This window comes from Hyperolius riggenbachi, chromosome 9 (assembly GCF_040937935.1).
Source record: "Hyperolius riggenbachi isolate aHypRig1 chromosome 9, aHypRig1.pri, whole genome shotgun sequence".
Lineage (NCBI taxonomy): Eukaryota > Metazoa > Chordata > Amphibia > Anura > Hyperoliidae > Hyperolius > Hyperolius riggenbachi.
In genome coordinates, this window is record NC_090654.1 from 256,388,724 (window position 1) to 256,677,081 (window position 288,358).

A 288,358-nucleotide genomic window follows, 5' to 3' on the forward strand; every position below is an offset into this window, starting at 1 on the left:
ATTTTAGGTAGAAGGAGCAGTGAAAAGACGGAAAAGTCTTAGAACATGCGAGAATTGGTACACAGGAGGGCGGAAGGAAGACAGCGATGGCAAGTATGAGAGCAAAAAAAAGACTGCATGTATGTGTGTCATTTCAGAGAAAAAGGAGTACTACATAAGAAGGCATATGCAAGTTGGAAGATGAAAAAAGAAGAAGATGGAAGCCAACAAAAGTAAGTCTGATGAAAAACAGTTTGTATATAAATGTGTCATTTTTGGAAAAAGGAGCAGCAAGAAAATAAATCTTAGAAGATGCGAGAAGAAGTACACAGGAGGGCAGAAGGAAGACTGCGGTGGTAAGTATAAGAGCAATAATAGACATATGCATATGTGTGTGTCATTTCAGAAAAAGAAGGAATAATAATACATAAAAAAGGCTCATGCATGTTGGAAGATGAAAAAAGAAGAAGATAGAAGTCATCAAAAGTAAGTCGAAAGGAAAATAGTTTGTATATAAATGTGTCATTTTAGGAAGCAATAGCAGTAGGAAGAAAAAAAGTGCTGAAAGATGCGAGAAGAAGTACACAGGAGGGCAGAAGAAAGACAGCAATGGTAAGTATGAGAGCAAAAAAAAGACTGCATGTATGTGTATCATTTCAGAAAAAAAGGTGTACTACATAGGAAGTCATATGCAAGTTGGAAGATGAAAAAAGAATGTGGAAGACAACAAAAGTAAGTCAGAAGGAAAACAGTTTGTATATAAATGTGTCTTTTTAGGAAGCAATAATAGTAAGAAGAAAGAAACATGCTGGAAAATGTGAGAAGGACTACACAGGAGTGCAGAAGGAAGACAGCAATGGTAAGTATGAGAGCAAAAAAAGACTGCATATATGTGTGTCATTTCAGAAAAAAAGGAGTACTACATAAGAAGGCATATGCAAATTGGAAGATGAAAAAAGAAGATGGAAGCCAACAAAAGTAAGTCTGAAGAAAAACAATTTGTATATAAATGTGTCATTTTAGGGAGAAGGAGCAGTGAGAAAAGAAATATTAGAAGATGCAAGAAGAAATACACAGGAGGGCAGAAGCGAGACAGCGGTGGTAAGTATGAGAGCAATAAAAGACTGCATATATGTGTGTCATTTCAGAAAAGAAGGAGTCATAATACATAAAAAGGCATATGCATGTTGGAAGATGAAAAAAGAAGAAGATGGAAGACATCAAAAGCAAGTCGGAAGGAAAACAGTTTGTATATAAATGTGTCATTTTAGGAAGCAATAGCAGTAGGAAGAAAGAAACGTGCTGGAAGATGTGAGAAGAAGTACACAGGAGGGCAGAAGGAAGACAGCGATGGTAAGTATGAGAGCAAAAAAAAAGACTGCATGTATGTGTGTCGTTTCAGAAAAAAGAAGAAGGGATAATACAAAGAAAGGCATATGCAAGTTTGAAGATGAACAGAGGGAGAAACTGAAGACAGCAGTGGTAAGTCATAATGAAAAAAATGTTGTATATAAATGTGTCATTTTAGGGAGAAAGAGCAGTGAAAAGAAGGAAAAGTCTTGGAACATGCGAGAATTGGTACACGGGAGGGCAGAAGAAAGATAGCAATAGTAAGTATGAGAGCAAAAAATAGACTGCATGTATGTGTGTCATTTCAGGAAAAAAAGGAGTACTACATAAGAAGGCATATGCAAGTTGGAAGATGAAAAAAGAAGAAGATGGAAGACAACAAAAGTAAGTCAGAAGGACTTAATGTATATAAATGTGTCATTTTAGGAAGAAGGAGCAGTAAGGAAAGAAATCTTAGATCATGCGAGAAGAAGTACACAGGAGGGCAGAAGGAAGACAGCAGTGGTAAGTATGAGAGCAATAAAAGACTGCATATTTGTGTGTCATTTCAGAAAAGAAGGAATAATAATACATAAAAAGGCATATGCATGTTGGAAGATAAAAAAAGAAGAAGATAGAAGACATCAAAAGTAAGTCGGAAGGAAAACAGTTTGTATATAAATGTGTCATTTTAGGAAGCAATTGCAGTAGGAAAAAAGAAACGTGCTGGAAGATGTGAGAAGAAGTACACAGGAGGGCAGAAGAAAGACAGCAATGGTAAGTATGAGAGCAAAAAAAGACTGCATGTATGTTGGTCGTTTCAGAAAAAAAAAGGTGTACTATATAGGAAGTCATATGGAAGTTGGAAGATGAAAAAAGAATGTGGAAGACAACAAAAGTAAGTCAGAAGGAAAACAGTTTGTATATAAATGTGTCTTTTTAGGAAGCAATAGCAGTCGGAAGAAAGAAACATGCTGGAAAATGTGAGAAGGAGAACACAAGAGAGCAGAAATAAGACAGCGATGGTAAGTATGAGAGCAAAAAAAGACTGCATGTATGTGTGTCATTTCAGAAAAAAAGATAGAAGTTGGAAGATGAAAAAAGAAGATGGAAGCCAACAAAAGTAAGTCTGATAAAAAACAGTTTGTATATAAATGTGTCATTTTAGGAAGCAATAGCAGTAGGAAGAAAGAAGCGTGCTGGAAGATGTAAGAAGAAGTACACAGGAGGGCAGAAGGAAGACAGCGATGGTTAGTATGAGAGCAAAAAAAGACTGCATATGTGTGTCGTTTCAGAAAAAAAGAAGGAATAATACAAAGAAAGGCATATGCAAGTTTGAAGATGGACAGAGGGAGAAACTGAAGATAGCAGTTGTAAGTTTTAATGAAAAAAAAATGTTGTATATAAATGTGTCAGTTTAGGTAGAAGGAGCAGTGAAAAGACGGAAAAGTCTTAGAACATGCGAGAATTGGTACACAGGAGGGCGGAAGGAAGACAGCGATGGCAAGTATGAGAGCAAAAAAAAGACTGCATGTATGTGTGTCATTTCAGAGAAAAAGGAGTACTACATAAGAAGGCATATGCAAGTTGGAAGATGAAAAAAGAAGAAGATGGAAGCCAACAAAAGTAAGTCTGATGAAAAACAGTTTGTATATAAATGTGTCATTTTTGGAAAAAGGAGCAGCAAGAAAATAAATCTTAGAAGATGCGAGAAGAAGTACACAGGAGGGCAGAAGGAAGACTGCGGTGGTAAGTATAAGAGCAATAATAGACATATGCATATGTGTGTGTCATTTCAGAAAAAGAAGGAATAATAATACATAAAAAAGGCTCATGCATGTTGGAAGATGAAAAAAGAAGAAGATAGAAGTCATCAAAAGTAAGTCGAAAGGAAAATAGTTTGTATATAAATGTGTCATTTTAGGAAGCAATAGCAGTAGGAAGAAAAAAAGTGCTGGAAGATGCGAGAAGAAGTACACAGGAGGGCAGAAGAAAGACAGCAATGGTAAGTATGAGAGCAAAAAAAAGACTGCATGTATGTGTATCATTTCAGAAAAAAAGGTGTACTACATAGGAAGTCATATGCAAGTTGGAAGATGAAAAAAGAATGTGGAAGACAACAAAAGTAAGTCAGAAGGAAAACAGTTTGTATATAAATGTGTCTTTTTAGGAAGCAATAATAGTAAGAAGAAAGAAACATGCTGGAAAATGTGAGAAGGACTACACAGGAGTGCAGAAGGAAGACAGCAATGGTAAGTATGAGAGCAAAAAAAGACTGCATATATGTGTGTCATTTCAGAAAAAAAGGAGTACTACATAAGAAGGCATATGCAAATTGGAAGATGAAAAAAGAAGATGGAAGCCAACAAAAGTAAGTCTGAAGAAAAACAATTTGTATATAAATGTGTCATTTTAGGGAGAAGGAGCAGTGAGAAAAGAAATATTAGAAGATGCAAGAAGAAATACACAGGAGGGCAGAAGCGAGACAGCGGTGGTAAGTATGAGAGCAATAAAAGACTGCATATATGTGTGTCATTTCAGAAAAGAAGGAGTCATAATACATAAAAAGGCATATGCATGTTGGAAGATGAAAAAAGAAGAGGATGGAAGACATCAAAAGCAAGTCGGAAGGAAAACAGTTTGTATATAAATGTGTCATTTTAGGAAGCAATAGCAGTAGGAAGAAAGAAACGTGCTGGAAGATGTGAGAGGAAGTACACAGGAGGGCAGAAGGAAGACAGCGATGGTAAGTATGAGAGCAAAAAAAAAGACTGCATGTATGTGTGTCGTTTCAGAATAAAGAAGAAGGGATAATACAAAGAAAGGCATATACAAGTTTGAAGATGGACAGAGGGAGAAACTGAAGACAGCAGTGGTAAGTCATAATGAAAAAAATGTTGTATATAAATGTGTCATTTTAGGGAGAAAGAGCAGTGAAAAGAAGGAAAAGTCTTGGAACATGCGAGAATTGGTACACGGGAGGGCAGAAGAAAGATAGCAATAGTAAGTATGAGAGCAAAAAAAAAGACTGCATGTATGTATGTCATTTCAGAAAAAAAGGAGTACTACATAAGAAGGCATATGCAAGTTGGAAGATGAAAAAAGAAGAAGATGGAAGACAACAAAAGTAAGTCAGAAGGACTTAATGTATATAAATGTGTCATTTTAGGAAGAAGGAGCAGTAAGGAAAGAAATCTTAGAACATGCGAGAAGAAGTACATAGGAGGGCAGAAGGAAGACAGCGGTGGTAAGTATGAGAGCAATAAAAGACTGCATATATGTGTGTCATTTCAGAAAAAAAGGAATAATAATACATAAAAAGGCATATGCATGTTGGAAGATAAAAAAAGAAGATAGAAGACATCAAAAGTAAGTCAGAAGGAAAACCGTTTGTATATAACTGTGTCATTTTAGGAAGCAATAGCAGTAGGAAGAAAGAAACGTGCTGGAAGATGTGAGAAGAAGTACACAGGAGGGCAGAAGAAAGACAGCAATGGTAAGTATGAGAGCAAAAAAAGACTGCATGTATGTTTGTCGTATCAGAAAAAAAAGGTGTACTATATAGGAAGTCATATGGATGTTGGAAGATGAAAAAAGAATGTCGAAGACAACAAAAGTAAGTCAGAAGGAAAACAGTTTGTATATAAATGTGTCTTTTTAGGAAGCAATAGCAGTAGGAAGAAAGAAACATGCTGGAAAATGTGAGAAGGAGAACACAAGAGAGCAGAAATAAGACAGCGATGGTAAGTATGAGAGCAAAAGAAGACTGCATGTATGTGTGTCATTTCAGAAAAAAGATAGAAGTACGAAGATGAAAAAAGAAGATGGAAGCCAACAAAAGTAAGTCAGAAGGAAAACAGTTTGTATATAAATGTGTCATTTTAGGTAGAAGGAGCAGTAAGAAAAGAAATCTTAGAAGATGCGAGAAGAAGTTCACAGGAGGGCGGAAGGAAGTCAGCTGTGTTAAGTATGGGAGCAAAAAAGACTGCATATATGTGTGTCATTTCAGGAAAAGAAAGAGTCATAATACATAAAAAGGCATATGCATGTTGGAAGATGAAAAAAGAAGAAGATAGAAGACATCAAAAGTAAGTCGGAAGGAAAATAGTTTGTGTATAAATGTGTCATTTTAGGAAGCAATAGCAGTAGAAAGAAGAAAAAGTGCTGAAAGATGCGAGAAGAAATACACAGGAGAGCAGAAAAAACACAGCGATGGTAAGTATGAGAGCAAAAAAAAGACTGGATATATGTGTGTCGTTCCAGAAAAAAAAGAAGTACTACATAGGAAGTCATATGCAAATTGGAAGATGAAAAAAGAAGATGAAAGCCAACAAAAGTAAGTCTGAAGGAAAACAGTTTGTATATAAATTTGTCATTTTAGGAAGAAGGAGCAGTAAGAAAAGAAATCTTAGCAGATGCAAGAAGAAGTACACAGGAGGGCGGAAGGAAGACAGCGATGGTAAGTATGAGAGCAAAGAAAGACTGCATGTATGTGTGTCATTTCAGAGAAAAAGGAGTACTACATAAGAAGGCATATGCAAGTTGGAAGATGAAAAAAGAAGAAGATGGAAGCCAACAAAAGTAAGTCTGAAGAAAAACAGTTTGTATATAAATGTGTCATTTTATGGAGAAGGAGCAGTGAGAAAAATGAAATCTTAGTAGATGCAAGAAGAAATACACCGGAGGGCAGAAGCAAGACAGCGGTGGTAAGTATGAGAGCAAAAAAAGTCTGCATATATGTGTGTCATTTCAGAAAAAAAGGAGTACTACATAGGAAGTCATATGCAAATTGGAAGATGAAAAAAGAAGAAGATGGAAGACAGCAAAAGTAAGTCAGAAGGAAAACAGTTTGTATATATATGTGTCATTTTAGGAAGAAGGAGCTATGAGGAAAGAATTCTTAGAAGATGCGAGAAAAAGTACACAGGAGGGCGGAAGGAAGACAGCGGTGGTACATATGAGAGCAATAAAAGGCTGCATATATGTGTGTCATTTCAGAAAAAGAGGAATAGTTATATATAAAAAAGGCTCATGCATGTTGGAAGATAAAAAAAGAAGAAGATAGAAGACATCAAAAGTAAGTCGGAAGGAAAATAGTTTGTATATAAATGTGTCATTTTAGGAAGCAATAGCAGTAGGAAGAAAAAAAGTGCTGGAAGATGCGAGAAGTGGTACAAAGGGGGCAGAAGGAAGACAGTGATGGTAAGTATGAGAGCAAAAAAAGACTGCATGTATGTGAGTCGTTTCAGAAGAAAAAGGTGTACTACATAGGAAGACAGCAAAAGTAAGTCAGAAGGAAAACAGTTTGTATATAAATAAGTCATTTTATGAAGCACTAATAGTAAGTAGAAAAAAACACAGGAGGGCAGAAGAAAGACAGTGATGGTAAGTATGAGAGCAAGCGAAGACTGCATATATGTGTGTCGTTTCAGAAAAAAGGAGTACTGTACTACATAAGAATTCATATGCAAGTTGGAAGATGAAAAAAGAAGAAGATTGAAGCCAACAAAAGTAAGTCTGAAGAAAAACAGTTTGTCTATAAATGTGTCATTTTAGGGAGAAAGAGCAGTGAGAAAAGAAATCTTAGAAGATGCGAGAAGAAATACACAAGAGGGCGGAAGGAAGACAGCGGTGGTAAGTATCAGAGCAATAAAAGACTGCATATATGTGTGCCATTTCAGAAAAGAAGGAGTCATAATACATAAAAAGGCATATATATGTTGGAAGATGAAAAAAGAAGAAGATGGAAGACATCAAAAGTAAGTCGGAAGGAAAACAGTTTGTATATAAATGTGTCATTTTAGGAAGCAATAGCAGTAGGAAGAAAGAAACGTGCTGGAAGATCTAAGAAGAAGTACACAGGAGGGCAGAAGGAAGACAGCGATGGTAAGTATGGCCTGGTGCACACCAGATGAGTTTTTCTGAGCGTTTTGAGTTTTTAAATCTGCTGCTAATGTTATCCTATGTGTCTGTGCACACTGGAGCAACTGGAAGGAAAATAGTTTGTATACAAATGTGTCATTTTACGAAGCAATAGCAGTAGGGAGAAAAAAGTGCTTGAAGATGCGAGAAAAAGTACACAGGAGGGCAGAAAAATAGACAGCGATGGTAAGTATGAGAGCAAAAATAGACTGCATGTATGTGTGTCGTTCCAGAAAAAAAGTAGTACTACTTAGGAAATCATATGCAAATTGGAAGATGAAAAAAGAAGATGGAAGCCAACAAATGTAAGGCGGAAGGAAAACAGTTTGTATATAAATGTGCCATTTTAGGAAGCAATAGCAGTAGGAAGAAAGAAACGTGCTGGAAGATGTGAGAAGAAGTACACAGGAGGGCAGAAGGAAGACAGCGATGGTAAGTATGAGAGCAAAAAAAGACTGCATGTATGTGTGTCGTTTCAGAAAAAAAGGAGTACTACATAGAAAGTTATGTGCAAGTTTGAAGATGAAAAAAAAAGAAGATGGAAGACAGCAAAAGTAAGTCAGAAGGAAAACAGTTTGCATATAAATGTGTCATTTTAGGAAAAAGGAGCAATGAGGAAAGAAATCTTAGAAGATGCGAGAAGAAGTACACAGGAGGGCAGAAGGAAGACAGCGGTGGTAACTATGAGAGCAATAAAAGGCTGCATGTATGTGTGTCATTTCAGAAAAGGATGAGTAATAATACATAAAAAGGCATATACATGTTGGAAGAAAAAAAAAGAAGAAGATAGAAGACAAAAGTAAGTCAGAAGGAAAACAGTTTGTATATAAATGTGTCATTTTAGGAAGCAATAGTAGTAGGAAGAAAGAAATGTGCTGGAAGATGCGAGAAGAAGTACACAGAAGGGCAGAATGAAGACAGCGGTGGTAAGTTTGAGAGCAATAATAGACATATGCATATGTGTGTGTCATTTCAGAAAAGAAGGAATAATAATACATAAAAAAGGCTCATGCATGTTGGAAGATTAAAAAAGAAGATAGAAGACATCAAAAGTAATAGCAGTAGGAAGAAAGAAACGTGCTGGAAGATGCGAGAAGAAGTACACAGGAGGGCAGAAGGAAGACAGCAATGGTAAGTATGAGAGCAATAAAAGACTGCATATGTATGTCATTTCAGAAAAAAAAAGTAGGAATAATTCAAAGAAAGGCATATGCAAGTTTGAAGATGGACAGAGGGAGAAACTGAAGACAACAGTGGTAAGTCATATTAAAAAAAATGTTGTATATAAATGTGTCATTTTAGGTAGAAGGAGCAGTGAAAAGAAGGAAAAGTCTTAGAACATGTGAAAATTGGTACACGGGAGAAAGACAGCAATGGTAAGTATGATAGCAAAAAAAGACTGCATGTATGTGTGTCAATTCAGAAAAAAAGGAGTACTACTTAGGAAGTCATATGCAAGTTGGAAGATGAAAAAAGAATTGGAAGACAACAAAAGTGAGTCAGAAGGAAAACAGTTTGTATGTAAATGTGTCATTTTAGGAAGCAATAATAGTAAGAAGTAAGAAACATGCTGGAAAATGTGAGAAGAAGTACACAGGAGGGCAGAAAAAATACAGCGATGGTAAGTATGAGAGCAAAAAAAGACTGCATGCATGTGTGTCGTTTCAGAAAAAAAGGAGTACTACATTAGAAGGCATATGCAATGTGAAAGATGAAAAAAGAAGAAGATGGAAGAAATCAAAAGAAAGTCGGTAGGAAAACAGTTTGTTTATAAATGTGTCATTTAAGGAAGCAATAGCAGTAGAAAGAAAGAAACGTGCTGGGTGCGAGAAGCAGGAGGACAGCAATGGTAAGTATGAGAGCAAAAAAAGACTGCATATATGTGTCATTTCAGAAAAAAAGAAGGAATAATACAAAGAAAGGCATATGCAAGTTTGAAGATGGACAGAGAGAGAAACTGAAGACAGCAGTTGTAAGTTATAATGAAAAAAAAATGTTGTATATAAATGTGTCATTTTAGGTAGAAGGAGCAGTAAAAAGAAAGAAAAGTCTTAGAACATGCAAGAATTAGTACACAGGAGAGCAGAAAAAAAGACAGTGATGGTAAGTATGAGCAAAAAAAAGACTGCATGTAAATGTGTCGTTTTAAAAAAAAGGAGTACTACATTGTGAGAAAACGAGGAAAAGCCGCCACAAGTACTCAGAGTAAGGCGGCTGATTCCGCGTTCAACATGGCAGCTGGCGCGCAGGGACCTGCATTCACTGGCCTGACGGAGCGCGGAGAAACCGCCGCATGCCCAGAGAACAGGGCGGCGTATTCCGCGTCCGACGCGGCGGTTTGCACGCATAGGCCTACTTCTGTCTGTACTGCTGAACGCGGACAAAAACGCCGCTTGCTCAGACAGCGGTGCGGCGGATTCCGCATCCAAAACAGCAGAGGCATTACAACACATGTCTGGTGTGGCTGGGACTGATAGTCCACACAGATTCAGAAGGACGCATGCGCGCGCGGAGAGGCAGAGCATTTATGACAGCCAGAGGGGTGACAGCTGACCAGGCCGGTCTGCTGACAATTCTTTCAGGTTTCAATGGTCCAGCACTTAGGGTTGGCGCAGGAGAGCGCTGGTGTATATATACTGGGTGCTGGTCATTCCTCTGGTGTCTGGCGTTGCGATCACTACATGGTAGCACTCAGACGTTGTCAGTATCTGTGTTATATTAGACCAGTTTCCAAGGTGTTGATGATCAAGGAACTCACACCTTAGTCTAGGAATTCTGTGATTATCTGTGTTAATATCTAGACCAGTTTCTAAGGTGTGGATGACCAAGGAACTTACACCTTAGTCTAGGAATTCTGCTATTATCTGTGTTATTATTTAGACCAGTTTCCAAGGTGTTGATGACCAAGGAACTCACACCTTAGTCTAGGAATTGTTGATTATTTGTTATGACCTTCTGCTTTCCTGACCATTCTTCTGATCTCTGATTTTGTACCTTGTCATTCTGATACTCTGTTGCCAAACTCTGCTAGCCTTAGGATTCTGCATCTGTCTTCTGTCTCTGTACTTTATCTGTCCGTGTGTTAACAACCTGGCCTGCCCGACCTCGAAAACTATCTCTCCTGTTAAGAGATAGTTCAAAGATCTGTCAGTGACACTCCCTCAATGGTGTGACTCACATTCGGTCCTTCCCCTCTCAGCCTGACTCCTCCCTGCGGAGAGTTCAGACTAACGGAAGGAACTTGTTGCGGAGCAGTACTCCTTATTGCTCTAAGCACCTGATCTTCAGGTGCGGTCCTCAAAGTATTACTGTTGCATCAATACACTCTCATCACTCAGGTGTCCAGAGGTTAGAGATATATCTGATTATCGGTGATACTGCAGATCATCAATAATCGGGTATATATCTGCATTCTCAGTAATACTGCAGATCACCGGTAATCAGACCCTCTCTGTGTTACACCGATCGTTACATACATAAGAAGGCATATGCATGTTGGAAGATGAAAATAGAAGAAGATGAAAGCCAACAAAAGTAAGTGAGAAGGAAAACAGTTTGTATGTAAATGTGTCATTTTAGGAAGAAGGAGCAGTGAAAAAAGAAATCTTAGAAGATGCGAGAAGAAATAGACAGGAGGGCAGAAGCAAGAGAGCGGTGGTAAGATGAGAGCAATAAAAGACTGCATATATGTGTGTCATTTCAGAAAAGAAGGAGTAATAATACATAAGAAGGCATATGCATGTTGGAAGATGAAAATAGAAGAAGATGAAAGCCAACAAAAGTAAGTGAGAAGGAAAACAATTTGTATATAAATGTGTCATTTTAGGAAGAAGGAGCAGTGAAAAAAGAAATCTTAGAAGATGCGAGAAGAAATAGACAGGAGGGCAGAAGCAAGAGAGCGGTGGTAAGATGAGAGCAATAAAAGACTGCATATATGTGTGTCATTTCAGAAAAGAAGGAGTAATAATACATAAGAAGGCATATGCATAGTGGAAGATGAAAAAAGAAGAAGATGGAAGACATCAAAAGTAAGTGTGAAGGAAAACAGTTTGTATATAAATGTGTCATTTTAGGAAGCAATAGCAGTAGGAAGAAAGAAATGTGCTGGAAGATGCGAGAAGAAGTACACAGGATGGCAGAAGGAAGACAGCGATGGTAAGTATGAGAGCAAGAAAAGACTGCATATGTGTGTCATTTCAGAAAAAAAAACAAGGAATAATACTAAGAAAGGCATATGCAACTTTGAAGATGGACAGAAGGAGAAACTTAAGACAGCAGTGGTAAGTGAAAAAGAAAAAAATGTTGTATATAAATTTGTCAATTTAGGTAGAAGGAGCAGTGAAAATAAAGAAAAGTCTTAGAACACGTGAGAATTGGCACACAGGAGGACAGAAGTAAGACAGCAAAGTAAGTATGAGAGACAAAATACGACTGCATGTATGTGTGTCATTTCAGAAAAAAAGGAGTACTACATAGGAAGTCATATGCAAGTTGGAAGATGAAAAAAGAATATGGAAGACATCAAAATTAAGTCTGAAGGAAATCAGTTTATATATAAATGTGTCATTTTAGGAAGAAGGAGCAGTGAGAAAATGTATCTTAGAAGATGCGAGAGGAAGTACTCTGGAGGACAGAAGGAAGAAAACGGTCGTAAGTATAAGAGCAATGAAAGACTGCATATATGTGTCATTTCAGAAAAAAAGGAGTAATAATACATAGGATGGCATATGCATGTTGGAAGATACAAAAAAAGAAGGAAGACATCAAAAGTAAGTCAGAAGGAAAACAGTTGGTATATAAATGTGTAATTTTAGGAAGCAATAACAGTAAGAAGAAACAAACATGCTGGAAGATGCGAGAAGGAGTACACAGGAGTGCAGAAGGAAGACAGCGGTGGTAAGTATGAGAGCAATAAAAGACTGCATATGTGTGTCATTTAAGAAAAAAAAAAAACAATAGTACAAAGAAAGGCATATGTAAGGTTGAAGATGGACAGAGGGAGAAACTGAAGACAGCAGTGGTAAGTCAAAAAGAAAAAAATGTTGTATATAAATTTGTCATTTTAGGTAGAAGAAGCAGTGAAAAGAGGGAAAAGTCTTAGAACATGTGAGTATTTGGTACACAGGAGGGCAGAAGAAATACTGCAATAGTAAGTATGAGAGCTTAAAAAGACTGCATGTATGTGTGTCATTTCAGAAAAAAAGGTGTACTGTACTACATAAGAAGTCATATGCAAGTTGGAAGATGAAAAAATAAGACGATGGAAGTAGTGATGGCCTGAACGGTTTGCACACGATCTTATTCGCGTGGGCATCGTGGGTTCACGTTCGCGATCGAACGTGAACTTTATGTGCGTTAGATCCGCCCCCTATACTACATCAATGGGCTAAACTTTGATCCTCTACAACACAGTCAGCAGACACATGGCAGCGAATTAGGCTGCACTCCCTCCTGGAGCCCCCCCCCCCCCCCTTATATAAGGCAGCAGAGTCGGCCATGTTCTCACTCTATGTGGTGCAGTATAAGTGAGAGAAGGGAGAGAAATTGGAGAGATAGGGAAATTGATAGTTAGGACTAGGAGGTCTGTTAGCTTGCTCCTTGCTGATATTTGTTGCTAAAAAGCACCCCAAAACAGCTCTTTTGAGAGCTATTGTTCTTGTGATGTGTTTTTTTTGTGTGGCCCACTGACACTTGCATATACAGCCCTGTGTGTCGCAGCTGGCCCTTGGTAATTGCTATACTGTGCCAGGCCCAGCACATTCAGTGCCTACCTTTTCACTGCACCTGTGTGTGTGAGTGTGACAGCTGCACATTGTATTGATACCATTCACTGTATATCTGTTCACTGCACCTGCGTGACAGCACACAGTTTTATATACCAGTCATTGCATACCTGTTCACTGCACCTGTGTGTGTGACAGCTTCACATTTGTAATACCAGTCCATGCATACCTGTTCACTGCACCTGTGTGACAGCTGCACATTCTATTGATACCAGTCACTGCATACCTGTTCACTGCACCTGTGTGACAGCACACAGTTTTATATACCAGTCACTGCATACCTGTTCACTGTACCTGTGTGTGACAGCTGCACATTTATAATACTAGTCCGTGCATACCTTTCACTGAACCTGTTTGACAACACGTAGTTTAAATACCAGTCACTGCATACCTGTTCACTGTACCTGTGTGACTGCACATTGTATTAGTCAAGTCAGTGCATACCTTTCACTTCATCCCCCGCAATATGGACAAAACAGGCAGAGCCAGAGGCAGGACACCTGGCAGGTCTGTTCGAGGTTGTGCTGTCGTGATTTCGTGCGGCCCTGGACCAAAGTACAGTGTTCAGAAGGCACGTGCCATCAACCCCCAAGATTGTCAGGACGTAGTTGACTATTTAACACCAAACACCTTATATTCCTCAGCTTCCGCATGGAACTGTGACATATCTTCCTCCTCCTGCTCTGATTCTGGCACCCCACTTAACACTCAGTCGGCAGCAATCAAAGTGCCATCATCCCAGGACTCAGAGGAGTGGAACTTTTTTTGTGTGTCTGCCTCAGATGAGAGCAATGCCATTCTGTACTCTCTCTGCCACCAAAAATTGAGCCATGGAAAGACCAAGACCCACGTAGGGACAACTTTCTTATGAAGGCACATGATGACAAAGCACAAACTGCAATGGGATGACCATCTGAGGAAAAGCAGCACACAAAAGCAAAGCCATACACCACAGTGGAAGATACCAGGCCGCAATTATTTCTCAAGAAAGGCGATACCCAAACTTCTACCGTGATGTTGAAAGGCAAGTGGTGTCATCTCTGGCACACAGCGTTGGGTCATGGGTCCATCTGACCACGGATGCCTGGTCTGCAAAGCACGGTCAGGCCTGCCCGAAGACTAAGTCCGTCCCCACACACAGCATCTCTGCCTGCACACCGTGTGACTGCCTGCCCCAAAACTAAGTCGGTCCCCACACAGCATCTTTGCCTTCAGGTCGCTTGACTGCCTTCTCCGCCACCACCAACAGGGTGCAGGACTCCATGTGGATTCCTGAATTTTTAAGGCTAACAACGTCAATAATATTTTTTTCTGGTGCGTGTACATGCCTGCCTAATCTTTCTGGCTGCACTGCGGCTACAACAATAAAACAAAAGGCATGTACATGTGTCAATTCCCTTTTGTGATCCTTACTTTGCTGCGGTGAAGGGGCTTGCATATCACAATGAAGCAAAGACCGCCGGCTATATGAGTGTGTTGGAGAGCACACCCAAGATAATAAGGTCGTTGCTTCATTGTGGACTGTTGTTCTGTCATTGAGCTATCTCAGCCCGGCGACCATATGGGCTTGAAAACCGTCATCGCCTGCACTCTCGCCATGGTGCGCACCAGTCCAGCACGGCCATCACTACACAAACAGCTGTTTGCTGTGCGTTACACATTAAGTTTGGTCTGTCAGTGTGAAGCAGTACACTAAATACACTACCTGATTTGTGTATACACATGCAAGATGTTTTTAGCATGCAATGTGATTTATGCCCTTAAAACCCTGCTGTGCATCAAATCCGTAATTTTCTCCGGGACTTTTGGCGTGTATCCCATTCCGCCATGCCCCCCCCCCCCCCCCCCCACCCCCTTCAGGTGTTAGATCCCTTGAAACATATTTTCCATCATTTTTGTGGCCAGAATTAATGTTTGAAGTTTTGAAAGTTCGCCTGCCCATTGAAGTCTGTTGCGGTTCGAAAAGTTCACATGCTTGCGAACTTTTGCGGAAGTTCGCGTTCAAGGTTTGCAAACCTAAAATCGGAGGTTCGAGCCATCTCTAGATGGAAGACCACAAAAGTAAGTCAGAAGGAAAACAGTTTGTATATAAATGTGTAATTTTAGGAAGCAATAATAATAAGAAGAAAGAAACATGCTGGAAAATGCAAAAAATGAGTACACTGAAGGGCAGAAGGAAGACTGCAAGTATGAGAGCAAAAAAAGACTGCATGTATGTGCGTCATTTCAGAAAAAAAAAAAGTAGTAATACAAAGAAAGGCATATGCAAGTTTAAAGCTGGAAAAAAAAGAAGGGAATGCGGGGTTCTCCCCAGAATTATTTTCCAACCGGGTGGCATGAAATCGCATGCTTATAGCATAGGAGGAAGTGAGCAGATGACAGCCGGGTGCTCATCAAAACTAGGCAGGTGGAGCACCCCGCTAAAACCGCCTGGGGAGAACACTGTAATGGAAGAACACAAACCTAAAGTAAGTGAAAGTAAAAACAATTTGTTTCCAAATATGTCATTGTAGGAAGAAGGAGCAGTGAAAAGAAAGAGAAGTGTGAGAAGATGCAGAAAGGAGTACACATGAAAGCGGAAGGAACACAGCGGTGGTAAGTATAAGAGCAAAAAAGACTGCATATACATGTGTCATTTCAGAAAAAAAAGAGAAGGCATATGCTACTTGGAAGATAAATAGAGGCAGAAAAAGAAGGAAATTAAGAACAACAGAAGTAATTCAAAATGAAAACGGTTTGTATATAAATGTGTCGTTTTCGGAAGCAATAGCAGTAAAGAGAAAGAAACATGCTGGAAGATGTGAGAAGGAGTACACAGGAGGGCAGAAGGAAGACAGTGATGGTAAGTTTGAGAGTAATAAAAGACCGCATATATGTGTGACATTTCAGAAAAAGGGAGTTATAATACATAATATGCAATATGAAAGTTGGACGATGAAAATAGAAACAAAAAATTAGATGAAAGACAATATAAGTAAATCAGAAGGAAATCAGTTTGTATATACTGTAAAGGTGTCATTTTAGGAAGAAGGAGCAGTGAAAAAAGGATAAAACTGCAGACATGTAACCCTTGGCGACCCTGCCAAGAGCCTTCTCAGTGTCTGTAGACAGAAACATACCCTCCACGGAACGCTGAGAGATCCAGGAGTGCACACCAATTACCTTGGTGGTATTGTCACGTGTCTTCCACCAAATCACAAATGCCACTTGGTCTTTATTCACTTTGTCAGCAACCATCTCCTGCAGGCGCACGGCCAATATTCTTGTTAATATTTTTACATCTAGGTTCAGCAAGGATATTGGCTGGTAGCTCTGACCGAGACCTGGGTCCTTGCCACTTTTAGGTAGCACTGTGATGTGAGCCTCAAGCAACTGTAGAGAGGGAGTGATGCCAGGAGGGATTCCATCAAATGCCTTAAGAACGACTGAAGCCTGAGCAGCAGCATAGAGCCTATAGTACTGCGAGGTTAGGCCATCTGGGCCTGGACTTTTAGGGTGATCGGGGAGAAACCAAATTCGGCCAAAAAATTGGATATGTCGGCCCTTGTACTCTCAGGGCTGAAAGCAGTAGCTGAACTAGAGTTACAAATTATAGAGCTGAGAGTTATATTGTTGGTAGGCGCTGGCTATATCTTTGAAAGGGTGACACAGTTTCCCTTCTGAATTTTTAACCTGCAGAACTAGTCTAGAGGCCTGTCTTTCTCCTAAGAAATCTAGCCAAACGTGTGCCAGACTTGTTCCCAAATTCATAAAATAGTTTGGTTTGTAGCATACATTTTCATTTGCATTTACTTCAGAATCAGAATCAGAATAAATTTATTTCGCCAAGTAAGTTTGCACTTACAAGGAATTTGTATTGGCAGTTGCTTAACAAACACAAACAAAAACAATACAAGGACAGACAGTTTGTATATTACAAGTCAAGTATGTGAGTATAGTGGCAGTAAGCAAGGTGAGAATTGTTCATTTTCAGTTCTGTGCTGATTACTTTCAAGTCCTAGCAGCTCTAACGTGGTTCAGCATTAAGTATGGCTACCGCCTGAGGAAAAAAGCTGTTCCTGTGTCTAGAGGTTTTGGTAGCGATTGACCGGAATCTGACTCCTGAAGGCATGGGCTGGAAGATGGAGTGAGCTGGGTGAGAGGGGTCAGAGGTAATTTTGGTTGCTCTCTTTCTGCACCTGCTAGCGTAAAGATCCTGCAGGGAAGGTAAGCTACAGCCAATTATCCTTTCCGCTGTTCGGATGATGCGCTGCAGCCTCCCCTTTTCTAATGTTGAGCAGGAGCCGAACCATACAGTCATAGATGATGTCATGGTGGATTCGATGATTGCAGTGTAGAACTGCACCATTAGATTTTTAGGTAGGCCAAACTTTCTCAGCTGCCGTAGATGGTACATCCTCAGTTGTGCTTTCTTGACGATAGTGGGCGTATTGTTATCCCATTTTAGGTTGTTTGAAATTGTGAACCCAAGAAACTTGAATGACTCTACCTGGGTTACTGTGGATCCATTTATGATTAAGGGGAGGTGCTGGGGGAGGGGGGGGGAAGAGATCTCCTAAAGTCTATTATCATCTCCATGGTTTTGAGAGCATTTAGTCTAAAGTTGTTGCTGCTGCACCAGGAGGAAAGCTGTCCCACTACATGCCTGTATGCAGACTCGTCCCTGTTTTGTATGAGACCAACTACTGTTGTGTTGTCTGCAAACTTCAGAACCTTTACAGATGGATCTGTGGAGATGCAGTCATTGGTGTAAAGTGAGTAGAGCAGTGGGGAAAGCACACAGCCCTGGGGTGCACCACCAGTACTGACTGTCAGAAAACTTGGTAGGTGGTATAAGAGTTCCTCTCTCAGAGAGTGCTGTTCCTGTAATGTGGCCTGTACCAGAGAGTAGAGACATCTTATGCTGCTGCTCCTATTTTTGAATCTTAGATATAAGAAACTCATGCCTAGCTAGTCTATCTTTTTTTGGAGAGCTCCCAATTTGAAAAGTACACCCCTAATGACCACCCTGTGGGCTTCCCACACCGTTAAAACATTGCAGAAGAGCATAGAAACTCCAGGAACACACGTCAATAAAACTTCATCTCTCTAATTAATTTTCTTAAAAATAGATGCACATTAGACCAGAAACCTCATCAGTAGTGTTTTCTGTAAAATAATTGTGCAAAGCCTCAGAGATCTCCCTCCAAGCTGAGTCATCTGTGAGCCACTGAGGGTTCAATCTCCCATGGTTCTGTTTGCTCCGAGTAGTGGTAAGGTCAATTGGAGAAAAACAGGAGCATAATCTGAGATATCCCACATTCTGAACATGACAGAGGCCTGTGTGTCTTATCATGTGCTTTACAAACGTCTGAACATGAATAAGGTCTTCTAGGAGAGTTTGTTGATGTCTATGAACGTTTCCTCTATTATAGAAATCTTTCCCGCACTCTGAACATGACAAAGACCGCCAGTGTGTATTTACCTGTGTTCATGAAGGTTTCCATTCTGAGTAAAACATTTCCCACACTCTGAATATGAATACAGTCTGTTACCTGTATGAGTCTTCGGCGTCTATGAAAGTTTCCTCTGCCATAGAAATCTCTCCCGCACTCTGAGTATGAAAAAAGCTGCTCCCTTCACATGTCTATCAAGGTTTCCATTCTGTTTAAAAATATTTCCCTCACTCTGAACATGAATACAGCTTCTCACTTTTTCGAGTTTTTTGGTGTCTCTGAAGGCTCTTTCTGTCATGAAATGTTTTCCCACATTCTGAACATGACAGAGGCCTCTTACCCATGTGTCTTATCATGTGATCTACAAGAGTCTGAACATGAATATGGTCTGTCACCTGTGAGTTTCTTGGTGTCTTTGAAAGTTTCCTCTATCATGGAAATCTTTCCCGCTCTCTGCACTTCAAAAAGGCCGCTCCCCAGTGTGTATTCTCACATGTCCATGAAGGTTTCCTTTCTGGGTAAATAAATTCCCACACTCTGAACATGAATAAGGCTTCTCACCAGTGTGCGTTTTTAGGTATCTCTGAAGGCTCTTTCTGTCATGAAAAGTTTTCCCACATTCTGAACAACAGAGGCCTCTTACCTGTGTGTCTTATAATGTGCTTTACAAAAGTTTGAACATGAATACAATCTGAGACTGTCAGCTGTGTGAGTCTCTTGGTGTTTATGAAAGTTTCCTCTGTCATAAAAATATTTCCCGCACTCTGAACAAGAAAAATGCCGCTCCCCAGTGTGTATTCTCATGTGTCTATTAAGGTTTACATTTTGAGTAAAACATTTCCCACCCTCTGAACATGAATAAGGCATCTTACTTGTATGAGTTTTTAGGTGTCTCTAAAAACTCTTTTTACCATGAAAAGTTTTCCCACATTCTGAACATGACAGAGGCCTCTTAACCATGCGTCTTATCATGTGCTTTTCAAAAGTCTGAACATGAATACGGTCTGTCACTGGTGTGAGTTTTTTGTTTTCTATGAAAGTTTCCTCTATCATAGAAATCTTTCCCGCACTCTGAAATTCAAAAAGGCCACTCCCCAGTGTGTATTCTCAAGTGTCCATGAAGGTTTCAATTCTGAGTAAATAATTTCCCACACTCTGAACATGATTAAGGTTTCTCACCTGTGTGAATTTTTTTTAAGTATCTCTGAAGGCTCTTTCTATCATGAAAAGTTGTCCCACATTCTGAACATGTCAGAGGCCTCTTACCCGTATGTCTCATCATGTACAAAAGTCTGAATATTAATACGGTCTGTCACCTGTGTGAGTTTTTCTTGTCTATGAAAGTTTCCTCTGTCATAGAAATCTTTCCCGCACTCTGAACATGAAAAATGCTGCTCCCCAGTGTGTATTCTCATGTGTATTAAGGTTTCCATTCTGAGTAAAACATTTCCCACCCTCTGAACATTAATAAGTCTTCTCACCTGTGAGTTTTTTGGTATCTCTGAAGGCTCTTTCTGTCATGAAAAGTTTTCCCACATTCTGAACATGACAGAGGCCTCTTACCTGTGTGTCATATCATGCACTTTACAAAAGTCTGAACATGAATGCGGTCTGTCACCTGTGTGAGTCTCTTGGCGTCTATGAAAGTTTCATCTGTTGTAGAAATATTTCCCACATTCTGAACATGAAAAAGTTTCCTCCCCAGAGTGTATTTTCATTTGTCTGATAAGGTTTCCATTCTGAGTAAAACATTTCCCACACTATGAACATGAATACAGCTTCTCATCTGTGTGAGTTTTTTGGTGTCTCTGAAGGCTCTTTCTATCATGAAAAGTTTTCCCACATTCTGAACATGACAGAGGCCTCTTACCTGTGTGTCTCATCATGTGCTTTACAAAAGTCTGAATATGAATACGGTCTGTCACCTGTGTGCGTTTTTTGGTGTTTATAATGTTTCCTCTGTCATAAAGAAAACGTTCCCACACTCTGAACATGAAAAGGCTGCTCCCCAGTGAATATTTCCATGTGTCTATTAAGGTTTCCTTTCTGAGTAAAACATTTCCCACCCTCTGAATATGAATAAAGCTTCTCGCCTGTGTGAGTTTTTAGGTGTCTCCGAAGGCTTTTCCTATCATGAAACACTTTCCAGCACTCTGAACATGACAGAGGCCTCTTGATCTGAGATATCAATATTGCCATTAGAGGCTTTTAATACCCAACCTGGAGTATGTTTGAGCAGGGTCAGAGTAATCGGTGTAGTCTCTCCCACTTGGATGAAGCAGTCGTCATGCATCCATAAGGGAAAGTTCCTATAATTTAAATTTAAGAGCTCGTAGAGTTTGGTATGGCTGATTTGCTTGTGAAGGTGTCAACGAGGGTTAATAGCAGGACAATAATGTCTCCGCCAAGGAAAATCATTCCTTTGGCAAAAGACTGTAATGCATTTAGAACTTTGCACAAAACCCCCACCTGACCAGTATTGGGGGAGTATATTGTGGCGATAGTGATATCTCTGGAGTAAGAAGTACCTCTTACAAAGATACATCATCCTCCTGGCTCCACTTGCATATCTTCTTTCGAACACAAGGAATCCAGTGCAGGAGATTTGGGCGCAGCCAACGCCACCATAGACTATAATAGGAATTACGGCTACAGAGGCACACAGTGAGTAACTTCGATGCCATCAGAAGACGTAGCTGAAGTTACTTTTAAAACAATGTAATTCGGTCACCAGCAATAGATGGCAGCTGAATTACATCATTCCCAACCATCCACATCGACCTGGAGGGGGAATATTAATTAGCACCTCCAGCTGTATCCTGCGCCCAAGTCTCTCAGCAATGATTTCCTAATTCTTAGTGTGTAACCAAAAAAAAGTGCACCATACTAAGAAGGCACTTAGGGACACAACTTATTAGAGGTTTCTATCAGGCCAGCGGGGCAGAGTGATCTCCCATAGTGACAAACGCCAAGATCGTGGTGCTGAGCTGCAGAAGTATAGATAAAATGGTAATCGTTAGAAGAATAAAGTCTCTTGCGTAGTCACATACACCGCGTAGAGGTAGCCCAGTGTCGTATGTGTCCTAACTCTGGCCCTGTAACATGCATAGCACAAACATGCACGCATTCAGCGCATCACAACCTATCTAGGGAATAGGAGCACATATCCTTACCGTCCTCCCTGGGACAGATAGTGCATCCAACTAATCCTGCAAGGGAACTGCTAGTACCTGCATATGTACCATGCGAACACACCAGCAAGCTGTGTGTAAGATCATAAATGTCCTAGCTCAAGGTGAGGAGCCTGGATTTTGTGTTTTTTAAATAGGATTTCTTCCATGAAACAAGTGTATGTGTGAGCAGCATTCGCTTAGTTACATGTGTTGCTAACATAGCAATGTGCGTAGCTTAAATGCGGGTGGTCCCTTTGAAGTATCGCTAGCAGCCGCTACTATGTCGATGAACATAGTTACTATACTATGTTAATTGACATACAAGCGGTCACGATACTTCACAAGGACCACCCGCATTTAAAGCTACGTGCGTTGCTATGTAAGCAACATGCATCTCTAAGGAAGGCACGGCTTTACCAGCGCAGCTTAATGAATCAAGCCCTTTGTCAGTATTTTACTTTCTTTTCCAGTGTAATAATATGTAAATATGAAGCATCCTTTTTTAAAAAAAATTCAGATTGTATGCATGTCATGTGTATATTTATCATTGTATGTGTTTATGCGTGTAAGATGGATTGCTTTTTGCTATGCTGTCTCTTTTCTGTTCTCTTACAGCTGTAGTTCCACACGTCTTTTTATGGTGAAGAAGAGTTGGGCATGGGATTTGTGATAACATGTATTTGTTCTTTCGCTTTGCAACTTTCTTACACTTTTTGTCTATCTTGTGTTCTCTTTTCTGCTGTAATATGTGCATATATGAACCATCCTTTTGTTACGTGTCATATTGTGTGCATGTCATGTGTAGTATTTTATATTTGTCATTGTGTGTATTTATGCATGTAAGGTAGGTTGTTTTTTGCTATGCTGTCTCTCCTGTTCTCTTACAGATACTGTATGGTTCCATACGTATTTTTCATGTTAAAGAATAGTTAGGCATGGGAACTGTAAAAACATGTTTCCCCTTCTCCTTTCACCTTTTTTGCACTTTTTCTTTGTTTCTTTTATTCATTGTTTCCAGTATAATACGTATGCATGTATATTTTTTTTTTACAGGATACTTCATACGCATGTTATGTGTATTTTATATCTGTCATTGTATGGGTTAATGCATGTAAGTTGGTATCTCTGTTTCTGTGTTGTCTCTCTTCTGTTCTCTTACTGGTGGGGCTTGACCAGTATTTTTCATGTTGAAGAAGAGTTGGGCATGTGAATTGTTATAACGGTAACGGTCGGACGTATATGTGTGTTCACATTCACTATGCAGAATTTGATCACCAACACTAATTATCACAGAAAAAAGAAACAATCTGGAGAGGAATAGGCTGACTATAGGGGAGGAGGAGACCACAGTAGTATTTCAAACAGGCGGGGTTAAAGAGCCTCAGAGATGAGCTTACCTAAAGATTTTTTACTTACCTTCCTACAGCTCCATAAGCCTGGATGCATCCCCTGACGTCCTCCCGTGGTCCTCCGTTTAGTGGCAATCAGCCCCGGTAACTGTTTTAGCCGTGCCAGTCAGGCTCTTCTGTGCATGCATGGACCTCCCGCATATGCGCAGGAGACCCTGACTGACGTGGCTGAGCCAGTTACCGGGCCTGATTGCAAACGGAGGACCACAGGAGGAAGGTGAGGGATGCACCCAGGCTTATGGGGCTGGAGGAAGCCCTGGGTAAGTTAAAAATTTAAAAAGACTCAGAGATGAGCTAACCTAAAGATTTTTTAAGATGTCAATGGAAAAGATAATGTAGGATTTGGAATGTAGGCCCACTATTAAATGGTTTCCTTTAGCCGATATCTTTTGAAGTGGAACATTTTATTAATTTAGGCCTGTTCATTTTTTACTATGGGAAAGAGGAAGGTAAAAATTATCTGTTACATGATCATTCTGAGAGCCATAAAGGACAGTTATCTGTTCTCTTAGAATATCGAATGTACAAGTATTTTACAACATAAATCAGAAAGTATCATGTGAACTGTTGAGATAGCAGAAAATTGTATACTTACCTAACCGTAATTTTTCTTTCCTGAGCATCCATGGCAGCACATTGGGTAGTGACCCTGCCCCCCTACCCCATTGGACCAGTAAATATTTAAATAGAATCAAGAGGTGATGCTCGCTGTCTTTGTAACTATAAACTCACTGAATAATGGGTGGGATCCATGTGCTGCCATGGATGCATCAGGAAAGGAAAATTACCGATAGGTAAGTAACAATTTTCCGCTTTCCTTATGCCTCCATGGCAGCACATTGGGATCTAACTAGCATAAATAATAAGGGAGTGAAAAACCAAGTTTGCTGGTGAAAGAAAGAAATGCATTCAATATTTAACACAGAGGAGGAGATAACTGCTCTCCCAAATTGCACCGAAGTGCCTGCAGATACATCTACTTTGTAGTGAGAAATAAAAGTATTAATTGACGACCAATTTGCTGCCTGACATATTTTTGATGCCGAAAAATTAAAGTAGGCCACCCAGGAAGACGACATGCCTCTGGTAGAGTGCGCTCTGATGTCGCCTGGAGGCTCCACATTGATAGCCCGATGGGCGCCTTGAATTGTTTTCACAAGCCAGGAAGCAATAGTCCTGGATGAGGCCTCATGGCCTTTCCAGTACACTGCCGGAACAAGGTATAAATGATCTGATTTACGGATTTCCTCTGTAGCACTTATATAAGCCTTTAAGGTTCTTGAAACGTCAAGGGAATGTAGATTATTATTTTCCTCATTAAGGAAAGCAGGAAGAGACCATTCTTGGTTGATATGGTATGTCTTTGAAACTTTGGGAAGGAAAGAGTCCATAGGACGAAGTTGAACTCTGTAGTGCAAAATGACAGAAAAGGCTCTCTGCAACTTAGGGCCTGCAGTTCCGAAACTCTTTGGGCAGATGTTATAGCCACCAAAAAAAAACATGTTTTTTAGGTTAGATGCCATAATGTAAAGTCTTCAACAGGTTTGAATGGCACAGAAGAAAGGTAAGTAAGTACCAGTGGTAGATCCCATTTTGGAAATATAGCCTTCCTTGGAGGTATTATTTTGATGGCTGCTAGCATAAATTGTTTTACTAGAGGGTGTAAAGCCCAACGATGATCTGTAAGGGCAGAGATAGCCGAGATCTGTACTTTCAATGCATTGTAGGATAAGCCTTTAAACCCGTCTGTAGAAAGGCAAGAAGGTGTTGAGGTGATGGATGTGTAGAGGATCAAATGAAGAAAATTGAGCAAATTCTGTAAATCTGTCCCATATCGTATAGTATGAAGCATTTGTTTAAGGTTTTCTGGCTTTCAATAATGTTGTAATTACTTCAGAAGTACAGCCTAGACTTTGCAGTTTCCTCCTTTCAACCTCCATACCATTAAGTTCAATCGTGACGGATTGGGATGTAATATCGGACCATGGGTTAGCAGATGTTTGCTGCAAGGTAGAACTAGTGGATCCTCCGTTGCTAATTGTAGGAGCAACGGATACCAAGGTCTCCGAGGCCAGTTCGGGATAACTGCTAGACGTGTGACAGATTCTTGAAATAGTCTCTTCAGCAGGTTGTAAATCAATGGCACTGGGGCAAAAACATACCCCATCGAGAAATTCCATGATGACGTTATGCCATCTAATGCTTCTGCATCCCGGAACAGGTACCTCGCCATAAACCTCTTGCATTTTCTGTTCAGTCTGGACGCCATCAGATCTATCTCGGGAAAAAGCAACCGAGAGTCCACAATAGTTATTATTGTTGATATAAGGTAATCTTCAATTTGTACAGCAGATATGGATATACTCACAAGTCTGGGTTGCCGACCACAGACAAAGACTCCAATCGCATATGGGGATATTAAGCCTGTCCCCACTCAGGCTAAGAAGTCGCTCTCCGTAGAAGAAAAATAAGGGTGTACACACCCATCCACCAGGTGGATAATGATATTTGTAGTAGTTACAGAGGCGCCAGCAGAACAAAAATTAGTAGTCTATTAAAAATTGAATAAAAAATTGGGAGACCGGGATGGATCCGTCTCCCCAGTCCCCAATATATGTGACACAACCACCATATATGGTATCCAGAAAAATATATATTTAATCAGTACTCCACATAAAAATTATGCAACGCGTTTCGCGGGTCCCAAGCCCACTTCCTCAGGCAAATACAAGAGTAGGAGCAACTCCGAGGTTGTGCAGATAGGTGCAGCACTGACTAAATATATATTTTTCTGGATACCATATATGGTTGTTGTGTCACATATATTGGGGAGACGGATCCAGCCCGGTCCCCCAATTTTTTATTTGATTATAATAGACTACTAATTTTTATTCTGCTGGCGCCTCTGTAACTACTACAAATACCTTGCAGCTGACTGTCCCACGCTGTCACCTCCGCTCCCTGCCGCTGTCCCGCTCTCGCCGCTTGGTATTCAGGCCGACCGTAGTTCTGCACCTGCGCAGTTTGCCATGGCCCACATGGCCATGATTGACTGTGGCAATTCGCACAGCTGCAGTAAGGCCGACCCGGCGGTCGGCCTGAATACCGAGCGGTGAGCGTGGAGGTTTCAGCGTGGGACAGTCGGCTGCAAGAAGCTGGAGAAAGCACCAGGTGAGTGAAGCTCATTTTTAGTTTTTTCCCTGATATCTCCTTTAAGTCTAGAAAAAAAAAAGTTTTACTCACCTGGTGCTTTTACCAGCCCCCTGCGCCCTAGCAGTCTTGCTCGGATCCTCCTGTCCCCTGCCAGTAGCTACTTTCGTTTTCGGTGACAGGCCTGGCCACACGTCTGCTTCTACACATTCCTGTCCAGGGTGACAGAGGGGAGGAGAGCAGGGTGACAGAGGGGAGGAGAGCAGGGTGACAGCAGGGAGGAGGAGGGTGACTGGGGAGGAGAGGAGGGTGACAGAGGGGAGGAGAGGAGGGTGACAGTGGGGAGGAGAGCAGGGTGACAGAGGGGAGAAGAGCAGGGTGACAGCGGGGAGGAGAGCAGGGTGACAGCGGGGAGGAGAGCAGGGTGACAGCGGGGAGGAGAGGAGGGTAACAGAGGGGAGGAGAGCAGGGTGACAGAGGGGAGGAGAGCAGGGTGACAGAGGGGAGGAGAGCAGGGTGACAGCGGGGAGGAAAGCAGGGTGGCAGCGGGGAGGAGAGCAGGGTGACAGCGGGGAGGAAAGCAGGGTGACAGAGGGGAGGAGAGCAGGGTGACAGAGGGGAGGAGAGGAAGGTGACAGTGGGGAGGAGAGCAGGGTGACAGCGGGGAGGAAAGCAGGGTGGCAGCGGGGAGGAGAGCAGGGTGACAGAGGGGAGGAGAGCAGGGTGACAGAGGAGAGCAGGGTGACAGCGGGGAGGAAAGCAGGGTGGCAGCGGGGAGGAGAGCAGGGTGACAGCGGGGAGGAGAGCAGGGTGACAGAGGGGAGGAGAGGAGGGTGACAGAGGGGAGGAGAGGAAGGTGACAGTGGGGAGGAGAGCAGGGTGGCAGTGGGGAGGAGAGCAGAGTGACAGCGGGGAGGAGAGCAGGATGACAGAGGGGAGGAGAGGAGGGTGACAGCAGGGAGGAGAGCAGGGTGACAGAGGGGAGGAGAGCAGGGTGACAGAGGGGAGGAGAGCAGGGTGACAGAGGGGAGGAGAGCAGGGTGACAGCGGGGAGGAGAGCAGGGTGACAGAGGGGAGGAGAGCAGGATGACAGCGGGGAGGAGAGCAGGATGACAGAGGGGAGGAGAGGAGGGTGACAGCAGGGAGGAGAGCAGGGTGACAGAGGGGAGGAGAGCAGGGTGACAGAGGGGAGGAGAGCAGGGTGACAGAGGGGAGGAGAGCAGGATGACAGCGGGAAGGAGAGCAGGATGATAGAGGGGAGGAGAGGAGGGTGACAGAGGGGAGGAGAGCAGGGTGACAGCGGGGAGGAGAGCAGGGTGACAGAGAGGAGGAGAGCAGGGTGACAGCGGGGAGGAGAGCAGGGTGACAGAGGGGAGGAGAGCAGGGTGACAGAGGGGAGGCTTGCTTACTTACTAAATAGCAGCCAGGGAACTCCTGTGAGCAGCAGCAACGCATGGCTGTGAGCAACTTCCGGGTCCTTATGCTGGGATCGGGGGTGGGCAGCCGTGCGGCTTAACTTGTGGGCAGGTCGGAAGGAGGATGACACCATTGGAGGACAGAGGAGGGAGGAGGCGGGGGACATGGCTATTGTGCCGCACAGCCTTGAGGGTGAATCGGAGGGGTGGAGCTGGCTGCCTGGAGATGTCGGATTATGGAGGGAGGCCATTGATGACCAGACGTCCGCTGGCCAACCCGGGACGTTTCCCGGGCAAACTTCAAGCTGGGACTGGGGAACTGGAAAGCGGGACGCGTCCCGGGTAAAGCGGGACATCTGGTCACCGTAACTAAGTGCTTTTGAAAATAAAGAAAACCCTGAGAATCCCCCATGAGGAAATGGACTAGTCCAAAACCTGTAAGTTCTGTCAGATTTCTACTACCTACTGTAAGTAGCAGCAAAATAGCAGGAAGTTAATTTTTAGCACACTTTACTCTGGGAAAAAAATGTGCAGTACTTTTTATTTATGTGCTTTCATGTATTTTAACCACTTCCACACCATGAAATTGTGTGCTGATCTGTGCTGCGTGGGCTCTCCAGCCCACAGCACAGATCAGCTAGCAGCCAGGGCGATCAGACTTCCCCCCTTTTTTCCCCACTAGGGGGATGTCCTGCTGGGGGGGGTCTGATCGCCGCCGGCTGCTTGCGCTTGCGGGGGGGGCTCTTCAAAGCCCCCCTCCGCAGCGCTTCCTGGCCTCCTTCCCCTTCCCTCCCTCTCCCTCCCCCTGTGAGCGGCGCAGGACGGATTTCCGTCCTGCGCCTGATGGGATAGGCTTTAGCCTATCAGATGCCGGCGATCCCCGGCCAATCAGAGGCCGGGGATCGCCGATCTCCTCTACGGCGCTGCTGCGCAGCAGCGCCGTATGCATGTAAACACCGGGGAAGATCTTCCCTGTGTGTTTACATTTACCCTGCGAGCCGCCGATCGGCTCGCAGGGTGTTCACGGAGACACCCTCCGTGAACTGACATGGAACGGTTTCCATGGTATACACTTCAGGATTCAGGGGCGTATATATACGCACCGAGAATCCGGAAGTGGTTAAATGTTTTACAATTTTTCATGCTAGTGATCCTTTAAAGTGAACCTTAAGTGAGAGGAATATGGAGGCTGCTATATATTTGTTTTAACTTTTAAACAATTTACATTGCCTGGCTGTCCTGCTGATGCTCTGTCTGTAATACTTTTAATCATAGACCCTGAACAAACATGCAGATCAGGTGTTTCTGACTGACGTCTGACTGGATTAACTACATGCTGGTTTCTGGTGTTATACAGTCATTACTAAAGCCAAATAGATCAGCAGGGCTGCCAGGCAACTGATATTGTTCAAAATGAAATAACTATGGCAGTCTCCATGTACTTCTTGCTTTCCTTCCAAATTCCCTTTAAAGGACAACTGTAGTGAGAAGTATATGGAGGCTGCCATATTTATTTCCTTTTAAACAATACCAGTTGCCTGGCAGCCCTGCTGATCTGTTTGGCTGCAGAAGTGTCTGACTAATACCAGAAACAACTTGGTATTCAAATTACTAGACACGCAGCAGACTACTTTAAACTTAATGTGCAACCTGTTGTTGACAAACTCAAACAGAAAACCCTAGTGTGGAGATCCCTCCCTCTCTCTCTTGTAGGCAAAATTAATGTATTCAAAATGATATTCCTACCTAAGTTTCTGTATGTCTTTCGCCAGACGCCAACAGTAATCCCCAAATCCTTTTTCAAGAAATTGCATTCCCTAATCTCAGGCTTCATTTGGGGGGAAACAGTGCCGCGAGTCAGTCTTCCTACGCTACAGCTTCCGGCAGATCAAGGGGGCCTTGCCTTACCTAACATGTACCTATACTATTGTGCCGCTGGTTTGGTTACAATACGGTGGTGGTTCTCGCAAGATACTTACAATGCTGCAGTTACAGTTGAAGCTACCAGGTTGGGTTCGTACGAACGACTCATTTTTCTGCCCTTCAGGGGCACCAAGGGAGATACTAGATGCACAGTTCCTATGTCAACCACGGTTAAAACTTGGAAGGATATGCTTAAATACACTGGTGATGCAAACAAACTTTCTCCCTATACTCCCCTTTGGGACAATTCCTTTCTGATTCATTTTTCACAAATACCAGACCCTGGGATATGGGCCCATCAGGGCATTAGAGCCATACAGCACATAGTGAGCAATGAGGGTTTAATGTCATTCAATGTCCTTAAAAATACCTACAACCTACCTAACAAAATGTTCTTTAGATACTTACAAATCCGACATGCATACAACGCACAGTTTGGTGTGGAGAGTCCTACCTTGACTTCAGGAGATTTGGAACAAACATTAATGACAAACGGCCTAGACAAACCTCTCTCAACAATTTATTTTACTCTTATGAATAACAATACTCATAGTCTAACTAGGTGCCAAGCCAGATGAAACGACGATGTGCCGGGGCTGGTTGATTCAGACTGGGAAGAAATAGTAGATATCTTCATCAAAACACCAATATCAGCTAAAGACCGCTTAATCCAATTTAAATTTTTACGTAGAACTTATTTCACGCCGGTACGTATGCACAAAATCTCCAGTTTGATTGCCCTAGATGCAATTTAGACCCCGGCACTTTCTATCACATGTTCTGGGAATACCCACTAGTATACGGTTTCTGGTCTACTATAGTTACCCTTATTAATGAAATTCTTCAAACACAATTACTGGTCTCTCCCAGGACATTATTATTAGGCTTGCTAGATGACACCCGCCTGGTAAACATCCCCAATATCTGGTTAGAATTTTATGCTTCTATGCCGATAAAGAAATCCTTCGCACCTGGAAATCGAATAAACCTCCTTCCTTTAACGCACAATCGTGAAAGCTCTACCCTTATACCGGCTAACATACAAGAGTCGAGATTGCTTTCAGAGATTTGACAAAATTTGGGCCCCTTGGTATAACAATGTCGAGGCACTCCCTGCAGGCCCAGAAGATTAGGTTAAAATACTTCACCTCTTTATTCATTTATCATTGTAGATAATAAGTCCATTCCTTAAATAGAGTTTGGGATGCGGAGGCTTGCACCGGAGTTCTTTTCCCTTTCTCTCTCTTCTTGTCTTTATCTTCTTCTTTCTCTTTCTTCTGCTTCCAATCATCGATCTGTCTTGAAACAACTGTGGTCGTATGGAGCTACATATTGTTAATCAACCGTTCTGTTTTCTGCCTGACCACTGTTCCATGAGCTGATTACCCATACCAGATGTAATATGCTTTATAAGCTTATACTTCCAATTTTAATGGGTTATTTTTGTCACCTCACTCCTTGTATTCCCCTATATGCTGTATTGATGTTGACTTGATGCTTTCAACTTTACTGTACATGTTGTACTTATTTGGTTTTTGTTACTTTTAAATCAATAAAAAAATTGATTTGTTAATACCAGAAACAAGCATGCAGCTAATCTTGTCAGACCTGACAATAATGTCAGAAACACCTGATCTGCTGCATGCTTGTTCAGGGTCTATGGCTGAAAGTATTAGAGGCAGAGGATCAGCAGGACAGCCAGGCAACTGGTATTGCTTAAAAGGAAATAAATATGGCAGCCTACATATTCCTCTTAGTGCAGTTTCCCTTTAAAGCAGCCCAGCTGAAGACTGTAACAGCAGGCTCTGCTAATGAGGTTGCTGCTGCTTCGCAAAGCATCCTCATACTGTTCAGACTGCAAGGGGTGGGTCAGCGACTCAAGTGTCACAATCAGGTTGTAGCCTGAGGTCCTGGAAGTCTGTCTGCAGGACGTGACTGGAGAAAAATGGTTTAAAGCGGACCTGAACTCAGAATTTCCTCTCTGCTCTAAAAGATAAGCAAAAGCATAGCATCCTTTTAAAGAGACACTGAAGCGAGACTAAATCTCGCTTCAGCTCTCATATATAGCAGGGGCACGTGTGCCCCTGCTAAAACGCCGCTATCCCGCGGCTGCACGAGGGTCCCTTCACCCCCAACCCCCCCCCCCCCCCCGCAAAAAATGGTCGGAAAGTTGGTAGTACATTTCTTTCTTCCTGGAGGCAGGGCTAACGGCTGCAGCCCTGCCTCCAGTCGCGTCTATCAGACGCGCATCGCCGCCTCTCCCCCGCTCCTCTCAGTGAAGGAAGACTGAGAGGGGCGGGGGAGAGGCGGAGATACGCGCTGACAGACGCGCGTGGGGCAGGGCTGCGGCGGTTAGCCCTGCCCCAACCAGGAAGCGCTCCCCCGCTGTACGGAGGGGATTTGGGGGGACAGGGACCCCCGTTAAGCCGCAGGATAGCGGCGTTTTAGCAGGGGCACAAGTGCCCCTGATATATATGAGGTCTGAAGCGAGATCTATTCTCGCTTCAGACTCTCTTTAAGTGTACCAGAGACGTCAAATGCTAAAGACTTGACACTTACCCGGGGCTTCCTCACCGTCCTCCCGTGGTCTGCCATTCAGCCGCGATCAGCCCCAGTAAAAGGCTCAGTCATGACGTCCCACGCATGCGCAGAAGGCCACGACTGAGCCTGTTACTGGGGCTGATCACGGCAGACCGCGGGAAGACAGCAACGGACTCAGACGAGCTTATGGGGCTGGAGGAAGCCCCGGGTAAGTATCAAATCTTTATCATTTGAAGTCTCTGGTTTCTTTTAAAGGAGTTGTGAGGCACAATTTGCTGACCCATGATATACTTACCCAGGCCTTCCTCCAGCCCCTTGCAGCCCACATGTCCCACGCAGCATCTCCGCTCGCACCCGCCAGCCCGGGGTCCCCGCCCGTGAAAAGGCCGACCTCGAGGTCGTCGTCTACTGTGCTTGCACGAGCGCTGCTGTCAATCAAGTCCACATTGTCCGCAGTGTACTGTGAGAGAGAATATTAAGAAGGGCCCAATTCCCCTGTTCTTTTTTTCTTATTTGAATTGGTGGTGACAGTTTACTGTTCAATTGTGTGAGCGATTGTATGTGTGTACACACCCCTCCTGGTCTGTCTGTATGCCCAATTCCAGCTATCTGGCACATCAAATGTATCCTCGGAATTGGATTGTCTGTGCAGGCTGGCCAGTAGGGGGAGTGATAGTAGTGTAAGAAGTTCTGGGGCAGCCTGCAGTGCTGTACTATCCTCAGCAGCAGGGACGGATCTAGGTGGGGGGGGGGGGGGGGGGGGGCAAGCGGGTATCTTGCCCCAGCCACAGTTTGTTGAATTCTTAAAAAGGCGGCAAAATGAATGGCAGTTTAGGCGCCAAAACCTGACCTTTAGGCGCCAAAACCTGACCTTGCCCCTGCTCAGCAGACCTGAGAGCCTTGCTCATTCAGTAGCTGCTGTGCATCCTGCGTGAGGGTGGGGCCAGATTTACACAGACCCCAACCCTCTGCTGCTGCTCATTCAGTAGCTGCTGTGCATCCTTCATGAGGGTGGAGCCAAATTTACACACACCTCACCCCTCTGCTGCTGCTCATTCTGTAGCTGCTGTGCATCCTGCATGAGGGTGGAGCCATATTTACACAGACCCTGCCCCTCTGCTGCTGCTGTGCATCTCGCATGTGGGTGAAGCTAGCTTTGCACAGACCCCGTCCTGTCCTGAGATGAAATGCAAACAATACAGACGGCTTAGACAGACAGTTTATTTCAGGACAGAGAAACTCCATCTAAGCAGCAGGAGATCACACATCTATTATAAGACCACACGCATGTCAACGGTTGGAAATGTTTGGAGTGAAGGATCGGGAATGACCTTACAGAACTCGGTGTGAGGATAGTGATCATGCTGTACTGACAAGGAAACCACTGATCATCCACCAATCACCAGAGATCTGCAAGGAGGAGGAGAGAAACATTCTTACAAGATACTGCATCCATGTGCATACATGCAGCCAACCAGAGACCACACCCATGTGCATACACGCAGCCAACCAGAGACCACACCCATGTGCATACACGCAGCCAACCAGAGACCACACCCATGTGCATACACGCAGCCAACCAGAGACCACACCCATGTGCATACACGCAGCCAACCAGAGACCACACCCATGTGCATACACGCAGCCAACCAGAGACCACACCCATGTGCATACACGCAGTCAGCCAGAGACCACACCCATGTGCATACACGCAGTCAGCCAGAGACCACACCCATGTGCATGTGTGCAGCTAGAGACCACATACATATGCATGCAGACAGCCACAGACTACAACCATATGCATGCACACCGCCAGCCACAGACCGCATCTATGTGCATGCGTGCAGCAAGAGACCACATGTATGCAGCCACGGGCCAGATCTATGAATGTGACATAATACTGATCTTTAAGCCACATTGTGAAGCTTTGCCATGTGGATATCTGGGAGGAATGCAGACGATGGAGATTGTTCTGGAACTTGTTGAGTAATGAAGACAGTATTTTCACTGACGCCGATCTGTCCACATTCCCTGCAGATAAAACAGAAAAATCAATTCATACAGAAAAACGAGCACCAGGACATGTGGCACACAGTGGCTGCTCTAGTTTCACATTTTTGCCAGGCACAAAGGAGGCACCATGGCTGGCTACTGGGGCCCATTCGGGTGATCAAAATCAATGTTTGTATGGTAAGCTTTAAATATTTTTTGCCTAACTCAGGTGATAAAAATAAGGCCCGGCCAGGTGCAGGAGAGTGGAGAGGAACGCCAGCAGGCCTGATGAGCGCTTATTCCACCTACACACTGTAAGTGTATTTATGTTGTGTGTCTACCTAAATTAAAAGTTAATGCACCAAGGAGTGCTCCGTTGTTTCTTCTAACTTTTACTCAGGATTGCTGGCGCCACCCAGCTAAATGAGCAGCACCTGCAACCCATCCCAGCATTTGGGCAGCGCAGGCCAATTTTTACCTTTGGATAAAAATAAGGCCAACTAGTTCAGCAATGTTAGGAACCAAATGTAAACATCACAAAACAGAACTCAGGTGTTTTTGAGCAGAGCAGATTGTCCAAATGAGGGTGCTATTATTGAAGAAACGTTATCTACAGATGTAGTTTGTGCATACATGCTTTAATCCTTATTTGCTAGCAAGCTGCTCCTGCGTGGACAAGTCATGGACAAATCATTCCAGCCCCCAGCCTGTGTCTGATGACTGTACAAGCAAGGGGGGGGAGAGGCAGGAGGGAGAGAAACACTGTGCGTGTAACTCCTTATCTTAGTAGCTAAGCATCACTGGTGACTAGAGCTTGTATTGTACAGACAGGAAGTTTGGAATCAGGATTATTATCCTAATTCAAAACGTCCTGTCTGTGAAATACAAGATCTAGTTTATTGGCTAATTTAAAAGAAAAACAGTAAACTTTCAGTTCGTAAGCCTTCTTCAGACTCTATTCTTGTTGACTGACAACATAAGAACTTTCACCTAGAAGAAGGTAGAACGTTTTCTATGCAAATAAAAGCATCAACCAGATACATGCATTACAAGAGACCTTGCAAGGATTGTGAGGTATTTCTGGCATATAGATAAGACCCTTGGTTTACTTTACACCTACATAGACTCAGGCTGACATGGAGAGGTTTTTACAGACCCTATCCTGTTCACTGTATGCAGCTGGAGCTTGGAAACAGTTAACTGTATGTTACTAAGCAAGGGGGGCACTCAGAGGGACACAATGATTCCTGGAGGGGAGGGGGCAGTACCCCTGTGTAGCGCCGCCCACATGGCACATGTGCTTAGTATGCCACTGAACAGGTGTGCTTGCTGATAGAATGCTGGTGAAATGCCCTTTGCTACCTCTCTTCATCAATCACTTGACTAACCTTTCCTCTAAGCTATACCTCTCCCACGATGACTAACCCAAACCTCCTTCAACATAAACCACCCATCCCCCATGTTAAATCCTCCACAAGGCTTCTCTATGGTGGTGTATGTAGGGAAATGTGCTCCATATCTTATCTTTAATTAGAACTACTACTAACAGCAGTGGCCTCCTGAACACTAGGAAGAGGAAGGGTGGCACGGAGGAGGAGAGTGAAGTGGTGGAAGAGGAGGGGTGGGATGGAAGAAGAAGAAAGATGACATGGTGAAAAAAAAGGTGTGGCATAGGGGAAGAGGAGGGGTGGCATGGAGGGAGAGGTGACATGAGGAAGAGGAAAGGTAGCATGGTAGAAGAGGAAGGGTGACATGGGGAAAGAGGAGGAGTGGTATGGGGAAGAGGAGGGGCAGCCTGGTAGGAGAGGAGGGGTAACATGGAAGAGGAGGGGTGGTATGGGGAAGAGGAGGGGTGGTATGGGGAAGAGGAGGCTTGGCATAGTAGAAGTGGAGGATTGGCGTAATGGAGAGCCCTTGGAAGAAGGCCATGAGCTATACATCTCACCTGGAAGGAAGCTCTGAAGCTGCTGGAGCAGTCACAGCTCTCACACCAGCCGTCTTCTTCCTGTCATGAAAGAAGTGTCAGTGCAGTTCCCATCTCAGTTCCATTCACACAGTGTCACCACAATGTCACATAAGTGGTGACCTTGACCTGAGTGATACGTATTACCATTGTACTGAAACTTTTAAATAAAAAAAAAACAAAAAAACTTTTTTTTAGTGCAGGTTTCCACAGCTGTATACCTATCCATATCTGCTCAAGATCTCAGAGCTTCCTGTTAAAAACTGACTCCTCCCAACAGTGACTGAAAACATCCACTGCTCATGATTAAGATACTGACTCCTCCCACCAGTGACTGAAAAGATGCACTGCTTATGGGGAAAATATTGTTTTCTCCCAAGCAAGTGGAAACATTCACTGCTCATGGGGAAGACACTGGTTTCTCCCACCAATGATCAAAAACATTCACTGCTTATGGAGAAGACACCGGTTTCTCCCACCAATGTCTGGACGCATTCACTGCTCAAGGCTGCTGTCCTGGAACACTTTGAGAAAAAATTAGGGAGCAACTTCCTTGCTATCTTATCCAAGTGAGATACGTTTTTTGGATAGGACAGAAACGGAGCCACGGATCCAGTCTTTTTGCCAGTCTTCACTTAAAAGTGGCACTCTCCCTAACATGATGAGGTCACATGCCTGCGTCATGTTGGGAAGAGCGCCGCTGCAGTCCAGGAGACAGAAAAAGAACTACGGCAACCATGATGCCGGTGGAAGCAGGTAAAGTATGTATTCCTGCCGCTTTCCCCTGCCTGCTGAGCCACCACCTCATGGTCCTCACTTCCCATCCCACACTCACAGATATGCCGCGGTCGCAGTGCAAGCATCCTGATCTGCCATCTCACCTCCACCACCATCATAGTGTTAGGATGCCGCAGGCTGCAATGAGGAGGGGGGGGGGGGATGAAGCAGCAGCAGCTAGCTCAGGAGCCAGGGGGCTGATTTTTCAGGGTGGATGTAGGGGGCCCCCAATTTACCTTTGCCCTAGGCCCTGGACACCCAGAAGGACACGTTTTTGGCAGATGTCTTCTGTACTGAAAACGTATGCTACGAAAGTACAACATTTTGAAAAACTGATCAGTTTTTCAGAAAAACTGATCCGTTAGAAATAGATCCGATCTGCAACCGCAGTAATGTGAACCAAGCCTAATTTAACTTGTACATATTTATTTATTTTTTGTTTTTAGGGTGTTTTGACTCCAATCACTGTATGTTATAAGAGAAATCAAGGACAATAAGGTCCCTATCATGCTAGAAAATGGATCCTTACCATTTAACCGCGCCGTTCATTTTGGCAAACAACAACCTCAGGACTTTCTCCTTCTGTTCCCAAGTGAGATCCCCAAAATCAACCTTCCCGCTCTCCATGTGAGACCTACAACAATGGAAACAGGAGTTTACCTGGAAGGCTACGAGAACAGGTAGCTTCTGGGGAGGAAAGTATTTTGGTGGGCTATACGGACAGGAGTGTGTCGGAATGGGTTGTATGGACAACAGTGCATTTGTGGCGCAAAGGACAAGGATGGGGAGCACAAGTTGTATCTGGGGAACAGGTGCGGCAATGTATTGGAGGGGGGGCAGGAAAGAAGGTGTGTATCAAGCACTGCTGAAGGCACAGGTTGCATCTGCTAGGCTGGAAGGAGAGGATGTATTTGGAAGTATGCAGAGACAGTGTGTGCCTGGGGAGAGGGTAGGTGATGAGACAGGGTGAATCTCCAGGACTGGAGGGAAACAGCTTATCTGTAGGGGAAAGGGGGGTTGAGAGACCGGGAGTCAGTGGGGGTGGTGAGGGTCAGTGTATGTGGGTAGAGGCTTGCATACAGAAAGAGAAGAAATGGATCCGGGTGCGCTAAAAGGACACTGCATCTGGGGTTACTGCAAGCAAAAAAAAATGAAGGGGGGGGGGGGGGGATGTGGTGTATCAGGAATTGGGGAGTGAAGGAGGAGACAGGGATGTATGTGGGCATGCTGGAAAGACACAAAAGTAAAATAACCCGCACACCACGTATTGAATTGATCAAAAATTTGTATTCAAAAGAGTAGAGCACAAGGCAAAAGTGACAAGCATATATAGCTGTAGTAGCCAATAAACATCAAGGGCCACAAACACTGGGATTATACAAAATACATTGCAAATGTAACAGGTTCACAAAGGTATATTGAATCACAAGTATACTAAGTACATGAGTCTACCGCAATATGTGCATGAAAAGCATACATGATGAGTAGATAGCATACATAATGAATGAATGGCATACAAATGAACCAAGCTTAAGAGTCCAAAAACCCTAGGTTATACCTTTGTGAACCTGTTACATTTGCAATGTATTTTGTATAATCCCAGTGTTTGTGGCCCTTGATGTTTATTGGCTACTACAGCTATATATGCTTGTCACTTTTGCCTTGTGCTCTACTCTTTTGAATACAAATTTTTGATCAATTCAATACGTGGTGTGCGGGTTATTTTACTTTTGATTCTATAGTTTACGACTGTTGTCCAATTATGATCCAGCACCCATGCTAGTCTCCTTATGCTTAAATGCTGTATAATGCAAATTTGTGCATCAGGTGTGCAGGCCTTCCTTGATTAAACATGCTGGAAAGACAGACAGAAATGCATACGGCTGGGCAACAAGGTCAATGTATCTGGAGTTACTGCAAGGAAAAGGGGGAAGTAGAGAGGAGGATGTAGAAGCAGGGGTGTAAAACTCAAATACTAAGTCGGACGAAACTGAACACTGGGGCCAAGTCCAAGGCCAACCTCAATTTTTACTGGCCATCTTCCTCCCTTATAAAGTTCACATGTGTCTAATGCCCCCCCTCCAACCCCTATACAGTTCCCCTGGTGTCTAGTGGTTCTCCCTCCTCTATACAGTTCCTTGGTGTCTAGAGGCCCCCATCCTCCCATATACAGTTTCCTAGTGTTTAGTGCTTTCCCCATACCTTCCCATATGGCTTCCTTGGTGTTCTAGGGCTTCACCTCCAATATAGCTTCCCTAGTGGGCAAACATAATGTAAATTGGGGAAACCACTTGGGGGCCAAATTTAAGATTCGGAGGGGATTGGCCTGTGGACCAGAGTTTGACATGTATCATTTAGAGGGAAGGAGTGTATCAGGAGTTAAGGGGAAGGGAAGGGAGGCAGGAAGGTAACTGGGCATGCAGGCAGGAAAGAAATGCATCTGGTTGGGCAAAAAGGACAATGCATTTGGAGTTACTTGCAAGGAAAAGGTTGTATGTAGGGGGGAGGATGAGGGTAGAGGGAAGGGGTGTATCAAGAGTTGGGGGGGGGGAGGTATTTGGGCATGCAGACAAAAAAAATATGTATCTGGGTGGGCTTTAAGGACCAGAATGTTTCTGAATTGGTTAGAAGTAATCTGCAAACTTGGCTCTCCAGCTGTGAAGGAACTACAAGTCCCACAATGCATTGCGGGAGTCTGACAGCCACAGTCATGATTCATAAAGGCAAATACATTGTGGGACTTGTAGTTCCTTAACAGCCGGAGAGCCAAGTTTGCAGATCACTGGGTTAGAAGGACAGCAGTAAATTTGGGAGAGCAAATGACAAGGAAATATAGGAGTGGCCTGGATGGACAGGGTTACCATTTCTCAGCCTCTCTCAGGTCATGGATGACATCATTGGTGCTGTGTTCTTTGTTCTGGAAGGTTCTGACTTTGGGATAGTTCTCTGTTCCTGTGGCGGCCTCCATCATTCGGCTGTTGTAAGCTGCTTGAGCCAACTTCTGGTAACAGTTTCTGCTGGATTGGATCTCCTGTCTGACGTGCTCCAAAGACTGCAGGAAGAAAAGCTCCACCTCCGTCCTCTCTTGGAGGATATTATGGGCCAGTTTCTTCACCCGATTCATCTCTCGCTCCTTCATGTCCAGGAGTTTCTGTAACTTCTCCAGGCGTCCTGCTTGGTCTGCTGCATCTATTGGAAGTTGCTTCTTCTGCAAGCTGTCCTCTGGAGAGGCATGCTCTAGTCTCTGCAACGTGCGCTGGATCTCCTGGATCTGAGAATTCTTCTGAGCAACCTGCAGCACCTTCTCCTCAACCAGTTTTTCATAGGATTCCTTGGTAAAAAAAAAAAAAAGACGTATTTACTATTGTCATCATAATGATCAAATTCTGTGTCTGTTCTAGAGTGAAGTTTGATCAGGACAAGTATAGGAAAGCACCAGATACATCAAGAAGAATGTTCTGTATAAACGCTTGTTGTATACAGATCTACAGATGAGCACAAGAATGTTATGTAAAGAGACTGGAAAAACCTTGTCCTGCAGCAGTCGCTCCTTCTCATCCTTCAGCTGCCTGATGCTTTTTTGGAGATTGCGAGTCTCGTCCACATGATATGACAGGGCTTCTTTAAGACGCACATTCTCCCTGAAAACAGATCTTCCCACTTCATCCAACTGACTGAAAAATAAGAACAAGGAAACAAGTGTAATGTCCTGTCACCACACATATCCTATGTGCAGAGCTGCAACCTGAGGCCTCAACAAAATAACACACACTGACTGTAGAACCAAACTAAATTATTACTGTGAACAAGACCTGTCTAAACTGAGCAATCTCTACTGTATATCCACAGCAACCCCCACTCTATAACCAGAGCATTCCCTATTGTATATCCAGAGCAACCCCCAATATATAACCAGGGCATTTCCTACTGTATATCCAAAACAATCCCCACTCCATACCCAAAGCATCCCCTACTGTATATCCAGAACAATCCCCACTGTATAACCATAGCATTCCCTACTGTATATCCAGAGCAACCCCCAATCTATAACAGAGCATTCCCTACTGTATATCCAAAACAATCCCCACTCCATACCCAGAGCATTCACTACTGTATATCCAGAGCAATCCCCACTCTATACCCAGAGCATTTCCTACTGTATATCCAGAGCAACCCCCAATCTATAACCAGAGCATCCCCTACTGTATATCCAAAACAATCCCCACTCCATACCCAGAACATTCCCTACTGTATATCCAGAGTAATCCCCACTTTATACCCAGAGCAACCCCCACTATATAGCCAGTGCATTCCCTACTGTATATCCAGAGCAACCCCCACTCTATACCCAGAGCATTCCCTATGGTATATCTAGAACAATCCCCACTCTATACCCAGAGCAATTCCTACTGTATATCCAGAGCAATCCCCACTCTATAACCAGAGCATTCCCAACTGTATATCCGGAGCAATCCGCACTCCATACCCAGGGCATTCCCTACTGTATATCCAGAGCAATCCCCACTCTATACCCAGAGCATTCCCTATGGTATATCTAGAACAGTCCCCACTCTATACCCAGAGCATTCAATACTGTATATCCAGAGCAATCCCCACTCCATACCCAGAGCATTCACTACTGTGTATCCAGAGCAACCCCCACTCTATACCCAGAGCAATCCACACTCTATACCCAGAGCAATTTATACGGTATGTCCAGAGCAATCCTCGCTCTGTACCCAGAGCATTCACTACTGTATATCCAGAGCAATCCCCACTCTATAACCAGAGCATTCCCAACTGTATATCCGGAGCAATCTGCACTCCATACCCAGGGCATTCCCTACTGTATATCCAGAGCAATCCCCACTCTATACCCAGAGCATTCCCTATGGTATATCTAGAACAATCCCCACTCTATACCCAGAGCATTCAATACTGTATATCCAGAGCAATCCCCACTCCATACCCAGAGCATTCACTACTGTGTATCCAGAGCAACCCCCACTCTATAACCAGAGCATTCCCTACTTTATATCCAGAGCAATCTCCACTCCATACCCAGAGCATTCACTACTGTATATCCAGAGCAACCCCCACTCTATAACCAGAGCATTCCCTACTTTATATCCAAAACAATCCCCACTCTATACCCAGAGCAACCCCCACTCTATAACCAGTGCATTCCCTACTGTATATCCAGAGCAATCCCCACTCTATTCCAAGAGCATTCCCTACTGTATATTCAGAGCAATCCCCACTCTATACCCATAGCAACCCCCACTCTATAACCAGTGCATTCCCTACTGTATATCCAGAGCAATCCCCACTCTATACCCCGAGCATTCCCTACTGTATATTCAGAGCAATCCCTACTCTATACCCAGAGCAATTCCTACTGTATGTCCAGAGCAATCCTCGCTCTATACCCAGAGCAATTCCTACTGTATGTCCAGAGCAATCCTCGCTCTATACCCAGAGCATTCCCTACTTTATATCCAGAGCAATTCCCACTCTATACCCAGAGCATTACCTATTGTATATCCAAGGGAATCCCCACTCTGTAATTCTTACAATTACATTTCTTACTGTATATCTCCACACACTCCAATGAGTTCTGGGTCACCATGAGCTTGCTGGTTAGTCTGTACCTCTTACTGTATATCTGGGGCAATCTTTTGGTTTATCCATGACAATCCCAGCAGTACACAAAGACCCAGTAGTAGAATCCACAAGCATTTAACCAAATCATAACCAAACACTGTAAACAGAAATCTGCCAGTAGCTGTACAATTAGACCAAGAATGAATCAGCTGAAAGCTGCTGAAATCATGAAAGGGACAGACATGGTGTTGAGAAGAGTTATAGGCCAGACATGGACACATTGGTAAGAGGAGAAGATCTGTAGGAGAGCTGAGTACAGGATGGAAGGTTGAGAGACAATCAGGTATCTGTTCTTACATGATGGCCTCACTGTGAGCTTTTTCTGCCAACAGCACAACCTTCTTCTCTGCCTCCTTTTCCAGACGTTGCTGAGGAAAATATTCAAGCATTACGTCAGATAATGTCTGTCTATTCCTGATGACTGTGGTCATGTCTGGATCTGATGCTACAGAAGTTTCAGGAACATGACTCTGCAGCCAACCATTCTCAGAAGCTTAACGCTACAGCATTTATTGTTCATCACAAACCCTATCAAAGGAAGTGGGGAAGCTTCTGCTGAAATGTGTCTCCACCTACCAAACAGATGTTCAAACCATAATTACACATTCTTCATAACCAGTCAGAGTGGTGGCTTTCCAAATACCACCCTGCATCCTGAATACTCCCCTCCATCCAATTCCCTCAGAGTGGTTCCTTTTTCTAATAATACCCTGCAACCTGAATACTCCCCTCTATCCAATTCCCTCAGAGTGGTTGCATTCCCAGTACTACCCTGCATCCAGAATACCCCTCGTCCCCCCATCCATTTCCCGCAGAGTGGTGGCTTTCCTAATTGTACCCTGCATTCAGAATACCCGATCCCCCTTCACCACTAGCACCATTTAAGTAACACAGAAGGATGGCTTCCAAATTGTTGTTGCTGTACCAGCTGTACATGGATAGGTGCCACCATATACTACAACAGCCAAAAATCACAAGAGCCAGAAGGGTACCTCGCACACAATGTGTCACTGCAACAGCTTCTGGAAGAGAAGGACTCCAGCAATCACATGCTTCACAAGATTCCATCCCATGCAGGGCCGGCGCTACCATACAGGCTCCCCCACCCATAGTGACCATCAATGTGGAAAATACCCCAATAACCTCAACTCCTAAGGGCCCTTTTACACCGAGTCAGTGCGTTATATTCACCGCACCTCACCGCCGTGCAATGAAAGTCTATGGAGACTTTCATACTACGATCCAACGCGACTGAAGTGACGTTTTTGCTGCATCCTGACGCAGGTCAACAAGTACCTTAATTCGCGGCGTATTTAAGTAATACACTTCTACATTCCCAAAAGAGGAAGTGATGACAAGCGTGCATGGCTTGGCCAGTGGTCAGACAGGCTATTGCGCAGTGTTCCCTGAAGGCCTGATTTTGACAGTGCGATGCAGTGCATCGCACATGCCGGTTTATGGTCTGAAAGCTCACTGTCTGGGGGTAACTACCAAAAAACAGACTGGCACCTCTCCAGTCCCTACTAAACTCTGCTGCTAGTCTCATTCACCTCTCCTCACTATCAACTGAGGCAGCCCTTCTCTGCCAATCTCTCTATCAGTTATCAATCATCCAAAGGATCAAATTTCAGCTCCTCATCCTATCATGCAAAGCTCTATGTAAGTTGTCACCTCCATACATTTCCTCATTAATCTCAAGATACTATTCCACCCAGAACCTTGCTCTTGGCTGAGAGAGCCATAAACGCCACATATTTTAAAATGTATTTCCCTGAGAGCCATACAATATGTTTTAAACTGGCACAGTGCGCATGTGCAGCAGAGGGCTCATGTCCCTGTTGCCATGGTGATGTGTATACAGTTGATCCGCCGGGCAGCGGAAGTGTCACACGTCTTCAGCTTCTCTTGGCTCTCAGCAACATCAGCATCAGCAATTTCTTTGAGAGCCAAACAGGAGAAACACCAACTAACAGCTTTGTACAATTAGCTAGCGGACTTGGGAATTGACTCACTTTGGCCCAATAGGCTGCCTGTCAAGTGACAGGCACCCTGTAGGGCCAATCAAAGTGCAGGGATCTCATCCTACAAAGTCACTAGACCCGACAGGATGCAGAGTGGGACAATTGGAGCAGCCGTTCGTTTTGGGGTAGCGCGAGTAAGTTAGTAGCGCATGCTACAGCAGTAACGTGCCTACTTTGAAAATGTTACTTGCGCTGCCACACTAAGCTGCGCTGTTGAACAGTGAAGCTTAGTGAATCAACCCCTACTGATTTGTCTGTGAGCCAGATGCAGCCATCAAAAGGGCCACATCTGGCTCCCGAGCCATAGGGTTCCTACCCCTGCAGTAGACCCTCTTGTCCTCTAGCTTTGTCACCTCCTCTCACTTACACATTCAGAACTTCTCACGAGCATCACCTTTCTTTTGGAACTCTCTCTCACATCCAGTCCGTCATGAGCCTGGAAATCTTCAGGGCCCTTTCACACTGGCGCGGTGCTTTGTGGCAAATTGCCGCACTGCTACCACATCCTAATAAATCCCTATGGGGAAATTCATACTTCCCACGTTGCGGTACAGTGCGCTAGACCCAATTTAACACTAGCGCATACCTACGTTACTGTGTGGCTCCTGCGGGACAAGTGGCAGTGTGGGTCGGCCCGGAAGTCATATTAATCTATGGCGACCCACGGGTTTTTTTTTTTTTTTTTAAAGTTGGCATTGCAACGTGCATGCACGGAAGCGTATTTTTACAATATGCTTCCGTGCACTTCCGCATACCCGAAGCAGGAAGTGACCGCAAGCGCATGTCACTTCCTGCTTGGCCGATTGCAAGACAGGGAACACTGTGTACTTACGCAGTGTTCCCTGAAGGCCTGCTTTTGGCAGTGCGATGAGCGCGACGCACCGATACCACCAGTTTACAGTGTAAAACCAGCCTCAAGCGTTCTCTCAAAACACACCTGATCAGACAAGCCTATAATTAGCTACAAGTAGCATTGGAGGCTTACTGCCTCATCCGCTGACCCCTGTCTCCTTCCCGAATGTCTCCAATCCACTACCCTACTAGATTGTAAAATGGCAGGGACCTCCTGCTAGTGATTACTAATCTGCTGTAATTTATCATATGAACATGCACCAGTATTTGTGATGTCTCAAACCACACGTCAACAATGCCTGTATTTGTATTACTGGATGTCCTGGTTGTCTGAACCTCTCATGTATCTATGTTCCCCACTATTTGTTTTGTACTATGTACAGCACTACGGAAGATGTTGGCGCTGTATACATAACAATTAACAATCTTGTGCCTCCCTTATACATACTATGTGAGCTATCTAGTTCTCACCTTCTCTTGGAAGAAGCGCCTCTCGTTGGCTGCCACTGCCTCTTTGTGCTGCAGGTTGGCTTGGTGCAGTCTCTCTTTCATCTGCCAGGAGAGAACATGCAGGTAAGTCCAAGTTATAATACAATATAATAACATTTGTAAAGCACTTTTCTCCCATACGACTCAAAGTGCATAGATATGTCTCAGATCAATACAGGGTTGAAGGCTGGACTGTGTTACAGAGAAAATAGTCAGGTGTTCATTAATGCCAGACTAAACAGGTGGCTTTTCAGTTTGGGCTTAAAGAGAACCCGAGGTGGGTTCTAAGAATACAATTAGCATACAGAGGCTGGGTCTGCATATAATACCCAGCCTCTGTTGCTATATTATCTCCCCCAGTCTCCCCCTGCGCTCTGGTATGCCCCATAAATCAATCACCGTGCTGGCGACACGCAGCCGGCTGTTTACATGTAAAGTGTCAGTCTCTGCCACTCTCCCGCCTCCTCCATAGCGCTGGTCCCCGCCCACGTCCCTTCCCTCCAATCAGCGGGAGGGAAGGGACGCGGGCGGGGACCGGCGCTATGGAGGAGGCGGGGGAGCGGCAGACTGACACTTCACATGTAAACAGCCGGCTGGTGACATGCTGCATGTCGCCAGCACGGCTATTGATTTATGGGGGCATAGCAGAGCGCAGAGGGGGGCTGGGGGGAAACAGTATAGCAAGGAAAAAACAAACAGTCCTAGAAGCTCAACTGCAATAATATGTGAAGCCAGGGAGTCCACCAGTCCACACCCGGATCCTTCAAGGTGCAACAATCCACAGCAATAGAAGAAAAAGACTGGGCCTCCACCTGGATAAATGTAATTGTAGAACTATTTTATTGCACCATAGTGATGGTGCAATAAAATAGTGCTACAATTGCATTTATCCAGGTGGAGACCCAGTCTTTTTCTTCTATTGCTGGGAAACAGTATAGCAACAGAGGCTGGGTATTATATGCAGACCCAGCCTCTGTATGCTAACTAGATTCTTAGAACCCACCTCGGGTTCTCTTTAAATGCTTCCAGGGATGGAGATGTCTTGACCGGGTGGGGCAGGGAGTTCCAAAGTGTAGGGGCAGCATGACAGAAGCCTCTGTCTCTGAAGGTTTTGAGATGGACTCGGGGGGGGGTGACCAACTTGTAAGATTCTTTCGATCTTTAAATCAGGAAGGGGGGGGGGGATGCAGCTGCAAAAAGTCCTTCAGGTATTACTTGTTTTATTTTGCTGCCTGAAAGCGTTCATTTCTAGGCATGGAAGTGACAGCTACTGCCTTGTCGGTACCGTGTTGGGAACATGGTAAACATTACTGATAAGCAAATTACAGCCATAAAAGTTTTCCTGGCAGAATACAACTTCTGAGCTCCGGGGAGAGATAAAATACAGGCACTATTGACCTTTTTCTAACTCTGGGACACATAATAGGCTGCCACTGATTAGAGACTGTAAACCATTCAACCTACTTTGTAAATGTTAAAATAGAAAAAGAAATACCAGGGATACATAAAAAAGTCACTTTTAGGAGGAGAAGGATAAATGGATAAATATACTGGTAATTGTTTATCTTATTGGTTTATTTTCGCCTCAGGTTCACTTTAAACAGAATTCTCCATTTTATCAGTAGCTGGTGGAATGAGCGAAGGGTCGGTGTTATCGGACAATGGCGGGGTTGCTAGTTAACAGCCTTGCAGCGGCATTCTGTACTAATTGCAGGCGGTGCAGGTCTTTGTTTGGAAGGCCTGTATAGAGAACATTGCAATAGTTATAAGTAGTGGGTGGCTTATGTGAAATATGATGAATCACCTCATCCAACTCTCTCTCCAGTTCCATTTTACGTCTGCGGAATTCCTTCATGGCTCTGAACTCCGACTGGATCATCTGAAGGTCGTGACTTTTCTGGGCACATCTTGCTTCCAAACTGTCCATCTGTTTCTTGTAGGTGTCCACCTGTAAAAGCCAGAATCAAGATAATATTCAATGAGAATAAAGGCTGGATACAGCTCTGCTGCCATGGCCTAACTGTGGTGCTGCCCCATTGTCATGAGTACTGTTCTTTTCCCAAATAAAACAGCATCCCTTCTGATCATACCATGTAACACACAATCTACTGTATGTGTGCCTCTGATCCATTCTACTGCCAAGCCCACACAATGCCATCTTCAAATGGATCACCCGGTTTATTGCAGAGCTCCTTCCAACCACACCTTCCATCTAATGCTGCCTCATCATTCATGTGAGGACTCCCTGCATGTGCAGTAGCCCCCATACCATCCCTACCTCCCATCTACTGCTGGCCTCATCATCCATGTGCAGACTCCCTGCATGTGCAGCGGTCCCCATTCCATCCACACCTCCCATCCACTGCTGACCTCGCCATCCATGTGAAGACTCCCTGCATGTGCAGCAGCCCCCATTCCATCCCCACCTCCCATCTACTGCTGGCCTCATCATCCATGTCCAGACTCCCTGCATGTGCAGCGGTCCCCATTCCATCCACACCTTCCATCTACTGCTGGCCTCATCATCCATGTGAAGACTCCCTGCATGTGCAGCGGTCCCCATTCCAACCACACCTTCCATCTACTGCTGTCTAATCATCCATGTGAAGACTCCCTGCATGTGCAGCAGCCCCCATTCCATCCACATCTCCCAGCTACTGCTGCCTCATCATCCATGTGCAGACTCCCTGCATGTGCAGCAGCCCCCATTCCAACCACACCTTCCATCTGCTCCTGGTCTCATCATCCATGTGAGGACTCCCTGCATGTGCAGCAACCCCCATTCCAACCACACCTCCCATCTGCTCCTGGTCTCATCATCCATGTGAAGACTCCCTGCATGTGCAGCAGCCCACATTCCATCCACACCTTCCATCTAATGCTTGCCTCATCATCCACGTGAAGACTCCCTGCATGTGCAGCGGTCCCCATTCCATCCACATCTCCCAGCTTCTGCTGGCCTCGTCATCCATGTGAAGACTTCCATACATGGGTAGCAGCACCGCCCTCTGCCTGTACACAACCAGCACCACGCTCTGCCTGTAAGCACCCAGCACCGCCCTCTGCCTGTACACACCCAGCACCGCCTTCTGCCTGTACGCGCCCAGCACCACCTTCTGCATGTATGCGCCCAGCACCACCTTCTGCCTGTACGCACCCAGCATAGCCTTCTGCCTGTACGCACCCAGCATAGCCTTCTGCCTGTACGCACCCAGCATAGCCTTCTGCCTGTATGCCCCCAGCACCACCTTCTGCCTGTACACACCCAGCACTGCCTTCTGCCTGTACACACCCAGCACCGCCCTCTGCCTCTACACACCAAGCACCGCCCTCTGCCTCTACACACCCAGCACCGCCTTCTGCCTCTACACACCCAGCACCGCCCTCTGCCTGTACATACCCAGCACCGCCCTCTGCCTGTACACACCAAACACCACCCTCTGCCTGTACACACCCAGCATCGCCCTCTGCTTGTACATACCCAGCACCGCCCTCTGCCTGTACACACCCAGCACCGCCCTCTGCCTGTACACACCCAGCACCGCCCTCTGCTTGTACATACCCATCACCGCCCTCTGCCTGTACATACCCAGCACCGCCCTCTGCCTGTACATACCCAGCACCGCCCTCTGCCTGTACATACCCAGCACCGCCCTCTGCCTGTACACACCCAACACCACCCTCTGCCTGTATGCACCCAGCACCCCCTTCTGCCTGAATGCAAGCAGCACTACCTTCTGCCTGTACGCACCCAGCGCGCCTTCTGCCTGTACGCACCCAGCACCACCTTCTGCCTGTAAGCACCCAGCAACGCCCTCTGCCTGTACGCACCCAGCACTGCTTCTGCCTGTACGCACCCAGCACCACCTTCTGCCTGTACACATCCAACACTGCCCTCTGCCTATACATACTTCACATCCAGCAGTAACCAGCTATATACAGTTGGAAAAACTTATAGAGAAACTCACCAGTTGATCTCTCTCTTCCTCTGCCTGTTTCCTCTCTATGTACAGCTGTTGTTGCAATTTCTCAATCTATGGACATAAATACAAGAGTAACTCATTCATGGCAAACAGAGAGGGGTATTCACAAAGGGAGGATGGAACAGAGAGCGGTATCCACACACAGAGGAGGAAACAGAGAGGGTGTAATCACACGGGGAGGAGGGAACAGAGAGGAGGGCAATTACACAGGGAGGAGGGAACAGAGAGGGGGAAATCACACAGGGAGGAGGGAACAGAGAGGGGGAAATCACACAGGGAGGAGGGAACAGAGAGGGGGGCAACCACACAGGGAGGGAAAAGAGAGGGGAAATCGCACAGGGAAGAGGGAACAAAGAGGGGTAATCACACAGGGAGGAGGAAACAGAGAGGGGGTAATCACACAGGGAGGAGGGAACAGAGAGGGGGAAATCACACAGGGAGGAGGGAACAGAGAGGGGGAAATCACACAGGGAGGAGGGAACAGAGAGGGGGAAATCACACAGGAAGGAGGGAACAGAGAGAGGGAAATCACACAGGGAGGGGGGAACAGAGAGGGGTAATCACACAGGGAGGAGGGAACAGAGATGGGGCAATCACACAGGGAGGAGGGAGCAGAGAGGGGGAAATCACACAGGGAGGAGGGAACAGAGAGGGGTAATCACACAGGGAGGAGGGAACAGAGACGGGGTAATTACACAAGGAGGGGGGAACAGAGAGGGGTAATCACACAGGGAGGAGGGAACAGAGAGGGGGAAATCACACAGGGAGGAGGAAACAGAGAGGGGTAATCACACAGGGAGGAGGGAACAGAGACGGGGTAATTACACAGGGAGGAGGGAACAGAGAGGGGGAAATCACACAGGGAGGAGGGAACAGAGAATGGAATGAACAGGGGTATAGAGGTACTGTATGTGTCGGGAGGAAGTCATACCAGCTCATCCTTCTCCTGGTCCTGCTTCTTCAGGAATCCAACCACATCCAGCAGGTCCTTCTCCATTTGCTCCTGGTTCTTGCTGAGTTCCTCATTGTTCTGTGCCAGAGTCCGGGCCGCATCTCGGTACTGAGACCGGGATAGCTCGGCCATCTTCAGCCGGGACTCCCACACTGCAGCATTAGCTTTCATCTTCTCCACCTCCGACTCCTTCTCCACCCTCGTGTCATGTTTCCCCACCTTCTTCTTCCTGCACAGATAGCATAACAACCTTCAGCCTGATCCTTTCAAGTACTGGGATATCAAGAGGAACGGGAGGTATATGGAAGAAAGGGGAGGTACATTGGAGATAATGGAGGGGGAAGCGAGGTATATTGTGGTATATAGGGGGAGGGGGGGTTTGAGGAATATTTGGGTATTTGGAGGGGGGAGAGGAGATATATTGCGGTATATGGAGGTGTACAGATGAAAGTGTCACATGCAGAAATGGGTGCAAAATAACAGAAATAGAATATTAGTAATTTTACTGATACTCCATAATCCACTATAGTAGAATATCTGTAACTTTACCAATATTTTACTACGTCCTAACCTAACCCTATTCCCACACAGAACCCTCCCTCTTAATGCCTAACACTAACCGATACCCCCAGGAGGTGCGTAACAGTAAAACTCCCCTGGTGGGTGGCTAACCATAACCCCTCCCCCACCATCCCTAACCCTTAAAGCCCCCTCCACTGCCATAGGTGCCCATTAACAGATCAGCTGTGAGTGTAAATTTGAGTAAAGAAAGAGGGACACTGTAAGACACACCAGTGTTCTCCCCAGAATTTTTTTCCAGCTGAGTGGCATGAAATAGTAGCCGGTAAGCATGAAAAAGTAGCTGAGTGGAGTGAGATGAGAATGCAGGGCAACTCTGCTTACAGCATAGGAGGAGGTGAGCCGATGACAGCCGGGTGGTCACCAAAACTAGCCGGGTGAAGCACTCGGCTAAAAGAGCCTGGGGAGAACACTGCACGCCCCTACCACATCTCTAGCCACGCTTAGCTACACCCCTAGTCACGCATATCACAAAGCATTCAGAAGCAAAAGAGATACGGTGGTTTTATCATTCGAACTATGCTAGTCCTATGCTATCATCATTAGGCTTCTTTTACACTGCAAATCTTTGCAATTTTCACAGGATGCTAGCAATACAAGAAATAAAACGCAAAAAAACAGCAGTATGCAGAACTTTTTTCTTAATCACAGCAAAAATCGTAATCGCATATAAAATCACATCAAAATAATCGGAATTCATGTAGTGTAAAACAGCCCTTAGTTTTATTTTATAATAACATTGGAAAATGTTACACATATCTGTACATCAGTCAAAAAAAAGAGGGACATATGAGGAAATGACACATGAGGAAAAAAGAGGGACAGAGGGATTTGGTTCCCAAAGAGGGATAGTCCCTCCAAAAGAGGGACAGTTGGGAGCTATGATTATCCCACATTTACTTAAGGGGGAGGGGAGATATATTGGGGTATATGGAGGGGATGGGGCAGGATACTGGGGTATATGGAGGGGGTGGGGCAGGATGTTGTACTGTATGGTGGAAAGGTATAAGGAGGTTTATGGTGGTATATGGAGGAGGAGGAGGGAAGGTATATTGTGGTATATGGAGGAGGAGGGAAGGTATATTGGGGTGTATGGGGTGGGGGGGGGCATTGGGGTATATGGAGGGAGAGGGGAGGTATATTGGGGTATAAGGAGAGGATGTGTATTTGGGTATAAGGAGAGGAGGTGTATTGGGATATATGTAGGTGGAGGGGAGGTATATTGGGGTACATGGAGTAGAAGCAGAGGTGTACTGTGACATACCTCCCAACTTTTTAAAATGAGAAAAAAGGGACACTTAAGCCACGCCCCTGCCACACCTATGGCCACGTCCTCACCGCACCTCTAGTCACGCATACCATAAAGATTTCATAAGAAAAATATGTTGGTTTTTTAATTCAAACCACATTGGTCCTTTCTATCCTGGTTAATTTTTCTTTATAGTAACATATTAAAATTAGTATTATATCAATTTAAAGGTTGGGAATAAAGTTTAGAATCAATCAAACACATTTTTAGTATAGAAATATATATATTTATATAGAAAGAGGGACAAAGTCCTGAAAGAGGGACAAATGAGGGTGAAAGAGGGACAGAGCTTCCAAAAAGGGACAGTTGGGAGCTATGCTGTGACATATGGAGAGGGAGGAGGGGTATATTGGGGTATATGGAGGGGTGCAGGTATACTGGGGATATGGATGGGAAGGGGAGGTATTTTGGAGTATATGGAAGGGGGGTATATTGGGGTATATGGAGGAGATGGTGCAGGGATATTGAGGTATATGGAGGAGGCAGGGAATGGTATTGGGTTATATGGAGGGGATATAGGGGAATAGGGAGGGGTAGGATATTGGGATACCTCTTGCTCCCCTTCCGCACTCCCGGCATTTTCGGCTCTTGTTGTGGCGTTGCGTCTCTATAGCAACGGCAATCCCGCCCTTCATCACGTGACCGGAACTGCCGCTATACGCTTCCGTGTTTTAGATAGCCGCTTATGTTTTGAGTGGACTGGAGTTTGGGGCTTGTGTGATGCGGCTGCTCTGTGTAAAATATTAACAGTGTAGTGACGTCGCAGGACAAGGGTCGCTCTCTGTCATTATGGGCGCCTCTACTACAACCTTATCTATCCTCAGATTAGAAACTTCTAGGAATGTCTCCATATCTACTCCTCACAACTTCGTTTGCAGAATAATTAATTGTTTTATATATTATATAGTCTATAATATAAAACATAACAATATTAACATAACAATACATGCACATAATAATAATATAATATAACTATATCCCTTTTATGGAGAGATGGGCAGGGTGTACTTCTCTTCAGGGGAGTGAGGACAAAGGGGGACTTTATGTTCCTTCCATGGAGAGATGGGCAGGACTTACTTCTTCAGGAGAGCTACTAGCTAGGACAAAAGAGGACTATATGTACCTTCCATGGTGAGATGGCAAGGTGCACTTCTCTTCAGGACAGCGAGGACAAAGGGGACTATATGTTCCTTAAATGGAGAGACGGGCAGGGTTTACTTCTTCAGGAGAGCGAAGACAAAGGCGGACTATATGTACCTTCCATGGAGAGACAGACAGGGTGTAATATTCCTCAGAAGAGTGAGGACAAAGGCGGACTATATGTACCTTCCATGGAGAGATGGGCAGGGTTTACTTCTTCAGGAGAGCGAGGACAAAAGAGGACTATATGTAACTTCCATGGAGAGATAGGCAAGGTGGACTTCTCTTCAGGACAGCGAGGACAAAGGGGGACTATATGTTCCTTCCATGGAGATATGTGCAGGGTTTACTTCTTCAAGAGAGCGAGGACAAAGGCGTACTATATGTACCTTCCATGGAGAGACAGGCAGGGTGTAGTCCTCAGAAGAGTGAGGACAAAGGCGGACCATATGTACCTTCCATGGAGAGATGGGCAAGGTGGACTTCTCTTCAGGAGAACTAGGACAAAGGAGGACTTTAGGTTCCTTCCATGGAGAGATGGGCAAGGTGGACTTCACTTCAGGAGTGTGGTGGACAAAAGAGGACTATACAGGTCCTTCTCAAAAAATTAGCATATTGTGATAAAGTTCATTATTTTCTGTAATGTACTGATAAACATTAGACTTTCATATATTTTAGATTCATTTCATTACACACAACTGAAGTAGTTGAAGCCTTTTATTGTTTTAATATTGATGATTTTGGCATACAGCTCATGAAAACCCCAAATTCCTATCTCAAAAAATTAGCATATTTCATCCGACCAATAAAAGAAAAGTGTTTTTAAAACAAAAAAAGTCAAACTTCAAATAATTATGTTCAGTTATGCACTCAATACTTGGTCGGGAATCCTTTTGCAGAAATGACTGCTTCAATGCGGCGTGGCATGGAGGCAATCAGCCTGTGGCACTGCTCAGGTGTTTTGGAGGCCCAGGATGCTTCGATAGCGGCCTTAAAGAGGAACTGAAGTAAGAGGTATACGGAGGCTGCCATATTTATTTCCTTTTAATCAATACCAGTTGCCTGGCAGCCCTGCAGGTCTATTTCTCTGCAGTGGTATCTGAATAACACCAGAAACAAGCATGCAGCTAGTATAGTCAGATCTGACTTTAAAGTCTGAAACCCCTGATCTGCTGCATGCTTGTTCAGGGGCTATGGCTAATAGTATTAGAGGCAGAGGATCAGCAGGGCTGCCAGGCAACTGATATTGCTTAAAAGGAAATAAACATGGCAGCCTCCATATACCTCTCTCGTCAGTTCCCCTTTAAGCTCATTCAGAGTGTTGGGTCTTGCGTCTCTCAACTTTCTCTTCACAATATCCCACAGATATTATATGCTAATAAAAATATGCTAATTTTTTGAGATAGGAATTTTGGGTTTTCATGAGCTGTATGCCAAAATCATCAATATTAAAACAATAAAAGGCTTGAACTACTTCAGTTGTGTGTAATGAATCTAAAATATATGAAAGTCTAATGTTTATCAGTACATTACAGAAAATAATGAACTTTATCACAATATGCTAATTTTTTGAGAAGGACCTGTCTATTCCTTCCATGGAGAGATGGGCAGGGTGGTCTTCACTTCAGGAGAGCGAGGACAAAGAGGAGACTATATGTATCTCCCATGGAGAGACAGGCAGGGTGTACTACTTAGAAGAGCGAGGACAAAGGGGGGCTATATGTTCCTTCCATGGAGAGATGGGTGTGGTGGACTTCTCTGCAGGAGAGTGAGGTCAAAGAGGGAGATTATATGTTCCTTCCACGGAGAGACGAACAGGGTGTACTTCTTCAGGAGACTGAGGACAAAGGGGACTACAAGTTCCTTCCATGGAGAGATGGGCAGGGTGTACTTCACTTCAGAAGAGTGAGGACAAAGGGGGACTATATGTTCCTTCTATGGAGAGATGGGTGTGGTGGACTTCTCTTCAGGAAAGTGAGGACAAAGGGGAGACTATATGGATCTCCCATGGAGAGATGGGCAACGTTGACTTCTTCAAGAGAGCGAGGACAAAGGGGGGATAGATCCGACCTATGGATGGATCAGGGTATGGGGAGCTTACACTGTGTTGTATATGAGTGAGAACCTTAAGTTCCAGTAGCATGCATTATCTGCTTGTACTTTCCACCTATTGTACTTTGTGTGGATTTATGCAACATGCTGAGTCATATTCCAACTCTCTGTAATGTGTGGAAAGCGAAGACCCTGCCAGAGCTATTTAACGAGTAACTGAATAGAGGAGGTATGGTGACCATTCTTGCACAAACAGGACAAAAGATAATCCACAATCGGCAGCGCAGAAAAAGAGACTGCAGACAACTTACAACAGATCACCAGTTATAAACAGGTGAATGTCCTATATATAATGTATAAAATAATGTATAATGTTGCTGTAGTGTAGCATAAAATTTGACAGGGACCAGGCTGTAAAAGAGTGTACAAGGTGACAGGGAGCTGGCTGTAGTATAGAGCCTAAGTTCTCAATGTGTGGTACGCATACCCCAGGGGTTACTTCTGATGGTTCCAGGGGGTACTCGGGCTTGATATAATTAATGAAGAATAACAAATTAAGAGTTATAGAAAATTATAAATCTTTTTTAAACAACACCAAATTACTATTTTAGCTAATTAAAAGCAATAATAAATGTTTGGAAATTGTTTAGAACCAATTATCATGTACTAGGATTAAATATCTATTTGTCAAAGGGTACTTGTGATAATGTTTACTATGCCAGGGGTTGCTTGATGAGTACAGTTTTTTAAAAGGTGTACATACCAATAAAATGTTGAGAAACACTGGTATAGAGTATAGTGTGATAGGGAGCTGGCTGTAGTATAATGTACAATATGACAGGGAGTTGGCTGTAAGAGTACTGTGTGACAGGGAGCTGGTTGTAATATAGTATACAAGGTGACAGAGGGCTGGCTGTAGTATAGGGTACAGAGTGACAGGGAGCTGGCTATAGTATAGGGTGCAGCATGACAGGGAGCTGGCTGTAGTATACAGTGTGACAGGGAGCTGGCTGTAGTATAGTGTACAATATGACAGGGAGCTGGCTGTAGTATAGGGTACAGCGTGAAAGGGAGCTGGCTGTAGTATAGAGTATAATGTGACAAGGAGCTGGCTGTAGTATAGAGTACAGTGTGACAGGGCGCCAGCTGTAGTATAGAGTACAATGTGACAGGGAGATGGCTGTAGTATAGTGTACAATGTGACAGTGAGCTGGCTGAACTGTACTGTACAGTGTGACAGGGCACCAGCTGTAGTATAGGGTACAGTGTGACATGATGCTGGCTGTAGTATAGTGTACAATATGAAAGGGAACTGGCTGTAGTATAGGGTACAGCGTGAAAGGGAGCTGGCTGTAGTATAGAGTATAATGTGACAAGGAGCTGACTGTAGTATAGGGTACAGTGTGACAGGGTGCCAGCTGTAGTATAGAGTACAATGTGACAGGGAGATGGCTGTAGTATAGTGTACAATGTGACAGTGAGCTGGCTGAACTGTACTGTACAGTGTGACAGGGCACCAGCTGTAGTATAGGGTACAGTGTGACATGATGCTGGCTGTAGTATAGTGTACAATATGAAAGGGAGCTGGCTGTATTATAGAGTGCAGTGTGACAAGGAGCTGGCTGTAGTATAGCGTACAGTGTGAAAAGGGCGCCAGCTGTAGTATAGGGTACAGCGTGACAGGCTGTAGTATAGGGTACAGCGGGACAGGGAGCTGCCTGTAGTAAAGTTTACAATATAACAGGGACCTGGCTGTAGTATAGCGTACAGCTTGAAAGGTAGCTGACTGTAGTATAGGGTACAGCGTGATGGGGAGCTGGCTGTAGTATAGTGTACAAGGTGACAAGGGGCTGACTATAGTATAGTGTACAGTGTGACGTGATGCTGGCTGTAGTTAGTGTACAATGTGACAGGGAGCTGGCTGTAGTATAGTGTACACTGTGACAGGGAGCTGTCAGTACTGTATGTACAGTGTGACGGGGAGCTGGATGTAGTATAGGGTACAGCGTGACAGGGAGCTGGCTATAATATAGCATACAAGGTGACAGGTGGCTGGCTGTAGTATAGGGTACGGTGTGAGGGGAGATGGCTGTAGTATAGGGCACAGCGTGACAGGGAGCTGGCTGTAGTATCATGTACAGCGTGACAGGGAGCTGGGTGAAGCATAGTGTACCAGGGAGCCGGTTGTAATATAGGGTACAGCATGACAGGGAGCTGGCTGTAGTATAGTGTACAGTCTGACAGACAGCTGTCTGTACTGTAGTGTACAGTGTGACGGGGAGCTGGCTGTAGTATAGGGTACAGTCTGATAGGGAGCTGGCTGTAATATAGTATACAAGGTGACAGGGCGCTGGCTGTAGTATAGGGTACAGCGTGACAGGGTGCCGGCTGTAGTATAGTGTGCAGTGTGACAGGGAGCTGGCTGTAGTATAGGGGACAGCGTGACAGGGAGCTGGCTGTTGTATAGTGTACAATATGACAGGGAGCTGGCTGTAGTATAGGGTACAGTGTGGCAGGGAGCTGGCTGCAGTATACGGTACAGTGTGACAGGGAGATGGTTGTAGTATAGTGTACAGTGTGAAAAGGGCACCAGCTGTAGTATAGGGTACAGCGTGACAGGCTGTAGTATAGGGTACAGCGTGACAGGGAGCTGGCTGTAGTATAGTGTACAATATGACAGGGAGCTGGCTGTAGTATAGGGTAACTTGTGACAGGGAGCTGGCTGTAGTATAGTACAGTGTGACAGGGAGCTGACTGTAGTATAGGGTACAGCGTGACAGGCTGTAGTATAGGGTACAGCATGACAGGGAGCTGGCTGTAGTATAGTGTACAATATGACAGGGAGCTGGCTGTAGTATAGGGTAACGTGTGACAGGGAGCTGGCTGTAGTATAGTGTACAATATGACAGGGAGCTGGCTGTAGTATAGTGTACAATATGACAGGGAGCTGGCTGTAGTATAGTGTACAATATGACAGGGAGCTGGCTGTAGTATAGGGTAACGTGTGACAGGGAGCTGGCTGTAGTATAGTACAGTGTGACAGGGAGCTTGCTGTAATATAGGGTAACATGTGACAGGGACCTGGCTGTAATATAGTGTACAATGTGACAAGGAGCTGACTGTAGTATGGGGTACAGCGTGACAGGCTGTAGTATAGGGTACAGCGGGACAGGGAGCTGCCTGTAGTAAAGTTTACAATATGACAGGGACCTGGCTGTAGTATAGCGTACAGCTTGAAAGGTAGCTGACTGTAGTATAGGGTACAGCGTGATGGGGAGCTGGCTGTAGTATAGTGTACAAGGTGACAAGGGGCTGACTATAGTATAGTGTACAGTGTGACGTGATGCTGGCTGTAGTTAGTGTACAATGTGACAGGGAGCTGGCTGTAGTATAGTGTACACTGTGACAGGGAGCTGTCAGTACTGTATGTACAGTGTGACGGGGAGCTGGATGTAGTATAGGGTACAGCGTGACAGGGAGCTGGCTATAATATAGCATACAAGGTGACAGGTGGCTGGCTGTAGTATAGGGTACGGTGTGAGGGGAGATGGCTGTAGTATAGGGCACAGCGTGACAGGGAGCTGGCTGTAGTATCATGTACAGCGTGACAGGGAGCTGGGTGTAGCATAGTGTACCAGGGAGCCGGTTGTAATATAGGGTACAGCATGACAGGGAGCTGGCTGTAGTATAGTGTACAGTCTGACAGACAGCTGTCTGTACTGTAGTGTACAGTGTGACGGGGAGCTGGCTGTAGTATAGGGTACAGTCTGATAGGGAGCTGGCTGTAATATAGTATACAAGGTGACAGGGCGCTGGCTGTAGTATAGGGTACAGCGTGACAGGGTGCCGGCTGTAGTATAGTGTGCAGTGTGACAGGGTGCTGGCTGTAGTATGGTGTACAGTGTGCCAGGGAGCCGGCTGTAGTATGGTGTACAGTGTGTCAGGGAGCCGGTTGTAGCATAGTGTACAGTGTAACAGGGTGCCGGCTGTGCTATAGTGTACAGTGTGGCAGGGAGCCGGCTGTAGCATAATGTACAGTGTGGCAGGGAGCCGGCTGTAGCATAGTGTACAGTGTGGCAGGGCTCCGGCTGTAGCACAGTGTACTATATGACAGGGTGCCAGCTGTAGCATAGTGTACAGTGTGACAGGGAGCCAGCTGTAGCATAGTGTACAATATGACAGGGTGCCAGCTGTAGCACAGTGTACAGTGTGGCAGGGAGCCGGCTGTAGCATAGTGTACAATATGACAGGGTGCCAGCTGTAGCACAGTGTACAGTGTGGCAGGGAGCCGGCTGTAGCATAGTGTACAATATGACAGGGTGCCAGCTGTAGCATAGTATACAGTGTGACAGGGAGCCAGCTGTAGCATAGTGTACAATATGAGAGGGTGCCAGCTGTAGCACAGTGTACAGTGTGGCAGGGAGCCGGCTGTAGCATAGTGTACAATATGACAGGGTGCCAGCTGTAGCATAGTGTACAGTGTGACAGGGAGCCAGCTGTAGCATAGTGTACAAGATGACAGGGTGCCAGCTGTAGCACAGTGTACAGTGTGGCAGGGAGCTGGCTGTAGCACAGTGTACAGTGTGGCAGGGAGCCAGCTGTGGCATATTGTACAGTGTGGCAGGGAGTCGGCTGTAGCATAGTGTACAATATGACAGGGTGCCAGCTGCAGTAGAGTGTACAGTGTGACAGGGAGCCAGCTGTAGCATAGTGTACAATATGACAGGGTGCCAGCTGTAGCATAGTGTACAGTGTGACAGGGAGCCAGCTGTAGCATAGTGTACAAGATGACAGGGTGCCAGCTGTAGCACAGTGTACAGTGTGGCAGGGAGCTGGCTGTAGCACAGTGTACAGTGTGGCAGGGAGCCAGCTGTGGCATATTGTACAGTGTGGCAGGGAGTCAGCTGTAGCATAGTGTACAATATGACAGGGTGTCAGCTGCAGTAGAGTGTACAGTGTGACAGGGTGCCAGCTGTAGCATAGTGTACAGTGTGGCAGGGAGTCGGCTGTAGCACAGTGTACAGTGTGGCAGGGAGCCGGCTGTAGCACAGTGTACAGTGTGGCAGGGAGCCGGCTGTAGCATAGTGTACAGTGTGGCAGGGTGCCGGCTGTAGCATAGTGTACAGTGTGGCAGGGAGCTGGCTGTAGCATAGTGTACAGTGTGGCAGGGAGCTGGCTGTAGCATAGTGTACAGTGTGGCAGGGAGCTGGCTGTAGCATAGTGTACAGTGTGGCAGGGAGATGGCTGTAGCACAGTGTACAGTGTGGCAGGGAGCTGGCTGTAGCATAGTGTACAGTGTGACAGGGTGCTGGTTGTAGTATAGTGTACAGTGTGGCAGGGTGCCTGCTGTAGCATAGTGTACAGTGTGACAGAGAGCTGGCTGTACTTTAGTGTACAGTGTCACACACCCCTACTGTCCAGACTGCTTAGCGCCTCCCAATCCACCTTCAGCCCACAGATCATCACATCACATCTATGCAATCAATGTGCCAGAGCAACTGGAATTGGGTAAACAAAAGAGGAGGGAACGCATGGAAAACACCAACACTTTACTTCTTATGTAGCATTGACTTTGTGCCTTGCCTCCGCAGGCATTGTGACCTCCTGGAATCATGCATGTCTGGATCCCCTCCGCTGTGATCTGCTTTGTGATGGGTTGCAGTTTATCCTCAGCAGATTATACCTCCAGTGTGAAGCCTGTTTTGCCTGCAGCAGTGAGCGCTATGAATAGTACAGTGTATAGCATCGTTTTTGATGCAGGAAGTACCGGAACACGAATTCACATCTATATCTTTCATCGGAAAACTACAGGTGGGAGCATACAAATACAATATTTCTTGAAATGACCTCAGCGCTATTGGATATTCCACAATTTTATCTCCATCACTAAACACCCAATACAGTGCAGGCTTACCGGATTCTATTAAGACCCAGATTATAAGGTCTTAAAAGCGTTTTTGCCCAATCACAGCCTCGATCACCACTTCCTCCTTGGTCATCAGCGATCACCTCATCTCCTTAACTCGCTCCCAATAAAATGTAATATAAACCAAAACACATCTAAGTGTATACCGTTTCAAAATACTTCATTTATTGCACATCCATATTAAATACAAGTAAAATGCAATCCTTGATACTCACTTCCGGGCCCTTCTGACAGGGACCCATGAAGTTAAATCGCACATCAATCAATCCTCCTCTGGAGTGCCGTCACTTTCTATCATCCGTAGGCCCGACCGGTTTCGCTGTTGCGTCCTCAGGGGCTTGCTTGGATGTGCAATAAATGAAGTATTTTGAAACGGTATACACTTAGATGTGTTTTGGAGCGAGTTAAAGTGAACCCGAGGTGGGTTTGAAGAATATTATCTGCATACAGAGGCTGGATCTGCCTATACAGCCCAGCCTCTGTTGCTATCCCAAACCCCCCTAAGGTCCCCCTGCACTCTGCAATCCCTCATAAATCACAGCCACGCTGCTGACAAACAGCTTGTCAGAGCTGGCTGTGTTTATCTCTATAGTGTCAGTCTGCTGCTCTCCCCGCCTCCTGCCGAACTCCAGTCCCCGCCTGCATCCCTTCCCTCCCTGCTGATTGGAGGGAAGGGACGGGGGCAGGGACTGGAGCGATGCAGGAGGTGGGGGAGCAGCTGAGACTGAAACTACAGATGTAAACACAGCCTCACAGCAAGGCTGTGATGTATGAGGGATTGCAGAGTGCAGGGGGACCTTAGTGGGGTTTGGGATAGCAACAGAGGCTGGGCTGTTTAGGCAGATCCAGCCTCTGTATGCAGATAACGTTCTTTAAACACACCTCGGGTTCTCTTTAAGGAGATGAGGTGATCGTTGGTGACCAAGGAGGAAGTGGTGATCGAGGCTGTGATTGGGCAAAAACGCTTTTAAGACCTTATAATCTGGGTCTTAATAGAATCCGGTAAGCCTGCACTGTATTGGGTGTTTGGTGACGGAGATAAAATTGTGGAATATCCAATAGCGCTGAGGTCATTTCAAGAAATATACTTTGGGAGTCTATCTGAGGACTTTTACCTCGTGGCAGCTGAAGGGACTATTTCAGATTTCTCTGGTGCAGATATTTGAGTGTATAAGCATACAAATACAATATTTCCACATTTCTACTAATCCAGTAATCTGATCATACATATATCACAACTTTTCTATATAAGAAAGAGGGAGACATAAGCCACGCCCTTGGCACACCCCTAAGCACGCCCCTGACACACCCCTAGTCAAACATACCATAAACATAAGAAAAATATGTCGTTTTACAATTCAAACCACACTGGTCCTTTCTTTGTGTCTCCATTAGCCTTCATGTTAACATTTGAAAATAAAAAAAATACATTAACTTAAAGCAAGTCTGAAGGGATTTTTAAAATAAAAAACAGATACTCACCTACGGAGAGGGAAGGCTCTGGGTCGATTGTTCTAGTCGCTTGATGTATGGCTACCTTTACAACCACTTGCATTAGGAGTAAACTCGGTTTGCTCCTAATACAAACATTATTTGCTAAATCTTTCTAAGTTGACTTGAACAGGGGAGGGGTAACCGCAATACCTCAAACCAGCTTCTGAAATATAGATTTAAAGGCGCCAATACCATACTGTGATTATACATAACTCTGATGGGTGCGTCCAGGGCCGGATTTACCATGAGGCACTGTAGGCATGTGCCTACGGGTGCCTGATGATGGAAAGGTGGCCCCCTCCCCGAGTGCCTCCCTCCTTCCCTATGCAGAGTCCTGATGAGATAGTAAATAGGAGATTACTCAACCTGCTCTCGGCATTCAACTGACGAGGGGTTTGTAGATTCCTAGAGGGCAAAATCTAAGGGGCCAGAACATCTGTGCCTATAGGCTTCTTTGAGGTAAATCCGGGCCTGGGTGCATCATACTTATCCTTGCGATTTCCAGCTGCGTTTTTCTACGTTTTGACTGGTGGATGGTGGAGGTGGTGTTGGGGTTGCCCACAGCAGAGGGGGGTGCAGGAATGTTGGCAGCAGAAGAGCTAGAAAGGTGGAAGGCTAAGGGAGCCAGTCAACTGCCTCTTCTGCATTCTGGGAATTAACAGCATGTCCCTTCTACAGATTAGCACATATGCAACAGCATGTCGCACCAGCTCGACCCCTACTTCCTCTGCGCTTTGGCCTGCCTCGGCCTGCCATGTTTATAAAGACAGGGACATGCAACACTTTGTGTCTGAATGTCAGTGACTTTTTTTAACCACTTCAGTACCAGAAGTATCCCATAAGGACTAGAGACTTAAAGGGACTCAGAGATCAAATAAATAAAAAAAAATTATACATACCTGGGGCTTCCTCCAGCCCCATTTACACGATCGCTTCCACGCCGCCATCCTCTGCTGCCTGAAGCTACGAGAACCCGGGTCCCGTCACAGATGTCATCTGAGCCAGCCTACACAGGAGAAGCGGGCCCTCTATGTATCTCTCTAGCGGTTGCTGGAGAGATACATAAACAGCGCACTTCTCTTATGCTACACTGGCTCCAACTGATGGCCTATCTAGTAAGGGGGGGGGGGGGGGGACATCACTGGTTATGTAAACTTGGGGGGGGGGAGACACACCACTGGCCACCTATACTGGGGGACATCTCTGGCTACCGATCCCTAGTATAGATTGCCAGAGATGTCCAACTAGTAAAGATGTTCCCCTTATATACGTAGCCAGAGGTGCTCCCAGTATAGGTAGCCAGACTCCAATCCACATGACTCCAGCGGCATGTCCTCAGAGACACCGTTGAAGCCATGGAAACCGGACGTTAAGTAGCTGAGGTGAAGAAGTTGTGAGATATGTCACAAAAGCCTGGAGAGGTGAGGTATTTGTTTGCTCCATTCCCAGCTCTGCAATTCAGGGGGCCCACCACAAATCTCCAAAAAGCCCACAACAGGTCCCCTTATTGCATGACATAAACTTGGGGCCCAACACAATTGCCTTGGTTACTTTTTGGATAATATGGCCTTGCTTCCATGTGTAATACAGCGGCTGGCAGTGATAGATGATAAACAAGCTCTTTCTCCTGGATTTCTTCTTTTTGTACTGTGGTTGGTACGTATTTCTTTCCTTCTGAGCCACAGGTTCTTCTCTGGAATTGGACCATGAAATCTTTGAGTCTGTGAAGCCGGGATTGTCTGCCTATGTTGCGGATCCAGAGAAGGTGAGCGGAATGCAGCTTGTGGTAGTGGTGCACTCTGCATACTGTGTACAGTGGCTTCTGTAAGGGGACCTGCTTTTCTGTTCTAGGGGGCAGACACTGTACGTTCTTTACTTCTCCTGGCGCTGGATGCTGTACCACCGACTCAGTGGAAGGAAACCCCTCTGATACTGAGGGCCACTGCAGGTCTGCGTCTACTTCCAGAAGGCAAAGCCGACTCCCTGCTGAGCGAGGTGAGATTCTACCACAGGTTGGCATGATTTCCTCCAAAACACACGTAAGACAAGGGGGCTCTCTGCAGGTTCATACATGATAGAAAAGCTTTACAATCCTACATACCTGAATGAAGGCTCTACAATTCTAGATGTATAGAGGGGGCTCTACAATTCCAGATATATGGAGGGGGCTCTACAATTCCAGATGTATAGAGGGGGCTCTACAATTCCAGATGTATAGAGGGGGCTCTACAATTCCAGATGTATAGAGGGGGCTCTACAATTCCAGATGTATAGAGGGGGCTCTACAATTCCAGATGTATAGAGGGGGCTCTACAATTCCAGATGTATAGAGGGGGCTCTACAATTCCAGATGTATAGAGGGAGCTCTACAATTCCAGATGTATAGACAGGGCTCTACAATTCCAGATGTATAAAGGGGGCTCTACAATGCCAGATATATAGAGGGAGCTCTACAATTCCAGATATATAGAGGGAGCTCTACAATTCCAGATGTATAGAGGAGGCTCTACAATTCCAGATGTATAGAGGGAGCTCTACAATTCCAGATGTATAGAGGGGGCTCTACAATGCCAGATATATAGAGGAGGCTCTACAATTCCAGATGTATAGAGGGGGCTCTACAATTCCAGATGTATAGAGGGGGCTCTACAATGCCAGATATATAGAGGGAGCTCTACAATTCCAGATATATAGAGGGAGCTCTACAATTCCAGATGTATAGAGGAGGCTCTACAATTCCAGATGTATAAAGGAGGCTCTACAATTCCAGATACATAGAGGGGGCTCTATAACTTTAGATATGTAGAGGGGGTTATACAATGCCGGTTATATAGAGGGGGCTCTACGATTCCAGATATATAGAGGGGGCTCTATAATTCCAGAAGTAAAGAGGAGTTATTCTATCAGACTATATTTGATAAGAGTTGCTCTACAATCGTTGATACAGTATATGCGAGAGGAAAGGTGCTATATAATCTGTATATAAGGAGTGTGAGTATTTGTAGATATGTTGAGAAGTTGCTCTACATTTCTTTACATACAGTATGGAGGGCATTGATGGGATTTCTTTTGTTTTTCAGGTAACAAAAGTTTTTCTTTCTTCTCCCTTTTTGTTGCCCGAGAACAGCGTCTCCATCCTTGCTGGATCTGATGAAGGTGAGCCTTTCTAGGGATCTACTGAACATTGTTCCAAATATGTCTCCCAATATTTACAATATCTGTATAATACAAATAAATACAAACATTTCTACATTCAATCAATGCTTAAAGGATACCACAACTGACATGTGGCATAATGAGATAGACATGGGTATGTACAGTGCCTAGCACACAAATAACTATGCTGTGTTCCTTTTTTTCTTTCTCTGCCTGAAAGAGGTAAATATCAGGTATGTAAGTGGCTGACTCAGTCCTGACTCAGACAGGAAGTGACTACAGTGTGACCTTCACTGATAAGAAATTCCAATTATAAAACACTTTCCTAGAAGAAAATGGCTTCTGAGAGCAAGAAAGAGATAAAAAAGGGGGAAATTCTTATCAGTGAGGGTCACACTGTAGTCACTTCCTGTCTGAGTCAGGACTGAGTCAGCCACTTACATACCTGATATTTACCTCTTTCAGGCAGAGAAAGAAAAAAAAGGAACACAGCATAGTTATTTGTGTGCTAGGCACTGTACATACCCATGTCTATCTCATTATGCCACATTTCAGTTGTGGTATCCTTTAACAAATAAACTATTCAGGTAATTTTTCTCTGTGTGCTATATGGGTATGTGGGTCTCATCTTCTGCTATCACATGCCACCCCATCCCACCTTCTATCATATGTCATCCCATCCTACCTTCTCTTATCACACGTCAGATCATCTCATCCTCTCCTACCACATGTCAGCACATCCCATCTTCTATCACACGTCACCCTATCTCACCTTCTATCACACGTCACCCCATCCCACCTTCTTCTTAAGTCGGCCCATCCCACCTTCTCATATCACACGTCTGCCCATACCATCATCTCTCACACGCCTTATCACATATCAGCCTATCCCATCATCTCATATCACATATCAGTCCACCCCATCTTGTTCTATCACATATAAACCCATCCCAACTTCTCCTGCACATGTCAGTCCATCCCATCTCCTTCTATAACAGGTCACCCCATCTTCTCCGATCACATGTTAGCCCATGCTATCTTTTCCTATCACCCTTCAGCCCATCTTCTCCTATCACACATCAGCCCATCCTAACTTCTACACACATCAGCCCATCCCAACGTCTCCTACTCACGTCAGCCCATCCCACCTTCTCCTATCACATGTCAATCCATCTTCACCTATCACATATCAGTCCATCCCATCTTCTCTCTTATCAAGTCAGTCCATCTTCTATTACACATCAACCCATCCCACCTTCTCCTGTCACGTTACCCCATCTTCTCCTATCACATGTCACCTATGTCATCCCATCTTATTCTGTCACGTATCATTCCTCCAAGCCTCATCCTATCACATGTCAGTCCATCTAATATCATCATATGTCACCCCATCTCATCCCATCAGCCTAGCCCATGTTCTGCTGTCCCATCAGTTAATCATTTCCCATGCCATTACATTTTCCCCTATGTCATGTCAGCCATTCATAATCCATCCCTTTATCTCATCACAAATTACATTCACAAAAGGCTATGGTAAGCGTTCTGCACAATGCGTACATTTAATGCATATAAATAGTGTAGCAAGCATTACACAAGCAATGTGTGGGCTGAGAACAGGGCCGGTTCTAGACTTTTTGCTGCCTGAGGTAGACTTGTGAGGATGCTCCCCCCCCCCCCCAATCACACAGCAGCCAACAATTTGCACTGCACATTATAGCTGGGGTGAACCGCCTGGAAAAACACCCTCAGTATAGGTAGGTAGCCAGGTGTAGGTGTCCCCAGTATCGGTAGCTAGGTACAGTTGCCCCCAGTATAAGTTAGTCAGGTACAGTTACCCCCAGTATAGGTTGGCCGGGCACTCTCTTCACTTCCTGTTTCTGCCTCGTGCTGCCCCCAGACTTCTGCCGCCTGAGGAAGTTGTCTCACTTGGCCTTATGGGCGGACCGGGCCTGGCTGAGAATATATTTGAGTTGCGCAAGCTTTGTAATGTATGTAACATATCTATCGTAACACCATAATTAATGCAGTAAGCGCAGGTACATTTTACTAATCTTTTCAATACAGTCCCAACTCCAAGTCACAAATCGCTGATCACCTCTTATTTCTCTCCACAGGAATATTAGCCTGGATATCTGTGAACTTCCTGACAGGTGAAGCCAGTATTCATGTAGTCTCTAGATACATGTAAGGGGTGTAGTATGTGGGTGCACCTTGTGTGAGTATGCGGTCTGCTCTTGGCCTGGATGTAATGTGCATTTGGATACAGCATGCGCATTGCGTCTGTGTGCACAGAGCGCACATTGCATCTATGTGCACATCACACCCCAACACAGAGCATACACTAAACACAGGCACACGTTGCGCACAGAGTCTGGGAATAGAATGTGCCTGGGTGTAGGGTGTCTGCCTGGGTATAGCATGTGCCTGGGTATAGGGTGTCTGCCTGGGTATTTTTATGCCTGGGTATATGGTGTCTGCCTGGGTATAGCATGTGCCTGGGTATAGAGTGTCTGCCTGGGTATAGCATGTGCCTGGGTATAGGGCAGTGATGGCTAACCTTTCAGAGGCCGAGTGCCCAAACTGCGACCTAACACCGACTTATTTACCTCCGAGTGCCAATGGGGGGTGGGGTTGCGCCGCGGCGAAAAATGGGCGTGGCCATGATATTGTATGGGCGAAGCTAACGTAATGATGTAACAGCGAGGCATAAGAAAGCAGTGTTTCCGCCATGATGTGGTGAAACGAGGATTCGCATCATGGGTGTGCAGAAACTGTGTGATGCTATTTATACCCGCCGTAACCCCAAAGCAGCAAATATAGCCAACTATGACCATTAAGGGCTCCTTCACACTATGTCCTGCGCTGTCAGTTTTGCAACGCACATAATGTAAGATTCATATGGTAATGAAAGTCAATAGACTTCTATGTTACCATTCACACTACAGGTGTGCGTTCCCATGCGTTACGTTGTAACGCATCTGGGAACATTTTAACGCACAACACATACATTTCCCCGATGGGTACAGCTGCCGACGTCCACGCTTTAGCGCACCACAACGTGCATTCCGTGCGATCCCTGTGCGTTGGCAGCGCATGCATGAAATCGCATTTGTGCATACGTTCTGTAGTGTGAATGAGCCCTTAATAATAAATGCAGCAACAGTTACCCCAGACACCAGAAAATAAACGCAATGTGTGCAACATTTCAGCAGAAAATCTTGCAATGTGGGCCACATTTCACCAGAAAACAAACGCAGTGGGCTACATTTCACCAGAAAATAGACGCAGTGGGCCACATTTCAAGAGAAAATAAACGCAGTGGGCCACATTTCACCAGAAAACAAACGCAGCGGGCAGCATTTCACCAGAAAACAAACGCAGTGGGCAGCATTTCACCAGAAAACAAACGCAGCGGGCAGCATTTCACCAGAAAATAAACGCAGTGGGCCACATTTCACCAGAAAACAAACACAACGGGCAGCATTTCTCCAGAAAACAAACACAACGGGCAGCATTTCTCCAGAAAATAAACGCAGTGGGCCACATTTCACCAGAAAACAAACGCAGTGGGCAGCATTTCACCAGAAAACAAACACAACGGGCAGCATTTCTCCAGAAAATAAACGCAGTGGGCCACATTTCACCAGAAAACAAACGCAACGGGCAGCATTTCCCCAGAAAACAAACGCAGCGGGCAGCATTTCACCAGAAAACAAACGCAGCGGGCAGCATTTCATCAGAAAATAAACGCAGCAGGCAGCATTTCACCAGAAAACAGACGCAGTGGGCCACATTTCACCAGAAAATAAACGCAGTGGGCCACATTTCACCAGAAAATAAACGCAGTGGGCCACAATTCACCAGAAAACAAACGCAGCGGGCAGCATTTCACCAGAAAACAAACGCAGCGGGCAGCATTTCACCAGAAAACAAAAGCAGTGGGCCAAATTTCACCAGAAAATAGACGCAGTGGGCCACATTTCAAGAGAAAATAAACGCAGTAGGCCACATTTCACCAGAAAACAAACGCAGCGGGCAGCATTTCACAAGAAAACAAACGCAGCGGGCAGCATTTCACCAGAAAATAAACGCAGTGGGCCACATTTCACCAGAAAACAAACACAACGGGCAGCATTTCTCCAGAAAATAAACGCAGTGGGCCACATTTCACCAGAAAACAAATGCAACGGGCAGCATTTCCCCAGAAAACAAACGCAGCGGGCAGCATTTCACCAGAAAACAAACGCAGCGGGCAGCATTTCACCAGAAAACAAACGCAGCGGATAGCATTTCACCAGAAAACAGACTCAGTGGGCCACATTTCACCAGAAAATAAACGCAGCAGGCAGCATTTCACCAGAAAACAGACGTAGTGGGCCACATTTCACCAGAAAATAAACGCAGTGGGCCACATTTCACCAGAAAATAAACGCAGTGGGACACAATTCACCAGAAAACAAACGCAGCGGGCAGCATTTCACCAGAAAGCAAACGCAGCGGGCAGCATTTCACCAGAAAACAAACGCAGTGGGCCAAATTTCACCAGAAAACAAACGCAGCGGGCAGCATTTCACCAGAAGACAAACGCAGCGGGCAGCATTTCACCAGAAGACAAACGCAGTGGGCCACAATTCACCAGAAAACAAACGCAGTGGGCAGCATTTCACAGTAAATAAACACAATGTGGGAAACATAGAATTTAGCAGAAAATAACACAGTGGGCCAAAAAAAGTAATGTACTCACCTGACAGAAGTCTTCTCTCTCTCTCTGCTGGGCTCTGGCGCGCATCTCCCCCGGACGTTCCTTCTGCAGCTGAGTCTCCCGCGCTGCCGCTGACAGGCAGAGTGCAGGGCTATGGGAAGATGGCGCCCGAAGCCCTGTACGCAGCGGGCAGCATTTCACCACAAAAAAAACGCAGCGGGCAGCATTTCATCAGAAAATAAACGCAGCAGGCAGCATTTCACCAGAAAACAGACGCAGTGGGCCACATTTCACCAGAAAATAAATGCAGTGGGCCACATTTCACCAGAAAATAAACGCAGTGGGCCACAATTCACCAGAAAACAAACGCAGCGGGCAGCATTTCACCAGAAAACAAACGCAGCGGGCAGCATTTCACCAGAAAACAAAAGCAGTGGGCCAAATTTCACCAGAAAATAGACGCAGTGGGCCACATTTCAAGAGAAAATAAACGCAGTGGGCCACATTTCACCAGAAAACAAACGCAGCGGGCAGCATTTCACAAGAAAACAAACGCAGCGGGCAGCATTTCACCAGAAAATAAACGCAGTGGGCCACATTTCACCAGAAAACAAACACAACGGGCAGCATTTCTCCAGAAAATAAACGCAGTGGGCCACATTTCACCAGAAAACAAATGCAACGGGCAGCATTTCCCCAGAAAACAAACGAAGCGGGCAGCATTTCACCAGAAAACAAACGCAGCGGGCAGCATTTCACCAGAAAACAAACGCAGCGGATAGCATTTCACCAGAAAACAGACTCAGTGGGCCACATTTCACCAGAAAATAAACGCAGCAGGCAGCATTTCACCAGAAAACAGACGTAGTGGGCCACATTTCACCAGAAAATAAACGCAGTGGGCCACATTTCACCAGAAAATAAACGCAGTGGGACACAATTCACCAGAAAACAAACGCAGCGGGCAGCATTTCACCAGAAAGCAAACGCAGCGGGCAGCATTTCACCAGAAAACAAACGCAGTGGGCCAAATTTCACCAGAAAACAAACGCAGCGGGCAGCATTTCACCAGAAGACAAACGCAGCGGGCAGCATTTCACCAGAAGACAAACGCAGTGGGCCACAATTCACCAGAAAACAAACGCAGTGGGCAGCATTTCACAGTAAATAAACACAATGTGGGAAACATAGAATTTAGCAGAAAATAACACAGTGGGCCAAAAAAAGTAATGTACTCACCTGACAGAAGTCTTCTCTCTCTCTCTGCTGGGCTCTGGCGCGCATCTCTCCCGGACGTTCCTTCTGCAGCTGAGTCTCCCGCGCTGCCGCTGACAGGCAGAGTGCAGGGCTATGGGAAGATGGCGCCCGAAGCCCTGTACTGGAGACAAATAGTCTCCAGTACAGGGCTTCGGCGGCCATCTTGCCGTAGCCCTGGTCTGCCTCCCGGGAGACTGCGGGGCTGCGGGCTATGAACTGGCACGGCGGCGTCTAATAGACGCGGCGGCCAGTTCATAAGCAGCGGTGGCGTGCCAGCAAATTAGGCTACGCGTGCCGGGCCCGGCACGCGTGCCATAGGTTCGCCACCACTGGTATAGGGTGTCTGCCTGGGTATTGCATATGTCTGGGTATAGAGTGTCTGCCTGGGTATAGCATGTGCCTGGGTATAGGGTGTCTGCCTGGGTATTGCATATGTCTGGGTATAGAGTGTCTGCCTGGGTATAGCATGTGCCTGGGTATAGGGTGTCTGCCTGGGTATAGCATGTGCCTGGGTATAGAATGTCTGCCTGGTTATAGCATGTGTGTCTGGGTGTAGTGTGTTTGTGCCTGTTTATATCATGTCTGGGTATATTGTGTGTGCATACATACAGCAGAAGGAGGTGGCAGCACTTCACAAGGCAGGCTGCATCTGATTGACCAACTCCGTTTTAATCTGAGGTTAGGGTTCAGTGCATAGTTTGCATCTGTTTTGGACACAAGGGGCTTGATTCACAAAGCGGTGCTAACCTACTTAACACGTCTAAAGTCTATAGGCGCGCTAACCAGGGTGCTAAGTAGGTTAGCACCGGTTTTCTCAATCAGTTCGCGCTCTAAGTACCTCGCGCAAAGTTTTACGCAAGCAAAGTCCTATGCGCGCGCTAAGTCCCATAGGCTTTAATGGGCACTTCGCGCGGAGCGCCCTGCGCTCTGCGCAGTGCGCGCGTAAAGTTTTACGCCCATAAAGTTTTGCACACGTAAAGTTTTACGCGCGAAAAGCTTGTTTAGACGTGCTAAGGGGGTTTTCACAGGCGTGCTAATAGGTAGCACCGCTTTGTGAATCAAGCCCAAGGTATGTATTTAGCCTCTATGGTACCTCTGTTGGTAGTCATTTCAGATGCAGCCTGATTAGAAGCACTGCCAATTTTCTCCCTATATTGTGTGTGTGCCTCAGTATAGCATGTCTGGGTATAGCGTGTGCAGCCATGAGAACCTGATGCAGTGTATGATCTTTATTCTGCTGACATCTGCAGGACACTTACATGGAGACCACAGTGTAGGAATGTTGGATTTAGGAGGAGGCTCCACTCAGATCACATTCCTTCCTCTATCCAAGGTGAGTTCTACTTTCTGTGAATCATGAGTTTTCAGGTAAGGTTCTGTGTTGTTTTCCTCATTTTCTACTTGAATCTCTCTTCTCATAGGACTTGCCAGCAGCTTGTTACCAAATATATTTTACCAGACAACAATTGAGTGGAGGCGTCCAAACATTATAGAACTCATTGTAAACAGTTTAAGAAATAGAGATATGGTTGGCCTACCTCTTCTAAAGGTCTCAATCTAGTCAAAGTGACTTGGTATGCTTTTCAAAGATTTACTGCACACAGTAGGTTTTTGGGGTTTTTTCCCCCTTCCTCGGGTTAAATAGCAGTGAGAAAAATGTGCCCAGCAGCAAAATTACAGTAATTCATATATAAACCAAAGAAATACATGCATGTCATGGCAGAACCATGAGAATTGCAAACGGTATTGTCTACCGATTGTCGATTACAATCCAATCTGAGATTGTATTCAGAAGAGACAGAACACTTGGGGCTTTTTTCAGGCCAGGGACATTCTATTTCTTTCAGACTGGTTAAAGTGTAGACTTTCAATTTGCATGCCAAGAGGGTAGATGGTCTTAAGCTTAGTACGCACATCGTGATTTTACCGATGATTTTCCCATCGACCAATGATTTTTTTAGTGCCGGTAACAGGCACACGACTATGCAACGTCGCTTAGCATCGCGTTGCAATAACGACCGTCGTGGTGGATTGGATCACTAAGATCCCCAACGACTCCCGTGCAAAGTACCGCGATCGCTTGAAGTCTCGTCCTCTTCCGGCATGTATTGTCGCGTGACGTCGGGCGCACCCGTCGACAGGAAGAGGAACAGGAAGATGACCATCGTCAAGAGGACGTTGCAAGACAGGTGACAGGTGAGTACGCAGCTTTGCAATGAAATTTACATGTCACAAGATTTCTGGAGTCCCGCAATGCAGCTTCTCCAAATAGCACATAGCTGCTATACCAAAAAGGTTGATAGCAAATGAGGAAGTTATGCCAGTAGGGGGCCAGCTTCTAATCTCCAAAAGCTACAGGAGATAGCAGCTGTACTCATGGAAATAATAATAAAGCTATTTCATATTTGCTCTCTTCTCAGCTTAACCATCTTTCATCCCTATAAAAAAATATATTACCAAATCCTGGGTATCGTATCATGTCCATGATGCTGACACCTTGTATGATGGGAGTAAATATGAGCAATCATTGGATAATAAATATTATTTTAATATTTCATACAGGAGAATAGTGTTTGGTATAAAAATGTTGCAGATTTCTTCATGGGAAATTAATATTCTATTAGTGTATATGGGCAGTAAGTGATGCCCGAAATATGGACAAAATTAATGACCAACTTTTCTCTTTGGAATTTCGCCTCCCAAACCAGATTTCTCTTTCCGTTGGCCATTTTAATCTCCCGATTTACATTGATCAAGCAACTTCTAGAAGGAGTCCCGTGGGGATAGCGAATACGACAAAAAAAAAGGCGCCGGGTAAAAAGGGCGCACAGTAATTTGTTAGTAAAATATCGTTAATAAATAATGATATTTTACCATGCACAAATGTAACCCTACTCTGGTGTCTCCTATCTCCGGTACCTCTACCCCTGTGCCGGTGCCTCATTTCCCCGCCTTCCTCCCTGTGCAGTGAGTCCCCCGCAGCAGAGCTGAGGCAGACGCATCCATCCTTCCCACTGGCAGGGTCAGCAGCGGCAGTCAGGCGGTCTCAGCCTGTCTCCTCCTCCCTCCTCCTCTCCTGTTCCTGTTGGTCGGCCTGCAGTGGCAGCGGAGGAGGCAGACTGGCTGCAGGGATAAATGGAGGCGGCTGCCTGAGCTGTGCTGCGGGGACAGAAAACTGCGGGGGGAGCTCCAGCACAGGCGGAGAGGCACGGGGGAGCGGAGCAGGAAAAATGTTTGCATGCGGCAAGTGGAATAAATAGGCGCCGCTATAGGACCCATTTTAAAATAGCGGTATTTGAGGGCCCGCGATGCCCGATATATATCGGGCGTCCAAATTTCCGCTCTGACGCCCAAAGACCGCTATTTTGTATTGGCGCCTATGGCGATGCCTATTTGGACCTCTTGCCGCATGCGCCCATTTTTCCTGCCCCAGGAGATAGCTGCTAAGCTGAGACTCACTAAGGACTTTGTAATACCCCAAACTAAAGTTAGACATCTTCCAAAACCTAAGTATTAATTTCTACATTTTTCCCTTTTTATTTCAACACTGTTGTTATTGTTTTCCTAATTGTTATTCATAATATTTTTTCTGCAATATCAATCATTTTATTGAATTTGTTAAATAAAATGACTAAAGTCATTTTGTGGTTATTTACTTGATTTAAGCACCGCAGAATAAACCTCGCTTGTCTAAAGAGGCGCTACCCAGAGAAACCATACTGTTTAATAAGATTAGGTTGTGTTAAGCCCCAGTCTTTTATGCAGCACAATTATCAAACAACTTTTGTTGTGAAACAAGTTGAATCAACCAAAAAAAAAGTTGTTTGCTATTGTTCAAACAACTGATAAGACTGATAAAGGTCCGTACACACGCCGGACTTTAGGCAACGACGGGTCCGTCGTTGCCTCCCGCTGGGTGGGCGTGCCAGCGACAGTCCGGCGTGTGTACGCTCTGTCGTCAGACTGATACGGCTGTTTCTGAGCGATCCGGCGGATCGCTCAGAAACAGCCGTATCAGTCTGACGACAGAGCGTACACACGCCGGACTGTCGCTGGCACGCCCACCCAGTGGGAGGCAACGACGGACCCGTCGTTGCCAAAAGTCCGGCGTGTGTACGGACCTTAAGACGTCAATCCAACTGTTTGAGCTTAGGCCACCTAGTCCTCTATAATAAAACCCCTTTGTCCCATGTACCTGTGTGTGTTTTTGTTGTGCGCATGTGCAGGGAGGGACGCAAAGACACAGGAGAGCTGTGGGGGGCAGGAGGGGCGGGCATGTGCGCACGCACGTGAGCGTGCAGCATGCGCGCGTGCGGCGGGCGGATGTACAGTGACAGACCTAGCCCATTTTTAAATGGGCTAAGGTCACTAGTCCTATATAATAAAACCCCTGTCTCTGCGTCCTGTCCCTGTGTATTTGCTTCCAGACTTGACCGTTTTGCTGTCTGTGAACCTCATTGCATTGTGGGAAATAACGGCTTTCCCAACCAGCAAGCAAGCAACATCTCCCGGTGTGCATATATACAGACAGCAGTGGAGGATGGGGGCGAGCGGGACGCATCTGTGCACGCAATGCTGGGGGGGGGGGTTGGAAGAGGAGCACCTGTAGCCTAGCGCCTATTTTTTAAATGGGTGGGCTTTTTTCCTGGTTATATAATAATAATACATTTCTATAATTAAAGGATACTTTGGAAGAGTCTCCCAAAGGTTTCTTGTCTTCCTTTGAGCTATTCAACAACTCCTATCGTTTGTATACACACAGGTAAGGGGTGTCTGTATACATGTAGGTGAGCGGTGTCTGTATACACAAGTGATGAGTGTCTGTGTAGACACAGGTGAGGGGTGTCTGTATAGATGCAGAGAAGGGGTGTCTGTATAGGAGCAGATGAGGGGTGTCTGTATAGGTGCAGAGAAGGGGTGTCTGTATACGAGCAGATGAGGGGTGTCTGTATAGGTGCAGAGAAGGGGTATCTGTATACGAGCAGATGAGGGGTGTCTGTATAGGTGCAGAGAAGGGGTGTCTGTATAGGAGCAGATGAGCGGTGTCTGTATAGGTGCAGATGAGGGGTGTCTGTATAGGAGCAGATGAGGGGTGTCTGTATAGGAGCAGATGAGGGGTGTCTGTATAGGAGCAGATGAGGGGTGTCTGTATAGGAGCAGATGAGGGGTGTCTGCATAGTGAGTGACATCTAAGTACCAGTTATTTAGTGCTCTTCTCCCAATACTGAATGCTGATATTGTCTTCCCGTTTTCCAGTTACCTGGGTCTTGGACTGAAGTCAGCTCGTGTAGCAATTCTGGAATCTTCCAAGTCTACAGGTAAATTCACCCCCAGCGTTTGTGGCCTCCTGAACTATGTCTGTATGTGTGAATGTACTCACTAAAACGAATTGTCACCATCAGGAAACAACAATTTGGAGAATAGTGCTGTACAGACACATCTCTTGCCTTGAGGCTAGCTATGTGCTATGTTTCAACGGAGCGGGTCGGAGGAACGACAGTCGGCGCCATTGAAGTTGCGGGGGTGGGGCGGGGGGGTCAGGGGTGTGATGGTTTAAAACAACATTGCAATTGGTCCTGTTCAGGGGTTGTCAAGGATCTTGCATGACAGATCCTTAATAGCCCCCGACGCAAACAGGATCAATCGGTGGTTGCTGGACACACAGAACAATCGTTGGCTGAAAAGGTTGTTATCAACCATTTTGGATGACAGTTATTGCATGTGTGTGTGTAGCTTAATTTCCCATGTGTGCCCACTCCAGTGGTGTCATTCTGAGAAGCATGCATAAAACAGGCACCCCCCAACATAAACATTTACCACTTTCAGCTACATTGGTATAATTATTATCATAGACTCAGATAAATAATGCAGGTGTTCTGTAAAGTACACCCCCCCCCCCCCCCCCCCCCGGCATATCTGCTGCTACACTTCCTGCGGGAGAGGGAACCAGTGCTCTTTGCTTGTTGGTAGGGATCTTTTCTGTCCTTGCCATAGTGAAAAGCTGTCCTTCATTTCATTCCAGGTAGGATGATTTTGTTTCTAAGTTTTAGCTTTCTTACCTTTACTCGTTCCACATCTGCTCGATTCCTCCTGGACCTGTGCTAGACACAGAGATGAGAGCAGCGCAGTCACAGGGCAGCTTCCATGGGACTCATTGTAGTGCTGTTATTGGAAATTGCATTTGGGCCAATTCTTTTGTCTTTAGTCCAGCAGGATGAGATCTACCGAAGTCCATGTTTCCCCCCATCATTGATTGGAGTTTGGTCCGTGGATGGTGTCACCTATAAATATGGTGGACAGACTGATGGTGAGTGTCCCCAGTATGTGTGCTGTGTTACTGCACCGTCTAGTCCAGCCTTTCTCAAGCTTTTTACGCTGCAAATAACTTTTGGATCTCAAGGAACCCCTGGAAACAATTGTTTGGTCTCGAGGAACCCCTGCATTTATTTTTCAGGAGGCATGGTCTTTAAAAGTAGGTGAGGCTGTTTATTTCACTAAATCCTATTACACTGCCACTCATACTGTGCTCATTATTATTCTGACCCCCAATTTAGTGGTTCTTTTTACAGTATATATTATATTATATATATTACAATGTGCTTTATTATACTTCCGTCACAATGGGGCAAAATACCAAGGAACCCCTGCAGAGTCCTCAAGGAACCCTGGTTGAGAAAACCTGGTCTAGTCAGTGATTCAGAGGAGTTTCAGCCTCACATATCGATAGTCTTAGCCATGTTTTTTGTAGTGTGTCGCCTGGACAGTAGACAGTTTGGAAACCGATATTGCCAGGAGAGCTCTGAGGTTCGGATCACAATATGTCTGTCATCCTCTGCTATAATGGACTGGGCAGCACACAGAATGTGGACAGGTCCATGACTGTTCTGTGGTCTCTGATGAACTGTGGGCATGCTGTTACCAGGTGTGCATTTGGGCAAAAGACTATCTCCTCAATTTGTCCCTCTGGATGGGTGGCTCTACACAATACAGAGATATTTCTAGATATTTCGCAGACAGCCTCAGACAGGCGACACACCGGTGACTAGTGTTTGAATTGGGGTCATTGAAATTCAGAAACCTGAAATTTGCCCGTTGCCACATTTTAAAACCCAGACATGTGGACAGGGTTAGGAGGAGTTCACTCATTTTGCTCTTCAAATTGCGCTTCACGTAACTCACGTGAAGTAGTAATAAATGAACTCCCCCTGGCCCTGTCCACAACCACCAGAGCCACAAGAAACCACACACACAACCACTGGAGCCACAAGGGACCACTATACACACACAACCACCGGAGCCACAAGGGACCACTATACACACAACCACCGGAGCCACAATAAACCTCACACACAACCACTGGAGCCACAAGGGACCACTGTACACACACAACCACTGGAGCCACGAGGGACTACTATACACACACAACCACTGGAGCCACAAGAAACCACACACACAACCACTGGAGCCACAAGGCACCACTATACACACACAACTACCGGAGCCACGAGACATCACTCACACAACTACTGGAGCCACAAGGGACCACTATACACACACTACCACCAGAGCCACAAGAAACCTCACACACAACCGCTGGAGCCACAAGGGACCACTATACACACACAACCACATGAGCCACAAGAAACCACACATACAACCATGGGAGCCAGAAGGGACCATTATACACACAACCACCGAAGCCACAAGACATCCCACACACAACCACTGGAGCCACACGGGACCCTTATACACACCCAACCACCAGAGCCACAAGAAACCTCACACACCCGCTGGAGCCACAAAGGACCACTATACACACACAACCACTGGAGCCACAAGAAACCACACATACAACCACATCACACACAAAGCATAGACCACCCTTTCAGTTTTGAAATTCATAAAAGACCTTATTTCATATTGCTGCCACCACTGGTGTTAATACAAATCTTTTTTTTTTCTATGAATGGGCAAATGTTGCAATTGCTACATTTAGCATACCGCCGGGGGCTTTTTCATGTCTAACCATGTGCTGCTTGGGGAGGGTTGGAACTCCCTGCAGACCAATTGATCTTACTCCCAGGGCCGGCCAGTGGTGCTCTAAAATTTCTGTTAACTTAGTCCAATGATCCCTATAGGCAGTTACAATGTGAATTCCCATCCCCTTTTCTTCTTCCCTGTCTGGAGTGGGTTCCGTTTCTGTTCTGCTGATTCCCTGGGGGTGAGAGAGAGGTCTCTCCCCATGTCTGTGTGGGTTTCCTCCAGGCACTCCGGTTTCCTCTCACATCTTGTGAGCCCTTCTTAGGGACAGTTAAGTGACAAGGCAATATACTCTGTACAGCGCTGCGGAAGATGTCAGTGCTATGTAAATACTAAATAATATTAATAGCCCCATGCTCCAAAACACTTGTACACAGCTTTATCTTTCCCCCTCCGCCTTGGAAGAACGTCAAGGAACAGGCGGCTCACTCTAAAAAAAAAAAAAAAATAGATATTTTATGCACAGAATAGAACATAAAAAAACAGACCACTCCCCTCCCCTTACCCTAAAGGGGTGAATGGAATATTGATGGATTGAAGGCACCCAGTTTACAATAAAATAATTAAAAGCAGTGTAAATGAAAGCTTATCTCCATAGTAGACAAGGATTCATAGTTTAATTGAAGTAGGACAGATAAGACAACATGTTTCACAGTATTACCACCGCTCATCAAAATAATGCTCATAGCCAACAATATACATTGCATCCTAATAATTCTTGTCATTCAAATGTGGCCTGGTCTAAGGATGTGCTGCCCTTTCGCCTGTTGTCTATAAAAAAAAAAGAAAAAAAAAGTGTAAACAATTTTATGGCCAGCTGCTCCCAGTTTCACGCTATGCTTGTCTGTCAGTTAGAGGTTAGGGATCCTTTCAAAGGGATGGCCTCGTTGCTGTGGAAGTTTCCAGTATAGAATACAATGCATGCAAACTTTTTTGGGAAGCTAACATCTTCCATTAATGTTAATTTGGTTGCATCTGTTTTGAAAGCAAGATGTGTACCCTGCCCACCCATAATTAGGCTTTGCGCACCTATACTGGTAGTCATTCCTGCTTTGGGAAGTGCTGCTACCTCTCCCTGCATCCTAATTACCATATTTTTCGGATTATAAGACGTTCCTGACCATAAGACGCACCTAGATTTATAGAACAAAAGCCAGGGGGAAAATAAATATATATATATATATATATATATATATATATATATATATATATATATATATATATATATATATATATACTAAACCTGGTGCATCCATGGTGAAGGAGCATTTTGTGAATTATGCCCCCTTTGTACCTCATGCCCCCTTGTTCCTCTTGTGTCTCCCTGTATCCTCCTCTGTCCCCCTTGTGTCTGCCTCTGTCATCCTTGTGCCCCCCTCTATGCCCCTTTGTGTCCCCATTGTATCCTTCTCTATGCCCCTTTGTGCCCCCCTGTATCCTCTGTTTGTCCCCCTGTGTCCTTCTCTACATGGGTACATAACAGGGAGTCCCCAACATTACGGCGGGTTGGAGCTTCGTATTGGCAGCCGTTCACAAGTTAGGAACTCCCTGCATATGGACTATAAGTAGAGATGTCGCGAACCTCTGATTTTCGGTTCGCGAACTTCCGCGGAAGGTTCGGTTCGCAGAAAAGTTCGCGAACCGCAATAGACTTCAATGGGGAGGCGAACTTTGAAAAATAGAAAAAATTATGCTGGCCACAAAAGTGATGGAAAAGATGTTTCAAGGGGTCTAACACCTGGAGGGGGGCATGGCGGAGTGGGATACATGCCAAAAGTCCCGGGGAAAAATCTGGATGTGACGCAAAGCAGCGTTTTAAGGGCAGAAATCACATTGAATGCTAAATTGCAGGCCTAACGTGCTTTCAAACATCTTGCATGTGTATACATCAATCAGGGAGTGTAATTAGAGTACTGCTTCACACTGACACACCAAACTCACCGTGTAACGCACCGCAAACAGCTGTTTGTGTAGTGACGGCCATGCTGGACTACTGCGCAACATGGCGAGATTGCTCTTCCTCACTCAGTGATGTCAGGTAATGTGTGACTTCCTTCTCAACTTTCCATGGCATTGTTAAAAAGCTTACGTTTTGTTTTTAAATTACATTTTCTACTTGCTGTGTACTTGTTCAGTACCGCTATAATGAGAATCCTGTGGAGGCGGGCAAGTCTGCCATTGTGACCCCGGGTAATGGCCGGGGAATGAGGGGTTTGAATCCGGTGTGGAGCCTGAGCAACGGCTACCACTACACATCCAAGGAGGGCAGCGGGCAGGCATGCACGCCCGCCCGCCCTGAGGTAGTGACCAAAAATAACAATACAGGAGGAGGACTTTCGAGGCCCTGCTGTGTATTTGAAATGAATGTACTTTAAATCCTTTAACGAGAACCAGTTATGGCGGGAAAAGATGACACCACATTCCTTTCACGAGAATCATATGGAGGCTGGCAAGTCTGCCATTTGTGACCCCGGGTAATGGCCGGGGAATGAGGGATGGAATCCGGTGTGGAGCCTGAGAAACGGCTACCACTACACATCCAAGGAGGGCAGCAGGCAGGCATGCACGCCCGCCCCGAGGTAGTGACCAAAAATAACAATACAGGAGGCGGACTTTCGAGGCCCTGCTGTGTATTTGAAATGAATTAACTTTAAATCCTTTAACAGGAATCCGTTATGGAGGGCAAGTCTGCCATTGTCACTGCGGGGAATGAAGGTTGGATTCCGGCCCGAAGTGGGAGCCTGCTGAGACCCATGCTGTAGCTGCCCTGACCGTGCTTTGCAGACCAGGCATCTGTGGTCAGATGGACCCTTGAGACAGCGGAAGACAAACCAAGTCGAAAGCATTTGCCAAGAATGTTTTACGGAGGGCAAGTTTTTTTGCCCTTTTTTTTTTATTTTTTGAAAATGATAGATGGTTGTATTTTTAAATTGTTTGAAAGTTTAGATGGTTGTATTTTTAAATTGTTTGAAAGTTTAGATGGTTGTATTTTTAAATTGTTTAAAAGTGTATCCATTCAAGTGCAAGTTATGCACTGACTGCCAGGTATAATGTGCAGTCACAGATGCAGTGAAATGTATGCAGTGACTGCAAACAGCCGTTTGTGTAGTGACGGCCGTGCTGGACTGGTGCGCACCATGACGAGAGTGCAGGTGATGGTGGCTTTTCAGCCCATATGCTCGCCCGGCTGATGTAGCTGAATGACAGAACAGTGACTGTCCAGCTGATCAAATTTGGTCTGACCACAATGAAGCAACGACCTTATTATCTTTTGTGTGCCACCCCCACCCGAGGCACTCAAATAGCCGGCGGTCATTGCTTCATTGTGATGCGCAAGCCCCTTCACCGCGGCAAGGTAATGATCACGAAGGGGGATGGGCACATGTACACGCACCAGAAAAATTAGTGTAGCGGAAAAATTCAGGAATCTGCCTAGAGTCCTGGACCCTGTTGGTAGTGGCAGAGAAGGCATTCAAGCGGCCTGCAGGCAGAGATGCTGTGTGTGGGGACTGACTTAGTCTTCGGTCGTGCAGTAGCCCTCCGTGATCCATTCCTCATTCATTTTGATAAAGGTCAGGTACTGAACACTGTCGTGACTTAGGCGACTTCTCTTCTCAGTAACTATGCCTCCAGCTGCACTGAAGGTCCTTTCTGACTGGACGCTTGCGGCAGGGCAAGAGAGAGGTTGTATGGCAAATTGGGACAGCTCTGGCTACAGGTCAAGCCTGCGCAACCAGTAGTCCAAGGGTTCATCGTCGCTTTTCGCAGAGTCTACATCCACACTCAAGGCCAGGTAGTCGGCTACCTGCTGGTCCAGGCGTTGGTGGAGGGTGGATCCGGAAGGACTATGGTGAGGAGTTGGACTAAAGAACGTCCGCATGTCCGACATCACCCTGAGATCGCTGGAGCGTCCTGTTCTTACCTGCGTGGACTTGGGAGGAGGAGGGTTACTGCCAGTGGTACCTTGATTGCGTTGTGCAGCCACATCACCCTTAAATGCATTGTAAAGCGTCATCGACAGCTTGTTCTGCAAGTGCTGCATCCTTTCCGCCTTTTGTTGAGTTGCTAAGAGGTCCGCCACTTTGTGCCTGTACCGAGGGTCTAGTAGCGTGGCCACCCAGTACAGGTCATGAGTTTTTTGATACGGGGGTCCCTCAACAGGCTGGACAACATGAAAGAGGACATCTGCACAAAGCTGGATGCAGACGTACTCTCCATCTCCTCTTGCTCTTCCTCAGTGATGGGACGCAACTCCTCTTCCTCCCCCAGCCACGAACAATACCACGGGAACGTGGAGCAGCAGAAGCCCCCTGTGATAGTTGTTCTCCTTCCGCCGCCTCTTCCTCCTCCACAGAAACACCTTCCTCATCATCGCCATCATCAGAGTCTGACTCCTCTCCTTCCCCACACGACTCCTCTTCTTCCTCCTCCTCCCCCCTCTGTGCTGCCGCCGGTGTTGTGGAAACATCGGGTTCATGTGTAAATGGCTCCCACGACTCCTGCTGCCCTAACTCTTCTTGTTCACGCTCCTCCACAGTTGTATCCACCACTCTACGCACGGCACGCTCCAGGAAATAGGCGTAGGGGATGAAGTCGCTGATGGTGCCCTCATCGCGACTCACCGGTTTGGTCACCTCCTCAAAGGGCTCCATGACCCTGCATGCATTTCGCATCAGTGTCCAGTTGTTGGGCCACAACATCCCCATCCTCCCAGATTGTGTCCTTGTACTGTAATGATACAGGTACTGGGTGACGGCTTTCTCCTGGTCTAGCAGGCGAGAGAACATCAGCAGGGTGGAATTCCAGCGAGTCGGGCTATCGCAAATCAGGCGTCTCACCGGCAAGTTGATTCTACGCTGAATCTCCGCAAAGCGTGCCATGGCCTTGTAAGAGCGCCTGAAATGCCCACACAACTTCCTGGCCTGCTTCAGGATGTCCTCTAAGCCTGGGTACTTGGACACAAATCTTTGCACGACCAGATTAAGCACATGTGCCATGTAGGGTATGTGTGTCAGCTTTCCCAAATTCAACGCAGCAATGAGATTGCTGCCATTGTCACACACCACGTTGCCGATCTCAAGCTTGTGCGGGGTCAGCCATTGCTCCACCTGTTTGTTAAGAGCAGCCAGGAGAGCTGCTCCAGTGTGACTCTCCGCTTTCAGGCAAGACATGTCTAACACTGCATGACACCGTCGCACCTGGCATGCAGCATAGGCCCTGGGGTGCTGGGGCTGTGTAGCTGGAGAGGAGATGGCGGCACCAGCCAAGGAGGAGGAGGATGACGACAGCGAAGCGGTGATAGCAGGTGGAGAGGAGGTGGCTGGAGGCCTGCCTGCAAGCCGTGGAGGTGTGACAAGTCGGTCCTCTGCGCAGCCACGTACTCCCTGCTTGCTGCCATCGGTCACCAGGTTGACCCAATGGGCTGTGTATGTAATGTAGTGGCCCTGCCCGTGCTTGGCAGACCAGGCATCCGTGGTCAGGTGGACCCTTGACCCAACGCTGTGTGCCAGAGATGACACCACTTGCCTCTCAACTGCACGGTACAGTTTGGATATGGCCTTTTGTGAAAAATAATTGCGGCCTGGTATCTTCCACTGCGGTGTACCAATGGCCACAAACTTACGGAAAGCCTCCGACTCCACCAGCTTGTATGGTAATAGCTGGCGAGCTAATAGTTCTGCCACGCCAGCTGTCAGACGCCGGGCAAGAGGGTGACTGGCAGACATTTGCTTCTTCCGCTCAAATACTTCCTTCACAGACAGCTGGGTACTGCTGTGGGCAGAGGAGAAGGAACCAGGGAAGAGGCGGTGTGGAGGAGGGTGGCTGTGAAGGTGCAAGGGAGAAAGTGGATGAAGACGATGCACCTGAAGGAGGAAGAGGAGAAGGAGGAGGAGATGACTCCATGATAGAAGCAGAGGGAGCTCGTCCTCAGAAACAGCTGGGGGCAGTGTCCGGCGCCATGTATCGCCAGCTATGGCCAGACAGCCAACATGCCCTTCAACGTTAGCTGCTGATGCCACCGTAGCGCCATCAGCCCAGGGGGGCTCAGCGGTTTGGAAATTTTTTAACGTGTGTGTCTCAGATCGGAGCAAAGCCATCTGTTGTCTCTGCCAGCAAAAATTGAGCCGTGGAAAGGCCAACTCTCACGTAGGGACAAGTGCCTTACGAAGGCACCTGAAGAGAAGGCACAAACAGCTATGGCAAGAACACCGGAGGAAAAGCAGCACCCCTCAAAAGACAAGCCACTCTAGTCCTCTCTGAATCCTCCTCTGAACTGTCCCCCTGGTCATCTCCTCTACCGGGAACATATGTGGTATCCGTATAATCGTCATCATAATCCTCCTGGCCAGCTGCGCTTTCCTCAGAAACCTCCTCAACTGCACCAACTTCAGGTGGTCTATCATCCACATCCACACACGTTACGTCCATACTATCGCCACCTAACTCAGACGTAGGAGGTGGTGTACCTGCGCCTTTTTCTTGTTGTTGCAGTAGTGGCTGTGAATCGGTGATTTCACCACCACCACCACCAAATAACTCCTGCGAAGTGTCAAATGCAGCAGATGTGGTGCTTGTTGTAGCGCTGGTGGCTGCGGGAGATGAGGTGTTCTGTGTTAAATACTCAATCACCTCCTCACGATTTTGGGAAGTGATGGCACGTGCCTTCTTCTGAGCACTGTATTTTGGGGCAGGTCCGTACGAAATCACAGCAACACCACCTAGTACAGACCTGCCGGTGCCTGGTGGCCTTCCTCTGGGTCTGCCTCTACCTCTTCCTCTACCTGGTTTGTCCATTTTGTCCATCTAGGGGGGATGCTAGATATATGCAGTGAGCTGGGTTTACTCAACACAACAGGTAGTAGGTATATGCAGTGAGCTGGGTTCACTCAACACAACAGGTAGTAGGTATATGCAGTGAGCTGGGTTCACTCAACACAACAGGTAGTAGCTATATGCAGTGAGCTGGGTTCACTCAACACAACAGGTAGTAGGTGTATGCAGTGAGCTGGGTTTACTCAACACAACAGGTAGTTATGTGCAGTGATGAGGTGGGTTAAGTAAACACAACAGGTAGTAGGTATATGCAATGAGCTGGGTTCACTCAACACAACAGGTAGTAGGTATATGCAGTGAGCTGGGTTCACTCAACACTATAGGTAGTAGGTATATGCAGTGAGCTGGGTTCACTCAACACAACAGGTAGTAGGTATATGCAGTGAGCTGGGTTAACTCAACACAACAGAGTTGACCCTCAGTGCATTATGGGGCGAATCGAACTTCCGGAAAAGTTCGCCTGGCGCAGGCGAACGTGAACCCCCAATGTTCGCCTGGAACCGTTCGCCGGCGAACCGTTCGCTACATCTCTAACTATAAGACGCAGTGACTTTTTTCCCCTCTTTTTGGGGAGAAAAAGTTAGTCTTATAGTCCAAAAAATACAGTAAATAAATCAAGTCTTAAAAAAAAATATATTAACCAAAAAATATTTACATAGTTCTAATCATGAGATTTTTTTTTATTCATAAGTAGTGTAAGTGTAGTGAATAATTGTGTTTTTTCACGGCTTCTGTCATCATACAACATCCATGATTCTGGTGGAGTTGCTCTGTGTAGACGTTATTGCCACTATCTGTGAACTGATAATCTCCCCCTGCCTCGTTGCCAGGCCGCTCTGGATTTACTTTGTGCTATTCCGAGGCTCTGCGGGTCTTGAAGGGAAAACTGCACCATGTGGAGGAGATTGTCCACCGGCCGTTCTACGTCTTTTCCTACTTCTACGACCGAGCTGTGGACAGCGGTCTAATTGGTGAGTTGCAGATGCACACAAAGCAGCTGCTCCCTGGAACTCCTCCTCTTATTGCTGCTCTTTCATTCCAGATTATGAGGCTGGTGGTGTGCTAGAAGTCCGGGACTTTCTCCAGAAAGCCAAAGAAGGTAAAATAGACAGATGAACTGGGGAGCCATTACTGTGACCGGTGGCATAAATAAGGAGCTTAGGGCCCCAGTACGAGTTTTACATGGTGTTCCAAGCACTCTATTGCTATGGAGTCTAAAAACTTATGAAGGACAGCTGCCGTGTCAGAGAGGTGTAAATAGAGTAAGGAACCAGTTTGCTAAGGATTACCACTATTCAATACACATATACAGGTCTGGATTTACCTCACAGGAGCCTATAGGCACAGATGACCTGGCACCTTAGACTTCACCCATGAACCTACAAATCCCAGCCAAACAATGCTTCAAGTGTGCTGGCTGGCCAAGCTGTCACTTCCCCCTTCTTCAGTTGCCTGTCATAAGTAACTACAGGTGCCCCTTAGTATTGGGTAACCAGAAGTACCCTCAATATGGAGTAGCTAGAGGTGCTTCCAAGTATTTGGTAGCTAGAGCAACCTCAGTATTAAGTAGGTAGAGATGCCCCTGACTGAAGGGAGATCTTATCAGTGGAATGGCAAAAGCAGGGTGAGTAACCTCTCATTTGCATTCTCATCAGGGAAGAAGGGAGGGGAGCGGGCCACCTTTCCATCATCAGACGCCTGTAGGCACATGCCTACAAAGCCTTATGGTAAATTCTGCCCTGCAGAGGTGTATTACCAGCATAGCACCAATAAATAGCTAAGAAGATGGATGAAGGAGGGCCCCTGGTCGACCCCTCTGGTCCAGGGGCCCCGGTGCATCCCCTATTGCTACGCCACTGTGACCATGACTGCCGGGAGAGTACTATACGGGCACCAGGCAATGTGATGTACAGCTTCTCTATCTGCACAAATGCGTTTCCCGGGTAATATTTAAGGCCTGTACACAACGAAAATCACTAAGCGCAAAATGCAATGAGCCCATCTTTTTCTGTTGCAAGCAGGGCCGTGCCAAGGCAGAGGCCGGACAGGCTACAGCCTCTGAGCGCTTCCCCTAGAGGGCGCATTCCTCTTCACTCTCCCCACTTGCCCCATTCCTTTGCTCTCTTCCCTCCTGCTCTGCAATCTCCCCTGCTACTAATCTCTATGAATCCCCTCATTGTCCACCTCCTATGTGGCACAGAGTGCTCCCTCCTGCCCTGAGGTGTAACAGCCGCGCTATCATCAAAGAGATGACAGGCACGGCTGTGTGCATTGTGTTGCTAGGCAACAGCAGGAAGCCGACTTGTGCTGGAATGGAACTGTTGTCGGCTTCCTGCAGAGTTGCCTCAGGATTACTTATTATGCAAGTGTGAATCTGTGAGCTGAATGAGGGACCCCCTGCTAGGATTCAGGCAGCCGTGCTGACCCTGCCCACTGATCAATGAACAGGAGGGACAGAGACCCAGCTGTTGTCACCTGGGAAGAAGCAGGTATGGTGAGGGGAATGAGGGCTTTGAAAGGGCAGAAAGATAATCACATACTGCAATATGAGAGAGAGCGAGAGAGCGAGAGAGCGCGTGTGTACATACATTCAAATGTACCAGAGATTAAGAAAGGCAGAAATAATTTTTACTTACCTGGGACTTCTTCCAGCACACTTTAGTAGTTTAGCTCCCGTGATATCTTCCCAGCCTCGTGCACCCCCTGATCGCGGTTCTGCAGCAGGAAGTGTTCTGTGCATATGAAGTTTAAAGTGTCAGGCTCTATACTTACCTGGGGCTTCCTTAAGCTTTGTTAAAGTTGCTTGTCCCATGCCGTCTCCCTGGGTGACTCCTGTTACCAGCAATTGTCCCCGAATGCCTGGCCGAGTCGCGCTTCCCCGTCAAGCTCCTGACCCTGGGAGCGTTCCCTACGTCCTTGCAGTAGTGCTATTTTTTTGCACTTTGGAATCTCTGCCTCTGGTGCTGGGAAGCCTTGTCCCGGCCCTGGTTGCAAGCTCTTGTGGGATTGTTGACCTAAAAAAAAAAGCATTGAAAATCACGATTGCATTTTTTACTGCACTTCGCAAACGCTCAAAACATACTGCAGTCACTGAGACTTTACTAAAATCGCATTGCACCACTATATACAATGTTTTGCGATTCTCAAATTCTCAAATCAAAGTGCATCCAGTGTGTACAGATCCTTAGATAATGAAGGGTTATGGAGGGGTGTGGTCAGAGGGCAAGGAATACATGTTGTTAAAACAGAATCATACTTTATGTATATTTTAATAGAGGTAAGTTTAGGCCTCTGTACCATGTGTTTCCAGTGTGTGATCACATGACCAGCGAGTCGCCCCATAGTCACTTCTTGTGCATGGATCTCACCTATATCAGCGCTCTGCTGCGAGATGGGTTAGGCTTTGAAGAAGGAACAACTCTGCAGGTAAAGAACCTCACAGCTTTTTGCTGCCTCTGCTGGTCAGGGTTGCATGTAAAGAACCTCTCAGCTCTCTGCTGCCTCTGCTGGTCAGGGTTGCATGTAAAGAACCTCAACTCTCTGCTGCCTCTGTTGGTCAGGGTTGCATGTAAAGAACCTCACAGCTCTCCGCTGGTCAGGGTTGCAGATAAAGAACCTCACAGCTTTTTGCTGCCTCTGCTGGTCAGGGTTGCATGTAAAGAACCTCTCAGCTCTCCGCTGCCTCCGCTGGTCAGGGTTGCAGATAAAGAACCTCACAGCTTTTTGCTGCCTCTGTTGGTCAGGGTTGCATGTAAAGAACCTCACAGCTCTCCGCTCTCTGCTGGTCAGGGTTGCAGATAAAGAACCTCACAGCTCCCTGCTGGTCAGAATTGCATGTAAAGAACCTCTCAGCTCTCTACTGGTCAGGGTTGCATGTAAAGAACCTCTCAACTCTCTGCTGCCTCTGTTGGTCAGGGTTGCATGTAAAGAACCTCACAGCTCTCCGCTGGTCAGGGTTGCAGATGAAGAACCTCTCAGCTCTCTGCTAGTCAGAATTGCATGTAAAGAACCTCTCAGCTCTCTGCTGGTCAGAATTGCATGTAAAGAACCTCTCAGCTCTCTGCTGGTCAGGGTTGCAGATAAATAACCTCTCAGCTCTCTGCTACCTTCATTGGTCAGGGATGCAGGTGAAAAACCTCTTAGCTCTCTGCTTCCTTCGCTGCCCAGGGTTGCATGTAAAGAATCTCTCCGCTCTCTGCTGGTCAGAGTTGCATGTAAAGAACCTCTCAGCTCTCTGCTGGTCAGGGTTGCATGTAAAGAACCTCTCCACTCTCCGCTGCTCAGGGTTGCACGTAAAGCACCTCTCCACTCTCCGCTGCTCAGGGTTGCATGTAAAGAACCTCTCCGCTGGTTAGGGTTGCAGATAAAGAATCTCTCCCCTCTCTGCTGCCCAGGGTTGCATGTAAAGAATCTCTCAGCTCTCTGCTGCCTCTGCTGGTCAGGGTTGCATGTAAAGAACCTCTCAGCTCTCTGCTGCCTCTGCTGGTCAGGGTTGCATGTAAAGAACCTCTCAGCTCTCTGCTGCCTCTGCTGGTCAGGGTTGCATGTAAAGAACCTCTCAGCTCTCTGCTGCCTCTGTTGGTCAGGGTTCCATGTAAAGAACCTCTCTGCTTTCTGCTACCTCCGCTGGTCAGGGTTGCAGGTAAAGAAGCTCTCCGCTCTCTGCTGGCCAGAGTTGCATGTAAAGAACTTCTCCGCTCTCTGCTGGTCAGAGTTGCATGTAAAGAACCTATCCGCTCTCTGCTGCCCAGGGTTGCATGTAAAGAACCTATCCGCTCTCTGCTGCCCAGGGTTGCATGTAAAGAACCTCTCCGCTCTCTGCTGGTCAGGGTTGTATGTAAAGAACCTCTCCGCTCTCTGCTGGTCAGAGTTGCATGTAAAGAACCTATCCGCTCTCTGCTGCCCAGGGTTGCATGTAAAGAACCGCTCCGCTCTCTGCTGGCCAGAGTTGTATGTAAAGAACCTCTCCGCTTTCTGCTGGTCAGAGTTGCATGTAAAGAACCTCTCCGCTCTCTGCTGCCTCTGCTGGTCAGGGCTGCATGTAAAGTAGAGTTCCCCAACCCTGTCCTCAAGGCCCACCAACAGTACAGGTTTTGTAGAAAACCACAAACCTGCACAGGTGAGGTAATTGGTGTCTCAGCAGAGCTGATTAACTGCCTGCGTGGATTTCCACAATACATGCACTGTTGGTGGGCCTTAAAGATAGGGTTGGGGAACACTGATGTAAAGAACCTATCTGCTCTCTGCTGGTCAGGTTTGCATGTAAAGAACCTCTCCACTCTCTGCTGCTCAGGGTTGCATGTAAAGAACCTCTCCGCTCTCTGCTGCTCAGGGTTGCAAGTAAAGAACCTCTCCGCTGGTTAGGGTTGCAGATAAAGAATCTCTCCCCCCTCTGCTGCCCAGGGTTGCATGTAAAGAACCTCTCAGCTCTCTGCTGGTCAGGGTTGCATGTAAAGAACCTCTCAGCTCTCTGCTGCCTCTGTTGGTCATGGTTGCATGTAAAGAACCTCTCAGCTCTCTGCTGCCTCTGCTGGTCAGGGTTGCATGTAAAGAACCTCTCTGCTCTCTGCTGCCTCTGCTGGTCAGGGTTGCATGTAAAGAACCTCTCTGTTTTCTGCTACCTCCGCTGGTCAGGGTTGCAGGTAAAGAAGCTCTCCGCTCTCTGCTGGCCAGAGTTGTATGTAAAGAACCTATCCGCTCTCTGCTGCCCAGGGTTGCATGTAAAGAACTTCTCAGCTAGTCAGGGTTGCATGTAAAGAACCTCTCCGCTCTCTGCTGCCTCTGGTTGCATGTAAAGAACCTCTCCGCTCTCTGCTGCCTCTGCTGGTCAGGGTTGCATGTAAAGAACCTATCCGCTCTCTGCTGGTCAGGGTTGCATGTAAAGAACCTATCCGCTCTCTGCTGGTCAGGGTTGCATGTAAAGAACCTCTCCACTCTCTGCTGCCTCTGCTGTTCAGGGTTGCTCATAACATCTGAATTTTCTTTATAGCTAAGGAAGAAGGTGCGTGGGGTGGAGACGAGCTGGACTCTGGGCGCAGCCTTCCAAGTTCTCCAAACTTTTGTTCCTACCTTTTAGGAGGAATATTCGCCTCTTCCCGTAAGCTCAGGCACAGAATGGAGTATCAACCACTTGGATAAATGGGAAAGTTAATAAAACATTTATTGACTGAGCTCTTCAAACTTGTCTGAGAAAATTGTCATCAAGCCACCATCTTGTGGAATTACAGGAAATTGCTAGAACACATGCATGAAGAGAGCATATGGGGTGGAGCCAGTGGAAGGGTGTACAATAAGGGGTGGAGCCAGCAGAAGTGTGGATAATAAGGGATGGAATCAATTGTGAGGGGTCAATTTTAGGTCAAAATCAATCAAAAAAAGATTTATTTTGGAAATTGATTCTTTGCAAATTTAATCGCTCTGATATAATCTGATGGGAAAATTGGTGTATGGGCATCTTAAGGGTAATTCAATAGGATAGAGAGAGGGAAAGGGGGCAGTGGTATTCTGGAGAAACTGTGGCCATTTGAACCTGCATCTCCCTTGCTGCGGATGGCGTTTGCTATTGCAGACCCATGAAGCTTTGTATTCCTTGTTACTCATAGTAGCTGTGGATCATGGCTGTGCTAAACGGACTGTTAATATATTACAGAAGAGATGAGAATAAAATGAATTTATCCATTGCTGTCATCGGTTTAGCTAGTGTCACCCAACCATATCATCACACGGTGTAAAATGAAGGATGAAGCCAGAGGAAAGGCATACATTGAGAAACAGAGCCAGAGGAAGGTTGTAAAGCAAAGGATGGAGAGAGACTGGATGCACAGTACGGGATGGAGACAGAGGCTGGCACAGACTAGGTGGTCATGTGATCCGGTCAATCATGCAGCCGCACATATAAAAATCTCATCTTTCAAATGTCAAGGTTATAGATAAGTGTACTGTGTGAAGACTGAAAAGAAGAAGTTTAAAAATCACATTACTGCAGCAGATATATATATATATATATATATATATATATATATACACACACACACATTTTCTCAATGATTACAAATATTATTAATCTAAATATTAATAATCAATACAGTTCTTCTAAAGAAAGAAATAATTATTGTTAAAACCTATAAATACATATAATATAATTTAATACTTTGAATTACATTTAATGCTGGATTCTGCAGTGAAAGTTTCAAAACACATTAGAAGTGTTCCACATGAATGTTTGGGTTAAGAAGTCTTATCAAAAATTCGGGAATGTCAATAGATTTTTTCTATTGTTCCGTATTTAAGACAATTATTCCACCTGGCGGCTTCATAGTCTTATAATTAATAATATTAATACTGCTTGTTATTTATTCATTATGATGAAATGACGAAATCTGCCGGAGGAAAGGCAAATATATAGAACATGATTTTATATTATTACATTTTAAAGCAGAATATAACCCAGCATTTCAACTTTGCTCTAAAACATTATTTACAGCATATTATATGCAACCAGCATTTTTTTTTTTACTAGACCAGCATTGGAAGGGTTACACACAGAGCTTTAAAGTTCCGTGGAGAGAAATGCAGACGCATCCGAAGTTTAGATAGATACATTTAAGCAAACACAATGGCCTCGATTCATAAAAGTGTGTGCGGTTAATGAAATCCGTGCAGGAAAACTCCGCACACTGTATTTCACACTTCTGGGTGGTCATTCATAACATTTTGTCAGTTGCGATAACAGAGCGGACATCTCCCGCTCTAGGCTGGCGGAAGGCATGCGGAAACATAGGAAGCTGCCGGAGTCCCTCTGTGCGTTACTCTCTGTGCTGCTGCTTGGGAGGTCTGTCCCATTCACTTGCACGTATTCCGCATGGTTATCGCTACATCTCGAGGTAGCGGTAATCCCCAGCCGCATACCGCTTGCGGTAATTTTTATGAATGGGCATTTTGTTACTTTTATTAACATAATCACCGCACAAGGCGGTGATTTATTGCTCTGCTCGCAAATGTCAGCTTTTCATGCGGAAACAGCCTTTATGAATACACATTTTGCTTAGTTGTCGGTAAAGTCATCTGTCTTCAGCATTTCCGCATGCGGGAATGCTTTATGAATCGAGGCCAATGTAACAAGTGTGGAATGTGACTCACACTCTGACTGTGCAGGAGCTCCCAGACACAGAGAGAGTGAGTCACATTCCTCAATTGTTACATTGTGTTTAATTAAATGTATCTATCTAAACTTCGGATGCGTCTGCATTTCTCTCCTCGGAACTTTAAAGCTCTGTGTGTAACCCTTCCAATGCTGGTCTAGTAAAAAAAAATGCTGGTTGCATATAATATGCTGTAAATAATGTTTTAGAGCAAAGTTGAAATGCTGGGTTATATTCCGCTTTAATGTGCAATTACTGTATTTTTTGGACTAAAAGACTCACTTTTTCTCCCCCAAAAGTAGGGGGAAAAAGTCACTGCGTCTTATATTCCAAATGCAGAGTTTCTGACTTATGAACGCCTGCCAATATTAACCTCCAGCCCACCGCAATGTTGGGGACTCCCTGTACTGTGCCCCTGCAGAGGAGGACACAGGGGGACAAATGGAGGATACAGGGGGACACAAAGGGGTAAAGAGGAGGACAGAGGCAGACACATGGGGGAAACGAGGACACAAGGGTTACAGAGGAGGACACAGGGAGACATAAGAAGTACAAGGGGGCATACTCCATCAGATGCCTATTCCCCATGGATGCACCAGGTTTAGTATAGGTTTTTTTCCCCGGGTTTCTGTCCTCTAAACCTAGGTGTGTCTTATGGTCAGGAGCGTCTTATAGTCAGAAAAATACGGTATATCTTACATGATTGTTTTAAGAAGAATTATAAGCTTTATATTTAAATAAGTATAATAGAAGCCCTAAGAAAGCCGGTGAAACTCCGGTAGGGGGCCGCTTATCCACATGGGACGCCACGCCGCCATACCATAGCGCTGCCCTGAGACGCCACCCCACACTCTTGCCAACTGCTGTGGGCTATTGCGCAGGCAGACGCTGTCAACAGACCTGCATGAGCGTCCTTCCAGCTGAGACAGCCGCACATTGTGACACATGCTTTGGACACATGAGTGGCCTGTGACCCGGGCAACACGGACATTTGCAGTGACTACAGCCGACCATCTGCCAGATTCAATCGAGGAGTGGGTGAGACAAGCTGTTGTGCATGCTGTGCCATATATACTAAGGGGCTTTGAGCCTGTGGAACCGCTTTGCCAAACGTAATGTACAGGGTGCTCCTGTTGCCACCTCTTGCTTAACAGCTTGGATAGCTGGAACTGTTGTGGTGATTTGGCTTAGGTCCATGAAATACCTTAGAAGTTTGCTACTGCTTCTTGTGCCAAGCAGCTTATGCTGTCTATGTCAAGCACTTGCTAAAAGGTCCTGGTTGCTGCTTTTTTCCATCATTTGCTGCATGATTACATGGAACTAACAACTTTATAACCATACTAACCAAGAGGATCTAACCTTTTAAACATTGCACTTGTTGTTATCCTATGAGTGTTTGTGCGGTGCACCAGTGAGTGGGTTGCTAGCTGCGTGTGTGGTGGCCATCTCATGCGCTTTTAATGTACTTTTTAATATTTGTGCTATTCAACATTGAGAATAAAAACAACAGTTTGTATTTTTTGGAATTTGTTGGTAAATTGTTTTTTGTATGACACACATGCCAGCCTTACTGAACCATGTCTAATTGTTTCAAATATATATTAGAAGCCCTGTATATTTCAATAAGACTTAAATTGCTAAGGACTCGTTACAGTGTGTCAACCTGACCAATCTTATGTCTGGGAAAGGACAGACACATTCCAAACTAATTAGCAGAAGGACACATTATCAGAAATGCATCATGAATGACATTGTTTAATGTTTGAAAGTCCCAATGTCTGGGGCAAATAAGTCAACCAGCAAACAAGATGGCTGGTGACGTCCATTTTTAATTAACTGCGTCAGAAATGACCTAATCAAATGTCAATATGTATAAACAAAAATCTGTTATGGTTATTTTAAAATGTCAGCTATTTAAAGTATTCAAAACAAAGATGATTATGTGCTAAAAGGATAGAAAAAAGGACGGGAAGACACCGGGAGCCCAATCTGGTGTAGTATGTCACGGAGGGATATCGTAATGTTTAATAAAAGATTATATATACTCACAAGGCTGGGTTGCACACAACGCAACCAGTCTATATCACATGTGGGGAAGTACCGTCCCCACTCGGCCTTGTGAGGTATGATCAATGGTCGCAACTCCTTCAAAAACGATACCACCTGCCAAGGTGGTGACCCCTGATCCCAGGGGGGATTTGCAGTACAGGAGGGTAGGAGGCGCCCTTAGAGGTACTATGGATTAGGCTTTGATTTGGATATTGCCAATAATTATTCCACTTGCTGTGTGTTAGACAGAGTGCACACGCCCACTTTACCAATAAATCTATATGTTGTGTCTGAAGATGGACCTATTACTATTAACTAATAGGAGATTGGAAAGATCCTACCTTAATAAGTAGTCAGATCCATTGGTATAAAATTTGTTGAAATTTATTGTAGCACTTAAAAAGACAACGCGTTTCGCGGCTGAAACCGCTTCATCAGGTCGTATGTTGTGCCTTTAGGTAACAGTCCTCTGAGCAAGGCGCCTTGCCAGCCGCGAAACGCGTTGTCTTTTTAAGTGCTACAATAAATTTCAACAAATTTTATACCAATGGATCTGACTACTTATTAAGGTAGGATCTTTCCAATCTCCTATTAGTTAATAGTAATAGGTCCATCTTCAGACACAACATATAGATTTATTGGTAAAGTGGGCGTGTGCACTCTGTCTAACACACAGCAAGTGGAATAATTATTGGCAATATCCAAATCAAAGCCTAATCCATAGTACCTCTAAGGGCGCCTCCTACCCTCCCGTACTGCAAAACAAAGATGGCGTTTGACGCATGGAAGTTTCAGCCAATCAGAACCTGGGATTTAGGGAAATTCCAGATTAGGCAGCCATATTGCATCCAATCACTATAAAAGTAGGAACCGAAAGCTCATAGTTTGCACAAGCCTACCAATCTCCTTAGAAGACACGAGGCAGAAGCTACCTTCCCACACGTGGTTCTAGATGCTGAAGAGATGATTGAGAAGGGGTAATATGCTTAATATTCTGGTGATGTACTTAATTTTTCAGCATTAAAAGGGAAGGTTCAGGGAGGGTGGAGGAAAAATAAAAATCAATTTCCACTTACCTGGGGCTTCCTCCAGCCCGTGGCAGGCAGGAGGTGCCCTCGCCGCCGCTCCGCAGGCTCCCGGTGGTCTCCGGTGGCCGACCTGGCCAGGCCGGCTGCCAGGTCGGGCTCTTCTGCGCTCCAAGTCCTGGTACTTCTGCGTCCCACGCCGGCGCTCTGACGTCATCGGACGTCCGCCGGGCTGTACTGCGCATGCGCAGTAGTTCTGCGCATGCGCAGTACAGCCCGGCGGACGTCCGATGACGTCAGAGCGCCGGCGTGGGACGCAGAAGTACCAGGACTTGGAGCGCAGAAGAGCCCGACCTGGCAGCCGGCCTGGCCAGGTCGGCCACCGGAGACCACCGGGAGCCTGCGGAGCGGCGGCGAGGGCACCTCCTGCCTGCCACGGGCTGGAGGAAGCCCCAGGTAAGTGGAAATTGATTTTTATTTTTCCTCCACCCTCCCTGAACCTTCCCTTTAAGTTCTGTTAAGATGTTAGCAAGAAGTTTTTTTTTTAGAAGTTATTTTTTATGCCATTTCTTTAAGAAGATTACTGCAAGTTTTACACAGCTATTAATACAGAGACTACTTTTGATCTTATTCTACATAACACAACCGTTCTATTCTTTTTTGAATGTACTTAGAAGATTGATAATCGCTTGGCAATAAAGGCCTTGATGAGATGGAATACTGTTAGAAGGAAACACTAATTGGAACTGTTCATATTTTGTATATATGCTGTATGATAAGCAAATACAATTTTTTTTATATAAAGTCATATACTGAGTGCTCTGATTCATTTCAAGGTATACCATCAATCTATAATAACTGTTATAGAGGGTTCAGACCCCGCTATGCCGGATTTATATGATAGCAACGATTTAAAGGCTGGTCCTTTACTGAGTTAGCAATCATGAAAAAGGCAAGAGCCGCTCAGGTTTTTGACACATTAGGACACCACAATTAATGTAAAATAAAAATCTTTATTGCACACAATAGAGAAGAGAAGACTTGAGACGTTGGGATGGTGGAGCCGTCACTTGCTGGCGAAGGCCATGATCTGTCCCTGCAGGAGATGAATGGGATGGTAGAGCCGTCACTTGCTGGCGAAGGCCATGATCTGTCCCTGCAGGAGATGAATGGGATGGTGGAGTCTCACTTGCTAGCGAAGGCCATTATCTGTTCCTGCAGGTGACACAGAAGGAAGAGTCCATTACATGTATGCAGACCCTGCTGGTCACTAGTAAGACACGAGACCACGACCTACCTTCAGTGGTGGAAGAATGTTTGTGGCATGGAGACCGAGTGATCGCAGCAGAACAATCGGAGGTTGCTTGGTGTTATACAATCGCTTCAGTACATCAATGGCGGCCATCAGAGGGAGGATCTGCCGCTGTCGATCCGTTTCATAGGCTAGAAGCTGCGATGTGCATCCTGAACAGAAAAATCAAGGGTCATATTCTAGAAGGGCAAAAAGTGTCCCTGGAGGCAAACAGAGTAAAAGATAGCTAGTCACCCCAGTTGTAGGAAGGCTCTGGATAAGCCAGAAGCTTCCCCCATCCCCCTCGATGTTCCAGTACTTGGACCCTCTGAATCTGTTCATCAAGGGCTTGTGGAATAGGTTCACGTGGCCGATGTCCCGTCCGTGAACAAGCGTGGTCACACAGTGCAGGCACAAGATGACCCGTGCCTATGCAGTAGCACGGAAACTTTTTCCTCTGAGCAGGAGTACCTCCATGTTAATGCACAGGCCGTTAGTGTGTCCGCTTTCATGCACAGACAGGACCACGGCCATAGGCTTTCAGAGGTTCCCGGGTAGCGGTGGTGATCTAGAGGAGGATCCAGAATGTTTACTTTTTCTGAGGAAAGTATCTAACTTCTTTTTTGAAAACCTGTCCCATGATGCATCACTCACACTAAACTTAACTTACCCGTTGCCACCACCAATTGCAGACACTACACTACACTTTGTGTGAAACATCTCACCTGATCGTGGTGCCGCGATCTTCTTCTCCTCTGTCTCGCTCTGGTCATCCGTCCTTGAGGATGAAGCACATCAGTATCGCAGCCACCACGCTTCTCTTCGCCACAGCCTCCATAGGCTGCTGCTGCCACAAATCCTTTCTTTGTACATGCACCACAAGTCACACAGTAATAGGTGAACTCTAAACTGGAAATAAAAAGGAAGGGCGCTGTAACGAGGGAGGATGGTGGTGGTGCGTAAACAGCAAAACCATGGGTGATGGCTGCAGCCTACAATCAGAGATTAGGGTCCTGACATGCTTCATCCTGAAGCACAGATGACCAGAGCGAGATGGAGGAGGAGAGGATCGTGACAGCATGATCAGGCGAGATGTTCCAATGAGGTTTAGTGTAGTGTCTGTAGTTGGTGGGCAGGAGTTAGTGAAGTGTAGTGTAATGTAATGTAGCAGCAGGGGAGACTAGGGTACTGATGATCTTCATCTTGAAGGACAGATGGACAGAGCGAGATGGAGGAGGAGAGGATCGCGACAGAAGGGTCAAGTAAGACCTTCCCTGCGCACTCTGCTATACTTTATTCTGTATCTTCAGAATATAAGACACCCCCCCCCACTACCACACACACAGTTTCAGGGAAGAAAAAGCATACCCTTGTTTGATTCTTTCATTGTACTGCACCATGGAAGACAATAGTGCTACATAAATCATTAATAATAGCCTTTAAAGAGAACCTGAGATGAAAGCCATCTCAGGTACCATACGTACTTGGGGCAGAGGCCGATCAGTTCCTTGCTGTCTCCCCGGGAGGCTCCTATTCCCAGCAATAGTGCCCGAAAGCCTGGCTTTGTAGCGCTTCATTGCGCATGCGAGGCCTTCAGTGGGCAGTGGTACAGCGCAAGCGCAGAATGTTCCCGGCCGCAACGAGGGACTGAGTGGCCTCAAGGGGGCTTAAAGAGAACCAGAGACGAAGCACCCTCATGTACTTTACCATATATATCAATGGGAACATGACAGTAAACACCTACTCTGCTCCTTGTTTCATTCTTCTCTGCTAAATCTGCCTGTTATCAGCTCTGAGAAGAATCCCAGACTGAGCATTCAGTCTAGCTTTTCCCCGGAATGTTATAGCTCAGTCAGTCTTCTGTGATGTCTTTTCAAGCCCAAGCCTGCCCCCTACTGGCTCTGCTCTCCTGCTATCTTAGCAGGAAAGCAGAGCCAGAAGGGTGCAGGCTTGGGCTTGAAAAGACATAACAGAAGACTGACTCTGCTATAATCATTCAGGGCAAAGCTAGACTGGATGCTCAGTCAGGGATTCTTATCAGAGCTGGTAACAGGCAGATTTAGCAGAGAAGAATGAAACAAAGAGCAGAGTAGGTGTTTACTGTCATGTTCCCATTGATATATATGGTAAAGTACATGAGGGCGCTTCGTCTCTGGTTCTCTTTAAAGGAAACCCCAGGTAGGTATGGTACCTTAGATGGCTTTCACTTTAAAGAGGAGCCTCCCTACCAATGAACTTCTCGAATGAGTTCCCTTAACCAGACATGCTCAAATATGAATGTAAATCACAATCAACTTCTCAGATGAGTTCAGGATCCAAAAATAGGCTTATTTTTCCAAGGAACTTTGGGTATGGCTCTTAAAGGACAACCGAGGTGACAACGGCAAATTTTCTATACAATCCGATCATACAAATCACATCGAAAGATTGCATTTGGTGAAAAAATTGTGCAGTGAACGGGCACCTTAAAGAGAACCAGAGATGTTGGGGGGAAAAGCTTTTATACATACCTGGGGCTTCCTCCAGCCCCATAAGCCTGGATCGCTCCCACGCCGCCGTCCTCCGCTGCCTGTATCCGCTGGTACTGGGTCCTGTACTTTCGGCCAGTCGGAGTAAGCATGCGGCCAATTTTCCGCATCACAGGGGCTCCCTCCATATCCTTACTCGTGCGGCTCCATCCTGCGCAGGCGCGTGCGTAAGGGTATGGAGGGAGCCCCTGTGCATGTCGAAAATTGGTCGCGTCCGCCTGAAGTGACGGGACCCCTTACCGGCGATAGAGGAGGAGGAGGATGGCGGCATGGGAGCAATCCAGGCTTATGGGGCTGGAGGAAGCCCCAGGTATGTATAAAAGCTTTTCCTATTTTTAGTTTTCCTTCCTCTCTGGTTCCCTTTAAGTCTGTCAGGAGGGGAAGTATTGGGCTTCTGGAGAGACTGTATGGATGTCATAGGCTATTAAAAATGAATGATGGCGCTTAACTATGGGGCCATAAGCTGAGTGGCTGCATTCTCTTTCTCTGTAAGATAGTCAAAAAAGGTCTGAGAGGGGTAGCAGCCAGTGTTTCCCTGTGTGCTCAGATCACCTCTCCCAACCCTCCCTCATCCGAGACATTAACACTTTGTGGCCAGCACTGCGACTACATAGCAGCAGAGTCTCACCTCCCTATCCCTGTTCAGTGTACAAAAATCACTTGACCCTTTCCACACTCTCTACAGTGTCTTTGTATAGGGGTAAATAAAACATTGTTTCACGCTGCAGGTAGAGAAGGTTGATTAGAGGTATACATGGCTTTCAAAAACACTCTAAGGAGGGTGTGGGAAGAGGACACAGAGTAGGGAGAAAGGAAAGGATGAGTTGTAGCTGCAGTGCTGACCACAAAGTGTTAATCCCTCTCAGCTCAGGGAGGAGGTGGTTAGGGTCCTCTGATAAGCCTTGCGCTGGGGAAGTACACTCTAAACTACCGGCTAGCTATTATACATCTATTTATTGCAACAAGTATAGACCTGCATGGCAAAACACTGCACATTGCTCATTACAGGATGAGTGAAGTGAGAGAGATATGGAGTTTGACATATTTCCGTTTACACAATACCAGTTGCCTGGCCACCCTGCTGATCATCTACCTCTAATACTTTTAGCCATAGATCCTGAACAAGCATGCAGCAAATCAGGTGTTTCTGACATTATTGTCAGATCTGACAAAATTAGCTGCATGCTTGTTACTGGTGTGATTCAGACACTACTGCAGCTAAATAGATCAGCAAGGCTGCCAGGAAACTAGGATTGCTTAACTGATTAAAGTTTCAGGACATAGATCCTACGTCCTAATTAGCCCCCCTGTGTGTTCTAGGACAAAGAATCTGCATTAATTGCTGCTGTCTGCCCTGTTTAAACCGGTTTATAAACGTTTAATGACTGCCGCCAGTAGCGATCAGATGCGATCACTAGGGCGAAAGTTTCAGTCCCCAATGCTCTACAGATGTAACTCTCTGCCATTGCCTAGTGATGCATCTGTGCAGCTCTATGCCCCCTGAACTGTCGCCCTAGTGAATGCATTCGATGGCTACAGACGCGCAGACTGAGGATAACGGTCCGCCACATACTCAGCTAGAAGTAAAATGTGGCATATGGGGTATCATTTTAATCGGGAAGGGTCAAATAATTTATTTGTAAATATTTTATAACTGTGGGACGTGTGATGTGAAAATTGGGAAGGGTGAAAAAAAAAATGTGTTTTCTTCATTTACGCCTAATTTTTCCCTATACATGGACTATAAAACAAAATAGTTTGGGGTGAAAAATATTACCCCAAAAGAACCTAGATTGTACTGAAAAAACAAGACATGTATTACTAAGATGGCATAGATAATTAAAAAGTTACTGCTGTATCAAAACGACACAGCTAAAGTGTCAAAAATGTCAGGAACTTTGAGGTGTAAAAAACGTGGAACGAGAACCAGTTAAAAGGAAATACCGTAAATCTATAGTGCTACAAACACCAATCCCAGTTCTGAGCCCAGACAACCTGCAAGGGGCATTGGCCCGCTCACACATATGATCATCATTGCAGTTAGAAAAGTGATTTTCAATAAATGAATCTACGCATCAATACTCATCTCTTTAACTTGGATAAGTTGGACGCTTTGATCCACAAGGAAAAACGTACCAAACATTTGGAGGGCCTTCATCTTATCCACTCACTCCATTATTGAAAAAGACAATTTAACCACTTGAGGACCCACCCTTTACCCCCCCTTAAGGACCAGCGCTGGTTTGATTGATCTGTGCTGGGTGGGCTCTGCAGCCCCCAGCACAGATCAGGGTGCAGGCAGGGAGATCAGATTGCCCCCCTTTTTTCCCCCCTATGGGGATGATGTGCTGGGGGGGTCTGATCTCTCCTGCCTGCTGTGGGTGGCGGGGGGGGGGCACCTCAAAGCCCCCCTCCGCGGCAAAATTCCCCCCTCCCTCTCCTACCTGCTGCCTCCCCCCGGTGATCAGGGCTGCACAGGACGGCTATCCGTCCTGTGCAGCCAGTGACAGGACGTCCCCTGTCACATGGCGGCGATCCCCGGCCGCTGATTGGCCGGGGATCGCCGATCTGCCTTACGGCGCTGCTGCGCAGCAGCGCCGTACAAATGTAAACAAAGCGGATTATTTCCGCTTGTGTTTACATCTAGCCTGCGAGCCGCCATCGGCGGCCCGCAGGCTATTCACGGAGCCCCCCGCCGTGATGTGACAGGAAGCAGCCGCTCGTACGAGCGGCTGCTTCCTGATTAATTAGGCTGCAGCTGGCGACGCAGTACTGCGTCGCTGGTCCTGCAGCTGCCACTTTGCCGACGCACGTTATGAGTGTGCGGTCGGCAAGTGGTTAATGGAGAACGTTGTACGGCCCAGCTAAGTGGCTCACTGGGCAAACTTGAGATCACAAATAGTCATTCATGATATATGATAGAGTTCATTTAAAAAAACAATAGATTTGACTTCCACGATATCTAAAGACCCTGCTGACGCTACCACGCCGAGAGCTTGACCAAAGGGAGGGGGGAGGGCTAGGGAATTTTATGGAGATGGGTCGTTTTCCTTTTGGGTGAGTTAATAGCATGGTAGTCATTATTATTGTTTAGAAAAATCTGACGTTGTCATGTATCATGCACCACCCTTTGGTTGCAGGAATGTTATCACCTGCTACTTGTTGTATATTCTTGAAAACCAAATAAAATCTGTTAAAAAAAAAAGGAAATAAATATGGCAGCCTCCATATTCTACTCTCTTCAGTTGTCCTTTAAGGTAAATAAAAAAATGAAAGCTTTTTAGTGTCCTGCCTTCTACAGCCCTGGCCTGTTGGGTGTTCCTGTAAAAGGTGTGATGAACTCATCACTCATCATTTTTAGGCCTCTAGGCACCAGATATGTATTTGGCACCAGAAAACCTACTGATATGTACTAAGCAAAGCTGACACTAGATGTTCCCATGACACAACTCTCTGAATGAGATGAACTATCAACCTACTAACCACATGCCCGCGGTGATATCATGCAGCCCGTCTGCTGCAATGCATGCTGGGAGACGAAGTCCATCAATGGGATAACATCTCCCAGCATGCATTGCAGAGGCTGGAGCCGCACGATATCACTTCAATCTGTGGCAGTGAACATCGCATACACACGTGGGGAATAGGGAGCAGCCCTCTGATTGTAATGAAATGCCTGTGGCCTTGTGTAGGACTTCATATCCAATCTATAAATCTATATATGACCCATAATATACCACTACACCACTGCTATACTTACCCAAGTCTTTCCCATCAAATGCTGCACGGCTCAAGTGATGGACTAAGCTGGCCACATCCCCGAAGCCCATGTTAACCCCCTGGCCTGCCAGTGGGTGGACTCTATGCGCGGCATCACTGAAAACAAACATACCAGAGTTAGTTTGCAAGCTGGACAACAATCAGACAGTGACGAGACACGCCCACCAGCTCACCCTATTAATACTACACGCTGACGAACGTATTCCGTGGCATGGCCCAATCCCAGGGGAAAGGCTGCCCGGCTCCTCTCAGCAACCCCAGAGACACTAGGAGGAAGCTGGCGTATGGGACTTCCACTTGGCATCAGGAAAGACATAGCTGAGCGCAGTACAGATCCCGCTGTGGATATGAAGTCTGAATGGTGCTCACTGCTCCACTGTGGAGGAGAGATATTATGAGAAATGCTATAGACACAAAGCAGGATGTATAGGAGTCTTCACCACTCTACTTACAAAAGCAGAATTCACAGCATCTACAAAGCTTTCAGGATCCATCTTCAGGAGTTCATTTGCATGTTCTGGAGAAGTGGACCAGACCAGTGAACTGCAAGTGTCCGACAGCTGTCACAGCAAAACAAGTAATAAGTCATCTTCTGACTCAGATTCCCTCCCACCACTGCTCTGATCTCCTCCCACTGCTCACATTCCCTCCCACTGCTGGTCTGATCCCCTCCCACTGCTGCTCTGATCCCCTCCCACTGCTCACATTCCCTCCCACTGCTCACATTCCCTCCCACAGTTGCTCAGATCCCCTCCCACAGTTGCTCAGATCCCCTCCCACTGCTGCTCAGATCCCCTCCCACCGCTCCTCTGATCTCCTCTTACAGCTCAGATCTACTCCCACTACTGTTCAGATCAGGGCTGTGGAGTCGGAGTCGGAGTCGTGGAGTCTGAGTCGTGGAGTCGGGCAATTTTGGGTGCCTGGAGTCGGAGTCGGGAAAAAATGCACCGACTCCGACTCCTAATGAATTTGTAACTGTAATTAAAATAGAAAATATGATAAAATGTTCTATTTCTCAGATAATAGTCATTAAAAATAATGTATATATACAGTATATATACAGTAATAGCTGTGCTTAGTCTACAAAAATGAAATAAACCAATCAAAATTAGTTACTTGTGCTGCTTCAATAAAGCAGTCCCCGTATTTTTAAAGTCAGATATACATATCTGATTGTGACTGTATATATGATGTGTACACAGGAATCTCTTATATACACTAAATAACATCTATGCTGTAAGTATAAAGCCTGATGTGTAGCCATGTCACTAATAGAGATGGTCAACGAGATGGAAATAATTCTGCATTGATGCTGGTTTATGCAAATGTATGCACTCCCTTTGCTGATGAAATCAAATAATTTGATATGTTATTAAAATTTGGTTTGGTGACTACAAATTAAAGGGAAACTGAGACAGATGAAAAGTAAAGTTTTATAAATACCTGGGGCTTCCTCCAGCCCACTTCAGGCTAATCAGTCCCTCACTGTCTTCCACCACCCGGATCTTCTGCTATGAGTCCTGGTAATTCAGCCAGTCAGCGCTGTCTGGCCGCATGCCGCTCCCACAGCCAGGAACATTCTGCACCTGCGCAATAGTGCTGCACAGGTGTAGTATGCTCCTGGCGGCGGAGTGTGTGCATGCGCACTACGCCTGACTGGCTCAAGTACCTGGACTCATAGCAGAAGATCCAGGTAGTGGAGGAGGAAAACGAGGGACTTATTATCCTGAAGGCGGCTGGAGGAAGCCCCAGGTATGTATAAAACTTTAATTTCATCTGTCTCAGGTTTACTTTGTTACACAGTAGTACTATACTCTACATATGCACTCCCCACAGAGCTGCAGGGAATCCACTGAGAATGCTGTGCACATTGAACACAGAGGTGTTGTCTGTTTACAATCGCCTCATTCCCCTGCAGAGTACCTGCACATCATTCTTACATGTACCCACACTTACACTGCCTAGGGCCTGATAGATGTTCTTTGTTCCGGTTTGTACCTTTTACAAGTACTCTTACCAAGGACTAGTTTTAGTCTAAAGGGAATAAATATAGTAGTCTACATATCCTTCTCACTTCAGTTGTCTTGTAAAATTCCTAAGCGTTGGCAGGTAAGAGACGAATTTCATCAGAATCAGAATGGAGAATCAGAATCAGATTTATTTCGCCAAATACAGCAAGAGCTGTATTCGGAATTATTTGTGGTACACATGGCATAGACATAGTATAGGAAAACAAGACACACAACAAAACGCACAAAAATTTAGACAGCAGTAATGGTATACGAGTCCTGGGTCAACACATGGCACATTGTTGCATCCGTGCAGGGGCAGTCCAATTAGATTATTAATATACATGTTACATACTTTTAATCAACAAAATTGTAATATGCAAATTAGAGGAGTCGGAGTCGTGGAGTCGGTGGAATCCTAAACTGAGGAGTCGGAGTCGGTGGATTTTTGGACCGACTCCACAGCCCTGGTTCAGATCCCCTCCCACTGCTGCTCAGATTCTCTCTCAGCTAATATTTTCAGCATCATTTTTTCATCACTTAATTTCGAATAAAATAGCAGCGACTTACAGGTAGAAGGGCGATTGGGCCACTTGGGAGGAATCTCTGCCAGGCCACATTGTTTTCAGTGGGCTGTGGGAAAAAAAAAAAAAAAGGTAAATATACACATCACAAAACTTGTAATCAATGTGTGACCAGTGTGAGCAAACTGCAACAATTATTAAGTGGTCTGACCTGCCCACACCATCACCAATAAGACCTGCCCACCCACTGATCAATCACTAAATCAGACCTACCCCACACCTGGCCAGCCACTGATCAATCACTAATCAGACCTACCCCAGACCTGGCCAGCCACTGATCAATCACTATTTAGACCTGCCCACACCTGGCCAGCCACTGATCACTAATAAGACCTGCCCACCCACTGATCAATCACTAAATCAGACCTGCCCCACACCTGGCCATCCACGAATCAATCACTAATCAGACCACCCCACACCCGTCCAGCCACTGATCACTAATTAGACCTGCCCACATCTGGCCAGCCACTGATCAATCACTAATCAGACTTGTCCACACCTGGGGACCCGCTGAAATAAAATCTTGAGATTCTAGTATACTACTTCCTCTGTACAAATCACTAGTGAGGCCACAAGTGAAGTATGGGATAATTACACCACACAATAGAAATCAGGTGTGTAGGGTGATCAAAGAACACCCTGGAGGGAAAAGAAGCACAGAGAGAACGGGAGCCCAAATTTGGCCAGTGCAAATTAAAGTTTGTTGTTTATTATACACATTGTCTTTCACTGACATAAGCCACCTCACACTTTTTCATTTTAGTGGTTTTTTAACTCAATTTCATCATACCTTGGGCACCTCTTTCCCCCTTTGTGTTTTGCACAAAAATAGGAAAAACATTGACATGGTAGAATGGATACACAGACGGACAAATAAATTAATCATAGGGATAGAAGGTCTCTCTTACCAAGGAAGGTTGGACAAACTGGGATTATTTAGTTTGGAAAAAGACGACTAAGAGGTGACCTGATTAACCTTCTTGCCGGTTATCCCGAGCTTTTTTTACTGCACGCAGCTAGCACTTTTTTTAGCTACGTGCATATTCCGCTCGCCGCCGATTCGCCGCTACCCGCCGTGCCGCCCCCCCCCCTCCAGACCCCTTGCGCAGCCTGGCCAATCAGTGCCAGGCAGCGCTGAGGGGTGGATCGGGACTCCCATCCCGCCCCGTCGCCATGGTGACCGGGAAAGCCCAGCAGGAAATCCCGTTCTGAACGGGATTTCTTGCTTACTCTGATCGCCGAAGGAGTTCGGAGTGGGTAGGGGGATGCCGCTTGTCAGCGGCTATCATGTAGCGAGCCCTGGACTCGCTACATGATTTAAAAAAAATAAAAATAAAAAAAAAAGTGCTGCGCTGCCCCCTTGCCGTCAGAATTGGAACGGCAAGGGGGTTAATGTATAAATATGCATGATTTTGGAGGGAAGGATACACTTCACTGCTGGTGAGTGGTAAGTCCTGGTGTGTGCTGAGCTAAGCACTGATTACTTGAATTGTTTTATATTGTTGTTTATTGAACCACTTGCGTACCAGCAGACTCTGGCCCCTTAAAGGGAACCTGAAGTGAGGAAAATTTAAAATAAACACATGACGTAGCTGCAAATGAATATTACATCCCGTCAGAAACTCACCATTTTCTTCTTACACTGATCCCTTCCAGTTCTGACAATATTTTGTCAGAACTGAAATATACCAGTTGCTGTCAGTTCTAGATCAGCAGCTGTCAGTTACAACTGAATGTGCAAGGTAATGTCCATGTTTCCCAATGGCTCAAGTGGGTGATATTACAGTTTAACAGTGTGCTGACCAGGAAGCTGTTATGGGGTAATGGCCATTTTTAAAATGGAGGATGGAGAAATCCATCAATCACAGTGCACAAATGGGATGCAGGAGAGGAGAAAGAGACTGAGGAGTAGACTACACAGGAGGGAAGTATGACCTGTGTATGGTTATTTTGACTTATTTTCAGTTCAGGTTCTCTTTAACCTATTTTGGTTCAGGGACGTAGAAACTACGTCCAGGAACCATGCGCGCTACCGCGCGCTCCCGTGGCCGATCGCGTGCGTGCACGCGCACTTCCGGCCGCGGATTCGGTAGCCACGGAATCAATGTATCGGGCTATGGTGCCCGATCACCGATTCCTCTCCCCCGCTGAAAAAGCGACAGCTTCTCTCGGAAGCTGTGCTTTTTCTGGCCGTTGCCTCCCCCTGCGTCACTCTAAGCGTGTGTTACGCTTAGAGTGACTTCATGTAAACAAACTCATGGCCGCCATCTTGTGGCCAAAAAGTAAAACTACAACTAAAAGTAAAAAAAATTACATTATAAAAAAAAAACCCATTACAATAATTTAAAAAAAAACATGTAAATATTTACCTAAGGGTCTAAACTTTTTAAATATCAATGTAAAGATTAAATATTTCTATATTTTTTTTTTATTTTAAACTTGTAAATAGTGATAGATGCAAAACAGAAAAAAATGCACCTTTATTTCCAAATAAAATATTGTCGCCATACATTGTGATAGAGACATAATTTTAACGGTGTAATAACCGGGACATATGGGAAAATACAATACGTGAGTTTTAATTATGGAGGCATGTATTATTTTGAAACTATAACGGCTGAAAACTGAGAAATAATGATTTTTTTCTTATTCTTCCTGTTAAAGGGACTCCGAGCAGTGCAGAAACTATGGAAAGATGCATATCATTTTAAAGCTCTCTTTCTCCTCTTTCCAATGATATATAAACCACCACCCTACGTCTTTTAGTTTTTGCTATTTTTGCGATTGAAATTGCCGCGACCGCGATTTCGATCGCGAAAATAGAGAAAACTAAAAGGTGTAGGACAACGATTTAGGTGTCGTCAGAAAGAGGAGAAAGAGAGCTTTAAAATGATATCCATCAAGCCATAGTTATATTGTATTACACAGGACGACACTTTCCCCAGTGTCAGCAGCTCCATTCTGCTGAATGCAGCTGCTGACTTTGACAAAAAGTCGCCCTGTGTAATACAATATAACTATGGCTTGATGGATATCATTTTAAAGCTCTCTTTCTCCTCTTTCTGACGACACCTACATCGTTGCCCTACGCCTTTTAGTTTTCTCTAATTTCACGATCGAAATCGCGGCCGCGGCAATTTCAATCGCGAAAATAGCGAAAACTAAAAGGCGTAGGGTGGCGGTTTATATATCATTGGAAAGAGGAGAAAGAGAGCTTTAAAATGATGTGCATCTTTCCATAGTTTCTGCACTGCTCGGAGTCCCTTTAAAATGCATTTACAGTAAAGTGGCTCTTAGCAAAATGTACCCCCCAAAGAAAGCCTAATTGGTGGCGAAAAAAACAAGATATAGATCAGTGCATTGTGATAAGTAGTGATAAAGTTATAGGCTAATCAATGGGAGGTGAACATTTCTCAAGTGAAAACGACGGAACGCGAATGGGTTAAGGAGCAGAGACTGCTGGTACCAAAAAAAAAAAAAAAAAAAAAAAAAAAAAATAGGGGGGGGGGGGGGGGGTTATCGACGAATTGCCACATGGACTCACTGCTCTCACATCGCCTCAGGCCTCTTAATCTGCCATTGCTGTGGCGACAGAGCTCTGTGAGCCGGTCAGAAGCCTATTTCATTGGCATGCTACTGAGGTATCTAAACTGGGCAGTTTTTTGCCTACAGGTACACTTTACAGTAGGGTTTCCCAACCCTGTCCTCAAGGCCCACCAACAGTGCATGTTTTGCAGGAAACCACCAATATTCACAGGTGAGGTAATTAGTGTCTCAGCAGAGCTGATTAAGTCAGGAAGGAACTAGTTTCCTTTAACCCTCTGGGCGATGCAATTATATCGCCCAGGAGGTGGCGCAGCACTATTTTTTTTTATTTTTTATTTTCAAATCATGTAGCGAGCCCAGGGCTCGCTACATGATAGCCGCAGCGCAGCGGCATCCCCCACCCACTCTGATCGCCTTCGGGAACGGGATTTCCTGCTGGGCTTCCCCGGTCGCCATGGCGACAGGGCGGGATGACGTCACCGACGTCATGGACGTCGTGACGTCAGAGGGCGTTCCGATCCTCCCCTCAGCGCTGCCTGGCACTGATTGGCCAGGCTGCGCAAGGGGTCGGGGAGGGCTGCGCGGCACGGCGGGTAGCGGCGGCGATCGGAAGTTACACGCAGCTAGCAAAGTGCTAGCTGCGTGTAACAAAAAAAAAATTATGCAAATCGGCCCACCAGGGCCTGAGAAATCCTCCTGTGCGATATACCCTGAGCTCAGCTCGGGATTATCGCTCAGGAGGTTAGAGATTAATTGGCTCAAGCCTTGTTTTTTTTTTTTTGTCCGTTACCCTAGATCAACAGGGATATGTGAGGGTGCAGGACAGAAACGTATCTAAGTTTATTTATTTATTTTTTCTGTTGGTTAAAATTGACGGGCAGATGTCTTTCAACCAAACTAAGTAACTATTTATTGCCCACTTCAGACAACCATTGTCCACTACTGGCCACGCAACAACCATTACCCACTACTGGCCACGCAACAACCATTACCCACTACTGGCCACGCAACAACCATTGCCTTCTACTGGCCACGCAACAACCATTGTCCACTAATGGCCACGCAACAACCATTGTCCACTACTGGCCACGCAACAACCATTGTCCACTACTGGCCACGCAACAACCATTGTCCACTACTGGCCACGCAACAACCATTGTCCACTACTGGCCACGCAACAACCATTGTCCACTACTGGCCACGCAACAACCATTGTCCACTACTGGCCACGCAACAACCATTGTCCACTACTGGCCACGCAACAACCATTGTCCACTACTGGCCACGCAACAACCATTGCCCACTACTGGCCACGCAACAACCATTGCCCACTACTGGCCACGCAACAACCATTGCCCACTACTGGCCACGCAACAACCATTGCCCACTACTGGCCACGCAACAACCATTGCCCACTACTGGCCACGCAACAACCATTGCCCACTACTGGCCACGCAACAACCATTGCCCACTACTGGCCACGCAACAACCATTGCCCACTACTGGCCACGCAACAACCATTGCCCACTACTGGCCACGCAACAACCATTACCCACTACTGGCCACGCAACAACCATTACCCACTACTGGCCACGCAACAACCATTACCCACTACCCACTACTGGCCACGCAACAACCATTACCCACTACTGGCCACGCAACAACCATTACCCACTACTGGCCACACAACAACCATTGCCCACTACTGGCCACACAACAACCAATGCCCACCACAAGCCAGACAACAACCATTGCCCACTACTGGCCACACAACAACCAATGCCTTGTACTGGCCACAGAACAACCAATGCCTTGTACTGGCCACAGAACAACCAATGCCTTGTACTGGCCACACAACAACCATTCTCCACTACTGGCCACACAACAACCAATGCCCACAACAAGCCAGACAACAACCAATGCCCACTACTGGCCACACAACAACCAATGCCTTGCACTGGCCACACAACAACCATTGTCCACTACTGGCCACACAACAACCATTGTCCACTACTGGCCACGCAACAACCATTCTCCACTATTGGACACACAACAACCAATGCCCACTACAAGCCAGACAACAACCAATGCCCACTACTGGCCACACAACAACCAATGCCTTGTACTGGCCACAGAACAACCAATGCCTTGCACTGGCCACACAACAACCATTGTCCACTACTGGCCACGCAACAACCATTTTTCACTACTACCCACACAACAACCAATGCCCACCACAAGCTACATAATGGCCACACAAAGACATACTGCCATCTACCAGCCACACAAAGATCTCTGCCTTCTACCATCAAAGCAAAATTGTGCAGACTTTCAATTCTAGAGTCAATTAAAAGTGTAAGATTATAATGAGTTATGTAGAAAATGTAATTTCCAGAGTTTGCAGAAAGCAAGATGGCCACCCCATAACACCATGGAATACAATATGCAGTTTTTACTAACAAGATGAAATGACACTGTGCATTAGAAAACATGTCTCTAGAAACTGTGCCAGACATGAAGTCCAGAGGAAGAAGATTCAGCTCAGGTTACTTACTTCAGAGAGCAGCAGAGTAGCGACCACAGCCATATGATTGTAATTCCACTTAATCGTATTTATCCCGGCCGCACTGCGGACCATGGAGTTCTGACCATCCGCTCCGATCTATAGAAGGAAGAGTTACAGATGACACAGCTCTAAGACAAAGGTGTCAGGAAATGGGCAACAGGAGGACCTCACCAGGAGTTTTGTTTGCAGCTTGCGCCCATCCGCCATCTCTATCTGCACCCAGGGACTTCCTTCGTTATTGAGGTAAGCTGAAGGCCATCTGTTAGCAACGGCGCGACTCCGATACAAGACTTCAATGCGATCTGTACAGAACACAAATATGGAATATACTCACTGCTGGTCTATACACAGAAAGAGCTGCTGGCCACGTGGCAAAGCTGAAGTCTCGTCACGCAGCAATCCAGTGATCTCGTCACACCGCCAATCTGGGGTCATGTCATGCTGCAAGGCTGGGGTCACACCATATGACCAGGATGGGTCACCTAGTCAGTCGGGGGTCATACCACATGGTCAGGCTGAGGTCACACAGTCGGGGTTGGGGTCACACCACACAGTCTCCCTGCTCTCAGATTTAGCCAGTTACCTGACATGGCATTCAGCTGTTTGGTCAGAGCAGCCGTGATGACGTCATTCTCAATGATGTAGCCCATATCTTCCAAGCCTTCTTTATCAAACGTAATGAGGGCATCAGAACAGGCATCCCACACCTGCAGAGGACAGCTATTCTATGTCATCTGAGAGATCACTCATCCACACAAAGTCTGCGCTACTCCATACCCACCTGCAGTCGCTTATAGGCTTTCAGCCGCATGGCACAGATGTCATCCCAAGCACCAAAGCCTGATGGAAGAGGATTCTTGTTAGGACTGGCAGGGGAGGGGGGGGGGGTATCAGGTATCATGAGGTGATTTTAGCATCAGTACTTACTGGCCAGGAGTGTGGCAGAGCCAGGGGTGATGGAGCTGACTCGGTTACTGAACTGATCAGGTAAGTGGTCATGCACCTTCCTATGTCCAGCCTCCATCAGAAGAATCTTCTTGTGCTGCAAATGGGGATGAGAACCTGAGATAATAAGAGAATTCTATTACAGAAAGAATGAAATACATACCAGCCTTCAGATTTTACATGCAGAAGACAAAGGCTGAAATGTCTGATCATTCATGTTCAAGCTGGATCTTCTTTTAGCGGACCGATTTATGGTTGTCATGCACATGGAATGTTAGGAGGGTTGGAGAATATAGGAACAGAGTGAGGAGAGAATGCAGCAGCCAGGCACCTAGCCTATACCCCCTGCAGCTCACATATCCCCCCAGTACTGCAAACTATTAATTGGTTGCCAGTAAAATGGAGAACCCATTTTAAGATCTACCTGTTGACATTCAAGGCTCTACACCACATGGGACCCAAGTATACAGCGGATCTATTGGAACTACAGTGCTGCCCATAATTATTCATACCCCTGGCAAATTTTGAGTTACTTTTATTCAACCAGCAAGTAATTTTTTGACGGGAAATGACATAGGTGTCTCCCAAAAGATAATAAGATGTTGCACAAGAGGTATTATTGTGGGGAAAAAAAGCCTCACCTTTTATTTACATTTGAGCAAAAAAGTGCCCAGTCCAAAATTATTCATACCCTTCACAAACTGTCACAGTCTGTTGGAAAATCCAAAGTTCTATACCATTCCAAATAGTCCAAGCTGTTCTAAAGCATCCTTATTACCCCGATTAATTGGGAACAGCTGTTTTAATCAATTCAACAGGTGAAAAACAGCAGCTCTCTGCAGTTTGTTTGTGGACAGTCATGGCTAAGACAAAGGAGCTTAGTGAGGACCTGCATCTGCGCATTGTGGCTGCTCACAAGTCAGGAAAGGGCTACATGGCCATTTCTAAATGTTTTCAAGTTTCAGTGGCTGCAGTGAAAAGTATTATTAAAAAATACAAGATGTTTCGCACTGTGGAAAATCTCAGACGTGGTGGTCGGAAGCCAAAAGTGACACCTGTGCTGGCCAGGAGGATAGTGAGAGAGGTGAAAAAGAATCACCACCAAGGATCACCACCAAGGCCATCCTGGTGAACCTGGCCTCTGCTGGTGACAAAGTCTCAAGAAAGACAATCCAAGACACTGCTAGGTTCCACAGAAGCAAACCAAGGAGGATGCCACTACTCCAGATAAAGAACACAAAAGCTTGCTTGGTCTTTGCAAATGCTCATCTGGACAAAGAAGACTTTTGTGTTAGGGTTAGATGAAACAAAACTTGAATTGTTTGGTCACAATGATGTTTACTTCATTTGGTGTAAAAAAGGAGAAGCCTTCAACCCCAAAACCCCCATGCTCACTGTCAAAAATGGTGATGGGAACCTAATGCTTTGGGGGTGTTTTTCAGCCAATGGAGCAGGAAACCTAAATCACAGTAAAAAGCACCATGAAAAAACAGCAATACATGAAGATTCTCAATGACAACATCAGACAGTCTGCAGAGAAACTTGGCCTTGGGCACCAGTGGACATTTCAGCATGACAATGACCCAAAAACAAACAGCAAAAGTGGTGAAGAAATGGTTAGCAGACAACAAAATTAACATTTTGGAGTGGCTCAGCGATAGTCTGGACTTGAATCCAATTGAGAACCTGTGGAGGGAGCTAATGATCAGGGTGATGGCAAGAAGACCCTCCAACCTGAAAGATTTGGAGCTCATTGCTGAAGATGAATGAGCAAAAATACCTGGAGACATGCAAAAAGCTGGTCTGCAATTATAGGATGCATTTGATTGCTGTAATAGCCAATAAAGCAGCTGCAAATCCATCACTGCTGCAAAAACAGAAAATGGGACACTGGTGGCTGGATAGTGTAATGGTTAAGGGCTCTGCCTCTGACACAGGAGACCTGGGTTCGAATCTCGGCTCTGCCTGTTCAGTAAGCCAGCACCTATTCAGTAGTAGACCTTGGGCAAGACTCCCTAACACTGCTACTGCCTATAGAGCGCGTCCTAGTGGCTGCAGCTCTGGCGCTTTGAGTCCGCCAGGAGAAAAGCGCGATATAAATGTTCTGTGTTTATTGTTTGTTATACGGGGTATATGATTCAATTTATCGCTGCAGAAGTGTTTTGAGTGCCTAAGACAGCAGCGGATTTCCCCCGGGTCCTTTCTCCTGGGCTCATCTTTTATGGATCCTTCTACTCATGCCTTATGCTGTATGCTCTGTATATACATTGTACTTACTGTATGTATCTACCGATGTATCTACTGATGTATCTGTATGCATTGTATACTGTATATCTACTATATAATCACCGACCCTGTTGTGCCAAAAGCAATTCCGGGTACAACTCGCGTTGTACTAGGCAAAATAAATTCTGATTCTAAAGGCTTTTCTATTGATTTTTGAAAAGGGTATGAATAATTTTTGATTGGACACCATTTGCTCAAATGTAAATAAAAGCTGAGAAATGTTTTTTTCCCCCCACAGCAATGCCTCTTGCACATGGTCTTATCTTTTGGGAGACACTTATGTCATTTATTGTCAAAAAAAATTGCTTGGTAGTTAAATAAAATTAACTTCAAGTCAAAATTTGCCAGGGGTATGAATAACTATGGGCAGCACTGTATATGTCCCTTCACGCACCCTCAGCTCTGCTAACAAGATGAATTTGGTTATTTCCAGGATTCACTTAAAAACATTTGGTGTTTGGGCCTTTTCCTATGCAGCCCCGACTCTATGGAACTCACTTCCACAATCAGTGCGAGAGGCTCCTTCTCTGGACAACTTTAAAAAAAAAAAGGCTAAAAACGTACCTCTTCTCCCGAGCCTTTGAGACTTTAAAACGCAGGGTCACAGTGCTTTGAGTACCCAGGGAGAAAAGTGCTATAACATTATTATTATTAAAGAGTATTATTAACAAATTAAAGAGTAGTGAGGTGGGAAGAGGTGATGAGGGGGATGGTGTAGCGAGGATAAGAAGAAGGTGGAGAAGGAAGTGGGGAGAGGGAGGTAAGGTAGAAGAGTGGGGAGAGGGAGGGAAGGAAGGAAATGGGTGGGGTGGGGTGAGGGAGGGAGTGATGAAAGGAAACGGGTAAGGAGAGGGAGGGAAGGAAGACGATGGGTGGGTAGAAGACGAAAATCATTTTCTCCAGGCCACAGTTCCAGTACTTTTCTTCATGCAGGAAAAGAAACTAGCAAATGCTAAATGGGAGTGTCAGCCTGCTATGCCAATATGATCAGTAAAGCAGTTCAATGGAAGTTAGTGTAACATCTTTGTATTACTCACCAAGAGCACATGCCATGGCTGTCCCAACCATGCCCCCACCAGAAATGACCACATCATAAAGGGTGGAGCTTGAGGAACTCAGCAGACGATGGCACTGAGACATACCCTGAATCCTGGATAAGAGGTTGTGGCAAACAGGAAGAGGCATGACTCCAGCCAATCAGGACTCTGCAGAAGGAAAGAGAGATCAGTGCTGAGAATACACCATGCACATAGGTGTCTAGAGGAGCAGCACCTGTGGATTGGGGGGGGGGGGGGAAGAGGGGGTCTGTGCCTGGAGGAGCATCGCTTGTAGATGGGAGTCTGTGTCTAGAGGAGCAGCGGCTGTAGGTAGGAGTCTATGAATGTAGATATTTGTCTGTGCCTGGAAGAAGTGCCTGTAGGTAGGGCTCTATGAATGTAGATATGTGTCTGTGCCTGGAGGAGCAGTGCCTGTAGATGGGGTCTGTGTCTAGAGAAGCAGCGCTTGTCGATGTGGGGGCTGGGTGGGATCTGTGTCTGAAGAAAAAGCGCCAGGATGTAGATAGGGGTCTATGTACGTAGTTAGGGGTCTGTAGAGGGGGGGGGGGGGTCTGTGTCTAGATGAGTGGTACCTGTAGATTGGGGTCTGTGTCTAGAGGAGTAGTGCCTATAGATAGGGTTATATGTACACGGATAGTGGTCTGTGCCTGTAGTTGGAAGATTCTGTGCCTAGGGGAGCAGCGCCTGTGTGTGTGTGTGTGTGTGTGTGTGGGGGGGGGGGGGGGGGGGGGGGGGAGAGGAAGATATGTGTCTGGAGGAGCAGAACTGATAGATAGGGTGAAGGGTGTAGATTAGCGGGGGGTGTCTGTGCTGGGAGGAGCAGTGTCTGTAGATGGGAGTCTGGGTCTAAAGGAACAGCGTTTGTAGACATGGGAGCTGGGTGGGGTAGGATCTGTGTCTGGAGGAACAGAGCATGTAGAAAGGGGGTCTGTGTCTATAGGTGCAGCACCTATAGATGGGGCTCTATGTATGTAGTTAGGGGTTTGTACCTACCTGTTCTGTGAACCCACCACTGCATACCTGTTCTGTGAACCCACCACTGCATACCTGTTCAGTGAACCCACCACTGCATACCTGTTCAGTGAACCCACCACTGCATACCTGTTCAGTGAACCCACCACTGCATACCTGTTCAGTGAACCCACCACTGCATACCTGTTCAGTGAACCCACCACTGCATACCTGTTCAGTGAACCCACCACTGCATACCTGTTCAGTGAACCCACCACTGCATACCTGTTCAGTGAACCCACCACTGCATACCTGTTCAGTGAACCCACCACTGCATACCTGTTCAGTGAACCCACCACTGCATACCTGTTCAGTGAACCCACCACTGCATACCTGTTCAGTGAACCCACCACTGCATACCTGTTCTGTTCAGTGAACCCGCCACTGTATTCCTGTTCAGTGAACCCGCCACTGCATACCTGTTGTGTTCAGTGAACCCGCCACTGCATACCTGTTCTGTGAACCCACCACTGCATACCTGTTCTGTTCAGTGAACCCGCCACTGCATACCTGTTCTGTTCAGTGAACCCGCCACTGCATACCTGTTCTGTTCATCAGCCAGGCGACCATATGGGCTGTAAAGTCACCAAAACCTGCACTCTCGCCATGGTGCGCACCAGTCCAGCACGGCCGTCACTACACAAACAGCTGTTTGCGGTGCGTTACACGGTGAGTTTGGTGTGTCAGTGTGAAGCAGTACCTTAATTACACTACCTGATTGATGTATACACATGCAAGATGTTTTAAAGCACTTTAGGCCTGTCATTTAGCATTCAATGTGATTTCTGCCCTTAAAATGCTGCTTTGAGTCAAATCCAGATTTTTCCCGGGGACGTTTGGCATGTATCCCACTCCTCCACCTGGGGGTCCCCTTGAAACATCTTTTCCATCACTTTTGTGGCCAGCATAATTTTTTTTTTTTCAAAGTTCGCATCCCCATTGAAGTCTATTGCGGTTCGCGAACTTTTACGCGAACCGAACCTTACGCGGAAGTTCGCGAACCCGGTTCGCGAACCTAAAATCGGAGGTTCGGCCCCACTCTAGATGTGGGGGGGGGGGGGTCTGTGTCTAGAGGAGTGGCACCTGTAGATGGGGGTCTGTGTCTATAGTTGTCTATGTACGTAGATAGGGATCTGTGCCTGTAGATGGGGGAGGGGGGGGGGGGGGAGAGGGTCTGTGCCTGGAGGAGCAGCGCCAATAGATAGGGGGTCTGTGTATGTAGATAGGGGTCTGTGCCTGTTGATTGGGGGGGGGGGGGGGGGGGAGGGGCTGACTGTGTCTAGAGGAGCAGCATCTGTAGGTAAGGATCTATGAATGTAGATGTGTCCATGTATCGAGAGGAGCAGCACCTGTAGAGAGGGATTTGTGGAGGTCTGTGCATGTAGATTATAATTTAGTATTAGTATTTATTTACGAGAGTATGTAGATGCGGGCTGTGTCTGTAGATGGTGGTGTCAGGATATAAGAGTATTTGTAAATGTAGCAGATAAAGTGTGGAGGAGGGCTGTGGATGTAGTCGGGGGTCTCAGTGGATGGGAGTCTGTGTAGATAACAAAGATTGGAGGGGGGCTGTGTATGTATATGGGGGCTGTGGCTGTTGTTGGGTGTTTCAGTGAAAGGGAGTCTGTGTGAATGCAGCAGATAACAGCGTACAGGGGGCTGCATGGCATGCGCAGGAATAACGGTAAGAAATAAGAGAGGACAGTATATCGCTGTCCTCAGCACACTCACCTGTCACCTTTCCTCAACTCTGCCCGTCTCCAGCTTATGACGTTATGCCCCACTGTACCAACTTCCGCCCAAAACCTTAGAGGCGCCGGAAATGACTATTATTTCCATGGAAACCAGAGAGAGGCGTCAAACGCGGGGGAGACTTATTATTTCAGACGCCTGTATGTATCCATTATTGTATTCCAGCCCCTCTCTACTGACCTTATTACCACTGTATACCCCACCTACCTCCTACCCTTGTATACCACACTAACTACTACATGCCCCACCTACCTACCTCTCTACTACTTTATTACCCCTATATACCCCCAGTAACCATTACCTACCCCACCTACCTCTCTACTCCTTTATTATCCCTCTATATACCCCCATTAATCAGTATATACCCTAGCTACCTCTCTGCTTCTTTATTACCCCTATACACCCCCACTAACCACTATACACCTTCACTTGCCTCTCTACTCCTTTATTACCATCCCCCCCCCCCCCCCAATATTCTGTAATGTAATGTAAGATTCACAGCGAACATCTGCTGAGTTCTGCTATGGATTTGAAGAAAAAGATCTGGATAATACTTGTGGTTGTTGCAAGTTAGTAACTCCACTGCCATTCTGATTCATTTGGGATCCAGGATCGATGTGTATCGTAAAAAGGGTTGGCTTTATGCTAGTAATATACGATGCAACTTCCTCTCCAATCAATATGAATCAGGCGTTTATTTCTGACATGCCCCATGTGTTTCTGAGTGAGAAAGGGGATTGATCTTGCAAAGTTATCAACGGAAAATCGGGAGCAGTTTGGACATGTACACGTGGTACAACTTCTTGTCCGATCACCCATCGATCGGACAGGAAGTTGCATTGTGTGTTCCCAGCATTAAAAAACACAGAGCCAAGTCCATGCATGAGCTTGGCGGAGGAGAGGATAATTAACTCACCTCCCACAACCTCAGATCAAAAGGATCCAATAACTTGACCTCCCCCAGAGTTCAACTAAGAACCTTTGGAGCCATAGCTTTCTGCCATGCTGTCCCTACCCTGTGGAATTTCTTGCAAAATGTAGTCAAGACAGCTCTAACCCTGGTCACGTTTAAAGGGAAACCAAAGTGAGAAGTATATGGAAGCTGCCATATTTATTTCCTTTTAAACAAATACCAGTTGCCTGGCAGCCCTGCTGATCGATTTGGCTGCAGTGATGTTTGAATCACACCAGAAACAAGCATGCAGCTAATCTTGTCAGATCTGACAATAATGTAAGAAACATCTGATCTGCTGCATGCTTATTCAGGGTCTATAGCTAAAAGTCTCAGAGGCAGAGGATCTGCAGGATAGCCAGCAAACTGGTATTGCTTAAAAGGAAATACATATGGCAGCCTCCATATACCTCTCACTACAGTTGTCCTTTAAATCAAAACTGAAAAGCCACCTGTTTAGTCTGGTGTTTGTGATTATATAACTTTTCCCCCTGTACACATCACTATGTACTGATCTGAGACACGCTTATGCGCTTTGGGTCCTATAGGAGATAATGCTTTACAAATGTTTCATTGTCGTTGCTATAGTGTGCCTAGATTATTATATAATTTTGTTTATACTCTTAGCCCTATTACAATGAATGAGTGGGTAGGTGGAAGATGCATGTGTTACCTATATTCACTTACGTGTTATTTTGTTAATCTTATAGACCATGGCTGCTGATCTTCTGCAGATGGACAGAGAGCTGGATGGAGATCCAGATGACATCCTGTTCCTGGATACCTTGAAGTCTCTAAAAAATAGAAACAGTCTTCACTTGCAGCAACTGAGTTCTTACTATGCCACCTACTGTGCACAGCCCAGGCAGAGTGACCAGGAACAGAGGACTCTGCATGAGAACTATCGTCCGCAGACCAGGCAGGGTGTTCCAAAAGAGTGGCTATGGTATGGAATACATTGCCTTTATAGTGTAGGAGTGGTGGCCGAGAACAGAGGACTGTGTATGAGGCATGGCACCCATTTACTATGGGCAGGGTGACCAGGAAGAGAGGACTGTGTATGAGACCTGTCTCCAGGGGACAGCCGAGTGGCACGGCTGCCCCCAGTACAGCGCTGCCGTAGAGCGCAGCGCTGTACAATGTAAATACATGGCAGTTTCGCCGTCTGACAGTCTCCTAGCGGCGATCGGCGCTGGTAGACTGATGACGGAGTGGCGCGGCCCAGTGTTTCTCAAACCTGTCCTTGTGACTCCTCAATGGTGCATGTTTTGCAGGCAGCCTCATCTATGCACTGGTGGGCTAATTAGTGTCTCGGCTACATAGAATCCACCAAGCTGAGACACTAATTACCCCACCTGTGCATAGGTGAGGTTGCCTGCAAAACATGCACTGTCACGAGTACAGGTTTGAGAAACACTGCCATAGACTATGGACAAGTAAGCAGATTAGATGTTTTGACCGAAGTGTGACTGAATTAGCTGCATGCTTGTTTCTGGTGTGTGATTCAGGTACTACTGCAGCCAAAAAAACATCAGCAGGCCTGCCAGGCAACTGGTATTGTTTAAGAGCAAATAAATATGACCGCCTTCATATTCCTCTCAGTTGTGGTGTTCTTTAAAAAAGAAATCACGGAATCCATGTATAAACCAAGATGTATTGTAAATCTTTTACCCATCAATGTAGCCGTGTAGTAGATACAGTAGTACTAATGGACACACTTCTGGCATTCTTCCTACAGTGGAAATCACATATTTTCAGAACTTTCCTGCTGCAGAAATTCCCATTAATGTACGGTGACTAAAGGTTGCTTTGCTTTCACTGTTTTGCCCATTTCATCCCAAACCAGCCTTGTAGATAAGTAAATGAAAACCCAGCTGAGGTAGCTGCAAACTACCACCTCAGGAAAAACTGAAGGCCCACGCACTCCACATATCCAATTTTAATGTCACTCAGAGTGCAGAAGCAACCGCTCTTCACACAACCTCTTTGCATCTCATAGGAGTTCGGTACTAATGAGTTTGATTTCTTCTGTCTTTACCGGTCCACTCAGCAATGACACAGCAAAGCCCCAGAGGAGCAGGAGAGTGGTTACAGTGACCGTACCCCAGCCATTTCAGATGAGCCTACGGGAGGAAAAGAAGAGAGAGAAGATGAGGGGCCAGGCTTGGGTGGATCCAGTAGATGACCAGTCAGAAGAGGACCTTGAATGCTACAAGCAGTTTCGTGCTCAGCCAGTTCCTGCTCACGTCCTTCTGCCTCTGTACAATGACATTGTGGAGAACCAAGAAGAACGCAGAAAAGAACAGATGGAGAAGAGAAAGGAGGAGTTAGTGTCCATGCAGAAGCCATTTCACTTCCAAGCACAAGAGAGAAAGAAGCTCATTGAGCAACCAGAGGCAACAGAGAAGACTCAGAGCATCGTCAAAACCATTCCCAAGTGTGTTCTAGATCCTTCCTTCAGTGACCGGCTGAAAGGTAATGGAACAACTCGTGCTGTGTACTTTCACAGTATGTGCAAATTCCCATAGAAGGGTGTGCGGTCTATAGAAATGTGAAGGCAGGTTCTTCTATCCAGGGCCCAGGGTTATGGCGCATCTAGTACTTCTGAACCAGATACCAAAAAGTGAATGAAGCCCACGGTGGACTAGATGACCCTTACCTTTTAAGTGGCAGCACAATGTGTATGATGGTGAACAGGAAGCGGGGGGGGGGGGGGGGGGGGGGTGTAATACACTATTGGAGGCACAATATGTGTGATGGTGAGCAGGAAGCAGTGGGGTGTAATTCACTATTGTAAGCACAGTATGTGTGATGGTGAGCAGGAAGCAGCAGGGGAGGGGTGTAATACACTATTGGAGGCGCAGTATGTGTGATGGTGAACAGGAAGCAGTGTGGGGGGGGGGGGGGTAATACACTATTGGAGGCACAATATGTGTGATGGTGAGCAGGAAGCAGTGGGGTGTAATTCACTATTGGAAGCACAGTATGTGTGATGGTGAACAGGAAGCAGCAGGGGAGGGGTGTAATTCACTATTGTAAGCACAGTATGTGTGATGGTGAGCAGGAAGCAGCGGGGGGAGGGGTGTAATACACTATTGGAGGCGCAGTATGTGTGATGATGAGCAGGAAGCAGTGGGGAGAGGAGGGGGGGTGTAATACACTATTGGAGGCACAGTATGTGTGATGATGAGCAGGAAGCAGTGGGGGAGGGGTGCAATTCACTATTGGAGCCACAGTATGTGTGATGGTGAACAGAAAGCAGTGTGTGTGTGTGGGGGGGAGTGTAATTCACTATTGGAAGCACCATAGGGGCCTGATTCACAAAGCGGTGCAAAGTGTTTGCACACCAGTGAAAAGCCCTTCATCACGCCTAAACTCAGTTTAGGCATGATAAGAAGAAACTCGCGCGAATTTTCCGCGCGCAAAAGCAATCGCACGGTGCAGTGCGCGCGATGCGCCCATCAAACCCTATGGGCGCTGCGCACGGAGTTGCACGATTGCGCGCGCAAAACTTTGCGCGCGGGACTTTGCGCGTGATAAAGAGCACAAAGCGGTGCTAACTCAGCGGTGCAAAGCTTATCACGCCTAAAGTCTTTTAGGCGTGATAACTGAGTTATCACCGCTTTGTGAATCAGGCCCTATGTGTGATGGTGAGCAGGAAGCAGTGGGGGAGGGGTGTAATACACTATTGGAGGCACAGTATGTATGATGGTAAACAAGAAGAAGTGTGTGTGTGTGTGTGTGTGTGTGTGTGTGTGTGGGGGGGGGGGGGGGTTGTAATTCACTATTGGAAGCACAGTATGTGTGATGGTGAACAGGAAGCAGCGGGGGAGGGGTGTAATACACTGTTGGAGGCACAGTATGTGTGATGGTGAACAGGAAGCAGTGGGGGAGGGGTATCATTCACTATTGGAGGAGGCACAGTATGTGTGATGGTGAACAGGAAGCAGCAGTGGAGGGGTGTCATTCACTGTTGGAGGCACAATATGTGTGATGGTGAGCAGGAAGCAGTAGGGGAGGGGTGTAATACACTATTGTAGGCACAATATATATGATGGTAAACAGGAAGAAGTGGGGGGAGGGGGTTGTAATTCACTATTGGAAGCACAGTATGTGCGATGGTGAGCAGGAAGCAGTGGGGGAAGGGTTGTAATATGCTTTTGGAGGCACAGTATGTGTGATGGTGAGCAGGAAGCAGTAGGTGAGGGGTGTAATACACTATTGAAGGTTATAGTGAACAGGAAGTCGTGGGGTAGGGTTGTAATTCACTATTGGATGCGCAGTATGTGTGATGGTGAACAGGAAGCAGTGGGGGAAGGGTGTAATTCACTATTGGAAGCACAATGTGTGTGATGGTGAGAAGGAAGCAGTAGGTGAGGAGTGTAATACACTATTCTAGGTTATAGTGAACAGGAAGTCGTGGGGGAGGGGTGTAATTCACTATTGGAGGCACAGTATGTGTGATGGTGAGCAGCAGGGGAAGGGTGTAATACAGTATTGGAGGCACAGTATGTGTGATGGTGAGCAGCAGGGGAGGGGTGTAATACACTATTGGAGGCACAGTATGTGTGATGATGAGCAGCAGGGGAGGGGTGTAATACAGTATTGGAGGCACAGTATGTGTGATGATGAGCAGCAGGGGAGGGGTGTAATACAGTATTGGAGGCACAGTATGTGTGATGATGAGCAGCAGGGGAGGGGTAGAATACAGTATTGAATCTCTGTTACCAGAAAAGTTTTTGAGGCTGCCACTCGTTATTTTGTCTTTTGCAGAGAAGGAAGTTTTGAGAAGAATCAGTAGTCAGATGAGAGCGCTGGATCTTCTGCAAAGCTCCTGCGCCCCCATCCGTCTCACCCGTCACAGTCGGGACCCCCATTCTAGAAGCAGCCGTAAATCCACAGCGCAGAACCTCTCTTTCCTGCAACAAAGCATCACATTCCATCCACACGTAAACCACGCTGTCCCAGACTTCCAGGCACTCTACAGAAACTTCCAGAAACAGTCCCTGCAGAAATACAGCACGGGAGAAGCCACAAAAACCAAACCATTTCATTTACACACGTCCCAATCTCGGCCCAAACCCCCACGTGTAACCAGCAATCAGGTGAGACGTCAACCAATCCCTGTACAGTGTGATATGTGACTGTGCCTCCCTTACAGCCTGATATGTGACCGCGTCTCCCATACAGCCTAATGTGACCACACCTACCGTACAGCCTGATATGTGACCGCGCCTCCCGTACAGCCTGATATGTGACCACACCTCCCGCACAGCCTGATATGTGACCACACCTCCCGTACAGCCTGATATGTGACCACACCTCCCGTACAGCCTGATATGTGACCACACCTCCCGTACAGCCTGATATGTGACCACACCTCCCGCACAGCCTGATATGTGACCACACCTCCCGTACAGCCTGATATGTGACCACACCTCCCGTACAGCCTGATATGTGACCACACCTCCCGTACAGCCTGATATGTGACCACACCTCCCGTACAGCCTGATATGTGACCACACCTCCCGTACAGCCTGATATGTGACCACACCTCCCGTACAGCCTGATATGTGACCACACCTCCCGTACAGCCTGATATGTGACCACACCTTCCGTACAGCCTGATATGTGACCGCGCCTCCCGTACAGCCTGATGTGTGACCACACTTCCCGCACAGCCTGATATGTGACCGCGCCTCCCATACAGCCTGATATGTGACCACACCTCCCGTACAGCCTGATATGTGACCGCACCTCCCACACAGCCGGATATGTGACCGTGCCTCCCATACAGCCTGATATGTGACCACACCTCCCGTATAGCCTGATATGTGACCACACCTCCCATACAGCCTGATATGTGACCACACCTCCCGTACAGCCTGATATGTGACCGCACCTCCCGTACAGCCTGATATGTGACCGCACCTCCCGTACAGCCTGATATGTGACCGCACCTCCCGTACAGCCTGATGTGTGACCGCACCTCCCGCACAGTCTGATGTGTGACCACACCTCCTGCACAGCCTGATATGTGACCACACCTCCCGTACAGCCTGATATGTGACCACACCTCCCGTACAGCCTGATGTGTGACCGCACCTCCCGCACAGCCTGATATGTGACCGCGCCTCCCATACAGCCTGATATGTGACCACACCTCCCGTACAGCCTGATATGTGACCACACCTCCCGTACAGCCTGATATGTGACCGCACCTCCCGCACAGTCTGATGTGTGACCGCACCTCCCGCACAGCCTGATATGTGACTGCACCTCCCGCACAGTCTGATGTGTGACCGCACCTCCCGCACAGTCTGATGTGTGACCGCACCGCCCGCACAGCCTGATATGTGACTGCACCTCCCGCACAGCCTGATGTGTGACTGCACCTCCCGCACAGCCTGATGTGTGACCGCACCTCCCGTACAGCCTGATATGTGATCGCACCTCCCGTACAGCCTGATATGTGACCACACCTCCTGTACAGCCTGATATGTGACCACACCTCCCGTACAGCCTGATATGTAACCACACCTCCTGTACAGCCTTATTATCTGAGCGCCCCTCCCATACAGCCTGATATGTGAATGCGCCTCCTGTACAGCCCAATATGTAACTGCAGCTACCGTACAGTTTAATATGTGACCGCACCTCTCGTATATATGTGTGTAATCTGTATTTGTATACACACTACTCTGTATTCTCTTTCCAGCAGGAAGAGGCTCCGCCTACAGTCACCTCATCCCAGCACCTGTCCAGCTTGTCTGCCAACACTCTGCCCGTCTACATCACAGACAGCACTAAAAGAAGGGAAGCAGCCATCAGGTACAGGAAGGGGAGGAGTCTACACATTTTACACAATTATCGGTATAATTTACAAACACATCACACTTGATTTAACAGATGATTACTGGGCAGGAATGCTTACCGTAAGTGATCCAACAAAACGGGTCTACGGGTCCAACGTGAGCATATTACAGCCAGCAGCAGCACAGACGGTGTCATATTGGACCACAGTGCTAGGAGATTGGTGAATTAGTAGGTGTATGATAGCATTCCTATTGCAGTCAGCAACAGCACACCTGGTGTCATACTGGACCACAGTGCTAGGAGATTGGTGAATTAGTGGTTGTATGATAGCATTCCTATTACAGCCAGCAGCAGCAGCACAGCCTGTGTTATATTGGACCACAGTGCTAGGAGATTGGTGAATTAGGGGTTGTATGATAGCATTCATATTACAGCCAGCAGCAGCACAGCCTGTGTTATATTGGACCACAGTGCTAGGAGATTGGTGAATTAGTGGTTGTATGATAGCATTCATATTACAGCCAGCAGCAACACAGCCTGTGTCATATTGAACCACAGTGCTAGGAGATTGGTGAATTAGTGGTTGTATGATAGCATTCATATTACAGCCAGCAGCAGCAGCACAGCCTGTGTTATATTGGACCACAGTGCTTGGAGATTGGTGAATTAGCATGTGTATCATAGCATTCATATTACAGCCAGCAGCAGCACAGCCTGTGTTATATTGGACCACAGTGATAGGAGATTGGTGAATTAGTAGGTGTATGATAGCATTCCTATTGCAGTCAGCAGCAGCACAGCTGGTGTCATATTGGACCACAGTGCTAGGAGATTGGTGAATTAGTGGTTGTATGATAGCATTCATATTACAGCCAGCAGCAGCAGCACAGCCTGTGTTATATTGGACCACAGTGCTAGGAGATTGGTGAATTAGTAGGTGTATGATAGCATTCCTATTGCAGTCAGCAGCAGCACAGCTGGTGTCATATTGGACCACAGTGCTAGGAGATTGGTAAATTAGTGGTTGTATGATAGCATTCATATTACAGCCAGCAGCAGCAGCACAGCCTGTGTTATATTGGACCACAGTGCTAGGAGATTGGTGAATTAGTAGGTGTATGATAGCATTCCTATTGCAGTCAGCAGCAGCACAGCTGGTGTCATATTGGACCACAGTGCTAGGAGATTGGTAAATTAGTGGTTGTATGATAGCATTCATATTACAGCCAGCAGCAGCAGCACAGCCTGTGTTATATTGGACCACAGTGCTAGGAGATTGGTGAATTAGTAGGTGTATGATAGCATTCATATTGCAGTCAGCAGCAGCACAGCCTGCGTCATATTGCACCACAGTGCTAGGAGATTGGTCACAAAACTGTTCTCACTTATCCTTACTATTCTCTTAACCTCCATACATACTGCTCAACATTGTTGTCTGGTATAACGGACTCTTCTCACCTCTGTGGCGTAGCAAAATGGGATGCAGAGGTTGCGACTGCACCGGGGCCCCTGGACTAGAGGGGCCCTCCTTCATCCATCTTATTAGCTTTTTGTTGGTGCTATGCTGGTAATGAATACCTATTTATGTGCATTGCATATTGGTAATCCAGTTCCTTACTCTAAATACAGCTCTTACACTGCAGCTCCTTAGTTACTCCACTGTCTGTGATTTAGGTCTTTTCTGCAGGAGAGAGATGAGCAGGTGGCAGAGATAGAGAGAAAGCTGCAGAAACAGAGGCAAACATCTCAGGCCATGCAGAGCTCCATCTCCCACCGCGCCCGAACGCTGGACAAGCACGCGCCTTTGGCTGAATGTAACAAGCACAAGCTCAGAGAGAACCTGTAAGTACCATTTTTTTATGGCATAGCAAAAACAGATAGCTGCAGAGTATATTGGTGTAGATCAGACTATAGAGGAGCAGCATGTACTGTACTATGGAGAGGGGAGGAGCAGCAACATGTACCGTACTATGGAGAGAGGAGGAGGAGCAGCATGTACTGTACTATGGAGAGGGAAAGGAGGAGCAGCATGTACTGTACTATGGAGAGGGGAAGAGGAGCAGCATGTACTGTACTATGGAGAGGGGAGGAGCAGCAGCATGTACTGTACTATAGAGAGGGGAGGAGCAGCAACATGTACTGTACTATGGAGAGAGGAGGAGGAGCAGCATGTACTGTACTATGGAGAGGGGAGGAGCATCAGCATGTACCGTACTATGGAGAGGGGAGGAGCAGCAACATGTACCGTACTATGGAGAGGGGAGGAGGAGCAGCATGTAATGTACTATGGAGAGGGGAGGAGCAGCAGCAGCGTGTACTGTACTATGGAGAGGGGAGGCACAGCATGTACTGTACTATGGAGAGGGGAGGAGGAGCAGCATGTACTGTACTATGGAGAGGGGAAGAGGAGCAGCATGTACTGTACTATGGAAAGGGGAGGAGGAGCAGCATGTACTGTACTATGGAGAGGGGAGGAGGAGCAGCATGTACTGTACTATGGAGAGGGGAGGAGGAGCAGCATGTACTGTACTATGGAGAGGGGAGGATGAGCAGCATGGACTGTACTATGGAGAGGGGAAGAGGAGCAGCATGTACTGTACTATGGAGAGGGGAAGAGGAGCAGCATGTACTGTACTATGGAGAGGGGAGGAGCAGCAACATGTACTGTACTATGGAGAGGGGAGGAGGAGCAGCATGTACTGTACTATGGAGAGGGGAAGAGGAGCAGCATGTACTGTACTATGGAGAGGGGGTGAGGAGCAGCATGTGCTGTACTATGGAGAGGGGAGGAGGAGCAGCATTTACTGTACTATGGAGAGGGGAGTAGGAGCAACATTTACTGTACCATGGAGAGGGGAGGAGCAGCAACATGTACTATGGAGAGGGGAGGAGCAGCAGCAGCATGTACTGTACTATGGAGAGGGGAGGAGCAGCAGCATGTACTGTACTATGGAGAGGGGAGGAGCAGCAGCATGTACCGTACTATGGAGAGGGGAGGAGCAGCAGCATGTACTGTACTATGGAGAGGGGAGGGAGAGGATGAGCATGTACTGAAGAGGGAAGGAGGAGCATCATGTATTATACTATAGAGAGGTGAGGAGGAGCAGCATGTACTGTACTATGGAGAGGGGAGGAGCAGCAGCATGTACTGTACTATTGAGAGGGGAGGAGCAGCACATACTGTACCATGGAGAAGGGAGGAGCAGCAACATGTACTGTACTATGGAGAGGGGAGGAGCAGCAGCATGTACCGTACTATGGAGAGGGGAGGAGCAGCAGCATGTACTGTACTATGGAGAGGGGAGGAGGAGCAGCATGTACTGTACTATGGAGAGGGGAGGAGCAGCAGCAGCATGTACTGTACCATGGAGAAGGGAGGAGCAGCAACATGTACTGTACTATGGAGAGGGGAGGAACAGCAACATGTACCGTACTATGGAGAGAGGAGGAGGAGCAGCATGTACTGTACTATGGAGAGGGGAGGAGCAGCAGCATGTACTGTACTATGGAGAGGGGAGGAACAGCAACATGTACCGTACTATGGAGAGGGAGGAGGAGCAGCATGTACTGTACTATGGAGAGGGGAGGAGCAGCATGTACTGTACTATGGAGAGGGGAGGAGCAGCATATACTGTACTATGGAGAGGGGAGGAGCAGCATGTACTGTACTATGGAGAGGGGAGGAACAGCAACATGTACCGTACTATGGAGAGGGGAGGAGCAGCAGCATGTACTGTACTATGGAGAGGGGAGGGAGAGGATGAGCATGTACTGAAGAGGGAAGGAGGAGCATCATGTATTATACTATAGAGAGGTGAGGAGGAGCATCATGTACTGTACTATGGAGAGGGGAGGAGCAGCAGCATGTACTGTACTATTGAGAGGGGAGGAGCAGCACATACTGTACCATGGAGAAGGAAGAGCAGCAACATGTACTGTACTATGGAGAGGGGAGGAGCAGCAGCATGTACCGTACTATGGAGAGGGGAGGAGCAGCAGCATGTACTGTACTATGGAGAGGGGAGGAGCAGCAGCATGTACTGTACTATGGAGAGGGGAGGAGGAGCAGCATTTACTGTACTATGGAGAGGGGAGTAGGAGCAACATTTACTGTACCATGGAGAGGGGAGGAGCAGTAACATGTACTGTACTATGGAGAGGGGAGGAGCAGCATATACTGTACTATGGAGAGGGGAGGAGCAGCAGCATGTACCGTACTATGGAGAGGGGAGGAGCAGCAGCATGTACTGTACTATGGAGAGGGGAGGAGGAGCAGCATTTACTGTACTATGGAGAGGGGAAGAGGAGCAGCATGTACTGTACTATGGAGAGGGGAGGAGCAGCAACATGTACTCTGGAGAGGGGAGGAGCTGCAGCATGTACCGTACTATGGAGAGGGGAGGAGGAGCAGCATTTAATGTAATATGGAGAGGGGAGTAGGAGCAGCATTTACTGTGCCATGGAGAGGGGAGGAGCAGCAACATGTACTATGGAGAGGGGAGGAGCAGCAGCAGCAGCAGCATGTACTGTACTATGGAGAGGGGAGGAGCAGCATGTACTGTACTATGGAGAGGGGAGGAGGCGCAGCATGTACCGTACTATGGAGAGGGGAGGAGGAGCAGCAGCATGTACTGTACTATGGAGAGGGGAGGAGCAGCAGCAGCATGTACTGTACTATGGAGAGGGGAGGATCAGCAACATGTACCGTACTATGGAGAGGGGAGGAGGAGCAACATGTACCGTACTATGGAGAGGGGAGGAGGAGCAGCAGCATGTACTGTACTATGGAGAGGGGAGGAGCAGCAGCAGCATGTACTGTACTATGGAGAGGGGAGGAGCAGCAGCAGCATGTACTGTACTATGGAGAGGGGAGGAGCAGCAGCATGTACTGTACTATGGAGAGGGGAGGAGCAGCAGCAGCAGCATGTACTGTACTATGGAGAGGGGAGGAACAGCAACATGTACCGTACTATGGAGAGGGGAGGAGCAGCAGCATGTACTGTACTATGGAGAGGGGAGGGAGAGGATGAGCATGTACTGAAGAAGGAAGGAGGAGCATCATGTATTATACTATAGAGAGGTGAGGAGGAGCAGCATGTACCGTACTATGGAGAGGGGAGGAGGAGCATCATGTATTATACTATAGAGAGGTGAGGAGGAGCAGCATGTACCGTACTATGGAGAGGGGAGGAGGAGCAACATGTACCGTACTATGGAGAGGGGAGGAGGAGCAGCAGCATGTACCGTACTATGGAGAGGGGAGGAGCAGCAGCATGTACTGTACTATGGAGAGGGGAGGAGCAGCAGCATGTACTGTACTATGGAGAGGGGAGGAACAGCAACATGTACCGTACTATGGAGAGGGGAGGAGGAGCTGCATGTACTGTACTATGGAGAGGGGAGGAGCAGCAGCAGCATGTACTGTACTATGGAGAGGGGAGGAGCAGCAACATGTACCGTACTATGGAGAGGGGAAGAGGAGCAGCATGTACTGTACTATGGAGAGGGGAGGAGCAGCAGCATGTACTGTACTATGGAGAGGGGAGGAGCAGCAGCATGTACTGTACTATGGAGAGGGGAGGAACAGCAACATGTACCGTACTATGGAGAGGGGAGGAGGAGCAGCATGTACTGTACTATGGAGAGGGGAGGAGCAGCAGCATGTACTGTACTATGGAGAGGGGAGGAACAGCAACATGTACTGTACTATGGAGAGGGGAGGAGCAGCAGCAGCAGCAGCATGTACTGTACTATGGCGAGGGGAGGAACAGCAACATGTACCGTACTATGGAGAGGGGAGGAGCAGCAGCATGTACTGTACTATGGAGAGGGGAGGGAGAGGATGAGCATGTACTGAAGAAGGAAGGAGGAGCATCATGTATTATACTATAGAGAGGTGAGGAGGAGCAGCATGTACCGTACTATGGAGAGGGGAGGAGGAGCATCATGTATTATACTATAGAGAGGTGAGGAGGAGCAGCATGTACCGTACTATGGAGAGGGGAGGAGGAGCAACATGTACCGTACTATGGAGAGGGGAGGAGGAGCAGCAGCATGTACCGTACTATGGAGAGGGGAGGAGCAGCAGCATGTACTGTACTATGGAGAGGGGAGGAGCAGCAGCATGTACTGTACTATGGAGAGGGGAGGAACAGCAACATGTACCGTACTATGGAGAGGGGAGGAGGAGCTGCATGTACTGTACTATGGAGAGGGGAGGAGCAGCAGCAGCATGTACTGTACTATGGAGAGGGGAGGAGCAGCAACATGTACCGTACTATGGAGAGGGGAAGAGGAGCAGCATGTACTGTACTATGGAGAGGGGAGGAGGAGCAGCATTTACTGTACTATGGAGAGGGGAGTAGGAGCAACATTTACTGTACCATGGAGAGGGGAGGAGCAGCAACATGTACTATGGAGAGGGGAGGAGCAGCAGCATGTACTGTACTATGGAGAGGGGAGGAGCAGCATGTACTGTACTATGGAGAGGGGAGGAGGCGCAGCATGTACCGTACTATGGAGAGGGGAGGAGGCGCAGCATGTACCGTACTATGGAGAGGGGAGGAGGAGCAGCATGTACTGTACTATGGAGAGGGGAGGAGCAGCAACATGTACCGTACTATGGAGAGGGGAAGAGGAGCAGCATGTACTGTACTATGGAGAGGGGAGGAGTAGCAGCTTGTACTGTACTATGGAGAGGGGAGGAGCAGCAGCATGTACTGTACTATGGAGAGGGGAGGAACAGCAACATGTACCGTACTATGGAGAGGGAAGGAGGAGCATCATGTATTATACTATAGAGAGGTGAGGAGGAGCAGCATGTACTGTACTATGGAGAGGGGTAGAGAAGCAGCATGTACTGTACTATGGAGAGGGGAGGAGGGGCAGCATGTACTGTACTATGGAGAGGGGAGGAGCAGCATGTACTGTACTATGGAGAGAGGAGAAGAGCTGAGCTGCATGTACCGTACTATAGAAGGGTGAGGGGAAGGGGAGACACTTGTATGGTACTATGAAGAAAGAAGGACAGAAGCCCACAGCAAACATTTACAACTGCTATGCATCTGGACCTTCCAGCAAATGTTCTATTTCTGCAGGGAGTCTAATCGCAGGAGAAGCCGCGAGTACAAGAAGGAGCTGCAGAGGATGCAGAGTCGGGTGAGGGGGAGGGCATACCTCTTTGAACAGGTGGCACAAGTAAACCAGAGAACAGGCCGGAAAGCGGAGCTACCACCAGAGAATGGCGTCCATCGCTCTTCCATGAACCGAGCAGAACTAACGTCTCCTCACACCCTGCGAGAGGCAGAAAAGTCCGATCTTCAGCGCAGGGGAAGCTCAGAGGAGGAAAGTGAAGAAGATGAGATACAGTATAATGAGGAAGATCAGGACCTGTCCTAATCCTGACCCATACAGCCTATGAAATGTGCTGCTTACATATGTATAGCTTGTGTGTGTGATATATTATGTAGGAAAACAAACTGCTTGCTGGTCATTGCTTTCTTGTAGCTTTATGATAATACTTTGCTCTATAAGTGCAATTGAGATACAGTAATAGAATACTACTTTTCATTTGTCAACAAAATTAGTGTAACAACGGTGCCAACAAGTATAAAATATCTAAAACTTGTTTAAAAAAAAAAAAAGGAGGTGGTGGTAAAGTTTCCTCGCAAATGATGACCCAAATACAGCAAAATGCCTGTTATCTGAAACTCAGGCAACCGGAAGTTTCAACCAACCAGCATGCCTGATGGATAACTGGGACTGTTTTTTGGGGGTGTTGGAGGCATTAAAATACTCATTGAGCCTCCAGCAACGTCTTGTAGTCTTCCTGCAGCTCCTAGCGGATTTCTGGCATCCTCTGTGCACGCAGGCCGGTGACACGGGTTAAAGAGACTCTGAAGCGATAATAAATCTCGCTTCAGACCTCATAGTTAGCAGGGGCATGTGTGCCCCTGCTAAAACGCCGCTATCCCGTGGCTAAACGGGGGTCCCTTCACCCCCAAACCCACCCCTGCAAAATCAACGACCAACTTGGTCGTAAATTTTGCTCTTCCTGGAGGCAGGGCTAACGGCTGCAGCCCTGCCTCTCAGCACGTCTATCAGACGCGCATCGCTGCCTCTCCCCCGCCCCTCTCCGTGAAGGAAGACAGAGAGGGGCGGGGGAGAGGTGGAAGTACGCGTGGGAGGCAGGGCTGCGGCGGTTAGCCCTGCCCCAATGCGGAAGCGCTCCCCCGCTGCACGGAGGGGATTTGGGGGATCAGGGACCCCCGTTAAGCCGCAGGATAGCGGCGTTTTAGCAGGGGCACACATGCCCCTGCTATCTATGAGGTCTGAAGCGAGATTTATTCTCACTTCAGACTCTCTTTAAAGCGGACCCAAACCAAACTTTTTTTTAATTAAAAATATTTAGTTGCACCACTCTGACACATACAAAGATAAATAAACACTCCTTTAAACCTATGAGCATTTCAGTGCATGCTTTTCACCCTTCTCTTTTCATAACCAGGGTTATACAGGTGGCAGCCATTAGCAAATATCTCCATTGCCAGACACCACCTACTGCACCAGTTTGCCGGATTCTGTCCCGGCAATATGAAAGGAAGGGAGGGGTTCCTCCAATAAATGTAAAATATTTTATATTTGTCATCATGCAGCTGAAAAAAGGCTGCTATTTATTATTATAAGTTAGAAAATAGATTTTATTTCTGAAACCTTGTATTTTTAATTTGGGTCCACTTTAAGTGACAAACCAATTTGCATGCACAGAGGACACAAGAAAACTGCTAGGAGCTGCAGGAAGACTACAAAACGATGCTGGAGGCTCGATGAGTATTGAAGGGGGGGGGCTTGGATTTTTTCAAGCAGCTGGCAAGCACATGTATCCGGCGTCACGCGATGTCTGCTGGTGCTGGATACTGTGGACTCTGCTGTAGTAAGTTTCAGAAAAGATGTTTTGCCACTCTGTCCAAAATGCGACAAGTTATTTTTCACGGGGCGCAGCGCACGTCCTCAGGCAAAAAGGTTCATCTATAATAGGAAATCCATGCGCTCTCCCTATCCTCTCACTACAGAGAACAACTTCCTAACCAGAGTGGGGTCTATTCCCCCCACCTGTCTTTACAGTGGTTGCCTTGGAAATAACTTTGACTTCTCAAAATCAGAAATCCTTTATTTGCCGAGAGTATATTTCCATCCCACATCTCCTATACCCACTGGTACAACTCTTCTTTTTGTCTTACATACTTTTCATTTGAACTGTCACAAAAAAAATGTAAAATTAAAAATACATGAAAACACAAATAAAAGTAAATTTCTTCCAGATTAAAATGAGCTATACATTACTTTTCTCCTATGTTGCTGTCACTTACTATAGTTAATAGAAATCTGACGGTACTGACAATTTTTAGACCAGTCCATCTCTTCATGGGGGATTCTCTGCATTTCATTTATTCTTTACAAGCTCTCCCTGGAAAGGATCTATACAAAGATGCACGCCACACCCGTTTGCACATTATTCTGGCAGTTGGACTGAGCAACTTTTGAAAATAAAGAAAACCCTGAGAATTCCCCATGAAAGATGTACTAGTCCAAAACTTGACAGCTCTGTCAGATTTATACTAACTACTGTAAGTGGCAGCAACATACTGTAGGAGAAAAGTAACTTATAGCTCAATTTACTCTGAGAGAAATGTACTTTTTATTTGTTTTACCGTACTTAATTTTTTTTTTTACAGATTTTCATGATAGGGGTCTGTTAATGGAGTTATCAAGCAAAAAACCCTCCCCCGTGCTCTACTTGCCCGGGGCTTCCTCCAGCCCCTTACAGCCAACATATCCCACGCACCAACTCCGACCGCAGCTGCCGGCCCGGGATCCCTGCCGGTGCAGAGGCCGACTTCCTCTACTGCAGCTGTGCGAGCGCCGCTGTCAATGAAGCCCACGTTGTCCATAGTGTATTGCGCAGGCACAGTACACTGTGGATAACTGTCGATTGACAGCGGCGCAGGCACAGTAGAGGAAGACCTTGAGCTCAGCCTCTGCACTGGTGGGGACCCCGGGCCGGCGGCTGCGAGCGGAGATGCTGCATGGGACATGTCGGTTGCAAGGGGCTGGAGGAAGCCCCGGATCAGTAGAGCGGGAGGGGGGTGTCTTGCTTGATGACTCCTTTAACTGTGAGAAAATATGGGGCTGGAACACAGTACTCTCTGATCTGTGAAGAGAAATGATGAGGTGCTGCTGATCATGAGGGCAGAAGAAGATGGAGAGTGTGAGGTGATGAGGGTCCATACACCGTGCAAAGACCGACAATACATAATTGCCTGATATATGGGCACCTTAAACTAAAGGTAGCCATACACCTAGCGATGATGGGCATACACCGTAGGCAGATTCCCAATCAATTTCAGCATGAAATCTCTCAGGAATCAGCTGAGCCCGCCGCTGATCCTATAATATATTAATGTGCTGCAAGGGTACATTTACACATTACCTGTCCTGTCTCCTATTAGCCGCATACACGCTGCAGGTTTGGTGCTTGTGTGAAGTCACCCGCTGACACGCTATGCACTGGCAGCGTATATGCGGCTAATAGAAGATTGGCGGAAGACAGACGGGCACCACGACACAGGACAGGTAATGTATAAACGCACACTTACAGCTCATTTATACATTGCCGGAATAGTGCCAGGGGTTTTGTCGCGATATCGCTCGCTATTACCGCCCCGCGCACCCGATCAAGTAAGTCGGTCCTACATCTTGCAGCAAGTCCAACCGATTAGTGCAACCAATTTCGGCCTGAAATTGGTCGCATCGCCGATCGGGCATACACCTGGTGGCACCGATTTTCATCCGATTACAATATAAAGCCACCAAGTTGACTAATGTTGTGCCACCTTAAAGAGAACCCGAGGTGGATTTTTTAAAGATAATAGGACACAGAGGCATGTTCTCTGGACAATGACATGCCTCTGTGTCTTATTACTGCTGCCAGTCCCTCTGGTCTTTGCTGTCACCTCCCCTGAAAAACAGCACCAGGCTAGCGACAATCTGATTGCCGCTAGCCTTCTGTTTACCTGGCATTTGTCAATTAGCATTGTCTACCCCGCCTCTGTCAGCTTCCTCCAATCGGAAGCTAAGCCGTGACCCGGAAGTACTTCCTGGGTCGCGGCTTAGCTTCTGATTGGAGGAAGCCGACAGAGGTGGAGGAGGCAATGCTGTTTGACAAATGCCAGGTAAACAGAAGGCTAGCGACAATCGGATTGTCGCTAGCCTGGTGCTGTTTTTCGGGGGGGGGGGGGGCTGGCAGCAGTAATAGGACACAGAGGCATGTCGTTGTGCAGAGAACATCTTTAGAAAATCAGCCTCGGGATTTCTTATGCTAGGTACACACAATGCGGTTTTCCAGTCAATTTTCCTTTTGATCGATTTTCGATTACTTTTTCCGCTCGATTTCCCACCTCGATTCTCTTATCAATTTCCATTCACTTCTATGAGAAAGCGAGTGGTAAAACGATCGAAAGTAATATCGGACATAATGGAAATTATCGAACGCAAAAACATATTGTGTGTACCCAGCATTAAAGGCAAGTTGGGAGATAAGCTTTCAAGGGAATATTTAGTTTACATAGAGCATTTAAATACAATATAATGTTTGCTTTAGACTAAAGAGGAGGAAGACAGGCTTGCTAATGCTCTGATGGGGCAAGAAAATGGGATTATCTTGGGGTAGGTGGAGGGTGGTGAAGAAACTGATTACAATTCACTCACAGATGAATTTTATTTTAGCAGCCAGTTGGCAAAAACATAACATTCTGTCCATAGAAAAGGTTATTGTCCAAAATAAGATTAAATAAAATATCCTCTGCCTCTACATCCAGGACAGTCCAGACTTGTGTCTTCTGCTGAAAGAGTTTATGTCTAGAACTATATCCTCCATCGCTGGAATATGTCCAAAAGTATCTATATTCCTGGAAAAGATCCAGAATTATCTCCCTTCTGACAGTCTGTCCATAATTCCATCCTCAGAATATGTCCAGCTTTATCTCCTTAACCCCTGGAATACGAATTATCCTCTTCACCTCTGGAATATGGCCAGAATTATCCTCTCCACCTCTGGAATACGGCCAGAATGATTTCCTCCATCATGGGAATATATCCAGAATGCACCCAGTTAGTGAAATATGTCCAGAATTTCTCTGGCCCTGAATGTGAACAGTAAAAAATTCTCAGTTCAGTAGAATGGAGACATCCTCTTCATAGGAAGGCCTATCTGATGACAACAGATGCGAGTCCTGCAAGGCATCCTCACTCAACTGGAGGTGTTCCCCCATGCTGTTTTCTGGAATTACAAAACATGGAAGTCACCTAGATGTGTCTACTCAGGTTCTTTTAAAAGGAATACCGAGATGAAAATAAACGAATGAGAAAACATGTATTTACAGTGTCACCATACATATAACTAGGCTGTGATTCTTTCTCTGCCTGAAAGAGTTCTCAATCAGGTAATCAAATGACAGTTACTCTCCAGGGACCTAATCCATTGTAGCTTAAAGTGGATCTGAGATAAACTTTTACTCATTGCAGAATTGTGCTCCTTTCATATAATTTATAGGGCATTCCTCAAGCCAAATTCTTTTTTGTTTTAACACTCTAATTCCCTATAAACTAAACAAGCCTAGCCCACAGCTTCTCCAGAGTGCCTTGGCACTTTGAGCCTTAGTAGCAAGGGCTTATGGGAGCTCAGTCTGGGCAGGAGGAGGTTACTAGCCAGAGATTTCAGAGGCAGAGGGGAGGAGGAAGGAGGAAGTGAAGTTTTCACAGGCTGAGGGCTGGAGATACAGATCAGCTTGCCTGTGTGTAATGTGACAAACAGAACATGGCCGCTCTCATTGTATCACAGGAATAAATAATCATAAATGGCTGAAGCTGTTTGCAGCTTGCTGTGTAAACTATACAGACAAGTTACATGTCATAGTTAGTTTTTCATCTCGGATCCGCTTTAGCCCTCACTAATAAGTAATTACATCCATAAAGCTCTTTCTTTGCTTCTGAGAGCGGGGAAGAGATACAATGGGTTGATAGTTTATAGATTTTAGCTCTGGGATACTTCAAAGACTGAGTCATTGAGCAGAGACAATAAAATATTGAAAGCTTAAAAAGTAGATTTAAAAATAAAATAAAACTGTGGGATATCTCAAAAAGTCATTTTTAGACTAGGAGGATAGATACAATTGTTTGTCATCAGTTTATTTTCACCTCATTATTCCTTTAAGACTACCAAAAGGCTCTCACTTCACATGCAATATTTATTGACCGACCGTAGCTTCCAATGGCCAGATACCAGAAACCTTTATCAGACTCAAGTTTATGTCTTATGCTGGGAACACACGATGCAATTTCTGATCAACGGGTGATCTAGAAGGTAGTTGTACCATGTGTACATGTCCAAACTGCTCCTGATCAATAAAGGGATCAATTTTCCAATTACTACGCAAAATCAATCCCTTTCTCGATTGGAATCAGATTGGACATGCTGAGAATAATTGCCCGATTACCGCCAATCGGATGGGAAATTGCATCGTGTGTTCCCAGCTTGATAGTTGTAAGTGAAATGGAAGACTAAGTAATCACTGGTTACTGCCTGAACTCTCAAGCTGTCTGGAATCCCGATCGCTTTCCCACTTTCCAGCTGTCTGGAACACGGGCCTATCCAACATGCCCAACTTCTAGCTTTCTGGACTACAGGCCTGACATACCCCTTCCAGGTGTCTGGACTACAAGCCTATCAGAGACGCCCACCTTCCAGCTGTCTGGTCTACAGGCCTATCATACACACCCACCTTCCAGCTGTCTGGTCTACAGGCTTATCATACACACCCACCTTCCAGCTGTCTGGTCTACAGACCTATCAGACACACCCACCTTCCAGCTGTCTGGTCTACAGGCCTATCAGACACACCCACCTTCCAGCTGCCTGGTCTACAGGCCTATCAGACACACCCACATTCCAGCTGTCTTGTCTACAGGCCTAGCAGACACACCCACGTTCCAGCTGTCTGGTCTACAAGCCTATCGTACACACCAAACTTCCAGCTGTCTGGTCTACAAGCCTATCAGAGACGCCCACCTTCCAGCTGTCTGGTCTACAGACCTATCATACACACCCAACTTCCAGCTGTCTGGTCTACAGGCCTATCATACACACCCAACTTCCAGCTGTCTGGTCTACAGGCTTATCATACACACCCACCTTCCAGCTGTCTGGTCTACAGGCCTATCATACACACCCACCTTCCAGCTGTCTGGTCTACAGGCCTATCAGACACACCCACCTTCCAGCTGCCTGGTCTACAGGCCTATCAGACACACCCACATTCCAGCTGTCTTGTCTACAGGCCTAGCAGACACACCCACGTTCCAGCTGTCTGGTCTACAAGCCTATCGTACACACCAAACTTCCAGCTGTCTGGTCTACAAGCCTATCAGAGACGCCCACCTTCCAGCTGTCTGGTCTACAGGCCTATCATACACACCCAACTTCCAGCTGTCTGGTCTACAGGCCTATCAGAAATGCCCACCTTCCTGCTTTCTGGTTTACAGGCCTATCAGACACACCCACGTTCCAGCTATCTGGTCTACAGGCCTCTTCAATACACCCCGCTATCATCTCTCTGAACTACAGGCCTATAGGACACCCCCACCTTCCAGCTGTCTACACTACAGGCCTGACACACCCCTTCCAGTTGTCTGGACTACAGGCCTATCAGATACGCCCACCTTCCAGCTGTCTGGAATTCAGGCCTATTGACATGCCCACCTTCTAGCTCTCCAGATTACAGGTCTGAACCAACTTTCCATCTTTCCCGAGAAACTCACTCACCTTCCAGTTTTGTGGAGTGATGCTTTTTCACATGAGAGTTGCGGCTTCCACTCTGAGAGAAGGTTTTCCCGCATACTGGACACTGGTGAGACTTCACACCTGCAAATCAGTCGCACATCTTACTTTCTATTTGATGATAAATACAGCCAGGAAGTAAGAAGAGGTGGAGAAGCAACATGCTGATGGAAGAGGTGAAGGGTTGGGATGGAGAAGCTAAAGGCTGATGGAAGAGGTGAAGGGTGGGGATGGAGAAGCTAAAGGCTGATGGAAGAGGTGAAGGATTGGGATGGAGAAGCTAAAGGCTGATGGAAGAGGTGAAGGGTTGGGATGGAGAAGCTAAAGCCTAATGGAAGAGGTGAAGGGTTGGGATGGAGAAGCTAAAGCCTAATGGAAGAGGTGAAGGGTTGGGATGGAGAGACTAAAGGCTGATGGAAGAGGTGAAGGGTTTGGATGGAGAAGCTAAAGGCTGATGGAAGAGGTGAAGGGTTGGGATGGAAAAGCTAAATGGAAGAGGTGAAGGGTTGGCGTTGAGAAACTGAAGTTTGATGGAAGAGGTGAAGGATTAGGGTGAAGAAGCTGCAGGGTTGGGATGGAGAAGCTAAAGGCTGATAGAAGAGGTGAAGGGTTGGGATGGAAAAGCTAAACGGAAGAGGTGAAGGGTTGGCGTTGAGAAACTGAAGTTTGATGGAAGAGGTGAAGGATTAGGGTGAAGAAGCTGCAGGCTGATGGAAGAGGTGAGAGCTGCGCACTCAGGAGAGGGAGGGGAGGAGAGCTGCGCGCTCAGGAGAGGGAGGGGAGGAGAGCTGCGTGCTCAGGAGAGGGAGGAGAGGAGAGCTGCGCGCTCAGGAGAGGGAGGAGAGGAGAGCTGCGCGCTCAGGAGAGGGAGGAGAGGAGAGCTGCGAGCTCAGGAGAGGGAGGAGAGGAGAGCTGCGCACTCAGGAGAGGGAGGAGAGCTGCGCACTCAGGAGAGGGAGGAGAGGAGAGCTGCGCACCCAGGAGAGGGAGGGGAGAGGAGAGCTGCGCACCCAGGAGAGGGAGGGGAGAGGAGAGCTGCACACCCAGGAGAGGGAGGGGAGAGGAGAGCTGCGCACCCAGGAGAGGGAGGGGAGAGGAGAGCTGCGCACCCAGGAGAGGGAGGGGAGAGGAGAGCTGCGCACCCAGGAGAGGAGAGGAAAGCCGCACACCCAGGAGAGGGAGGGGAGAGGAGAGCCGCACACCCAGGAGAGGGAGGGGAGAGCCACGCACCCGGGAGAGCCGAGGGGAGAGCCGTGCACCCAGGAGAGGGAGGGGGAGAGCCGCGCACCCAGGAGAGGGAGGGGAGAGGAGAGCTGCGCACCCAGGTGAGGGAGGGGAGAGGAGAGCCGCACACCCAGGAGAGGGAGGGGAGAGGAGAGCCGCACACCCGGGAGAGGGAGGGGAGAGCCGCGCACCCGGGAGAGCCGAGGGGAGAGCCGCGCACCCAGGAGAGGGAGGGGGAGAGCCGCGCACCCAGGAGAGGGAGGGGAGAGCCGCGCACCCAGGAGAGGGAGGGGAGAGCCGCGCACCCAGGAGAGGGAGGGGAGAGCCGCGCACCCAGGAGAGGGAGGGGAGAGCCGCGCACCCAGGAGAGGGAAGCCGCACACCCAGGAGAGGAGAGAGCCGCACACCCAGGAGAGGGAGGGGAGAGCCGCACACCCAGGAGAGGGAGGGGAGAGCCGCACACCCAGGAGAGGGAGGGGAGAGCCGCACACCCAGGAGAGGGAGGGGAGAGCCGCACACCCAGGAGAGGGAGGGGAGAGCCGCACACCCAGGAGAGGGAGGGGAGAGCCGCACACCCAGGAGAGGGAGGGGAGAGCCGCACACCCAGCAGAGGGAGGGGAGAGCCGCACACCCAGGAGAGGGAGGGGAGAGCCGCACACCCAGGAGAGGGAGGGGAGAGCCGCACACCCAGGAGAGGGAGGGGAGAGCCGCACACCCAGGAGAGGGAGGGGAGAGCCGCACACCCAGGAGAGGGAGGGGAGAGCCGCACACCCAGGAGAGGGAGGGGAGAGCCGCACACCCAGGAGAGAGCCGCACACCCAGGAGGGGGAGGGGAGAGCCGCACACCCAGGAGAGGAGAGGAAAGCCGCACACCCAGGAGAGGGAGGGGAGAGGAGAGCCGCACACCCAGGAGAGGGAGGGGAGAGCCACGCACCCGGGAGAGCCGAGGGGAGAGCCGTGCACCCAGGAGAGGGAGGGGGAGAGCCGCGCACCCAGGAGAGGGAGGGGAGAGGAGAGCTGCGCACCCAGGTGAGGGAGGGGAGAGGAGAGCCGCACACCCAGGAGAGGGAGGGGAGAGGAGAGCCGCACACCCGGGAGAGGGAGGGGAGAGCCGCGCACCCGGGAGAGCCGAGGGGAGAGCCGCGCACCCAGGAGAGGGAGGGGGAGAGCCGCGCACCCAGGAGAGGGAGGGGAGAGCCGCGCACCCAGGAGAGGGAGGGGAGAGCCGCGCACCCAGGAGAGGGAGGGGAGAGCCGCGCACCCAGGAGAGGGAGGGGAGAGCCGCGCACCCAGGAGAGGGAAGCCGCACACCCAGGAGAGGAGAGAGCCGCACACCCAGGAGAGGGAGGGGAGAGCCGCACACCCAGGAGAGGGAGGGGAGAGCCGCACACCCAGGAGAGGGAGGGGAGAGCCGCACACCCAGGAGAGGGAGGGGAGAGCCGCACACCCAGGAGAGGGAGGGGAGAGCCGCACACCCAGGAGAGGGAGGGGAGAGCCGCACACCCAGGAGAGGGAGGGGAGAGCCGCACACCCAGCAGAGGGAGGGGAGAGCCGCACACCCAGGAGAGGGAGGGGAGAGCCGCACACCCAGGAGAGGGAGGGGAGAGCCGCACACCCAGGAGAGGGAGGGGAGAGCCGCACACCCAGGAGAGGGAGGGGAGAGCCGCACACCCAGGAGAGGGAGGGGAGAGCCGCACACCCAGGAGAGGGAGGGGAGAGCCGCACACCCAGGAGAGAGCCGCACACCCAGGAGGGGGAGGGGAGAGCCGCACACCCAGGAGAGGGAGGGGAGAGCCGCACACCCAGGAGGGGGAGGGGAGAGCCGCACACCCAGGAGAGGGAGGGGAGAGCCGCACACTCAGGAGGGGGAGGGGAGAGCCGCACACCCAGGAGAGGAAGGGGAGAGCCGCACACCCAGGAGAGGAAGGGGAGAGCCGCACACCCAGGAGAGGAAGGGGAGAGCCGCACACCCAGGAGAGGGAGGGGAGAGCCGCACACCCAGGAGGGGGAGGGGAGAGCCGCACACCCAGGAGAGGGAGGGGAGAGCCGCACACTCAGGAGGGGGAGGGGAGAGCCGCACACCCAGGAGAGGGAGGGGAGAGCCGCACACCCAGGAGAGGGAGGGGAGAGCCGCACACCCAGGAGGGGGAGGGGAGAGCCGCACACCCAGGAGGGGGAGGGGAGAGCCGCACACCCAGGAGGGGGAGGGGAGAGCCGCACACCCAGGAGGGGGAGGGGAGAGCTGCACACCCAGGAGAGGGAGGGGAGAGCTGCACACCCAGGAGAGGGAGGGGAGAGCTGCACACCCAGGAGGGGGAGGGATGCACACCCAGGAGAGGGAGGGGAGAGACGCACACCCAGGAGAGGGAGGGGAGAGACGCACACCCAGGAGAGGGAGGGGAGAGACGCACACCCAGGAGGGGGAGGGGAGAGCCGCACACCCAGAAGAGGGAGGGGAGAGCCGCACACTCAGGAGGGGGAGGGGAGAGCCGCACACCCAGGAGAGGAAGGGGAGAGCCGCACACCCAGGAGAGGAAGGGGAGAGCCGCACACCCAGGAGAGGGAGGGGAGAGCCGCACACCCAGGAGGGGGAGGGGAGAGCCGCACACCCAGGAGGGGGAGGGGAGAGCCGCACACCCAGGAGGGGGAGGTGAGAGCCGCACACCCAGGAGGGGGAGGGGAGAGCTGCACACCCAGGAGGGGGAGGGATGCACACCCAGGAGAGGGATGGGAGAGTTGCAGATACAAGAGAGAGACACATACAGAAAATGCTGCCACTACCTGAATGGACAACCATATGTTTACGCAAGCTGGAATACTCTGCAAACGAACGACCACAACCTTCCATTTCACAAAGAAATGGCTTCTCTCCTGTGTGAAGGCAAGACAACATATCAGTAAACAGCCAAACACAAGAATCACATCAGTAAACAGCCAATTACAGGACACATTACAGTACTTAGGGGCACAACTCACCAGTGTGGATACGGAGATGGTTCTTTAGATTGCCGGCTGTTGTAAATTGTTTTCCACAGCCTGGTTCTGAGCACAGGAAAGGCTTTTCACCATTATGAGTCCGCATATGAACCTTCAACCTCTGGAGGACATAAAAACTCTTCCCACAGCCCTCTGCAGGACATGTGAAGGAGCGGTCATTCCTATGGACACAACACAGAACAATCCATAAGTGACAGAGTGCAGAATCTGTACACTGCCCTCTGCAGGACATGAGAGGGAGCGGTCATAAGTGACAGAGTTTAGGACAAGGTGTTGGGGGACACCAGCAGTGACAGAACCAGCTACAGTAAAAGGTGTGTGTGGTAGTTGGAAGGGGTTCCAGAAGGTGTGGGGGGACACCAGCAGTGACAGATCTGGCTACAGGAGAAGGTGTGAGAGCAGCAGGTGGCCCATCCATCTGTGGGAGACATACCTGTGTGTCTTCAGGTGGTACTTCAGGTGTGTAGGCCAGACGAAGATGCGGTCGCAGCCCTGGTAGGAACAGTGGAGACGCTTCTCTGGAGTCGCAGATTTTGCTTCTGCTTCTGGGATGTTACTCAGTAATGCCTCTACTACATAAGAGATAATTAGATGTAAAATGCTCTGACTATTTGTGTACATCCTAACACTGGCTCTGCCCTTCCCCCAACTCATCATACCGTTACTGCTGTTCTTTGCATTCTTTGCCAGCTGTGCCCGTGTCGCAGCAATCAGACTATCATGAGCCAGTTCCTGAACCCGTAGAAACCATGGTGTACTGCTATCTGTGCAGTCATTGGACAGGAAATCATTCCCAGAGTCCTCTGCTTCATCCTGGACAAATACCAAGTGCTCAGATGGAGATCCAAGACCTAAAACAGAAAAATAACTCAAGTTTAGCTTTTAACAGCAAAAGTAAGAATGCCCGTCAATCTGCCATCACCACCATCACTCTGCCAGCACTTCTGTCATGTGACCTGTGCGATAGGAGGGGGATGTGTGTCATTCAGTCCCCAGATCCTCCTGCTCCTTCCCTCACCACACTGCCTTACACCACTGGGTGGCAGCACTGAGTTCTGTAAGTAAATACCTGTGAAGGAGACTGCGAGGGGCAACTCTGGACCACGCAGAAATATGTGGAAGGGAATACATGAGAAATGGGAGAGGCTAGTGTGGTACAGCAGGTTGCTGCACATAATTAATACAGTCACTCGAAGCAAAAAAACAAACAAACGTATATAATAAATTGTATGTGTTGTACGGATAACGAATAGAACATTAGTAGCAAAGAAAATAGTCTCATTTTTATTTTCAGTTATATAGCTTTTTTTTTTTTCAATAACATTGCATTATTCTGCCAAACCACACTCTGTCTTTTAGGCTATCTAAAAAGAAATGACCCTTTCCTGCAGTTAAACCTTATCTCAAACAACCGAGAAACAGTGAGAGGCAGCTTAAAGGGTACCTGAGACGAGAAGTGTCTCAGGTTCCATACTTACCTGAGGCTTCCTTAAGCCCCCTTAGGGCCGCTCGCCCCTCCCCGTCTCCCAGGGTGGCTCCAGTCCCCGGCAATTCATCTCGAATTCATTGCACATGCACAGCCCAGCCAGGCGTGCTCCCACATCACGCTCCCATCCCTGGAAGCATTCTCTGCACAGGCAGAGGATTGCTCCCAGGGACGGGAACACGACGAATCGAAACTCGGACAGGCTTTTGGGCTGAATTGCCGGGGACCGGAGCCACCTGTCAAGAAAGTGAGGGACGAGCGGCCCTAAGGGAGCTTAAAGTGTAGCAGAGATGACATGTGACATGGTGAGATAGACATGTGCATATACAGTGGCAACCATACAGACACTTATGCTGTGCTCCTTTTCTTTTTTCCCCTGCCTTAACCTCCCTGGCGGTAAGCCCGAACTGAGTTCGGGCTATGCTGCTGCGGAGGATTTCTCAGGCCCTGGTGGGCCGATTTGCATATTTTTTTTTTATTACACACAGCTAGCACTTTTCTAGCTGCATGTACATTACGATCGCCGCTGCTCGGCGCCGATTTGCTGCTTCCCGCCAGGCCCACCCCCCGACCCCATGCGCAGCCTGGCATATCAGCGCCAGGCAGCGCTAAGGGGTGAATCGAGACTCCCCCGTGCACCATGACGTGGATGATGTCATCCCGATCGGGAGGAAGCCAAACAGGAATGTGGGATGTGTGCTGCTGTAATAGAAGATGCTGCAAAGAGGAGAGTGGCTACAGGGGACTTTAAGGCCTGGTGCACACCAAAAACCGCTAGCAGATTTTGAAACGCTTTTTCTTATTTTTCTGTAGCGTTTCAGCTAGCATTTTGCGGTTTTGTGAAGCGTTTTTGGTGTAGTAGATTTCATGTATTGTTACAGTAAAGCTGTTACTGAACAGCTACTGTAACAAAAATCGCCTGGCAAACCGCTCTGAAGTGCCGTTTTTCAGAGCGGTTTGCGGTTTTCCTATACTTAACCCATTCGCGTTCCGTCGTTTTCACTTGAGCAATGTTCACCTCCCATTCATTAGCCTATAACTTTATCACTACTTATCACAATGAACTGATCTATATCTTGTTTTTTCCGCCACCAATTAGGCTTTCTTTGGGGGATACATTTTGCTAAGAGCCACTTTACTGTAAATGCATTTTAACAGGAAGAATAAGAAAAAAATGGAAAAATTCATTATTTCTCAGTTTTCAGCCATTATAGTTTTAAAATAATACATGCCTCCACAATTAAAACTCATGTATTGTATTTGCCCATATGTCCTGGTTATTACACCGTTAAAATTATTTCCCGGGGGCGTGACCGGAAGTCCATGAGGTGAGGACGCATTCGAGAAGAGCTCCGTGCTGATAACTATTAAAACTATCCTGAACGGCAACCTGGCGTCTCAAAAGACCTCCCAAACCTCGGGGAAACCCACCCGGCAATCCCCGCCGTCATCCCCGATCAAGACAAGGCGCGCGTCAGAAGCGGTGGCAAAACTAAAACGCTTCCAACATACCTCCCAAGATGGCGCCGACTGCTCTGACACCGCCAGCATCCCGGAGGCACTGATGGATGACGACTCCTTGCAGTCTGCGCCAGACCCTGGCCCGATGGAACAGATCCTGGAGGGGGTCGCTGCCTGTCAGGCGAGCTTGGCGGCCATAACGGCCAAGCTGGAAGAAGTGCGCACAGACGTCTCTTTGGTGAGACAAGACCTTCAAAACCTCCGCTCCCGTGTCTCGGATGCAGAAGGCCGCATCAGCGCCTTGGAAGATACCACGCGGCCTCTCCAACCATCGATTACCACAGCACAACAGCAGATCACCGCGATACAAGCCAGGCAGGATGATTTCGAAAATCGCAACAGACGGTCGAATCTCCGCATGGTGGGGCTACCCGAGAAGGCCGAAGGTAATAATCCTGAACAATTTATTGAACGGTTGCTTCTTGACACATTCGGAAAAGATACGTTTTCCTCTGTCTTTGTCATTGAGAGAGCTCACCGGATCTCCCCACGGGTGCCGGCGCCAGGAGCAACTCCCAGAACTTTCAGATTTAAAGTTTTAAACTATCGTGATAGAGATGCCATACTTAAAGCAGCCAGGCATAGGGGAGAGATTAAACACCAAAATGCTAGAATCTCGTTCTACCCCGACTTCTCAACCGAGGTACAAAAACAACGCGCCCACTTCTATGCCGCCAAGAAACGCCTGAGAGAACTTGGCATACTGTACTCCATGATCTACCCAGCAAAGCTGCGTATTGTGGAAGGAGAGAGCACCCACTTTTTTACTGACCCCCGGGAGGTATTCAAGTGGATCGAGGCCAACCCACGGAAACGGGCCCCTTTACCGCCGGGTGAAGCATCCTAAAGTCTTCCGCAAGTTACACTTAAACGCTACCTCTAGCACCTATTACCTTGCTGGCCGTGACTACTACTTCGTCAGCCACTACTTCCCCACGTGTAAGAAATCTCCAGGCGCTCGAATGGACCGTAGCCAATCCCCAGAAGAGGGACTCCTCTACTTTCAGGTGAAGCATCCCAATTCTTTTTCTCTATACGTTGAAATTACATGGAACACACTTAACACCTGTCCACTGGACTGCCTCCCGGCCAAGGTATTCTTCTCCTTATATATGCTGGCCCTCTATCTTTATACTCATGCAGACTAATACCTGTCTTTAAACCACTACCGCACTCCATGCTAACAGTTGCTATAAAATTGACAGCAAAAGCCGCATAGGCCGAGTGAGCCTTCGTATACTCCTACACACTGACTCAGACACTGCTCTTTTAATGGCCGCTCTCGTGGGTGAGGCCCTGTTTGTGTGCAGCTATCTTGAACACCACTGTGCATTTAATGCTGTTGCACGGGCTGGGACTCGACTGCAAAGTATGGGTGAAAACTCAGCTAGCAGGAGAAGGCCGACCTGAACCACTCTGAGCATGAGTCAATCCTATAAAGTCTTCGGTACTTTAACTGTAAATACCTATGGCGGCTAGTTAAACGTTGAATATCTTTCCAAAGGACAGGTGTTGTCCACTATACCTTAAAAGAGACGAGGATAAATCCGTAGCCCTCTGCTTCTATAAGTTACCATACCCTTCGTTTGGGACGACTACTCTTTGTTACACGTTTTGCTTTACCACGTTTACATATGCACACAAAACTAGAGACGCCGGGGATGCGTCAGTACTGTTTCAAAATATATTCGGCACGGAAACTCTGTGTTCATGTAGTTCAGTAACGCCTCGGATGCAAGGTTTCCCTTGCCTCGTGCTTCTGATGGTTTGTTACCCCAGCCACCTATTGAGATGCAGCTTAACTGCACCCAAGGGTAGGCTTCTGCGTTCAAGTTATGGGTACAAGGCCCCGCTGTCTGTTACAGCGGGGCAGGGTGGGAAAGGGTATGGGTATGTCTTGTTATTCACTGCGGGTGTGTTGTTAGGTCTCTATACTTTCAAGTACTATGACAGAATTTGCTGGAATCCTGGTTACCTATTTTTCCATAGGCCAGTTCATTTAACATTCCAGATGCAATGGCTTCCCAATTAACATTGATTACATGGAACGTACGGGGCATGAACGACAAAATTAAAAGGCAAACGGTATTAACATACCTGTCTAAACAAAAACCAGATATAGTTGCGCTACAGGAGACGCATATCACAGGGGGTAAAATCCTTAGCCTTAGGCGTGGATGGATAGGCTGGACCTACCACTCCACCTTCTCCCAAATGTCACGCGGGGTGTCAGTGTTGGTAAACAGGAGGTTGCAATTTCATCTGGAAAAAGTTAAAACTGATCCTTATGGCAGATATGTATTTATTAATTGCAAGGTGGCTGACAATCCACTTTTGATTTTGGCGTTTTACATCCCCCCTCCATACACGGCTATCCTAATGAAGGAAGGCCTAACCTTTATGTTACAATACCCCACGATCCCTGCTGTATGGATGGGGGATTTTAATGCTGTGCAGAATCCCAAATTTGATAGGCTCCCACCTCAAATAGACAAAGAAACGTCATTTTCGCTACTCCTTGGAGAAATTAATATGCTAGACGTATGGAGACACATGCATTCAAATAACCCAGGTTATACCTGTACATCAGCTACCTATAAAACTTTGTCCAGATTAGATCACATTCTTGCTTCGCCTAGTATGCTACCTAAGGTGTTAGATATAAAAGTCCTGCCACGGCTGGTATCAGACCATTCACCGCTACAGATAACCTTCAACTGGGGTCTTTCCCCTCCACCCAGACTATGGAAATTTAACCCATTCTGGCTTGAAATCATAAACTCAGATGACAATATCTCTCGGGATATATCCCAATTTTTGCATACGCACAGGGATGAGGAAAATCGGGGATTAGTCTGGGACACCTTAAAAGCCTATCTGCGGGGAACCCTGATGCAGGCCGTGGCAACACACAAAAGAATTAATTCCCTAAATGAACGTAACATACAAACACAAATCCTGGCAGCAGAACAAAACTATATACAGAACCCATCGCCAACCCTCTATGAGGAATGGCAAAAACTAATACGCAAACTGACCAGATTTAGTGAGGAGAAAGCAAAATCCGCTATCTTTTTCAAGAAGCAAGCATTCTATGAACTAGGGGAGCGTACCGGTACGCTGTTAGCTAAAATGTCCCAAAACTACTCAGCCCCACCAGTGATATCCTCTATCATAAATGCAGCTGGAGTGGAGGTGAGGGGCCCAGATAAAGTTAACCAGGTCTTTAGAGACTACTATTCAGACCTCTATAAGTCTAAATCCCCAGCCAGTCAGAGCGACTCAGAAATATATCTTTCAGAAATAGCCCTTCCCAGACTTACCCCCGAGCAGAGGCAGCAGCTTGAGGAGCCCTTCACAACTGCGGAAATTGAAATGGCCATAGCCAGCTTTCCGAATAAAAAAGCACCTGGCCTAGATGGCATCCCTGTTGAGATCTATAAAAATTTTTCTGAAGACCTAGCCCCTACCCTCCTTGAAATGTACAATGAAGCATACGAAAAGGGAACACTCCCACCCTCTATGCGTGAAGCATTAATAGTAGTCTTGCCTAAACCAGGTAAGAATCCAGTACTATGTGAATCTTATAGACCTATTTCCCTTCTCCCAGTAGACGCCAAAATACTTGCCAAAATGTTAGCTATCCGTTTAAACGGTGCTATACTGTCCCTAATCCATCCAGATCAAACTGGATTCATGCCTGGCAAAAACACCGCCATAAACATACGCAGACTGATGGCTAATCTACAATGCACTCACTTAAATCCAGGCCAACGGGCAGTCACCTCGCTAGATATGGCCAAGGCGTTCGATACTGTAGAATGGCCCTACTTACAAGCTACGCTATCCAGATTTGGTTTTGGGGAGGGATTCATGAGATGGGTCAATATACTTTACACAGACCCCCGTGCAAAAATATGCACCAATTCTTGGGTATCTGAGTCTTTTGAGCTACAACGTGGAACTCGACAGGGATGCCCGCTCTCTCCCCTCCTCTATGCCCTTGCGGCAGAACCCCTGGCATGCTGTATTCGGGCACACACTGGCATAACAGGCCTACTCACCCAACACACCCAAGAAAAATTGTCTATGTATGCTGACGATACAATACTATACTTATCTGACCCGGGCCCCTCCCTTTCACTTGCACTAGAAGTCATTCAGGAATCAGGATACTACTCTGGCTTACAATTAAATAAAGATAAGTCGGTTGTCCTGTTAATTGATGCCCCACCTAGCCCTGGTTCCTTACCAACTTCCCCACTACAGATAGTTAGCTCCTTTAAATATCTAGGAGTAACCATTCAACTAGACCCCAGGAAGTACCTAACAAATGAGGTGTACCCACTGCTCCAGCTGGTTAGGGATAAAAGTAGAACCTGGACCAGGTTGCCACTGTCAGTAGCTGGCAGGGTGAACCTGGTCAAAATGGTGCTCCTCCCGAAAATCTTATATATTATACACCACTCCCCTATCTACATCACGCAGCAATTTTTTTTAAAAAACTACGCTCTTTACTACTAAGCTTGATATGGTGCAATGGCAGAGCCAAACTTAAATATCTAATAATGCAAAACCCCAACGGAGAGGGAGGGATGGCCCTCCCCTCATTCCAGAAATATTACATGGCAGCCCAGCTGCACCAGATGGCTGCATGGTTTACCTCGGACATCTCCTACAACCCAGAACTGTACGGCTATGACATTGATCCCCACTGTAGCTCCCTGGCACTAAAGTTACTAAGGGCTACCCTCACAAACCTGGCACCTGGCAATACTCTGCTAGAGCAGGCAACCAAGGTGTGGCGATGGGTTCTTAAATATTACTCCAGCACTGACTATGAGACAAACACTCCACTATGGGACAATCCCAAACTCCCTGAGTTTTCCAAAATACCTGACTTTCATATATGGGTCACTCGAGGTGTGGTCTTTCTTGGCCATATAATACACAATGGAAGGATACTTCCATTTCCAGACCTGGCCGCTAGATTCACTCTTCCCCCACAATATGCATTTAGATACGCCCAACTACACCATGCATACAAAGCCCAATTTGGATCCGCCCAGATCTCTGCCTCCACCTCTGTAATTATTGACCTGATTAAGGATGGTCAAACCAGACATATGATTGGTTCCCTATACTCGGCACTCCTACACCACAAAGCTGACATATACAATGCCCCCTCCAGAGATAAATGGGTTGAGTGTGGGTTACAGATAGAAAACGATGATTGGGATGACATCCTTACAGCAGTTAGACTAGCCTCCCCATGCGTGAGAGATAGACTTACTCAACTATATATTATCCATCAGGCGTATCTTACTCCTGCAAAAGTTGCTAAATTCGACAAAAACCGCCCTGACCAATGCCCTAAATGTCTCCTACCTAACCCAACTTTCTTTCACCTGATATGGGAATGCCCAAAGGTTGTTACCTACTGGACCCAGGTTGTAGCATTTCTTCATGACAAAATGGGCTGTCCAGTCACGCTTGACCCTGCACTGTGTCTACTTGGCCTTATCACAGATGAGGATATTCAAAAGAATGATAAGCTATTTGTAAATCAGACCCTATTCCATGCCAGGCAAGAAATCTCCCTTAAGTGGCTTTCTCCAAATTCCCCTACGCTTGCTGAATGGATAAGGCGTGTTGACAACATGGCACCCTATAAGAAACTTATCTATATGCATAGGAAGGCTCCCAATAAATTTCACCTAATATGGGATAGATGGATAAACAGATAGATACCTCCTCGAGTCCTGAAGCAGCAAGAATATACATAAGTTTACATCTGTATGCATGCATTATCTGGTTTGCCGGAACCCACTATATAAGCCAAAGTTGTCCCCCTGTACTCTGTGTTAGCTCCACTGTATTAAAATCTATGCAGAAAATGTTAATATGGAATAATGTTCTACTTGTACATTCTGACTCTTGTACTTGATATCTGCCTCACACCGGCAGTGTTGTATTATCACCTTGATGTTCAATAAACTCGTTTTGGGTTAAAAAAAAAATTATTTCCCTATCACAATGTATGGCGACAATATTTTATTTGGAAATAAAGGTGCATTTTTCCCATTTTGCATCTATCACTATTTACAAGTTTAAAATAAAAAACATATAGAAATATTTCATCTTTACATTGATATTTAAAAAGTTTAGACCCTTAGGTAAATATTTACATGTTTGTTTGTTTTTTTACTGTAATGGTTTTTTTTTATATTAAACATTTTATTTGGGTATTTTTGGGAGGGTTACATGTAAAACATATTTTTTTAATGTAATTGTGTGTTGATTTAAATTTTTTTCACTTTTTGTTGTAGTTTTACTTTTTGGCCACAAGATGGCGGCCATAAGTTTGTTTACATGACGTCACTCTAAGCATAACACAGGCTTAGAGTGACGCATCGGGGAGGGAACAGCCAGAAAAGGCGCAGCTTCCGAGAGAAGCTGTCGCTTTTTCAGCGGGGGAGAGGAATCAGTGATCGGGCACCATAGCCCGATTCACTGATTGCCTGGCTAACGAACCGCGGGCCGGGAGCGCGCGTGCACGCGCGCGATCGGCCACGGGAGCGCGCATGGTTCCTGGACGTAGATTCTACGTCCAGGAACCAAAATAGGTTAACATTGAGGCAGAAACGCATCCGCAATCCAAAATCTGCAGCAGCCCGGGAGTATGCGTTTCTGCAAAACGCCTCCCGCTCTGGTGTGCACCAGCCCATTGAAATACATTACCCAAGCGGATCCGCACCCGCAAGCGGATCGCAAACCGCAGCCAAAAACGCTCTGGTGTGCACTAGGCCTAAGAGAGGAAGTGGCCACCAGCTCATAAGGTAACAGGAGTGGCGGGTGCGGGGGGAGTGGGGCGAGAGGCCAGACCTGCCACAGACCGGCTAAAAACTGCCCACGGACTGGCAGTGGGCCACGGCCCGGTGGTTGGGGACTCCTGCTTATAGCAGATGGAATTGTAGTGTTTTTTTTTTTTTTTGAAATTTGCTTGTTTTTCCTTATAGATGCATAGAATATAAAGTAATTGAGGTATATTAAATTAAATTAAGGTATAGAGCATTTTGGTGTGATAAGTAGTGATAAAGCTATTGGTGAATGAAAGAGAGGAGCACGACAGGTGAAAATTGCTCTGGTCCGTTAGAGTAAAATCCCTTGGGGTTGAAGCGGTTAAGTAATGCGATAAGGTAAGACTTTGCACAATGCAACATTACCTGATCGGGCGAGATTGAGGAGAATAAAGGAGGAGTTATCATTGGCTGGTAGATCTTGCAGCAGTGAAGAAGGTTCTGATGGCGATAGGAGCGCTGCAGTCTTATCTTCTCTGGAATCAATATCCACCTGTAGACTGTTCAGTAATGAAGTGCTGGGCACCTTGCATGGCATCCTCTGGGCCACGGAGGCATCTGTCAAACCACATACAAAAGTGACAATACTACGTCAGAAGAGGCACTAAGCATGGCAGCAAAGCTCATACACTCCAGTCCAACAGTAAACTACAGTGGACAATCGAAACACTGAAATGACACATACTAAATACAGAAAGTGGCTAAGAGTTATGGTAAACAGAAACCTGCCAGCTATTTGCCTCAACTGCCACCATGCTGCCTAACTGCACACCATTCCAAAATGCTGCCTACCCCAACTGCACCCCATTCCAACATGCTGCCTGTCCCAACTGCACCCCAGTCCAACATGCTGCCTGCCCCAACTGCGCCCCATTCCAACATGCTGCCTGCCCCAACTGCACCCCATTCCAACATGCTGCCTGCCCCAACTTCGCTTCATTCCAACATGCTGCCTGTTCTAGCTGCACCCCATTCCAATACAATGCCTGCCCCAACTGCACACCATTCCAACATACTGCCTGCCCCAACTGCACCCCATTCCAATACAATGTCTGCCCCAATTGCACACCATTCCAACATACTGCCTGCCCCAACTGCACCCCATTCCAATATGCTGCCTTCCCCAACTGCACCCCATTCCAACATGCTGCCTGTTCTAACTGCACCCCATTTCAACAAGCTTTGTGCCCCATTCCACCATGCTGCCTGCCCCAACTGCGCCCCCTTCCAACATGCTGCCTGCCCCAATCCAACATGCTGCCTGTTCTAGCTGCACCCCATTCCAACATGCTGCCTGCCCCAACTGTGCCCCAATCCAACATGCTGCCTGCACCAACTGCACCCCATTCCAACATGCTGCCTGCCCCAACTGTGCCCCAATCCAACATGCTGCCTGCACCAACTGTACCCCATTCCAACATGCTGCCTGTTCTAGCTGCACCCTATTCCAACATGCTGCCTGCCCCAACTGCACACCATTCCAATATTCTGCCTTCCCCAACTGTACCCCATTCTAATGTGCTGTCTGTCCCAACTGCACTCCATCTCTATTACACTGCACTTCCACTTACAGTATATGTGGGAGAAACATCACCCAAAACAAACTTTGGTTAGGACTTCAGGTGATAGTTTATACAAGATCAGTGTAATGATTCCTGGCTATCTGCTGGTTGGTTAAGGCCCATACACACGTCAGATTTCCGCAAACGACGGGTCGTTTGAACGTCCCGTCGTTCGCCCGCTAAACCGGGCGTGTGTATACCCGGGCGGATCGCTCAAACTCACCCTTATCAAGCGAACCACAGTCTGTACACACGCCCGATTTAGCGGACGAACAACGGGACGTTCAAACGACCCGTCGTTCGCGGAAATCCGACGTGTGTATGGGCCTTTACACCTGTTGCACCACAGTCGGCACCCTGGTGAGGGTATCCGTGTGCTAAGCTGATATGGCGCTGTGGTCCAGCAGCTCCCAAAACATCGGTTGAAGAGATCAGCAGCACCACGTGGATGTATTCAAGCTCTTTATTGCATAAAGATAGCGCCCAGGGACAGCGACAGACGCTGTTTCGGAGACAAGCTCCTTCCTCAAGCTGTATAGGCTCACTCAAAAGAGATAACAAACACAAAGGCATTTATATACAATTTCAGTGGGGTCACATGGACCAATCAGATAACATCACAATACAAAAAAGCATAAGTATCCAATCACAGGGCAAAGCATAATGAGAGGACCTGATGGGAAACAGATATGTAAATCAGCAGCCGTTATCACAGCATGATTTAAAAAGTGTCATAACCCCAATGGCCAATCAGCACTTACCAAGTCAGGAGGACCTGATGGGAAACCACAGCAATGTCATAACGCTCCTCCCAATCTCCCAGGGGGCAATGCGAGAAGCGTACTGCTGAAAAACGGAACGAATGACGTCATCCGTTTCCATGCGTAAAAGCGTCCTAGCAATGCGTAAAAACGTACGCACAAGATTCTCAATAGCTTCCATGCGTAAAAGCGCCCTAACGATGCGTAAAAGCGTACGCGTACAAAAAGGCCTCCGTGCGTAAAAACGTCCAAACCACGCGCCAAAAAACGCGGAAAAAACTTACGCATAAAATCAAATACAGAACTATATAGAATAGCCGCTATGCCGAATGCAAAAATACGCAAACTGGCGCATAAAACGCATATAATGCAGAACATGCTGACAAAGTCAGCACCATAAATCATCAGATGATGACCAAAAGCGAAAAAATGCTAGTGCTGTAGTAAAGTAAGGCTGAGTGTGCCATGAGAGATAACCACCCTTATAGATAAATCGTTGTATTAGATGTAAAAGATACAATAACAATAAAGGGACCTGCACATCAAAAAGTAGCAACCCCCAGAATACTCAAAGTGTAACCACAAGGGAAACACACATAGCTGGACTCGGCAGTCAGCACACCGCCGACGCAGCATAGCAGACCGCACAAGAACATGTGAGGGCACAATATATCAATGAATCTTATACTCAAATAGGACATAAAAGTTTAAATGCAAAAAGAAAGGTCATAATCACGGTTGAGACCGCCCCCTCCCAGTGTACCCAACCTCCTAATCCAACCCGCCTCCCGCCTAAGTAATTCCTTTTCCTTATTTCCTCTAAAATGAACAGGAACCCCATCTATAACTTGCACACGGAGCTGTGGTATAGAGTGGCGGAACTGGGTGAAATGGGCCGAGACAGATTGGGACATATTCTTGGTCCTGATGGACGATTTATGTGAGGAGATACGTTCACGCAGTCGCTGAGTGGTCTCTCCCACATATAATAGCCCGCATGGGCATTTTAGTATATAAACTACATATGAAGAATCACATGTATACAGACCACGTATGCTGAACTCAGTACCCTTGGACGGGTGCCTGAACTTATCTCCCTTAAATATCAAGCCACACATATGACACCCTAGACATGGAAAGGTGCCACTTCGGCCGCTCTGTACCACAGCTCGAGGTGTGCGTGCTCGAATCTTGTCCCTATCCGTAGGGGCTCGTTTGAAGGATAACAAAGGAGGAAATTTAAACTCCGGAACCTGAGGAAAAGCACTTTGTAAGAGGCCCCAATGCTGCCGTACAATGGACCCCAGCTTATAGCTGCAGGCATTGTACCTGGAAACAAAAGGGAGTCTCACTCCTCCATGACGTCTTCTGGTGGGTCTATTGGATACCAGGGTGTGTTCAGGGTACCCCCTTGACCTAAATCTGTCCCTCATTTCATTAAGACGAATCTCGCACTGGCCAGAATCAGACACAATCCTGGAGACTCTCTGCAATTGTCCACCAGGAATGTGTTCCCTAGTCGACCTGGGGTGGAAGCTAGAGAATTCCAAAACAGAATTTCTATCTGTTGGTTTAACATACAGATCTGTCTGGAAACCACCGGGTCCCAAGACAACCTGAGTATCCAGAAAGGAAACACTCTTCGAGTCAAAGTGTGCCGTCAATCTAATGGGGGGGCATTTGCTCGAAAGCTCCTCAATGAATGAATTAAGGGTCGACTGCGGCCCCCTCCAAACGCAAAAAATATCGTCAATGTACCTCCACCAACAAACCACATGTTGGCGGAAGTACATGCTGGTGTAGACGAATGCCTCTTCGTAGAGGCCCATGAAAAGATTTGCGTAGGAGGGGGCCACATTGGAACCCATGGCCGTCCCCCGTAATTGCTGATAGAAGACACCCTCGAACTCAAAGTAATTCTCCTCCAAGATAATCTTCAAGAGTGAAACTGCAAACTTTCTCTGTTCAACAGTCAGGTCAGACTGTGTCAGAAGATACCAATCGATAGCTTCCACACCCCCATCATGTGAAATGGAGGTGTAGAGGCTCTCGACGTCCAATGTAACCAGCGCGAGATCCGTGCAATCAATCTGAAGTTTACCCAACTTCTCCAAAAACATAGTGGTGTCTTTTAGATAAGAATCTAAAGACACAACGAAGGGCTGCAAACGCTTATCCAGAAACTTAGCCAAAGGGACAAACACTGAACCTACCCCGGCCACAATGGGTCTCCCCGGTGGCCGGAGTAGGTTCTTGTGAATTTTCGGTAAAGTATAAAATTTGTATCTTTTACATCTAATACAACGATTTATCTATAAGGGTGGTTATCTCTCATGGCACACTCAGCCTTACTTTACTACAGCACTAGCATTTTTTCGCTTTTGGGTCATCATCTGATGATTTATGGTGCTGACTCTGTCAGCATGTTCTGCATTATATGAGTTTTATGCGCCAGTTTGCGTATTTTTGCATTCGGCATAGCGGCTATTCTATATAGTTCTGTATTTGATTTTATGCGTACGTTTTTTCCGCGTTTTTGGCGCGTGGTTTGGACGTTTTCACGCACGGAGGCCTTTTTGTACGCGTACGCTTTTACGCATTGTTAGGCCGCTTTTACGCATGGATGCTATTGAGAATCTTATGCGTACGTTTTTACGCATTGCTAGGACGCTTTTACGCATGGAAACGGATGACGTCATTCGTTCCGTTTTTCAGCAGTACGCTTCTCGCATTGCCCCCTGGGAGACTGGGAGGAGCGTTATGACATTGCTGTGGTTTCCCATCAGGTCCTCCTGACTTGGTAAGTGCTGATTGGCCATTGGGGTTATGACACTTTTTAAATCATGCTGTGATAACGGCTGCTGCTTTACATATCTGTTTCCCATCAGGTCCTCTCATTATGCTTTGCCCTGTGATTGGATACTTATGCTTTTTTGTATTGTGATGTTATCTGATTGGTCCATGTGACCCCACTGAAATTGTATATAAATGCCTTTGTGTTTGTTATCTCTTTTGAGTGAGCCTATACAGCTTGAGAAAGGAGCTTGTCTCCGAAACAGCGTCTGTCGCTGTCCCTGGGCGCTATCTTTATGCAATAAAGAGCTTGAATACATCCACGTGGTGCTGCTGATCTCTTCAACCGATGGGCCTTTAAACCAACAGATCTCATTCATTCAATTCCATGTCTGTTCACTAATCATGGACCTGCATCACACATTCCAGGCTACAGTATCTGCTGATTACACTGACGGATCTCATTCATTCAATTCTGTGTCTGTTCAGTAATCATGGATCAGTGTCACAGATTCCCAGCTACAGTATGTGCTGATTACACCGACAGATCTCATTATCCATGGCAGCGGATACAATAACCTTAACACATCTATCTGAAGCATAAGCAGCTGATATAGAGAGACAAGGCTGAGGTTAAGGTCACACATCTGGACATGATTTCAGTCTACCTGGAAGCAGCAATGGGCTACACGCTACACCCTCCGGAGGCAGGAGAGACAGAGACTCTCCCAATGGGATGGAGGCGTTCTGCACAAACTCCACAAGAAGCTAAAAAACACAAATAAATGCAAATCAGTGGCCATACAATATATTCTAAAGGCAGATGTGGGCGGAGCAGGAAGCACAGGGGGTGGTAGGAAGGCAGATGTGGGAGGAGCAGGAGGTACAAGGGGTAGTTGGAGGGCAGATGTGAATGAAGCAGGAGGTACAGGGGGTGGTAGGAGGGCCAATGTGGGTGGAGCAGGAGGTACAAGGGGTGGTAGGAAGGCAGATGTGGGAGGAGCAGGAGGTACAAGGGGTAGTTGAAGGGCAGATGTGAATGAAGCAGGAGGTACAGGGGGTGGTAGGAAGGCAGATGTGGGCGGAGCAGGAGGTACAGGGGGAGGTAGGAAGACAGATGTGGGTGGAGCAATAGAGAGTGGTATGAAGGCAGATGTGGGCCACTCGGAAGGTGGTAGAAAGGCAGAGGCGAGTGGAACAGCAGATACAGAAGTTGGTAAGGAAGGCAGAGGTGGGTGGAGATGCAGGGACAGAGGGTGGCATGAAGGCAGAGGTGGGCAGAGCAGCAGGTAGAGGGTGGTAGGAAGGTAGAGGTGGGCAGAGAAGCAGATACAGAAGGTGGTAAGGAAGGCATATGTGGGTGGAGTTACACTAAACAATTACCTCCGGTTTAGACTGGAGCTCATCAGATAACATTGGAGCAACTCTGCTATTCAGTAGATCAAGTACCACCTGTCAAAAACAAATTGTAAGATTAGTTGCTCCATAAAATGAACAGGTCAACAGTCACTGACAGTTTAAAGGGATGAGTGGAGACAAGAAAAGAATGCAGCAAGCAGGGGATAGGAGGACAGACATAGAAGAAGAGGAGGAGGGGAGGGGGTAGAACTATCTTAGTGGGTGGTCACAGACACGTGGAGCGGTAGGTGAAAGGAATTTCAGACACAGTAGTTGAGGAGATGAAGGACACATTGTCAGGAGGAGGGAATGGGATGATGGACACATTTGGGTGGGAGTTGGACGGTAAGGGAATGGGTTAGGAGGATGGAGACTGTGTGTGTGGAGGAGGGGTTAGACTGATGGTCTGCTGTATACAGATGACCTTCTGCTGCTCTCCCCAACAGAGAAGAGCCTACAGCAGTGGTCCTCAAACTAAGGCCCACGGGCTGAATGTGGCCCGAGGCTTTTTTACCCGCCTCCCACACACACAATATGTATTACTTATAGATACGGTCAGCTACATCTTTAAATATTGGTGGTCCGTATATAGAATAGCAGTGCTGGCACCACCCATCCACATGGAAGCCAGAACGCAGTAATTTGCTGTTTTCCAATCAAATTCCACATCAGGTGACACTGCTGTCCATTTTGACTGCAGGTTGTCACTTGGGTATGTGTCACTGTCTGGCCCGCAAAGACCTCTACATCATTTTATGTATACTCCGGCCCTCCAGCAGTCTGAAGTATGTTGACCCGGCCCTCGACCCAAAACGTTTAGGGACCCTTGGCCTACAGCATAGCCTGACAGTACTGGAGAGTATCTGCATCACATCAACCCAAAAAAAAAGACAAAAGTCATGGTGTTCCAGAGGAGGAATCTTAATAAAACCTCCATCTCCTCATTTATATTAAATGGCTTCACACTGGTGACCACCAACAGTAAACCTTCCTGGGGCCAGAGATCAACCAATCATGGAGCTTTAGGTCAGCAGAAGAGGCCCTGAAAGAAAAAGCCTGCAGAACCTTTTATGCCATCAGAAGGCAATTCTACCACCTAAAATCACTGGTAAGAGTCTATGCAAAAATATTTGACAGAATCGTCACCCCAATCCTGCTCTATGGCAGTGAGGTATGGGGCCGGGTCGCCTACTCCGACCAATCAAAATGGGAATCTTCAATCCAGCCCAATAGAAGTCTTCCATCTACAGCTCTGCAAGTATCTTCTTCAAGTCCATTGCAGCACTTCAAACTCGGCTTGCTGGGCAGATTCATACTATGGCTGACTATGCAGCAGAGGGAGCATATACAGAGCAGCAGACCCAGCACTTACCACCATAAAGCCTCACTGAGCCACGGAGCCAGAGCAACACCATGCGCCCAGAAACAAACCGCCAACACCTCCTCCAGCCAGGATACCCAACGCAGCCTGACAAAAGCCCAAATAAAAGGAACTATAGAAACCTGCAACCGTCTACCAATCACTGCAGAGGGAGTACACAATGGCTCGTTATCTGGAGAGGCTGCACCACCCCAAAGACAGACAGACCCTGTACTGTCTGAATGCCCACAGCCTAGTGATAGAGACAGGGCAGCACAGACAGAAATGAAACCTCCAAAAGGATAGACTTTGCAGGTAGTTAGAGGCAGGGGCCCTGGAGGATGAGGCCCGCTTCCTGCTACACTGCAAATATGCACCTGTGAGTACTGCCCACTTCCTGAAACTTTCTGCCCACATCTTGGATCTCACCTCCACAAATGAGGAAACGCTACATCCTATTGGGGGAAGAGGAAACAATGGTGCAAATAACAGGCCTGAGACTGTATATCTCTTATATTGCCCCCTATACCCCCCTCACCGTTATGGACGATATACTCCAACCCCCTATACTGTTCCTTATATCCTCCAACCCCCTATACCCTTATAATCCCACAACCACTTCCTATAATGCTAATGTTTGCTAAATGTGTTTGGTCTTGCCAATAAATATTTTTTGAATTTGGGTACTGAGGGGGTTGGGGGTACATTGGATGGTGGGGGAGTACTCTGGGGGTACACTTTGGAGCAGGGGCTGTCTAAATGGGGGAGTTGGGATGCACAGCATGGGTGGTACTCTGGTGGTGGAGAAATCTTGGAGGATGTTGGGGAGGGGTAAACTCTTGTGAGAGGAGTGTCTCAGTAGGGGGGAATTGGGATGCACTCCGGTGGGGTATCTTAGTGGTGTTCAGGGTGCAGTGTGGGGGGTACACTGCAAGGGGGGTGCACGTTGGTTGTGGTATCTGAGTGGGGGGGGGGGGGGTAGGAGGTTCAGGGGTACATTGTAGTAGGTTACATTATAGGATGTGGGGTACACGCTGGTGAGGGGAGTGTCTTGATAGGGGGAAGGTGGGGTGCACAGTGTGGAGGTATATCGGTGGGATTTGGGGTGCATAGTGTGGGGGGAGGGGTGCACATTGGTTGGGGTATCCGCATGAGGGAGTTGGGAGTACATTGTAGGGTGTGGGGTACACTCTGGTGAGGGGAGAGTTTGGTAGGGTGAGGGAAGGGTACACCCTGGTGAGGAGAGGTAAGAGTGAGTTGGGGTGCACAGTGTGGGGGTATCTCAGTGGGATTTGAGGTGCATAGTGTGTGTGGGGGGTGCACATTGGTTGGGGTATCTGGATGGGGGATTTGGGGGTACATTGTAGGGTGTGGGGTACACTCTGGTGAGGGGAGTGTCTAGGTGGGGGGCGTTGGGGTACTTTGTAGGGTGAGGGAAGGGTACACCCTGGTGAGGGGAGTGCCTCTGTAGGGGGGAGTTGGGGCAGGGGGTACCTCGGTTGGGTTTGGGGTACACAGTGTGGGGGTAGGGGGTGCAAGTTGGTTGTGATATCTGAGAGGAAGTCGGAGGTTACATTGCAGGATGTGGGGTACAGGCAGAGTCGGGGTTCAGCACCTCCTTCAGCTGCAGAAGCGCAGATCAGAGTCCCGGGGAAGACACTTCCGGTGTGCGGAGTCACGTGACGCACAGCGGCCGGAAGCCGGAAGAGTTTCGTGGAAGGAGACTCAGAGGAGAAGATGCGGCTGTTCTCGGGCTTGCTGGTGTCACATGGGCGGGTGGCCCGGCGTATGGGGCTGGGACCCCGCTCCCGGCTAGATATGCTGCGGAATCTCCTCACCGCTCTGGTCAGACATGAGAGGATAGAGACCACCTATGCCCGCGCTGACGAGCTGCACTACTACGCCGAGCGGGTGAGGGGAGGGGCTTGTACGATCTATAGAGGAGGTGCTGCCTGAAGGGAGGGGCTTGTGATGTAGGGGCCCTAGGAGCACTCTAAAACTTTAAATACACATAATGTGCATTTCTGTCTTTTCCTTCTGTCCAGTGCAAGAGTTCAGGTCCACTTTAAGGGATAAGCGAGGCAACAAAAGAAATGTAGTTTTACTTACCTGGGGCTTTTTCCAGCCCCTAGAAGTCATTTGTGTCCCTCACTGCTGCTCTGGTCTTCTCTGGGGTCTGCTGCGCTAGAGGCTTAGAGGCTGCCCAAGTCACCCTGATGACATGGGCGCTTGCATGCACAGAAGATGCCAACCCATCGGGGGTCATCAATCCTTAGAGGCAGCTTCTGAGACAAAGTTACAAATCTGTTTTACTCACCTGGGGCTTCTTCCAGCCCCTCGCAGCCGTCTTGAGTCCCTCGCCATCGAACACGGTTAATCCAGCGCAGGAAACTTGGGCGCAGCCGGCGCCACCATAGGCTGTAATAGGGATTATGGCTTTAGCAGCGCACAAGGAGTAACTTCGCCGCTGTCAGAAGACGGAGCTGAAGTTACTTTTAAAATACAATAATTCAGCTTCCATTGCTGGAAGCCGAATTATTTCATTCCCCACCATCCATGGTGGCCTGGAGGGGGAATAGTATTTAACATGGCCAGGAACTTGTGCAGCAGCAGGATCAGCCGTATACCGGCTGTATCCTGCGCCCAAGTCTCCAGCGCCGATTCCTCTCTTATGCCTTCGCCACAGCCCGTGACGTCGGGTCGGGTCTGCGTTTTTAATGGTTTTTGGTAATTATGCTGTTGGTTATCTTTTAGAGCTGCGATGAAGTTCTGAGTTCAGGTCTGCTGAGACTCAGAGACAAATAAACATCATAGATTTATACGTACCTGGGGCTTCCTCCAGCTGTATGGATCGCTCCTACGCCGCCGTCCTCAGTTTTCTCTATTACCGGTACTGGGTCTTGTAACTTCTGCCAGTCGCGGTCAGTTTTACGCATGCGCAGTGACTCCTGCGCCTGCACAGTACGGAGGAAGCACACTGCGCTTGTGTCGACTGGCCCTGACTGGCGGAAGTTACGGGACCCGGTACTGGCGATAGAGAAGGCTGTGGATGGCGGCGTGGGAGCAATCCATGTGGATGGAGCTGGAGGTATCCCCAGGTATGTATAAAACTTTTATTTTATTCATCTCTGAGTCTCTTTAAGGACTTTAGGGGAGGGATTAGAGCTTCATATAGGAGGAGATATGCAAGATAGGAGAGATGAGGGATGTGGATGGGAGATAGGGATGCGGGAAGCACTGGAGGAGTTAGAGGTCTGTGGGGGAAGGAGGTAGGGTTAGGCATGTTGTGGCTGGATAGTGTACTGGTTAAGGGCACTTCCTTTGACATGGGAGACCAGGGTTAGTACCTATTCAGTGAGAAGTTCAAAGCAAGACTCCCTTACACTGCAGGGTTGGCCGCTTGAGCGCTTTGAGTCCAACAGGAGAAAAGCGCTATACAAATGTTCAGATTATTATTATTGAGCAATAATGGATAGGTAGCTACTGTAAGCTGCTTTCCTGCTTACTTCTTTTAGATAGTAATGTAGAGTTGACCACCTCTTGATGTTAGAAAGAACTCTGTCAGACAGGAAAACAGTAGGTGAAGCAGGTAGTACTGTAAGTAGGTGGACATTGGGAGATATGTTGGTGGTGTGGAGTACAGTATAATTGTAAATAGCCTATCTCATTTACATTCTTGCTTTTAGACAAGTATTTACATCTTCTGTTTCAGATTATTGATTACGGGAAGTGTGGCGACACTAATGAGAAAGCAATGAAGATGGCAAACTTCTGGCTAACGGTAAATCCTTTTACTTATCTGATTACCTATACGTTTGCCTTATTACTGCACAAAAAAGCCTCATTCTGCACCTTTACACCCAGCTAACACACCATCAACCCCAAGCACATTCATATGTCCTAAAATGGGAATCGGACCTGAAGTCATCTGAAATAGGGTTCCCCAGGCCTTTCCTCAAGGCCCTCCAACAGTGCATGTTTTGTGGAAATCCAGAAAGGTAGTAAATTGGTTATGCTGAGGCACTTAATACCCCACCCGTGAATATGTGTGGTTTCCTGCAAAGCATGTTGTGTTGGTGGGCCTTATATTTCAGTATTTATTGAGAGTGAGTCATGAAAAAAAAGACTCTCAACATGAAGTAGATATAAGAAAGATCCACACTTGAGCAAGCTACCATGCTCAAAGCAACACCAGGTTTTTATATAGGAGGATCTGTTTGAGTGATGAAACCACAATGCAATTCTTGAGTTCAAAAATTCAAAATCACACTTTATTGTACCAAAAAAGATTATTAAAAGGTAAAAATGTTTGTATTTGTCAATAAAAGTTCTTCATAACATGAATGTAGAAGATTATTCCGCTTTGACAGATAGTAGACACAATGGGCCACATGCAATTCACTTTTTCACCTGAGTTTTCTCCTAGGTGATATTTTTAAACTTGTCAATAAAATGCCTTGCCACCAAAAAAAAAAGAAAATACTCAAAATAACTTTGATAGTATCTTTTCACCTACTTTTTGGGACTTTTTTTTAGTTGAAAAGTTATGAAAAGTTATTTTAAATCGAAGATGAAAAATTATCTCCTTGGAGAAAAGTCAGGTGAAAAAGTGAATTGCATATGGCCCAATATGCTTTGTTTGATGAAACAAAGCGTAATTTTGACTTTTTGAACTCAAGAATTGCATTGTGGTTTCATCACTCAAACAGGTCCTCCTATATAAAAACGTGTGACAGGATTGTGTAACTCTAATCTAATAGTTGAGTTGAAATATGGAACTGACTCCCTAAATGCTCCAATAACCTGCACACTGTGGAATCATATATGTCGCTTACCAGAGGGTAGCTTGCACCAAGCAGGATTGGCAATATCCACGCAGGAACAAATTCAAACTGCTTGTGGATGTCTGAGGCCAGAATACCTGCTTCAAGTCTGGTGTACATGTCCAAAGTTTATTAGACTCTGTAGCATAATACAGGAAAAATGATACAGTAGTTACTGGTATTTTCATTTCCTGGTGCAACTCCATGTCGTGCCCCCCTAAGCCCCAATAATACCCTCTACATCAATAAATATGGAGAGTGAGCAGTCACCCAGTCGTGAATAGTACTCAATATGAGGGAGGGTCATGTGATGTCATGGATTTGCTACAGGAAAGGAAAATGACAGTAGGCAAGTATATATTTTCCCATTTCCATGGTGCCTCCATGTTACTCACACTTCCCTGGACTTAAAGATACACTGAAGCGAAAAAAAAATAATTATGATGAATTGGTTGTGTAGTACGGATAATTACTAGAACATTAGTAGCAAAGAAACTATTCTCATGTTTTTATTTTCAGTTATATAGTGTTTTTTTATAACACTGCATCATTCTCTAATTGGAGTTTACACACTACTCAGCATTCTAAATGATTTTACAGAGCAGGCTAGTGAACTATTGACCTGTCCTCTGGAGAGAAAAATAAATTACAATGACTGACAGTTGCGATAACAAGCTTCAGAAGACAGAGCTCTCTGCGACTTTGAAAGTGTGGAGCTCAATGGCTCTTTTGCATAGATAACTGGAGTTTCTTAACTCTTCCTGTACTGGAAACAATATTAGACTACACATACAAATCATATCTTTTTTTTTTTCCGCTTCAGTGTCTCTTTAAAGCGGACCTGAACTCAGAACATCCTCTCTGCTCTAAAAGATAAGCAACAACATACTAACCTTTAACCTCCCTGGCGGTCAATGAAATCTGCCAGGGAGGCGGCGCAGCACTATTTTTAACATATTTTTTTTTAATTTTTTTTTTTTTTAAACCATGTAGCTAGCCTAGCGCTAGCTACATAATAGCCGCTGTGCAGCGGCATCCCCCCACCCCCTCCGATCGCCTCCAGCGATCAAGCCCGTCCGGAAATCCCGTTCTGGACGGGATTTCCATTAGGGCTTCCCCCGTCGCCATGGCGATGGGCGTGATGACGTCACCGACATCGTGAAGTCAGAGGGAGTCCCGATCCACCCCTCAGCGCTGCCTGGCACTGATTGGCCAGGCAGGGGGGCACCCTCTAACGCGGCAGGTAGCGGCGAATTGGCGTGGAGCGGCGGCGATCGTAAGTAACACGCAGCTAGCAAAGTGCTAGCTGCGTGTATAAAAAGAAATTATGCAAATCGGCCCAGCGGGGCCTGAGAAATCCTCCGCAGCGGCTTACCCCGTGTCCAGCACGGGGTTACCGCTAAGGAGGTTATAGTGGAGCTGAACTCTTGCACAGAACACAAGGAATACATAACAAATGTGCCCTTGTGTCTAATTACTAGTTGTAATTTGATCACCCCCCGTGTCACATGACTGCCTATGGTAGATAAGCAGATAAGTACATTTGAAAGTACAGGCTGCAAACAATGTATCTGCTTCCATGAATCAGGAAGATGAAACTCTGCAGATTTATTTTAGGATTTGTATCAGCTGTAACAAAGAAAAGGTTTTTTTTTTTTTTTTTCTTTAAAGGTTATGATGCTGTTGTGTATCTTTTAGAGCAGAGAGGAGTTCTGGGTTCAGGTCCACTTTAAAGAAAACCATTTCTTTGTCACAGCTGATACTAATCCTGCAATAGATCTGCAGTGTGTCTACTTCCTGCTTTCATGGAGGCAGACATATTAACATCCTGTGTTTACCAATTAGTTGCTCTGGCGTGGCAGCCAGCTGATACAGCTGCGAGATCAAATTACAACTTGTAATTAGTCACAGATGAGGGGGAATTAAAGAGGCTAAACTCTCTAAATACATACAGGGTGCTTTTCTTTATGCTTTCCTTCTGTCCTGTGCAAGAGTTCAGGTCCGCTTTAACTAGCACAAAAAAAAAAAAAAAAACCCGCTGGGGTGCTGCATAAAACTATTGCCAAAAGCAATAGCAGATAGCACAGCAGGATCAATTTGATAATGTTCTACAAAAGTAATAGGAGTGGACCAATTGGCTGCTTTGAAGACCGCAGAGATGAAGACTCCTGAAGATGCTGTCCAGGATGTGGAGACACTTCTTGTGGAGTGAGCTGAGGCAGACTGTGGAGGATACAACCCTCTGGCTCCTTAAAGTGACACTAAAGCGGAAAAAATATATGATATAATGAATTGGTTGTGTAATACGGATAATTACTAGAACATTAGTAGCAAAGAAAATATTCTCGTATTTTTATTTTCAGTTATATAGGTTTTTTTTTATAACATTGCATCATTCTCTAATATTTGCAATTTACACACTACTCAGCATTCTAAATGAGATCACAGAGCAGGCTAGTGAACTTTTGAACTTTACTCTGCAGAAAAACAAAATACAGTAAAGGGGCCCATACACTGGTTGATTTCAGCCGTCGATCGATTAGATCAAATCGATCGATCAATTGGAAATCAATTGCCGATCAATCGATTTGCGGCCGATATCAATCGATCTGACAGGATGGAAAATCTAGGTTGATCTGCTACTGCCAGCAGATCGATGGCCCATAGAGTTGCATTGGATCTGATGGTCCAATAATGCATTTAGATTGATTTCCAATAGATTTCATTCTGAAATCTGTTGGAAATCTGTTCCTAGTGTCTGGCACACATCAGATTCCTGTCAGATTCCGACTTGACAGGCATCTGACAGAAATCTATCTGATGGTCGAATTTGCTGCAAATCTATAAGTGTATGGCCACCTTAACAGACACTTGAGATAATAAGCTTCAGAAAACAAAGATAAGTTGTGGATCTCAGATAAGCTCTTTAGCATAGATAACAACTGGAGTTTCTTAACTCTTCCTGTGCTGCAGGGGTGCTCATTAGGTAGATTGCGATCTACCGGTAGATCACGAGGACTTCATGGTAGATCCCGACCGCACTACATTTTCCATTCTGTAAATACAATTGTGCTCCTAAAATTGTACATAGGTAGATCATTTTGACTTGCTAATTTTTTTAAGTAGCTCACAAGCCAAAAAAGTGTGGGCACCCCTGCTGTACTGGAAACAATATTAGACTCATCTCTACTGCTAATGTTTTATTTCTTAGCTGTACTACACATACAAATCATTATATCATAAGTTTATTTTCACTTCAGATTCCCTTTAAGCTTGCCCATTTATTGTTATGATCCATGATGCTCCTGTTCTGGATGATACCGTATATTCTGACCCTCCCTAGAGACTGCTGGAGAGATGAAAAGTTGTTTCTAAATATTTTTGCAAGGTTCTGGCAACTTCCAATGGGTGCAAAGTTTGTTGATTCCCTGCAAATAAAGGTAGTGTCCACTCCTGGTTACGTTTTCTGGAGACTACCTAAGGACTACTACTGAAAAAAAAAGAAGTTACAAAAGGTTATTTGCGACCTTAATGCCTGAAGTTTGCCCCACTTGTTTTGTAATGATGTTTTATTTTCCATTTTTTTTCCATTCATCCCAGATAATAATGCAGATCTATAAAAGAAACATTACCATATATACTCGGGTATAAGTCGCAAAATTTAGGACTGATTCAAAGTAAAAAAGTGGGGGGGGTCGACTTATAGTCGCATAGTCCTAAATTTTGCGACTTACAGCCTGAGTGGGGTGAGGGTGTGTGTTATGGATGTGGGGTGTGTGTGTGTGGAGGGGTTACTCACCATCCATCGCTGGGCGCAGTGTCCTCTTTTCCTCTCTTCTCCCTCACTCGCGCGTCTGCCCCCTTAAGAGAGATGGTCCGGCTCCCGATGTCACATGACGTCGGGACCGGAAGTTACCGCGCGAGTGGAGGAGAAGCGAGCAGAAGAGGAGACTGCGCCCAGCGGTGGATGGTGAGAGGAGACTGCTGCAGCGGCGGGGAAAGCGGGCATGGAGGCAAACATCCCACCTTCCACAGCCTCTATCCTCCATCTACTTCCTCTCCCACGCATCCCCTTGTGCTGATACCAGCGTCTCCTGTGATGATGTCATCACAGGAAACGCTGGTATCAACGCATGGGATGCCTGGGAGAGGAAGTAGATGGAGGATAGAAGGTGAGATGTTTGCCTCCATGCCCACTCTCCCCACCGCTGCAGCCTATACATGGGGGCAACTGTACTGGCTACCTACCTATGCTGCTGGCAACTATACTGGCTACCTACCTATACTACTGGCAACTATACTGGCTACCTACCTATGCTACTGGCAACTATACTGGCTACCTACCTATACTAATGGCAACTATACTGGCTACCTACCTATGCTACTGGCAACTATACTGGCTACCTACCTATACTAATGGCAACTATACTGGCTACCTACCTATGCTACTGGCAACTATACTGGCTACCTACCTATACTAATGGCAACTATACTGGCTACCTACCTATACTAATGGCAACTATACTGGCTACCTACCTATGCTACTGGCAACTATACTGGCTACCTACCTATGCTACTGGCAACTATACTGGCTACCTACCTATGCTACTGGCAACTATACTGGCTACCTACCTATGCTAATGGCAACTATACTGGCTACCTACCTATGCTACTGGCAACTATACTGGCTACCTACCTATACTGGGGGCAACTATACCTGGCTGCCTACCTATGCTGGCTACCTATACTGGAGGCAGATACCTGGCTGGCTTACCTATAGATTCTATAGACTTACCTATAGACTTATACTTGAATAATTGGAAAAATCCACCTTGTGAGGGTCAAATTTTGGGGGTCGACTTATATCCGAGTATATACGGTAGGTTTTGCGAGATGAGGAGATGCTGATAATTTCCTGGGTTTGCCCCCTTCCAGATGAAATAGGAAAAGAGTCTGCGGGTGTATTGAAGCCTAATATCAACAATAACAACAAACAGCATTTGTAAAGAGCTTTTCTCCCGTAAGACTCAAAGCGCACAAGCATGGCTCAGACTAGTAATCTGTGTATGTAACTGCGCAAATATCAGGTGTTTGCATAGTTACTGTATTTTTCGACGTATAAGACATTCTTCCCCAAAACGGGGTGAAAAGTGCCTTATATGCCAAAGATACCAAAAAAGTTAGGAGGTTAAAGGTCCATAAGTCACCCCTGCACTATAGACGCACCTAGGTTTAGTTATATATATTTTTTTCCCTGATTTTTGCTCTCTAAATTTGGGTGTGTCTTATGTGCCGAAAAATACAGTACATACTGGGGGGAGGGGGTCCTGGGTGCGGGGGGTGTCTTGGATGGGTGTGTGTTGAATGGGAGGTATGTGTCCTGGATGTGAGGTGTGTGTGACCTGGATGCGGGGAGAGGGGGTGGTTCTTGGATGTGAAGTGTGTGCAGGATGCATTTAACTCCTGTCCGGGGTGTTTCCTACTCTGTTCTTTTAAAGTTATCCAGCTCTTTAGTCCAGCACTTCTCCTGGATCCTTCTGGTTAGGACTACAGATGGCAAAAAATGTCACTTAATAAAGTTCAGTGTTTATTATGGTCGTCAAGTTCTATTTACAGTTGCCCTATAGCAATAAATTGTCAAATTGCAATATTTCAATGCATGAATACCACTCATTTAATTGTATGATGTCAACTGCTTTTTTATTTTGTAACACGACCAAACTGTGGTACACTAAGTTTACTGCTTTGCTATTATGTCTTGTAAAATGTCCAAAAACTATGTTCCATATTTTGTCATGCATAAGCCTCAAATGTAGTTTTTATGATGTTAAAGTATGTTTGTTTGTTTTTTGTCTGGCAGGAGAAGGACCTCATTCATAAGCTCTTCAAGGTTCTAGTTCCCCGTTTCAGCCCATACGGTGGCGGCTACGTTAGGATGTTCCAAATACCGAACCGCGAGAACCTGGATCGTGCTAAAATGGCTGTAATAGAATACAAAGGAAATCCCCTTCCACCCTTACCTGTTAACAAAAGGGACAGTGACAAAACCCTGCTCAACCAGCTCATCTTGGGTCATCGTCTGGAGAATAGTCTGCAGGCCTCCTCTTCCTAATGGTCATGACTTTCCTGAGGACTGATAGAGGGGAAGTACTTGTGTGTTGATGGAATTGCCTGTACCTTCTGCAGACACTGATGACAAATAAAGAGACGTTTCAGCTGTAAAGAACCTGTGTGATGTGACAGAACAACCAATCAGCAGCATCATGCTGCTTGCCATAGCTTAGGTCAGGTGTACACCCTCTGATCAACAGTCAACCTGTTAGACAAATCATTATTCTAACGCAATACCCATTGGGCCTAATCCAATTCAGGATAGTGTACTTGTTAAGGGCTCTGCCTTTGACATAGGAGATCAGGGTTCGAATCCTGGCTAGGGTCAGTACCTATTCAGTAAGAAGTCCTGGGGCAAGTCTTCCTAACACTGCAGGGTGGCCTCTTGAGCCCATCCCAGTGGTTGCAGCTTTTCAGCGCTTTGAGTCCAACAGAAGAAAAGCGCTATACAAATGTCAGGATTATTATTATAATTCACTTTTTTTTTCCCTGGAGGTGGCCATGCACGCTTTGATTTCTCCCATCGATATACGGCCTATTTGATTAAATCGGTGCAGCATTTGGCCTGAACGATTGACCGATCATTTGATTTCCAGCTGAACTCAGTCAGTTGAGCAAGACGGGACAATTTTGGTTCAGTGGTGGATCGCGAGTACGTTGCTGGCGGCATTGAAGAACGACGACGTTACTCTCACCTGTCCACCACATGGTCCCGGTCTCTGCTTCTCCCTGGTAGCTGCTCCATCTTCTTCACTTCCATGTCCCCAGGCGCCTGTGTGACGTAATGCAGAGGCTAAATGCTAGAGGCCTCTAGTGGTTACAGTGCTCCTAGTGTCTGTCCCCTGCATTACATCACACAGCCATCTGGGAACATAGAGGTGAAGAAGACGAGGCAGTCGGTGGGAGAAGCAGTCTGGGACCACGAGCTGGACAGGAGAGAACCACACGGCACAGGGAAGGGGGATTGGGACCTGGCAGGCACAAACAGACTTTAAGTTAATATTGGGGAGGGATCTATCTGCTGGACATATCGATCAGTGTATGGCCACCTTGAGTTTTCTCCTAGGAGATTTTTCATCTTCTGTTTTTATAACTTTCCCGGTTTATTTATAAGATGTGAAAATATCACTTGGGAGAAAACAGTAGAAAAAGTGAATTGGAAAAGGCCCATTGAGTGGAAGGAAACAGCAAAACAACTCATGCATGGTGGCTGACCAATCCTTTGCTGTGAAAGTTTCTATAAGTTCCTGTGTATATATATCAAAAACTTGGCTGTGCATGATATGGCCTATATGGATCCAGTTGGTATTCTACCGATCTCTTGGTGCCTGGGAAAACGATTGTTCACCTCTGATCACTGGGCAATCCGAGTATTTCCATGAGATTGTTTATCGTTCATCGATCGGCTTGTATAACAGCAGAGGTAGATGACTTCCATCTTCCACCGGTGAAGCAACATTGTGCTTTCACACTTCAGCCTTTTATGTCTGGAATCTGTTTTCTACACTTGAAATATATTTTGTACTATTATTTTCAATTAAACTGCGTGTAAAACACAACTCTTTGTATACGTACTAAATACAGTCATTTCATGACTATTCCAGTCTACTCCATACCACTTCACCTCTATTTCTGCTAAATATGTTCCTCTCTGGCTAATTATACTGGGGGGACACCTCTAGCTACCTATACAGGCGGGAAGGTCACCTTTGGCATCCTATACTGGGGGGGGGGGGGGGCACACACCTCTGGCTACCTATACTGGGGGGGGGGGGAGGGGGACACCTCTAGCTGCCTATACTGAGGGGGCACCTCTAGCTGCCTATACTGGTGGGACACCACTGGCTACCTATATTGGGGAGGGGAACACTTCTGGCTACCTATACTGTGGGGGGGGGGGGGGGGGACTCATCTGGCTACCTATACTGGGGGGGGGGGACTCATCTGGCTACCTATACTGGGGGGGGGGGGACATCTGGCTACCTATTCTGGTGGGGGGATGACAGACCTCTGGCTACCTATACAGGGGTGGGGGCACCTCTCGCTGCCTATACTAGTGGGACACCTCCTGGCTACCTGTACTGGGGAGGGTCATCTCTGGCTACCTATACTGGGGGACACACCTCTGGCTACCTACCGTATACTGGGGAGGGACACCTCTGGCTACCTATACTGGGGAGCGGTTGTGTCACAGCATGCTTTATATTTTTTTTTTACTGCTGCGCCATGCAGTAACAAAGTCAGAATGGAGGACCTTGGCTGGAGTCCATCTGTTTGGCCAGGATCCTTTTCGCACAGCTGTAGTTGTGTAGATCAGTGGGAATCAGTCACCAGGGCCAGCCCTCACTCAGGAGCCAGCTGGAACTCCAGGGACTGCCTTGTAGTGGGGGCAGAGGCGGCAGTGTGGTCTGACTATGCTGCCTGGCAGTACACATCTAGGTGTAGCGGACGACAACCAGGGAAAAATATCCTGTATATACCGAATCTGGTGGTGCAGGGGCATCTTATGGAGCTTTCCTTATGCGGCCCTGCTATGCACTTCACTGCTTCCAAAGTACAAACAGTGCTTGCAAAATCATGTAACCTCTACTTCCTGCCTTCCATGTATAGTGCATTGTGTCTGGAAGCATTTACATGTAATTGAAATTTTAGCATTTTTTAATGGTTATATTCCTTAATTAAAGGAAACCTGAGGTAAGAGTGATATGGAGGCTGCCATATTTATTTCCTTTTATAAAATACCAGTTGCCCCACAGTCCTGTTGATCTTCTGGGGTCGCTAGTGCCCGAGTCACAACCCTGAAACAAGCATGCAGCTAATCTAGTCAGACGAGTCGGAGCACCTGAACTGCTGCATGCTTGTTTAGGGTATATGGTAAAAAGTGGTAGGGCCCGTTCTCACTTGTAGTTGCAAAATGCTAGTGTTTTGCGTGGGTGATTTTACCACGATTAGCGCAGTAAAATCACTGTACACTCACTATTAACGCTTTTTAAGCACTGTATCGCAATCACTCTAGAACGGGTCAGGAACCTTTTTGTCTGAGCAGTGCAGTTTCTAGGTTAAAATGCACCCAGGGCGAGGGTGTAAAAATTGCGCCCCCCCCCCCGAGCAAGGTATGGGTTCCCACAGTATAGGTTAGCCAGGTCTAGTTGCACTTAGTATAGGTCCCCCCAGTATAGGTAGCCAAGAATAGGTACCCCAGTATAGGTAGCCAGGCATAGGTGAGCAGGTATAGTTGCCCCCACTATGGGTTAGCCAGGTAGGTGCCTCCAGTATAGGTAGCCAGTATAGTTGCCCCCAGTATAGGTTAGATAGGCAGGCGCCCCCGGTATAAGTTAGATAGGTAGGTTCCCCAGTACAGGTTAGCTAGGTGGGTGCCTCTAATATAGGTAGCCAGAATAGTTGCCCCCAGCATAGGTTAGATAGGTAGGTGCCCCCAGTATAGGTTATTTAGGTAGGTGCCTGCAATATAGGTAGCCAGTATAGTTGCCACCTGTATAGGCTAGCTAGGTAGGTGCCCTCAATACAGGTTAGATAAGTGCCCCCAGTATAGGTTAGATAGGTAGCTGCCCCCCAGTGTAGGTTAGATTAGGTAGCTGCCCCCCCAGTGTAGGGTAGATTAGGTAGCTGCCCCCCAGTGTAGGTTAGTTGGTAGCTACCTTCCAGTGTAGGTTAGATTAGGTAGGTGCCCCCCAGTGTAGGTTAGATAGGTAGCTGCCCCCCAGTATAGGTTAGATTAGGTAGGTGCCCCCAGTATAGGTTAGATTAGGTAGGTGCCCCCAGTATAGGTTAGATTAGGTAGGTGCCCCCCAGTATAGGTTAGATTAGGTAGGTGCCCCCCAGTATAGGTTAGATTAGGTAGGTGCCCCCCAGTATAGGTTAGATTAGGTAGGTGCCCCCCAGTATAGGTTAGATAGGTAGCTGCCCCCCAGTGTAGGTTAGATAGGTAGCTGCCCCCCAGTGTAGGTTAGATAGGTAGCTGCCCCCCAGTGCAGGTTAGATTAGGTAGGTGCCCCTCAGTATAGGTTAGATAGGTAGCTGCCCCCCAGCATAGGTTAGATTAGGTAGGTGCCCCCCAGCGTAGGTTAGATTAGGTAGGTGCCCCCCAGCGTAGGTTAGATTAGGTAGGTGCCCCCCAGTATAGGTTAGATAGGTAGCTGCCCCCCTATAATGGAGGGGGGGAGCCGGAGCCGTGGGGTGGGCAGCCCGACCTCTCCCGGGCCGCCCTCCATGCTCCCCCCTCCAGACTGCAGAGTAATGCGCAGGGAGCGCTGTATACAACATACCTCCCTGCGTTCCAATCGCTGCTCTCTCGCCGCCGGTCTCTTCCTTTCTGCCTATACGATGATACACACGTTGCTTCCTGTTAGCCGGAAGCAGCGTGTGTATCATCGTATAGGCAGAGAGGAAGAGACCGGCGGCGAGAGAGCAGCGATTAGAACGCAGGGAGGTATGTTGTATACAGCGCTCCCTGCGCATTACTCTGCAGTCTGGAGGGGGGAGCATGGAGGGCGGCCCGGGAGAGAGAGAGAGAGAGGTCGGGCTGCCCTCCCCACGGCTCCGGCTCCCCCCTCCCAACAGTGCCCCGGGCGGCGGCACGCCCCAAGAAACGGGCGTGTGTCTGAGGGAGCCATAAACCCCACATATTTTAAAATGTTATTCCGTAAGAGCCATACAATATGTTTCAAACTGGGACAGTAGGGCTCACGTCACTGTTGCCATGGTGATCTGTATACAGTTGATCTGCCGGGAGGCGGAAGTGTCAGATACATATTCCGCTTCTCTTGGGTTTCAGCAACATCAGCAATTTCCCCGATAGCCAGACAGGAGAAATACTGACTAACACTGACTAGCACTTTCACCCAATAGGCTGCCTGTCAAGTGACCGGCAGCCTATTGGGCCAATCAAAGTGTGGAGATCTCGTTCTACAAAGTCATTGAACCTGACAGGGTCCAGAGTGGGACAATTGGAGCAGCCATTCGTTTTGGGGTAGCATAAGTAAGTTATTATTAGTGCATGCTACAGAACATCTCTTTTTAAATGGGAAAGAGAAGCCCATTCTAACTGATTCTAAGACCTGCGAATAAAACCAGTTAACAGGCTATTCTGGCTAATCACAACACTTCTCGGTAGCGAATCTTAAAGAGAACCAGAGATGAAGCACCCTTATGTATTTTACTACATTTATCATTGGGAACATGACAGTAAACACCCTGCTTTTAGTTTCATCCTTCTTTGCTCAATCTGCTTGTTATCAGCTCTGATAAGAATCCCTGACTGAGCATTCAGTCTAGGTTTGACTTGGAATCATTATAGCTGAGTCAGTCTTCTGTGAAGTCTTTTCAAGCCTGCCCCCTCCTGGCTCAGCTTTTCTGCTTTGCATACTCAGAGCTCTGATGACATATGGGGGGGCTGCTCTGCTGAGAAAGAAGCTCTGAAACAACAGACAAGTGTGGCTGTTGTGTGATCTGTGTGCACTGTGCTGTCATTATTATCTGTGCAGTTTCATTCCTATGAGAGACACTTCCTACAGGCAGCCACACAGCATACCAGAATAATAAAGTTGAGAGCACTCAGATAAAAGGCTGCAACAACAGCCCTGCTTGTCTTTAGTTTTATAGAGCCAAGACAGTACATCCAGAACAACTCATAACCCGGAAGCAGAAGGGATATATGAGCCGGCGGCCATATTGGATTTTTCCTGGAGCAATAATGGATCGATTCTTTACAAGCTTTCGTTTGATATGTTTATTTTGTGTAAAACGTTCATCTCTGGTAAACTTTAAGAAAGCTAGGATTTGTTCCGTGTGGCTGAATAGTAGATGTAGCCAGAAAATGACTTTTTAGACGTATTAATAAATGCAATATAAATATATATACAGAAAATCATTAAAAACAACAATTAAAGAGACAAGTAAGCCAGTGTAAAATAAAAAGAAAAAAATACGAATACTTAAGTTTCAGGTGAAATATGTCTGCTTTGGAAAACAAGTTAAAGTTCTCTGTTTCTCAGTCCTTCCAATCTGAAACAAAGGACTTTAACTTGTTTTCCAAAGCGGACATATTTCACCTGAAAAGTATTCGTATTTTCTTCCCTTTTATTTTACACTGGCTTACTTGTCTCTTTAATTGTTGATTTTAATGATTTTCTGTATATATTTATATTGCATTTATTAACTACTTTGAAAATGTTACTTGCGCTGCCACACTAAGCTGCGCTGCTTGAGCAGTGTATCTTAGTGAATCAACCCCTCCTGATCTGTATGTGAGCCAGATGTAACCATCAAAAGAGCCACATCTGGCTCTTGAGCCATAGGTTCCCTACCCCTGCTCTAGAATCTTGGAAAAATGCTGCATGCACCGTGTTTTGTGATTACTGCTTATCGCAAATTTCCCACAATCTGGCAATCGCGGCAGTGCGATCCCTGCCATTAGTTAGTATTGCACTAGTGCTTTGAAAAAGTGCAAAAACTGGCTATTAGCCAATTATTCCCTGACGGCGGAAGGCTGAAACCTTGGTCGGCAGAGGAGAGGGGGCAATCTTTCCTGATATGCCAATAGTGGCAGTGGTTTTAACCTTGGAGTTCCTGCAATACCTTATATGCAATTTCATGCAACAGGGTCCAGTGTGCATATGGGGGAATAAAGACCTCGTTCTGCCGTGGGGATGCAGCGTTTAAGCCCTGCTCATATTGCTCAACAGAAATAGCCGGTAAAAAGAAGTATTTTGAATGGCTTCAGACTCTCTTTAAGTATAGCCTGACTGGTTTTTGTACCTTGGTGGTGGCCACATCACTCTGTTTTGTGAGCACTGGCAGGCACTACAGAGGAGAGGTTTACACAGCTCAAGCATGGAGGCCTGTACATATTCTGTAATGTTCGAATACAGTTATTAAAAACAAATTACAATGAACAAGCTTAACCACTTTCGGACCAGCGGCCTCCAGGCACCTAAGGACCAGAGACCGCTGGTCCAATCCCGACGAATCACTGCACCTTACCACCGCAACAGCCGTCATCACCGCTTGCCGGGACCCCCAGGATACAGACTCTTCCGTCTCTATGACGGAAGAGTCATGTGAGCGGGTCAGGAGCCGCTCTCATTGGTTCCTGACCCTGTTTTCCCATGTAAGCCAATGGAAGCTGCTTATATGAAAGACCGGGCCAGGAGCCAATGAAACCGGCTCCTGCCTGGCTCACAGTGCTCTGCCGTCACAGAGGCGGCAGAGCATGCGAATTTCGGCGGGTTGAACGCGACGGGAATGGCGGGAGCGTGTGGTCAATGGGACATAGAAGATACGTCCGGTCAGGACCGCAGTGCCCCCTGCCCGCCGTAGATTTGTACTGCGTCAGGCCGGAATCGGTTAACTTAGTGTAACAGGTTTATTACTGTACAAAAAAGTGTAAAAGTAGATTTATACATCCTGCAAGGCCAGAAATTGTTTTTCTGGTTGCTTAAAGCTGGCCACTAATGGTCCAATTTCTAGCGAAAAATCGTTCGAGCGATCAGAAATTCTAATCGGATTGGTTGTAAATAATCTCCATTGGTGGACACAATCGATTATGAACGAGTGAAAAAAATGAATGAATTTTCGTCGACCGAAAATTTGAATTTTCTTGGTGGTCGTGATAGATAGGAAGCAATGATTGGTTAGTTGATGGTGTAGTGAACGATTTTTCGTCCGATCAGAATTTCTGATCGCTCGAACGATTTTTCGCTAGAAATTGGACCGTTAGTGGCCAGCTTTAGACTAATCAGGATAACTGAGTTCTGGATAATGGGGTATTTTACAGTACTATGAGCCTGGACCAGTATACTCTGTAATGGCAGAATTTCCCAGGGGGGAGGCAGAGCTTTTCACTGTAGCTCTGCCTCCAGTCCAGTCAATTTCTGCCCCTCTCAGTGAAAGAAGAGTGAAAGGGGTGGGGAGAGGTGGAGATTGACTCGAGCAGAGGCAGAGCTATTGTGTAAAGCTCTGCCTCTACCAGAAAGTGATGCCCGAATTGTGCCCCAGGGATTTCGGGGTTATAAATACATTGTTCTGCCGTGGTAATGCAGAATTTCAGCTATGATGTTATTGCTTAAGATAAGTGACAAGTAAAAAAAAAAAAAAAAAAAAAAAAAAAAGAGGTACCGGTATTTTTTGGTGAGCTTCAGACTCTTTAAAGCCAATTTATATTATGAAAACAATATCCAAAAACTAACCTACATCCAAAATTAAAAATGACAATCTAGAAAACTGTAATAAATTTTTTAATGAATAGTGGTTAAAACATTATTTTGCTTTTTTTCCTATTGTTCAGATTTTCTTGTTCTTTCTGGACAATAGTCATTTGACCAGGAAGTGAGGGATAGTTCCCAGAAAGGAAGATAGGAACATTTATTAATGGTTCCCCAATTTTCTTTTTTTCCATGTCCGGATTGTAGAAATTTCTCATCGGTATTTAGTTCTCAGTGTCCAATGATAGACAAAATCCGAGGGAAACTTCCCCAATAAAGGGAGGTAGACAAATTAAATCGCCACAGTGGTCTAATGTTTCTACACTCTTTCAGCACACAGTAAGGCCTGGTGCACACCAGAGGAGTTTTTCTGAGCTTTTAAATCTGCTGCTAATGTTATCCTATGTGTCTGTGCACACTGGAGCAATGAGGTTTTGTAAAAAAAAACCCATAGCATTACATTGGGAAGAGCTTTTAGAGGTTTCAAAAGCTCTTCCCAATGTAATGCTATGGTTGTTTTTTTTTTACAAAACCTCATTGCTCCAGTGTGCACAGACACATAGGATAACATTAGCAGCAGATTTAAAAACTCAAAAAAGAAAAACTCCTCTGGTGTGCACCAGGCCTAATTCAGTAAACAAACCTTTGTACCTAAACTGTATTGTATAGTCCAGCAGAGACAAAGTTTGGGGGGGAAAAGTAGCTGTCAGGCATAAAATCAATTCTTTATTTTTTATCTGGTAAATAAATAAGGATGCTAACCAGGCAATCCAAAAGTCAAAGGGGAACTTCAGCCTAAACAAACATACTGTCATTAAGTTACATTAGTTGTGTTAATTAAAATAGATAGGTAATATAATCTCTTACCCACCGCGTTTTAAAAGAACAGGCAAATGTTTGTGATTTCATAGGGGCAGCCATCTTTTTGGTTGAAAGGAGGTGACAGGCAGCATGAGACACAGTTCCAATTGTCCTGTGTCCTGATCACCCCTCCCAGCTGCATAGGCTTCAGATAAACTCAATATTTGAAAAAATAAATAAATATTTGTACTAAAACAGCAGAACGAGAACATCAGAAATCCCATGATGCTTTGCACAGCATCAAGGAAAAAAAATGCCCGGGCAGTTTTTAGTGCAGCTAAAAATGAGGCTTGGGGAAGAAAAACAAAGTTCTGATGCTGTGGAACTGTTAAAGAAACACCAAGGCTTTTCAGTGCTGCTGAGTAGATTTTTAGTCTGGAGGTTCACTTTAACTAATGCAGACTGATTGGCTGAAGCCTCATTCCCCCTCCCACATCTCTGTTCCTCTCTGATTGGCCAATATTTCTCAATGCACTTTCTATTGAGCTGGGTGAGAGTTTCTGAAGACAGGGAGGGTCAGGCAATGATACACAAAGTAAGGGAGGAAATGATGTCAGGAGTAGCTTCAAGATAGATACAGACAAAATGTTAAATCCTAAGAAGGATTTTCTCTCTCTCTTTTTTTTTTTTTACTAAGGAAAAACCACTAAAATCAAAACATGGACAGTGCAATACATGTGCTATGTAAGTAAAGCAAGTATTTATCTACTTATATGTGTGTTTTTTCTGAGATAGTATGGCTGACAGCTTCACTCAAAGGAAAAATTAACCAGAGGAGACAAAGGAGTTAAAGGTGTATGTCTTACAAATGGGAAGACAAAGCTTAAGGGACTCTTAAGAAATATTTATTGAAAAAATACAGGATAATATATTTACAACAGTGTGAACGGAAGTTAAGTGCTACAGAATCTCAGAAGAATGAGCTTAAAGGAACTTTACTGAAAAACAAAAATTTCCTATTTACTTACTGGTGTTTCTTCCAGCCCCCTTAAAGAGAGACTGAAGCCAATTTAAAAACTTTTTACCTGTTATTTAGGTTAAGGAATATGGCCTGTGCCTCTACTCATGTCAATCCCCTACCCTCTGTCTTTTTTCACTGAGAGGGGCAGGGAGAGGCGTCGATCTGCGGAGGATTGACGCTAATGGAGACAGAGCTACAGCGCTAAGCTCTGCCTCCCCAGGCAGCAAAATCCACAACTTTAAAAAAAGTCGTGTATTTTTGCCCCAGGATTTGGTAGGTATAAAACCCTCGTTCTGCCGCAGGACTGCGGCGTTTTAGCACTGGCCATATTCCTTAACCTAGCTAACAGGTTAAAAAAAAAAAAAGTTTTTAAATTGGCTTCAGACACTAAGGCTAGGGCCACACTAGCTCCGGGTGCGGGACGCATCCGCGGTCCGGGCTCCGATTTTCAAAACCCGGAACGCAAACGGATCCGTGCTGCCTTTTTTGCAGCACACGTTTTGGATCCGCTTGCGTGTTTTTTGTTTTTTTTTGCTAGAGGGGGTAGCAGCCAGGACGGGGGGCTGCGGGCAAAGCGGCGGCCAGGGGGGGTCACTTCCCCCCCCCCCTTGCTCACCTGGGTGCCCCCCGTCCCCGCTCCCCCTCCAGCTCGCATATAATGTAATAATTTGTACCTAATGAAGTTCGGCGAGCCGGGCACTTCCGCCCACACCGCTCGCCGTCACTTCCTGCAATGTCGCCCTCTGTATTTCAGTGGGCGGCATCGCAGGAAGTGACGGCGAGCGGTGTGGGCGGAAGTGCCCGGCTCGCCGAACTTCCCTAGGTACAAATTATTACATTATATGCGAGCTGGAGGGGGAGCGGGGACGGGGGGCACCCAGGTGAGCAAGGGGGGGGGGGATGTGACCCCCCCTGGCCGCCGCTTTGCCCGCAGCCCCCCGTCCTGGCTGCTACCCCCTCCAGCATGGCGGCCCCCTCCTTCACCATGGGACACTGGAAACTGATCCGTTTCCAGTGTCCCAAAATGTCAGTGAAGAGGGAGGCCCGTTTCCCCATTGATTTTCACTACCCGTACGTGTATACGGGTCCGTGAAAAATGCTGCAAGTCCGGACTCAGCGTTCCGGGTTTAAAAACGTATTACGCGGATACGTTTTTAACTTGAGTGTGTACTGTTCCTATTTTTAACATTGGTATCCGTGGCTACGTTTTTCGTCCGGGACAAAAAACGTAGCTACGGATACGTTTTTAAATCAAGTGTGAACTAGCCCTAAGTCTTCCTGCTCCCTTGCCCTAATTTTTGCTCCACTATTCCTCTGCTGTCCCCCACCATAAACCAAGTGACTCAGGGGTCGCCCAGCCACTGCGCACCTCTATCGCACTCCTGTGGCTGAGCGTTCTGCACATGTGCTGTAGCAATTTTTGCTTATTGTGCAAGCAAAGAGTGCTCCCGTCCACAGAAGCACATTGGAGGAAGCGTGCGCTACAGGGCTGCGCATTCAGAGGGTGACATAGTGGAACCGAACAGTCCAGGAAGACAGAGGGATCAGGAAGACTCCAGGGGGCTGGAAGAAGCCTCAGCTATGTAACTGGGCCATTTCTGCTGCGCTGCTTGCATTCACTGCTTGCATTTCATGTGTCGGAGGTAATAATTCTTGCATTTCATGTGTCGGAGATAATGGTTGTTGCATTTTATGTTGCAGGTAATGGTTCTTGCATTTCATGTGTCGAAAGTAATGGTTCTTGCATTGTCACCTCACTGTTGCGCGTTATATTACAGTTAGCCACGCCGACATGACCACACCCATTTTCCGCCGCAGTGCACTAGCATTAATGAGAAAAATTGTGCTCGAACAGGATGCCACCTTCACATTTCTGACTGCCCCCTCGTATGTGCCTTTCTAGAACCGGCCCTGGCATAGACTACATAAATGTATTGCCATTCAGACCTTTTTTGGCTGGAGGTGGACTTTAAAATTATCAGGGATATTTGAACAAAATAAGGGCTACTTACCCTGGGCTTCGTCCAGCCCTAAGATCCCAGCATGTCCCTCGCCTCCTCTGCCTCCCGGTCCCCGGCGATGATGTCAGGCCATACTGCGCGCCTGCGTGAGCGGTGCTGTCAGTCACCATCACGTGGACCGGAGCGTACTGCGCAGGCACAGAAAAGCACCTGCGCAGTACGCTCCGGTCCATGTGGCGCTGATTGACAGCACCGCTCACGCAGGTGCAGTATGGCCTGACGTCATTGCCGGGGACCGGGAGGCAGAGGAGGCGGAAGGCTGCGGGCAGAGCTGCGGCAAGGGACATGCTGGGAGCTTGGGGCTGGACGAAGCCCTGGGTAAGTAGCACTTACTCCTTTAACTACATATTTTACACAGGTTTGGGAGGTATGTACACCCATTCCACAGCATTGCAAGAAAATGGGGAGGAAAGCACTGCCATGTCTCCCGCTGTACAAATTGCACATAAGTATACTAGTGACTAGCTGCATTCATTGTTTCTAATCTACATCCAAGTTTTTAGATTAGAATTAGCACATCATTTGCATCTGTTTTGCATTCAAGGTATGTATTTGGCCCCAGTGGGGCTCTGCATTGCCTCTGTTGGTTTACATTGCAGGTGAAGCCTTGAGCGCTGTCATTTGTCTGTCTGTCCGCCCTGGCCAAAAGGTCTTACAGTCTAAAGGAACTAACAAAACATAGCCGGGGTTGGAGAAGGAAGAGTGCAATTTCAATTTGGAGGTTCCCTTTAAGTATCGAGGAAAATACTAGACTAAAAATCTACTCAACAGCACTGAAAAGGTGTGGTGTTTCTTTAAGGCCCCGTTCACACTTGCGTTTTGGCATGCAAACGGACCGGATCGGATCAGGACCTGATCCAGGACGGAACCGTATGGTTCCTATCCGGATCCTATCCGTTTGCATCAGGCTGCCATCCGGATCCGTGTGGTAAAAACAGCAAAATATAATAAAAAAATTGTTGGGTTCAGCAGAAGGTGCACCTGTAGAATCAGGTCCTCCGCTGTTTAGGCCTCACCTCCACCTCCGACATACTACCAACAGCTCCAGCACGTAAGGTCACTGCTGCCCATGTGTCCCCATCCGAAATGGCCACTAGAATACGCATAGGAAATGGGGTAGAACGTCAGGTGTTTGTATCCTGTGTGTTCTGTGCTTTCCGTTCCCCATAGGTTCCTATTACCGGATGGTGCAGTCAGGCTCCGGTCCGGGTGCGTGGGCCGGATGATCCGGACCCGAAAAATAGCGCATGTTGGAAAAGTGTCTGGAGTCCGGATCCGATCCGGCTCCGTTCTGTACGGAACGTACGCGTGTGAACGTCCGCATAGACTTTGCATTGCTATGCGGAACGTACGTTCCGTTTGTACAGTATACGGTCCGGATCCGATCAGGCAGATCCGGACAGGGAACGCTAATGTGAACCGGGCCTAACAGTTTCACAGCATCAGAACTTTGTTTTTCTTCCATAAGCCTTATTTTTAGCTGTACAAAAGCTAAGCTCTGCCCTATCATAGAAAACTGCCCGGGCTTTTTGTCCCTGATGCTGTGTAACGCATGATGGGATTTCCTATGTTGTTGTTCCTAGCAACTGGGAAGGGTAATCAGCACACAGGACAGTTGGAACTGTGTGTCATGCTCCCCGTCACCTCCTTTCAAACAAAAAGATAGCGCCGTCATGAAATCAAACATTTGCCTGTTCTTTTAAAACAAGTTGGGTAAGAGATTATATTACCAGTCTATTTTAATTAACAACTAATGTAATTTAATGACAGCATGTTTGTTTGTTTAGGCTGAAATTCCTCTTTAACATATATAGAGCATATTCTATCGCCCACTGATAAAACCAACATTTTCAAGATGGCATAACGAAACTGACCCTTCACCTCATTGAGAGAAAGATTAGGAATTTGTTGCTGGTATGTCGGAAACCTGTTTCTACAGAAACAAAAGAAGTATTGATACATGTATTATCAATCTTGGGGGGCGACTGCTCCTTCGGAATTTACTAGACAATCAGACAGAGCGAAATATGGGGTCCGTCTGACCCAAGCACGTAGCATCTTACATTCAATCAACTCCAAGCAACTACATATCTTTGAAAACCATTTTTTCTTAAAATTAGAAGCCTTATGAAGCTTCATAAGCATCATCCACCCTGTTCAAAATGGGGAAAGGACTTGGGTTGTTCTCTTAGCGCAAAAAAAAAAAAAAAAAAAAAAAAATTCAGGACACAGAGCTGCAACTCACCTTGTTTAAGACCACTGCCAGATGGAACCTCACACCAAAGCACATGCAAAAATTCTCAATCGGGGGAAATGAGGATGTGCTGGAGGTGTGGATAGGGAGAAGGGATGGCGCTAAACATGGTGGACCTGCCCCATAGTCTAGCTAAACTAGCCCCTGCTGCCCCCAGCAGCTTTACTAACTACCCTACACTAACCTCTGCTGCCCCACCAGCTACAGTAAGCCACGCTACCCCTACCATCTACACTAATACCTGCAGTTGCACTTACCCTCAAATCCCCACCAACTGCAAGTGCGAAAGCCCTCACCTAGCCTACTGGTGTGCTCCCAGTCCTCCATCCAGACGTTCTGAGTCCCCCATCTACTCTCCGCCTCCAGCTGGCGCATTTCGTCCACTATGGTCACATATGGCAGTGTAAATACAGAAGTGGTGGAGCTCACAGTCAGCAAAAGGGTCCCAGCACATACAGGTCAGTCTATCTGATCAGCAAGGAGGGTTCTAGTGCACAGAGTGGTCAGTGCAGAGCATGCAGACTGCACAGAGATATGTGCGAAGTGGGCAACATGAACCCGAACTGACTAGGATCCCAATGTCACGGGAGCCGATGCCAGGGAACCACATGGGTGTTGGACTCAGGGCTCCCCATATCACTCAACACCACACAGTCTGGATGGGTATCAGAGAGTCAGCCGGTCAGGGGGGGGGGGGGGGGGAGGGGGGTGGATTAGCCACGTGGAAATAGTAAGTAGGAAGAGTGCATTGGAACACATTGGGGAGAAAGGGGGGAGAGAAGGTGTCTGCCACATGCAGGGCTTTGTAGTTGTATGTGCAGTGGACTTCAAGACCCCCCCCCCCCACACACACACACTTTTGGGGGAGAAAAAGTGAATCTTATAGTTAAAAACTACACTGCTCATGTCGCTGTAAAATGCACAAACTTAAGGTGGCCATACATCTATCGACTTGGCGGCTGATTGACCATCTGATTCGGTAAGCATACCCAATCGATTAACCAACTTATCTTGGGCTGAAATTGGTCAAATGTATCAAGAGGACCTGCTGTTAAATCTCAGGCCGACTTGGTAGATCTAATGCATGTTAGTAGTGGCATGACTGTCCCAAATGTTTTATACTTTACCAGTCATGCCACCCACTGGCCCAACCCCCCCTCCCACAGAGTGCCCACGCTGTATTTCCACATTTGGGTCCCACCTGACAACCGGCATATAGCACAGTCACACACGCACCACCACATGTAACGCCAGTGCACAAAAGCAGTGCAGACACTCGGGGGGATGGCATGAAAGGTAAAGTATAAATGCACGGACACATATAACATGGGGTGGGGGGATGACGACAACAAGGAGCAGCGAGGCGGCATCACGAGGCCAATTACCAAAATATTGCTGAAATCGATCAGGAATCAGCCTGTGGTGTATGGGCAGCAAACAGATCTCTGTTTGATAAGATTCGATCTGAGAGAGATTTGTCTCTTGGTTGGTCTGCCCATCATCGCTAGATGTAAAGCCACCTTTACATATTCAGCAGGAGATCAAGGTTTTAGTTTTTTTTTGGTAACATTTTTTTTAATACCAAAATAGCATTAACAAAATATACAACAGTAGCAACATTTCAACATACCAGTTGTCAGGAAATGATGTCAAGTAAAGAAATAAACCAAAACAGCATGTATAGCAATCCAAAAGCCAGAAAAATGTGGATAAACCACAATCAGATATTTGGCAAGCAACTGGCATTATACACGTACAGTATAACAATGTCCATACTGCTATGAAGAAAACCTATGGTTAGCATTTAAAGCTAAGATAACAAAGAAAAACAAAACAGAACCCATAACTATTGTAGGTTATTACCAAAAAGGAACAAATATGATCAGGTCTAATCACAATCTTGCAGCACCTCAAAGCAGGGGGGAGGAGGAATCAAGCTTCGTTCCACATGGGCATTTTCAAAAAGGAAATAGAATGTTATTGCTTTGTATATAGCCACCCATAATATTTGGAGAAATTGCCATTTAATTTTGTGGACCCGGTAAGATTTTCATTTTAGCTGGCTGAAAATTTAGAGGGAGAGAAACAGACTCATTACTACTCAACAACAAAAAAAAAAAACCTTGCTTTTTTTTTTGTATTTTTTTCCTTCCTCCCCCCCCCCCCCCCCCAACACAGCTCCCAACGGATAGACCAAACAAGTTTTATGGGCTTCATCAGTACCCTCTTGTGCCAGGTTGATATTTGCATAATTTGTTGGGAAATAAGACGGCTTACTTTATTAACCTTTTAGAGTAATACAGGGAGTGGTCATATTGTCTTCATCCACCTGCGGCGGTGCGCTCTAGACATCCTCTTCTAAGTTCCGATCACATAGTATTACATGTGATCGGGAAAACACTGTCAGCGTTGCGGCGCATCCCAGTGATTGAAAACGGGTGAAGGAAAAGTCTTTTCCCATTACCCCCTTCCACCGCCGGGTGGCGCTGTAATGCTGACACTAGCTTCTGAGCCCCAATCACATGCAATACCCTGTGATCGGAAATCAGAAGTGAATGCCGGGATCCTGTAGCCAAGTAACTTCCTAACTATCACATTCAGAAAGAGAAACATTGCATAATTGAACTTGGACATATGTATTCACAAATATGCCACCATGTAATGAAGTGCCACACCTCATTGTTTATCTCTGGAATGCCTCCTTTTTCACACAACCATCTGAACTAATCCATGACCTTTTTAGTCAGCAGCATTGATTTCCTCATCTTTCCAACAGGATCCCAGGCTGTTCCAGAAATCTTTAACCACTTCTAGACCACGGTAATTGAAACCTATGCCATTTGGGACCAGTTCTCCCTGCCAGGGTGTAGATTTCAATTACCGCAGCGCATGCTCCCTCTGCTCTCCCTTCTCTGCAGCCCACTTGCTCTGCTCGAGCTGGTCAAGAGCCGATTTATTTGGCTCACAATAATCACAGGGTCAGAAGCCAGCAACGGGAGAGCGGTGCAAACTAGAGACAGGTCCGTGCAGTGTGAAGTCCTTGAGCTTTTTCTTTTTACCAGAAAGTCGCTTGTCAAAGTAAACCCGGGCTGAAAGAATAATTTTATACATACCTGGGGCTTCCTCCAGGCCAAAATTACCTCCCTCACCGACCTCCTGAATCTGCTAGTAGATGCATGGTTATCTTCAACAGTCTGGGCATACTGCGCCGACTAGCGAAGATACCTTGCTTCTACTGGCAGATCCAGGAAGCAGAGGAGGATGGCGAAGGCAGCAATCAGCCTGGAAGAAGCCCCAGGTATGTTCCGTGTTTCCCCAACATAAGACTGTCTTATATTTTTCCTTCAAAATATGTGCTAGGCCTTATTTTCAGGGAGGTCTTATATTTTGTGGGTATAGGCGGCTCCGTACCGCACATGCACAAGAGTGTGTGCTTGTGCATGCTCAGTATGGAGAGGCCCGTCTTTGGGAATACTTGGGCTCCCAAAGCCTTCCAAAGCCTACTGCAGCAGTGGAGAGCAGTTTCCGACCCATTGGTCGGAAACGAACGGGGGAAGCCAGCTGTGGAACGAGGCGACCAAGAGAGGAATGGGAAGGCTCTATAGGACCCACAGATTTCCCTTTCCTAAAGTATCTGTTTTGTATTTAATTTTGGCTTCAGACTGACTCTAAGAGACACTACTCTACTACAGTGGCTGGATAGGTCTCCTATGTCAAGGCACTGATTAAGACTGTACCTATTTAGTAAGGAGTTCTTAGGCATGACTTCCCAACACTGCTACTGCCTACTGAGCACATTCTAGTGGCTGCCTCTCGAGCGCTTTGAGTCCAACGGGAGAAAAGAGCTATACAAATTGTGTGTTGTTTTTTTTTAACATCCCTCATGTTGGTGCACATGGCAGGCTGGGGCCCTGAGCTCTACCACCGCCCGGGACCCCCAAACTCCCCATGCAACACCAAGAGGGTGAGTACAGGGGAGCCCCGGTGTCCCACCACCAGGGCAATCACCTCTATGCCTCTATATTTGCTGAATGCAAAACACATAAAAGAAAATGTTCACTCCCAGCCAGCAATCTGCCATTTTATATGGTCCACAAACAGCTCATCAGCCAATCCAGTGCAATAATATTCACCCGTGTCGGCAGTACCAAATCTAGCCGGAATTGCAGAAGTTCAGCCAAATTCAGGTGAGTCTTCATAGTTACATAGTTACATAGTTACTTTGGTTGAAAAAAGACATACGTCCATCGAGTTCAACCAGTACAAAGTACAACTCCAGCCTGCTCCCTCACATATCCCTGTTGATCATAAAATCCCTGGATTAACATCATTGGCATTACCTAGTAATTGTAGCCATGGATGTCATTCAACGCAAGGAAAGCATCTAAGCCCCCTTTAAATGCAGTCGCACATAATCATAGGTTATGTCACCAGCAGGGGGCAACGTGTGCAGGTATACCTCTCTCTTTCCCCCCCTCCCTATCTAACCACTCACCTGATATCACATACTGGAAGCTGCAAAATTTAAAAGACATACATGCTGGTGCACATGGCAGGCGGGGGCCCCCGAGCTCTGCACCCGTACTCCCCCTCTTGGTGTTGTATAGGGATTTTGGGGGTCCTGGGCAGTGGCAGAGCTCGGGCCCCCGCCTGCCATGGGCACCAGCATGTGTGTTTTTAACCACTTTGTTTCCAGACCTCGTTTCCCCCTTCTGGACCAGAGCAGTTTTGACATTTTAGGTATGTCCCTATTTAATCAGCAATAGCGTTCTCTGCTTATGACACCTAAATTAACCACTTTAGGATCTCTGGTATGCCCCTTTAAACTTCACATGCAGATCAGGGGGGGTAGATATGCGCACTGTTACCTTACCGTTGTGTTCATGATCCCCACGCCATTTTCGGTCGATCCACCGTCGCAGCCCCCTCCTTCTGTGATCAGGATGTGAGAATCTTTTACTCTCAATCCCGATCACCGTTACCCGTGTCTTCAGAGAGCTTGATAATGTCACACAAGCTCTCAGAGACTCAGACCCCACACTTCCCTGTTCTTTTAATAGAAACACGGTCTTAGACAACCATCTTGTGGTCAAAAAGTAAAAATACACCTAATTATACCAGTATACTGTTTTACATAGAAAAACAAAAAAGTTTGCTTTCTTAAAACAGAAAGAATTTGCGATAATTCAGGGTGGAGTGAGCTTGAGATGTCTCCCAGGCATCACTGCTGAATATATGCAAATTAACCATTGTTACCCTTAGAAGCTAAACACACCTCCAGAACCGCTGGAATGCAATGATGTGTCAGCTTGTTAATTTGTACAGAGCCAGAGTAATCCAACATGCATACAGACTGTTTCGGATTGTTTGATCCTCATCAGTGCATGGCATGGATTCATTTGGCTCTAAGGAGTAGGGCTTGTAACACCGAGAGGTACAGACTAACCAGCAAGTTCATGGTGAACCAGAACTCATTGGAATGTGTAAGGGACTACAATGGTCCTAAAAGCCCCCTTACTAAAATGCCAAGAAAAAACAAAAAGTTTGCCTTCTTAAAAACAGAAAGAATTTGTTTTACACAGAAAGTTTTTTTTTCTTTAACCCCTTCCAACCCTGCCCCTCAGTTACAGAAATAAAACACTTGTTAAAAAAAATGAAAAAAAAATTACATCATTTCATTATTTTTTTTTTTTTACAGTTACCTTAGGGACTTTTTTTGTGCTTCAGCTACAGGACTTATATCTACGTCCTCCTGGCTTAGATGAAGTCAGAAAGGACATAGATATACTGTAGTGGTGGAAAAAGTGGTTAAATTTCTTTTTTTGCAGCTTCCAGTATGTGATATCAGGTGAGTGGTTAGATAGGGAAGGGGGCCAAAGAGAGAGATATACCTGCACGCGGTGCACCCTTCGATTATGTCAGACCGAAACCTCTCACCTGAATCTTGCTGAACTTATGCAATTCCTGCTAGATTTGGTACTGCAGACACGGGTGTATATTATTGCACTTGATTGGCTGATGAGTGGACCATATAAAATGGTGGATTGCAGGCTGAAAGTGAACATTTATTGCGTGTGGTTTTTTTTTTTTTTAAACATCTTTAACCAAATGCAAAGCACTACTGCAATAAAAAAAAAAAATAAAAAAAATAACTACAGTATATTCTGGCGTATAAGACTACTTTTTAACAGTAGTAGTATCTCCTGAAAAAATAAAATAAAATCAGGGGACGTCTTATACGCCGGGTATCATTGATGCCGGGTGATACGCCCTATCCTGTTACAGACTCTCAGATCTCGCTGCTGAGGACTGTAGTGAAGCGGCGCAGGTGCACATGTGCGAGATCTGAGAAGCAGAGAAGGAGGTAAATAAAATAGGGCGGGCCAGAAGGGGTAAAGAGGCGTGTTTTAAGGGCACACGCTATCTATTCTTCTATACCGCTCTGATAAACAGGGAGACAAGGAGAGTTGACCAATCCAACCAGTCAGTCAATCACCTGTATACTGTTATATACTGGGTACCACATACAGTACAGCACCAGTATCTGTTCATGCATAGCACAAGTATAGGATTTTTTATTATTTTTTATTTGGTGTGCGTTGGAAGAGGGGTAGTGTTATACGGCGAGTCTAACCCAAACTCTATATTTTAACTGGGAAAGTTGGGGGGTCGTCTTATACGCCCAGTCGTCTTATAGGTTGCAATAGGTTATTTTGCATAACATTTCTGCTCAATTTGTCACCCATTTGCAAGATTTCCCCAGGTTACCCAGGTCTCTGCTTTAAAAACGCAGTGAGGTTGCATATCGCATTGACACGTGTTTAGGAATCCAGCCACAGCAGGTCTGCAGCTTCTCCACCGTGTGACATCCGAGTTACCCCATAATTGTACAAAAGCTCTGTCCCTGGCTGGATGTCCTTCTTGGCTTTAAATAAAATCACCGGTGTACCATCATCCATTTCCTTCAGAGAGGGATGGAGATTGTCTCCTTTGCGCGAATGGTTGATTTTCCTGCCGTAAGTAGAAGGGATGTTGGGGTGGCAGGGACAGGGGATGGTTCTTGCATCAATAGCCAGTCTTGTGCCGTGCTCATCTTTGAAAAATAAAATGTAGCCCATTTCCTGTGATCCCATCTCATCCAAGATTTCCTTTCCTCTGGCTCTTGAGATAAGGATCCCATGGCAGTCACATACTACGTCACCTTTGCTGAAAAGTTGAGTTGCCACAAGCTTCTCGCCACCTCTTTCTCTATCCTTTACAATGGCCAACCCCTTCCAGTCTTGAGATTTTACTCTGGCCTTCCAGTCTCCAGTGTCTTTCGCATCTCCTCTGGTTTTGCCAGGTTTCCAGTTCAATAGAACGTCCTGGGAGGTGGGAACATTAATCTCCCATCTCTGTCGCTTGATGTACTCCAAAATCTGGACCTCAGTTGGCAGGCTCCTCTTGAAGTGTCCTGATGAATGAAAGATGGTCCATATTAGACATATAATATCAGAGTCTCATTTATACATGAATGTAGAATACCTGCCCCAATCCCCCCCCCCCCCCCCCCCCCCACACACACACACACAACCGATCACAAACAAACAAGTTTTTACCAATGATGTCACTTAATCTTTCTTTATACTGCCGCCTCCTCCATTTATTGTAGAAGTAATTGGCATGTTTTTCGGAAACAACTTGACAGGCATCCACTCCAGGACCGTGCTCGTTGATATCCACTGGGAAAAGGTCAAGAATAAATTTAAAATGTTTCCGTCTGTCTTCTTCTGAGTCGTCGTCGTCGTCGTCTTCATCATCATTATCATCTTCCTCCTCCACTCTATTAACAATAATACGTTTTAATAAGAGAAACATTAAGCATAACTGCTAATCTTTACATTTACTGTATTTTCAGACTACAAGATGCACCTTTTCTCCCCAGAAAGCGGGGGGGGGGGGGGGGGGGGGTTAGGGGAATCCTTGTGTCTTATAGTCCATATACAGTGAGTCCCCGACATACAATCGTTCGACAACATGTCGGGGACTCCCTGCACTGCCTCTGTGTAAATGTAATCAGCGGCTGCAGCCGTGTGCATCTCTCGCCTTATCCTGGGAGTCCCAGAGATCAGCTGCTTCTCTCACTCACCTCCTTCCCCTTAGTGCCAGTACCTTCCAGGTTCGGCACTAAGAGGGGAAGTAGTAAGCAAGAGAAGCAGCCGATTGCCACAGGCTCCCAGGATCAGGTGAGAGATGCACGGGACTGCAGCTACTAATCACATTTACACAGAAGCAGTGCAGGAGGACACAGGGAGACACGGAGCAGGACACAAAGGGGGACGGGAAGGAAGACTCAAAGGTGGACACGGGGGAGAACACAAGGGGGACAGGATGAGGACATTGACAAGATGTCCCTGGACCATGCATGCACCAGGTTTAGTATATTTTTCCCCTCTAAACCTAGGTGCGTCTTATAGTCCGGAGCTTCTTATAGTCCGAAAAATACGGTACTATACCAACCTTGAGGCAGGTGTGACCAATGCTGTAAGAAGTTTAGTTATCATATAAGCAGTATTTATGGCTTCTTGCATGGACAGCTCATCATCTTCTACTAAGGGATTTTGCAGGTAGTTTTCCACTTGCTGCTTTTCTTGTTGGCTGCATGTACTCAAGCAGCAGCGTTTGAAGATCTCTCTTGCATGTCGTCCGCTCACAACAGGAAGACTGAATCTGTGAGTCCCCCCCAAACAAAAGACAACCGAGATGTTTACACAGTACTAGGAATTTACAGTATGTACTTTACAGGTAGTCCCTGGCTAACAAATGAGAAGGGGATTGTAGGTTAGTTCTTAACCTAAATCCATTCTTAGAGTGAACCCGAGGTGATAATAAACGGATGATAAACAATTGTATTTATCCTCCTATTCCTAAAAATGACTTTAAATATAAAATAAAACCATGGGATATTTAAACATTTACAAATTAGATTAAATGTTTTGTCGTCCCTGCTCAGTGGCAGCCTATTAGGTGTCCCTGAGTGAAAATACATGAACTGTTGACTTTTTTTTTCCCTGTCTCCCTGCACTCAGAAGTTAAATTCTGACAGGAAAACTTTTATGGTTGCAATTTACTTATCACTGGATGTCTACTTTATTCCCGACAAGGTACCAACAACAAGACAAGCAATGACATTCATGCCCGAAAATTAACCCTTTCAGGCAGCAAAGTAAAACAGCCTGGTAATTTCGAGGTTTTGCCCTCTACATACACCTGTTTATCTCACGTCACATGTCGCCTTGGGTACACTTTAAGTGAATAATGTGCCATCTCTGTCCCCGTACCTTCAGTGTCCCCCTCTGTGTCACCTCTGCCTCCCACTGTCACCCTCATTCTCCTGCCCCGCCTCCTGTCCTACGTGAAATTTTCCAAAACATTTTACAATTATGATTATATTTTTTGGACTAGAAGACTCGCTGTTTCTCCCCAAAAGTGGGGAGAAAAAAAAAAAAAGTCACTGCGTCGTATAGTCCAAATTCAGGGAGTTCCTAACTTGTGAGCGCCTGCCAATACGAACCTCCAACCCACTGCAATGTCGAGGACCTCGGTACTGTGCCCAAGCAGAGGACGACACAGGGACAGAGGACACAAAGAGGCATAAAGAAGAAGGACAGAGGTGGACACAAAGGGGACAGAGGAGAACACAGGGAGACAAGAGGTACATGGGGGTATGAGGTACAAAGCAGGCATAATCCCCAAGTTGCCCCTTCACCATGTATGCATTAGGTTGAAAATATATATACCATCCCCCTGGTTTTTGCCCTCTAAACCAAGGTGCAACTTATGGTCAGGAGCGTCTTATAGTCCGAAAAATACGGCTATTGGAATGGATTTCATGTAATCTACTCAAACTTTCCAGAGGATCCTGTGACGAACATTACGGAAAGTCGTGCGCGTAAACGCCAACGATTTTCGTATGGCCCCACACAGTTACTGTCAGCCCTGGGTAGAATAAAAAAATGCCTTTCTTTGCTCTTCTTCTGAGAGCATGGCAGGAGTACAGCCCTCCCCCACATCCTGTTCAGGTCAGGAAAGAATTCACAAGTGGCCAGACCACCTGGGGAGCAGCCATTTGGTCACATAGCTCATGTTCCACCAAACCAGCTCAAACTGGTTGAACTTCAAATTTCCCTCCAAGCTTATAGCTTCACACAATGGGAACATTTACTTTATTAATAATCCAAGATGGGTTTGGCACAGAAAGACAACAAACACATTTCCTGATACCCAGAAATCAGTTCTATCACTCACATGATTTATAATTTTCTGGCTATCAGGAATCAATAGAGAGACCACTTTATCCGGCCTGCGTAGAGCAAATTCGACAGACTAGGCATGTATAGTCTCATTTAATACAGAGTCGCATGCTGCTTATGAATATGGTCTCGGATTTGCGATGCACCCACCTGGGGCGGAATTACACAAATTATTAATAATTGGTACATTCCTTGCTCCAAGTCTGTGGGTGGCAATCTGACTGCCAGGAGGCAACCCTGCCTCAAACACACCTACTTTCCAGGTAGTGACCGCCCCAAAACTCTGGTCAGTAAAAAGCGTTTGCAAGGAACTCCTCCCAGTTCTCCAAATTCCATCGACTAAGGAACGTCTATGCAGGCGCTAAGGAGAGCCAGCGCCTGCAGTGTACAAAGGACTTTTAAACTGAATGCCTACTTTTAAACTGGACTATTTTCTTCATGCTTCAAATGGACTGCTCAGCTAACTAAGTAAGAACTTTCTGATTTTATTCCTTTTATTTTTAAGCTCTGTGTTTTATATGTTAATAGGTGTATATAACTGTATGTAATGCATTTGTGTTATTAAACGTTTAAAAATCGTTTAGCGGTTATGACCTGTTGCTGAACATACACAATCGTACCTATTCTCCTGAACTCGCTACCCTGTGTTTAATAGAAGTATACACCTTTATAACCCGTATGCGAGAACCCGGCCCAGATATAACGATCTGACCCAGGTTCCTGCATACTGCTAAGGGTTAATAGAGCGTTCTCGAAGTCCTAGTAAAATTACAGTAGCGGGCTGTGTAACTCGCTTGGTGGCAGATCTTTGAATTGTATATGTGTGTGGAGTGATTCGGTTGGTATCAGAACGCTCCCTTCGCGAGTCAGTTCATCAAATTGCGAACGCGGGTTACCCTTCGTGATGAACAAATGACCGTGTAAGAGGATTTCTGACGCTGATCGATTTACCCCATCCGCAGACCGGCCTAGCGGTCTGTGACAGATCCCAGTGCTGGATCACAGGTTTGCTTTAAAATGTGTATACAGAACTCGGAACTCGCTATATACTGTAGTGTACCGTAGCAAAATGTCAATTTACCAAGTTTATAAATCGATCATCTCAAAAACCTCACGGTCAGTCTTTTTGAAAATGTTTTTGTCCACTTGTTCCCATTTTCGGGCCGATCTTTTGGCGGGTTGTCCGTAAGTCGGATGTTCATAAATCAATGACTACCTGTATAGTGGTTTGACTTTTTTTTTTTTTTTTTTAATTAAAAAGGATTTGCCCCAAATAAAAATCATACCTTCGTTGAAGTTGCTGTACGTAATTGGTTGCTTTACAGATTCTCTCTCCTCTGGATGAGAGGAAGAACCCGTTTCCACCTTGATCCGTTCGGCTTTGGAAGATCGGCCTAATCTTTGCAAAATAGGTTTCGAACCAAATCTCCTCCTCCTTTCTTAACACAATTACTGCCACTTTCTGGTCATCTGATGCAACATCATTTACTTTAATCACAACCACTGTGACAGAGTCAGCACCCACCTGGATATTAATGTGCTGCCTCTCCAGCCACTGGGTGACCTGTCAGAAAAAACAATTAGAGATTGGACGAATCCCAAATTTCTCAAATCCGAAAAGATTCTCAAATCTTTCAACTCTCGAGGTAATGAATCCTGCACATAAGAATTGTGCGATGTGTGTAAGAAAAGTAGTTAAAAGACAACTATATCAAAGTTAACTAAAGTTCTGAATGCCACATAGTTCCAGTAATTACTAGCAAATAGCAATATAAAAAGGCTTTATTTCATCTTTTCATGTTTTATGTGAAGAAAAAGACATTTACAGAGAACAGTTTTCACTGTGGGCATTACTATGGAAGACTGTGTCCAGCACATCCAGCATACAGAAACAATCTTCATTTGCAGTAATATAAAACGTGTTCAGAATAATTGAAAGCAGAAATATAGCTTCAATTGTGTGTAAATGACATCAGCTGCAGGTCTGTGTGCTTGATCCTGTGTCTCACACACAGTCTTAGTTTACAGCCAGGGAGATTTCATTCTGAATGGGGGGGGGGGGGGGGGGCGGGTGAGAAGAGAGCATCTGAGTAAGGAAAAAGTACAGGTCCTTTTTTTCAGATTCTTCTCTGTATATAAAAATTCCTCAGCGGTTTTCACTTGATCTGCGAGAAAGCAGGCAGGGCAGGGACAAACAGTAAATCATTCCTCTGAATAGTGACAAAGAAGTGTAGCTACATGGTATCGCTCTAGCCTCGACTCCAACGCAAACTGTTACAAACAGCATTTTTCACACAGGCTGTGATGAGACCTCTGAAAATCTTTCTAGTGTTGCTGGTTAAAAGCAATTTTAGGTATGTGGGGTTTTTGGATTCGCATTTGAGGAAATTTGGGATTTGTATTAACTCATAATAATCATAATATTGATTATAAAAAAAAAAAAAAAAAAAAGGGAGCTTGAAACCACCTTTCCATGGTCTGCACCAGTAAAAAGCATATTAGCAGGGAGTAACACTTACGGTCATGGCATGGAGAACAGCTGGACGGTGAAGATAGTGTAAGATTAGAAGGGCTTGTAAGTAATAAACGAAAAAAATGAGATCAGTTTCAAGCAGTTCTTCTCCAGAGTTAGCCCTATGTACTAGGTCAAGGATATAGGGCTTCTCTCTAAGCAGGACCTGCTGGCATTCCTCCGGGTTCGAGGGCTTCAATCTGTAAAGAGAAATTAACCAGATGGCTTCAGACTTAATTGAGCAGCTCAGACATTTCTTAGAAGGCATTAACATTGAATAATAGAAACATTAGACCGCTGTTGGAGACTTGTGTGGAGAAGAGGGCACTATTGAGCACATTTTTTGGTTTTGTCCACAGGTAAAGGTTTTCCAGTAGTCAGTACGATCGCCAATCTATAAGGTTATTTTGAAACCTATCCCTTTGGACCCCTGGATCTATCTAATGGAAAAACTGAAAGGGACGTTGAGATCCCATACCCAAAGGATATGTATCCTGACTGCAGCTTGGCTATCAATAGCTGCCTTCCGAAAAAAAGATCTGCTCCAAGAGTGGAAGACATTCATAGAGTTACATGGGTGAGAGCAATGGAGCATTTACCATACATACGCCAAATTTTTTAGAAGGGAAAAAAAAAAAAAAAAAAAGTTTGTGTGGGATGTCTGCTTATATGAGTCATGTGTGGGGTTGTGTGGGTATAGTTGCCTCTCCTTGTTCCTGGCCGTGTCTCCCATGCAGATCTGCTTGCTAGATGTCCAGGTTTCTCATCTCAAGGAGTCGCTTCTTGTTCCCCTTGCAGTTCTCTACTCGGCCATTAGATGTTAGCGCGAGTATAAATCTGCAAGGGAGACAGGAAGATGGCTGCCCGCAGACCAGAAGACATTGCAGCCTGGATCTCTAGCAAGCACAGAGCTGCAAGGGAGATGGGAAGATGGCCGATGAGGAGAGGTAGGTATATGTACACATCACATACACTGCATAATATACATGCACTCTCAAGCATGCACCACATACAGAGGGGAGGCACTCTGCCCCACATACAGGGAGGTGAAAGGTCGGCTTATCCACAGGTTACACATGATTATGGTGTTTCAAGGGCAAAAGTTGGGGTGCCAGCTTATACACAAGTATATATACAGTAACCTCTTTGGTCCATGAGAAAGAGGACCCATTTAGGAAAGTCTGGGACTTCTGGGATGTGAATTAGGAGTAGGGTGAGGGGGAAGGAAGTGCTCTGTAAGTATAGAGGGTTAAGACCTTCTGTAGAGCAGGCTGCTAGCGAGTATTATTGGAGAGGTTATGGAGCCTGCGCTTAAAGAGACACTGTAACCTCAAAAAGATCCCCTGGGGGGTACTCACCTCGGGTGGGGGAAGCCTCCGGATCCTAATGAGGCTTCCCACGCCGTCCTCTGTCCCACGGGGGTCTCGCCGCAGCCCTCCGAACAGCCGGCGACTGTGCCGACTGTCAGTTCAATATTTACCTTTGCTGGCTCCAGCGGGGGCGCTGTGGCGACTTTCGGCACGGAAATAGACGGAAATACCCGATCTCCGTCGGGTCCGCTCTACTGCGCAGGCGCCGGAAACTTGCGCCTGCGCAGTAGAGCAGACCCGACGGCGATCGGGTATTTCCACCTACTTTGGCGCCGACAGCCGTCAGAGCGCCTGCGCAGGAGCCAGGAAGGTAAATATTACGTCACCGCTGCACGGAGGGGTGCAGCGAGACCCCTGACGGATGGAGGACGGCGTGGGAAGCCTCATTAGGATCCGGAGGCTTCCCCCACCCGAGGTGAGTAACCCCCAGGGGCCGTTTTGTCGTTACAGTTCCTCTTTAAGATATTAGTACGGAATATGTTACATGTTGTACAGCATCTATACACATTCCTGCACTGTGTGTTTTTTTTTTATCCCATTTTGGTTAGATACATTCTTTTATCATTTAATTGACAGTATATTATATTTGATACTAGTTGATGGCCAGGCGTTGTATGTATTTGGCTGGTGTTGGCTTCGCCCACTTTACTAACCTTAACACATGTTGGATTTTAAGTAGGATATGCTTGAATTCTGAGCCCTCCGTTACTTTAGATAACTGGTTTTAGGAAAAAGACTTGCTCTGCAGAGTGTCTCTCTATACATGACAGACATTTGGAGGAATTACAGTTCTGAGGTTTAGAAGAACTCTCGTTTGTCTTTTACAAGGCCGTAGAAGAGATATCCAGTGCCTATGCCAGACTAGCTGACGGCAAGCACCAGAAAACATGAGCCATTGTTATGAAAACATTCTCACTGTACATGAACCATTTGGAGACCGTCTGGTAACCCCCCTTAAGGACCTGGCATTTTACATGCGTGGGGGTGCGTGGGGGGGGGGCAGTGTCAGGCAGCCGGATCTCTGCTGGGGCTTGCTGGGTTGTTTCCCCCCTGTAGCCAGATGTCCCCCCTTTAGTCAGCAGCCGTTATTTACGTCCCAGGCTCTAGCTATGAGCCGCTGTGGACCCCTATGCTCTGGCCGGCATCCCAGCTCATACTGACACTAAGTTCCGGGGCGCGGCTTGATGAAGTCATCATGCCAGGACCCGGCACTTACGACAGAGCATGCAGGGATGTCGGCCAGAGCAGAGGGGAGCGCTGATTCGCCGGGGGAACGTGGTGAGTGGATCCTCTTCTTTCCTCCCCTACCGCCTCATCAGTAACAGGGATCACTACAATCCACTGGTGATCTTAGTGATCACGTGATCAGGAGCCGTATGCGATGGCTCCTGGTCAGTGAGGGGAGATGTCCGCTGTCATATGACAGTTTAATCTCCCCTCTCGGGTGCGCACGATTGTGGCGGCGTGGGTCGTTTACTGCGACGTAGAGTCTGTGTCCAGTCAAAGCGGCAGCACCACCTGCAGGAGGCCGCAATAGCAGCATAGGGGGCGATATACAGGCTGGGAACGCGAACAATCACTCGCATTCCCATGCCTGTCGGCCGTTGACGGCCAAACCGGAAGTGTTCGCCGGCGGGTCCTGGACCATCGGAGCGGGGCTGCGAGGGCACCGATCGGCTGCAGGGGGCTGAGGGAAGCCCCAGGTGAGTTAATCTCTTTTTTTACTTGCCTTTAGGTTCACTTTCAAACTCCGAAGACGTCTAATCAGTTCTATCTCCTTTGCTGCAGTTATCACAAGTTCTGTGATATGGTGCCGAACAAAGGAGTAGTGTTGTTGCCCATAGCAACCAATATTTATTACAAACACACAATTACTTAACCTCCTTGGCGGTCTGATTCTTTCCAGATTTTAGGGTCTAAAAGCGGTGCAATTTTTTTTCACTCTTTCAGACCCTAAAACCTGAAAAAAATCATTCTGGCAGGGAGATCTGCAGCAAAAAAAAAAAAAAATGTACCTTCCTGGGCTCCTGTGCTGCAGTTTTCTCTTTGCCCACAAGATGGCGCTAATATACATATAAACGAACTCTATATTTCTCTAATATAGAGAAGTTCGTTTTCAATATTAGCCCCGCCCCCGATGACGTCACGCTGCCACCACTGCTCTGCTGCCACCACGGCTGCGCTGCTCCAACTGGCTGCCGGGTCCCCGGAAGAATAGCGGGGACGTGGGGGATCCCGGCGGCCAGGGAAAGACCCCACACTGCCGGAGAGAGAGGCTGGAGTCCCGCTGCACAGCGAGATCGCGTGTGGGACTCCACAACTTCAGGTAAAGTGCTGCACTCCCTACCCCGACCTGAGCTCGGGATCACCGCTAATAGCTTGTTTTTTCTACCCCGAGCTCAGGTCGGGAAAACCGGCAAGGAGGTTAAAGGAATACTATCGATTCACATATTTTTTTTCAATTGACACAGGAATTGTTTGGGAAGTGCTGCTAAGTACTGGTGTATACATTTTAGTAGCAACTTCTTTGTTTACTGTTATCAATATACATTCAAACTTTACCAACGCCAAAACTGACGGCTGACTGAGCCATGAGGAGAGGGGAAATTCCCCTTACACTTGGTCAGTTATCTCTATGTGTAGCTCTGTGTCTGACAGAGAAGAGAGCTCCCAACAGCTGAAGCTCCTGTATCCTGTGTTTCTGACTGAAGTGTCTGAAGAGAGCAGAGGAAATGTAACTAATTGGCACAGCTTTTTCATACGGTTTTCGCTTTCAGAGTTTGATATGTTTGATATTTGCTTTCTGTAGTCTGATATGCAACTCTGGCTGTGCATTGAAGCAGACCCCCCTTCTGCAATTGATTTGTCCCAATATAGCTAAATCCTACCCTCAAATTACAGCTTTTGCCTCTGATATTTAACATGAAAAGTAGGAAAATGTTTACACGGCTACTTAGACATTATTTGCACACTGTCATTTTAGAACACTTTGATATCGATAGTATTCCTTTAATGACCTAGTTTGAAAGCTTTGCGGTCTTTGGCATCAATCATTTGCACTGACATGAAAAAAATCCGACTAGCTGTGGCTCCACCTCATTTTCTGACTTTGAACCCCAGTCACCCTATGACCAACTGTACCAGGTTTGAGGCTTGTGCCATTAACAGTGAGAGAATGGCAGCTATTAAAAATATTCCCTTTGAAAATCAATAGGTGAATTTGATTGGGTTTTGTAGGCTCCACCCACTTTTCTGAATATTAATCCCTGTCACCCAGTGACCAACTGTGCAAAGTTTGAGAACCCAGTCATTGACAGTAAGAATGGCTGCAGTTTACATTTTCCCAGTGAAATTTGTATTCGTCTCCACCCACGTTTTGGTTATGGGGATAAAAAAAAAGTATCCTATAGGTTATTCCAGGTAATGTACTATGTGTGTGCCAATTTCATTCAAATCCATTCAGCCATTGTTGCGTGACTGAGCAACAAACATCCAAACTTTTTTTATAATATTAGTAGGATAATGGATATCGCTGGTATGGTCTTTTTCCTCTTTTCTGTCAAAAAAAACAAAAAAACAAAACACTTTTAGTACCCACAGTGTGGGATGTAACAGAGGAATTAAAGCACCTCATGTCTCTGGAACATTTAGACACTACAATTAACATAGAAAAAAAAAAGTACAAGGAAATTCTTCAGATGGAAACCCTTCATAATACACACATTCTCCGCAAGTGGTATAATCAAAGGACAAATATCTTGTACCTGGAGTAGACTTGAAGTGGTCTAAAACAGATATGGGAACAGAACAAACTTTTCTGTAGCGAACCTAGACTAATAGAGAGCTAGTGGGGAGGGGGGAGGAGGTGAACATTTGTATGATCTGCTGGACATAAAATTCAAATAAAATATGTCTGGGAGAAAAAAAAAAAAAAAACGAAAAAAATTACTTACGATAACGTCTTTTGAAGGAGTAAGAAGGACAGCAGTATAAGTAGACAACAGCCACAGAATTACCTCAGTTAATATAAAAAGATGACTCGGACACCAAATGATGCTCAAAATAAAAACCCCTTGCCGACCACGGCAAGCCGATGGGCGTGGAGGCAGTCCCAGGACCGCCTAACGCCGTTTGGTGTAAGGTCCTGCAGGCCTGTTTTGCAGGAGATGACGCGCATCCCTGCTTGGATGGTGGTATATCATAGAGGCGATCGCCTCTAGGAGAACATAGTACAGCGCTGCAATCTAAGGCAGCGCTGTACCAGGGACACCCCCTTGGGATACAGGAGAGCGATTGGCATCTGATCGCCGTGATTGGCTGGCTGGAAGGAGGGAGGCATTTAAAAAAAAAAAAAAAAAAAAAAAAAAAAAAAAAAGTGTACAATTTATTAAAGAATGGAGCAAATAAATATTTTAAAAAATTAAAAATAAACATTGGTGAAGCGATCAGACCTCACCAATAGAAAGATCTGTTGGTGGGCAGAAAAAGGGGGGGGGGGGAAATCACTTGTGTGCCGAGTTGTGCGGCCCTGCAGCGAGGCCTTAAAGCTGCAGAGGCCAATTTAGCAAAAAATGGCCTGGTCTTTGGGGGGGGGGGGGGGGGGTTTAACACTGCAGTCCTCAAGTGGTTAAACCACACAAGGATGGGTCATGGGGGTGCTGTCCTGACTCATGGAAGATACATTACCGTAAGTAATTTTGGTCTTTCCCAGGACGTCAATCAGGACAGCACCCCTCCTTGACATGATAAACAAGATATGTTTTATGGTGAGACAACTTGCAAAACTTTTCTGCCGGAACATCAGCACTTGACAACACAAGTCTAGAATGCTTCACGAATGCGTTGTGGCTGAACCAGGAAGCTGCTCCGCAAATCTGTTCAAAGCAAGGCTCCTGCCCTTCTTTGCCCATGACATTGAAACCCTTCCAGTAGAATGTGCTCTGACTGAAGAGGACTGTCTCCCCTGCAATTGGTAGGCTGAGGAAATAGCCCGTCCTACACATTATGTTAAGGTACTCTTGGAAGCTTGATTACCTCTGAACTTTCCCGCAACAGAACCAGCATAGCATCTGTTTTCCTCCAACATCCAGACAATGAAGGCATTGTCACAAAAGAAGGGAAGATACTCTTCCTTCCTAAAGTGGTCTCCAAATTTCCATAGGTCGCAGGAAATTTAACATCCAAAAGTAATGTAATTCTATCCTTCTACATCATGCAATTTGGCTTTTTATTCGAAAGAACCTGTAGTTCACCTACTCTTCTCGGAGTGATGTCTGGAAGACAGACTGTTTTCAAAGATAAGAATTTATGCAAAATCTGTTCCAAAGGTCCAAACATAGGATCACACATGGCTTGTAGCATGGTGTTTAAATCCAAGGAAGAAAAACTCTAGACCTCACTACTGGTCGCAATCCTTTCAATGTTTGGGGGGGGGGGGGGGGGAAAGGTACAACATATTCCTTCTGGGCCAAATTTCCTTTCGAGAAAAAACACTTCGTATAAACAGATTGAAGGTTCAAATATCTGCTCCAAGACCCTTCTGAAACCCACACTGCTGAAGTTTTAGGACAGAAGCAGATAGGTATTCAACAATCTTTCCGCACACAAATTACCATAAATTCTCCAAGTTTTATGGTATATTTGCCTAGTATCTTTCTTCCTACTTTGTATTAGCGTCTCAGGATGTCGGTCTGAAAACCCGTTTGCTTTTGGAAGTCTCAAATCTGAAAGATCAAGTCGATTAAGATTCGGATGGAATGCTGGACACCAACAGTAAACCTGGACGATCCGGAAACACTATCCCAATCTAGTTTTGCTAAAGTCTGTAACATGAACCAAGGTCTTTTTGGCCATAATAAGAGGTAATAAAGATTACTTGAGCATGATCTTGTAGAATCTTGTTCAGTACTCCTGGCAACAGGGATATGGAAGGAAACCCGTATAACAGTCGAGATCCCTAGTTCATTAAAAAGGCATGCAGAACTGACCTGTTGAGATAACCGGCCAGGCGATTTGATGTTTCCTTCAGAAAAACCGCCTACAGAGAACAGAGATTGGCTTCAGACCAGAATAGAATTCTAGCAGTCTGTGACCATAAGAGATGACGTCTCACTCCCCTTGCCGGTTTTTACGGGATACCACAATGCTGTAAGTACAGTCACTTGAAAATATCTTAACTGAATGCTGAAGTGTTGCAAAGCTCTCCAGACTGCTTCCAGCTCCCTGCTGTTTGAAAACTTTCTTAACCCTGTTAGACCAAGGACCTTGAGCTGGAAGAAGATCTAAATGCACTCCCCATCCCCAAGAGCTCGCATGCATTGTAAGGATATTTTTGCATGGATAAGTCCAGAGACCATCTTCGAAGAGACCTGCATGATCCTGCCAACACATGAGAAACCTTTTTTCTGTGTGGAATGGTCAGTCAATTGTCTAGAGACCTGACACGTCTGTTCCAATATCTGAGTATCCACATTTGTAAGTAGATGCTCGCAGCAAAGATAGCCAGGGACAGGTGTAGCCAGTAGTAAATGTTATCACAGGCAGCGCTACTTCAAACAATAGTCACCAAAGTCTTTGCTACACCAGGTCCTATGAGTTCGCTGTGGGGGTATAAAAAAAAAAAAATTAAAAAAAATCAGCAGAGCCAGTACGCGTGACGTCAGCACGCTTGGGAACGGTGCACGGAGGAAAGCCCGAGGAGTGTGGGAACTTTCACAGTGCGGGACGCCGCCCGAGAGATGGCCACAAGTCCATGAGGGCCCTAGGATCACCGCTCAGATATGCCTATACTACTTTTGTAGCTTGTAAGTAGGAGATTGGCGCGTCAGTTGTCAAAACTTACTGCACAATGAAGTTTTTTTTATTGTGTTTTTTTTCTGAAGTTTTATGAATATTAAAAAAGGTTTATATTTGCTGATTGGTGTGATTCACTGAGAAACCTAGTGGAACACCATATTGAGCCTGAGACCCACCTGAAAGACGAGGTGGCCTACCTCCGGTGAGCCCCTTTGATGTTGGTGGTGGTTTCACGAGTGCTGGCACGGTTTGCACCTGCATGGGTCCAGATCCAGTCAATGGGCCTGTTTCCACCATAAAACAGAATTTGTGTACAGCAAAGCCATCAGAATTCGCACACAGGCCTGGTGCACACCAAAAACCGCTAGCAGATTGGCAAAATGCTAGCAGATTTTGAAACGCTTTTTCTTCTTTTTCTGTAGCGTTTCAGCTAGCATTTTGCGGTTTTGTGCGTTTTTGGTGTAGTAGATTTCATGTATTGTTACAGTAAAGCTGTTACTGAACAGCTACTGTAACAAAAACCGCCTGGCAAACCGCTCTGAAGTGCCGTTTTTCAGAGCAGTTTGCGTTTTTCCTATACTTAAAGAGACTCTGTAACATCAAAAAGATCCCCTGGGGGGTACTCACCTCGGGTGGGGGAAGCCTCCGGATCCTAATAAGGCTTCCCACGCCGTCCTCTGTCCCACGGGGGTCTCGCTGCAGCCCTCCGAACAGCCGGCGACAGACCCGACTGTCAGTTCAATATTTACCTTTGCTGGCTCCAGCGGGGGCGCTGTGGCTGCTTTCGGCTCCGAACTACACGGAAATACCCGATCTCAGTCGGGTCCACTCTACTGCGCAGGCGCCGGAAACTTGCGCCTGCGCAGTAGAGCAGACCCGACGGCGATCGGGCATTTCCGCCTACTTCGGAGCTGACAGCCGTCAGAGCGCCTGTGCAGGAGACGGGAAGGTAAATATTGACGTCATCTTTCTCGGAGGGCTGCAGCGAGACCCCTGAGGGACAGAGGACGGCGTGGGAAGCCTCATTAGGATCCGGAGGCTTCCCCCACCCGAGGTGAGTACCCCCCAGGGGATCTTTTGACGTTACAGATCCTCTTTACATTGAGGCAGAAACGCCTCCGCAATCCAAAATCTGCAGCAGCCCGGGAGTATGCGTTTCTGCAAAACGCCTCCCGCTCTGGTGTGCACCAGCCCATTGAAATACATTACCTAGCGGATCCGCACCCGCAAGCAGATCGCAAACCGCAGCCGAAACGCTCTGGTGTGCACTAGGCCACAGAGTCTGCGATTCGCATGTAATGAATAGGAAATTCGCCTGCATGTTCGCCATGCGGTTTACCATGCGAATTCACGTGCATTTACACCTAGAATTTCAATTAAAAAAAGCACACAGGCACTTACACGTTTGTAAAATATTTGGAAAATTATGAGAATTCGCCACAATTTTGCATTAAAATTTGCATTAATTTATATGTGAATTCGCATATGACTTCATGTGCGCGGTTTCCGCTACAAATTTACAATGCATTTGTGGAAACGTAGCCTAAAGTTCTGGCTCTAGCGGTATACTTAACCTTAACATCCATTGCATCTGTTAGATAATTAGCTGCATTAAAAAGGATTCAGAAAATCATTAAAGAGAATCTGTGCTGTGAAAATTTTGCATAAATAAACGTACCAGCCTGTTTGTTGTCTTCTCCTAGCCCCCTCTGTGACATTTTCAGCACTCCCCGCTGCTTCCTTGGTGATAAAATCACCGTTTTATTCAATTTTTTTCGTAAACAATAAAGATTGCTGCCAAACAGGAAATACATCATCAGAGCAGGTGCCCATTTGCAGTGGCTCCTCTCTAGCCTGACTTGACTGCTGGAATGGTACTGCCACTTGTTGCCTTAGCTGTTTGTCTGGGCTTTGAAATGATCTTTTTGCACTCCCAGCGGTTAACAAGGTCACAGCTCCATGAGCTGCAGACACGCTGGTTGTGAGCGGAGACCTTGTCTATGACTCATGCACACAGCACACACACACACACACAGCCTGCAGGGGGCGTGGAGTGGGTGTGCATAACCTCTCCCTATCACAGCAGAGGCAGTGCATTCCTCCCTGGGTCAACAAAGCTTGACAAAAAGGAAAGAAAATTAGATATATTAGACACAGTGCAACTAGAATAGGCTGCAGTAATCCAGACCACATTAGAACAGGTATAAGAACTTATAGGATAGAAGAAATAAGGGCCCGTTTCCACTTGTGCGGTGCGATTCGCCGCGGTAAAAATTTGCATGCGGATGCAAATATCACATGCGGGTGTATGCAAATTTTTCATGCGAATTCGCATGAATGACGCTGTATGCGAATTTAACCATGGCAGTGCCTGTGTGCTTTTCCATCGATTTCATGCGAATTCGTATGCGGTATGCAAATTCTGATGGCTCTGCCATGCGAATTTTTACCACGGACGAAAACGCTCAGAAATCCTGACAAGTGGAAACAGTCCCATCCACTTGTATTGGCTATGCGAATTCACATGCGGCAAACGCATACGAATTCGCGATAGTGGAAACGGGCCCTAAGGCTAAACATTTTTGTACAGAGTCTCTTAACCAGCCTGGCGTTCTATTAAGATCAGAAGTAACAAGAAAGGCCGCGATGAGCGGCCCTTCTTATTTTGCTTTCCTGGTCGCCATGCTGACGAGCGGAGTGACGTCATGGACGTCAGCCGACGTCCTGACGTCACCCGCCTCCGATCCAGCCCTTAGCGCTGGCCGGAACGGTTTGGTCCGGCTGCGCTTGGCTCGGGCGGCTGGGGGGACCCTCTTTCACCGCTGCACATCGACGCGCTGTGGCGGCGATCAGGTAGCACACGCGGCTGGCAAAGTGTGCTCCTTTTTATTTGATCAAAATCGGCCCAGCAGGGCCTGAGCGGCAGCCTCCGGCGGTAATGGACGAGCTGAGCTCGTCCATACCGCCCGGCTGGTTAAAGGGAACCTTAACTGAACGGGGGGTAAAGAGTTTCACTTACCTGGGGCTATTACCAGTCCCCTGCAGCAGTCCTGTGCCCTCGGAGCCGCTCTGGAATCCTCCAGTCCTCCGCTGTCAGTTTCGTTTTTGAGGACTCACCAGTCGGCCGGCCGCCATGCGTATTATTGGACGCATTCCATACTGCAATTAGTGCTGTTGTGGACCGCAACGCAAACAAAAATACGCGTTGCTACATATCTACGCGTGCGGAATGCGGTAACGCGTATTTTTGCCACAGCGCTAATTGCAGTAGGGAAAGCGTCCAATAATACGCATGGCGGCCAGCCGACTGGTGAGTCGTCCAAAATGAAACTAAGTGACCCTTTAAGGACATTTGTCGCGAAAATCTTAAAATTTAAAATACATGTCAACACATACAAATAAGAAGTAAGTTTCTACCGTGGTTAAATGAGCCACAAATTACTTTTCCCCTATGTTGCTGTCACTTACAGTGGGTTGTAGAAATCCGACATAACCGACAGATTTTGGACTAGCCCATCTTCTCATGGGGGGGGGGGTTCTAAGAGTTTTCTTTATTTTTAAAAAGCACATAGTGAATGGCAGTTGCTCTATCCAACTGCCACAAAAGTGTATAATGAGCAGGGAGGCTGGGCAGCACAATTGTATAAATCATTTTCAGGGAATGTCTTTATAAAGAATAAAGGCAATGCTGAGAATCCCCCATGAAGAGATGGACTAACCCAAAACCTGTCGGTAATGTCAGATTTGTACTGCCTACTGCATGTGACGACAACAGAGGATAAGTGTCAATTACGGCTAATTTTACTCTGGAAAAAATGTACTTTTTATTTGTATGTATTTTAAGATTTTAACGAGTACCGAGTATAAATATTTAAAATAAACACATGAGGTAACTTCAAATGAACATTATTACATAGTTACCTTGCCATCAGTTCCTCTCCGAAGCTCACCATTTTCTTCTGACAATCCCTTCCAGTTCTGACAATATTTTGTCAGATCTGGAATATTTCAGTTGCTGTCAATAAAATATCAGTTGCTGTCAGTTATAGCGGAGAGGAAAACTGATGTACCAGGTAATGTCTATGTTTCCCTATGGCTCAAGTGGGCGATGTTACAGTTTAACTGTGTGCTGACCAGAAAGTTGTTATGGGTAATGGCCATTTTCAGAATGGAGGACGGAAAATTCCTTTGATCACAGTGAACAAACAGGACGCGGGACAGGAGAGACACTGAGGAGTAAACTACATGGAAGGTAAGTATGACTTGTGTATGCTTATTTTGACTTTTAATTTTCAGTTCAGGTTTTCTTTAACCTGCCTGGCGTTCTATTAAGATCGCCAGGCTGGCGACCGGACGTTTTTTTTTTAAATTAAAAAAAAAAAAAAAAAAAAAAAAAATACTTCATGCAGCCAACTGAAAGTTGGCTGCATGAAAGTCCACTAGAGGGTGCTCCTAATCCGCAATTCTGATCAGAAGTAACAAGAAGGGCCGCGATGAGCTTTCCTCGTCGCCATGGCAATGAGTGGAGTGACGACGTCAGCCGCCTCCGATCCAGCCCTTAGTGCTGGCCGGAACTGTTTGGTCCGGCTGCGCTGGGCTCGGGCGGCTGGGGGGACCCTCTTTCGCCGCTGCACGTGCTGCGGCGGCGATCGGGTAGCACACGCGGCTGGCAAAGTGCCGGCTGCGTGTGCTCCTTTTTATTTCGTCTAAATCGGCCCAGTAGGGCCAGAGCGGCACCCTCCGGCGTCTCTGGACAAGCTCAGCTCGTCCAGAACGCTCAGCAGGTTAAGGATCCCTTCTTTGGGAACACCTGAAGCAATCTTGTTCTGAGTGTCAGGGCCTATTTCCACTACACGTGAATTCGCAATGCGAATTTCCACATCCAAAATGCAACACGTTTGTGAATGCAGCCATTTCCATTCAATGTGAATTTCTAGACGCGATGCAGAAAAACCTACATAGTATGCTTCATCTTTTTGCATTCCGCAGCAATCTGGATGTAAATTGCAGGTAATGTAAGTCAGTGGGGCTGCGTATATATGCGTTCCGAATGCAAATGTACCCAGCATGCGTTTTTAAATTCGCAATGCCCCAAAAAAAACAACTTTTCAGAGACCAACCAGTATTGGAAGGGATGAGGAAGAAGGTATATCATCAAATGGAACCATAAGGTACACTCAGAGTAGGCATAGTAGGGGATGAAGAGGCAATAGCAAAATCCTTAGTTTAATAGCTGTGGACATTTCATTACGCATCCAACTCATTGAGTCCTTGAATATGTAACGGAGGACTCATCCTAAACCACCTGCAGCAATTAAGAAGCTATTAGCCTCAATCAATACACATGGAAAGCAAACTAAATCAAACAGGATACTTGCCAGAGAGGGATCAGAACCAGTCTCCACAACTGCAGTGGAGAAAGGCCGGGGGCGTCCTCCATGTTCTCAGAAACATATGGAACAGGTTGCAGAAGTCTGCACATAAATTAGAATTTTAAAATACCTGCAACTGGCGAATATTACCGCGGCCAACTACCTCTAATCTTCCGCTCAGCCATAATCCAGTACGCATACAGACGCCAATGCGTCCGCTTTCCTGGTCGCATGGGATGCCAATGCGTTCCACTATCCACCTCCAGTCACATTTCCAGGTCGCATGGGACGCCAGCCTGTGACCACTTCTGGATTAGGATTCGGAACTTCCAGAGCGCGCACCTGTGCTCACAAAACAGCTGCTATGAATGGAGCAGCCTCCCCTATGCTGCGGGACTCCACACAAACCTCCTGGCAAGCCGACAATGGAGTCCCTGCAAGTGCTGCCCCTGTCATCAATAGATGGATACTCTCCTGAAACATACTGTCCGGAGCAGGAAAACAAACTGGGGTACTTCTGTGGATGTTGTCTACTTATACAGGTAGTCCTCCGTTAACGAACGAGATAGGGACTGTCCGCTCGTTCTTAACCTGAATCTGTCCTTAAGTCGGGACAGCCACCTTCGCCCCCATTTTAAATGCAGAGTAAGTGCAGTGGAAGGAAAATAGAGGACATCTCACCTGATCCTCGGCAGTAGAAGGTCCCATCGTGCTGCCCGGCCTGTCCACTTGCTCCGTCCACTGTTCCTCCGGCGGCTTCACATGCGTCGCATAATGACGCATTAGCAGGCGCCGCCACTAGGGGGCTTCTCCTGATTGCGTCATTATGCGACGCATAAGAAGCCGCCGGGGAACAGTGGACGGAGAGAGGACGGGCCGCGCAGCTTCCGGGCAGCACGATGGGACCTTCTACCGCCGAGGATCAGGTGAGATGTTCTCTATTTTCCATCCGCTGCGCTTACACTGCATTTAAAATGGCGTAGAAGAGGTAGTCCCCGGTGGCGTGACGTCATTGCGATGCAACGGAGCTATAGTCGCAGCTTTCGTATCGGCGGGTCGTTCGAAAGATGGGCGTTCGTAAACCGGGGACTACCTGTACTGGCTGCCTGCCCGTTATGCAAATTTCTATCTTTTAGCTTCCTGTCCAGAGTAGGAAGGGAGACAAGTCTCAAGGAGGGGTGCTGTGCCGGGGGAAAAAAAAAAGTTTTACATTAAGAAAAACAAAAAACAAACAAAGTTAGAGAATAGGACTTACTCTCGTGTTGTCTTTTTTTCAAAGTCTCTCTTACTAAGAGTGCAAAGCATTTTCTTGATCATGTCCATGAAGAGGTCTGAGGCTTTGTACAGTGATGGATCCTTCCTAGAGCAGATCTTCTTACTCTTGAGGAAGCCCACAAAACGCTTGAGGGATCTCAGGTATCTCTGGGCTTTGCGGCAGCTGGCTTTGGTGGTGGCAAGTGTTTGAAACAGTTTGGCGGTTTGCTCGGGGCAGTGCAAGAACAACACTGACACTCGGCTGGGGTCCATGTTGTATAAGTATTTGGCGACATAGGTGACCTGAGGGTAGAGAGCTAAATGTTCTATACAATCATGTAAAGAAACGGTTGGATGGAAAATTTATGCATTCTTCAGGGTCAGTTTACAAATATGCTGGTTACCTCATGTTTGATGACCTCCGGTGCGAGTGTGCCCTTAAGGTGGCTCTTGAAATCCACAAGCAAGGGTGAATCCTCGAAATGCTTTGTGTGCAGCCCTGCTCGTTGCAGGAGGTCTTGCGTGGACTCTTCTCTTGAGGTACTAGGAAATGTAAACAAAAATTGTGGCCCAGTGCACACCAAAAACCTCTAGCAGATCTGCAAAACGCTAGAGGTTTTTGAAGCAGATTTCAGAGCGATTCTAGCCATGTTTTCTAAACATGCCTAGCGTTTTTGGGAGCGTTTTTTGTGTAGCAGATTACAAATATTGTTACAGTACAGCTGTTACTGAACAGCTTCTGTAACAAAAACGCCTGGAAAACCGCTCTGATCTAGCGTTTTTCCACTTTCCTATTCTTTAACGCTGAGGCAGAAACGCCTCAGAAATCCAAAAAATGCTGCAGCCTGGAAGTTTGCGTTTGTGGGAAAAAAAAAAAAAAAAAAATGGAAACTCCCCTGCACACCGGAGCGGTTCTGGAGCATTTTTTAAAACTCTTGCAGGGGGAATACCGCTTGGCTAATGAAAGTGAATGGGATAGTGCACATCAGAGCGGCTCTTTTTTTTTTTTTTTTTTTTTTTCCACAGAGCCGCTCTGATGTGCACTATCCCATTCACTTTCATTAGCCAAGCGGTATTCCCCCTGCAAGAGTTTTAAAAAATGCTCCAGAACCGCTCCGGTGTGCAGGGGAGTTTCCAATTTTTTTTTTTTTTTTAACCAATCTTAAAGTGGATCTTAAAGTGTACCAGAGATGCTACACTTGTGCTAATACTTATACTTACCTGGGGTTTCTTCCAGCCCCATAAGCACTGTGGCTTTCTTCACTGTCCTCTTCAGCCCCTCTGTTGTGGCGCTCTAACTCCCGGTAATCCAGTCAGTTCGTTTGCACATGGACGGCCACCGTCCCCATGAGTGTTCTGTGTCTGCGCAGTAGTACTGCGCAGATGGCTCCAGGGGATGAAAGCATGGCGAGGGTTGCTCACACAGCCGAGCATGCGCAGAAGGCCGTGACTGCCCAGCCGGGAGTCATAGCACCGTAACCAAGGGGCCGAGGAAGACGGCAAGGGAGGCCATAGTGCTGATGGGGCTGGAAGAAGCCCCAGGCAAGTATGCATAAGGGCTAGAAAATAGGACTGAATGGTTTTAAACCGAAACTGCGGTACCTGTCAAGATGATCTAATGATCGTCAGTAGCAGTTTTCCCCCGATGCACACTGTGCTGCTATATGGCTCCGCCCCACCCACTGCCGCACCATCATACACGAAGAGGAACAGCATTTAGCACCCCTTAGGCCTCTTTCACACTTGGACGTTGCGTTTTAGGGGACATTAAGGTTGCATAACGTGCCCCTAACGCAACACATGGTGGTGTTGAAGTTGGACGTCAGATTGAGCCGCGTTATGCAGCTCTTGGTGCACTGTTTTCGTGCTATCTATACTGATAGAACAGCCGCTCCAGGATAGTGATGGGAAGTCCGGATCTTTTCAAGGATTCGGATGATTCGAATTGGATCATTGAAAAGATCCGGATCTTTGAACCGAATCATTTGAATCATTTTACTAGGGAAGCAGACTGGGGGTGAAATGACTAGCAGGACAGGACTTTCCCTGCACTGTACATTCTGTCTGTTCTTGTTTCTTCCAGACAGACATCCACTGTGAACCGAATCGTTCATTGTGATGACCCGGATGATTCGACTCACAAAAAAGATCCGGATCAAATGAACGATTCATTCATGATCCGGACAACACTTATGCTACGTACACACATGCGACAACGATCGTTCGTTGTCAACGAACGAACGAACTTTTAATTGATGAAAGAACGACCTAAGTAAAGTTAGTTTTAAAATGTGTGTAACGAACAGATCGTTAGAACGAACGTTACATCACAGAAAGCAACTATTGCGCTTGCGCATAAAAATATAAAGTTCCATGGAGAAATAGTGAAATGCGCATGTCAAGCCTAGTACGAACGACCGTTTCCAACGATGTACTACTTTTGCAAACGATCATCGTTGGGAAAAATCCGCCAAGATAGATAGTTCGTTTTTAACGATCTAGCTCGTCCGACGTTAGACTTAATGGTCGTTGGCTGCTTTTTTTTAAACGATCGTCGTTTGAAACGATCGGGGAACGATCGTTTCAAACGACTATAGTCGCATGTGTGTACGCACCTTAAAGGGATACTGTGTGTGTGTGTGTGTGGGGGGGGGGGGGGGGGTGTTGGGGAAATGAGCTGAACTTACCCGGGGCTTCTAATGGTCCCCCACAGACATCCTGTGCCCGCGCAGCCGCTCACCGATGCTCCGGCCCCGCCTCGGGTTCACTTCTGGAATTTCTGACTTTAAAGTCAGAAAACCACTGCGCCTGCGTTGCCGTGTCCTCAATCCCGCTGATGTCATCAAGAGCGCACAGCGCAGGCCCAGTGGATCGGAGAGGTTGGCCCTAGAGCTGCGCAGCCGCACTCGCGGCTATGCGGACTGCGCAGCCGCGGCCAGAGGAAGCGGCCATTTTGGGAGAGGCAGGGGAGCCCGACCCGGGCAGTGGGGTCGGGAGCCGGCCCGGGGGGCTAATGAGCGGGGGGACCCGGCGGATCGGCGCGGATGGCGTCCTCCATGCAGTAAAAGATTATACAGGTAATTAACTTTTTTGACTAATTTGGCCTCGTAAGTCCTTTAACCCCCCTGGCGGTATGAAACATTCCGCCAGAGGGCAGCGCAGCAGTTTTTTTTTTTTTTTTAAATCATGTAGCGAGCCTAGGGCTCGCTACATGATAGCCGCTGCTCAGCGGCATCCCCCCACCTCCGGCGATAGGCGATCAGGAAATCCCGTTCAAAGAAGACGGGGCGGGATGACGTCAGCACATCATTGGGACTCCAGATCTACCCCTCGGCGCTGCCTGGCACTGATTGGCCAGGCAGCGCACGGGGTCTGGGGGGGGGGGCGGTCCGCGCGCCGCAACGAATAGCGGCGATCGGGCGCGCGGCGGCGGCGATCGGGGTGCTGGCGCAGCTAGCAAAGTGCTAGCTGCGTCCAGCAAAAAAAAAAAAAAAAAAAAAAATATTTAAATCGGCCCAGCAGGGCCAGAGCGGCACCCTCTGGCGGCTTACCCCGTGTCACACACGGGGTTACCGCTAAGGAGGTTAAGGACCAGACCCTTTTTTTCCCATTCAGCTTTAATGGTTTATTGCTTTGTCATACAACCTACTATCTAAATGAATTTTACCTCCTTTTCTTGTCACGAATACAGCTTTTTTTTGGTGCCATTTGATTGCTGCTGTGATTTTTAGCGATTTTTAGTTTTTATTATATTCATCAAAAAAAAAAAAAAAACATGAATTTTGTCAAAAAAAAAAAAAAATGTTTCTATGCTGACATTTTTCAAATAAAGTAAAATTTCTATATACATTTTTGTCTAAATGTATTGTGCTACATATCTTTGATCAATAGACACTTATTGGATTTTTTTTTTGTTTGGGTAAAAGTTATAGCGTTTACAATCTATGGTGCAAAAAGTGAATTTTCCCATTTTGAAGCATCTCTGACTTTTCTGAGCACCTGTCATGTTTCATGAGGTGCTAGAGTTCCAGGATAGTATAAATACCCCCCGAATTACCCCATTTTGGAAAGAAGACATCCCAAAGTACTCACTGAGAGGCATGGTGAGTTCATAGAAGATTTTATTTTTTGTCACAAGTTAGCGGAAAATGACACTGACAATCAAAAAAAAAATAAATCAAATTTGCCACGGACTCACCATGCCCATCTCTGAATACTTTGGGGTGTCGACTTTCCAAAATGGGTCATTTGTGGGGTGTGTTTACTATCCTGGCATTTTGGGGGGGGGGGGTGCTAAATTGTAAGCACCCCTGTAAAGCCTAAAGGTGCTCATAGGACTTTGGGCACCTTAGCGCACCTGGGCTGCAAAAAAAAAAAAAAAAAAAAAAAGTGTCACACATGGCATCGCCGTGCTCAGGAGAAGTAGTATAATGTGTTTTGGGGTTTATTTTTACACATACCCATGCTGGGTGGGAGAAATATCTCTGTAAATGACAATTTTTAAAAAAATGTCAGCACAGAAAGTTAATCTTTTTTTTGACAAAATTCATGTCTTTTTTGATTAATATAATAAAAACTAAAAATCACAGCAGCAATCAAATAGCACCAAAAGAAAGCTGTATTAGGATACGTGACCACTTGTGCGTTGCGTTTTTGATGCAAAAATCGCGTCAACGAATCCGCATGCGGATTCGTTCGAGTTTCCATGTGGATTTTTACGCGGAATCACTCCCGGTTTGCGCTATGCGATATTAAACATGTCAATGCCGGCAAGCATTGACATGGGTTTTCACGCGGAATCGACGGGAAAACCGCAAGGCTAACATGGTGGTTGTTTTCCTATTAGCGGCGATTCGCGTGCGGGAGTGCAGCATGCGAATTCTGACAGCTCTGCCGTGCAGATTTTTCTGCACAGCAGACCGCACAGAATTCCAGACATGTGGAAACAGCCCCATCCACTTGTATTGGTTATGCGAATTTGCATGCGGACAACGCATGCTAATTCGCGTTAGTGTAAACGGACCCTTAGTGACAAGAAAAGGAGGTAAAATTCATTTAGATAGTAGGTTGTATGACCGAGCAATAACCCGTTAAAGCTGCAGTGGTTTAAATGGGGAAAAAAAAAAAAAAAGGGGGGTCTGGTCCTTAAGGGGTTTTAAGACTGCAGTCACCTCCTCTTACTCCAGGACTTCTCACGAGCATCCCCATTCCTTTGAACCACTCTCCCACAGCCAGCCAGTCATGTTGCAAGCCTGGAAATCTTCAAACGGTCTCTCATAACACACCTGCAAGCCTATACAGCAAAGTCCCCGGTATTTGGCAGCGGGCGATGATCGCCTGATACCTGTGCTTTCTGGTTGCTTGATCAGCCAGCCAAAATAGATCCAAACTTCCCCCTGAAGTACTTACTGAGGCTCCAGTGATGTCGGGCAGCCTCCCTCTATCTCCCTGCAGGCTCGGATCGGCTTTCTGACTTCCCCAGTGCATGGAAGCTGGAGTGTCAGCTGACCCGCGCCGGGTCATGTGACACTCCGACTTCCGTAGACAGAGGCCAGAAGCCGCTAGGAGATAGAGGGAGACTGACAGACATCGCTGGAGGCTTGGTAAGTATTTAAAAGCCTACCAGCACCCACAGAAAGTGCCCAAAAGAGGTACCCACTATCCCCTCAGGCATGCCGGTTAGCTGAGACTTCCGGTTGCCTGAATTCCGGATAACGGGGACTTTGCTGTAATTTGCTTTAGGTAGCAGTGGAGGCTCACTGCCTCATAACTCCTGTGTCTCCACCCCACTAACTTCTAGATTGTAAGCTCACAAAAGGAAGGGGCCTCCTCCTAGTGTTTTGTATTCTGCTGTAATTTATCAAATGAACATGCACCAGTATTGGTGATGTCTAAAACCACCCAGTCTGCATTTGCATTGCTGGTTGTTCAGATTGTACAGAGTTTTGAACCTCTCATTTATCTATGTGCCCGACTATTTGTTTTGTACTATGCACAGCGTTACAGAAGAGGTTGGAGCTATACAAATAAAATAATAAGAATAGTGTTAACCTACCTTGCAGCCTCATCCATTTCTTCTTCCTGCAATCCGGTGAAACCGTTATACTGTGAAGAATCGTCTGATGGTCTAGAAGAGAAAATGAAGTAGGCGTTGTTCCCTCGTGACCAGTGATAGGCAAGGTGCACAGTCTTGCATACCTTTGCCTGTCTTCTCACCTGCCGAGAACGATGCTTCCTCTGGCCTGCAAGAAATCTGCCATGAAGTTCCGAGGGCTGATGCCGCTGCCAGCAAAGTTTAGGTCACCATATTCCACGATGCTGAGCTTCCTCAGCAATTCCCTCATCCTCTCTCTGGCGTCCTCAACCTCCCTTGGAATGACAGCTGCATCGTTCCTCTTGCACACTTTATGGAGGTGGCCTGAAAGCTGTACCTGCAATTTGTTGCAAAATTTGCAGACCAAGGGCGTTCTGTGGCTTGTTTAGGAGGGAAAAAGAAATTTTTTTAAAAAAAAAATGTGTGCATGTCAATTAGCCAGCTGCAAAGAAAGTAAGGAACAATTCAGTGCATAGTGTATGAGCAAGTGATGAAAGAGATGGCAAGCACTAAAGTTTCTTGAATTTATCGTAACACAATATTTCTACCTTTATGAAAAAGTTTGCTGAACTTAAACTTTTGTTCTCTAAAAACCATTAAATCTGCATGTAAGCCATGTTTCCATATCTTTCTCTGGGGGAGGGTAAAATTAGAGGTCCCTGTGCATAAGGCTTGGCTTGCCCTCACATTAGGTATGCCCTCTAGCCCAGATTAAATAATGTCCCTGTATCTAGGCACATATCACTCCAAACAATCCAATATGTTTCGCTCCATATAAATAGGGGCTTCTTCAGGGGTACATAACAAAGTGCATAAGTGCTCAATGTGCTATATAGGCACAATTGTAACATTCACGGAAAACAAAAAAAGTGTCAAATCAAAAAGTTGCTAATCTCAGGGGAGTACAGCGCGGCGGTGGGGGTGTGGGCAGAACGGCAGGGTGGGGACACAGTGGCATGTTATGAGGCAGAAAACATGCCTCTGTGTCCCATCTGCCCCCCCAACCGCCCGCCTCTGGTTTTCTTTAAGGGTTAGGCACCACTGGGGATGGGTTAAGGGTTAGACATTGGTAAAGAGAGGGTTAAGGGTTGGGCATCGGTAGTGGGAGAGTTCCATGTGAGAGTAGGGTTAGGTTATTTTACTATAGGAATTAAAGTAGTAGTAAAAATTTTAACGATATGCTACTAGCAGCAATTCCCTGTGCCCTTTTTTCCAGGTGCCTTGAGTACATTATGTACGCATGCAGGGGGCAGTGGTGGGGAGTTATGCATGTGGGTTGTTACACATACTGGCTTGAGGTACTTACTTATCCATCTTTGAAGAGGATCCCTCCAAAGAAGAGGCAGCATCAGTCTGTGTTGCAGGAGCCACCCCGCTGCATTAGAAAACAGGAAGTTTGTTTTAGTTTGGTGTCCTAGCCTAGCATATAACCTACAATAGAGATTGATCACAGAATTTGCTGCATACCGTTCAGTACCGCCTGGCTTGCTGCGAACTCTGCATCCCCTATCCTCCAAGAATTTCACTGCACGTTCCTGCGGGCTGATGGTGCCGTCAGAAAAGTCCAGGTCTTTGTACTGCACAATGCTGAGATTTCTTAGCAGGTGCCTCATGTTGGCCCTGGCTTCCTCCACATGTCTCTGGATGACAACAGTGTCCTCAGTTTTTTGGCATACTTTATGGAGGTGCCCTGAGAGTTCAACCTGTATCTTTAGGCAAAACCTGCAGACAAGGGGTGTACTGGTACTGAAAAAAAAAAAAAAAAAAAAAAAAAAAAAAAAAAAAAGCATGACCGTAAAACAGCAACACATACAACTTCTCGTGTATACAGACATATTGGGCCATATCCAATTCAACTTATCTCTTGAGTTTTCTCCAAATAGATATTATCAATCCTCATACTTTTACAGAGAACCCGAGGCGGTGCGGCGGAGGGGCAGATCTGACAGAGGCAGGTTGCTAGCCTCATGACATGCCTCTGTGTGCCCCTCACGCTGCTCCCTGCCCCCACACAGCCATGCTAAAGCCCCCCCAAAATGTCGATGTTTCGGTGGGAGGGATTGCCTGCTCAAAACACCCACTGGGGGCATTCCTACAGGCTTTCCTAAACTGCCATTGGGCAGCTGTCTCTCCGTGGCCGTGCGCCCCCTGCCGCTCCCCCACCTCCCTGCACACAGAGAGAGACTCTTTCCAGCGTTGTGACCCCAGAGGTCACAAAAGTGAAAAATGAGTCCTAGCAGGCCATTGGAGCAGCAGAGAGTGGCGAGGATGGCAGCTACCTCACCCGCGCAGCCCCCCCCCCCCCCCCCGGATCAGTTAGCCTAGTTTTTATTTTATTTTATGTGCCCACCTTGGGCTCTACTGCGCAGGCTCAAGTTTCCTGCGCAGTAGAGCGGACCCGACTGAGATCTGCCTATTGTCATTTCAAACTTTAGCAGTTTTAAGTTTAGATAATTTTTAATGTATTTTTACATAGATACTAATCAGTAAGCATTACTATTTAAAATGCAATTGCAATCTAAGGGACAACTACCCAGCTTTATTTTATTAAAATAGAATTACTTACAGTACGGTTTTACATAGATTCTTTTGCACTGTAGTGGGGATGCAAAGCTCCTGCCACATCCCTCCACAATGCAAAAAAATAAAAACAAGACAGACATGAGCCTAGGGTAGAGTACGCCGACAGGGTCATATGCACAGCGTCTCCCCCCTCCTCCTGTTCGGTGACGTACATCCCTGGGATTCCTATTGATCTGTGCATGCGTGCTGCACTCCATCGTTTACACGATGTGCTTTGCCCATTAGGCCTAAACGATTTTAGGAAAAATATTGAATTGCATTCGTCAGAAATAGCAATTTTGATTGACGATTTTTGATGTACAACTATGGATCAGCACAACGATGGAGAGTCTGAGTGCCTTCAGTATAGCCAGCATTAGGTGCCCCAGTAAAGGTTAGCTAGCTATAGGTGCCCCAGTACAGGTTATTCAGTATAGGTGCCACAGGTTACAAGTTAGCCAGATAGATACAGGTAGTCTAGAGGGGGTAGTCTTCCCCTCGCCGCTGGCGTTTGCTCTGCTCCGGCTTCCTCTTTCAGAAAGTCTCGATCCGCCTCGTTGTGCAGTAAGCCACTGAAGAGGAACAAGCATTTAGTAACGGAGGGGCCTGTAACAGGTAGTGACATCACATCACTTCCTGGCGACTATGGTTACTATGCAGCACTGGCTACCACTTCACAGCGGCTTACTGCACGGCAATGGGGAACGGGGCTTTCTAGAGGAGGGGGCCAGAAGCCGGCAGCAGGTACCGGCTGTTTCACGGAAAAACGCAGCTTTGACAATCTCAAGATTGTCTTGCCCCAATCGAGATTTTGGCTTAATTGAAAATCGTTCAGCCCTGTCTCCCATAGACTTCTATTACCCCTTTGGTAAGTGCCATGCTTGCGGTAACATGCTGTTGCCCTTGTATAGGCTCAGATACTTCTAACACACAACAAGACACCGCAATAAGTGTGAAAGTCTCCGTAGCCTTTTATTGCTCCCCCCCCCCCCCGGCCCCATGTGGCAACATAGGGTAACGCAATGCAGGAATTACCTGCTAGTGTAAAGGGGGCCTAAAACTCCCAAACAAGAAATTACTCAAAAATTAGTTTATACCTACTTTTTAAGACTCAATTGCCAAGTACTGAGAAAGAAGAAAAATTATTTTTTTTTAAAGGGAAGGTGAAAAAAAGTTAATAGGATATGGCCCATTATATATAAGTAATACAATTTCTCAAAAAGATGAAGATGGGTTTAACCCAGTGGTCTCAAAGCAATTCCTTGAGCGTTTTAGGGAGCGATTTTAAAAAGTGTATCAATTTGCCAGCGGTTGTGTAGTGATTAGCGTTTTAAAGTCTGATTGGTCCTTTCTATTAATTGTTACAGTGCACATTAACTTCAAAAACGCTAGCAAAAATCGCTCTGTGCAAGTTTTGATGAGCGATTACGCCAGCGATTATATACTTTACATTGAAGCGCAAACGCTAACAAAATGCTGCATGTCCTGCGTTTGCGATTTTGCTAATCGCAATCGCTTCTGTGAAATTTACACCATCCATTTACATTGGCAGAGCGTTCAGGGAAATCGCTTGCGATTTCTCATGCTCCCTAAGGGCCCGTTCACACCTGAGCGGGAATCGCACGTTTCCGCCCACGGCAAACCGCTAGCGGTTCTGCAAGAACCGCTACACAATGTAGCTAACCGCAACCGCGCTGCATGAAGCGGTTTGCCGGTGACGAGCGTTCCGCAATTTGCGATCGTGATTAGCGTGCATAGCACGCTAATCGCGATCGCACCAAAACCGCCGCAGTGTCCAGTGATTTTTCAGCGACAATCGCGGGAAAAAAATCACTCCCGCAAAACACCGGCGGTAATCGCCGGCGTTCTGTGGTTTTAAGTGTGAACGGGCCCTAAACGCTCAAAAAATAAATAAATTTTAAATCGCTCTAGTGGGTTCCAGCCCTAACTCTGGATGTTTCAAGTCCTATCCCATAGAGCCACATTAACCCATGCCATGCACTGATAAAGACCAACCAGACTGAAACAGTCTATGCATATTTAACAAGCCGACATATTGCATTCCAGGGATCTGGAAGAGCTTACAGGGACAACGATGGGTAATTTGCATATTCAGCAGTGATGCACTGGAAAAAATCTTGGAGCTCACTCCAACCTGAATTACTGCAAATACTCGGTTTTAAGAAAGATTTTTTTTTTCTTTATTTCTTTTAAAACAAACAAAAAAGTAACATCAAGCATGTGTCAGGAGATGCAAGAGATCAACGATCAGCATAGGCGACACTGCTAAAATCTGAACATAGTAAGGACACAAAAAGACAAAAATCGAGAGCCCCAATCGTGTATTATTGATGGTAACAATGGATGAAATGTCAAAGAAACCGTATTATACTCACAAGTTTGGGTTGCCACCACTGGCAACCACTCTAAGCACAAATGGGGAGAATAAACCTGTCCCCACTCAGGTTAAGAAGTCACTCTCTGTAGACAGGTAAGAGGGGTGATCACACCCATCCACCGGGTGGATATATAGGCATTTTTTTAGAAACACAGAGGCGCTAAAGGACCCAGCTACTTACTAGTAGTATGGTTTTGACGTGTCCAAGATGGTTTCCTCCTGAGAGAAGACTTTTCCACTCCTAAAGGAAAAAGGCAATATTTAAATAATTAAACTAATGAGGCCTGGCCCATACAAGCTACCCCTACTCCACAGTAAACCAGTTTTTTTTTAGCGTTTCCCTACACCCGAGGTACAGGCCGTTAGAGGCACTGAGGATGGGGGGAGCCTGTATGGTACCTGTCTTTGCTAAAGAAAGTGTTAATTTTAGTATCTGTCTGTCTGCGGATGCTATGTTATCTTGGCAGCAGCATGTGAAACCAGTGTTCTCTCCAAAAAAAAATTTCCAACCAGGTGGCATGAAAAAAATAGCAGGGCGGGGCAAGATGAGAGAATGGAAGGCAAGCACTTTTCTGCTTACAACATAGGAGGAAGTGAGCTGATGACAGCCGGGTGCTTACCAAAACTAGCCGGGTGGAGCACCCGGCTAAAAGAGCCTGGGGAGACCACTGTAAAACATATTTGTAACTGTTATATTCGTCTGTCAGACATTTGACAGACAATTTGTACCTCACTCTGGCTGAAGCAGAATGTGCAGAGGGTGCTCCCTGCTTTCTCTGGACAAAGTTGGCCACCGTTAGTGTTTGGGACTGCCCCATCTCCTCATGGAGTCTGCGTCTTCCGCATTCAACTGAGGTTGTCATAGTAGGATGACGCAACACTTCAACCCCCTCTCCCTGCGTTGTGCAGTTACACCAATAGGTGGAGAGGACTGCCAATATGGCAGAAGGGAGGTGGTCCTTCTCCACATGGCTGACAGATTCTTTTGTTTGCAGAGAATGCAGGGGGCGGAGCAGAGAATAACAGCCGGCCAAGGCAGTGGGCTAGTAATCCGCATCAGCGGATTGGGCAGCAGACGACGGAGCTGATTAGTGTCAGCTGAGGAAGCGGTGCCGGCCCAGAGGCGTGCATTTTAAGAGAGCCTCAGACATTTCACACATGTTCGCTGGACAGCATGGAGCAGACTGAGGTTGTACCCGAAACTGCTGCCAAACAGCCTGTGGATGCAACGGAGCAGACTGAACGCTCCACAGGTACTGCGACTCCCCTCCTCATCCCTAATACTGTGTTTAGCATAGATAGTTAGGATTAGTTTCCTATCTGCCTTATATGATATTTTCTATGCTGCCAAGCATACTGGCAAGTCTAACAAGTGTATTAGATGTGATGTTACAGCAGAAGGATTAGCCATACTATGCCAGGGAAAAAACAAACATATATAAGTAGATAAATACTTGATCTACTTACATGTGTATCGTACTGTCCACGTTTTGATTTCAGCAAATTTTATATAGTAAATGAACAGAATTATGTTCCTGGTGAGAATCATGTCTTTTGGCCAAATACTGATGTAATTTCTTCCCTTAACTTTTTTTTTTCTTTTCTCCTCCAAACGCTGAGTCACGTCAGCCTTGCTTGTAAACACAAGTGAGCAGAGGATCACGTTTCAGCTAGGCAGGGAGCTTGTAAGTCTTTGGGCAGGGTCCTCCTTTTGTGTCCTACCTGATTATGTACCTCCATTACTGTGCAGCCATGCTATGCATTTGAGTGAACTGAATTTGCATAATCTCCATGCTCCCCTCCAGTGACTGACTAAGCATTACCTTGTACTCATACTGTGCTGTGTGATCTGGTTTTTCTTGTATTCCTGTAGGTCACCCCTAAATATTGTCTGTAACCTAAAGTAATGTCCAGCGCTGCGCAATATGTTGGCGCTTTATAAATACAACAAATAAAAATAAGAGGATTATATTATAGATAAAAAGAATCACCAGCATGCAACTGTTTGGCAATGGCAAAGGGCCAGTGCTCCTAAGGTATGTGTTAACTTCAAACCATAACAGCAGAAAAAGTTTTGAATGCAGGATTAGCATCTTTATCACTTAATACACTCAGACTAGTTGCTGTTGAAATTTGATTTTTATGGTGACAATCCCACTTTAAAATTACCATTGGGATATAATAGGTCTCAGTGTGCAAAGTGTTTAGCGAAACAAGGCCCGCCTTCTCCTGCAGCGGTTGATACTAATGCTACTAATAAAGCCATGTTAGACCTTATGAAAACTGAATCATCAACCACATTTGCTGCTTTAAGGTCTGCTTTTCATGCTCCAGCACAGCCTGTGTCTGAGCCTCAGGTTTAGCAGCAGCAGCCCCCTATTCAGGACAGTCAGGTTAATCCTGATGTGTTGGTAATGCCTGATTCTCAAAATATGCAGGCCCAAGTTCAATCACTTGATGACATGATACCGCTTTGTTTTCAATCGCAATCTCAGATGCAAAGTCAGCCGGCATCTCAAATTGTTCTGGAAGATGCTCAGATAGAGGTAGTGAATCCTAATCCAGTATCTGAGGAGGAGTAGGAGGAGTCTATGGAGGAGGGAGAGGCCAGAGACTGATGTATCACCTGAGCCTGGTCCCTCCAAATCCTCACATTATTTGTATAGTGCTGAGAATACAGAGGCGCCAAAACGGTAAAACATAATTAAGAACAGCTTAAAATGGGGGGTGTTAGTGGACTTGCCTCCCCACAGAAGACACAACAGTAGTGTATCATAAAATATAATGCCAAAGAAGATGCATACCTTGGTCCTCTTTTTATATGTATTTCCCTATTTCTTTTTATTTTAGTTACTGCTTGTTGTATCTTGTCTGAGGAAGTGGACTGTAGACCCACGGAACGCGTTGCAGAATTATTGGAGTATGAATAAACGTTATATTTTATGATACACTGCTGTTGTGTCTTCTCTGGGGAGGCAAGTCCAACACCCCCCATTTTAAGCAGTTCTTAATGATATTTTACCGTTTTGGAGCCTCTGTGTTTCTAAAAATACCTGCTCAACATAGCGGTGGTACAGCAGGTGGTGAATATTTCCATTGGAGAAGGAAGTTGTATAGTGTACAGCTACCTTAATACAGTAGTTCCAATTAATTGGGAGTCCCAATTAACTGGAACTCCGGCATCAGGCAGTCTCAACTAACTGGCATGCTGGGGGAGAGGGTAAATGGGGGTGAGAGTTTCAAGTGTTGCAGAGCTTTTGCACAGCAGAAGCTACTCACCAAACCTCTGGGCACTGTCTTCTACACCTGCAGCACCCAGCGGCATGCGTGTTCTACTGTAGTACTGTGGTGTTTGTACAGGAAAAGATTACTTACCGCAGAGATGTCATTGTGGAACCAATCTTGCACAATAAAAAAAAAAAAAAAAAAAAAAAAGTGCTTTGTCCAGCAATAAAAAAAATAAATAAAAAATTATAAAATTCTCCTGTAATTTGTAGTAAAACAGTAGCTGTCCAAGGCCGTTTTGCTCTGGCTGTAGCACTTTGGTGCCTGGTTTTTACATAGTGGCAGTTTGCACTCACTATTCAATCCCAGCATCCACTTCTACCATCCAAGTGAGCTTTTGATTCTTTCTTTGCTTTGATGTCTTGATTAGACACTTAAAGTGGGATGGTACTCCATATTAACTGAAAAGTTAAATGAAAACATCCAATGAGATATAATTTAGCTTACCTATCATGTTTTTAGTGTTCAATGTCAGATTTAAAGTGAACCGAAGGTAAAAATAAACAGATGAGAAAAACTACTATATTTATGACCATAGTGTCCTTATCTTATCTGAAATGGAAAGTGTATGTTATTTGCATTTTGAGATAAGCTTGTTCTTCTAGCACACACACAAATAGATAGTTTTTTTTTTTTTTTTATTATTATGGACCTTACATATTATTTGGGGCACCATTTGTAGGCAATTTTCTTTTTGGATGGTACATACATCCTCAATGGTAACGGTCCAGAAAACCGCAGCTCAGAGCAGTAATCCCGATCCTGACTCATGGTAGCTGCCGGGAGGTTAATACAGAGTATAGCCATTCTCCTCCTGGTCCTCAGAATCCTTCTGGTGAGATCACTGTCTGTAGTCATGACGACAGCTGGCAATCTCACTATAGGGTTACAGTGCCACCTGGAGGCCGGGGGGAGAATTGCAATGCTGGATCCCAGGGAGGTAAGTGCAGGGGCTGCTGCAGATCTCTCTAGCGGCATTTTTTTTCTCTTGCTTTTAGGGTCTAAAAGCGAATTTTAAAAAAAATGTCCTACTTTTAGACCTTAAAATCAGGAAAGAATGATACCGCCAGGGAGGTTTATAGGGTTTCCAAAGCACTGAAAACATCTCTTCAATGATAGTAAATGTTTATCATGACAATGTGGTTTCTGATATTTTATGTAGCCAAAAATCTCCTAGAAAGAGAAGCTAATCTATATTCACACTATTTTTCTGTGGAAAATGTTAATGCAAAGAACATCATGCCCACATTGGGAGAATAGCTAGAGTGACCAGGGAGGATTACACTGGCATGCACACTCACCCAGCCAAACATGTATACTACAGTGAAAAGATGTGTGTGTTACTGAGACTCTAGGCCAGGGGTCAGGAACCCTTTTTGGCTGAGAACCATAAACGCCACATATTTTAAAATGTATTTCCCTGAGAGCCATACAAGATGTTTCAAACTGGCAGTGTACATGTGCAGCAGAGGGCTCACGTCCCTGTTGCCATGGTGAAGTGTATTCAGTTGATCTGCCGGGCAGCAGAAGTGTCACACGTCTTCAGCAAGATCAGCAATTTCCCGGAGAGCCGGACAGGAGAAATACCGACTAACAGCTTGTACAATTAGCTAGCTGACTTGGAGGTTGATTCACTTTGTAGGATGAGATACCTGCACTTTGGCCAAATAGGCTCCCTGTCAAGTGACAGACAGCCTATTGGGCCAATCAAAGTGCGGGGATCTCATCCTACAAACTGTGAGCCAGATGTTGCCATCAAAAGAGCCACATCTGGCTCCCGAGCCATAGGTTCCCTACCCCTGCTCTAGGCAATGGGATTCCTGATACGGCAAGCGAGTGGTACCAAATATACTTCACTACAAGCTAGCGCCAAATCAACCCCATTTCACCCTCTTCAGTTGGATTTTATGGAGATTGAAATAGGAGTTTACAGAAAAAACTTCAGTAACCAGGCATGGGCAAACTTGGCCCTCCAGCTGTTAAGGAACTACAAGTCCCACAAGGCATTGCAGGAGTCTTACAGCCACAGTCATGACTCACAAAGGCAAATGCATTGTGGGACTTGTAGTTCCCTAACAGCTGGAGGGCCAAGTTTGCCCATGCCTTCCCTATACCAATCCCAGCCAGCATTCTCCAAACACCAAGTTTAGGCAGCGTATTCTTTCCAGTTAAGGTGGTGTTCCCCTTTAGTTTAAGCTGTCCTCCTTTGCAGTAGTAAATCATTCAACAGTTCAGGTGCCTTGCAGGCTAAGAGAACTGCAATACCGGCTATGGCCACTGTGTGGTGAGGTATCTCATGAATTAAGAAATTCCTCGAATGGGAATCTTCAAGAGAACCCGAGGCGGGGTTCTTACAACGCAATCCCCATACAGAGGCTGGGTCTGCCTATAGATCCCAGCCTCTGTTGCTATTTAGCTTCCTCCAAAGCCCCCCCTGCGCGCTGTGAGACCCCATAAAACACAGCCGCGCTGTCGACACGCAGCGGGCTGTTTCTCTCTTATGTCTGTTTCCGCTATCCCCGCCTCCTGAATCGCTCCGGTCCCCGCCCACGTCCCTTCCCGCTGATTGGAGGGAAGGGACGTTGGCGGGGACCGGAGCTATTCAGGAGGCGGGGGAGAGCGGAGACTGACATTAGTGAGGTTAACATAGCCCGCACAGCGTGGCTATGATTATTGGGGTCTCACAGTGCACGGGGGGCTTCCTCCAGTCCCATAAAGATGTGCGAGTCCCTCGTCGTCCTACCATGGTCTGCCATTCAGCTGCCATCAGCCCCAGTAATTGCTTCAGTCGCGTCAGTCTGGATCTTCTGCGCATGCAATTACCAGGGCTGATCATGGCTGAACGGCACACTGCGGGAGGGTGGCGAGGGACTCGCACGTTTATGGGGCTGGAGGAAGCCCCAGATAAGTATTGGTTCTGTATATCTTATCTTTGGTACACTTTAAAAATACTAACAGGCAGTTGTAATATGCACGGCGTGGACGAAGTGCTGCACCCGCAAGTACTGAGCTCGTGGCGAGGGGTGAAGAGAGGGAAGGATGAACACAAGTGCATGGTGGGTAAAGGTGCAGTGGGGGCTCTGCTGAGGGGGTGGGAGGGGCCTAGCAGGATTCTTAAAACCAAAAAAATCTGGGGATTACAGTCGCATGCGATGAGTTCAGGTGTCTGCAGCAGGGTTGCCATCCTAACTTGTTTTCCCCAGACAAAAGCCCACCAAAAATCTGGACACCTACAATTTTGTAGAAAGGGGTGGAGTCAGCAGCACACTTTGAGGGTCTATTCACACTTGCGTTTGCAAAACCTTGCAGGGGTGATTTTTCAGTGGAAAAATAAATAAATAAGTGAACACTGCGGCGATTTTTTTCGCAATCGCGTTTAGCGCTTCTATAGCACTGAAACGCGAACACCAAATCCCCCTCCCCCCCAGTAAGAACGGGCCCATAGGGTTTTATTGCACTAGCGCTTTTAAAAAGCGACAGCGTTTTGCCGAAATCACAGCAAAACACTCTAGTGTGAAGGGCCCTTAGGGTTTTTAGCGTGGAACTAAATTGTAGCATTGTAGCATTTTGAGAGGGCGTTGTCCACACAATCACGTTAGTGAAGTTTACCTACGAGGTTTCCTGCTGGATCCCCTAAGGTAGACTGGCACTTCCCCCCCTCTTTCTAACAAGTACACTTTTAAAGGACCCTGAGCAGTACAATAAATAAATATGGACTTACCTGGGGCTTGCTCCAGCCCCGCATAGCACGCAAAGTCCCCCAGCGGGGGAAGAAGCGGCAATGTGCCGCTGATAGACGGCGCTGAGAGGCAGGGCTGCAGCCGTTAGCCCTGCCTCAACAGCAGCAAAATCTACGACCAAGTTGGTCGTAGATTTTGAGGGGGGGGGGGGGTGTTGGGGGGTAAGGGACCCCCATTTAGCCACGGGATGGCGGCATTTTAGCAGGGGCACACATGCCCCTGCTATATATAAGCACTGAAGCGAGATTTATTCTCGCTTCAGTGTCTCTTTAAAGATTTCATAAGGGCTCTTTCACATCAGAGCTCTTTTACTGTGGTTTAACGCAAAGTCAATACTTTGCGTTAACCAAGGTAAAATGAAAGTCCATAGACTTTCATTTTACCTTTTACCCCAGACGCTGCGTTTCGGTACGTTGTGGTTCGACGCACCCGGGAGCTTTTAATAGTCGGGAGCCAGTGTTTCCCATCAGGTGAATTTAATAGCTACTGCCGCTGATTGCGTTGCACCACAGCATCCCGATGACACGCTGCAGGCTATTCAACGCGTGCAGGAGAACGACTCCTGTATGATATGAAAGAGCCCGAACAGGAATGCGTTTTATAATTCAGTTCACACTGGTCCTTTCTATCCTGGCTCGTTTTCCTTTATATTAACATTTTAAAATTAGTAATAAATCATTTTAAAGGATGGGAATAAAGTTTAGAGTCAAACATTTTTTAGTAGAGAAATACATAGATTTACATAGAAAGAGGGACAAAGTCCTGAAAGAGGGACATATGAGGAAGAAAGAGGGACAGGGCTCCCAAAGGGGACAGTTGGGAGCTATGCCTTTAAGTAGAAGCCGTCTTTCCCCCCAGCACATGCATAGTTCATACAATTGCGTAAAATCCACTAAAGGGGCCCATACACTTAACGATATTCCCACCGATATACAGCAGATTCGATCACTGTGATCGAATCTGCTGTGAAATTGTTGCGCAAACGCTGACCGAACAATCGATTTCCATCCAAAATTGATCATTCCTGTCAATCCGCCCGTGCAGAAGATTTTGCTCGATCGCCGATGGGTCAGGAGTGCGTCGATAGCGGCATTCTACTGTCCGACAACCGACGCTAGCAGCAATACATTACCTGCTCCGCTGGCGTGTGTCCCCGCTGCTCCTTCTCCGCTGGGTTCCGGCTGGCTTCACTTCTTTCTGTCCCCATGCGAACTTTAAACAGTAGAGCGCCCTCTACTGTTTAAACTTCCCCGTACAGGAATTGAAGTGAAGCTGGAGCTGAGCGCGTAGAAGAAGACAGCGGAGACCGAGGGACTCGTGCCAGCCAGATCAGGTAATGTATGAAGGGGAGGTGGCAGCGGCAGCAGCTTCACAGATGGTGAACCGATTTCATGCTGAAATCAATTCACAATCTGTTTGTAGTAAAGGCAGCCATACGATCCCTCTCTGATCAGATTCGATCAGAGAGGGATCTATCTGTTGTTCGATCTGATGGCAAATCGACCAGTGTATGGCCACAGAAGACGACAGGATACCAGTGAGACACTCCACTTTCAGTAAGAATGGGCAGGAGGGGGTTGGTGAGAGATGCAGGGGTCAGACTGCACGTTCCGCAGTAGAGCTATGCAGGCAGTCCCAGGGCTGAGATAAGGAGACGGGAAGTGTGTGCAAGGAGGAGGGGGAGGAGAGGACTGCTGCACAACGTGCTGACATGACAGGCAGAGAAGCGAGGGAGAGAACACAGTACCTGCAGGCAATGTACATATGACACAGGAAGCAGAACCCGCCGTCGGAGGGATGATATGAAGCAGCAGTGGGGATGCCTGAGCACAGCACACACTCTGCACTTTAAATGTCGCGCTGCAGTAGCACTCCTCACCTCCGCTCTGTACGTACGTACTACGCAAGGGGGCGGGACTCATTCAGGCCAGTGGGTAGGAAGCAGGAGGGAAGTCCCACAGCTTAAAGGCGCAGCTGCAGGGAAACATCACTACAGTAACCCATGTGCAGTGCAATGGATGAATAAATAAGGGAAGGTTCAGGGAGGGTGGAGGAAAAATAAAAATCAATTTCCACTTACCTGGGGCTTCCTCCAGCCCGTGGCAGGCAGGAGGTGCCCTCGCCGCCGCTCCGCAGGCTACCGGTGGTCTCCGGTGGCCGACCCGACCTGGCCAGGCCGGCTGCCAGGTCGGGATCTTCTGCGCTCCAAGTCCTGGTACTTCTGCGTCCCACGCCGGCGCTCTGACGTCATCGGACGTCCGCCGGGCTGTACTGCGCATGCGCATAACTACTGCGCATGCGCAGTACAGCCCGGCGGACGTCCGATGACGTCAGAGCGCCGGCGTGGGACGCAGAAGTACCAGGACTTGGAGCGCAGAAGATCCCGACCTGGCAGCCGGCCTGGCCAGGTCGGGTCGGCCACCGGAGACCAACGGGAGCCTGCGGAGCGGCGGCGAGGGCACCTCCTGCCTGCCACGGGCTGGAGGAAGCCCCAGGTAAGTGAAAATTGATTTTTATTTTTCCTCCACCCTCCCTGAACCTTTCCTTTAAAGCGGGAGTGTCACCAGAAAATCAAATTTCAACAGCAACTGATCTGAGTGTATTAAGTGATAAAGATGCTAATCCTGCATTCAAAACTTTCAAAACTTTTTCTGCTGTTATAATTTGGAGTTATCACATACTTAAGGAGCACTGGCTCTTTAGTAGTCAGTGCCAAACAGTTGCATGCTGGGGGTTCTTTTTATCTCCTTTTCCCTTTATTTCCCTGCCATCTGCTTATCTGAAACATGATCCCCTGCTCACTTGTGTTTACAAGCAAGGCTGAGGTGACTCAGCGATTGGAGGAGAAAAGGAAAAAAGTAAAGGGCAGAAATGACATCAGGTTTTAGCCTAAACTGTGGGCAAAAGACATGGCCCCCACCAGGAACAGAATTCTCTTCATTTACTATATAATATTCACTGAAATAAAAATGTGGACAGTACAATACATCTGTTATGTAAGTAGATCAAGTATTTAACTACTTATATATGTGTTTTTTTCCCCTGGCATAATATGGCTAGCCTAATCCTACTGATTTAAAGGGAAGGTCCAATGAGTTGAAAAATAAAAAATCCACTTACCCGGGGCTTCCTCTACTCCCTGGCAGCTCCTGTGCCCTCGTCGCAGCTCTGGTGGCTCCCGGTCCCCTGCGGTGGAGAAGCCGACCTCACCAGGTCGGCTTCCATGTTTGGCTTCTCATGCGCTCCAGGATGCGGCTTACTGTGTCGCACTGATGTCATTTGGACTGTAATGCACAGGCGCAGAACTACTGCACCTGCACAGTACAGTCCGAATGTCGACTGCGTGAAGACGCGCGCTGGAATGCAAAGAGGCCTCTGGTACCGGAGGGGACTCCGGGCCACCGGCGGGGATCGGAACTGCGGCGAGCGCACAGGACGGCTGCCAGGGGCTGGAGGAAGCCCAGGTAAGTGGATTTTTTTTAATACACCTCGGATGCAGAGATGCTCGGATGTGCCTCATCCACGAATTCGGCAATCCGCGTGGTTGCAAAAAAAAAATCCGCATTCGGCCCGCCGCATGCGGATTTTCGTCCGCGTCCACGCAACCACGCGGATTTTCTGCCGTGAATGGCGTAATCACGCGTGGATTCCCGCCCGGAGGCGGAATTTCTTTTAACGTTAATAACAAAGCCCCCATACATGCTACAATCCCCCAAATTGCATGGATTATCGAGGTGATAAGGGGCAACATAACTTCATCATAAAAAATTCCCCAATTTTTTTTTTTTTAATGGCTTTTAAAGACAAATCACCACTGTAAATGGGGCTATTAATTGGTAATACGTGGTTTTAAAAAGGGATATACGCGTTAAGCAATCAAAGAGGTGAAGGCGAGTTCCAATGGCACTTGGCGGCGAAGGTACCGCTGGAGGAGGATGAGTGGCTGACGCCAAAAAGGCCCCAGAGAGGTTTTTGTAATTTTTTTTTTTTTTGCAGCAGCAATTAGCAATGACATCGCAGCAGAGTTGTCAGTGGACACGGGCAGTGTGAACGCAGAGTGCAGTGGTGGTAGCGACTGAGTCAGGAGAAGGACTATGCGGGCGGTCAGTTCAGCAGCACAGAAGGACCACGGCAACATACTGGTAGTAGTAGTAGCAGCACAGCGTCATAGTGCTGGCCAAAAAATTAAATGCACCCGGTGACCCGGGCAGTGTGAACGCAGACAGAGTACATTGGTGGAAGCGATTGAGTCAGGAGGAGGAGGACAATGCGGGCGGTCAGTTCAGCAGCACAGAAGGACCATGGCAACATACTGGTGGTAGTAGTAGTAGCACAGTGTCATAGTGCTGGCCAAAAAATTAAATGCACCCGGTGACCCGGGCAGTGATAACGCAGACAGAGTGCATTGGTGGTACCGTGGTAGCGACTGAGTCAGGAGGAGGAGGAGGACAAAGCGGCGTTCAGTTCAGCAGCACAGAAGGACCATGGCAACATACTGGTGGTAGTAGTAGCAGCACAGCGTCATAGTGCTGGCCAAAAAATTAAATGCACCCAGTGACCCGGGCAGTGTGAACGCAGAGTGCAGCAGCGGGAAGCGACTGAGTCAGGAGGAGGAGGACAATGCGAGCGGTCAGTTCAGCAGCAGCAGCACAGAAGGACCATGCCAACATACTGGTGGTAGTAGTAGTAGCACAGTGTCATAGTGCTGGCCAAAAAATTAAATGCACCCGGTGACCCGGGCAGTGATAACGCAGACAGAGTGCATTGGTGGTACCGTGGTAGCGACTGAGTCAGGAGGAGGAGGAGGACAAAGCGGGCGCTGGATATACAACTAGGTCACTGAAGGATGCAGTGGGCACAGTACAAGGTCACTGAAGGATGCAGGGGGCACAGCAGTGGGCACTGGATATACAACTAGGTCACTGAAGGATGCAGTGGGCACACAAGGATGTCACACTGTGTAATGAGATGCTTATATGCCAGCGAGCGAGCAGTGGGCACTGGGCACGGCACAAGGTCACTGACAGAATGAATGAACAGCGCTGGCAGAGAGTGGCAGTGCCAGCGGTGTGACTGGCTGCCTGCAAATAGTACAAGTGAAGTGTATAACTGTCACTGAAATAATATACAAGTGTGTAATGAGATGCTTATATGCCAGCGAGCGAGCAGTGGGCACTGGGCACGGTACAAGGTCACTGACAGAATGAATGAACAGGGCTGGCAGAGAGTGGCGGTGCCGGCGGTGTGACTGGCTGCCTGCAAATAGTACAAGTTTATAACTGTCACTGGAATATACAAGTGAACACTGCAGCTGCACTAACCTGCCTGCCTGCACTACACACAGATAATCCCCACTCCCACTACACTGACTACACTGCAGCACTGAACCTGCCTGCACTACACCCAGTTAAATAATCACTAGACTCCCACACTCCCACTACACTACACTGACTACAACTAATTACAGCAATCACTCACTGACTAGCTAACTGTACAGTATAAGAGCAGTGTTAGCAAAAAAAACGCTTTGTTTTTAACACAATAAATGCACTTGCTCAAACAACAATGGCCTGGAGATAATCCTCTCAGCACCACAGTCTAGCAAGGACAGAGCTTTTCCATCATGGCCGCCGCTTTATATTCAGGAGGGGAGGGCATAGCTCCCCTCCTGTGATTGGTTGCTAGGGCCTGGCTGGGGCCCTCTGATTGGCCTGCAATGTGTCACTTCCGCATAGTTCGACGCATTTCCGCTAACCACGACTTCAGCGCCGGGTTTCACGAGCGTGAATGCGGATTTCTGTCCGCATTCACGCGAAGCCGAAGCAGATTTTCGTGGTTGAAAATCTATTCACGGCTTAGCGTGTCCGAGGCGGAATGCGTCAAAATGGTCGTGAATCCACGCGTAAGCGTGATCACGACCTGGCGGTGAGCACCACTGCTCGGATGTATCCTTTAAGCCATTAATAGATTATTATTACACCATGTGAAATGCACAACTACTTAAAGAGTACACAAAATGCACAACCGCTTAAAAGCTTGGGTACATAACATCATATACCTAAAGAGTGGGAAGCCTCAGGATCCTTTTGAGGCTTCCCTCCCTGCTCGGCTGTCCCCCATCGCTGTACGCGGATACCCAGAAGATTAGCGATAAGGCATTGTCACCAAATCCTAATGGGGCCATGCAGCTGTTCTTCCTGATGCAGGGCCTTGCAATAGCTGACCCAACTCGCCCATAGGCAATCGCGGGGGGGATTACAGCTGCCCAGAATCCCCTCTCAGACCAGTGTCTGGGGACAGGCACAAGCTGAGACACCAGAATATCTGCAGGCATCCCGCAGCTCACAGCATTGCCCCCTTGCTTTCCCTGCTACAGTTGACTTTGTATGCAACAGCAGTGCGTGTACAGAGCATGGAGCAGCAGCATGTGTACAGAACATGGAGCAGCAGCATGTGTACAGAGCATGGAGCAGCAGCATGTGTACAGAGCATGGAGCAGCAGCATGTGTACAGAGCATGGAGCAGCAGCATGTGTACAGAGCATGGAGCAGCAGTGTGTGTACAGAGCATGGAGCACCAGTGTGTGTACAGAGCATGGAGCAGCATTGTGTGTACAGAGCATGGAGCAGCATTGTGTGTACAGAGCATGGCGCAGCAGCGTGTGTACAGAGCATGGCGCAGCAGCGTGTGTACAGAGCATGGAGCAGTAGCATGTGTACAGAGCATGGAGCAGCAGCATGTGTACAGAGCATGGAGCAGCAGCATGTGTACAGAGCATGGAGCAGCATTGTGTGTACAGAGCATGGCGCAGCAGCGTGTGTACAGAGCATGGAGCAGCAGCATGTGTACAGAGCATGGAGCAGCAGCATGTGTACAGAGCATGGAGCAGCAGCATGTGTACAGAGCATGAAGCAGCAGTGTGTGTACAGTGCATGGAGCAGCTCTGGGGAACTTAACATAGTCCCATAAGAGCACAGCCCTGTGCCCTCCTGTGTGAATGCTTCACTTTCCCCTTCATTACCAATGTCGGCTATCCTCATTATTATCTGTATCCAAACTGCTCCTGATCCCGTTGTCGGTCAGTCGGATGGGAAATTGCATTATGTGTACCCAGCATGATGTCCTACCATATTATTATACTGTATTGTGCATGGCTGAGGGAGACATTTCAGGAATCCCCCCCTTGAAAATCCTGTGTTTGCCCCTGGCCGCCCGTGCATGCGCAGTAAGTTGGAGGCACGGGCTCCGTGGTACTGGCATGCGCGGGCTGGCTCACGCATGGCTCCAACGTGGAGGGGGGCCGCGCTCAACAACAGGGGGCTATTGATCAGCGAGGGAAGCCTCAGTAGGATCCTGAGGCTTCCCTCTATTCAAATATGTATGAGATTTGATCTCGGGCTTCAGCTCAGGATCACTTTAAAGTGAATGGGAACTCAAAAAAATGAACCAGATACTTACCTAAGGAGAGGGAAGGCTCTGAGTCCTATAGAGCCTTCCCACTCCTCTCACGGTCCCTGCGCTCCAGTGCTGGCTCCCCCGGTACCAGTTTGGTCAGATACTGCTCCTTTGCCGCCGAAGGAGGCCTCGGAAGTCTTTGGGAGCCCGAGTGCTCACAACACTGAGGCAAAGCATACTCTCTGTTCAAGGGGAGGCGCTATGCATATTACGCTGTCGGCACTGTCTGCCGCAGGGCAATATGATTTGGGGAGTAATGCGGTACAATCGACCTGCCTCAGGCTCTCCTGCGGCAGATCGATCTCACCAAAATATATCTGAAACCAGCCTAATGGTGGTCACTAATGATCCAATCTTTTTCATCCAATCTTACAATTTTTATGTAATATAAGGGAACTTCCTAAATTATCCATTCAATATAGTCACTCAATTTACCTACTATTTATACTACATAGATTTGGTAAAATTGGATGAAAAAGATTGGCTCATTAGTGGCCACCTTTAGAGAACAAGCCTATCCAAATAAGTACATTAGAAGTGCCTGGAGACCAGCAATAGTCACTCCAAGGGAAAACCCTATTAAAACCTAAGAAAAAGTCGAATGCCAAGAGGCCCAAGACAGTGAGTCTCACTACTACCTATAATGATGAATGGAATGGCATCAATGAGATTATGAGTTCCCATTGGAATACCTTGCAAAGTGATCCAGTAATCAAATAGTATATTATGACCAAACCCTCATTAACAGCTAGGAGAGCACCAAAAATTAGAGATCACCTCTGCACAGCCACCATGCCAGTGTTGCCAACCGTCAGTGAATTTACTGACTGTCAGTAAAAAAAGTCAACAAATCTGGGCTGTCAGTAAAGTCCATGAAAAAATGTGTGGTGTCAGTAAAAAAAACCCCTCTCTCTTTCTTAGAAGATCACAGCACTTACCGCTTATCAGTTCACGTATCACTCTGGAATGTACGCTGCTCTAGCTAAAGGTGGCCATACATCTGTAGACTTGGCGGCCGATCAACCATCAGATAAGACAATTATTATTGATATTATAAAAATCGGTGCCACCAAGAGCATGCCTAGTTGACAATCAAACCAATTTCGGGCCGAAATCGGTTGCATGTATCGATCGCATGTAACAACCGGACATGCTGGAAAGTCTCAGGTTGGCCTGCTAATATAGAAAAAGGTCAATAGTTTATGTATTTTAACTCTGGGACACTTTTCACTCTTAAGAAGCCCGTTCACACTTAAAAAGTGCAAAACGTTTTGCGTGGGTGATTTTACCGCGATTAGCACAGTAAAATCACTGTACACTGCCGCGATTCAGAGCGATCACGGTCAGCACTTTATTAAGCACTGTACCACTATTGTTCCAGAAAAAATATTAAAAAACATACTGCAGGTAGCTCGTTTTGCGACTGGCGCTAATCGCAAAACGCCCACGATCGGTGGCAATCACAGCAGTGAGATCGCTACCATAGTTGAGAATAGCACTAGCGCTTTAAAAAGCTCTAGCGCTTTGGTGATTAGTGGGAGTCGCCTGCTAATCGCCCTAGTGTGAGTGGGCCCTTAACCTCCCTGGCGGTGCATTTCTGTCTGGATTTATGGGTCTAAAAGCGCTACATTTTTTTTCAAGAATTTTAGACCTCAAATTCTTAAGTCTTAAAGAGACTCCGTAACAAAAATTGCATCCTGTTTTTTATCATCCTACAAGTTCCAAAAGCTATTCTAATGTGTTTTGGCTTACTGCAGCACTTTATACTATCACGGTCTCTATAATAAATCAATGTATCTTTCCCCTGTCAGACTTGTTGGCCTGTGTCTGGAAAGCTGCCAAGTTCTTCAGTGTTGTGGTTCTGCTATGAACTCCCCCTTCCTGGCCCCTCTATGCACACTGCCTGTGTATTATTTAGATTAGGGCAGCTTCTCTCTTCTCTCTTATCTTTTACAAGCTGGATAAATCGTCCTCTGAGCTGGCTGGGCTTTCACATACTGAAGAATTACAGACAAGGGCAAAGCTGTTTGCAGGAAGAAAAGAGCAGCCTGAAACTTCAGTGCATGAGAGATGCAGGGGGAAAGAAACACACAAATGATCTCTTGAGATTCAAAAGGAAGGCTGTATACAGCCTGATTGTGTATGGATGTATTTTCTATGTGTGGACATACTGTACATCAACCTACTTCCTGTTTTGGTGGCCATTTTGTTTGTTTATAAACAAACTTTTTAAAACTGTTTTTAACCACTTTTAATGCGTCGAGGAGCGGCGAAATTGTGACAGAGGGTAATAGGAGATGTCCCCTAACGCACTGGTATGTTTACTTTTGTGCGATTTTAACAATACAGACTCTCTTTAACTCACCAAAATATATCAGAATAAAGGCCTGGTAGACATTCTGCGTATACATAAAAGACTGGAACACAAAATTGTTGAAATAATTAAATTTATCAATAAACTGAAAAATTAGCAAAACTGTACAAATTTGAGTTTTAAGATGGCGCCGTAAGAGGCAGCTGCGGACACATGGCTCCCAGAAAACTTTTAGTTTTTAGCTAGAAATAGCTACTTTTGGCAACTTTCTTTTTTACTTTTTTACTGTTTAGATACATTGGTAGTGTGCACTCACGGATAGCTGTAGACAGCTATAGTTAGGCTTGTAGCTGTGGATCGGTCTTAGTTCGAGGACTGCTAGCCCGCACGCCTCGACCACGGATACCCGACTCCGCTGCCCTTCCAGTCAGCTCCGGGAAGAAGACTCCTGCCGTCGTCAAGCATCACCGCCACAACGAGCGGGTCCCCCGCCGCTGTCGCTGCCTGCAGAGACCACAGCCAGAGCCGCTCCATAGCCGTGGCCGGCTCAGTCTGATCCCATCCGGGCTCCCAGTGTACTACCCTGACTCAAGCCTCTGCCCTGGCTCCCTGGAAGCGGCGGAACTAGGAACGCCGAGACAGCGGAGTCCAGCCTGCCGGGCCGTTTACTGTTGACCTTCCGCTACCAGGACTAACTACCGGGATCTCCCGCTGCAGGCTTCCAGCCGTCGGCGGAGCTCCGGCCAGACGCCGCAGATCTTCAGCCTCAACCGGGCCGACACCGCAGACCTTCCTCTGCTGGCTCCCACTGTCAGCCAGCATCAGCCCCCACGGAATCCCGCCACAACTCCGGAGATCCGGACCCTGCTGCCCTCACAGATCGGCCGACACGGAAGGCTCCTGCCGCCGACAGTGAGACCAGCGCAGCAGTTAGTGAGACCAGCGCAGCAGCTCCAGTGGCTACCCCTGTCCTCCGAGGCGAAAATCACACGTCGGGAACGACCTTGGGACAGCACCTCCACTCCTGCTGGCTGCCTCATCCACGTAGCCTGTGCGGCCACCAACACAAACTGAACCTCTGCCCTGCTCCAACCACGTGGTGTGCGGCCTACCAACGCAAGCTGAACCTCTGCCCTGCTCCGACCACGTGGTGTGCGGCCTACCAACACAGGCTGAACCTCTGCCCTGTTCCAGCCACGTGGGGTGCAGCCTACAAACTCACACCTGGCAACCAGTGCACCCCGCAGAACCCTTGCCCTGCTCCTCTACCTGCCTCTGTGTGAGTATTTTTCCCTGCAAAATTCTGATGGTTTGATTGCTGCTATGCATAGACTGCCTCACATTAGCCGGGGCCATTAGTTGCTATGCTATGCAACTATGCATAGACTGCCTCACATGTACTTTTATTAGCCTGCCTCACATGTACTTTTATTAGCCTGGGACATCAGTTGTTACGCAAGGAATGCCTCAGACCGCTATTTAGCCTGTGACATCTAGCTGCGAAGCACGGACTGTTCCATATGGACTGTTAAATTTTAGCTGTGATATTCGCTGTCTGTGACTTCCATTAGCCTGTGATATTGCCTGCCACTGCCCCCCACACGGACTGTTACATGGGCGGCAGACTGACACGAGCCTGCCGTGCCCCCCCCCCATATGGACTTTACAGATGACATCACAGATGAACTGTTGTCTTATAACTGCTGTGTATGATCTCTTGCATGACAAACCTACTGAGGCTGCCGTTATGCGCTGCTCACACTTGTCTCACTCATCTCTCACTGTATGATACCCACTGTCAACTGTTATAACTCTCGCAATAGGCACCGTAAACGAGTGGGTCACAACGGAGCGTCGGAACCGCAATATCTCCGATGCACTCCCTCCCATCTCAGGGCACCATCACCTATACCAGAGCTGAGCTCCTGGTATGGGAGTCCAAGGCCCAGGTACTGCCCCTGCGGGATACAGTCCAGGCTCACCTAGACCAGTGGACCCGTAGGCTCAGATACCGGCCTAGAGGGAGGAGAGCGGGTGCACAAGTAAGGCTTAAAAAGAAAGGACTGCGGTCACCTATCCCAGCCATCCTGCTAGCGAACGTCCGCTCCCTCCCGAACAAGCTAGATGAGCTGCTCCTATTGCTTGGCAGCAAACCCACGCTTGGCAGCAACTCCCCGGTACTCTGCTTCACAGAGACTTGGCTGAATGACAACATCCTGGACAACTCCCTTCACCTTCCGGGCTTCGACCTCTTTCGTGCAGATTGCAACCAGGCACTCTCGGGGAAAAAGAAAGGCGGAGGTGTCTGTTTTTACATCAACTCCACCTGGTGCTCCAACACGACCGTTCTGCAGAAAGGCTGCTCCCCAGACATCGAACTCTTACTGATCAACTGCAGGCCTCAGTACTCTCCCAGGGAATTCAACTCCTATGTCCTGGCGGGTGTCTACATCCCCCCGGATGCCGACACCAGCAATGCACTGGGAACGCTCAGTGATGCCATCTCAAGGTGGGAGACACACCTCCCAGACTCCCTCTTCATCATTCTGGGGGATTTCAATAGGGCAAACCTGTGCCAAGAGCTGCCCCGTTACAAACAACATATCACCTGCCCCACCAGGAACCAGAACACCCTGGACCACTGTTACACGGTCCTCAAAGACGCGTACAAGGCCATTAGCCGAGCTGCCTTGGGCAGCTCTGACCACTACCTAATACACATGATCCCCACCTACAGAAGACACCTCGAAACCACGAAGCCGCTAATCAAGCCTGTGAAGAAGTGGACGGACGATGCGAAGGAGCAACTCCAGGCCTGCTTCGACAGCACCAACTGGTCAGTCCTGGAAGCTCCCTGCCTGGAGGAATGGTCAGAGAATGTCACCTCCTACATTAGATTCTACGAGGAGACATGCATCCCAGCGACAACAATAAAGGTCTTTCCGAACAACAGGCCCTGGTTCAACGGAAGTCTACGCAGGCTCCGGAGGCAAAAGGAGGAAGCCCACAAATCTGGATCACCGGAGAGTTTCAAGGATGCCAGGAACACCTTGAAGAGAGAGTTGAAGGTGGCAAAGAGAGACTACTCCAACAAGCTGAGTCGCAACCTCCAGTCCAACAATGTCCGGGAGGTCTGGAAAGGCCTAAGGGCAGCCACCAACTTCAAGCCTCCTTCTCAACACATACTTCCGAGTACTGCACTAGCGGAGGATCTCAACAAATTCTATTGCAGGTTCGAGGCCCATCCCACCCACCCGGCGGACCAAACGACCACATCCTCACCCGTGCTTTCACCCCCCTCCTCTCCTCCACACGCCGGTCATACTCCCTCAACACAGCTAACAGTCCAGGAGATCGATGTGTTGCGGCACCTCCGGAAGCTTAACACTAGGAAGGCCTCAGGCCCAGATGGCATATCCCCATCCTGTCTAAAAACATGTGCGGGACAGTTAGCCCCGGTCCTCACTTCCATCTTCAACAGATCCCTGGAGCTGGGCAAAGTTCCCTCCTGCTTCAAAAAAGCCGACATCATCCCGGTCCCCAAGAAGCCAGGAGTCACGGACCTGAACAACTTCAGACCCGTCGCCCTAACCCCGATAATCATGAAGACCTTCGAGAGACTGGTCCTCTCCTACCTGAAGCTTCACACTGCCACCCTGTTGGACCCTCTACAATTTGCATACAGGGCAAACCGGTCTGTAGAAGACGCCATTAACATCTGCCTTGCACATATCACTGAACACTTAGATAAACCAAAGACCTACGCAAGGATCCTCCTACTGGACTTCAGTTCTGCGTTCAATACCATCTGCCCAAACATTCTGTATGACGACCTGGAACGGCTCGGTGTTGACCCAAACCTTTGCACCTGGATCAAGGACTTCCTTACGAACAGGACACAGCTAGTGAGACTCGGAGGCTGCTCCTCCAGTGTAAGAACCACAAACACAGGCGCCCCGCAAGGATGCGTACTGTCTCCGATGCTCTTCTCCCTGTATACAAACAGTTGCACCTCCTCCACGGACACCGTCAAGGTCATTAAGTTTGCGGATGACACCACCATCGTAGGACTCATGGGTGATAAAGCGGAGCTGGAATATCACAGCGAGATTGAGCGGATTCTCAGATGGTGCTCAGACAACAAACTCGTACTAAATACAACAAAAACGGTGGAACTGATAGTGAACTTCAGAAGGAACGCTCCACCACCCAGCCCGGTCATCATTGATGGCACCGAAGTCACCAGGGTACATAGTGCGCGGTTCCTAGGCACCACCATCACGGAGAACTTGAGATGGGACGAGAATACCTCTACTACCCAAAAGAAGGCCCAGCAGAGACTGTTCTTCCTGAGGCAACTAAGGAAGTTTGGCATGCCCAGGGAGCTACTGACCAGTTTTTATACGGCGACCATCGAATCTGTCCTTTGCTCCTCCATCATTGTCTGGTACTCGGGAGCAAATGCAAAGGATAGGCTCAAACTCCAGAGAGTCATCAATGTGGCTGAGAAGATCATTGGGTCGCCCCTGCCACCCCTGGACCTTCTCCACACATCCAGAATGAGGTCCAGGGCAAATAGAATCACACTCGATCCCTCCCACCCTGGCAATCACTTCTTCAGCCCCCTTCGCTCGGGACGTCGCTATAGGTCCATACACACCAAAACCACCAGGCGTAGGAACACATTCTTCCCTCAAGCTATCACTCTCCTCAACTCAGACCCTCTCCCCAATGCCATCTCCTAATCCCCTTCGGCACTCGGGGCACTAGAGGACGAACGCGCGCCCATAGGCTGACACTCATGTCCATCTCTGCTTAATAGAGATGCAACCGCTCTATGTATCATTGCTATGTTGATATGCTTCTTGTTAATTGTACTATGTGAAATTGTTACCTGCACTGTTTGCACCTGCCAATATGCCTTGTCCACAAATAATTCCGGGTGCGGCGCCTGTCGCACTTGGCGAATAAAGTGATTCTGATTCTGATTCAAATAAGGCAGCAGATTATGCAGTATGTACATGTATGGTAGATTTTAAAACAGGGAATGGCACATCACAATCGGGGCAGTAGAATCGTGATTCTTTATTTACTTTTTTACCTTTCTCGTCAGTCTTTGAGCAGCATACAGCACATGTCCTGGTTGGTGCATTTTTGGGGGGAGTTGGAGGAATGTATTCCATGAAGTGTAGTGTTGATCGAACACACAGATATTCGGGTTCGGTTCTGTTTGGCCGAACATGGTCCAGATATTCGGCATATTTGTGTCGAATCCCGAACTTAATGGAAGTCAATAGGGACCCGAATATTCCTGGTATAGTGGGGGGGGGGGGAATGAGACCCTGAAAAGCTGTCGTTGTACCAATGGGACCGGCAACGCTAACCCAGCACACAGGATGGAAGAGGAGGTACAGGAGGAGAAGGCCACGCTTTGAGACACAACCTAGGCCTGGCCTGAGGACAAAATGCATGCGTAAAGCAATGCATTTTGTCGCCATGCAGTTATAAATGTAATAGAAATGAGATATTCCTGAAAATGGCACGCTAACCCAGCACAGATGTTCATGGTGCTTGGTCGGGGGGTGTTTCGAAATCGTTTCCAATCCACGATTTAGCAATAAATTGTGTTTATTTTAGAGCCACAAGTGATCCCACCTGGCACTGAAATTACTGTTTTTGGTTCAACGCTAAGACAAAATTATTTGCAATAAAGTGTGTTTTTTTGGAGACAACTGATTCCACCTGCCACTGAATGTACTGTCTTTTGGTGCAACACTGCTGCTGGCAGTGCCTGCTGGTAGAGATGGGCCGAACCTCCGAATTTAGGTTCGCGAACCGGGTTTGCAAACTTTCGCGTAACGTTCGGTTCGCGTTAAAGTTCGCGAACCGCAATAGACTTTAATGGGGATGCGAACTTTGAAAAAAAAAAAATTATGCTGGCCACAAAACTGATGGAAAAGATGTTTCAAGGGGTCTAACACCTGGAGGGGGGCATGGCGGAGTGGGATACATGCCAAAAGTCCGGGGGAAAATTCTGGATTAGACGCAAAGCAGCGTTTTAAGGGCAGAAATCACATTGAATGCTAAATGACAGGCCTAAAGTGCTTTAAAACATCTTGCATGTGTATACATCAATCAGGTAGTGTAATTAAGGTACTGCTTCACACTGACACACCAAACTCACCGTGTAACGCACCGCAAACAGCTGTTTGTGTAGTGACGGCCGTGCTGGACTGGTGCGCACCATGGCGAGAGTGCAGGTTTTGGTGGCTTTACAGCCCATATGGTCGCCTGGCTGATGTAGCTGAATGACAGAACAGTGACTGTCCAGCTGATCAAATTTGGTCTGACCACAATGAAGCAACAACCTTATTATCTTTTGTGTGCCCCCGAGACACTCATCTAGGCGCCGGTCATTGCTTCATTGTGATACGCAAGCCCCTTCACCACGGCAAGGTAATGATCACGAAGGGGAATGGGCGCATGTACATGCCTTTTCTTTTGTTGTTGCAGCTGCCCGCAGTGCAGCCAGAAAAATTAGGCAGTCATGTACACGCACCAGAAAAATTATTACAGCGGCCGCTGCTAGCAGCGGCCTAAAAAATTCAGCAATCCGCCTGGAGTCCCGGACCCTGTTGGTGGTGGCGGAGAAGGTAGTCAAGCGGCCTGCAGGCAGACATGCTGTGTGGAGGGACTGGGAGCAACTTAGTCTTCTTGGGGCAGGCCAGGCAGCCAGTCACACGGCGTGCAGGCAGAGATGCTGTGTGTGCGGGGACTTACTTAGTCTTGGGGCGGGCAGCAGCCCTCCGGGATCCATGCCTCATTCATTTTGATAAAGGTGAGGTAGTTAACACTTTTGTGACTTAGGCGACTTCTCTTCTCAGTGACAATGCCTCCAGCTGTGCTGAAGGTCCTTTCTGACAGGATGCTTGCGGCAGGGCAGGAGAGAAGTTGGATGGCAAATTGGGACAGCTTTGGCCACAGGTCAAGCCTGCGCACCCAGTAGTTCAAGGGTTCCTCATCGCTGTTCACAGCAGTGTCTACATCCACACTTAAGGCCAGGTAGTCGGCTACCTGCCGTTCCAGGCGTTGGTGGAGGGTGGATCCGGAAGGGCTACGGCGAGGCGTTGGACTAAAGAACGTCCGCATGTCCGACATCACCATGAGATCGCTGGAGCGTCCTGTCTTTGACTGCATGGACACGGGAGGAGGATTAGTGGCAGTGGTACCTTGCTGGCGTTGTGCTGTCACATCACCCTTAAAGGCATTGTAAAGCATAGTTGACAGCTGGTTCTGCATGTGCTGCATCCTTTCCACCTTCCGGTGAGTTGGTAACAGGTCCGCCACTTTGTGCCTGTACCGAGGGTCTAGAAGTGTGGCCACCCAGTGCAGCTCATTCCCCTTGAGGTTTTTTTTATACGGGGGTCCCTCAACAGGCAGGACAGCATAAAAGACGACATCTGCACAAAGTCGGATCCAGTACCCTCCATCTCCTCTTGCTCTTCCTCAGTGACGTCACGTAAGTCAACCTCCTCCCCCCAGCCGCGAACAATACCACGGGAAGGTTGAGCAGCACAAGCCCCCTGCGACGCCTGCTGCAGGTGTTCTCCTGCCGCCGTCTCCTCCTCCTCCCCCAAAGAAACACCTTGCTCATCATCCTATGAGTCTGACTCGTCTTCTGCACACGACTTCTCTTCTTCCTCCTCCTCCCCCCTCTGTGCTGCCGCAGGTGTTGAGGAAACAGCTGGGTCTGATGAAAATTGGTCCCATGCCTGTTCCTGCCGTAACGGTTCCTGGTCACGCTCATTCACAGCTTCATCCGCCACTCTACGCACAGCACGCTCCAAGAAGTAAGCGTAGGGAATTAAGTCGCTGATGGTGCCCTCACTGTGGCTCACCAGGTTGGTCACCTCCTCAAACGGCCGCATGAGCCTGCATGCATTTTCCATCAGTGTCCAGTTGTCGGGCCAGAACATCCCCATCTTCCCAGACTGTTTCATTCTACTGTAGTTGTAGAGGTACTGGGTGACGGCTTTCTTCTGTTCTAGCAGGCGGGAGAACATGAGCAGGGTCGAATTCCAGCGAGTCGGGCTATCGCAAATGAGGCGTCTCACCGGCATGTTGTTTTTCCGCTGAATTTCCGCAAAGCGTGCCATGGCTGTGTAAGACCGCCTCAAATGCCCACAGACCTTCCTGGCCTGCTTCAGGACATCCGCTAAGCCAGGGTACTTTGCCACAATTTTTGAACAACTAGATTCATGACATGTGCCATGCAGGGTATGTGTGTCAGCTTCCCCATATGCAAAGCGGCAAGCAGATTGCTGCCGTTGTCGCACACCACGTTGCCTATCTCCAGGTGGTGCGGGGTCAGCCACTCATCCACCTGTTTCTTAAGAGCAGCCAGGAGAGCTGCTCCAGTGTGACTCTCCGCTTTGAGACAAGACATGTCTAAGATGGCGTGACACCGTCGTACCTGGCATGCAGCATAGGCCCTGCGGAGCTGGGGCTGTGTAGCTGGAGAGGAGAACTGCCACTCAGCCAAGGAGGAGGAGGACAGCGAAGAGCATGTAGCAGGAGGAGAGGAGGTGGCAGGAGGCCTGCCTGCAAGCCGTGGAGGTGTCACAATTTGGTCCGCTGCGCCCTGCTTGCCATCGTTCACCACCAGGTTGACCCAATGGGCTGTGTACGTAATGTAGCGGCCCTGCCCGTGCTTGGCAGACCAGGCATCCGTGGTCAGGTGTACCCTTGACCCAACGCTCTTCGCAAGAGATGACACCACTTGCCTCTCAACTTCACGGTGCAGTTGGGGTATGGCCTTTCTCGAAAAATAAGTGCGGCCTGGCATCTTCCACTGCGGTGTTCCGATGGCCACAAATTTACGGAAGGCCTCAGAGTCCACCAGCCGGTATGGTAACAGCTGGCGAGCTAACAGTTCCGCCACGCCAGCTGTCAGACGCCGGGCAAGGGGGTGACTGGCCGAAATTGGCTTCTTCCGCTCAAACATTTCCTTCACGGACACCTGACTGCTGCTGTGGGCAGAGGAGCAGGAACCGCTCAAGGGCAGAGGCGGAGTGGAGGAGGGTGCCTGTGAAGGTGGAAGGGAGAAAGCGGCAGAAGCAGATGATGCACCTGAAGGAGGAAGAGGAGAAGGAGGGTGACTTTTCTTTTGTGTGCTGCTGCTGCTTTTGCTCAGGTGGCCATCCCATTGCTGTTTGTGCCTTTTCTCCAGGTGCCTTCGTAAGGCACTTGTCCCTACGTGAGTGTTGGCCTTTCCACGGCTCAATTTTTGTTGGCAGAGCGAACAGATGGCTTTGGTCCGATCTGAGGCACACACATTAAAAAATTTCCACACCGCTGAGCCACCCTGGGATGTGGGCACTATGGGGACCTCAGCAGCTGATGCTGAAGGGCAAGTTGGCTGGCTGTACATAGGTGGCGATACATGGTGCCGGACACTGCCACCAGCTATTTCTGACGAAGAGCTGCCCCAGCTTCTTTCAGCAACTTCTCTCCTCCTACTACTCTCTGACTCCCCCTCTGAACTGTCCCCCTCTTCATCTCCTCTATTGGGAACATACAGAGGATCCCTATCATCGTCATCATCGTAATCATCCTGCCCAGCTTCGCTTGCCTCAGACAAATCCAAACATGCACCATCAGTAGGTCCTTCATCCTCCTTACACGTTACATCCATAGTGTTGCCGCGTAACTCAGACATATGAGCTGGTGAAAATTCATCTGGCTGTAACAACAATGGCTGTGCATCAGTGATTTCAACACTAAATAATTCTTGCGAAGTGTCAAATGCAGCGGAAGTGGTGCTAGTAGTAGCGCTGGTGGCTGAGCAAGATGAGGTGTTCTGTGTCGCTAAATACTCAACCACGTCCTGACAATCTTGGGAGGTGATGGGACGTGCCTTCTTCCGAGCACTGTACTGTGGGCCAGGTCCACACGAAATTACATTTACACGACCTCGCGCAGACCTGCCGGGTGGCCTTCCTCTGGCTCTGGCACTACCTCTTCCTCTACCTGTTTTGTCCATATCGGGTATGCACGGAGTGGTATATCACACTGCGTGCACTCACGTAGGTAGGTGGGTTCACTTAACTGCACAGGTATGCGCACTGATGCGGTGGGTTCACTGAACAGAACAGGTATACAGTGGCGGGTTCACAGAACAGGTATGCAGTGGCAGGTTCACTGAACAGAACAGGTATGCAGTGGCGGGTTCACTGAACAGTACAGGTATACAGTGGCGGGTTCACTGAACACAACAGGTATGCAGTGGCGGGTTCACTGAACAGTACAGGTATACAGTGGCGGGTTCACTGAACACAACAGGTATGCAGTGGCGGGTTCACTGAACAGAACAGGTATGCAGTGGCGGGTTCACTGAACAGTACAGGTATACAGTGGCGGGTTCACTGAACACAACAGGTATGCAGTGGCGGGTTCACTGAACAGAACAGGTATGCAGTGGCGGGTTCACTGAACAGTACAGGTATACAGTGGCGGGTTCACTGAACACAACAGGTATGCAGTGGCGGGTTCATTGAACAGGTATGCAGTGGTGGGTTCACTGAACACAACAGGTATGCAGTGGCGGGTTCACTGAACAGTACAGGTATACAGTGGCAGGTTCACTGAACAGAACAGGTATGCAGTGGCGGGTTCACTGAACAGTACAGGTATACAGTGGCGGGTTCACTGAACACAACAGGTATGCAGTGGCGGGTTCACTGAACAGGTATACAGTGGCGGGTTCACTGAACAGAACAGGTATACAGTGGCGGGTTCACAGAACAGGTATGCAGTGGCAGGTTCACTGAACACAACAGGTATGCAGTGGCGGGTTCACTAAACAGGTATACAGTGGCAGGTTCACTGAACAGAACAGGTATGCAGTGGCGGGTTCACTGAACAGTACAGGTATACAGTGGCAGGTTCACTGAACACAACAGGTATGCAGTGGCGGGTTCACTGAACACAACAGGTATGCAGTGGCGGGTTCACTAAACAGGTATACAGTGGCGGGTCCACTGAACAGAACAGGTATGCAGTGGCGGGTTCACTGAACACAACAGGTATGCAGTGGCGGGTTCACTAAACAGGTATACAGTGGCGGGTCCACTGAACAGAACAGGTATGCAGTGGCGGGTTCACTGAACACAACAGGTATGCAGTGGTGGGTTCACTGAACAGGTATGCAGTGGTGGGTTCACAGAACAGGTATGCAGTGGTGGGTTCACAGAACAGGTATGCAGTGGTGGGTTCACAGCACAGGTATGCAGTGGTGGGTTCACAGAACAGGTATGCAGTGGTGGGTTCACAGCACAGGTATGCAGTGGCAGGTTCACTGAACAGGTATGCAGTGATGGGTTCACAGCACAGGTATGCAGTGGCAGGTTCACTGAACAGGTATGCAGTGATGGGTTCACAGCACAGGTATGCAGTGGTGGGTTCACAGAACAGGTATGCAGTGGTGGGTTCACAGCACAGGTATGCAGTGGCGGGTTCACTGAACAGTACAGGTATACAGTGGCAGGTTCACTGTACACAACAGGTATGCAGTGGCGGGTTCACTGAACACAACAGGTATGCAGTGGCGGGTTCACTAAACAGGTATACAGTGGCGGGTCCACTGAACAGAACAGGTATGCAGTGGCGGGTTCACTGAACACAACAGGTATGCAGTGGTGGGTTCACTGAACAGGTATGCAGTGGTGGGTTCACAGAACAGGTATGCAGTGGTGGGTTCACAGAACAGGTATGCAGTGGTGGGTTCACAGCACAGGTATGCAGTGGTGGGTTCACAGAACAAGTATGCAGTGGTGGGTTCACAGCACAGGTATGCAGTGGCAGGTTCACTGAACAGGTATGCATTGATGGGTTCACAGCACAGGTATGCAGTGGCAGGTTCACTGAACAGGTATGCAGTGATGGGTTCACAGCACAGGTATGCAGTGGTGGGTTCACAGAACAGGTATGCAGTGGTGGGTTCACAGCACAGGTATGCAGTGGCAGGTTCACTGAACAGGTATGCAGTGATGGGTTCACAGAACAGGTATGCAGTGGCAGGTTTACTGAACAGGTATGCAGTGATGGGTTCACAGCACAGGTATGCAGTGGCAGGTTCACTGAACAGGTATGCAGTGATGGGTTCACAGCACAGGTATGCAGTGGTGGGTTCACAGAACAGGTATGCAGTGATGGGTTCACAGAACAGGTATGCAGTGGCAGGTTCACTGAACAGGTATGCAGTGGTGGGTTCACAGTACAGGTATGCAGTGGTGGGTTCACAGAACTGTTATGCAGTGGTGGGTTCACTGAACAGGTATGCAGTGGTGGGTTCACAGTACAGGTATGCAGTGGTGGGTTCACAGAACAGGTATGCAGCCAGCCAGGAACAAGTTAAGCCTAACTAATCTTTCCCTGAGAGACAGTCTGCAGCAGCTCGCCCTACTCTCACTAACGCAGGCAGCACACGAGTGACCGTAATGGCCGCCGCTGCCTGCCTTATATAAGGGGGGTGGGGCTCCAGGGGCTAGTGTAGCCTAATTGGCTACACTGGGCCTGCTGACTGTGATGTAGAGGGTCAAAGTTGACCCTCAAGGTGCATTATGGGGCGAACCGAACTTCCGCAAAGGTTCGCCAGCGGGACGCGAACGCGAACCACCGAAGTTCGCGTGGAACCGTTCGCCGGCGAAACGTTTGGCCCATCTCTACCTGCTGGCAGTGGTGAGTCAGAGGCCCTGTGGGTGCTGTCAGCGGTGAGGATAGGGCCCTGTGGCTGGCCTGGCTGGCAGTGGTGAGGCAGGGGCTCTGTGGGTGGCTGGGTGCTGCTGTCAGCGGTGAGGCAGAGGCTCTGTCCTCTGTGGCTGCAGCAGTGCTGTGTGAGGCAGAGGCCCTGCGGGTGCTACTGTCAGCGGTGAGGCTGGGGGCCAGGGACCTGTGGCTGGCCTGGCTGGAAGTGCGCTACGCTGACGCTCCCTCCTACCTACCCAAAGCTAAACCCCAAATCAAATGACGCCGATAACGCGCATTCGGGTATTTATAGTCCCGAACCACGTGACCCGCTCGGCCAATCACAGATCGAGCCGCACATTCGGGTGACCGCTCGGCCAAGTTCGGTGCACGCTCGGCCAATCACAGTAGGGAGGAGGAGTTCGAGCAGCATGGCCGAGCATCGTCACAAATACCATGCGGTGTTCGGCTGTGCTCGACTCAAACCCGAATGGCCCATTATTCAGGGAATAACGAATAGTGTCGAGCACTGTTCGATCAACACTAATGAAGTGACGGCCAGTGATTGCATTATGCTTCCCTGTTAGACAAGTGGTTAGGTCTCTCCCATGGGGGCACGACATTGTCGTGGAAGAGTCTAGTTGGGAATGTGTGTAGTTTGGAAGTGCTGCCATTACCTGCCATTGAGTGACTGTATGTCAAGGTTAGAAACAGTGGACGGGGCCAAAAACAACTAACTTTTTAATGAGAAAATATAAACTGTAGCCATTTTTACACTGTTAATGGGTTCATGGATTAATATTCAGAAGTAGGTGGAGACTGAAAACAGGGGCGTAACTAGAAATCACTGGGTCCCCCTGCGAAAATTTAGATGCCCCCACCCCCCCGGGCCCGCTTGCTCAGGGACTTTTTGGGGGGCAGGAGGGGTTGCAGCATGAGGGGAGAGCATTGGCCCCCACATCGGTGGGGTTGTGGGGCACTCCCCCCTCCCTCCCTCACCTCAGGCTCTTCCCTCAGCGCTCCCCCTCTATCTTTAATAGGTGGCAGCAGAGCCGGGACAAGGTCCTCCAGCACCCAAGGCTGAGACACCAAAGTGCGCCCCTCCATCCCTCCCACCCCAGCCGTCACACACTGATTGCTATTAGACTAAGAGGGCCACAGGGCCCACAACCTCCCCAACACCTTAATATTTAGTTATATGGCTTGCAGTCACTGCTATGTATCCCCTTTTCTTATTTCTTTCTGCTTCATACATAATTAGGAATGACAACTGAGTGAGTTTTGTGCCTCCTCCTACACTGCGCCCTGAGGCTGGAGCCTCTCCAGCCTATGCCTCGGCCCGGCCCTGGGTGGCAGCAGTGTCGGCAGGAACACCGGCATACCTCTGTATTCCAGAGGTCCAATCTCTAAGTGCCGCATGCTACTTCCTGTTTATCAGGAAGTAGCGTGTGGCACTTAGCGATCCGACCTCAGAGTTGGAACACAGCGGTATGCCTGTGTTCCTGCCCGCCGCTGTGGCCACCTATTAACCTTCCTGGCGGTAAGCCCGAGCTGAGCTCGGGCTATGCCGCGCAGGAAGATATCTCAGCCCCTGGTGGGGCGATTTGGGCCATTTAAAGTGCTGTACGTGCAGCTAGCACTTTGCTAGCCGCACGTACAGCTTGATCGCCGCCGCTCTGCGGCGATCGCCCGCACGCAGCGGCAAAAGATGCCCCCCCCCGCCAGAGCCCTGCGCTGCCCGGACCAATGAATTCTGGGCAGCGCTATGGGCTGGATCGGAGGCGTCTGACATCAGGACGTCGGCTGACGTCCATGACGTTATTCCGATCCTCGCCATGGCGACAGGAGAAGCCAAACAGGGGAGCGCGTTATATGTTTGCTATTAGTGCCGGCGACGATCGCACTAGAGGGACACATGCGCCCTCTAGTGGTGTTTCATGTAGCTACCACTCTGGTAGCTTTACATGAAACAAAAAAAACAAAAAAAAAAACAAAAAAAAAAGGATTTTTGCCTATTTGGCAAAAAAAATAATAACTGCCAGCGAGGTTAATGCAGGAGGGGAGTGCGCTGAGGGGAGAGCCCGAGGCGATGGAGGGGGGAGTGGAAGTGGCCTCCCTCCCCACCGATATGGGGCCAATGCTCTCCCCTCATGCTGAAACCCCTCCTGCCCCCAAAAAGGCCCTGAGCGTGACCCAGAGGGTGCAGGGGCTGCAGCCCCAGTTGTTACGCCACTGCCAACAAAAGCCAATCAAAATTCACCTATTGATTTTCAAGGGGAATATTTAAATTGCTGCCATTCTTGCACTGTTAATGGCACAAGCCTCAAACCTGGTACAGTTGGTCATTGGGTGCCTGGGGTTCAAATTCAGAAAATGGGTGGAGCCACAAACAGCCAATCAGATTTATTTCATTGCAATGGGAAACTACAAATGATTGATGCCAAGGACACCAAAGTTTACAAACTTTGTCATTCAGTGTTTGTGTGTTAGGGTTAGAAAAAGTGGGCAGAGCCAACACCAGCCAAATACATACCCGGGCAACAAGGGATCATCAGCTAGTGTGTAAATATAAAATAAAACCATGGGATAGCTATCCTCAGTTTGCATTTATCACTGAAGATGACAGATGGCGTTCTTCCATAAGAAACAATGTGAGCGCCTCCTACAGCAAACAGACAGAACATGTTCCCAGCAGATGTATCTGAACTGTGCAGAAGAAAGTGTGCAGTTCAGCCTTCTATGTGAAAGGTCAGGCTCCTGAAATTCAGCAAATTACTGTACAATACATGGTACAATTTTTCATTTTTTTTCGATTAGATAATTTAGTTCAATTATTCCGTTACATCTAATATAAAGATGTTTCCAGCATGTCCGATCAGATTTATCTAAAGAAAAACGGGATAATCGATCGAATTTCTTGATCGAAAAAAAAAAATATTTTCTACGTTCATTCGATTATTTATATAGAAAAAATGGGAAAATCGAACGTTTTTATTGTATCGTGTATGGCCACCTTAAGGTTAGCTGGGTCTAGGCCCACAATGACATACTAAAGGTGGCCATACATGGTACAATTTTTCAATTAGATAATTTAGTTTGATTATTCTGTTAGATCGAATATAAAGATTTTTTCAGCATGTCCGATCATTTTTCCCGCAAAAACGGGATAATCGTTCGAATTTCCTGATCGAAAATAAAAATATTTTCAACTTTCATTCAATTCGATCATTTAGATCGAATAAACTGGAAAATTGAACGTTTTTATTGTACCGTGTATGGCCACCATGGTGGCCATACATGGTACAATAAAAACGTTCGATTAACCCGTTTATTCGATCTAAATGATCGAATCAAATGAAAGTTGAAAATATTTTTTTTTTCGATCAAGAAATTTGAACGATTATCCCGTTTTTTCGAGAAAAATCAGATCGGACATTCTGGAAAAATCTTTAACAGAATAATCAAACTAAATTATCTAATCGAAAAAAAAGAAAAATTGTACCATGTATGGCCACCTTAAGGAGAACCTGTGGCCACTAACTGATCTGAACCTTGTGATTCAGTTGTGCAATGTGAAAGCAAAGATTTTTTTGTTTATTTTTTTAAAGGACAACTGGTACAAGAGGGATATGGAAGCTGCCATATTTATTTCCCTATACTAGTTGCTTAAAACAGGATGCATTTGTGATTATTCAGGTTGGAGTGAGCTCTGAGATGTCCCACAATGCATCACTGCTGAATATGCAAATCATTCTTTGTTGTCCCTGTGAGCTAAACACACCTCCAGATCTACTGGAATGCAATGATGTGTCAGCTTGTTAATTGTACAGAGCCGCAATAATAATCCAGCATGCATACAGTTGGCATGCGTTAATTGTGGCTCTATGGGGCAGGACTTGAAACACTGAGTTACAGATTGCCCAGTTTTCCCTTTCAATGAATGTTGCTTGTCTGGTAATTATTGTGGTTTGGGAGAGGACCCAGAACAAGTATGTAGATGGGGAATCAGCATGTTTGTTTATCATTGAAACCACACTGGTCCTTTTTATCATAATTATTTTTCCTTTATATTAAAGGGAATCTGAAGTGAAAATAAACTTATGACATAATGAATTGTATGTGTAGTGCAGCTAAGAAATAGAACAGTAGTAGCACAGATATGAGTCTCACGGGGGCGTTGCTAGCCTCAAAGATCAGTGGCACATGCCCCGGATCTATTCTGGGGTGCCCCAAATGTTCCCCAGGCAGTGGGCGGCAGTACTCAACTCCGGCCGCTTGGTCTCCAGATTCTGCAGACAATTTCTCTTCCGGACTTCTCTGTCTGAGATTGAATCAGACACTAGAGCTCCTAACGTCTGATTCTCGGATGCTAGGGGGAGAATCGTAGCTACAGAGGATGCATAGCTCCCAACTGTCCCTTTTTCAGTGGGACAGTCCCTTTTTGGGAGCCCTGTCCCTCTGTCCCTCTTTCACCCTCATTTGTCCCTCTTTCAGGACTTTGTCCCTCTTTCTATGTATATATATATATATATTTCTATACTAAAAATGTGTTTGATTGACTCTAAATTTTATTCCCATCCTTTAAATTCATATATTACTAATTTTAAAATGTTACTATGGAGGAAAATGAACCAGGATAGAAAGGACCAGTGTGGTTTGAATTATAAAACAACATGTTTCTTATGAAATCTTTATGGTATGCGTGACTAGAGGCGTGGTGAGGGTGTGGCCATGGGTGTGGCAGGGGCGTGGCTTAAGTGTCCCTTTTTCTCATCTCAAAAATTTGGGAGGTATGGAGGATGGGCCTGATTCACAAAGCGGTGCTAACCCAGTTAGCACGCCTAAAAGACTTTAGGCGTGATAACCATTGCACCACGCTGGTAAAAAGCCAGTTTAGGCGTGATAAGTTTAGGCGTGATAAGTTTAGATAAGTTTAGATCGCGCGCAAAGTCCTGCATGCAAAGCATCGCCATTAAACTCTATGCGAAGTGCACCAGACTTTGCTAGCGCAAAACTTTTGATCAGCTGTGCACTGCGGTGCTAACCCAGTTGGTGCTATAGTTATCACGCCTAAACTTATCACACCTAAACTTATCACGCCTAAACTTATCACGCCTAAACTTATCACGCCTAAACTTATCACACCTAAACTTATCACGCCTAAACTTATCACACCTAGGGCTCGATTCACAAAGCGGTGCTAACAGTTAGCACGCTAGTGAAAAGCCCTTTATCACGCCTAAACTCTGTTTGTATCTATAGAAGTGATGGTTATGAGCACAGGACCAATAGAGAGCTAATACTGTAGTTGAGGGAGGGCTTTTGGGGCCCCTCTTGCCCAAGGGCCCCGATGCGGTCGCAACCTCTGCAACCCCTATTGCTATGCCCCTGATAGGAGACTATTTCCTTTGCTACTAATGTTTTATGAATTGTCCATACTACACATACAATTCATTATATAATATTTTTTTTTCCGCTTCAGTTTCACTTTAATATTTGTTAATAAAAAATGTATCAATTTAAAATTTTATTGGATATTGGAAAACTATTGGAAATCGATCTAAATGCATTATTGGACCATTAGATCCAAAGCAACTCTATGGGCCATCGATCTGCTGCTAAATCCTAGATTTTCCATCCAGTCAGATAGATCAAATTGATTGAAATTTGCCGCAAATCGTTAGAACAGCTGATTCGATAGAATCAATTTCTGATTGATCGATTCTATAGAATCGATAGATGGCTGAACTCAACCAGTGTACGAGCCTCTTAATCATATTAGACATATTGCATTAGACAAGTATAACAGTGCCATCTACTGGTCAGGTGTATGAACACCACACTTTGCCTACCCCTGGTGTCAGTCTCAACTGCTACCAGCATAACACTGACAACAAGTCACAGGATTTCTTTTTTAGGGCCTTTTTCCACTAGCCTGCGATTTGCTTCTGATCGCAAATCGCAAGGTACATTAAACTAATGGAAACTGCAGCAGCAATTTCCATTAGTGCGATCCAATTGCGATGCGATTTTGGTAAAAGCGCAATCGTCGTCCTGCCGCGTTTTGTATGCGATTGAGCTGGACTATAATGAGTATAGTAGCTCAATCGCAATCGCAATCGCATGGTGGAAATTGAAACGCGATTGCGATCGCGATTAGAATCGCGATTGCAATCGCGATCGCATTTCATAGTGGAAAAGGGCCCTTAGGGGGTCCAAAAAAACTATTTAGACTTTATTAGTTTTTTGGGGTATTTTCATTTCAAAAATGGGGAGGGGGAGGAGAGTATATTCGAACTTCACAACTGAGCCACCGAATTATCTTCCTTGTAAGTTAAACACCTGAGGTGTGATAATGCTGTATCCATGGTTCCCAGGTAACCTGTCTAATCCTGAATTACTTGTTTGTACGAACAGGAAATGATTTCATTGTCAGCTGTTGTGGAACAGATAGGGGCGGGTATGTTAATGCATTGGAAAGCTGAAGGGGTGTTTTTTTTTAGTTACACAGATAACCACTCCAGAAAAAAGTATTAGAAAACAGAATGCATTTTCTGGACTTATGCCAACTATTAATACTTTCTAGTTCAAGTAAGAAAACAATAAGCCTATTAGGATCAGTGGTTAGGTAAGTTGTCATTTGTCTCTAGTGACTAGGTAACAGGTGGCTCAGAGTATAATTATATCCAGTAACCAAAACCCTTAAGGATTCAGCCTTCTATCACCTTACATGCTGCACTATCACACAAGTCTTCAGAATCGCCAATCTCTCTCTCTCTCTCTCTCTCTCTTTTTCTTCTTTTTTTTTTAATTTTTTTTTTAATAGAAAGGACTCCCCGGTTTAGTAGCTTGCTTACCATTCACTTGTTAATCATTTACTACAGCTTACCTCATATCATCGTGAGTCAAGGAAGCACTTCTGCTGCCAGCAGGTAGCATGCATGTGAACAGTGTGCAAAGAGCTGTTTCAAATGTGTACTTTGATCTGAAGTCTGTGATATCCAGTGCCACCACCTTTTTTCCTTTCTGCTGCCATGGCCCTTAGCCGTGCAGGGCTTGGTCGCTGCACTTGCTGCTTTTGGTTGGCAGTATCTTTTGATGTGTTTGGTCTGGCTGTTCTCCTAATTGGAGTTTTTGCCAATGTCTTTTTTTATGACTTCTTAATCTATGCTGGGTCGATAGTGATATTCTTGAGCCTCATCTGGTGGGTGTTTTGGTATACTGGAAACATTGAAGTTCCCCAAGAAGAGCTGGCTGATGATGTGGGACTTAGTAAGAAAAGCAATGGTGTTATGGGGCTTGTGAGAACACTATCTGGACGCATATCTAGTAGTTTCCGAAAAAATCGTGAGGCAAGACCACCAAAACAGACTCGAAGAGAGAGTCCAGGGCAAAAACAGAAGAGTACACCAGTTAACGTGCCAATGACACAACAGCTCAACAGTGTCTCTGCTGTTCTGGAACAAAGACAGATGACACAGCAACGAAACATCCACACCTCCCTTATATAAAGAGGTCTCCATCCAGGTTGGTAATTGCACTAAACAGTGATTTCCAAAAATGAATGCAAACTATTTATTATTATTCTATTATAGAGGATAGCCAAAACATATGCATAGATATCTAAATGTATACATTATTTATTAAATTACCATGAAGATTATTCAAAGGTATTAAATTATAACCTTCAGCTACTAACTAAAAAATTAGTTACAATTTCAGTGTTTGCTATAGGCTGTATATTACCCAGATTAGCCCTTGTGTGCAACTCTAACTGTAGTCTGATGCAGCACATGGAAAGTTGCAGACATTTGCCATAGGTCATTTTTTGAAATGTACCTTTAGTTACAGAAATACTGTAGAATAGTACATCTTTAACCCAATGTCAGCTTCAAAATGAAATGTATAGTTTGAAGCTGCTTGTGCAGTGACAGCCTCTGTTGGCACTTGGCAGTAAGAAGTTATGCGTGGCAGTAAGAAGTTATATTTACCTGCCCCGGACGGCTTCCACCTGCGACTCTGAACTTGCGGCAGGTCCACTGGAATCACTTGAAAAGGGCTCCTCAGCCATCTGTATTAAAACGGCTCCTCCATAGACTTAAATGTTATTTCTTCAAATATGGGCTACAAGGTGGTGAAAAGGGCTCCCAAATTTTCTTTCGGCTACAAGATTTTCGATTTGGCTACAAAAGGGCGCCCCTTTGTAGCCCATATTTTTGATTCAGCTACAAGGTTTTCAGCTACAAGGTTTGGTATTCTGCTACAAAAGGGCACCCCTTTGTAGCCCATATTTTTGATTCGGCTACATGGTTTTTAATTCTGCTAAAAAAGGTTGTTATTTTATAGCTGAGATTTTTTATTTGGGGGTGCACAGGAGGGGTTAGGAGGGGGGTCTTAGGGTTAGGCAACACTAGGGGGGGTTTAGAGTAAGGCACCACCAGGGGAGAGTTCTGTGTGAGAGTAGGGAGAAGTTAGGTCATAGTAATCACCAGCGGGGTCTTAGGGTTAGGCACCACCAGGGAGGGATAAGGCACCACCAAGGGGGGTTAAGTTTAGGCACAACCAGGGGGTCTTAGGGTTAGGCACCTCCAGGGGAGTCTTGGGGTTAGGCACCACCAGGAGGGGTCTTAGTTTTAGGCACCACCAGGGGGGTTAGGGGAGGGTTCTGTGTGAGAATAGAGAGAAGTTAGGTCATAGTAATCACCAGGGGCTGTCTTAGGGTTAGGCACCACCAGGGAGGGGTTAGGGTTATGCACCCCCAAGGGGGGATTAGAGTTAGGCACCACCAGGGGGGTCTTAGGGTTAGGCATCACCAAGAAGGGGTTAGGAACCACCGGGGGGGTAGGGTTGGGCACCACCAGGGGAGTCTTAGGGGTAGGCACCACCAGGGAAGGATTAGGCACCACCAAGGGGGGTTAGGTTTAGGCACAACCAGGGGGGTGTCTTAGGGTTAGGCACCACAAGGGGAGTCTTAGGATTAGGCACCACCTGGGGGGGGGGGTGGGTCTTAGGGTAAGGAACCACCAGGAGGGGTCTTAGTGTTAGGCACCACCAGGGGGGTAAGGGGAGGGTTCTGTGTGAGAATAGGGAGAAGTTAGGTCATAGTAATCACCAGGGGCTGTCATAGGGTTAGGCACCACCAGGGAGGGGTTAGGGTTAGGCACCACCAAGGGGGAGTTAAGGTTAGGCACCACCAGGGGGGTCTTAGGGTTAGGCACCACCAAGGAGGCGTTAGGGTTAGGCACCACCAGGGGGGGTAGGGTTAGGCACCACCAGGGGGGGGGGGGTCAAAGGGTTAGGCACCACCAGGGAAGGATTAGGCACCACCAAGGGGGGTTAGGCTTAGGCACAACCAAGGGGGTCTTAAAGAGAATCTGTACTCTAAAATTCTTACAATAAAAAGCATACCATTCTATTCTTTATGTTCTCCTGGGCCCCTCTGTGCTGTTTCTGCCACTCCCTGCTGCAATCCCCGCTTGTAATTGCTATTTTTATGCAGTGTTTACAAACAAAAAACATGGCTTCTAACCAGAGTGTGATATGCTGAGAACAGCTCACTGTGTGACTCATGCAGAGAGGGTGAGTATAGCTTCTGCCAATGACAAGCAGTGCTGCACATTCCACGCATTCCAGCCTCAGCCCGACAGAGGAAAGAAGATAAGATTTATTACAGAGACAGTGCAACTAGAAAAGGCTGCAGTTACACAGAGCACATTAGAACAGGTATAGGAACTTATAGGATAGAAGAAATAAGGCTCAAAATTTTGTTACAGAGTCTCTTTAAGCTTAGGCACCTCCAGGGGAGTCTTCGGGTTAGGCACCACCTGGGGGGGGGGGGGGCTCTTAGGGTAAGGCACCACCAGGAGGGGTCTTAGTGTTAGGCACCACCAGGGGGGTAAGGGGAGGGTTCTGTGTGAGAGTAGGGAGAAGTTAGGTCATAGTAATCACCAGGGGCTGTCTTAGGGTTAGGCACCACCAGGGAGGGGTTAGGGTTAGGCACCACCAGGGGGATTAAGGGTAAGGCACCATCAGGGGAGGGTTCTGTGTGAGAGTACAGAGAAGTTAGTTCATAGTAATCACCTTTCTTGGCTATATCCAGAGCCCTTTTAAAGCCCAACATTTTTTTCCTATAACAGCATCCTTTTTATAAACTAAAACTAGCTTTTCGGCTTCACCAGGCACCATTTGTAGCTGAATTTGGCATATGGGTGTAATGATACAACCTCATCCCCGTGCCTGCGACGAGCCGGGTTCTTCCGGCTTGCGTTCCACGCCGTCTCAGCCTGCGCCTGCTGGCAGAGGAGTGCGTTCCAGAGGACGCATGGGACGTACGCGTCCAGCCTATGCGAGCAGGCGGCAGGCGTACCGGAAGTGACGCGACGGAAAGTACGCTTCTGACGCGGCGGAAGTGACGCATGCGGAAAGTTTTATAAGCGTTTCCGGAATGCGGCTGCATGCCTGTTATAGCGTGTATTTTGCCGCTTGTAGGCTGGTGTGAGCTTGCTCCAGTACTTACTACTGTCCTAAGTTATTGTTCAGTTTCTGAGTCTCAGCGTTGCTCTTGGCTAGTTCAGCCTAAGTTCCTGGCTGCTGTGACTCAGTTCCAGTCCTTGTTCATTTACCTGATACCTGTGTATGACCCGGCTAGTAGTTAGACCATTCTCTGTTTGTCCCTTGTACCTCAGCCATCTGACACCAGTATCTGACCCGGCTTGTATTCCGACCATTCTTTGTCTTGCCCCTGTGTACCTCAGCCATCTGATACCGATACTGACCCGGCTTGTATAAGACCATCCGCCTGCCTTTCCGCAACTCAGCAGGGCAGGAGTTGGTGCCAGCCGTGACGTTACGGTCAGCTGACCGTTACATTATAACAGGCCCATAACATTAGGGGATATATACATATACATGGAGGATTTGCAAAGGCAGATTGACCAGCTGGCCGCAGTAGTCAAGGGTTTCGCTGACATGGTGACCCCCTTAGCACAAGCTGCGGCCATCCCTCTGGGGGATGAGCCGAATGATGTTGCTGACCTTCCAGCGGCTCCAGCGGCCCCGGCGGCTCAGCTGCCCATCCCAACTGTTGCACCTGTTGCAGAACCCAAACTTCCACTCCCTGAGAAGTTTTCAATGGATCGTGGCACGTTTAGCAACTTCATGAACTCTTGCATGATGTATTTCTATGTAAGGCCGCAAGCCACGGGGACAGAAACGCAGAGGGTGGCCTTGGTAATCTCGTTGCTACAGGGAGATCCACAGGCCTGGGCCTATAGCCTTCCTCAGGGGCATCCTGCTCTCGCCTCAGTGGAGGAATTCTTCCAGGCCATGGGTGTGCTGTATTCAGACCCTGATATTACCACCACCGCTTCACACAAGATCAGGGTCCTAAAACAAGGGAAAAACACGGCTGAAGTGTACGCGTCTGAGTTCAGGCGGTGGTCGGTTGCCTCCAGATGGAGCGATCCTGCTCTTGTGGATCAGTTCAACTTCGGTCTATCAGAGCCAGTTAAAGACCACTTGGTCAACTACCCTCCGGCGGAGACGCTGGATGAGGCAATCACCCTTGCCATCAGGGTGGATCGCCGGATACGTCAGAGACGCTCAGAGCGGTCAGGAGCGGGGAGTGTGGCATCCGTGGTGGGGGGCCTACTCAGCCCACATATGCCCACCGAAGAACCCATGCAGATCGGGGCATCTAAGTTGTCGGCTGCAGAGAAAACACGCAGGCGATCTCAAGGACTATGCCTTTACTGTGGGGGTGCCGGCCACATGGTCCGCACCTGCCCCGAGAAGAAGTCGGGAAACGCCAGCGCCTAGATGAATTGGAGGAAGTTCATCCGGGCGGGCAGGTAATTCCTCTTAAAGATCAATGCTTTCTAGTACCTTTCAGTCTGGACTGGAAGGAAAAAGGGGTAATGTCAGGCATGGACTCACCCCCACCGCTGCCAGCGGCGCAAACGCCGCTCTCGGGGCCGACGTCACCGGGACTCTGAACTTCCGGTCCGCCTCGGCTGCTGCCACCTCCGGTCAGCGTTCCAGTCGCAGGTTGTCTCAGCAGGGCAGGGCAGCACGCTCACGCACGGAGCGTCATGCCCTTTAAGCCCTGAGAAGGAGGCTCTCATGAGCGGCTTGCTGGGACACTTCCCGCCCCTTTTCTGACGTCACCTGGGGGGTGGGGTTGCTGGGTTGACAGAATTATACAGAATAGATATTGCGCTCCTCCAAATAAACCCAGCCAGAAATTATTCAATAATCAGTCAATAATTAGTCCTCTACCGGTTCGCATACACAGTGGTTACCAATGATATTTCAGAGAAGTGTATGCGCTCAATACGGTTCCACAGGATCGTTCCCTGCTTCACAATTTAGCAGTTCCAGTTCAATGGATAAGGCCAGACAGTAACTATTCCCATCCACTTGATGATACGTGTCTCCGTTGTGTCTTTATCAATACCTCACGAAAACATGAAAGACAAAGAATGACCACAATAGTGTAATATGTCTTTAACTACACCTCCATTTCTATATCAGAGATCCCCTTTTATTGGGTATCCACTAAACAGTATTGCCAACCGCTCACCAGATGGAAGTGCTGCCCAATTACAAACAGCTCACAGCGCTTATGTCATACTTCGCTTGTCCTCCTCTGGGCTGCTTCGTTCACCCTCAGCGACTCATTAGTGGATATTGCCTCACAATAAACAGAAACACAACAATGGTGCAGGATTTCCAACCAAGCTTTAACCACCACCATGGATATCCCTCAATGGCAGTGTACTTCCCAGTATATCAGTCTACCACACCGTGATATAATCCAATAATTTGGGCCACCCGATTATATCACGGTGTGGTAGACTGATATACTGGGAAGTACACTGCCATTGAGGGATATCCATGGTGGTGGTTAAAGCTTGGTTGGAAATCCTGCACCATTGTTGTGTTTCTGTTTATTGTGAGGCAATATCCACTAATGAGTCGCTGAGGGTGAACGAAGCAGCCCAGAGGAGGACAAGCGAAGTATGACATAAGCGCTGTGAGCTGTTTGTAATTGGGCAGCACTTCCATCTGGTGAGCGGTTGGCAATACTGTTTAGTGGATACCCAATAAAAGGGGATCTCTGATATAGAAATGGAGGTGTAGTTAAAGACATATTACACTATTGTGGTCATTCTTTGTCTTTCATGTTTTCGTGAGGTATTGATAAAGACACAACGGAGACACGTATCATCAAGTGGATGGGAATAGTTACTGTCTGGCCTTATCCATTGAACTGGAACTGCTAAATTGTGAAGCAGGGAACGATCCTGTGGAACCGTATTGAGCGCATACACTTCTCTGAAATATTGCTGGGTTGACAGCCTGCATTTAAGCAGCAGACTGTCAGTACTCTGTGTCCGCTGTAGCGATCACACCCCTGTGCTAGCTCTCGGATCCACAGTATACCTATATATTGGTTCTGCCAATATATAGGTACTGGAAGACCATACCATTGTGATTTATCTGTGCCTTTGACCTTTTGCCTGTTCTTGACCTCGTTTTCTCTTGATCCTTTTGTACCGCTGCCTATCTGATTTCCTGTTGCCGACCTTGCTAACTCTCTCGTTTAATCTCTTGCCCTTGTGTCTATGTGCCTCGATATCTCTGATACTCTGTTGCCGAACCTTGCTTGTACGACCATTCTCCACCAGCGGGCCCGTGCCGCTGGACGGAAGTTGCGGCGCTCAGTGGGCCCTCGCCACTGAGTAGTGCGCTAATTACTGTTGCACCAATCACCACATTCTTTGTTATTTTTATTACCTGTCTGTGGGTCCCTTTCCACAGCCAGAGAATTGTATCCCAGTTTTTTCGCTGTTGCTGTGCAGTTACTAGCAGAACGTGACAGTACAGCGGACCAAATAAAATGGATGCTCTGGTTCAGCAGGTTAACACTCTGACGACAGTCGTCACTCAATTAAGCCAGACCGTTAAAGATCAACAGGTCCAGCTCAATCGACTAGCGGAGGTTGTGCAAAATCTGCAGGCGCCAGTTATTCCCGCTCCTATATTGCCTGTCGAACCTAAAATGCCGTTACCCAAACTGTTTTCAGGAGAACGTTCTGATTTCCGCAATTTCCGGGATCGATGTCAGTCATATTTTCAGATGCGTCCTACTTCCTCTGGTTCTGAATTACAAAGGGTCACGCTCATAAAGACCCTTCTACAGGGCGATTCGCAGACCTGGGCCTACAGTCTACCCTTGGGTCACGAGGCTCTTACCTCTGTCGAAAATTTTTTCGAAGCCATGGCGGTCGTATATGACGATCCAGATATTTCCGCCACAGCTGAGAGGAAACTGAAAAGACTCAGACAGGGTCAGAATTCAGTGGAGACTTATGCTGCGGAATTCCGCAAATGGTCATTCTCTACCAGGTGGGAGGCACAGTCTCTTCTGGATAGGTTCCTAACCGGGTTGTCTGATTCCGTGTCGGAATTAATGTTAAGTCACCCTGAACCCAGAACCTTGGATGAGGCCATAAGTCTCGCTATTAAGATAGACCGCAGGGTACGCTTTCACAGGTCGGCCAGGCAGCGACCCATCATGCGTTCGCAGCCTTCCTCGAGTTTCTCTAATTCCCCTTCCACTGACGAGCCCATGCAGCTGGGTCACTCTAAGTTATCTGAGACAGAAAAATTGAGAAGGAGAAAGGAGGGTCTGTGCCTATATTGCGGGGATAAGGGTCATATCGCGTCCGTTTGTACCAAGAAGGTGGAAAACTTCTCCGCCTAGGGTTAGTCGGGGGTACTACCCTAGGTGAGAATTCTGTACCTCCTAAAGATAAAGTCTTATTTCCCATTTCCATTTCTTGGGACAAGACATTGCACTGCAGGCTTTTGTTGATACGGGCGCTGCAGCCAATTTCATGGATTTTAATTTGGCACTTAAGTTAGGCATACCGGTTATCCCTTTAGAAAAACGTATTATAGTCACTGCTATCGATGATTCACCCTTACAGGATAGTCAACCTGTCTCTCTCACACCTGAGTTAATTTGTACCGTTGGGGTCTTACACTGTGAAAAATTACGATTTTATCTTATTAGAATGCCGTCATGTTCTATTATTTTGGGTCTACCCTGGTTACGTTTGCATTCTCCACATATTGATTGGTCCTCAGGACAGTTGCTGTCTTGGTCATCCTACTGTCAGAAGCACTGTATATCTAAGTGTCCCCTTCGTTCTGTTGACTTAGCCCCTCAAGGCCTACTTCAGCATTATATCCCTTATGCCGATGTTTTTTGTCCACGGTCTGCTGATTCACTACCACCTCACAGACCTTATGACTGCCCTATCGAGCTCAGACCTGGAACCATGCCCCCCAGGGGTCATCTTTATAATCTCACTGGTCCCGAAAAAGTGGCTATGAGGGAGTACATCCGGGAGAATTTAGATAAGGGGTTCATTCGGCCCTCCAGATCACCAGCTGGGGCAGGATTCTTCTTTGTGAAGAAAAAAGACGGGGGTCTGCGTCCCTGCATCGACTACAGAGCTCTTAATGCCATAACGATTAAAAACCGTTACCCGCTTCCCTTGATTGATGATCTCTTTACTCAGGTCACAGGTGCTCAGATATTTACTAAATTGGATCTCAGGGGAGCCTACAACCTGATCAGGATTAGACAGGGCGACGAATGGAAGACAGCATTCAACACTCAGGATGGGCATTACGAATACCTGGTCATGCCTTTTGGTCTGTGTAATGCCCCCGCTGTCTTCCAAGAGCTAGTTAATGACATTTTCCGGGAGGTAGTGGGGAAATTTGTGGTCGTCTATTTGGACGACATCCTGATCTTTTCTCACAACATCAGAGAACATAGGTCTCAGGTTCAGTATGTTTTACACAAGTTGCGTGAAAATTCATTATATGCCAAGTTGGAAAAATGTTTGTTCGAGGTCACTGAGGTTCCATTCCTCGGCTATATGATCTCCAGATCTGGGTTATCAATGGATAACAGTAAAGTCGCGGCAGTTTTGAACTGGCCTCAACCGGTTGGTCTGAAAGCTTTACAACGGTTTCTGGGTTTTTCTAATTATTACAGAAAATTCATAAAGGGATATTCCTCTCTGGTGGCTCCTCTTACTGACATGACAAAAAAAGGGGCTAATACTAGCAATTGGTCTCCCGAAGCCATTTCTGCTTTTTTGAGTCTAAAATCAGCCTTCTGTTCTGCTCCTATTCTGCACCATGTCGATTCTTCCAGGCCATTTATCGTGGAGGTAGACGCATCTGAGATTGGTGTGGGAGCAGTTTTGTCACAGTATTCCGGGTCACAGGGGAGACTCCATCCCTGCGCTTTTTTCTCAAAGAAATTTTCTGAGGCGGAGAGGAATTATGATATCGGGAACAGGGAATTATTGGCCGTAAAGTTGGCTTTTGAGGAGTGGCGACACTGGCTGGAGGGGGCGGAGCATGTAATCACGGTTTATACGGATCATAAGAACCTGGAGTATCTGAAGGGGGCTAAGAGATTAAACCCCAGGCAGGCACGGTGGTCCTTGTTCTTTTCTAGGTTTGACTTCATCATCACGTTCAAACCCGGAAGCAAAAATATCAAAGCAGATGCTCTTTCCCGATGCTTTGACATAGAGTCAGTACTGCCCTCCGAACCAGATCCAATTTTATCTGAGAAGGTTGTCTTAGCCAGTATAGACTCTATTGGTGATCTTGCTTCTGTCCTTCTCCCTTACCAACAGGACAGTCCGACAGGAAAACCTTCTGAGCTCATGTTTGTGCCTTTACAGTTCAGATTACAGATACTACAACTCTTTAATTCCCATAAGCTAGCTGGTCATCCTGGAGTGGCTCGAGCCAGAGAATTGTTATCCAGAAGTGTCTGGTGGCCCACTTGGAGGAGTGACACCGAAGACTTTGTGGTCTCTTGTGCAGTGTGCTCACGGAGTAAACCCTCACGAGTATCTCCGGTGGGTACCCTCCAGCCTCTGCCCATACCCTCCGAGCCTTGGACTCATGTATCCATGGATTTCGTGGGAGAATTGCCTCCCTCGGATGGTAATACGGTGATTTGGGTCATTGTTGATCGATTCTCTAAGATGGCTCATTTTGTGCCTTTGAGGAAATTTCCCTCCGCTAAAGAACTGGCAGATCTCTTTGTGATCCACGTTCTTCGCCTTCATGGGGTTCCTGAGAACATAGTATCTGACAGAGGAGTGCAGTTCGTCTCAGAATTCTGGAGGGAATTTTGCAAGGTACTAGGGATCACCCTCTCTTTTTCGTCTGGTTTTCATCCCCCAGACCAATGGTCAAACAGAGAGGATGAACCAGTCATTGGAACAGTATCTTCGGTGTTATGTGGCAGACAATCAAACAGAATGGGTTCAGTACTTACCATATTCCGAATTTGCCCATAACAATCTTCGGAGTTCTTCCTCAGGGTTTTCACCATTTCAGATCGTCAATGGAAGATCACCAAGGTTTTCTCCACTTCCTGTCAGGGCTTCACCCTTCCCTGCCCTGGAAGTCTGGCAGGAGACGCTAAGATCTCTTTGGAAGGAAGTAAACGCTAATTTGAAAAAGACAGTTTCTCTCCAGAAACGACAGGCTGACCGAAGGCGTTCACCCGAGTGGGAGTTCTCTCCCGGAGATCTTGTCTGGATCTCTACTCGGCATATCGCCTTACGACAGCCATCAGCGAAACTTGGACCTAAATTTATTGGTCCATATCCTATAGCCAAGAAGATCAATAAGGTATCTTATCAGGTGACATTACCCCAGTCTATGCGTGGAGTGAGAACATTTCATGTGTCTTTGCTGAAGCCCGCAGTACATGTGGACTCTTACCCTCCTCCCGTTCTTGTAGACGGTGAACCTGAGTATGAGGTCGAGAGAATTCTGGACTCTCGTTTTGTTCGGAGGTCTCTCCAGTATTTGGTTCATTGGAGAGGATATGGTCCTGAGGAGAGATCCTGGGTACCAGCACATCAATTCCACGCACAGGAGCTCATACAGGAATTTCATGACTCTCATCCCGATAGACCTTCATTGGCGCGTTCGGAGACCACGCCTCAGGGGAGGGGTAATGTCAGGCATGGACTCACCCCCACCGCTGCCAGCGGCGCAAACGCCGCTCTCGGGGCCGACGTCACCGGGACTCTGAACTTCCGGTCCGCCTCGGCTGCTGCCACCTCTGGTCAGCGTTCCAGTCGCAGGTTGTCTCAGCAGGGCAGGGCAGCACGCTCACGCACGGAGCGTCATGCCCTTTATGCCCTGAGAAGGAGGCTCTCATGAGCGGCTTGCTGGGACACTTCCCGCCCCTTTTCTGACGTCACCTGGGGGGTGGGGTTGCTGGGTTGACAGCCTGCATTTAAGCAGCAGACTGTCAGTACTCTGTGTCCGCTGTAGCGATCACACCCCTGTGCTAGCTCTCGGATCCACAGTATACCTATATATTGGTTCTGCCAATATATAGGTACTGGAAGACCATACCATTGTGATTTATCTGTGCCTTTGACCTTTTGCCTGTTCTTGACCTCGTTTTCTCTTGATCCTTTTGTACCGCTGCCTATCTGATTTCCTGTTGCCGACCTTGCTAACTCTCTCGTTTAATCTCTTGCCCTTGTGTCTATGTGCCTCGATATCTCTGATACTCTGTTGCCGAACCTTGCTTGTACGACCATTCTCCACCAGCGGGCCCGTGCCGCTGGACGGAAGTTGCGGCGCTCAGTGGGCCCTCGCCACTGAGTAGTGCGCTAATTACTGTTGCACCAATCACCACATTCTTTGTTATTTTTATTACCTGTCTGTGGGTCCCTTTCCACAGCCAGAGAATTGTATCCCAGTTTTTTCGCTGTTGCTGTGCAGTTACTAGCAGAACGTGACAGGTAACAGGGCAGGCTTTCATAGACAGCGGGGCTGCAGGGAATTTTCTGGATATATCTGTAGCCGCTCGGTTAAATATTCCCTCATTGCCCCTCCAAAGTCCATTGCGGGTCACCGCCATCGATGACTCGCCGTTAGAGTTAGCCGCCCCTGTGGCGATGACCCCGGAGTTGCACCTGAAAATCGGGGCTCTGCACTCAGAGAAGATAACTTTCTTCCTACTGAACATGCCCTCTACACCGTTGGTACTCGGTTTGCCGTGGCTGAAACAACACAATCCGGTGTTGGATTGGCATACGGGACAACTCGTTACTTGGTCGGGGTTCTGTCATCAGAATTGCCTTCACACATTACCTATCCTCAGCACCCAAGTAACTTCGTCGCAGGTTCCCTGGCCCTATTGGGAATTCGCCGACGTATTCTCACCTCAGGCAGCGGAGGAGCTGCCCCCACACCGCCCCTACGACTGCCCGATAGATCTTCTACCGGGAACCATGCCACCTCGGGGTCATTTGTACAGTTTATCAGGCCCTGAGCGCTCAGCGATGCGGGAGTATATCCGAGAGATCCTGGAGAAAGGGTTCATCCGGCCCTCCAGCTCTCCGGCAGGGGCAGGATTCTTCTTTGTGGAGAAGAAGGATGGGGGGCTCAGACCCTGTATTAATTATAGGGGGCTGAACGCAATCACTATAAAGAACCGCTATCCGCTTCCGTTGATCGAGGATCTCTTTGGACAGGTGGCCGGGGCTCGGGTGTTCACTAAGTTGGATCTGAGAGGAGCGTACAACCTCGTTCGTGTGTGGCAGGGGGACAAATGGAAGACTGCGTTTAATACTCACGACGGGCATTATGAGTATTTGGTGATGCTTTTCGGGCTCTGCAATGCTCCCGCAGTCTTCCAGGAGTTCGTCAACGACATCCTTCGAGACTTCCTTGGGAAGTTCGTCATTGCCTATTTAGATGACATTCTCATCTACTCCCCGACCCTCGCAGAACATCGACACCAGGCCCGCATGGTGCTGCAGAAATTGAGGGAGAACCGCTTGTACGCCAAGCTCGAGAAATGTATTTTTGAAACCCACCAGGTACCATTTTTGGGGTACGTGGTATCAGATTCTGGGCTGACCATGGATGCGGCAAAGGTGTCCGCGGTCCTCAACTGGCCACAACCCGGCGATCTCAAGTCTCTCCAGAGATTCTTGGGATTTGCCAACTACTATAGGAGATTTATCCAGGGGTACTCACTAAAAGTAGCGCCTCTGACCGATCTGACTAGGAAGGGAGCCGATCCCAGTCAGTGGTCACCTCAAGCTCAGTTGGCTTTCAAAACCCTGAAGGAGGCTTTTTGCTCCGCACCCATTCTCACGCATCCAGATGTTACCCGTCCCTTCATTGTGGAGGTGGATGCTTCTGAAATTGGGGTAGGAGCGGTCCTCTCCCAGTATTCGAGGAGTCCAGAAAAATGACATCCCTGTGCCTATCTGTCCAAGAGGTTTTCCCCAGCGGAGCGGAACTACGATATCGGGAACAGGGAGTTATTGGGTATAAAGTGGGCATTCGAGGAGTGGAGACAATGGCTAGAGGGGGCAGCTTACCCAGTCACCGTGTACAAAGATCATAAAAATCTGGAGTACATCAAGTCCGCCAAGAGGTTGACTCCCAGACAGGCTTGGTGGGCGCTATTTTTCTCTCAGTTCCATTTCACCATCACATACAAGCCAGGCCCCAAGAATGTGAAGGCAGACCCCTTGTCACGAGCGTTTAGGCCCAGTTCCAACGAAACCCGGACTCCCGAGTCAATAGTGCCCTCGCAATGTGTTATTGCTACTATGTCCACCTCAGTGCCAGACACAGACTTAATGAACATTCTTTCTTCCTGTCAAGGTGATGCTCCTTCGGGAAAACCGGCCGGGCGGTTGTACGTTCCCAGCCAGTGGAGGCTCAAGGTTTTACAGCAATTCCATGAGGATAAAGCAGCATGTCATCCGGGGGAAAACAAGACAAGGGAGCTGCTGTCGCGTTGGGTGTGGTGGCCATCGTTGAATCAAGATTCAAAGGCGTTTGTGAAGGAGTGTGCCACTTGTGCCCGCAGTAAAGTATCCCGGACTGCGCCCAGTGGGCTGCTACGATCCTTACCCATTCCATATAAGCCCTGGACAGATATATCCATGGACTTTATTGTAGACCTTCCTGCCTCCAAAGGGTATACAGTTATTCGGGTCACTGTAGACCGATTTAGCAAGATGGCCCATTTTGTTCCTTTGATTAAACTACCTTCAGCAAAAGAGTTGGCTGAGCTTTTTATTTCTTATGTGTTCAGACTTCATGAGGTGCCAGAAAGGATTGTCTCCGACAGGGGAGTCCAGTTTGTGTCTCGGTTCTGGCATGCCTTGGCTCCTGGCTGGGGGTTATCTTGTCCTTGTCATCAGGATTCCACCCCGAGACCAATGGCCAGACCGAGAGAATAAATCAATCGGTAGAGCAGTACTTGCGGTGCTATGTAGCCAGCAACCAGGAAGAATGGGCGGCGTACCTCCCATTCGCAGAATTTGCCCTGAACAACCAGGTGAGTTCCTCTGCGGGCATGTCTCCATTTCAGGTAGTTACTGGACTGAATCCAAAATTTTCTCCGCTGTCAGGAACTTCATCGAATCTACCCGCCGTCGAGAATTGGGTAACCCATATGGCGGAAATATGGAAACAGGTTCGGATGAACTTAAGTAAAGCCGTAGACAAACAGAAACGCTCTTTCGACAAGCGTCGGTCACGGGAACCGGACTTGTCTCCGGGGGATCTTGTTTGGGTGTCCACCAGGAACATCCCGTTGCGACAACTTACGCCCAAGTTAGGTCCACGATTTATCGGACCGTTCCCTATCATTAGGAAATTGAATGAAGTGGCCTATAAGGTTAGGTTACCTGACTCCCTCAGAGTCGGAAATTCCTTTCACGTATCTTTACTGAAACCAGCTAAAGAGTCTCAGACCTCCACGTCCCCACCGCCTCCCGTGTCAGTATTAGGTGAGACAGAATACGATGTGGAGAAAATTTTGGACTCAAGAAGCGTTAGGAACTCTTTGCAGTACCTGATCGACTGGAAAGGGTACGGACCGGAGGAGAGATGCTGGATTCCGGCGAGACAGGTGCATGCTCAAGAGTTGGTGCAGGAATTTCATGCTAATTCGGCTTCACCAGGCACCCTTTGTAGCTGAATTTGGCCTATGGGTGTAACGATACAACCTCATCCCCGTGCCTGCGACGAGCCGGGTTCTACCGGCTTGCATTCCACGCCGTCTCAGCCTGCGCCTGCAGGCAGAGGCGTGCGTTCCAGAGGACGCATGGGACATACGCGTCCAGCCTATGCGAGCAGGCGGCAGGCGTACCGGAAGTGACGCGATGGAAAGTACGCGTCTGACGCGTCGGAAGTGACGCATGCGGAAGGTTTATAAGCGTTTCTGGAACGCGGCTGCACGCCTGTTATAGCGTGTATTTTGCCACTTGTAGGCTAGTGTGAGCTTGCTCCAGTACTTACTACTGTCCTAAGTTATTGTTCAGTTTCTGAGTCTTAGCGTTGCTCTTGGCTAGTTCAGCCTGAGTTCCTGGCTGCTGTGACTCAGTTCCAGTCCTTGTTAATTTACCTAAAACCTGTGTATGGCCCGGCTAGTAGTTAGACCATTCTCTGTTTGTCCCTTGTACCTCAGCCATCTGACACCGATACTGACCCGGCTTGTATAAGACCATCCACCTGCCTCTCCGCAACTCAGCAGGGCAGGAGTTGGTGTCAGGCCAGCCGTGACGTTACGGTCGGCTGACCGTTACAATGGGCTACACCAGGTGCCATTTGTAGCCGAATTTGGCATATGGGCTACACCAGGCGCCTCTTGTAACCGAATTTGCTTTTTTTCTTCTATATCAGGAGCCCTTTTTTCCATGAGCCCTTTTCAAATGTACACGTTCCACTGGGACCCAATCATATCTGATCACATGATATGACATGTGATCGGGATCCAGATGACCATTTATTTATTGTATTTATAAAGCACCAACATATAACGCAGCGCTGGACATTAGTTTAGGTTACAGACAATATTTAGGGGTGACAAACAGCAATATGACAATACAGGAATACAAGGAAAACCAGATCACGCAGCACAGTATACGTACCAGGTAATGCTTAGTCAGTCACTGGATGGGCGCATGGAGATTAGGCAAGTGGAGTTCACTCAAATGCATAGCATGGGTGCTGTAATGCTGGGGGGGTCATACTTTCTTACCACCCAGCGCAACAAGACTAGGTAGCTGGATAATGGAAAAGGCTCCACAGATGGACACAGAAGTAATGAACGAGGGAGCAAGATTGCCCAGAGCAACTGCAGCTCTGGGCCGCCTATCAGGCTAGATGCTATGTGATACAATACACAACAGACGTAGTCGGTAACAGGCTTGGATCATACACGTTAATTCAGATGTCAGTCGTATTGGAAGGATTAGGCAGATTCGTAGTCGAGAAGCGGGCAAAGTTCGGTACACAATACAATATTAGAATAGATGTACTTCAATAATCTTACTAGAATATTACGAATAAATGACAAGATATATAACTACAAAGTACAAGACTGACTGACTAAGAGTACATATATATCGTGCTGATGCACAATATATGAAATGAAACTCTCAAATAACTCACTAGCGAAAGCACAAGTAATGATAATTAACAAGACAGACAACAGACAGACAGACGGAATGCACAGTTAATCTAGTAGCTGTTCACACTGAGATAGAAAAGACTAACAGGTAGGAGCGAACTAATGGCAACCGCTGCTATAGTTCATCCTCAAGAACAAGGCTAGAAGGAATACTACCAGTAACCAACGTGGTGCTGGCAGAATCTAACTATCAGGATCAGAAGGATTTCACTGACCCCCGCAGGTCAGCAAATATCCATCAGACATGACAATACAGAGCAAGGCTTTATACATTTACAATAACAACTTTCACAGCATAGACCAAACGACAACTCAGAGAGCTGAAAGCTATGTCGGGCGGGGTCAGAAATGGGAGGCAGACTTTTATGCTGGCATCAGCCAATGGATGCAAGCATGCAAATTTCCACACAGCTGAATGGTAATCACTCAATCCTGAGCTGGCTTGATTACCATTTGCTAGCTGGCTGTGAATGCAAAGGACTCTCATAAGAAATACATGCAGTATTATGTAACAATATGCATGCAGGAAATCCAGGGCTATCTGGCCGCAGCTTAGCTGCAACAAGCAATTGGTGGAATGATGACAGCATCCTGAGCTATCCAGAACTGCAGAACGATTGCAAATGACAATGAGACTTATTGAGAATGCACAATCGAATGCAAGCAGATAAGCCAGAACTGTCCGTTTGCAGCTCCACTGCAACGGACAGAATACGCTACAGGAGGGATCCTTACAGGTGCACTGTAATGGAGGTGCATGATCAGGTAGGACACAAAAGGAGGAGGACCCTGCCCAAAGGCTTACAATCTAGAGGGAGAGGTAGGGACATGAAAGATAGGGGACCAGAGTTCAGCTGCGGGTTTAGAGCACTTGTAAGGGGTGGAAGGCCAGAGTGAAAAGGTGAGTTTTGAGGGCCTTCTTGAAGATGTTGAAGGAGGGGGCTGCCCTAACGGGTGGAGGGAGAAAGTTCCATCGTGTTGGAGCAGCTCTTGAGAAGTCCTGGAGGCGTGCATGGGACTGGGTGATGCGGGGGATGGTCAGGCGACGTTCATTCGAGGAGCGGAGTGAGCGGCTAGGTGTGTACCTTTGAGTAAGATCGGAAATGTAGGTTGGACAGGTTTTGTGGACAGATTTGTAGGTCAGACACAATGGGCCTGATTCACAAAGAGGTGATAACTCAGTTATCACGCCTAAAAGGCTTTAGGCGTGATAACCTTTGCACCAGCAAAGTTATCACCGATTTGTGCTCTAACTCGCGCGAAGTTCCCGCGCGTACGCGCGTACGCGCGCGCGCAAAGTCCCATAGGGCTTAATGGGCACTTCGCGCGAAGCACGATGTGCTGCGCGTGCGCTACGTGCGCAAAACTTTGCGCTCGGGAGTTCGCGCGAATTCCTTCAGATCACGCCTAAACTAAGTTTAGGCATGATAAAGGGCTTTTCACAGGCGTGCAAAGTGTTTGCACTGCTTTGTGAATCAGGCCCCATATCTTGAATCTGATTCTGGACTGGATAGAAAGCCAGTGGAGGGATTCCCGGAGGGGAACCGCGATGGTGGAGCGATGGGAGGAGTGAATAATTCTGGCTGCCGCATTCATGATGGACTGACCATATCAGAGTTACAGCAACACCCGGTGGTGAAAGAAGGGTGATGGAAGAGATTCTTCCATCAACCCTCTTCTACCACCAGGTGGTGCTGTAACGCTGACACAGTCTCCTGGATCTTGATCACCACATATTGGGCCTGATTCACAAAGCGGTGATAACTCAGTTATCATGCCTAAAAGACTTTAGGCGTGATAACCTTTGCACCGCTAAGTTAGCATCGCTTTCAGCTCTTTATCGCGCGCAAAGTCGCGCGCGCAATCGCGCAATTCCGCGCGCAGCGCCCATAGGGTTTAATGGGCGCATCAGGCGCACTGCACCGGAAATCTCGCGTGAGTTTCATTTTATCACGCCTAAACTGAGCTTAGGCGTGATAAAGGGCTTTTCACAGGAGTGCAAACACTTTGCACCGCTTTGTGAATCAGGCCCCTTATGAGATCGGAACCGAGAAGACCTGCTGGGAGTATGTTGCCACTGCAGTAAAAGAAAAAGAAGCTGATCCAGCTGTCTGGACATGTATGTATGAGAGCTACCTGCCACCAACCCTACCCTACCGCCACATACCCTGCTATGCCTGCCAGGCTGGGGAAAGCACACTTCCCCAGCAGCAGGAAAAATTTTGCCTTGCAGCCAAAAAAAAGTTCTACTTTATTTGGCTGCTAAAGGGTTAAAGGTGACCAGGCTACAAATATAAGATTCTTTATAAGATTCTGGAGTACTGGTAAATAGAGATGGCCCGAACCTCCGATTTTAGGTTAGCGAACCTCCCGCGAAAGTTGGGTTCGCGCAAAGTTTCGCAAATCGCAATAGACTTCAATGGGGAGGCGAACTTTGAAAACTAGAAAAATTTATACTGGCCACAAAAGTGATGGAAAAGATTTTTAAAGAGATCTAACACCTGGAGGGGGGCATGGCGGAGTGAGATATTATTTTTATTATTTTTTATTTATATAGCGCCAACATCTTCCGTAGCGCTGTACATAGTACAAACAAATAATGGGTAACAAATATACATAAGAAATACAAGACACTGTACAGTCATGACATTGAATAGAATAAATACAGATACATACTTAGTTGATATGTAGTTGGTACATGTACATATGTTAAAATTACAGCAGTATGAGAAAAGAGGAGGTCCTTGCCCTTGCGAGCTTACAATCTAGAGGGTAGTGGGGAGGAAACAAAAGGGAAGGAAACACAAGGATTAGTGGGTGAGCCAGTGTGCCTTCAATGCTGCCTATAGCAAATTATAGGCCTGTCTGAACAGGTGTGTTTTCAGAGTACGTTTGAAGGTTTCCAGACTCATGGCATGACGAACCAGCTGAGGGAGAGAGTTCCAAAGGAAAGAGATAGCCCGTGAGAAGTCTTGGATGAGAGAGTGAGAGGAGGTGACTAGGCTGGAGGACAAAAGGGTCTCCTGTGAGGAACGAAGGGACTGGGTGGGGAGGTATCTGGAGATTAAAGAGGAAATGTATGGAGGCGATAGCTTGTGTAAAGCTTTGTATGCAAGCGTGAGAAGTTTAAACTGGATCCTTTGGGCAACTGGTAACCGATGGAGGGATTGGCAGAGAGGGGCCGCCTCAGAGGATCTAGAAAAGAGGTGGATGAGACGGGCCGCAGAGTTTAGTAGGGATTGGAGAGGTGCCAGTCTGCTTTTTGGTAGACCACAGAGTAGGGTCACAAAAACGTCCCGGGGAGACGCCAAAAGTCCCGGGGAAAAATCTGGACTGGAGGCAAAGCAGCGTTTTAAGGGCAGAAATCACATTGAATGCTAAATTGCAGGCCTAAACTGCTTTAAAACATCTTGCATGTGTATACATCAATCAGGGAGTGTAATTAGAGTACTGCTTCACACTGACACACCCAACTCACTGTGTAACACACCGCAAACAGCTGTGTGCGTAGTGACGGCCGTGCTGGACTGGTGCGCACCATGGCCAGAGTGCAGGCGATAGCGGTTTTCAAGCCCATATGGTCGCCGGGCTGTGGTAGCTCAATGATATGTGCCACCCCCTGAGACACTCATATAGCCGGCGGTCATTGCTTCATTGTGATACGCCAGCCCCTTCACCGCGGCAAGGTAATGATCACGAAGGGGAATGGGCACATGTACATGTTTGTTTTGTTGTTGCAGCCACTGTGCAGCCAGAAAAATTAGGCAGGACTGTACACGCACCAGAAAAATTAATATAAAAAATTCAGGAATCCGCCTGGAGTCCTCACCCTGTTGGTGGTGGCGGAGAAGGCAGTCAAGCGGCCTGTGGGCAGAGGTGCTGTGTGGGGAGGGACTTAGTCTTGGGGCAGGCAGCCAGTCACACGGCATGCAGGCAGAGATGCTGTGTGTGGGGACTGACTTAGTCTTCGGGCGGGCAGTAGCCCTCAGGGATCCATGCCTCATTCATTTTGATTAAGGTGAGGTACTGAACACTATTGTGACTTAGGCGACTTCTCTTCTCGGTGACAATGCCTCCAGCTGCGCTGAAGGTCCTTTCTGACAGGACGCTTGCGGCAGGGCAAGATAGGATGGATGGCAAATTGGATGGCAAATTGGGATAGCTCTGGCCACAAGTCAAGCCTGCGCACCCAGTAGTCCAAGGGTTCATCGCTGCTCACAGTATCTACATCCACACTTAAGGCCAGGTAGTCGGCTACCTGCCGGTCCAGGCATTGGTGGAGGGTGGATCCGGAAGCGCTAAGTCGAGGCATTGGATTAAAGAATGTCCGCATGTCCGACATCACCATGAGATCGCTAGAGCGTCCTGTCCTTGCCTGCGTGGACATGGGAGGAGGATTACTGGCAGTGGTACCTTTATTGCGTTGTGCTGTGACATCACCCTTAAACGCATTGCCAGCTTGTTCTGCATGTGCTGCATCCTTTCTGCCTTCTAGTGAGTTGGTAACATGTCCGCAACTTTGTGCCTATACCGAGGGTCTAGTAGCGTGGCCACCCAGTACAGCTGATTCCCCTTGAGTTTTTTTATACGGTGGTCCCTCAACAGGCTGGACAGCATGAAAGACGACATCTGCACAAAGTTGGATGTAGACGTACTATCCATCTCCTCTTGCTCTTCCTCAGTGACGTCGGTTAAGTCCTCCTCCTCCCCCCAGCCACGAACAATACCACGGGAATGTCGAGCAGCACAAGCCCCCTGCGACGCCTGCTGCGGTTGTTCTTCTGCCGCCGCCTCCTCCTTCTCCTCAGAAACACCTTCCTCATCATCCGAGTCTGACTCCTCTTCCCCACACGACTCTTCCTCCTCCTCCCCCCTCTGTGCTGCCGCAGGTGTTGAGGAAACATC

General features: G+C 47.1%; 8 protein-coding genes across 12 annotated transcripts; 3 read left to right on the forward strand and 5 right to left on the reverse strand.

Annotated features, from left to right (window-relative positions):
* Positions 1 to 18,675: 18,675 nt before the first annotated feature.
* Positions 18,676 to 19,315, reverse strand: LOC137533613 (gastrula zinc finger protein XlCGF8.2DB-like). Its single transcript, XM_068254958.1, has 3 exons — positions 19,092 to 19,315; positions 18,942 to 19,044; positions 18,676 to 18,819 (listed from the first exon to the last, which is right to left on the reverse strand). Exons 1-3 carry the CDS (start codon positions 19,313 to 19,315, stop codon positions 18,676 to 18,678), a joined length of 471 nt encoding a protein of 156 aa, XP_068111059.1.
* A 13,951-nt stretch (positions 19,316 to 33,266) lies between these two features.
* BBOF1 (basal body orientation factor 1) lies at positions 33,267 to 53,265 on the reverse strand. The gene is made up of 11 exons (XM_068252120.1): positions 53,191 to 53,265; positions 50,732 to 50,981; positions 49,786 to 49,851; positions 47,622 to 47,765; positions 45,800 to 45,880; positions 42,753 to 42,823; positions 40,321 to 40,465; positions 39,653 to 40,122; positions 37,321 to 37,425; positions 35,997 to 36,056; positions 33,267 to 34,090 (listed from the first exon to the last, which is right to left on the reverse strand). The coding sequence occupies exons 1-11, from the start codon at positions 53,217 to 53,219 to the stop codon at positions 33,967 to 33,969; spliced, it is 1,545 nt and encodes a 514-aa protein (XP_068108221.1). The 5' UTR covers positions 53,220 to 53,265; the 3' UTR covers positions 33,267 to 33,966.
* A 2,101-nt stretch (positions 53,266 to 55,366) lies between these two features.
* ENTPD5 (ectonucleoside triphosphate diphosphohydrolase 5 (inactive)) lies at positions 55,367 to 93,919 on the forward strand. The gene is made up of 14 exons (XM_068254358.1): positions 55,367 to 56,166; positions 61,424 to 61,643; positions 64,938 to 65,017; positions 65,104 to 65,247; positions 66,333 to 66,408; positions 68,523 to 68,558; positions 73,618 to 73,700; positions 77,050 to 77,129; positions 77,624 to 77,685; positions 78,573 to 78,674; positions 88,072 to 88,212; positions 88,284 to 88,340; positions 90,552 to 90,667; positions 93,231 to 93,919. The coding sequence occupies exons 2-14, from the start codon at positions 61,445 to 61,447 to the stop codon at positions 93,315 to 93,317; spliced, it is 1,263 nt and encodes a 420-aa protein (XP_068110459.1). The 5' UTR covers positions 55,367 to 56,166; positions 61,424 to 61,444; the 3' UTR covers positions 93,318 to 93,919.
* A 5,536-nt stretch (positions 93,920 to 99,455) lies between these two features.
* Positions 99,456 to 121,891, reverse strand: COQ6 (coenzyme Q6, monooxygenase). Of its 3 annotated transcripts, none has more exons than XM_068254361.1 (13): positions 121,792 to 121,891; positions 119,029 to 119,196; positions 115,688 to 115,822; positions 115,542 to 115,600; positions 115,344 to 115,467; positions 114,932 to 115,062; positions 114,749 to 114,856; positions 108,635 to 108,697; positions 106,508 to 106,615; positions 106,229 to 106,431; positions 106,036 to 106,151; positions 99,754 to 99,920; positions 99,456 to 99,671 (listed from the first exon to the last, which is right to left on the reverse strand). In XM_068254361.1, the coding sequence occupies exons 2-13, from the start codon at positions 119,174 to 119,176 to the stop codon at positions 99,642 to 99,644; spliced, it is 1,392 nt and encodes a 463-aa protein (XP_068110462.1). In that variant the 5' UTR covers positions 119,177 to 119,196; positions 121,792 to 121,891; the 3' UTR covers positions 99,456 to 99,641. The 3 variants fall into 3 exon arrangements, 2 of the variants coding, with proteins under 2 accessions (XP_068110462.1, XP_068110463.1); XR_011024145.1 differs by lacking the exon at positions 99,456 to 99,671 and adding an exon at positions 100,473 to 100,656 and having other exon boundaries at positions 99,834 to 99,920; XM_068254362.1 differs by lacking the exon at positions 121,792 to 121,891 and having other exon boundaries at positions 115,688 to 115,802; positions 119,029 to 119,171.
* On the forward strand, positions 121,833 to 137,058 carry FAM161B (FAM161 centrosomal protein B). Of its 2 annotated transcripts, none has more exons than XM_068254360.1 (7): positions 121,833 to 121,952; positions 123,475 to 123,710; positions 124,815 to 125,239; positions 127,538 to 127,869; positions 129,486 to 129,595; positions 131,255 to 131,422; positions 136,678 to 137,058. In XM_068254360.1, the coding sequence occupies exons 2-7, from the start codon at positions 123,478 to 123,480 to the stop codon at positions 136,976 to 136,978; spliced, it is 1,569 nt and encodes a 522-aa protein (XP_068110461.1). In that variant the 5' UTR covers positions 121,833 to 121,952; positions 123,475 to 123,477; the 3' UTR covers positions 136,979 to 137,058. The 2 variants fall into 2 exon arrangements, with proteins under 2 accessions (XP_068110461.1, XP_068110460.1); XM_068254359.1 differs by having other exon boundaries at positions 121,838 to 121,952; positions 129,483 to 129,595.
* A 4,279-nt stretch (positions 137,059 to 141,337) lies between these two features.
* On the reverse strand, positions 141,338 to 168,132 carry ZNF410 (zinc finger protein 410). Its single transcript, XM_068254363.1, has 10 exons — positions 168,051 to 168,132; positions 165,061 to 165,129; positions 164,346 to 164,445; positions 158,928 to 159,119; positions 149,354 to 149,545; positions 149,128 to 149,266; positions 148,674 to 148,855; positions 148,479 to 148,568; positions 144,459 to 144,557; positions 141,338 to 141,917 (listed from the first exon to the last, which is right to left on the reverse strand). Exons 2-10 carry the CDS (start codon positions 165,091 to 165,093, stop codon positions 141,805 to 141,807), a joined length of 1,140 nt encoding a protein of 379 aa, XP_068110464.1. The 5' UTR covers positions 165,094 to 165,129; positions 168,051 to 168,132; the 3' UTR covers positions 141,338 to 141,804.
* Positions 168,114 to 178,928, forward strand: MRPL17 (mitochondrial ribosomal protein L17). Its single transcript, XM_068254364.1, has 3 exons — positions 168,114 to 168,346; positions 170,148 to 170,216; positions 177,119 to 178,928. The coding sequence occupies exons 1-3, from the start codon at positions 168,173 to 168,175 to the stop codon at positions 177,368 to 177,370; spliced, it is 495 nt and encodes a 164-aa protein (XP_068110465.1). The 5' UTR covers positions 168,114 to 168,172; the 3' UTR covers positions 177,371 to 178,928.
* An 18,788-nt stretch (positions 178,929 to 197,716) lies between these two features.
* LOC137532031 (uncharacterized) lies at positions 197,717 to 239,233 on the reverse strand. Of its 2 annotated transcripts, XM_068252124.1 has the most exons (14): positions 239,110 to 239,233; positions 233,919 to 234,023; positions 230,519 to 230,578; positions 226,845 to 227,017; positions 226,684 to 226,752; positions 225,500 to 225,757; positions 225,339 to 225,410; positions 219,688 to 219,826; positions 219,285 to 219,586; positions 204,500 to 204,692; positions 203,267 to 203,544; positions 200,188 to 200,397; positions 199,287 to 199,510; positions 197,717 to 199,141 (listed from the first exon to the last, which is right to left on the reverse strand). In XM_068252124.1, exons 4-14 carry the CDS (start codon positions 226,988 to 226,990, stop codon positions 198,510 to 198,512), a joined length of 2,523 nt encoding a protein of 840 aa, XP_068108225.1. In that variant the 5' UTR covers positions 226,991 to 227,017; positions 230,519 to 230,578; positions 233,919 to 234,023; positions 239,110 to 239,233; the 3' UTR covers positions 197,717 to 198,509. The 2 variants fall into 2 exon arrangements, with proteins under 2 accessions (XP_068108225.1, XP_068108224.1); XM_068252123.1 differs by lacking the exons at positions 233,919 to 234,023; positions 239,110 to 239,233 and adding an exon at positions 233,713 to 233,740 and having other exon boundaries at positions 226,845 to 227,123.
* Between the last annotated feature and the right edge of the window lie 49,125 nt (positions 239,234 to 288,358).

Coding starts and splice junctions, on each gene's coding strand:
- ZNF410 (XM_068254363.1), bottom strand. CDS start 165,093: ATGTTATCTGATGAGCTCCAGTCTAAACCGGAG. Junction 164,446..165,060: donor AGCTCCAGTCTAAACCGGAG/GTAATTGTTTAG, acceptor TGTGTTTTTTAG/CTTCTTGTGGAGTTTGTGCA. Junction 148,856..149,127: donor TACCACCTGAAGACACACAG/GTATGTCTCCCA, acceptor TTGTGTCCATAG/GAATGACCGCTCCTTCACAT.
- MRPL17 (XM_068254364.1), top strand. CDS start 168,173: ATGCGGCTGTTCTCGGGCTTGCTGGTGTCACATGGGCGGGTGGCCCGG. Junction 168,347..170,147: donor TGCACTACTACGCCGAGCGG/GTGAGGGGAGGG, acceptor CTTCTGTTTCAG/ATTATTGATTACGGGAAGTG. Junction 170,217..177,118: donor TGGCAAACTTCTGGCTAACG/GTAAATCCTTTT, acceptor TTTGTCTGGCAG/GAGAAGGACCTCATTCATAA.
- COQ6 (XM_068254361.1), bottom strand. CDS start 119,176: ATGCCTCTTCCTGTTTGCCACAACCTCTTATCCAGGATTCAGGGTATG. Junction 115,823..119,028: donor AGCCATGGCATGTGCTCTTG/GTGAGTAATACA, acceptor TTATTATCTCAG/GTTCTCATCCCCATTTGCAG. Junction 106,432..106,507: donor ATGCTGTGAATTCTGCTTTT/GTAAGTAGAGTG, acceptor TCTCCTCCACAG/TGGAGCAGTGAGCACCATTC.
- BBOF1 (XM_068252120.1), bottom strand. CDS start 53,219: ATGCCGGGAGTGCGGAAGGGGAGCAAGAG. Junction 49,852..50,731: donor ACCAGGAGAAGGATGAGCTG/GTATGACTTCCT, acceptor TTATGTCCATAG/ATTGAGAAATTGCAACAACA. Junction 40,123..40,320: donor AGCGACTGCTGCAGGACAAG/GTTTTTCCAGTC, acceptor TTTTTTACCAAG/GAATCCTATGAAAAACTGGT.
- FAM161B (XM_068254359.1), top strand. CDS start 123,478: ATGGCTGCTGATCTTCTGCAGATGGACAGAGAGCTGGATGGAGATCCA. Junction 127,870..129,482: donor CACGTGTAACCAGCAATCAG/GTGAGACGTCAA, acceptor TTCTCTTTCCAG/CAGGAAGAGGCTCCGCCTAC. Junction 131,423..136,677: donor CACAAGCTCAGAGAGAACCT/GTAAGTACCATT, acceptor CTATTTCTGCAG/GGAGTCTAATCGCAGGAGAA.
- LOC137532031 (XM_068252123.1), bottom strand. Junction 225,758..226,683: donor TCCTCTTCAAAGATGGATAA/GTAAGTACCTCA, acceptor CTCCTAAACAAG/CCACAGAACGCCCTTGGTCT. Junction 219,587..219,687: donor CGGAGGTCATCAAACATGAG/GTAACCAGCATA, acceptor CTCTACCCTCAG/GTCACCTATGTCGCCAAATA.
- LOC137533613 (XM_068254958.1), bottom strand. CDS start 19,315: ATGCCTTATTCATGTTCAGAGGGTGGGAAATGTTTTACTCAAAATGTA. Junction 19,045..19,091: donor GCACATTATAAGACACACAG/GTAAGAGGCCTC, acceptor TTTTCATGACAG/AAAGAGCCTTCAGAGATACC. Junction 18,820..18,941: donor AAGGAAACCTTCATGGACAT/GTGAGAATACAC, acceptor ATTCATGTTCAG/ACTCTTGTAGATCACATGAT.
- ENTPD5 (XM_068254358.1), top strand. CDS start 61,445: ATGCATGTCTGGATCCCCTCCGCTGTGATCTGCTTTGTGATGGGTTGC. Junction 61,644..64,937: donor CTTTCATCGGAAAACTACAG/GTGGGAGCATAC, acceptor TCTGAGCCACAG/GTTCTTCTCTGGAATTGGAC. Junction 88,213..88,283: donor TGTGGACAGCGGTCTAATTG/GTGAGTTGCAGA, acceptor CTTTCATTCCAG/ATTATGAGGCTGGTGGTGTG.